The following is a 285,367-nucleotide window of genomic DNA, read 5'->3' as shown; positions in this document are numbered from 1 at the left end:
TCAGAGGCACGCCATCTCGTCCCCAGGAGCTAAATCTGTGGCCCCTCAAAGGCTGTTATGACGACCCCCCCCCCCCCCAGGTCTGCCTCCTCTTCCTCTCCGATCAGCTTTATTCTCTTATCACACGCACAATCAGACAGATAGTTGTGCTCTCGAACCCCCTCCTCCGGCGCAGTGATGGGGGCCACAGAACAGAAGCACCTCGCTAATGCAACCATCCCCCCAATCAGCCCCGTGGGGTTGTTCGCCGAAGCCATCCTCCAAAAGAAAAGACGAGGGAGACAAGAGGAAGAGTAGGAGAGAGAGGAAAGATGGGAGCTGGAGGTGTGTGTGTGTTTGTGTGTGTAGAGCAGAGAGAGAGGACAATCGACAATGGGGAGGGGGGTTTACAAGCATGTGTGTGTGTGTGTGTGTGTGTGTGTGTGCAGAGGAGACACAGTGGTACTTCCGCAGATGAAAGGAAGGAAAAGTGAATTTCTCTCCCATGTGTCATAAGTCTGTCCCTTTGAATGAGAGTTAAATCCATCAAGTCAAAGGGGAAGAGCTTTCTCTTCCTCTCTCAACAACCCCCCCCGCCCCACCCCACGCCGACGCCATCCTACCCCAGCCCATCCCACGCCACCCAGCCTCTTTCACCCCCCGCCACCCCACCACCCCCACCCCTCTTGCTTACATTCCCTCTCTCACTTTCCCATCCCTTCTTCATCTGATTGATTTGGTCCAGCGAGAGACAGCAGAAACAATCTGCCACCCGCAGATCATGTCATCACGGAAAGACGACAAGGACACGCGTGGAGCTGCACGACCTGCATGACATGACACTTAATGGTTATTTGAACATGCATGTGTGTGTGTGTGTGTGTGTGTGTGCAGGAGTGTCCCTTCATGAGCACGACAGCAGTCTTCCTGCTACGCCTATGAATAAAGATGATATTAATCCTTAAAACATGAAGGAGGGGATTACTGTGTTTACTACGGTGCATGTCTGTGGAAATGGAGTGCTCTCACCCAGTGATGGTGGCATGTGTGGACTTCCAAGAAGCTCTGTGAAATAGCAGAAGAGAGGAAAGAAGAAGAAAGTGTTTCTCTGTGTGTGCATGCTGGCAGAGTGTGGGTGTGAGCCCTGCCATATGTTCTTTAGGTAATTTATGGAAAATAAAGAGACATTTCGGGTATTACGTTTCTATTTTTAGCTCAGACAGTCTCGAATCGTTCGCTCGTGTCTCCGTGTGTTTAAATCTGCCCCAGCAACATGCCAATATTTCCTCTGTCTTATACTGATGAGGATTTTTTTTTTTTTTTTTGAGAAGAGTATATAGGAAAGAAAAGAGAAAGAAAAAAAATTAAGAAAAGCTGAAGCGACCAATCTCCCAAAATAGGTCGGGTTGAAAGCACGATGAATTTTCATACCGGCTTTTAAAAGGGGCTTTTTAGGGACTGAGGATTGTGGAGGAGAAGATGCTGCTGAGGACCTCTCACACACACACACACACACACACACACACACACACACATATACACAGCTGGGTTGAGGTTCATAGAAGGGCCATAAAGACTAATACTGCCCCCTGGTGTTTGCCTCTGGGACGACATGTTTTTTGTTTCTGTCCTCCATGCATAGACTCACCTCCAGAGCATTTGGAGAGGCAGAAACACGTGGGTTCAGTTTCCTCATATAGGCATTGTGATCACGGCCTCAGTGAGGGTGTGGGTGTCCGAAACGAGACACGAGAACGGATGAGCTGTCCGGTCACCCCCCCCCCCCCCCCCCCCCCCTCCTTTCAAACGCCCTCTTTCTGTAGCCCTTTTAAAGTCCGAGCCTACACAAACACAAGGGAGAGGGGGGAGAAATAAGTGAAGACGTAAGCTCCCTTATCCAGAAAATGAGTGCTGTGCTGCTGCACGTTCAGCCCAAGGTTGTGTAAGAATAGGGAGGCGTTCTCTGACTCATCATCCCCAAATAAAACCAGCACTTATTCAAATCCTGTTCAGAGGGGGATCAAATAAGCTACTACCGCTGACACAGCTCACCTCCAGTTGCTCTTCTTCTCAACACATGAGTCTGTTATATATCCTCTATGACAACATCAGTCCACGAGTCCATGAACCCATTTGATTCATTTTCTTATTCATTGTGTTTTGCAGCTCAATCGATTGTCTCATACTGAATAACTTTTTTTTTTTTTAAACTCTATTGAAACATGTCGGTCCATTTAGACTTTCGTGTGATTCACCAGTTGAGGAAAAATGTGGGAGAAAAAGAGCTAATGATTCAAAATTCTGCTTTATTTATTTGTGATGTGCAATCGATGTGTGTTGTTAATGATTTCAAGCTAATTTAACAGCAGCAACAATCAATATGCCTTCAGTTAGCAGAGCTTCTCTGTGTGAAACACTGAGGAAACTGTAACCTCACTCGATAAAAGAAGCCATGTTTTCTGTTTTCAACATGGTTCTTCACCGTTTGCACTTGTTCTCTTTCATCATCTTGTCGCCCCCTGTTCTTCTGGAACAGTTTAATGGCACCCAACTGGAGAATCACAGCCTCTGGCGCACTATTATTTGAGAGACTTTGCTTTTTTTTTTTGCATTGAAACCACAGACAAGCTGTTCCGGTTCTGGTTTCACGTCACACAACTTCAGTGTTCTGGTTCATGTTCACAGCTCTCGTTGCATAATCTCCTGCCACAGCTGCTGTTTTCAGCAAAAGAAAAAGAACCGTTACTGCAGGTTTTAAATAGGCCGGAAGCCGTCTGGTTTTCCTTTTCCATGTTTGAGCAGGTTTTTTCGGTTGACCGCAGGTAAACAGTCCATGTGGAGAGCTAAAGAGGCGGAACACAGCTTTGTAATGCAGATAGATGTAAAATAGAGATTAGCTAAAATAGTCGTCTGGTGTTTTGTGTTTCGTGTGGAGCATCATTCGTCCTGTGTGATGAAAGACTCATTCTTTGCCCAGACATCCACTGTCTGCACTGGAAACCTTCTTCAGGCTAATTACTCAGATGGGCCCCCGAGATTTCAGTTTTGATATTGTTTTGTGTGTCGACATGAAAAAATATTGGTGGTGTATAAACCTAATTATCTTCTTTGCTCAGACTTTGAGTCTTTTCTCAAATCTCATGTTTAAAAAATACTCGAATGGAGGAAGGCATCGCAAATTATCTCAAAAGCAGGAGGAATAAAAAAAAAAGTATGTGCATGATATCTGTGAGGTTGTCAGATATTTGATTTTGACTTTATTCATTTGTGATATCAGTGAACCAAAGCTTTGAAGACACAAATACTGCAGGAAGCTGATATAAATCCCAATGAGATAGAGAAAGGGATAAAAATGTGTTTTGAGGAAGTGAGGCAGACCAATTACGTTCAGTTTAACATGGTTTACTGTGGTTTGGCCCTGTTTCCTTCCCAAAAGTACCAGAGTATTACCTTCAGCAAATCCAAACACCAGTCTGGTCGATCACTGTTCGCCTGCTCGCCGCAGAGCAGCAGCGGAGAAAGAGCTCCAGCGTGGCTGCTGTGCTTTCATCTCAGCATCACCGGTTGGGTAGATGTTCCTCCTACTGCTCTGGCATGACAATTAGATCCACAAACCAAGGAGCACCATGCAGTGTGTGCCTGGTAGCAGGCTACTCTTTATACACGTGCACGGACATATCCAATAACACATGCAAGGAACTGGACAGAACGCCACAGGAGCACATGCTGTCATATCCAAACAGACAAATGCTCACACGCTGCTTGTGTTTATAAGTAACTTACCTGAGGTAATTAATGTATAAACAATACAACAGACAATTTCAATTCTTCAAAAACTCCAGATGATCATGTTCAATTCCAAAGGTTTAAGTGTTCGTTCTTTCCAAAGTCAGAGAAATGCGGTTGGTACAAATTAGCTTCTTTAAAAGTACAGTGCCTTTCTGAAACCACTTTTACATCCACAAGATCCAGATTTTAATTTGGACAAACACATAATTTTGTGTTAGGTCACTTCCTGCATTAGCTCTTAACATTGTTTAAATCTACGAATACATTTATTTTGTATTATTATTTCTTTTCATGCCCATTCTTCAGCCTCAATCCTCTTTCTTTCATATTTCTAGTCTAGTCTACTTCAACCGAGCTCGAATCATTTTGCAAACTTTCCAAACTGGTAAATGTCTGACCTACTTGCAGATTAAAAAGTCTGATAAACTATTATTACTGTTATGATTAACTTTTGAGATTGTGTTCTAAATTTAATATGTAGCTATAATAAAATCCTCACAATGTGGCGACGGTGTCGTTTCATCTGTGCCTCTGAAAACCAGACAAATGTGCAGGATTCATGACACAGAAACCGAAGCCTGCACTCTACCTGGTGCATTCACACATATCTATGATCTTTGTTCTCCGGTGAGATTTATCTGTTACCGCTATCCTGGCTTCAGTGTGTATTTACAATATATCCACAGACATATGAAGGCAGTGCTGAAGTCAGTATACGAATGCAGGAAGAAAAAAAAAAATCAACACTCAACCAAGTGTGCACACAATAACATGGTTTTCTTCCTCCGGCATCAAGTAGCCAATCCATCCTGTGATGGGGAATTGTTCTTTTTCTTATTAAAAGAACAGGTGGCCGTGAGATAGCAGTCTCATTTTTCCCTGCTGCTGCACTCCATGAGTCCAAACTAATGATCAAAACATTGAGCCGCTTCAAATCATCTCTCACCCCAGACTGATAGATATGGGAACTGATGGTGTGTGTGTGTGTGTGTGTGACAGGGTGTGTGTTTCTGAGCCTCTGGTGATATGAATTTATGATTGTGCATACAGGTCTCCCCCATCTAACGTCTGTATATTTGCATGTGCATATGCTTGTATAAGTGTGTGTATGTGTGTGTGGGCAAAGAGGGTGAATAGAATCCGTCGGGTGAGAATCAGATTGTTTAGCCAGTAGATATGACAATTGCTTGCTCTGCTACTTTCTTGAGGCGTTCTCTAAGCAGTTTCCTCTTCAACACGCAGAGAAACCTCTCGTCTTTTCTTTTTTTTTTTTTCTATCCAGTCGCGGCACATTTGTGCTGCGGCGTGCTTATCGCTTTCAAAGGGAAAACAGTATGAATCTCAAAGAGATGAGATGAAAGTGGTTTCATGATCTATAATACATGGGTGCCATTCAGAGGCACAGAACAAAAGGTTTGTGTGTTGGAGGGAACAGCAGCCTGCGAGAAATCCAGTCGTCCACCTTAACCGGTGACTTTTAGGGAGCGGATTGGGAGGCCGCTGGGCATTGTGCTTTTTAATTCTTCCTGGACAGCTTCACTCGGCGCCAAACGAAATGGTTAAAAACACAAACCAGTCGGTGGTGACAGGCCGACTGCAGGGAGGAAAACATCATTTCAGCAACGTGCGAAACGCGTGAGATGTTATTTGAACCTTTTTCAGCCATCCCTCAAAATCACAAAACCTGTGATAAGTGACGTTGCTCATCCACTCCAGAGAGTTGGCAGATGATTTCAGTGATTTGTGTTTGATAGCGCTGTGATGACACCCATGAAGGCGCCACCATGTCACACGTTGCTTCGTGAAATAACAGTGTTTTCCGTCGTGCTCACTTGACAATTTGCAGAACGGAAAAAAAACACAAACTTTCGAATCTCGCCCTCCACGCTGCCCTCCCTCAGGCCCTGACTGTGCTGCGTTCAGCGGCACTATTAGGACAGATGAGATTAGTCATCGCCCGTCCCATCTGTTGTGTTTACGACTCATTTGTTTACTCAGTGGTTCACATCAGAGCTTACAGCGGCCAGGGGGATTCCCTCAGTGCAGCACTGCGTCCAGGCTCTGAGGTCATCTTAGCTAAACCGTTCATTTCATTCCTCACTAAGTAGCGATGATGAACCACACAGATTCCCTTCATTTGTCCCTGTAATGAATGGAAACAAGCCATATGACAGAGCCTAAAGGGGAATTGCAGACAAAATGCATGTTTCGACAAAGCTGTTGCGTCACGTGTGGCATGTTCACAACATGTGACATGTTCAGCAGGACTAACAGGTTTTGATGAGTCAGCTTCTGTTTGCCGTGTGAAATATCCCGAAACACGGCTTGATGGGACAGGTGGTGATGTGAAGCACGGCTGCAGTGGTTTCACATTATGTAGATGAGCAGTGCAGACACAGCTGGAGACATTCACAGTCAAATAAAACTGCTGAAATGCAAAGTTGTCCACTGTGAGGATTTTAATATATGCCAGGGAGGTAATTTGCAAATTTTAATCTAATATATTTTTTATGATTTGTCCATCCATCAATGCATCTGTGGTTTTATACCAGCTTGTGCTAATTCTGGGTCAGAGGAAGCTTCTCATCTCAGCTTTTCAAGCTATTCATATATTTTGTCATAAGAGATAAACTTCCCTGAGCAAAACAAGTGGTGCCACCTGAAAGTAACCTGAACGATGCAGCCATATTTCAGGTTCTTCATGTGCAAGACATGCAGCTTGAGGCTACATGAACAAAGAATATCAGAGACACATAAATGCCCATGAATATATTTTCATTATTTCACTGAATGTTTTAGTCTCCTGCAGCAGACAAACATTCTTCGGCCTTAAAGCGAATCTACAGTTGAATGTAGTTAATGATTATATTATATTTCGTATAGACTAAAACCTTGACGTTTATTTATCTTGTATCAACCACAGACCTTTGGGCATCAAACCATTAAAACATATTGACTTAGTGCTGTAAGTGATCAGGGAGCCAAAATCAAATCCTGGGTTTTAGGACTCTTACGTGCAGCATCTTTGTCAAGTGTGGCCAATTAGTTTACTGAGGAAATTTCAGTGTCTTGCACAAAGTTCACAACCCGTTCCCCTTATTAGCCATCAGAGCCCAGTGAGCCTCAGATGTTGTAAAGTATTGACAGGTCTTTCATTTGCAATGATGCTAATATGAGTTAAACTGTGCTTGTCACGCTGACTGGCCGCGTAGAAAAGATGTTGCAACATCAGGAAACGCAGTCGACTGTCTATTGTTGTCCTTTCTGCATTTTCATCCTTTCTTACAATGTATTCCAGTTTTTTTTTATACATGAACCAAGTGATTTAAACCAACATATCTGCAGAATACTCCTTCTGATGATGGATACAGATAAAGTAGCTAACTGTTTTTTCCTGTTGGAGTTGAGGTGAATTTGCCAAAGGTCAATAAGTGAGTATAAGACTAACATTGCCATAGCTGTAGAATAGTGACGGACGTGGGGTAACATGGAAAACATGTGATTTATTATTATTTTCCCAGCTCTCCTGCAGTGAAATATAGTTTTAGCATCATTTCATATTTTGGTTATGATTCCCGTTGTTCAGTCAAAAGTACCCAGGCCAAGTTTTCAAGTTTTTATACACCGCAGGCCACTAATCACTCAATTTGCTATCAAAAGATTAAAAAAAATACACAACACTCCTGGCTGGCTCCAAGCCATCGCACTCCTTATTGTCAGTTTGTCTACTGGCACTCAAACGTTGGTAAGAGATTAAATGGCTGCTGGAATGCAGCAGCGAGCCAATCCGTTCAATGTGCTACAGTGAAAACCAATCTTTTCAAATTTGGAAATCTGAAAAACAATGCTCGGTATGTTTGCAAATCAGGGTCTGTCCCCAGGACATGTTGAAAAGCACTGGACCGCTGCGTGGTCCCGCTGAAATCGCAAAGCCAAGGGCACAGGCGAACAAACAATCCGCGACGTCAGACTACGTGGAGCCGACGACAAAGGAGCCCAGAGAAATCTGTTATGTATGCCGTCCTTCACATCTCGCGTAATAAAATGTCAACATTCATTCCATAAAGTAAATTTGCCTCGGCTGACTATTACATGCCTGTGTGCTTTAATGTCGGGAGAAGTGGTGATAAGTCCCAAAGAATATGCTGAGCCCATTCTGGCTTCGACTGACTTGAGGAACTTGTGTAGAATTTTTCTGCACCATAATGCGTCCTCTAAATCATATTTGCTGTTGCAGCTAACTCCGGCACCGTGTAAGAAGGGATTTGATGGCAAACGTATACTCAAAGGCACATCTTGCATCAAAAGTCGACTTCATTCTTAATTAAACTCGGCTCAGCTGTGGCTGCTTTGCCTCAGTAAAACTTAACAGCCACTAAAGTTTCTTCTGAGTAATGATTAATGCATCCAATTTCTGTGATCTGTACTGAGCGTAGCATCATGGGTAATTAAATGATGGTCTACAGAGCACTGACTGCTCTCATAAAATGACAAGGCCATAATTATCATGAAGCTCGGTTACCCTCTGACTCAAATACTAATTGTGTATCAATAATCAAGCGGAATATGTCACAGAATTAAAACCCAAAACAACCTAAGCAGTACAAATAGCTCCCAGCTACAAAACTGCAGTCAATAACATCCAGTCCTTCTTTTTCATTTATTTATACGTCAATTTCACAGGTCCATAAAGTGAGACATGTAAAACCAACAAATAGAAGCATCTGCTTTAAAGATATTTACATTATAAAAGATAAAACACGCACAGTGCCCATGCATCAAAATGCAATAACGCAGCCCCCTGACTTATTCCCCTCTTTACATATTATCCATGTCATTAAAAATAAAACAACCTGCCAGACTCGCAGGCATCTGTATTAAAAAGGAGCTTCGGCACGTCGTGTTCCCTCGCAACACCTCAGCGGCCAAGAATATAGCTTCCTCCAGCAAATACAATAACAAAAGCATCGCACGCTCAGAAGGAGAAGGAGAGGGATGTGCTGTGAAGAAGCATTTATACTTTCTCATTGATTCATAAAGAGGCATCATTTTCAAACAGGCAACACAAAAATCAGACGCAGCAAACAAACGTAGAACACAGAGAAGCCTCTTCAGAGCTGTGCGGCTGTCCGAGAGTGAAAAAACACATAATATAGGAGTGGGGATATTGATGTTTCCTTTACTGCCATTTAAATCAAGCCTGTTATTTTTATTGCTGTTGTCCCACTCCAAGATAAATAGGGTGATAAAAAGAGTCCTGTTGACATTTTAGAGAGTCCTTTTGGAGCAGTAAAGAACAGCTTGATGGAAACCAGAGTTCTTTAGACAACAGGAAGTGAAGAATGCTTGTGGACGCAGAGGCAGATGAGAAAAGAGAGAACATGGACAGTACATGTAAGTAGGGGGCAGGGGTGGGGGTGGGCAACACCAGCGAGGAAAAGATGAGGGGGGGTGGGTGGGAGGAGGAGTGACGTGCAGAAACAGTCCATCAACGAGGAAACTCCAGAATAGGTTTGATCGTGAGCTACACGTCCAGGGAGAGCTGCAGCGAGGGAGAGACAGAACCGACAGCCCCAGCAGCAGCTGTCAACCAGAGAAGATGAAAAAAAAAAATCCAACACGTTAACACTCTCCCTCCTCTCTGTCTCTTCTCCTGTGTTTTCAGTACGCCGGTCTGTAGAGAAGCTCCCCAGAGGAAAGTCTGCGCTTCAGCTCCTTCCACAGCAGCCCCCTCTCCTTCTGGACGCCCTTCATGAAGCCTCTGTTCTCCTGGGCTCTCCGAGACAGGTAGGGCATCACCTCACTCACCGGGCCATAGGGGACGTACTTATAGACGGGGAAGCCTGCTTGGCCTGGGAATGAAGCGGATGGGACGGAGGGCGAGAAAAGAAAAAATACAAGGGTGGATAAGAGGATAAAGAGAAATGTCTGCACAGATGAGACTTTTCTTGAAGATGTTATATTTGATTAACTGTAGGTTCATTTCAGAGAGATCTTTTTTTTGATGTTAACAGTTTATGGGAACAACTTCTAAGACATCACGACACAGACGTCAGACCAAACACTTGCCGCTTGTAAGGAACGATTTCACAGTGACGCTACAAGAGACTTGAAGTCTCACAGAAGCTCTTCTTCATTCTTTCATGCCGGTTGGAAAAAACAACTTTTCGTCGCACTACCACCATCTTCCAAACTGGAGCGTGATTAAGTTTCTCACAACAAAATGAATACAAAGGTCTTATACGTAGAAAACACAGACTTCAACTTGGTAACGAGAGATTCAAGAGCTTTTGGAGATGAGATACAATCTTGTGCTGTTGACAAAAACACTGATCTCTTGCTGCTCCACCCTGAATGTTCTGGACATCGTCCCCGTTGTTGTGCATGAATCAAACCCGCCGCGTTCTCCATTACGTGAAAGGAAAAGTGAACGTGTGAGTGTCGGTTGTGGCCTGGCTCTGTTTCTCCTTCCATTGCTTGGCCCCTCCCACCTCGTTGACAGAATGGCTACACCTGCTTTGGAGTCTATAAAAGCACACACACACACACCCAGCCCCCACGTTTCCTGACTGATCACTGACTTCTCATGTTGTAGTCGGCACATGTTAAATCGTCTTAGTTGAGTTCTTAGTTAATTTAAGCAGTAACTATGTGGATCTGTCTTCTTGTCATGTGTCTGAATGAGCTGGGCTCACATTATTGTATTGTATTATGTTGTTGTCACGTTTGTGTAAGTTTCTTTTTCGACGAGTTAGCCAGGTTGGTATGTTGTATGATTTTTAGAGGTAATTCCAGGCTAGTTTTTGTTTTACTGATTTTATTTGATTTTGGCACAACCGCCTCGTTCTCTGCTCCTCCACATTTTGAAAAACTTTGTGTTGAGATAAGTTTAAAAAATAAAGCCCTTTAATTTCCCTTCTTCTCTCACTGTCAAGTCTTGTGCTTGATGTGTTACTGTCTCCAGTCCCCCCGTCATCCCATGGGGGATGTAACAGACTAGATGAGGATAAACATGGAAACAAACAAATGTTTCTATTTGTCTGAAAATACCAAAGAGATCTTCATGAAGATTTTCAAACGTGATGTCTAATTGACTAATTCCACATATCACAGTTTCAGGAAAAACATATTTTTCTGCAGATTGTTTTGGACAAACTCCTGAGAGCTCATCGCAACTGGACGTCGCTTTGATTGGCTTCCCTCACCGAGTGTTTGCTTCCATCCCTCTAATCAGGCTGGTTTACTCGCTGCATTGGAATTAGAGGAGCTGCGGTTGTCAGGCTCACACACTGTGCTTTGTCAAGGTCTATACTCTTTACTCTTTACTCTGACTCTTTTTTTAGCTTATCCTCAATTACTAGCAAGAGAATCAAGAAAGTGAGAAAATAAAGTGAAAAAGACAAATGAAGGACGACTTTAAAATACTGTAGATGGAAGTGAAAAACAACGAATATACTTGTTTTGTATTATTTCAGTAACAAGAAAACTATAAAGAAACACGTGTCTGTTTGCATCGATGCTGGTCAAGGTGGTTTTAACGTGAGCCTCACATTGACAGATTGACCCACTGCTCCTGCCATGTGGGCCTCTGACTGACAAAGTGTTGAGAGCCCGGCAGCAGCGCTTCATTACGACAGCTCGTCAATACGAAGGTGTCTCAGTTCACATGTCACATTGTGGGCAGCGGACTGACTTCTACACGTGCACTCCTCTCCACTCAAACGGTTGAGGAGTCAAAGCTGCGGAGGTTTGACGCTGAATCTGTCAAACGTACAGAGATCAGTGCGTCTTGTCGTGTGTTAGTGTGGAGGTTTCTCACCCAATGGGAAGCTGATCTGATCACACATTCCCAGGAGCTGACCGAAGTACACCTTGTTCTCTGTGGGAACGAGACCCAGCTCATTCATTCTGCAGTGCAACAGAGAGAGAGAGAGAGAGAGAGAGAGAGATTGTGTGAGATACATATACTGTTTGGTTTATACGGATCCAAAGCTGCATGAAAAATAAAATCAATAGTGTTTTCGACAGCGTCCTTGGTAAGAATTGAAACTGTACCTTCGAATGGTGTGTTTCACTGTGTCTTCATTATGGGAAGCAACCATCACGTTGGCATTTCGGTTGATTGCAATCTCATCCAGCACATAATCCAGACACCTCACACAATCACAGACACACAAACAAGACACAAATATAAACCTTTCGTCTGTGAAGTGACTTATTCTCTACTACTGAGTGTAAAATCTAAATATGTCTCAGCTCATTGTGTGCATATTATGGCTTAGACTGTTTTCATGACTCATGAAGTACGATTTACCTTTTCACACAATTAAACAGCAAAAGTATCTTTCAACAGTGAATATATTTTTCATAAATTGGAACCAATCTTTTCTGGAAGGACCTGAGTTCGTTAATATTCATGCACTTCACCACCATCTGCACATTTCGAGTCGCACCTCATGCTGTGCTGTATCAGCCAAAAACCTCTGTGTCTGTCCTACGCTGGTGTTTACTAAAAATCTAATCGAACGCTCGGGGAGGTTGGCCGCTCCTCTTTTTGTGCGAAAACATGTTGATCTCCACAGGGTGGCGGCTTTGATCTCGCATTAATGTGGGAACGTCAGGAAATTGTTACGACACAGCACCCCCTACAGCTGGAGGGTTTCTGCAATTTGCACAAGGACAACTCGACGGGGGGGGGGGCCAGCCTGCTGACACAAGATGATAGACCCACAAACTCCAATTGAAGGACAACTTCCTTGAAATTAAATCCCTGTGCTGACCATTTCAGCAGATTTGTGCTTGTGAGGTCTGTCCACCACATGGGAAAATCAGAGAGGCACGGGTGGGAGGAAAATGTTTTCAGGCTCTGTAACACGAGGGTCAAACTTTTCTCAGGTGCAGATTTGGAAAGTCGTCAGCACTTAATAGACAGAGAACAAGTCCTGACTCTTACCTGTGGTACATTATATTGGTGGACTCATAGTCAGGGTTGATAGGGTCCTCGTAGCCAAACTCCTCGGCCCTCTCTCGCTCCTGGTACATGTAGGCACCACGCACAAGCTTGGCAGCAAAATACCAACCCTCGCGTCGTGACAGTTCTACGTCCACGCTGACGTTGTCATAGGCCTCCTGCAGATCAAACAAGACTCGGTAAAATGTGCAAAACTGACAACGTCACAGTATCGTAGTCGCACACTTATTAATGTGCTGTTCAACAGTTTCAGACATTTCACACGTGCACCTCCGCAAATAACGTCCACACAAGTTCAGGGATGAGGTGCCTCCAAATAGCTGCTCCACGTCTCTGTCACTCACTTAACAGACTAGATGCAGATTGAGTTGTTTCTCTCACTCACTGGCATCACAAGTGATTGTCTTCTGCAGAGAGGAGATTAGATTTGTCCAAAAACTCATTAGAGTTTTCCGCTTGGAGTTATTTTGAGAAAAAGTCTCTAAAAGGGTCAATCTAAATGTCCGGGGAACTCCCAAAACTCGGCCAACAATGGTGTAGCTTTAGTCAGTCCAGTAGTATTCTGCAGACCATGAAACACGATGCAGTTGCATTATTTTTACATCATGTCTCGGGCTACGTTATTCGACCTGACTTAGATTAAGGCACCTTGCATCACCGACCATGGAAAAATGAAGTGTCAGACAATGTCAAAGGGATTATGAAAAAAAAAGATTGGTGCGTCTCTTTCAGATTTCGTCAGTCAAATATGCAAAAATATTATTTGTGGTTGTGTTTCTACTTCACAACAGTTATTTTTCGGGTGATAATATATTCATTTTATATTGAATATGATCAAGTTGTAAAAAGTTTATATTAAGCACATGAATGAAACTGTTCTTTTACTTTAACAGCTTTTCATTTGTAAATCAGTAAATCAACCCAATTTCCCCCCCAGCATGATTCTGTTCTTGGCCTTGCAGCAGTTTAACCCTTCTTCTCTCAGCTGACTCGTGCTAATCTGATTATAAAGGACATGTCACAGCATCACAAGACTCACAGTTGTTGTGTCTGCGTGATTTGTGCGCGTGTTTAACATTGACAGATCGGAACATCTGCTGCCAGCTGCTGGGTTCTTACCTTCAGGTAGCACTGGTACGTGTTGAAGATGACAGGCTTGTCTCTGTTGTAGATCCTCTGCATTGCTAATGTCAGTTTGCTGATAGCTGGCTGGAGATACGTTTGCTCTGCATCCACCATCAGGCGAACACCATTCTCTAGGGCATGCTGGGACATGAAAGCTCTCAATAATTTGGTGTAAAATCACCTGACAGTGCTTAAATGTTGGAGGTTATGTTTTCATTGCAGGTCGTTTGATGTACAGAGCCCTTAAAGGCTCAGGTGATATTTTTTTTATCTGGCGAGCGCAGGAGAATAACTCGTTCTGACATGATAATTAGCATGTGCTCATGAATGACTTGTTTGCACATGACAAATATCTTGTGGGAACAATCACGTGTCCCTGTGCAGCTTACACAAGATGTGAATCGTGTCGAAACGAGTTCCTATCACCTGTCTTCAGGCTCTCAGTATGTTTGTCTGTCTGTTAGCAGGATTACTTAAAAACTACAGAACCAATTTTCATGAAAGTTTGTGGAAGGGTGGGACATGACCCAAATAACTGAAACTAGATTAATGGGTTTTATTGTCTTAATAAAAGTTTTTTTTTTCTAGTAGTTGTGGTCATATTAAAAATCTCTCTCTTATATATTTCAGGTTTTACACAATAGCTAACAACATATTTGTTCTGATTGAAATAAATCTACGTGATAGATTCTTGCTAATTAACAGGAAATGCATTCGTGATAACTTGTGTGTATCTTTATCTGTGTTCAGTACTTGTTTTTTTTACCTTTGCTAAAATGTCCATACGCTGCAACATCCTCTTCATCTGCTCCTCCTCCTCTGTGCTGAACTTCTCCAGCAGAGGCTCCAGCTCGTCTTGCTGAGCAAACAAACCGGGACGTTGTTCACAGTGAGATGCAAATGAAACAAATATTACACAGCATGACACCTATTAGTGCGTCTTCTTAAATCCACCCTTCAGCTTCTTGTATTAAAAAGTCAGCCGATAGCTTGAGGGTGACCTGTCCAGATTTTAATGACATGACAGTTAATTAAGGCTTTCGTTCACCCGGAGCTAATTAAACAATATCTTCTTAGCATCACTGCTCTCCATCACTCTGGTAGAAATCAGGTGCTGCTCAAACTCTACATCTGCAATAAACTGCAGTCTAATTAAATTTTACAAAGCATGTAGATTATTGTCTCCATGTGTTTGTGTCACGTTATATGATTCCTAACTGTATTTTTCAAGTTATTGCCACTTAATTTTAAGGATTTGATTTTAATGACCTGAACATTCGGGACAACGAGCAGGTCCGATGTCTTTGTTCTGTCGTCTATTAGGCTGTTCCAGTCCAGCACGTCAATGGTTCTGTCAGAGCGGAGCACAGAAAGATATTAAGTGAGGGTTTAAAACGTTGGCAGTATCTTATTAAAGAAAAATCCCTTTTTACTCTGAATCAACATGTGTCCTTGAATATGAACTTAAAAATACCTGTTTTGAAAATACTAGTTTTCTTACTTTTTCAAGGTCTTAGAAAACAAATGGAGATGTCAACTGAAATTCCATCTTCACTAAATTTGAATTCAGTTAAAAACATCCAGCGGTATTGATCATGTGCTGTAAAACTTACCGTGACTATGAATCAACATGATAATACATGTATTTTGTATTTTCATAAATGAATAATACTTATGTGATATGTATAATTTCAACCATATCCTCACATCTTATAGTATTTACCAGTATTTATATTTAAATGTGTATTATTTTACAGATGTTTGTTCCTGTGGATGTGTGTGATCTCGCTCACCCAGAGGTTTTGTCTTTCCCGTCAGTAAACCAGCCACAGAAATCACCTTTTGCACCAAGTTTGGTCAAAGATTCCTAAAAATATAAAGTACAGCACTTAACAAACTGTACAACTCATCCTGCGTTAAGAAGCGCAAAGACAGCTTATAACATCGCATGAAATAATTATTCATCACCAGCTAAAGAGGAAAACCAAACTGCACCTGTAGTTGGTTGAGCTCCAGCCTCTGATTTAAAGCTTCCACACCATCTTTCCCCTGCTGCGATGCCAGGAAGGCAAAAAATCTTTGCCATTTCATCAGGACCTCTGAGAGTTGGAGCTTTAAGATAAAAAAAAAAAACTGTCTTTATTTAAAGATAAATTGAAGTCTGGTCTATAACCAGAGCATCAGGTGCTACACACTGACCCTTTAACCGCCCCTCAATGCCTACCAGAAACTGAGGTCGTCCAAGAGCAGTCATTTTGATCGCAGAAAAACCGTCCATTGAATTCCCACCTGCAGTCATTCAGATAGAAATATGAACATGACGGTAAATACATGATGAAGTGCTGCGCTGCATGTAATAATGTGCAGTGGATTACAGAAGCAGACCACAGGTGCGATGGGGGAGGATGGCAATGTTTCCAAGTTAATGGTGGGAAGTATATGAGCCAGAGTTACAACTTAACACAATGTGCATAAACAGACGCACTGTAAAGCTGTGTGTGGTTTCACTCTCCATTTACATACCAGATGCTTTGATGCATTTGATGAAGGTTTCCATATGCCGATCACATTTGGCCTCGTAGCTGTCGGAATATGTGCGGGCTGCAGTCACTCCCCCGCGACGCCGCTCCTCCAACTGCTGGTGCGCTTTCAGTTTCTCCTCTCCGTGGTCCTCGCCTGAAGGTGAAAACAAATTTGCATGCCTATTTCTTCTAATTACATCATATACTGTGTCCGCGAATGAGAACAAAAACGAGGCAGCTTACCTATGCTCTCTTTCTCTGCAGCAGATGCACATGAGCTGAAATTAGAAGGAGGAAGACAACAGGATTAAATCGGCTGGTGTGCCCTGTATTTGTGCGATATTAGAAATGTAAGTTGCATCATTATTGCAGTCGGTGTGGGAGCTGGGATTCTTTCCGTGGACACGTTTGGCCTTGTGGCAGTGAACCTAAATACACAACATGAAAAACAAACTGATGGGTGTATGCTGAACTGCGGGACCCTACAGAGAGGGCGGCTGTAGCGTCACTCCGCACTTGACCTATTCGCCTCTCATCATAAGCCGCCGGGGAGCTCATGTATCTAAGCAGATGACTGAGCAGTGAGCGGCCGGGACATCACAGACGTCAGCCAGTTTCAAAGCAGGAAAAACTAAAGGGAGTTTGTTTTTTCACATTTAACATGTGGGCAGGCGCTTCTGCTGCAGAAGTGTGGATGAAACTGGGGTGTGTTTTTACACTGACGTGCATTGTACTGTCTTAAACACATTTCATACACGCTTGTCCTGCACTTTTGATGATTCAGTGTTTTAATTTAAAAATGTAGAATGGAAATTTGTCAAAAGTAGTAATTTGATTAGGCAATGGACAGAGAATCTATTTATGAAAGATTCGGATGAGCAGATAATTCAAATGCAGAATATGTAACTGCAGCCGCGAGGGGTGTCTCAATCAAAACAATAATGAAAGACCTAATTTGATGATGTTGTGAGGCAGTGTGGGCTCATGGGAGCTAGCTTACAGTGTGTTTTTCATTTGTCCTGAAGGTTATGGCAGAGACGGACAAAGCCAACGGTAAAGAAGACATGAAACAATTTAACGGCAACTCAAATGAAGCGTCCCATTAAGTCATTTATCAAGTAAAAAAGATTTTCTCTGCTTGATAAAGAAGGATGCTTTGGGCTGTGGGAATTCTTGATGGCCATTGTTCAACGTTTCCTGGCCCAGTTCAGACTAAAAGAATAAATTAAAGGTTAATTGTAAAAATATAAAAATGAAACAGAAACCAATCTCAGATGTTTAAGTAGCATTAAACAGCAGGAGCTGATAAACCTGTTAGTTCTGGTTCAAGCGTTTGTGTCCAGTGACAATTATGGATTTAATAAAAAATAATTTTCTGCAACACTGCCAAGAATTCAATTAACCCGAAAGCATGGCACAAAATATTGGTTATTGGCAGCTGGCAGCTACAACCAGTCTTCACACGCCTGCAATAATCAAATCCAAACTGTGTATAGTGTATATATATATATATAAGGCCTCTGAATCCGAGGGCTGGCATTGTGAGCAGGTTTATTCTCAACATCAAACCAGGACTTGCCAAAGTTCCTTACATCTTCATTCTGTTACCAGAAGCTGACTCGTGTTGTTGTTGCTGTCCTGACAGATCATTGTAGCGCCTGTCAAACCTTGCTGCTGCCTGAGATCAAGCTGTCTTAATGTCCTCCGTCCTCCAGGTTCAAAAGTGTATATTCGCCAAACGAAATCCTTTCTAGCCTGAGGTCTGATGCCTCTTTTGATGTTTCCGAGCAGGCATCCCGGAGACAACGTAAAGCTGAGAGGTGATATCTTGTTACTCGAAAGAAAAATCAAATACAAGAAAGGTCGGGAAAGTCACAGCAAAGGGCTTTTCCTGGAAGCTCACACTATGAAACAATAATAGAGGACGTTCTGTCTGGTGTAAAGCCACATTACAGTCAGTTGTCACTGTGCAGCAACAGACCTTAACACTGGATACTTCACTCAAGGCAACAACACGAGGTGACTTTAACTGAGCAACAGCGCCACCTGCAGCCACGTGTGGCGATTAAACTGTTGGCCACTGTGTCCGAGCGATGAGGTGTTTTTCAAGTTGAACCAGATCAACCAAAGTGTGTGTAGAATTCTTCACATTTCCAGTTTTCCAGCTGCAGTTCCACACTTAACAGGAGGTAAGTATCCACTTATCAAAGTTACACAGAGCAAGAGCAGACATTCAGGGTGAGGGGGGGGGTGAAGGAGGAAAGTTTGAAACGGATGTTTTACGGTGAAAAAGTTGCAGAGAGTTGCTTTAAATAACGCCTCGCAGCTTTTAGTCTCTACGTCTGGCCTTTATATAAACGGAGCCGTTGTGCAAGATACAAAAGGTCAAACTTTTCCGGCTGACTCTTACGTTCGCGCAAAGTAAATCTGACAAGTGCACTCGTCTTTTTCACATTAATGAAATGAACATCACAAAGATTCACTTGAGAACTTTTACTCCATTATTTGACTGTGGGGCATCTCTTAAATGGGCCAGAACGTCCAACTTTTATTTTGGACGATGTGATGTCCCAATTACTCAGAATGCATGAATGCCCACAGCCAGACTGAAGCTACATTACTGCTGCTGCTGCTGCCTACAGAGGCCGCTTGCTTTAGGTCTGTACTCTTATCCAATTTTACATCAGCTCACAGGACAGAGTCGCTCGGCCTTTTGCTCCCCATGTGACAGGATTCCTATCATGTGAGAAATTCTCTCCAGTCCAGTAAGGGGAGCCAGGGCCGGGTCAACAAATCATGACGGAACGACTGTTTACTTCCTGCTAACTCTATTTTTGGCACAGGATTATTAATACTCTTGATATTTGTAATTCGATATTAGTTTTGTTATCAGTAAAGAGAAGGTTTCACTTTCACTGACAGACTCCAAAGCATCTTTTAGTGTTTACTGAAATGTGCCAAGATAGCAAAACGTTCGTACTCCGCCTCCTCCTCGGTGATGTCCTCCTCGACGCTGTAGTCCAGGACAGAGCCGACGCCGAAGGCCTGATTCTTCTGGATGAGCGGCCTGATCGCCCTGTGGTCCTCGCCGGCCACAAACTGGCCATAAAACGTCAACTTCATGAACTGGTTGAAGGCTCTCTGTCCCAGAATCTTCTTACCCAGATCCATTATCTGAACAGAGAGGAGGACATTATAGACGAAGCTTATAACTACTTAATTACACATATCATTTATTAATGTAAATCATAATATCCCAGATAAAATGGTTTTAAAGACAAAGACTCGATCTGACAGACTATGGGGACAAGAGAAAAAGCTGCATGTTGTTTCACATGTGGAGGAATTCAAAGCATGTTCCTCACCCCAGGCTGTGAACCACATGTGCATGTAAGACTGTAAACAGCAGCAAAGAATCACAGACTGTAGCTGCAATGAAAAGCAGATTAATTCCAGATTTGATTAGTACTTTGTGCTGGATGTGTCTCCATTGTGTGATCGGTGAAGAAAGAATCCAGTGCAACTAGTCAGTAAATGTCTTGCACACTGAATCATCCCAACACGGGCTGAAAACAACCTCCAGTGGTAGCGTGTCTCGTCAGTCTGCACATATGTAACTCTGTAATTTGAGAGGTGGGTGTTGTGCACTGGAGCCCGAGGCTCCAACTGTTAGATGTGTAGGTTCAAAGTGTTTACAGTACGTGTGTTTGTGTAAGTTAGTTCACCTTGAACACAACTTCAACTATATCTCAGAAACAAGCTTATCTCTGTATAAACACTGAGTTATCACTGTAAGAACTATATAAGTGATTGTAATGGATTCTTTTACCTTCAGTTCTAGCACCTGCTTTAGTGTTGAGCTCTTTCTCTCTGTGAAAATGTCACTGACTTCCTTTAACCTTTTTATATCGAATGTTATGATCAAGTGAACAAGCCTCTGACAAACCGTCCTCATGGCTGCTGAGGTCAGGAGCAGCTCATTACCTCTGTATTCTTATCAACCAGGATGTCATAGGAGCAGAGTTTGAACACCACCAAACTTCTGAGCAGCTCTAATGAGTCTTTGCTCTTATAAGCCTCCCGGGTCAGGTCAAAGTCTACGGAGATCTCATTAGCAGCTCTGGTCCTGGAGCTGCAGGAGGCGGAGGTGGTGCCGTCTCTTCCTCCAGGACACTGCGGGGCCGAGTCGCGCCGAACGCGGCCGCGGCTGCTCGCCTCGTCCCGCCGCTGCTCCGTCTGCTGGGCGCTGGAGCGGCGGAGGCTGATCCGGCTGGAGAGCAGCCATCTGTCCGCCCCGGGTGTCCGCGACAGGAGGACCGGAGCTTTGACACAAAACATCGGCCCAAAGCAGGAGGAGGAGGAGGCGGAGGAGGAGGTAGATGTGAGGTGAAGTCACACAGAGAGAGTGATGGTGCAGGTCCACAACATGTCAACACACACTACAAACACACACACACTATACACACTATATACACACACACACTAAACACACTGAGGTAACACTGTGGTTGGTGGAGAGTCCGTGACATAACAGTACATCAGCCAATCACAGGCCAATGCCCTGAACAAGTACACGCCCACTCTCTTATGGCTCAGGTAGACTGAGCTGCAGCAGAGTTAACTCATTAATTAACTAACTCACTAACTAACCTATTAACTAACTCACTAACTAACTTATTAACTCACTAACTAACTTGTTAACTAACTAACTAACTCACTCCCTAACTAGCTCACTCACTCACTCACTCACTCACTCACTCACTCACTCACTCACTAACTAACCCACTTCATACTGGCTCAGGTAGACTGAGCACAGCAGACATAACTAACTAACTAACTAACTAACTAACTAACTAACCATTTCACTAACCAACCCACTTTCTTAATGACTCATAGCCTATATGTTTCCCTGACTGCTGTTTGGTACCAGGATGAATCCTCAGTGATTGTCAGACCTCATGCTGGTGCAGTGGGCCCTGGGTTCCTCCACAGGTCAGCTCCTGGATGATGAAGGCATTGATGTCATTAACTGGCCCTCACGTTCTCCTGGCCTAAACCCAGCAGAGCACCTATGGGATGTCATGTATCGGTGTATCTGAAGCTGCCAGGTTCCTCCACAGACTGTCCATGAGCTCCATGATGCACTGATCCAGATGTTGTCGGGAGCATACATACCTGCACGCGGGGGCAATACACACCACTGAGTCACATCGGTAGTTGCCGTGATGAAATCCACACAAGTTGGATGGGTTGATGATTTTGGTTCCTGTTAACTGTTGTCACGTCATTTTGTTCTCTACAAATTATATGTGTTCTTTATTCTTCTTTAAGAAAAACAAGAACTGGCTGATTGGCCTTTAAACTTAAACCAGTTCAGTATCGGGCCTCACACGGAGGCTGCATGAGTAACAAACCACTCTGAGTACTTTACCTTTCAGCAGAATTCTTAATGCAAATAATCTCATGCTTGAGTAACATCCGAGTTATCTGAGGACTCACAGTTCACCACTGGGACATTTTTAATCCTGCGCAGCATCGCACATTAACCACACAACTTGAGAAAAAAAAAAACACTTGAACAATCAGAAAATATTATTCATCTGTTATTTATTAACTTGTTAATAAAGGAACTGTCAAACACAGGTCGGAGCATTTGTCTTTATTGAATTTTGGCACCGCGTTTGTTGACGGATCACAAATGATGTAAAGTTGAATTCAATTACAAACACATCATAACATTTTGAATAACTTTACTTTGGGCCTGTCTCCTCTCATAGACCCCTGGAGATCCACAAAGCACAGCTGGACAGATGTGGAATGCAACAAAGCTGACTGACTCGTCATTAATCTAATAGAATCAATAAAAAACATGACATTTCTCCTGCACTCAATGGCAAAGGGACCTTGAGGAGGCTTTTGCAGGCGAGACTCCAGGAGGTGCCATCACTTTGTTCCTCTTAACAGATGGGGGAGCCATTGTTTCACATGCTGAAGCACTCCTGCCCCCTCCAACACCCACACTATAAAGCATACGCACTTTCTTTACTTCATCAATATAACCCACTTTAAATTCATGTACTTTTTAATAAATTAGTATCTTATAATCTACATCTTATAACTTTAATCTAAAGTTCTGAATGATTAAACCCAGACACTTAAAAACGTCAATATAAAAGTTAGAATTAGGATCATTCTGTTGATATAAAAACTTTTTTTCCCCCATCTCAACTGCTTTTATTAAGTGTTAAAGAGAATTCTTTAATTTGTATTCAAGGCCATTAAAGCGGACCCTGCTGCACACATGCGTATGTAAATTTGGTGGCGCACACATGGCGCACAAAGCCAAAGATAGAGTAACAAATCAGGAATTTCCCTCCTGCCACTCCTGAGAGCGCACCAGAGGACAAAAGTTACGCGTAAAACGCTTCTCATCGGGTGAGGAGAAAAGCGACAGGCAGCTAATTTACTGATTTTACTTTTTTTTGGTGAAGATTATCATCATCAATTTACACGTTTCCGGATGTTTCTTTCTTTCGGGACATTACATTGTGTGGACAAGTTTGATTTCTGTGCCATTATGCGCCTGGATCCACCAGCTCTGCGCGCTGGCTGCTTTTAGAAACTTCGGTGGAATACTTTGCGCGCTGCAGGATGAAGAATGAAGAGTTTCCACTTTTGCTTTTGTGACTTTTTTTCTTCTTCTCCAGACACTGAGCTACTGCTGCTGCTGCTGCTGCTGAGTTTCTCGATGGCGTAGGGGTCGCGGTCGAGACTTTTTGAAACATCTCGAGGAAGAAAAAAAAAGAAGCTTTTCGCGTTCCCAGCATCTGGATCATGTGCGTGGACGTGTTTGAAATTCAGTGAAAAGCTCCACCACCATCTCTAGTTTATTTGGAGGAGTAAAGACGGCGTCTAGAAGGATGCTGCTGCTTGTACAATGGAAGTGAAGAACTGTTTTGCTGCTGTTGTTGCGCTGGTTTGTCTCTTCTTTTGCTCCAGTTTCAGCCAAGAGCTCAACCCCAAAGGCAGGAATGTTTGCAAAGCACCGGGGTAAGCATCACTACACTGCAGGAGCGAATGTATTGTTTTATTTCCAGGTGTTGTAAATGTGTTTAAATGTGTTTCCTTCTGACATTTCAGCCTCATTGTCCCTTATCTCAGGATATTACTTCATTAAAAATATTCACTCAGAGTTGGAATCACATTTAAAATTCATATAATCATTTCATTCCTTCCACTTTTTCATTTAGTTGAAGAAAAAGTGTTCATACTGAAAACGTTGGCCACATGCACGAATAACGGTTCTCACCATAGAGTCAGTAACTTGTTGTGAAATCAATCTCTGACTTTATTACAGAACCACATGTTCTGTTCTTACTCTATAAGTTAGTTACACAGATTTGTGCTTTGACTTATTTGTTCCTCTATAGCATGTTCATTGTGTAGCATGCAGGAGGAGGAGTCCACTCAAGAAAGCAGCTATGCAGATGTGTGCATCTGGAACGAGGGAGTTTTATTGCTCTGTAGGGGGCGCTCTCCTCGAACTTCACAGTATTCGTGGCACCATTAGATGACACGCTGAGATTTCAGGGAAATTTTTAAAAATGTTTTGAGGAACATCTTTCTGCAGTTTCGACAACAAAAGAACCTAAATTGGACATATTTTCATATTCTTAGAAATTAAGGGCATCATAAAGAATGTGTTCTTTAGCAGATTGTATATGTTGTATTTTAATATGTTGTGAGTTTGTACGCCTGGTGTCTTAGCCAGGTCTCTGCTCTGGACTTCAAGGAAATTAAGGGAAAATGTATTTTGTTTAACAGCTGATATTTCAGCATCAGGATCAAATATGTGAAAATAGTTGAATACACTAGGAATCTACGTATCTGGACAGGCTCCCCTCAGAGTGCGAAGTTTCCAAAATGCATTTCTTGATGACCTCTAGGAATACAGCCTGGCCTCTGGTTACTGGCGTAAAAGAAGAAAACATCCAAGTCCACAATTACCGACTGCCAGATCCAAGTTTGTTGCACAGACAACAATAAATTCTGAAAGTGACCTTATTCTCCAATATGCTATCACAGATGTGTGATAAGAAATCATGCGCATATTGAAGTAGCGCTTGTTTCCTGTATCTTGGTTCCTTTTACAGACTTTGGGTCAGATGAGGGGTGACAACTAAAATAAAACAGATAATATTATTTCCTGTTCAGCCTGTTTAGTTGAAAATAGCTTATCTGAAAAGCCACACTCTACATTTTACAGTCACAATCAACTGCAAAGTCATCAGGGGCTGCTAAAGTTCTCTGCTTGGGTACAAATAGTCATTTACCAGGAAAAATACATCCTATTTTTGTGTTTCTTAAAGTTTTCAGTGTGGTATTTATAGTACTTTCCTCAGCTGCTCTACAAGTTTGACATTTGGCCCTCGTTCCAGTATTTAACATCCATGGCAGTGAACTCTCCAACCCCCGCTCATTTGTTTTTTTTTGCATTATGCCCATTATGTTTTATTTTCTCACTTGAATCAAATGAATAGAAGGAAGTAGTTCAGCATTTATCATCACTTCTCAGCTTTTCCAGTGGGTCTTCACATTGCAAAATCAGCTGCTGAATCCAGCTGGAACGGCAATAAAACTACTCGATGATTCCTTCAACACTGATTGTTTTCCAGTTCCTAAAAAAATGACGGTGACGAGAAAAAGCTGTTGTGTGATGTTTTGAATAGCGATGCAGAGAAATCTGTTTTTGAATCTATGAAATCCTTTGAAAACAAGGTACATTCAATGATAAATGGCAAACAGGGGCGCAGCTTTTAAAACAGCTCAACCAAGCAGTGAATGTAATCTTTGTCCTTGGCTGCTGCTGTCATGGATTGGCTGTGTGACAAAGGGTCAACAAGGGTCAAGTCCTTACATTTCACCTGGAGTTTGTCAAAAGCTGGAGCAGCAGAGCCGTTTAAGGTTAAATCCGGTGTCATGTTATACAGATAAAGTTGTAGAAGTCTAATTTATTCCCTCATATGAAGTGAAAGCATGCAGAGGTTAGGCCTGTGACCTCCACCACGAGCCTCTTTTAGAATAAAAAAAAAAAAGAAAGCAGCATCACTCCCCTGCTCATTGACCGAAAGCAACCAGCCGTCCTCAAACACTCCAGGGGAGGCTAACGTGTTGCAGGGCCCCGGCAGAGGTCACAGGCGTGGGAGGAAGGAAAGAAGCATCCTTCTTTTCGTGACAGGCCGAAAACGTGGCTGCAAAATACTTTCAATGAATATTCATGTGCCTCCTTGAATCTTCCCCAAAGGCTGCGGCTCCGCACCAGAGGAATGATGCAAGCGTGTGTTGAGCATATGCGTCATTAGCAAAACACACAGGTTTGCAGAATTAAGCCTGAGCCACATCAACAGAGATAAAGGAAACATGAGTTGGGTGTGGATGGAGCCACGTTCATGTGTTTGGTTTACTGTTTTTCTGTTTGGTGCTTTATCTTTCCCCTCTCATTTTGGATCTCTTCTCCCAGGTCGTCAGGAGTGGTGTGCTGCAGTGGATGGGCGCAGCTCGGGGATGAATGCCTGACACGTATGTGCCACACAGAGAGCAAACATTTATCATATAGCTCAATGCGTAGCTCAGTCGACTAACATGGCCTCTTCTTGTTCACCCCAGCTCTCTGTGAAGGCAACTTCACCTGCAAGGAAAACGAGGTGTGTGTCAGGCCTAATGAATGCCGCTGTCGTCATGGATACTTCGGAGCTAGCTGTGACACTAGTAAGGGATTTTTTTGCTTCACGTTTTTCATCTCAAGTCACCAGTACGAGTCATAAATCCTACCTTCTCCATGTTAGCAGATAGGACATATGGGATACTTAGTTATTAGATGGGCTGAAACATCATTATTGAAAGCTGAATCTGACTCGTGATTAGTAGAGTGTGAGTCGGCAAAACTCACTGCAGCTGCTCCATCCCTCCATCACTACTGGGTCGACTCTGGCTCAAATTGCTCCATGTTGCAGCAGTCGTATGCCGGATATTTTGGCTTCATTTCCTGGATAGTGGGAGGAAGTGGAGACATGTCGTTCAGCTTCATACACAATCTTATGCCTGTAACCTAGGCCAGCAGTTGACACTTGTGATTCATAATTATGATCCCTTTTTATCTCATGCCAGCAATCAAGCATACCTACAATCGTTAAAGTGTATCCTGATTACACCACTGTCTTTTCCACAGAGTGCCCTGCCCAGTTCTGGGGTCCTGACTGCAAAGGGAAATGTAACTGCTACCCCAATGGCCAGTGTGACGACCTGACAGGCGCATGTACCTGCAACCACAACCGTTGGGGACCAAACTGCGAGAATGCGTGCATGTGCCAAAAGGGCAAATGTGATCAAGAGACGGGCAAATGCACATGCCACCCTGGCGTCTGGGGTCCTCAGTGCAACAACAACTGCTACTGCAGCATCAACTCCATCTGTGACGCCATGACAGGCCGCTGCCAGTGCAGCCCTGGCTGGACGGGGAGGAACTGTGCGATCCAGTGTAACTGTAACAGTTCACCATGTGACCAGTTCACGGGACGCTGCCAGTGCCGAGAGAGGCTGTGGGGCCCGCGGTGTGAACGGTACTGCCAGTGCGTCCACGGCAAATGCAATCAGGCCGACGGCTCGTGTACCTGCACGCCAGGATACCGTGGGAAGTTCTGCAGGGAACCGTGTCCAGCTGGATTCTACGGTCAAAACTGCAGGAACAGGTGGGGGGGAAAAAAACTTGGCAGAGAGCAAATGTACCATTTCAAAAAACACAGGAAACATGCAGTTTTACAGATGCCTAATGTTCAGGTCCCTTGTCTGATGCCTGTTACGGTGCGGTTTTGTGGTCTTGATAGGAAATAAGATTTGATATATGTTGCTGCTGATAACCCCTCAAATATCTGGACACGCTACTTAATGGGGCCACTATAAAATGAGATTTGGGAGTTGGTATTCACATTATCCCATAATCACCAGCTAACATATAAAAGCAATTCAGGTTAAGTGCTTTACCTTCCATGGCCTCCACACTACACAGTTGCTTTGAACCAAAGAGAACACGGAGAGTTCAGTGTTGTTTATCTGTCTCGTTCACTAGCGCAACCATTTAAACCATGAAAATACACATGTCTTTCATCACAGTTTCATTACTGTCAGACGAGCTAGGGGAATTTCTTATCTTGCGTGAACAAGATAAATGAGAATTACTTTCGCTGTTTCCTTTGGCCGACCACAGGTGCGGTCACTGCAAGGGCCAGCAGCCCTGCAAGGTGACGGAGGGACGCTGCATCACCTGCGACAGAGGCTGGAACGGGACGCGGTGCGATCAGCTCTGCTCCAAGGGCTTCTTTGGTGACAACTGCCAGGAAGTGTGTCCGACCTGCAGAGATGGACACCACTGCGACCCCATTCATGGCAAATGCTCGCACTGTAACCCCGGCTGGATTGGGGACAGGTAAGAAAACACACAGCAGAACTTAGAAATGTCTGGAGCTTTATCATTTTTAATGTTAAAAAGATAATGGCGGTGCCTTTAACTAGTAGCCACTGTACCACCCATTTTCTCACTGTAATAATCTCCATGACTCATACTTGTAATTTTGAAAATGACTGTTTGTGACATTTCTTGTTATTTGTCATAGGTGCGAGGTGCGCTGCCCCAACGGCACATATGGCGAGAACTGCGAGAATAACTGCAGCCACTGTTTTAACGGCATCTGTCATGTTGTCACTGGAGAGTGCCTGTGTGACCCGGGGTTTTATGGCACCTAGTAAGTCATGAGACACCTCATATCCAAAAAAACTCATTTTTTTGCCCTTGGCAGCACACGGTGCTCTGTGAAAAGGATTGATGCCTTTCATAATACATTTGTCACACACGTTTACGTCCCGGGAATGGAGGGAGTGAGCCTGGGTCCTGAGGCATGTTTTTACAGTTACTGATAAAGTGCACTCTTGGAATAGAAAAGTTAAATTCCTGCAAACTTCCATCATAGAATAAAAAGAACAAAGAACCGGATCCTATCAATCACCTTTTTCTCTCTCTCTGTCTGTGTCGCATTTTACAAATCTGTCACTTGGACTGGACATCGAACAGATGTTGTTTTTTTTGTCTCTTCTGTATATTCAAGCTGCAATATGACCTGTCAACCTGGCCAGTATGGAGTGAACTGCAACCAAACCTGCTCTTGCCATGACAAGGACTGTGATCCTGTGTCTGGAGCCTGTTATCTACGTAAGGAACCCCTCATTTGTTTTGCTATGTGGTTATGATGTTTTTACGAACAGCAGAAACTAGTGTTTTTCTAAGTAAATCCCCTTTTTCGAGACAAAACAAATATTTCTTACAGCGTGAACACAAACAGAACAAACCCTTTTAAAAGTGTTTGTCCAAAAAGCCAGATGCCACTAGTGCCGCCTGTGTATTAAATGTCCAATAGTTGGCTCCAACAAACACGTCTATTCAGGTCAGTGTGTGTAGCAGGAGACTTTACGTAGCGGGGCCTTGATAGTGTTTCCAGACCGGTGTCCTTTTTATGGCTGTGTTTGTTGGCTCAGTTCCTGTGCAGCTAGAGAGAAAGGGGAAGAGGGAGGAAGAAGAAAGAGGGGGATGGTGTAAAGGAAGAGAAAAAGAGAAATTGGAAGGGAGACAGAGTAGAGGAACAAAGTGGACAGTTTAAAAAGAGATGATGAGTATGAGAGTATTATTGTGCAAAGGTAGCAGCAATTGTGTCCCATGGGCCTCATGGGCATTGATGGGAGGCGTCAGTTATATCTCAAGGCTTCATAATTTGTACCGCACCCCCCCACACAAACCAGCAATAACAACACGTCAAACCCTCACTGCCCAACAATGCATCTGAGTCTTATGTGACGGTGCAAAGATCCACAGTCAGCTGCTGCTTACCCGTTAACTGATGGTTCGGGTCTTCTGTCCTTGCGAGCGCCAAATGTTGTCTGCACGTGCAACGCAGCACTTATCTTTGGGGTGTATCTCACTGGAGGTAAAGGAGGGGAGCTAATAAATCATCTGAGCGATGGCGAGGGGTGTGCCGTAATGAGGGGGCGAGGGGAGGAAGTTGCTCGCAGGAAATCAGCAATGAGAGGGTAAGTGTTCTCGTGTCTTGGGTGAGATAAGATTAATAGTGAATTATCCGTATAGTGAATTTCAGCCTGTTGAAACCTCATTTCCTCAGAGATGCCTCATGTCAAAGTAGCCCCCGTGAATCAATTATTAACGCAACTCCGTGCTCCGTCTTTATTATCCAAGCAAACTATCGCATTAATAACAATTACATACATTGAGCCGAACCCTGTACTCATGTCATCGGAGTGGAGTTTTTGTGTAAATCATTATAATCTACTGCACGCCAAGGTTTTTTTAGTGATGACAGAGAAGGAGATTTGTTGAAACTGGCATGCAGAGCTTCCCTATGCCAGTGTGGCACACCCAGAATTCTCCACATCTCGTTTTTCAGAGCCCAACCAGCGGATGGGTGTGATTGCGGCTGGAACCCTGGTCTCCTTCTTGCTGATTGTCCTCCTCTCGCTGCTGTGCTGCTGCTGCCTGTGTCGACACAAAGACGACCACAAGTGAGTGACAGATATCCTCACCTCACGAGGCCACGCTGCCGGCTCAAGTTCCCAGTCAGATATTTGAATAATTTATAAAAACTAGACACTACCTTTTTCTTTTTCTCACAGCTATGAAGTTGGTAAATGAATAAATACATAAAAGTTGTATTTTAAGTCCTTTTTATATATTGACATTGCAGCGTTAGTAGCAATGTGAGCAGCCTGTGAGCCCTCAAAAGAGGCACAGGGCCAGTTCTAATATGGCTCTCTTGAATGATTCATTTGGATTTCCATGGCATCATCCCTTTTTCAGTCCTAACCAAGACAACTCTACCAACAGCAAAAAAGCCAAGCGGATCCTGTGTGGACGATTCAGCCGAATCAGCACTAAACTCCCCCGTATTCCACTGAGGCGACAGAAACTGCCCAAAGTAGTCGGTAAGCCCCTGAAGTCTTTTTTTCACGTCCTACCACAGTGCTGCCGGAAGCTGTTTTCACTCATGTAATCTTTCTCTGCTCTGGTGGGTGAACGACATGGTCTGCTGAAGTCATATCTCTGAGTTAGACTCATAAAGTTGCATGATGCTTAGCTCTGTTTCAACCTGATGCGTAATTAACACAGTTGCTCAGATCGTGACATAACGATGGAGAAGTCGGGGGATATTTAAAACCACTATTTCAGAGGCTCTTATTGCTTTTAAATGTCTTCAGGCAATGGCAGCAGAGACAATGACAGAGACCAACGGCAATCAGAGTGAGCGTTTTACTTTGGTGCTACCTTTGTCTGGCTCGTAGATGATGAATAGGGTTGAAAAGTGTATGGTGGCTGCCAGGCGAGTGTGGGGTTTCATTTGAAAGGAATGCACTGGTTTTAGAGCCCCTTATTATTCTTGGCACCCTCAAATGCCATGTGTTCATATTATTACAACCCTAAACTGGGGCTTTTTTCTTCCCATTTTCTTTGCTCGTTTCCATCATCTTTTTCTCGGGCTGAGGAGGAGGAGGCCGTGTTATTAAAAGAAGGCCAGTGGTTGTCAGAGGGGCCCGGGTGGTGGTGAGTGACGCGCTATCAAAGGCAGCTCTGTTTGGGTGGACGCTGCAGCTCTGCTGCGCCATGTGGACGACTCGTGGTGTGTGACAGATCTGTCTGTGACCCCAGTCATTTGTGTAGCAGACAGAGAAGATATGCTGATCTTTTCAACCCCATCACACACAGTTTAACTTATGGCTGTTTTTCTTCAGGGCTCATCTGTCGTCCTGATAGATGTAACATCTCTTAAAATGCTGTACAGTATTAATGATTATTCTTAGCATGCAGTCACTGGGTTAATGTATGGTCATGTGCAGCAGCTATTATATTATTCTGTACAATTAACATTATTCTCACTGTACACATAAACTAGCCATTTTATGCCAATATATATTTATCAAAGATATTTTCTGGGCTGTCCTTTTTTTTTTGGATAGGACAGACTTCAGTGTGAAAGGGTCATAGAGCAAGGAAGACACAGCTGCTGCAGAACTCCAGGTTCTCCGTACAGGCGCGTTTTGAATTCCCAAATCTGACGATTTACTGCTTTCTGTCTGATTTTGAAGACTTGGATTTTGCTGAGTTTCCTAAACTGGCTGCAGATTACAACATCACTGCATTTTCAAGTGAGCATGACGTGTAAGGAGTTAAAACATGGTGACCTGGTTTCCTTTTTCTTGTGTGAGCAGCACGTGCCTCCTCAGTTATCCAGTTGATTACTTAAGCTGGAGTCTGCCACCGTTATATCTTAGCTCTAAATACAACACTCAGACAGAGTTGCCTTTGTCACGATGACAGAGTGGGACATTAATGTATTTGACAAGAGCCGGACCATGTGAACACCATGTGCCAGAGGCATGACGTCATTAAGTCAAAGGCCCTTACAAGAAGAAAATCAATTTTATGTTTTTGCAGAAATAATTTTTTTCTGCTTTTAGTCAGGATTGACAGAGACGATGTACATGTACCAATCAAATTGAATAGCGGACATTAATTCCCAGTCACCTATTACAACTGATGCCTGTCTCTCTTCTCTCTCCTGGTTTGTCCTGTGTAAACTTCTGCACCTCTGCTTTCTGTCGGGCTGCCCACACAAGCGTGGTCTGCCAACGTTAAGAGAGTCTAAATCTGACTGGAGCTGCACAGTCCTGCACACACACACATTCCAGAGGGGGCCCAATGGGGCTGGAAACAGGAAGTGGACAAATTTACCCCAGCCCGTGTCAGAACTGTGATTTATCCACACCAGGGTCACTGGCAACAGATGCGGCAAGAGAAAATGAAAAAAAAAAAAAAGGGGGAAGCAAGAAGGACGTCAACTTTCAAACGTTTGTTGGCATAGCCTCAGAGTAAAAATACATGAACACACTGCCACCTATATTCCCCTTTTGGCCAAACCAAAAATGTTTGCTTGTAGGTTTACCGTTCGGTTGCCTCCACAACCAAAACATTCACGTCTGTTCAGCAGTCCTTGCATCCTCTTTGCTTCCCCATGGGTGAGCGCTGAGAGCAGCACCACCTGCTTTTTTCATCTTTATTTATCCAGCGAAAAGTTGGCCTGGTTTTGCAAAAATGTTTGCAGCAACACCCCATCCACTTTCATCAGTTCTGCCTCATAAAAAAAAGCTTTTTCACACTATAAAGTTGTTTGGATGAACCAAATTAAAAACTGGTCCTAGTTTTAAAAGGGTGAACTGATGCTATAGCTATGTATATGTGTCAGTGACTGTGAGGTGTATGTGTTTGAACTGTTTAGACTTGTTTAGACAATGCAGTCCAGTAACTCTGTCATGGGCTATTTCAGGATCAAACATGTTGATTCTTATTATTATTGGCGGATAGTGTTCACACTCAGTGTCCAGATTTACGCAGCTGGATCAGACATTTGAACTAGCAGCCTTCTTATTCCAGCCCAGCTTTCTAACGTCTACACTTCCAAAAGCCCTGGGTCTGCAAATGCGTCCCCCCACTGAGCAACTGTGGTGGTGGAGCTCTGCAGCTGGGACACCTCAATAAGGCCCTGTTGTGTGTTGGGCCTCCCAGTATAGGGGAGGGATCACAGAGGCATCCAGTCTGCAGAGCAATCTGCTCTGCTAGTCCCTCAGTCTGGAGGGAGTCGCTTTCAAGGGCAGCAGTTGTTCATCACCGCGTACAAGTAATGTTACAAAATGCCCATGAGTTAGCTTGTTGACTAACTTAACTGAAGTCTTAACATAGGTCAGATGCTCCACATTCCTCAGTCCCTAAGAGCAGCTTGCAGCAGCAGCCACAAAGGTAGAGACTAAGTGAAAGTTAGTGTCCATAGGCTTGTTGGAATGGGTTCTCCACTTGACCTGTGGTTATGCTGGTTGTTGCTTTTTTGTCTGAAACTTTAAAAGTTTACCTGCAGTAATTGACCCACAGTAAGTGAAGACCGGCTGCAGGGCTCAGTCCACAGAACCCTGAAGACTGTCCACCGCTTCCGCACAAAGAGCCATTCACCTGTTTATTCTGTGTTCTGTGACGCTCGACTCAGTACGCAGAACCTGAACCGGAGCATCAGCTGTTGTCGTTATCAACGTCTCTTACACTGATGAATCCAAGCCACAGATTCTACTGATGACTGGTCCACTGTTTATTCATATTGAACATATAGCATGCCTAAAATCCACATTTGACATTGCACTTCCTTAAGCCCTAAGTTTTGAAGCAGATAAGATGTTCAACATACAGACAGATATCTGGAATTATGAGATTGTTATTGATCTACTACAGTCACATAAAGCTGGTCGTTACTCACAGTTAATAGTAGCTATATGAAAAATGCATGTTGTGGCTATTTGTATACTACCAATGTAGAGAGAGCAGGAACAGGATATCTTTAAATTATCACATAGATGTGTGCCCTTGGATAGAAATACTCTCCACACATATGCAAAACCCTTGTTAATTTGATCGTCTTTTACACATCTGCGTATGCTTTTCATAGACATGTTGCACCTGTGTTGACATTATCCACCCGACAAGACATGAGATTCTCAAACGTAAACATGTAGTTCAGAGGTTTAGATTACTTGTAAGAAAATAGTTCTTAGGAACAACAGTTTTATCAGCAATAAAGATTAACCTAATTTCTTAGTTCTCAGCAAATCAGCAAGACAACAGATACTCTATCTGAGGTTGTAACAGCTGCAATCTGGAAAACTAGATAAAACTCATCAGGATCAACAACAAAGCAGGGTCCTTGAAACACACAAACACACACACACACCATTTATAACCCACTCATGATTTGACCATGACTAAATCTGTTTGCTGTCATATGGTGTGAGGCAGAAAAATGGCCGCAGGAATCGAGAGAGAAAACATCCCACAGATTTATGATGAAAAAATAAATCAGATGTGCTCAGTTTACGCTTAACGGTGAGAAGAGCCTCTAAACTGATCATGAGCTCATGTTGTATGTTTTTGAATGTTGTTAAGATCAAGACTTTATTGTGTTGTAGCACTGCAGAATGCATATCTAGCTGTGTGAAATCTCAGTGACATAGGCTTCATTTATACTCATATCACAGAGTATTATCAGTGGCTCTACAAGTCACCAGGTCTGCAAAACCCCTGCAGACCTTTTCTTAAAGTAGGCCGTCTTTTCAGTAACAGTCAAACAACAACAGCTGAGGAGCTTGAATTTGTTCCTGGCGGGGATACAGGTACAGTCAGGGGATTCCTCACATGGAGGGTTTATCTGAGGTCTAAACAAACGGACAGAGCCATGTGACATCGGGCATATAGGAGCGTCTGATGTGGTCGGTCAATTCGAGTTGACGCCCAATGCGATTTAGGCCAAAAGTGTGCGTGCCAGATGGGAAGATAAACTGCAAGTATCCGTCACAAACCGCAGCTGTCCCGAGACTGAAGGGTCAGCAGAATCCTGCTGTGTCTGAAGGGGAGGAAGGAAGAGAGCAAGAGGGAGACAGTGAGAGAGAAACATGACTTGACCTACATATCGTAGGAGGAGAGGATTCTGTGGAATATGATGAAAGAATCCAATTGCGGCCCATTTTGCTCAGTATTTAAATACTGGAGAAGACCACAATAAGAGATGAGATGAGCATGTCCTTATTAGCCTTATTATTATCTCACTCTCAGAAAAAACTAGAGTCCAGATTTCGTGGAAATCCATTCAGTTGTTTTTACGTCATCCGTCCAACAAAACAGACAGGAGTAAAAACAGGTAAATAATGATTTAGTAAACTACTATTTATACTGTAGCAGCTTTATGTGGCAATTTGTAAAAGGACAAACCTTCAGATCTCTTTGTCCCCTGTTAGCATTGATTCTGAGGTCTTGTGATCCAGACTGTTTTTCTTGGGTTAGTTGAGAATTTGGGTTTCATATAATGGTCAGGATGCTGTTTTAAAAAAGTCTGAATTACTTTAGCTTTTGGCTTCAAAATATAAAAATACTCAACAGCTTCTGTGAAGGCGTTTGCTTCTTTTGCTCTCAAAAAAACCCAATAATGTTGCTGTGTCTGTTAACTCACATGCAAAACCAATAAAAACCCAATTTTTCCGCAGACTCACTTAAACCAACATTTCTACAACTCTGCTGCAGTTGTGAGAGTGAGTGAGAACAGACTGTTGTTCTTGTAACTCGGTACAATACCCTCTGGCTGACCTTTTGGCTTCTGCGTTTGTTTTCTGTTCTCAGTAGCCCACCATGACCCAGAGAACACCTTCAACTGCAGCTTCATCGAGCCCCCCTCAGTGGCCGAGCAGCCCTCCCCCTCTTCCTGGTCATCCCAGGAGTCCTTCTCTTCCTTTGAGAGTGGAGATGAGGGGCCGGTTTACTGTGTGCCCCATGAAGGTGAGTCACTGTTAAATAAACAGTTTCATTATCTGGAATGATGCACATAAAAGGATAATTGGCCTTTTGCATGAAGGGGCATTCACACTGTGCCATGCTGTGACATCCCCATTGCTGTTAATGTCATTACCGAGATAGCATGACTCTTTATCTTGTGCCATCGAGGTCCAGGTTTTGCTTAGGGAACAAGGGGAGTATAAACAGGAAATGGAATAGTCAAGTCAGCATATGGCGCAAATCCAAACAGTGACAAACCTCTTGAAGTTTGACGGGAAACACCCATTCCATCAGTTTCTATTCTGGAGGTCAAGGTTTTTTCTGCGGGTATTTTCTAAAGTGTGTTTGATGGATGTATGTTTAGTGCTGTGATTGAATTCTCATTTTCCTCATTAATGGTTCAAGGGCTTTGAAAACAATTGATTGCGAGCAGAACGCAGAAGGCACAGACTCATTACTGTAAACATGTTGAAAGGGCTTTGAATTAGATTTGCAAAGATAGGAACTGGAACCATTCCAGCTCTCAAGTATGTGTATACAAATTAACAAATGAAGAGATATCAATCTTTAATAACATGTGTGAATGCTTCTCTGGTGGGAAGGAAATAATGACGCCTTGCATGAAAAATGATAAGGCACAAATTTTATCATTTTGTCAATATACAATAGTCATTGTCAAGTACGTAATTATAGTGTAACATTGAACATGAGGTAATGGCACCACACTGAGAGAACAATTGAGTCGTTTAACAGCAAGTACTCAGTAGCCAGCTCACATGAGCAAACATTAGTCACAGTAAACTAATGGCCATACTAGACCAAACCGCAGTGTATTGATTAAAGCCACGGTTTGTTGAATTGCTCATGAACTGGACCTCAGATTTATGTGTCACTTCTTCTAATGAGATATTTGTACATAATTTAATATATAATTTGTGATCTGCCTTGGATTCACAGAGTCGGTGAATGAAAGCAAAGAGAAGTGCAGCCCCAGCCCAGCAGCAGAAAGGCCCGAAGCTGTTCCTAATGAGGAGGATGCAGGGGAGTACACATCCCTGAAAGACACCAGCATCACCAAAGCAGAAGGCAGTGAGCAGCCCCTGATCAAGTCGTCTGACAGTGAGGGGTCCACCAGTGGTTCTGAGTCCACAACTGCGGCTCTCTATGCCCGCATAGCCCGCCTCTCCAAGTCCAAAGAGGATGATGGTAGTGGCAAGGATGGGGAAGGCGCTCCTACACCAGACACCAAGCGCAATGGAAAACCACCGCCTTCACCTGGCAAGCCTAAACCACGCCCTCCAGATCCATCGACTAAGCCCAAGATATCGTGGATACACGGTAATGCCACCGGGACTCCCCAGCCAGAGCAGCAGGGGCAAGGGGGGATGAAGGTCCTGGCAGTGCCAAAGGAGAAAAAGAGGAGCTCAAGTGATGGCTCAGCCAAGAGTGAGGAGCGGCAGAAAATGAAGGAGAGAAACCGTGAGCAGCAGAAGAAACAGGAGGGGAAGGAGGCAGACGCCAATGGTTCACCCAGTAAACACAAACCTCTGCGAGGTAAGAAGTCTGGGGACGAGCACAGCAGTCCCAGTCACATGGAGCACATTAATGGTGTTGTTCAGAATGCCCTGAAGAAGATTAGTAACTTCCATAGCTCTTCATCTGAGAAGAAGAGCTCTGACAGTCCAAAGGAGACCCCCAAGGAGCCACCCAAGAGCCCTAAGTTAATCCATCCACATATGAACTCTGAGGCTGCCACACTGCTGGCTGCTCAGCTCAAGGAGAAAACCCAAAGCATCAACAGGAATGAGGGGACAGGCCTGACGAAAACCAACGGTCTCTCCACACCCAAGGGAAACCGAGAGAAGCCCACACCCCCACAGAAAGCCAAGAGGAACCCCTCCAGTGGATTGTGCCAGCAGGGCTCCACCAAGCCCCTGTTGCCCACCTCAAGCAGCCTACAGAAGATGGTGGCGCCCGTCACTACCGACCTCGGGACCCCGGAAGCCAAGAGCCCGGAGAAGCAGGACTTGAACGGCTCAAGGTCAGGGGACCCAGCGCTGGATCCTACACCAAAGAAAACTCCAATAAAAAAGCCACCCAGGAAGAAAGGCAAGGAGGGTACTTTGGAAACACCTGAAAGTAAAACACCACAGCAAAAGACTGCCATCATGCCACCACAGGTAGTGAAATAAGTGTTTTTTGAAGACAAATGGCACAAAGTTTGTGATGGATTTTTTGAGAGAACTTAAATGGATTTGTCGGGAGGAGAACCACATCGTTTTTCAATCGAGGAATAAACATTTTCCTGTGTGAGTGTGCTGTGACTTCAGGACCAGTCAAGAGTGAGAAATGCTTTTAAATCAAGGGCATATTGGTGAGTTGTATTATAATGACCTCTATACACCTTTGTATTACATTTCAAGATTTTTTTTTTTTTGTGTAACAACTGTGTATCAATCTCACAAAGCAGCCTGTGGCTTGGCCGGAAACTGACATAATCCATAGGTCATTCATCTCTGCAGTATGTCCACCACTATATTTATATATGGATTGCTTTTGAGGTTGCATAATTGTAATATGTTATGGAGGTGTCAGAAAAAATAGCTATTTTTATGTACGTTCTCCACAGGTACTAAAGGTACTAAAAATAATGAGAAAATTTGGATCCTCTAAGGATTGCAAGCTATTGGTTGTTTTGATTTTGTCATTTGAATGGACCAACATGCACAGACACAGTTAGATATAAGTTAAAGGCCTCATGTTTATGTCAAGGCTATTCTTTGCAGATGACACTCTACATAGCTTTATCAACTTTGTCGTTAGCAGATTTCCTCGTTGCTATCTGTTTTGAACCCCAAAAACTAGTTACATTTTATGCTAAGTCTTCCACACTTGTGATTTGCCTTCAATTCCTGAGCTTCAATATTGCTTTCAAGGCTCTTCTCTTCAGAAATGTAGTATCTTGGGATTTATTCAAAGGAGTGGCTCTCTTTTGTTCAACTCTGTCACGAATGGTATTTTGAAGCCCAAACAAGCCTTTTGATCTTCCTGCAAAAAGGGGCTATTTGAAACCTCTTTCATACTTGTGCTAACACCAAATCACCAGAATGTGCTCTTACTGTAAGTTCAGTCAGCTAAACCACTAAACCAAAAATGAAACCCGAGCTGCCCTACATCCTTGCTTTATGTCATGCTTGTGATCACCCAGTGTTTAAATCTGCAGTTCCCCTTCACTGCATTTTAGAAAATATACACAATGGATCGTTTTGTTAAAGTCGGAAGTGTCCTCTACAGGTCAAGAGGCTACTGCCATCTCTATTTGCTCTTTCAGTTAAGTCCAGAAACTCGGTCAGTATCATCGTTGGAGCTATTCTTTTTTCACATGCATTTGTTTATGCCATCGGGGCACTGTGTATAAAAAATAAAACTTGATGCTTGTCCCTTAAGGATCATATTATTTTAAGCTAGAAGATCCATGCTGAAATTAACATGGTGCTTTCATTTGATTGTTCATAGGGTAAGAAAATAAGACCAAATGGTACTGTGCCTAGAGTGTTAAAATGTGCCTCAACTGTGGATCAGTCTAAGCGATGTCAGCCAAAATGTTACCAACTTTTATTTCAAGTGTTTATCCCAGAATAAGTCAAGCAAACAAAGTGGTTGGGTGGAACATTTAAACTGGACTAATTCAAGAGGACAATGCTTCTTTTTTCAGTTACTGGTGGATAGCTTTTTTTTAAAGTAGCACTTAAAACATGAGCTATGAGCAGTGGGTGAAAACAGTATGTGTTGGGCTGAGGAATATTTTACATTCACAACGTATTTGAGAAAATGTCTTGGTTTTATGTGTTTTGATCAAGGTACAACACATTTCTTTGGTTATTTTTTCAACGTTCTCTACTTGTATACATTGTGTACTTTTTATTATCCTTGTAAGCTGTGCTTATATGACTTTTTTTTTAGTTCTTCTGTTTTCCTTGGTGTCGATGAACTGGCTTTCATGCTTCATTTGCTTTTCATTGGTATGTCACTTATTTTTGGCTCTGAAGCAAACCTACAGTATGAGTACTTCCCTCCTGTAAAGTTTACATTGGCTTTGTAATTGTTCTCTGTTGATGTTATTGTTTGTTTAACACTTAACTGCATGACGCAGAGTGTAATTATATGGCATTAATATCTGCACAGGAAATCTGTAATCTTCTTGTCTTGTTTCTTGTTTCAGTCATTATTATTGCCTCACATAAGAAAACATACAGAAAGGATTGTACAATACTACTATGATACCACTGTTGAAACAATTGCATATAGTTAAAACCTTAACATTGTGTAATAATGAAGTAAGTGGTCATTTTTAATCTGACTGGCCCGTCCGTGCCTGTTATCATAGGCTTACAGTGCTTTTTTTGTAAAGATGGGCCTGAAAAGCTGCAAAATCGTTACCAACTGTAAGATATATTTTGTCTTTTGTGGAGTGTTTTAGCATCTTTGATTTCCATTTGTGTACGGTCATTAAATTCATGGTGTTTCCTCATTTACTTCTTTGGAATAAAAAAAGCAATACATGTAGCTCTAGTCAAAGCAGAAGTTAAAAATCACATCTCATTTTATTGATTCACAATGACAGCCACGATAAACTTAGACCCAGTTCCTACTCTGGGGGTCACAGCCTCTCGTTGGCTTCTTCTCCTGGTGTCTGATTCCAGCGTAGAACAACAATAAGGTGAAATGGGATATATGAAGTAATACACCACACAAATCGCCTGTTGTATTCTCTGAAGAGATTCATTCAAATGCTGATTGATATTTGACCCTTTCCTTTGACGACTGCGGGCTACTGGGCTGCTGCGTCCCGGGACGAAGCAGGAGTCCTGCAGAGTTGTTTGGTCACAGCGGCCCTTCAAAGAGCCCGAGGAAACCAGGGGACTGTTGATTTGGCTCCTTCAGGATAGAGGAGGGACAAGAGCTCCTTTCATTGGGGAAAAACATTGGAAACTCTGTGCTAAGGAGTTAATCACGCGCTGCATATGTGTCCTCTTTTGGCGGGGAGAAGAAGGATAGAGCCAGGGCTGGGCCACAAGGCAATGGAGGAGGATGAATGGGTTGATGTAAGGATGGTTGGATGGGTCATGTGATGGGTAATTGGAAACAGAAGACGGAGAGGCTTTGTTTTGGATTCTTCACTTTTCTACATGGTCTTCTACATGTGTATAATGAATGCATGTATGTTTTATGAAGTGTTGAGTCTGGCTTTGGATTCACTTTGGAACTCAGCACATTCTCATACCTACTTTGATGAAGCCTTTCATTAATGTTGACCACAAAAGTATTCCGATCAGAATTTTTTTATAGCTAACACAAAAGACAAAAGCCTTGTCTACACTACTGTGGATATTTTCTTGATTGGATACTTAACACTCTGTTTTACAAAATATCAAAATTAGCTACAAACTTGTGATTAGATCTTAGCAACGCTTACCAAGTGTGTAGCTGCCATTGTTGTTGTTATTGTTTCGAGACAATACTTGTCACACAAAGCAGCTGCTGGCATACATGAGCTGTGATGTCATTGTTTCACAGATACTCTGGTTATTTATACAGATTTTGAGAGAAAACATTTAAAGGTCCAGTGTGTAAGATTTAGGTGAAAGAGAACTATTGGCAGAAATTTAATGTAGAATAATCGTTTCATCTAAATTGTATGAATTGTAGTTTTCTTTACCCCAGAAAAGGCCCTTTATATTTAAATACTTCATATTTGTATGAGGGGACCCTCTGTACTGAGGCCGCCATGTTTTTTACATGAGTCTAGTCTGGACAAACTAAACACCTTTTGAGTTTTTCTGACAATTAAAGGCTTCCACAGTTTCTTTTTTCATATTTTGAAGGAGAGGATGAGGTGAAGGGTGTTCAACTGCAACATGCAACTTCGACACTAGATATCACAAAATTCTACACACTGTACCTTTAATTGTGGACAAGACGTCCAAATGCAGAGTAAAAACTTGCAGGGCGTCAGATTGTGCCTTGGATTGCAGCATTGTAATACTGTAACATGTGAGTGTGTTGATGTTGGCATTTACTTCAAGGATGTAGAACATCATCATCAGCAGCTAGACTTCTTAGTTGGACTTTAATAGTTCAAATCAATCTTCTTTTTAATTTCCATCCAATACCAGAGTCAAAACACGCCCCTCCAGTCATCGCACATCCAATGTGACAACGTCTTGAAGGCTGATTCATTGCCAGGATGCAAAGGAACGTTGACACAACTGCCTCCATCTGCGAGCTGAGGACGAGCAGATGGAGGAGATTCTCAGCTGAGCGCACCGACACATGCTCTCTGGCTTTTCATCCCTGACATGTTGTGGGAAAGTCACAGCTTGGAAACGAACATTGCGTGTCACCACCGCGCAGCAGTTCAGGATAAACTAAGGTGATTGATCATGTGTATCATCTCTGGTTAGGGATTCCTGTGCCTGCAGCTTATGAATGCATTTAAACACGCAAAGCCTGTGTATGATTATGGAACTTGGCCTTTTCATATCCCCTCTGCAGTTAGTGGAGAATAATATTTTGCTGGTTTTATTGACTTGGTATTGAAGGTGGACGTGTGAAACACAAAGGAGCGACTATACAGAATAACGCAAGGCATGGTCAAAAAGTCAGGGTGAGGAGTATGGGAAGGGGGTTCAATGACATCTCGGCTGCCAGTCTAAACATGACTTGGAGCTGGGGCGCCCTCGTGCCAAATCTATAGCAACAGCGAGGCTTTTAAAACTGAGGCCCTATGAGTCAGCCAAAAAGCCCTGGACTCTGAAAACCTATTCCAGTCCCCGCGTTTCCATGGCAACAGGAACAGATTGGAACCACATCTGGTAGCCATTTCAGTCCCTGCGAGGAGAGGAAGAAAGAAATTTATGAGTGAGGGGGGAAAAAAGACAAATATTTTCTGCAATGCAAAGCAGAAAGAAAGTGGAGTCATGTTACACTTAAAAGAGGTCGGGAATATTAATTCTGCCGCGGACTGACTCAAGAGCAGTTTTCCGATGCCCATGTAAGTTCAGGTTTGGGGATTAAGCAACTCCTTCTCAGCTGTAACGCAACTTCTCATGCTGACAAAGATATTCTGCAGAAATAAAGGCGAGATTCCTCGTCATCTCCGCAGATCTCTTGATTTGTTTTGACAGCCTGCTGTTGGTCTAAGTTCTGAGTCACTGTAACATAGAGTTCTGAGTTTTTCTTCTAGTTTTGTCTGACAAACATGTGCGTCTGCTACGTCCCTGATTTCTTAAAAATACTGTCATTTCCCCGGCCGATTCTTTGCATCAGACGCAGCCAGGGGAGATTTGAAAAGTGCTGTTTTCATCTGTTATCCCTGTCAAGAAAACACTGTCTAATTGCGCTCCTCCTTCCGCGTTCGATGTTCCTCCTCAGCCCCCGTGGAAATTCAGGAACTTATGAAATGACATTTACTGGAAATGGATGCTGGTGCTTTTCTGGAGCCAAAACCACGGAGAACTGAGGTCAGCACACAACCAGAAGAGGAGGGGAAATGCCAGCATCAGACGTGTGTTTATAGATTTCCAGTGACATCTACTCGCTGTGCGATTTAAGACTGTCATTATAACAGAAATGAAACTCCCTTGCAGTGGCAGTGACCTAAAATAGTTTGCTCTTGATGCACAAGTTCTACGAACGACAACACACAGAGCTGGAGTCCTGAAAAGACGCTGCAGACAAAAGAAGTGTTGAAGTTTCTGTTTGGGATCAATAAACTTCATTGTATGAGATTGAAAAGTACAATTTACTTTGGTTTGCCGTATTATTATTCTGGCAGCGTCGGGACATAAAGCTTCTGGAAGACACACACACACACAGTAGTTATTTGCACTCGCTCTGTAAATGTGGAAATAAATAAGCACAAATAGTGAGAAATGAAGCCACATTGCTCTCTCTATCCAGATGGAGAGTTTATTTTTCCTCCGTGTCTTTCAGGGTGTGCAAACCGTTGTCTGGGACTTCAAATTGCCCTGAAATTTTCCCCCTTTGTCAGCATAATTCTGCAGAACGAGCGTATTAGGGGGAGAAGATTTGGACGGCTAATAGGAAGCAGATCAGTCAGATGCTCTTTTTCTTCCCCTTTTCTCTCTCTTTCTTTTTCTGTCGTTCTTTTAAACCCTTTCTCCTTCTTTTGTGTTTTTCTCCACAGCCCATTTTCCTTCTTCTCCCTCGTTCTCTCCTTCCTCCCCCCTTTTATCCCTCACACACCCATCCATCCGCTATCTTGTGCAGTAAAATGGGTATACAGACTTCATAATGTGGCCTGAGGTTTCAGCTTTCACATAATTCCACAGGCTGACCCGACCAAAGATTTTTTTTTCTTTCCTTTCTGCTTCTCACTCACTCCAACCTGGTGCAGAGGGAAAGAGAGAGAGAGAGAGAGAGAGAGAGAGAGAGAGAGAGCTGCTGCATTGCTCCAGATATTGGGACGGAAAATGATCACAAGACTGAGTGTGTCGGTGCAGACCCAGGGAAAAATAAGCAGACAGGTTATGTTTCTGTGCACTGAACCCGCCGATCAGTCCTGTCTGTGAGCGACCAACTGAATCTTACAGCAGATTTTGTTTTCAGATATAAACTCTAACTTTACTTTTGTTTTTGCAGTTACAGAAACACATGTCGATGCAGAGTTACTCACCTTCTGCCTGCCGGAACGTTTCCCCATCAGCTGGCATCAGATCTGCCTCCATCACATCTCTCTGACTCAGAGCCCGGGTCAGGATTATTCGCACTCTTTCTTATCTGAGGTTTATTTATCCAGACACACTGATAACAGCTGAACGAAAAGGGCAGAAGAGTGGTTTTTACTCGTGCTCGGATGCCAGGACTTATTTAGTGTCCGTGGGTGCGGTGTAGCGGCGTGTGAAGGGAAGTGTTGGCCGTGTATTTACCGTCACTGTGGCTGGGTGCTGGTGTGTACATGACCCTCGCAGCCCTGCTCTACTTCGCAGGACAACACTGGAGTCATTATGGGGAGCCATGTGTTTCTGATTACCCAGACTCAGATTAGAGGGAGGGGAGCAGCGGTTGCTGTCTGCTTGCCCCCCGGCTCCTCTGATGTGGCCAGCAACTGGACAACCATCGGTCCAAATCCACCCCCGCCACTCTCGCCCCTCTTCTCACCTCCACGCCATGACGTCACCATCAGGCCTGTGTATCACCTCATCCTGCTCCTCATATAAACATGTAAACAGTGAAATCTTTGTCACTGAAATGAGTCGTACTGGACGTACATATCGCGTCGAGTGCGACAGCTGCATAGTTAAATTTGAGCTCTTGTTGCTGAGCTGTAAACACGGTTGTGTTTCTGGGGTGTGTGGTTTCTGTTGTTGACCTCAACGGGAAATGGCTCTTTTGATTTCTTCCTGCTCGAGGCAGGTCACAGGTCAGCTGCAGAGCACAAAGTGTGAGGACGCAGTGATCTGTGGGAAATTTTAGATTTAGTGATAAAAGTCTTGACGTGATGAGGCCTGTGTGATTCTCTGTGTGAGGTCACATGAGAGTCAGCTGACAGTCGACTGAGAGTTCATATTAAAGGGCCACAGCACGAAGTCAACAACTAATGCTCTATAGTTTATCGGTTAACGGTTAATGAGGAAATGCATAATGAAAGTCCCTAGAAGGATTTCTCATGAGGATAATACAGTAAAAATACAGGAACTACCTTATTCTTTGGTTTTTCTCTCACATATTGTGAAGCTTCTCTGTGTTTTGTGCTGTTTCAACACATTTTCCAAGTCGAGGAAATATATATTTGCACCTTGAACCTAAACCTCCATGAGGTTATGTCTACACACTGCACATTATACAGTGGAGCACCCTCATTAGCATTGTATTGTTAATGAATGAAGCGTGAAGCGTTCGGTGCTGCCTCTCTTTATGAGCAGACTGCAGCGCAGCAGGCAGACAGGCAGCAGGCTTCCCCCCAGGTTCCCTGAGGCTCCAGACAGATAAACACTCACACACACACACACACACACACACAGAAGATAACTGTTCAAACTAAAGCTTTACATTTTTTATTTGTCACCGCTGCTCTTTCTTTAATGCACAGGCAAATGTTCCGTAAACGTGACAGCTGACGTCGAAATTAGAGCCAAGTTTTCTCTCCCACAAATGACTGTGCACATCATAGGAGAGCACACACACACACACACACACACACACACACACACACACACACACACACACCCATGTCCTGCTGGCTGGTGGGCAGCATCCGGTGTTTAGCATCGCCAGGAAGTGTGTGTCTTTATAGTGAGCCCTCTGAAGGAGGCAGGATCACAGCGAGGTGTTTCAGCGTTTGATCTTTTGCCAAACGCAAGTGTTGCAATTTGCAAAAAATAAAATAAAGAGAGGCTCCTCACGGAAGAAAAGTTGCTTGGTACAAATTTTTTGTAAATGTTTTCATCATCTGCTTCTCTCTCCTGGTTATAAATATAAAGCGTTTTCCCCTTTGTCAGCAGAATAATAACAACATCCTCCTTTTTTGGCCGGCACCATGTGATGTAAGCTGAAACATGCTGATGGTGAACACATATGGTTTACATCCACACATACAGGCCGAGGCACAGCCGCCCCACCCCCACCGCTCATTATGATTTCTCCACATCTCATCAACTCTCCCTTTCTCCATCTCGGCTATTTAACTTTTTCTTTGTTCCGAGTCCAACGCAGATCGTGAGGAACTGGAGTGGAACTTTAAAAAGTTGAAGATGCAAGCAAGAAACTCCGGCAGGACGAGCGTAGGGGCCCTCTGGTTTTTTACGACAGCTGCCAAGGGGAGGAAACCCTGTTAAAGCAGGGGGACTGTTTTACAGCCGTTTGACACATAATCTCAAACAGTAGAGCGAAAGCGGTGTGAGCGACAGAGCGGCTGCGTCTGGAAGAGATAGAGACAGAGAGATGGTTTCTCTGCAGCATTCCAGGCAGGAGGGGTTTATTTTTGCTGGAAACATAATTGTCTGTGGCTCAGGATTTGGAAGCACACATTTTACCCGCCAAACTGCCAGGAAGTGTACGTGTGGGTGTCACCGCCCTCGTGTGGTGACCTGATGCGTCTGCCTTTTCACAAGATAGAGGGAGTTGGGTAAACTCGGACAGATGGAGAGACGTTTTCCTCTTCAAGTGTGTTAACGCAGTGCAAATGTGCTGCGTTCTCTCATAAGGTCTGATTTCATATCGGAGCACATGAGGGAATTCAAGTGTTCTTCTTGTGCAACAACAGCAATGTCAGAGAGAGAGAGAGAGAGAGAGAGAAGAAAGAAAGAGAGAAAGGCACTAGTTTGATTGTATCTGAACGAAGCCGATTTTTTAGATCTGTTCAGAATTCAATGATGAGAGACATCTCCATCCGTGTCTTCAACGTGTTTGACGTTTCTTTGTCATCCTGAGATATTTGTATTCTTTTCATTTTTTTTTCAATTTTGCTTTTGTCACTTGATAGTGACGCCATCAACTTGCCCACTCGCTCGCCCTGAATCCTCCGGGTGATGTTTTTACTAGAGGGCTGGCAGGAGAAGCACCCCCGGAGAAAGTCCGAAGCCTCAGACTTCAGGAACAATTTCTATTATAGTCAAAAATGGCATCCCTGGTATAAATAGAAAATGGAAAATATCTCTCTAACTGTGGGTCTTGATGTAAAATATCTATATAAAAGCAACACTTTCTGATTTATGCAGAGGTGTCAGCACCAGTATGGATGTTCTAAATATGGAACACAACAGACATGAAAGATTTTATTTCTGCCTTACAAAAGACCTGCCCTTATCTGTGTGGGTTTGTCCAGGTACTCCGGCTTCTTCCCACAGTTTAAATACATGCAGCTTGATCATGGATGGACGCTCCTTTACTTTCTTTGTGAGACTTACAGGTAAAGAACAAGTTTGTGTTTAGCTTAGTGCGAAAACTGTGAGCAGGCAGTCAGCAGGTCTCCTCCATTGCACACAAATTAGCAGATGTAATCAATATTTCTATTTGAGTTTGTGGAAATCAAAACACAAAGAGATAAACTGAGAGTCTATTGGTGTCGTTGTTCCTCATTTGTCAATGTGACATTTCCCTCAAATATTTGTGATATTAAATGTTGATTTCATTTAGTTGTTTTGGCTTCTTGTCAATGACAAATGGATGCGTTTGAAATTAATAAAGTAGAAATGTATGAGTTTTATACAGATTCTCTCCAATCAGAAACTCTCCTGAGATTCAGAATACTTTGTTTTTAGTTCACAATCAGGTTAAATATGTTTCTTAAGGAAAATAGACGGATCAGGTTCAGCGGAATTTCGTCTGTCAGCAGCTGCAACGGTCTGACTCACTCTCATTGGCCATCGACTACCTGTGAGAAGAAGTGATAAGAGTCCAGATGTTTGGTGATAACATCTGACGTGGAAGAAACCATTAACCGCAAAGATCGGGGCCTCTGTGTGGCTTTAGAAAACAAAAAAACCCAGCCTAAATAACAACAGAAAAAGAATCAAGCATATGTGAGACAGTTTTTCTTAAGAGCTGAGATTTAAAAAGTATTTTAACAAAGAAACAGGAAGAAACCCTGAGAGAAATCAAACCCAGGTGGACGCTGCTCCCCTGTGGGGACACGTCATGGTCCAGTCCAGCCTGAGAAAGTGTCCAAGTGTGTGACAGGGTTCGATATTGTTGGTAAAGACTTCGGCAAAAGCACTTAAAGAATCCAGTTGGTGGTAAAATGTGGGCCTTGTTGGTGCTCACGCTGACCCTCGGTGTTCGGGCGTCAGAGAGTGAACCAGAAGAGCTGGTTGTAGCCAGAGGTAAACTGCTGGTGAGTATACAGACCTCTAATAACGAACCACTCAGAGATGAAGTTTAAAGGTTAGTCCATAAAATGCTTTACCTTGAAAAGTTATGAATCAAATATTCATGTGAAAATATGAGGAATATTTGACATCGGGGCTGACAGGTTCTGTCATGTCAGTCTCCAGAGTTTTGATAGCTGGCAGCTTTGAGTGGAACAAAGCGTGCACAATGTAATTTGTCATGCTGCTTTAACAACCGTCTGCTGTCGTCCTTGCAGGCTCCCAGCCTGGTTGGATGAGGCATAAAGAAAATGCCCGAGCTCCATCACTTCCTCCTGGAGCGATGGGCTCTGTAGTATCCTTGTTGCTCTTTTCATTCTCCTGCGGCCTCTTGTTGAGACGTGACCTTTTCCCAAACACACACACACACACACACACACACACACAGCGGGTCCTCTCATGACCTCTCTCTCACAGACAAAACAATGGTTCCAGCAAATAGCCCGGTCCGGTGCCAGCCAGCTCTGGGAGCTTTCCAAAACTCTTGTTCCTGAAAATCATGTTGAGTCTAAAAATAGCAAAAGCCGATTGGATGTGCTTCACCCGTCACAGAACGCCGCCCGAACCTGTTGTTTCCCTTGATTCCTTCTTTTCCTGTGTAGCCACAACTTGGAATATGACTCATCGGAGGAGAAGAATCCCCGTCTGATATTCTACGACGAGAAGGACGAGGTTGTAAAGGTGAGATGTGAGTTCAGGGATCTTTTGCTTATCCGCCTTGTGGTGCAGTATTTTTTCTAAGGAGCAGCAGAATGTCGAGACGGATTCATGTGGGGAAGTTTTAAAGCTGCTGCATCTGATATCAGATCCTCTGTCAGATACCGAGTCGCAGAGACAGAGTGTGTTTGAAAGAATGAGACACACAGAAACAAATGGAAAGAAAGTAGAAGACTGAGAAGGTTCATAAATCAGTTTCTGACAGCTGAGCAATATTTTATACAGAGACATGATACTTGGCATAAATGTTGATATATATATATGTGAGCCCTTAAATTTCAAATTGTTAATGTTTCCCACAGACTTTTATTTTTATCCGTGTTGGAAAGCCCCTGATTCTGTGTTTAGGCCGACAAGGGACAATAAAACTCTCGAGTGAAACCAATGTTAATGAATTTCTTCAGCTTCTTCTAAACGCACAAAGAGCCCGCGCTGTGATTGAAAAGTGAACTGTTCTCCCACTTTGTTGTTTTCTTTCTTCTCGACTTTTACGTTCTAGTTTCCCTTTTAAAGACCAGGTGGTAGTTTTCTCTTTAGCGTCTGTTTCAAGGTCTCGTGTTTGTTGTGTTCGTTTATTGCTTCATTATGTGGGCGGTGGCCCTTTGAGACTGTAATTTGAATTCAAATGAAGAATCATTGCAGAGACTAAATTACTGAGCAGAAGGAAGTTTTAATAAAAATTGTGAAATTAATGGTTTAAAGACGAAACCTGAACAGAATCACGAGGAACCATTCGTCTGTAAAATACAGTCTCCTCTGCATCCTTCTACTTCACACAACATTACAGACTCTTCGGCCTCACGTCCATACGCATGTGTGTGTGTGTGTGTGTGCTCGTGCATGTGGGTGTGTGATCCCGTGTGTGTTTCCCCGACACGTCAGACTGTTCCCGTGAAGAAAATGAAGGCAGATGAGATCAGCAGCCTGTTGGACTCACTGGGTTTCTACAAGAGGGCCCAGAAAGGGGAAGAGGTGCCAGAGGAGTTCCAGCATTTCCCCCTGAGCGCCCCGAGGGACGAGCTTTGACGACATCTTGTGGACAAACCCTGCCGCTGCACCCAGGCCGCTTTAATGATGTGTGGGGCCCAAAGGCCAAAAACCGAGGAGCCAGGCTCCACACTGAGGACTTGCTGGCCGGGTGCTGGGTGCAGGGTGTTAGACATGGATGTGTCGTTCTGTTAGTGAGCGGAATTTAAACAATAAAAGAAAATGTTTGAATGTGTCAGTGAATTCATGGGTCTGTTTTCTTCATAAATAAATAAACATTGTAGACAGAATCAAACTTTGAGTTTTATTTGAAAGGGAGGGTGAAATTAAACTTTATTTAGTTCCATATTTTATTTCTGTAAATCTTGAATAACTCTTGGATTCTGTCATTAGACAAACAAATCATACTGAGCATGATAAATGGCCACTAAGTGACTAACAAACTGCCATGATGCTGTTTCAGCCTAATCCTCAGGCCGCCTCCCTCACTTTAATCTGATTAGCAGCAGTGTCTGCCAGCCTGCGTCTGTGTGTGTCCATTTGTGTCTCTGTGCAACTTAACACAACAGGGATTAGCAGTAGTCTCTGAAAACACGAACACAGTTTCCAGACCGTGAGATTTCCTGACTCCTTTGGCTCGGTTATGGTCACCAGCTCTACCCACAATGCCTGTGTTTTACTCACCTGTTCCCGAGAACCTGCAGATGGGTCTGGCCTACATGGGCAGCTCAGTGTTCACCAACAACAGGACGGGAGACAGCGACCTCACCAGGGAGCAGGAGGACGCATTGGGTTAGTCACGTGTTCCACAAAAATACAACTGAGATATAAATGTACTCTAAAAAAAAACAACTATTTAGAGTATACTATGATGAATTATTTGAAAATATGTGATTATGAGTTTCTGAAACAAATTCTGATCTCATATCTGAGGTAAATATTTTGTGATCTTTGTGGATACTACATGTAAACTTATCTTAACTTAACTCTATCTTCATCCAGTAGTGCACAGAACACTTTAAGTCTAATATTCACTGTTCTATATTCATCTGTCTGTGCAATATCAACAGTCGAAGCAAAATGTGCTTTATATTCTTATGGTCTCCCCAACACAGGAACTGGGCGTATCCCTGAAATCTAAATTGTGTACAATTGTTGTCCGTGCAGCTTTTTTTTATAAACGCTGTTGTTGCTTCATAGATCATGGATGTGATGTTTATTGTGTTTGTTGTGTTGCAGTGGTCAACGAGCTGGTCTCTCACCTCCCCCTGCAGATGCTGCTCTACTTCAATATGTTTTATTTTCCTTGCTGGTGGTTCTCGGCTGTGTTCATGCTGGAAGTGAAGGTCGGTTGAAAATCGTCAACTATAAGAGAATGAGGAGATGAAGATGTAAACTCATTCAATAGAAGTTAAATCCTCTTAAAGTCAATATTTGTCAAATTGGGAAACTTGTGACTTTGGCGCCATCTAGTGGTCGAAACAAACACTAGACGAGTTAATAATAAATGTATTACAACAAATATAATATTATCAACAACAAATATAATATTATCAACAACAAATATAATAATATTAACTTTGTTTGTATTACACTTTTCTTGACAATGTTACAAAATGCTTCACAAAAGAACAAAACAAAACAAATGCATCAGTCAGTCGTGCTCTGGGAACAACCATAAGACCATAAAAATAGAAAATGAAAAAGGAAAGGGAAAAAAGAACACAATGGAAATTTGCATACAGTGGATATTTGTATATATAAATGAATAAACAGAAAAAAATACCATCCTGTAAAAGCCCCATGAATATATACATAAAGGTTTGTCATGTAAAACTTTAAAACTCATTTGAGATTTGCTAAAGAATTATACTTTTAAAAGTGTTTTTTTTTAAAGTATGCTGTTTTTCATTAATTCAACATATTGACATGACAGCCGCGCTTCATTTGCAGTTCTATCATCTGCCGGGATATTACCAGGCTCTGCTCATAACCGGCATGATCCTCCTCACAGTCATCGAAGTGGTGCGACTTTATCTGGGCTACATCGGCAACCTTGAAGAAAAGGTAATTGAAACCGCCGACATCCTCCCTGACGCACAACACAGAGCTCTTCTGTGGAATCCTGGAGGACACAGTGGAGGAAGTGGCTGCTTGAATATTCCTCCTGTGTGTGCAAACAAACAGCTCCAGGCTACAACCACCTTATTCTGTTGAGTTTCTCTGTGTGTGTGTGGATACAACTAGAGAAACACTCGACTGCTTTATCTCTGCATCGCCTCCGTCCACCAACTCGAATTCTCTCCCTCCCTCCTCGCCTGTCATCAGGTGCCAGAGTTGGCCGCCTTCTGGCTCCTGTCTTTCATGTTCCAGCTGCCAGTGCTGCTGTTCTTCCTGACCGATGAAGGAATTATCATCCTGCCCCTGGAGAGAGCCGTCCACTCCCTGTACCTCCTCTTCCTCCTCGCCCAGATCCTGGCCTCCTTCCTGGCGCTCAGGACCATGACCCGAAAGCTCACCCTCCTCTTCCATCTGCGGCAGTTTGGCAAAGTGGAGAGCCTCCGCCACGCGGGGATGAGCCCCGTCCACGGGTTGACGTACCATCGAAGTGTGCTGCCTGTGTCACCAACTCGTGACATGTATGACTAAAGTATGAGTTCACCTGACTCAACACTTGTTTACCTACAGTTCCTGACACTGGAATTTGTGCTTAAGTGCAACTTCATTCCTAAATGTTTGAGTGTCTTTCACTGGAAATTCAAAAAAATGCCTTCTGAACACAGGACCCACCCCCTGTCCGGCCATGAAAGACGACTCCAGCAGCAGCAAACACCCTTTTGGGGCAGAAATCTAAAATTAAATATAAATGTCATGATGTAGAGACGTCCCAAACTGTTGCTTACTCTACAGTGTATGTGTAAGCGTCAGGCCTGCAAGGTCCTAGATGGTTTGAAACACTAGGGGGCGTTATGAGCCATCCCTGTATGCCATGGTTTTGTAAGTGTGACAATAAACATGAAATTAAAAACTGAATAAATGTGTTTCGTCATAAAACACATAATTTAGTTCACAGCTGAAGAAACACATTTAAGTTTTCAGTATCTCTTTAAGTGTCACACCATTAACTCCCATATAATGAAAGTAAACCTTGATGCATTGTGAACATTTAAATACAGAAATCATGTGTTGTGATTGCATTGCATTCTGGTCTTTTGAGGCCACGACTGGTGCAGATTGCATGTGTCAGAAATCTTCATCCTTGATTATCTGATGTGTGAGAAAAAGAAAACACTGATGCCGAAATCCAGACGTTCACTGTTGTTGTTTAAAAAAAAAAAGATGAAGTCATTTCAGCCCCACTCTAAATGTCAGACCCTGATACTGTGTCAGCTGAGCCATCATAAAGTGGCCTGACTCGAATAAAAGAAAGTGCATCATCAAAAAAACTAACTAGGCTCAGAAACACAGCAGTCCGTTGCCAGAAGCTGCTTTTGTCCCTCTTCTCTCCTCTTTAATGATGATGGATGACGCAGGCTGGAGTGTTGGTGGAACACAATTGTTTTTGCAAGAGTAGATTACATTTTTCTTTGCCCACGAGACAAGATTAGTTTTTCAGAGGTAGAAAGCAACCTGTTCTTTCATTTCTGGAAAGAGCAAATGAGAAACACCTTCCCCCCCCCCCAATTTATCTTTAAGTGGTTCCTACAGTTTATGATATTATCTTTAATAGCGAGAATCACATTTCTTAATGCTTATAAAGTCCAAGAGTTTCAACCTGTAACTGCAGCAGAACTGTGTTAAATATTTATGACCACACAGTGGCAGTCAGTGACCAGGAGACGGATGGGAAGTGTTGAAAGTGCTGCACAGTCCAAGGAGACAGATTATCATGCAGCACATGTCCTGTCCAGGAAACCCTCTGGCAGAGGAAGAAAGGTTATGCAGTTCCACACTAATGTTATTTGATCATCTGTAACTCCAGGTTATGTCTATATGGAAATCGATTGCATATCGTGTTGTCTGCACCTCCTTTCGTCCTCTTGATGCAGGCGGAAAATGAATTTCTCACTTGTTTTATGATGAGCCCAAAGCCGGTGTCTCGGATGCTTGACTGTTTAGAGTCACACAACAAGCTGCTAATGAGAGAGACACAGTTTCTGCGATAGGACGCGTTCATCCCGTTCCACTTTACATCCAGGAAACTCGGCTGCTGCAGTGGCTGCTGCAAAAACACATTTCAAGTGGAGTGTGTAATGTTTGTTTACGTTTTAAGTCGCTGCTCAGATTATACCCGAGAATAACAAGGGCCCATGTTGCAGCAAAGGAGAAACGTATGCATAGGAGTGTCTATTTATTGTTCGACAGGAAGGATTAAATGAGTTTATCTTGACTAAATAAGGAAAATGGCACCAAACACAGATAGTTAAATAAAAGCCGCTGCCCTTTCACTTCAGTTAAGGCTGCTCCACGTGTCCTGAATTCTTACTGACAGTGAATTAACCTTGGGGAGTGGAAGAACAACCTGCTGGTGATAAGCTTGGTTTTGGTTTGGTGCCTCTGGCTCAATGATAAAATGAAAGAGAAAACATAGCATGTGCAAACAACAGGAGAGAGAGAGCCGTTTACTCTGTTGTTTTTATTTTAGATCGTGAATCTGGTTTGTGAGCAGCAACATATTAATTACCAGTTAGATTTTTATTTTCCAAAGAGGAAATGTATTTCCACAGCTGGCAGAGACATGCTGGTGTCTGGGAAAACATGCAACTACACTACTCAGTCATAATATCTACACATGCACTGATATATTAACTATGTACACACATTTATATACAATATGCTCATACGTCCTTCACTAATCTCTCATTTATAAATAGTATTTAAGAATATATATTTTGAAGTTTAATGTCGGATCATTTCAAACCGTGTCACATTTGTCCCTCCTCCATTAATCACCTGATTCTGTTCACCTGTGTGTCCTGCTGCACCTCGTCACTCATTAGCTCCTCACAGGTTTTATATAGAGGCTGGACCTCACTCCTGCTTCTTGCTTGTTGTCTGTGTGCATGTGTGTGTGCATGTGTGTGTGCATGTGTGTGTGCATGTGTGTGTGCATGTGTGTGTGCATGTGTGTGTGCATGTGTGTGTGCATGTGTGTGTGCATGTGTGTGTGCATGTGTGTGTGTGTGGCCTCATTATTACTGATTTACCAGCAGATCTTAATACACTGGCTCAAACCAAGCTCCCATGTTAAAACTATAGACTGGCACTTTAGCAAGTCCCCTTATGAAACCACATTAGATCTGGATTTTTATTTGCATCTGCACTGAATGGCACACACTCATAGTCCCAGTCCTCTAAATGTGCTGGATTTATTTCAAGATGCATGAATTATTCTTTGAGAGATCACAAATAATAATGATGATGAAAAAACATCCCATCTAGCAACGTTAAAGAAAGTGGAAAAAAAAAAAAAGATCCACACCACAATGTGATGAGTCCAATTGTGTTTCCTTGGGTCACGCCACCCTCCAAGTTGTTTTTTTAAACAAACAAACGAGTCAAAAACTGAACCTTTAGTCAATAAAGAAGACACAAGTTCAATGTTGGATCTTTGTGCCAACTGTGCAGGAACTTCTTCCTCCTCAGTTAATCCCCTGGTTCTGTCCGGCTGCACCTCGTCACTCATTAGCTCCTCACAGGTTTTATACAGAGGGCAGATTTGAGTTTTATCATGACACCAGCTAAGACCGACCACTAGTTATAGAATACATGCAGAGAGAACAGCACTTGCTCATCAGTTTTGCCCTCAACAACATTTAAACATCATTTTAATCATTGCCACGTTAATACCCTAAAATCTAATCCTGGCACTTTTAAAGAAAAAAAATCAGATTTTTACAAATTCTATTCAGGAACAGGAAGAATACCCGTTCACTCGTCTTTTTAGTGCAAACAGAGGATAAAGCCGTCTCTTAAAGTTGGGACTGTGGAAAAAGTCACTTTCAACACGTTTGTCCTCTTCAGTAAAATCCAAAGAGAAAACAAACAGATGCGGAGAATGAACGTGGAAAAAAGCAGGCGGTTATTTTAAAGCTGCAGGCGTCAGGTAGAGCTGCGATCCTCTCAACCATGTTCTCATTTGTCTGATCGTAATTATACCAATGAATCACAATTAATTCTATTGTCACGTCTTGATTCGTTATAAACGGTTCACAGAGTCACATTCAAGACTCAAGTGCTCAAACTAATGTTCTTTATGCTGTTCTTTTATATCCACAGTCGCCGTGTCAAGTTCATGTTTTTCTAAATCCGTCCAATGTGTTCTCGTGTTCAGGCGTTGGTCTCACCACGATGCTCTGACCCCTGCAGCTCCTCTATCTGTTTTTAATAACTCTATTAGGATCTACAGAGGAAGGAGATTAATCAGAAAGGAGTAGAAATTCCCTCTGGAGACATCGTGGTCACATCTGAAGCGGCTCCTCGCACCCGTCACCTTTTGTCAAATTGGCTTCCTGTGTCTGAGGTGTAGCAAATAATAGCCTTGGACAATCTGGAGACGTAACGTTCTCTGGCTCCTGTAAACAGTTTGCTTTTTAACGTCCTTTCCATTCACAGTCTACGCTCCTGCAACTTCTCCAAGTTTTCAACAAGTCTTTTTTTTTTCACATTATCGTCTGCTGAGCTTCAGCGAGTCTGTCATCGCCTTAATTATAATTGGGCGCAGCTCGGAGGTGCTCGCAAGATGTGACTGACGAGGCTGAGCTACGAAGCGCTCGCAGGAGGCAATATCCGACACGTCAGAGAAACATCCTCGTTCCTTATTTCAGTAATCCCTCACGGTGGAGAGCTCCCCAGACCTGCCAAGACGCCTGGAAATGTTCCCATCCTCTTAATTCCAGGTGGTTATACAATTAACCCTCACAGCCTGAACCCTACTGTTCAGCTCCGGTCACAAAGTGTTATCACAAGTTGCTAATGGACAGTGTAATGATAAAATGAAATACTTATGTCAGTCAGATTGAAGAAATTGGTTCATATTAACGAAGTCTTTTTAGATCTTTTAGTAACCAACCATGCAGATGTTGTGTTTCTTGAGCCAGGGTTTTTAGATGACTACCATTGGAACTACTTTAGAGCTATTAGAAAAAACGAATTAATGCAAAGTCTGAATCTGTGAGCACAATTAAGGAACATCTTCCATTTCCCTCCGTTGTTTTTGGATGCAGGTAGAAATCTTAAAGACGTACAGTACGTGTGTCTGAGAGCAAATCCAGAAAAATCATCTCAGCTGCTTCTGCTCAGTCTGAAGTTTTGTGTGTACCACTGGAGCGAAGCAATGTTCTTGCAATTTTGGGCAAACCAGTCCTTCAACATGCTGAGTCTGTCCAGCTGGTAAAGAAACTCATTAAACTGATGAAATGTTCGCCACTGACCCAACCCTGCACCCCCTTCCAATTCTGTCCACAACCTGTTTCCATTAGCAACCGAAGGAAAAATACTTCTAAGAATACTCCCAGTTGCCCGAGTCCACAGGGAGCGTCAAGCTGCGAGTCCACCGTTCAATCTCCCGTCCTCATTTCCTCTGATAGAATAGGACCTGGCATTTGTAAAGAAAGGGCAATATCATAGTTGATGGGAACACGTGTACGACTCGTGATTTGATGCCATTCCTGCGACCTGAGTGTTTCTCTGCTCATATCAGAACGAATGGGGCCTTTTTTTTGAGGGGTACAGAATCCATATTGCCCAATTACTGCCTCTAAATGATATTGAGCCATGAAATTCAAATCTCATTCATAAGCTACTTATATTGTATCCCCCTTTTACAGCCAGCAGGAAATGTGACATCACACTGGCAGACAGGGATATTGAAACTCAGAGTGAAATTGGTAGTCGGATATTTTCAATTTGGGTCTGATTACCTGGGTGAGGCGCAATGGCACGGCAAGTCGTATCTCCCGGTGTTTTAAATGGCCGCTCGCTGTACAGTACAGATGAATATTTTATCAGCAGCAACAGTATTAAATCTGCAGCGCTTGATGACACAGGAGAATGTACAGCTTTTACAGCCACAGCCACAGAAAGGCTTTTATATCCAGTTTCTTGGGATCTTTATTTTACTATAATTTGAAAAGGTTTTGAGTTGAGTCATTTACATGTTACCCACATCAGCCTTTTTGTCTCAAATACAACTGCATTAAATTAGGTCCATATTTTGACTTTGGTTTCATTAAATGATGTATTTTTGCCAACCTTTAGAGAGAAAGAGAGATTTATTGTAAAAACTGAATTAAAGAATGAGCAGTTTACTATTTTGTTAGTCAGTAGTCAAACATTTTCAGGGTTGAACTTATCTAGATTTAATGTTTGTTTCTGTTTTTCTGTTTGAATCAGCACCAAATCACACACATATATCATAAATATAAGTCCCCTGAACATGCCTGATAGTTAAAGGTGCTCTACATTAGAAGTGAAATACTGCTTGTTGCAGAGGAAACTTCATGAAGCATCTCAAATACATCAACTGAAACCCAGACAAGCTTCCACTTGATGCTCAGGTCCAATGGCAGCAAATGAAGCAATCAAATCAAAAGCAAAATTTGCAACCAAACTCTCAATCCAAAGAAACCTGGGCTTTTGTCCCTTTTGGCTTCCTAATCCCAACATGATCCCAGAAAAGGGGTGATGTGTGCAATCCTCTCACATTACACAATATAATATTTAGTCTCTGGAATCAGAGCTGCTCTAAATGACTCACTGATCCTCCTCTTTGATTCAGGAGTTGACTGTTCAGCGCCAACGACATCTTTTGCAACGATGACAAGACCATTGATTGAATTTATAGACGAGCAGCTCTGACCCGGTGGTGAGTGTAGCTCGACGTATAACTGAACAGATGACAAACACTGAACTTGAGCAGGTGTGAATTACAGTTTAGCCCTTTATCTAATCAAGAGGTCTGTCACTGACGGAGCAGGTGGGGGTTAACCATCCTTCTCTCAAGGATACTTCAGCTCGACACCTCAAGCATCTGCAGTGACCTTGGCCGTTGCAGTGATGAGCTCTTGAACCTACTTTCTTTCATCACCTAAAAAATACAATTTAATCATTCCTGCTGCAGACAGGCATTCATGAAAAAAAGAGAAAAACCGGAGGCATGGGTTTTAGAGGCTTAGCGATGTGTGTTTCCATACGTTCAATATTTTATTTGCTGGTTGCTTATTCACAGCAAATTACATGATAAATATAAAATATAAATATAATATTTTAGATGCACTGTCCTGTAAAGCTCTTTGAGTGAAAAGCTCTAGATAAATACTGATCATTTATCATATGGTGGCTAATGTTAGCAAACTTGTGTCTTTATTGAGCCACTCATTATTTATTATAACTTTTATAAATGATGCTGTCACACTAATTCATTTTTTAGATTAATGCCAAACAAGTTTTGTAATTCAGGAAAACTAGACTAAGCGTCTTTCCTGTTCCTCAACAGCAGACATGTATGCTGCTTCCTGGTTTTGTGGACTTTCTTTCAACATGCGATTCAAGCCTTGTCTGTGCAAGCAGCTATGCCCTTTTGCACCAAAACCCTATGCAACTTCCCCTTGATTTGACGGTCGGATAATCACTCATTTCTTCTGGTGCTAAATGATATCTTGAGATTCTTGAGAAATGAAGGAGAAACTTCATTTCACTCTCCTGAATCCTGCATACTGAGCGGCTGTGGCTCAGCAAGCGTAACAGGATCACTTTTGTGGCTGAGAAACATCCCAGTGCCTCTCGTTGACATGAATATATGAAAAGATCAAGAGAGAAGATTCCAAGTGGGAAATTAGTTTTGGGGATGGTTACCAACAAATGTGTTGTGTAATTTTTATTTCTATTTTTACTATTCCTCAGCTCACTCAAACTGATTTTACAGATGTTAAGACCAAAGAAGGAAAGGAAGGTCAAAGATCAAAAATAATTTCTTTCTGAACTTGTCCAACATCACATTTTTATTGTGTATTCTGACAGAAGTAGGAAGTCTTTAGTTAAATCTCCTGCGGTTTGTGGCTTATGATTAAAGCTTTCTTTTGTTCTTATACGACATCTTGATGTGACTATGAAGGCTCATTGGGCTTTTCTATGAAGCAGCAGAGCAGCAGACCTCCGTGTCCACGCTGGTGTGAAGCAGTCGTGGGCCCGCCAACCGTTTGAGTCAGACGGGACTCTGATATCCGTTTGAGTTGTTTTCTGACTATAGCAATTAAGCCTTTGGTCTGTGAGATTCCAGGAGGATAAGAGCAGTTATGCTGATCGATTATAGGGATGTAAGCATGTGGTGTACAAACACGAGGAAATGCTGATTGGTTTTGAATAAATTATGCAAGAAAAAATATGACTCATTAACTGAAACCCTAAACGTACTCCCGTGAACTCCATTTTCTTCATGCTCTTGTGCATTTGCAGAATTGGAAGCCACAGAGCTTCTGAGAATTCTCCACAGGCGCTTGTGGGAAAACATGTTGTTTCTGTGATAGTTAGTTGAATGATCGAGCTTCCTCCGAGCTGACAAACAGTCGAGGGAAAACACGCTGGAGAGCGATGCCAGGCTTCTGACAGAGGAGAAGAAAAAAACCCTCATCACTTCATTCCAGCCCATTCTTAATGTGAAGCCCGGCACATCAAAACAATAAAACGCTGAAATAGATGATAGTCAAGATACAGAGATTAAAAATGATCCTCAGACGAGGGCACAACTTCTTTCTCCAGAGCCACATTTATCATCACATTTTTCATTAAATATTTAATCAGGCTGTATAGTTTCTAAAGTAATGTTTGTTTCTAATTTTCACTCAGTCCAAAATCAAGCCCTGTTTATCACACAAAAAAAACAGCAAATAAAGAAACTTTATGTATTGATATTCACTGGCTATTAATCTCTGTGAAGCCTCCAGTTGATGCACACTAACCATCTCATGCATATTCTTAATGCTCTGCTTAGTATTTTCTACCCACAGGCTACTGGGAGAGAACGGCCTCAATTCAATTAAAACTGCAAGTTCGGTGACTCCTGATCCAATCAAGCTCTTGGCTCCGGTCCGTGACCATGACGCGAATGATAATGCCACCGAGGACAGTCGCAGAGACGGACAGAAACATGGCAAATTGTGACCTGGCAGAACGAGACTGCGTTGGAAATTTAGAGCGCTGAAATAAATTAAAGGCACATGTCTACGAGTTGTTTCAGCGTGATGGTCAAATGTCCAGGGAGCAGAGCAATGATGTTTGAGAGGGAAAGGTTGGGGAGGAGGAAAAGCTTTGCCCAGCGCTGCTCCCTCACACTGATGGAGAAAAGAAACGCTACATTACCTGATGGCAGGAAGAAAAATGTCACTGGAAATGTTTGTATTTATTGTGGGAATAACGTCATAGAAAAAAACAACAGTTAGAGCACAGAGGCAGCGTGATCCATCAGTTTGTTATATTCTGGTTATTTGAGGTTTTTGTATGGGTTCATGTTAGGTCTAGTTTAGAAGTTTGCCATCACATTATCTGAAGTTGAGGTTTAAAAGTTTCATCGACATAGCATTGCACTCACGATGACTCATTTTAAATAAATATACATGCAGCAGAACAAGAGAATGTAGCAAATATGGACTAAATATCCCAAAACAACTATTTATGCACGCATGCAGCGCTCTGGTGAAACGGTAAATATACCCATAATGGCACTTGAGGGTCTCAAATGACCCACAGCAGAATGATGGTAACTCTAAACCAGACTGAGAGGCGTCAGTGGAAGTAAAACTGGAGAAGTAAGCTTTAAAGCCAAAGTTTATTTAGTTAGTTTAGTTCACCTTGACTACAGTGTTTATTCATGTACGAGGGTTAAAGACGCCTCACAGGCTGTCTTTTAACGTCTTTTTGAAAAGACGGGCCAATTAAACTATTTGCCCTCGCCACAAAATGGTTTTCTTTTTTACTTTGCACACAAAACCCAGAGCATATTTCAACCTTCACGTCATCTCCTTTTATTTTATGCTCACAACCTCAATGATTAGGGGACAATAGTCCTTCAGGTTAGAGATGGATGTGTGTGTGGTGTAGTTGTGGGAAACAGTGGTTTCAAGAGGTGGATAAAACACTTACGCATCTGCTGCACATTAAAGTTGGTCCTGAGTAAATGTATAAAGAATTCATGAACTGTTTGAATCTGTTTTACTTGGCTTGTAGTAGTCTAATGAAAGAAGCAAGTTCAGGAAATAGTCTTATTCTGTTTTTAACTGTGTAAGAAATGTTGTTTGTTGTTATTGTTTGAGAGATAGGAGCTTTCTATTAAATAATCAATATAAGTAAGGTTGTGCATTAACCACTACTGTCCATTTTAAATTGAAACATAATACAAAGACTTGTATCCCTATGACTCAGTCCGGTGTGTGTGGCCACCTCCTGCGGCACGGAGCCTCTGAGCCTCTTAATCTGCACTTGTCAGGGTCACGTCTCTGGATGTTGTAATCCAGGTTACCCACATTTGAGGTATTACTGCTCGTTAAATTGACCAACCATGACCTTTGACTTGCTGTGACCTTAAACATTCAATTAAGAGCTTTTGTAAAGGTGAAATGATTAAGTATCCATCCAACTGGATCTCATTAGCTATAAGAGCCTCTCGGCCTTTTGTGCGAATACAAAGTTACGGTGCCTCATGCACGATCAGTGTTGAGATCATTTGACATTCTATCAACACTTTTTATATATTTTGCCGTGTACAGGCTGTGATTGGCATTATCTGTTGGGGTGCTTCATTAACACTGAAATTTAGCTTTCGTCAAGATAGTTTCTTTAGTAGTTTCACCGATATTTCAGTTTCCGAGGGAGACAGGTTTGCAAACATTACAAGAGATCCTGCAGCTAAACGTTAGAACCAATAATATTTCACAACTGCATCAAGAGTCGATTAAAGATTTGGTCCAAAATGTGCCTAAATATGTCTGTGGCCCCACTTTCAATAAACTCAATTTATAAGTTTAACACTGAACATTTTGCCAGATGACAACATTTTTTATGAAAAACAACAATGGTGTGTGTCTAGAGCCATTCAATTATTTAAAATTTTCCCTGACGGTAACATTTTGTCTCAATAACATATCATTTGTAATCCCAAGACAAAGTCTCCAGTGTAGCTCTGTCACATTACAGCAGAATGACAGAAAACCCCTGAGCTCCGCCTCTTGTCAAAAAAGCACAAACATCAAATACCGCAAACAACCGAGGGAGAAAATAAAAACCTCAGACAGCTGCACTCAGTCCGTCAGCAGCGAGTGCTCCATCTGCTCCCATCAAGTCCAGCGCTGATGACATCAAATGGGTCCCCAGATCCTCTCTCGCACAAGCAAACTGGCCTTGACCCCGGGGTCGATTTGAATGGCACCTCCTCCTGGCAGGAAGTGTGACACTGTTTGATTTCCTGGAACTCTGTTGATTACTGTTCATCTCCTGAGCTGTGAACGTGCTGGACACGTCTCCAGGTGGGGGGGGGGGAGCGGCTGGACAGGGATGTTGGTCCAGCAATTGGTGATTACCAGCTGCGGTGGGGCTGGTATTGCATTCACCTTGTGAGTCTGGATGTGGGTGTCTTTTTCCCTCTTATCTCTGCACATCGAGTGCACTCTCCAAACCTGCCTGTTAGGAATGAGATGTTTTCGCTGCTGGTTCCAGCTTTTCTTTCTGAAACTGTTAAAGTGACCTGCAGAAATTGGGCTGCTGCTAGTAAAAAAATAAATAACAGCTGCTACACAAAAGGTTTTTTTATTCAAAGTTGGATAAAGCAAACCCCAAACTGGAGAGTTGGTTGTTGTTACAGTTGTTGAGATCAACAATGGCACGTTGATGAGTCCCTGCCACCCCGGATACAGAGCCCTGGTTGCCTGTCAATTCAAAGTCTATAAATACCAATCATGTGTCCAAATCGCACTAAATTTAACACTGCACTTCCCATAACAACACACGACAAGTGACAAGCTGACGTGATGAATAGTCCTCGATATATGTAAGCTGCAGGCTGGCAGATATCTGGAATTATCAGATGTGATAACGATGTGGTAAATGTATTTGTAGGAGGTCTTAAGTATAATCAAAGTATAGTGGATCTATCTTAAAGAGATCTACTTGTAGTACGCCCTTTTGTTTAATACTGATTACTGCAGATAATATGACTTCATTTAAACAATTCTAACTCTGGACGAAAGATGAGATTCAAAGAATAAAACATTAATAAGCTCAGATTCAGAGTTTCATCTATTTAGGCTAAACAGGCTCATCAGTAATAGATGAGGAAGGTTTTTTTTTTCTTTCTATTTTCTGCTGTGACCGTCGGATCTTTAAATCACTCTGTTGGAAATCTGGCCTGTTGTGACTGCTAATGTCCCCGTTGAAAACATTGTGATCTGATGCTTGCACATAAAATCTACAGTACAGCCACAGGAGAGATGGCTGCATGTCGTACAGATCACAGACAAGTCATCTGTATGCAGCCTGTGCAGTCCAACAAATGATGGTGATTGGCAAACACTCCAGACAGTCCCTTGACAATTAGTTTAGTCGGATAGTGCAAATGTGTTCAGCACCTTATTGAGAAATGATAATGATCTGATGTGCATCAGACGCCCAGGAGAGCGAGGAAGATTGAAAGAACCGACTGAGACGCGGACGTGCAAGCCTTTTAATTCGGAGCTGGAGCCTCACGTCCAACAATTACTTTGCAAACAGTTGTATGCACATTCACCTTGTGCACACAGATACACACTCTGCACCTGACTGGCAAACAATCAAGCAATTAGTAATTCAACAGTCAGTGTTTTCCTGCTTGGATTTTTTCTTCCCATGTGAACATTTCCATCCTAATTTGCTTTTTATGGATACAGAAAGCGTATTTTGCTCTCTGATAAAAATCCCTTACAAAAATGAATTTGATTACCACTAGTGTTTCGCCATATCGGCTTTGATCTAGCGCTTGTTTGAGTATAGCAGAAAGAAAACAGGTTAAATTGCCCGTTTTGTTTACGAAGCTCTAATGAGATTGACAAAACATCCTTCAAGAGGGTTTTATGTTTTTATCTTGGATTATTTTTGGAACATGTTCTCATGTCCTTTCTTTCCATCCTTTAGGCTCATGCCAACTAAGGGTTTTAAGTCCCATTGGGGACCTTGTCAAACCTTTGCTTGTTCTCTTGAAGCAGCATCAAGATATATTTTATTCTTAATGAAAAGCCTCTAAGCTTCACCAAGGAGGGAGATTGTCCCTGGATGTTCAAAGGCACCGTGGCGATCTGTAGAACGTCAGTGAAAAGCCGTTTACGGACTGATGCAATCGTTCTCTCTGTGAACCGTTGAGTAATAAAGTTGCAGTGAGTCACTGATCCCACTGTATCTATGATAAATCTGGCTTCTCTCCTGAAAATAAAACAAGACTCCACCACCATGTAGAATAGGACGGGGGTCTCCTCCTCTTATTCTCCAGTCATGATTTATGTTTTCATGTGCAACTTCATTTTCTCATCAGGTCACAGTAACAGTAAGTCATTGGTGTCTGCTAAGTGATTTTTTTTATCTTTACTGTATCTCCAAGGTTTTTACTCACACACACACACACACACACACACACACACATAAATGATTGTCATGGCAGTTATTTCATTTTGGTCACCAGTGTTGACCTTGAGGCGTTCAGCAGCTGATTAATGTCGAGACAAAAGTAATGAAATACTTTTCCCATTTCCTCTCCCTCTGGGAATAACACAAACGTTACTCATTCTGGCAAAAGCCTGTTGACTCCAGTCAAGTTGGAAAAATGTGGTGACACAAGAAACATTGCTCAACTCGCACAGTAGCAGCCGTAAAATGAGTTAATACACGAAAATACAATTCTCCCTTCGTACATCCATGTTCGAGAATGGAGCACGTAGATGGAGGTTCTCTCTTTAACATATTTTTATTTGAGACATCAGTAACATGCAACATGAATCATCACACTGTTTTATTTGAACAATTAGTAGATCTTATTTTTAAGATGCTGTAGAAAATAGAAAGGAAAACCGGGCGAACAAATGACTCTATGTATAAATGTGTGTAGTTTTTTTCATTGGTTTCACGGAGTAATATGATGGAAACACGCACCTGAGAAATATGCAGATTCATTTGTAGAGATCTTCATTAACCTAACATTGTGCAGTTGGGTCTTCATGAACAGAACATTGCGGCTGCGGCTCTGGAAGTTAAGCCTCCCCAACCAGTAGGTCAACGGTTCGATCCCCAGCCCCTTCAGTCCGCATGCTGAAATGTTGTTTGCTAAAATACTTAGCCCCTAAATGTTGTCAATATAGTCCAGATATTTGCAGTGCTGTATAAATGTCTGAATGTGATTCAAAATAAAAATGCAATCCTAAATAAGATGAAGTAAGCCGTGTCCTATATTTTTTTATCAAAGCGAAGTTTGCATCATTCAGAGTTTGTTGTTTGGCTCAAACTCCATTCTGGGACACAGAACCTCTATCTCCTGGCAAATAAGGACACTCCTAATCTCCTCTCACCACCTACTAGCATTTTTAGGAGCTCATACTGTGAGCAAGAGACAACGGTGCTGCAACATTTATTTCCAAAAAAGTTAAGTCAAAAATAAAACACATGTAATAATACAACCCGAGTGTTGTGTGTGTTGGATGTAGCAGTGCATCATTGGTCTTACTGCCCATTACAGGCTCGCATTCCTCAAGGGAATGGCACCACTGTAATGGAGGTTTTAGCTTCTGTGTGTTACAGCACATGTTTTAAGATAATTGCATCTGCTGCACATGTAAACCAGATTTCAAGTTATTGTTTGACTATATTAAATCTCCCAGTTTGCTTTAAATGACCAGAATTGTCTGACCATCACTGGTGGACATGAGATATAAGAGGTGATTTTGTTGTGATAAATGTGATAGATCATGGGGCTCAAAATACTCTGCTAAGCCAAAGGGCATCTCAAACTGGAATAAAGCAATCAATGGATTCAGCCAAGCTAGGAAAATCCATTCTGTTCCATGGATTTCAATCTGAAATGTCAAGATGTCAATCAATACTGTGAAACTGATCCCCAGCACTTCATAGAGTCGTCTTCAGCCCCGTGATTGGAGATTTGACAATCCAGAATTATTCAGACACACCACACGGTTGGCGTATGATTTTATTCATGTGAAATACCATTCCACACACATAGAAGAACATCTGGTGGAGTCAATGAACACGTATCACATGGTCAATAAACATTTTTGCAAGATCCAAAGACGAGTATCAAAGTACAGTTCAATGGAAATATAACATTCAGTAGACTATCAACAAATTCATACTGTTTTTTTCGCCTGTGAAAAGAAAATGAATATTGGTTTGTATATTTTGCTCTGGTGATTAACAATAAACCCATGATACATGTATGTTTATGTCTATACACAAGTGTCTCAAAGAATAAGGCAACGAATCAAATTATTAATCTTTTATTATGCAGGAAAATCTTCCCTCAGTAATGCTATGATGGAAAACGAATGAGACATAATCATTTGTCAGTCAGTAAATATTCTATACTGTTGCGCTCTCATCACAAAAATATACATCTATGGTAAAGTAATTGTATGCCTAACTGTATCTCAAAATGGATGAACAATCATGGCGGTGAGTTGTTGTTGTGCGCTGAGGCACATCTTAAAGTGCAAAATGGAAACAAAGGTATTAGTTAATAAATAGAGCTTTTTTCTATATTTTTACCAGAGTGTTTTCCAAACAGACTTGACAAATTGCCCGAGTGCATGAGATAATCATTATCCAGCCAGGCTCTGGGCGAAAGGGTATAGTCTAATTCAGGTTGTGGCTCTTGTGTGAGATCCAAGTTTGGGGAGCTGCCAATAGCGATCCTAAAAGGGGATATTTATGAGATGTGAATTATTCAGCTCTCTGTATTTCACCGTCTTATTTTTGAAGGCATTGTGAAGGGCTTTTTTCTTTTGCCTTTTCAAACACAATGCTGCCCTGTCAAAAATTCAAATTTGGCTTTGAGGCATTTCAGCCCTCCCTGGTTTCAGGTAAGATTGAATCCTTTCTAGAGCATCTACTAAAATAGTGAGCATAGGTAACTTTAAGATTTCAGATTTTTTAATAATTCAAATGTTTTTTTGTTTTTTTTTATCTCATTACCAAGCTTGCTCTTGTTCAGTGACCCAGTTGTGTTGTTTCCCCAAAGCTTTGGTTGAAGTCGCTTCAAATGCACAAAACACATCAATTGTGACAGACCTGACCCAGATGCATGCACAACAATCTAAACTACATCCAAACAAATCTTTAATGTGGTGCTTCACAGATATTAATGTTTTATTGCAACAGTTTACACGATTTGGCCCCTGTCTTACTTCAATGCAACGGACAACTTCTAACACACAGGTTTCCACTCATCTGTGATCTTCACTGTTTGAACATCAGAGCCAATGTCTGCCATATTGCCAAAAACTCTAATTCGAAAAAGTGCTATAAAATCTTTTTTGACCTCAGCAGTTTGTAGGTCCATCGGTGCTAATGTTTTTGAAGAATCCTGTGATGACTATTTTACATACAGTTATTGCTCTATAGCAACACTTCCAGACAAAAAACACAAAAGAACAAAATACATTCCTGCAGATTTACACCTCTAAACCCAGCTAGATCAGTTTGATGCATATTCTTTAAATGGTTGAGTGACGAACATCTTGAAGGAGTTTGCTCTTCGGTTGCTGTAAGAGATCATCATCAGGTGCCCCGTGTGAGGCACAATGTCCATGGATTAACGATCCGAGAAATAGTTTTCACGAGCATGTACTAAAGCAGCCCTTCTTTTTCATGCAGTTGTATAATTTACTGTTGTTGTGATTGCTGATACCCTGCACCACAAACAATTGCTCACAGTTGTCATTTAGTATTTAGAACAGCTCTGTTACACAGTCATAATGATTAATACATTGATAAGAACTTTTACAAATGTTTCAAGACGACTGTTTTTAAATCCATGCACTTCATGCATAGATGATGGTCACACTCCGAGGCCTACAAAGCCCCGCTGTGGAGATAGAGTTTAGTGTTTACTGCATGTCCAGCCACTTTCCAGCCAGTTACCTTCGCATTCAGACCCAAACACCTTCCTCCCAAGAGGCTTCAGCCTGAAGCCCTGCAGCATGTGGATGAATGAAACCATCCACACAATCATGGGCACCTTCCTGGAAATCTGCACCTGCCTGTTTCTTACCACGCTATTGTTATTCCCAAGAGGTGTTTTTTTATTATTTTAACAATATTGCACCACATGCACTGCCCCCACACATCGCTGTGCACACCAAGTCTCACCAAAATTCCTTTCCAGCGTCTGGAATACATTTTCTTTAATGTTACCCACAATATTTCACAGATTTCTTTCTATTCTTTTATAATTAACCGGATGGTACACTGAAAAATACAAAACTGGACAGTCACTACACTTCTCTCTATAGCTGCCACCATAGTGAATGCAACACTGCTCAAATGCACATAGCTAATGAATACTAAACGCTGTTATTACGAAGAGTGATATGTATTGTCAGCTGTCCAAGTTAACACACACCGCTGTCTCTTTATATGTGAGGTCCTGTTGTCCTTGGAATTCTGAGAGCTGTTAGCTTGTCTCTGTCACCAAGACGGATTCCTGCACATGAAGTGTCCTTGGTGCCTCCAGCAGTCATATGTTAGCCTGTTTTACACCTGTGTGATTGTCCGTAGAATGCTTTTATTTTTTATTTTTTATTCTCTCAGTCATTTATCTGCAAGGCAGCCTTTAGGTGGTGATCAAGGCTGAAAATTCCACAGCTCCTATTTCATGCCGCTCCGCAGCACCTGATTGGCTGCGATGAGCATGACGCTGATGATGAAAGCGATGGCAAAGGCGCATATCAGGCTCTTGCGCACACAAGTTTGCTTCACTTGCTGCGTCGGGCTGGAACCTGCACAGAGAAATGTAAAAAAAAAAATGTGATGGGACGGAAAGAAATAAGGAAAATAACACCTGAAGGTTCATTGAATCAGTAGTTATTTAACGCTTGAAAGACATCTGAAAGTAATTTCCAAATGAAGGAGCTCATCACAAAACCTTAGAATTACATGAACACAATTATAGGGGATGAACTCAGCCAAGAAATTTTTGCTTTCACACCTGTATGCTGCGTAACTGCATCTAGATTAAAATGCTGATTAGAGTTTGGAACCACACATAAAATGGACTGGCACCTGACATATTAAAGGATGCTCATGAAAACACCAGCCCCCCAAGAAAAGGTGCAGCGTACCTTCAGTATCATCTGAGGAAAGAGCCAAGGCAGCTGGACCGAAGCAAAATGCATTATTGATTTCTTACTGCTTTAAATTAATTTTGCTTTTTGATTTATCTATTTTTCCTCCAGAGGTAATTGCTGTTCTCAGAGTAAAAACTCTTCACAAAAGAGTTTCTTATTGAAAATCCCAGATTAGGTTTGTTAAGGCTCCAGCAGTCGTTTAATTTCCACTTGAAAAAATGACCATATGAACCAAGTAAAAAGCAAAGAACTCTCAATTGCACCCCTCGGGATATTTACCATTGAAGGAAAATTACAGCTCTTTTCTAACGAAGAGGTATAAATACTTTTTCATTGTTCCGACACTTTTCTGTCAATAAGACTCTGCTTCTGTTAGGGACTTCCTGCATTTCAATGACTTTCAAACGAGCCCCAGAGAATATGGTTCTCCATGTAGCATCTATGTGGGTGGATGGTGCTTTCACAATAGCATAGTCATTTATAATATCATATATGGAGGCTTTCTGCTTCGGTAATTTCACCAAGATCAGAGCCATGCAGATCATTTTGATCAATTGATTTGTTGGTAAAAAGTTGTGTAAATATTGCAATAATAACACAACTCATACGATAATTGGTCTCCTGCACAAAATGGATGTGAGCCGAAAGTGGCCCACTTGTAAAAAAAGCAAATGTGGCCCAAATATCCCAGAACATAGGTGGGCGTTAGTGGCAAACATGGCAAACAAGTGGCCCGTGTGGTAAATGGTGAATGTGGCCCAAAAAATCATGCACCATTTAGCAGCTTTGGTTGATGTGGTATCGCGATGGCAATACTGTAGATCTGGATTTCCGAAACAGGAGCAGAGTACCCAAGTACCATGATTCCACCTGCTATGTGGGCCGGATGACAGTGTGAGCCAAATGTAATCCAAAACAACTTTGCTGTGTGCCATAAATTGCCCCCGCTCTTTCAAACCACAACATAAACAGCAGAGGCCTGTTATTAAAGAAGGATCTTCCTTACTGTCTATATCCACCTGGCACTCCTCAGGGTTCTCTATGTGGTTCTCCTCGGTCATGATGATGTTCTCGATGTCTTTCATGGAGAGGTGATCACAGAAGGTGTCGTACAGAAGCCTCTTCAGCTCCTCTACCGTCAGCTTCTGCATGTCACACTGGAGATACGCACACACATACATGTAATTGAACATTAACATGGATGCAAGGCTGGTGGGCACAAGAACACAAGGTGTCGTTTAACTATTGGAAAACCGAGTTCAAACTGCAGCAAGGTGGAAAACTTTATTTAGATATTGCTAATTTTTTTTCTCACCCATTTTGTTGATTTTTAAAAGTGCAAGGAAAGTATCAAAGGTAAATGTATTAAGGCTACTGTCTGTCATACTATTATACCGAATGTAATTTGACCATAGTGTGAATACCTTTTAGTAGTAGTAGTAGTAGCAGTGCCTAAAATACACAGTATGCAGTAACAAAAAATGACATTTTTTGGAATAAATGTCCCTGGTTGTATTCCAACACTGGTATTATGTAAAATCTGAGTCAAATAAAATAAATCTGAATGACTAAGACCAAAAACTAAAAACATAATCCTGGATCAGTGCCTGCTTGTAAAGACTGTTACTGAGAGCCTGAGCTGCAGTTCAGCAGAGTGACCGGAGGCTTGCAGTGATCAATCCAGCAGCACATGCTTGATACTACAACTCGGTTATATAATGTTATGTGAAGCGATGCAGCTTCTTCAACAATCCCTCGGGTTTCTTGACTCTCCCAGCAGGAGGCTTGGGCTGCAAATGTTTTTTTATTATTCTCCTGCACTGACTGACGGCACCGAGAATGCCCATAAATCCACCCTCGCTTTAACAATCAATTTGGAGCCTGTTTTCTGACAGCGTCTCCAGCTCTGTTATCACATAACTGCAACAAAGGCGGCTTTGACATGAGCTCCGTCCCCTTCATTTCCATCCCAGCCCCTAAGCGAGTTGTTGATTATCTAATAAGGTGTCTGCAAATAAATCCATATCTGTTCTACATAAATACTGATGGTGGAGCCACACACAAAGACGTAGAGGTCCGAGTCTTGATGAAGGATACATTTCTTAAGGGAATCCGAACCTCTCCCTTTAAAGACCCAGTGAATGTAATAATTAAATCTGCTTTTCCTTTTAAGTCGCAGAGTCGACATGTCTCTGTCGGAGGTTTTGCTACAGCTTGCGACTCTGCTGTCTGTCTTCTTTCTAATTGGCAGGAAATGAGTGACTGAATAATGAGCACCTTCCAAAAGACGGAGTCAAAGTCGGTGCCGTTGAACTTATCCGGCAACCCAGCTGCCGTCAGCTTCGGGCCCAGGAGAGTGACAAACTCCTCAAAGTCCACCTGGCCGTCGCCTGTAGAAAACAGGAGCAGTTGGTGTTTATCGTAACTGGTTTTACTACTTACTACACTCTGGCTTTTTAGTTAAGTTTCTATACTTTGTGATTTAACATGATAACAATCAGTGAATGTGCCTCACCATCCATGTCCAGTCTCTGGATGATGACTTCAAGCTCCACCTCGTTTGGCATGTAGCCGAGGGAGCGCATGGCCATCCCCAGCTCCTGCTTTGAGATGAATCCGTTTCCATCACGGTCGAACACTTTGAAGGCCTCGCGGATCTCTGCAGAGGAGACACACACACACACAAACACACATAAGCTCAAGTCTTTCAGCAGAGCGGGATATGAGAGCAGGAAATGGTCCACGCACCAAAGACACATTTGCTATGCTGCATCAATGCTTGAGTCATAGTTATATGTGGGTTGGCAGCTTAGGAGAACAAAATCCACCAGTTCAATGAGAAAAAACGATGTAAAATAAATAAAAAGAGCTGAGATCAGGACGAATGTCAACGTTTTTATATACAATACTCGCTGGCTACACCTGAAATTTAAATTTCATTGTGATAGATAAAACTTAAAGTCTTTTACTGGACTGCAGAGTTGCACCTTGAGTCAAACCTGAAAACTTGACTTTGTTTGTCTTTTATTTTGATTTAAACAAAAATGCTCACAGGACTCTACGTCCAGCATTAGTTCAATAAGATAAGTCTAAACTGTTTTATTACTTCCTGAAAAATACTAATTCATTGTGCAGTGGTGGAAGACATATTGAGATACCGTAAAAACAATCCGTTACAAATTACGATCTGACAAAATCATTCACAAACTTTCCAGAGCGCCAACTGACAGCCTCGGCATGACAGTCGATTTAAACTCAGTAAAGCTGCACAAAGTTCCACACACCAATAAATATCAGTTCCCTGAATGAGCAAAGCAATCTTACAATATTAAAGTGAAAAATCTAATGGATTCTTCCCTGACCAATGCAACATCCTTCCACCAGAATAGAAATCAGTTCAGTTTTTACATAATCCTGCAAACTACCACCAGAAAGTGGCAAAAACATACATAGCAAATACAATTTACATAATAAATACACACATATCCTCCTTGGTGGAGGCAATAATTACCTTATACTGTACTGATGGGCAGTTTAACCTGTGGTGATGTATTGTTTTTATGAGCTAAAAAAACATGTGCATGACAATATTCTGCAAAGAAACTGCGGCTGTCAAATAAATACTGAAATAAAGAAGGGCAGAGCTCTCTGCTTCCTTATATTTCAACTTTTATGGGGATGAATCAAACCTATGAAGTCTTTTTCACTCGGCTGCCAACATCTGAACAGCTTTAATGCCAAAAATAACCTGCGGAGGATATGTTCCGGGTGCATACGACGGGAGAGTGTAGCTTTCTGGCTGTTTCCTAGATTCCATCAGCCCAATATTTTCGAAGACAAATGATTGACAGTGAAAGCTGAACCCATATGCACAAGTTTAATGAGTCAACTACAGACGAAAACTGACTCTACAGCAGAAAACATCTGTGACAACGTGGTCATTGTGTGGATTTGTTAAATATTTAGTGAACCTTAGAGTTCTGAGTGTTTATGTCAAGGCTCAGTGGCTCACATCAAACCAAAAATGTATTGATTGTTGCTCTGTCGGTAATTGTTGGTATTTGGTAATTAGTTTGTGAAACCATTGCTTTGATGCCGTCTAAGTTGCACGATTCAGAAAACTCGTTATACAACCTAATTCACAGAAAGTCTCAGGTCTGCCTGGTTGATTTTCTTTTCCTTTTCCTTTTACGACATGCAATATATTGTGTTGTTGTGTATGAATTTAAGGCACTTTATTTTTTGTGAAGTGTGTTGTGCTTTTTTTGGTTTTGACTGATCCTATAGCTGGGAAAAGCCCGACATCTTTCTTTTAAAAATCCTAAAACTTCTATTGGTTCTATTGCACTTTTTTTTTTCGGTTTAACGATCTACTCAAAGTCTATTAAATTCTGTCTGAGCCGGTATTGAATTTTTTTCATGAACCCAGGCTCCAAATCAAGATGATGATCTATTGCTGTGGCAACAAAGACACAAACAGCATCAACAACAGAAGACAAACTAGAGAGCCACCATTCTCACATAGACAAAACACCTGTTCTATATGAACCCAACGCTCATCATAAAACCCCATGAAAAAGATGTCACAGTCCTAAACCACACTATTAGAAGCACACTTTATTATGAAGGAAATGTTCTAGCAGGTAATTCCTCCACAATGCTGCATATCCCCCCTCATTCTCTGCTTGTTTACTCTTTGCAAGTGACCGAATCCCTTCATTTACATGCAGGGGCATCCACCAACCAGTCACCTACGATTCTGGACTCGTCACATCCTCGTGTCACACGCCTGATTAGCACACAAACGAGCAGAGCGGGAGAAGAATCTTAAGAAGAGGATAATGCATAGTGTAAATTCTCATAAAATCATGTCTGTAATCTCGTTAATGTTGCTTTTTAAAACCACATTTAGACATTTGCAGGAAGCTGATGAAGAGGAAAACATCAGAGAAGTGGAAAGATAAGATTATATGAGTTTTCAATGAATAATGAAAACTAACAAAACAAAATAAAATGTGGCAACTGATGCAAAACAATTCAAAACATGTCTCTCGACTGAAAATTAAAAAAAGACAACATTTCACACAAGAATTTTTAAATGTCTTCCCCTAATACCCTATTAGCTGTTGGTAATGTACTCAAGTGTAATACTGAACAAAGAGTTTTGTGAAGGGGAATTGCTGTCTATTTACAGACGTGTCGGAACAACGACGAACGTCCCGAGCCTCGGGCCAAAATCCTCAGCGTGACAATATGTGACAAATATTTGAGTTGGAAAACAAAACGTGGAAAATATGAACGATGGCAAGAAAGTGTGTGTGTGTTTGTACAGCCATCTTTGTGAGGACCAGTTTTAGCCTTTAACCTACGGAGTGAGGACATTTTGGTCATAGTGAGGACATTTAGGCCGGTCCTCACTTTGTGACCCCCCCCCCCCCCCCCCCCCTCTTTAATGGACTGTTTGAGGGTCAAGACTTGGTTTTAGGGTTAGAATTAGGTTTAGGTGAAGGGTCAGGCACTTAGTTTGGAGGGTTAGGGTAAGGGGCTGGGGAATGCATTATGCCAATGAGGGTCCTCACTAAGACAGCTGTACAAACGTGTGAGAGACAATCATGTATTACAGCGGATTACATCTGGCCGTGCAATTCCCCGAACCAGGCTGAGCGGCAATAGCAGCAGCTACTTTTCACGTGGCTTTTCCCTGCAAAGTGTCTGACTGCAGGTATGGTTGGAATCGCTGAGCGCCCAGAGCTACGTGCTGTTCTCTTTCCCTGATCTCATTGTTTATAGAATAACAATACCTCTGTCTCCACCTGAGGTCCCCTGCTCCATCTGTTTACTTTAGGATTGTGGGGGGGGGGGCTTTCCAGGAGATACTTGAACACGTTGCCACGTCGCAGGAGGCAAACACAACCCGAAATAAGGTGCCAAACAGTTACGGCGAATACTCCGTCTCCCCCTGAAAGCTTTTATTTGTTGATCAAAGGTCAAGGTGAACAAAACAACGTGCACCGTGTGTTTGATGTAGAAATAGAAATACGAGCACAATTTGTTGTGGAAGGATTTTATACTCTGTCATGAACCATTTATAGAATAAAAATGCCTCAGTCCTGAAATATAATAATTTGCTTATCAAGTGAGATATAAACCTGTAAAGCTGGGATCTATAAAGCCATTACAAATATATTATTGAAACTGCTTGGCTCTACTTGAAGTCAAGACGGAGCTATTCGAATTACTACGTAAAACAGACCATGTAAAAGAGGTTGACTCATCATCCCACAAGAATTAATTTCTCCTTCTGAGATAGATAAACTCTCAAAGAGATAGCACTCTGTCTTAATTACCCTCTGGAGAGATGACAATAATCCTCCTTCACTAGTCTGTGTGAGCTAATTAACACGTATGACCACAAAGTGAAACAAGAGGCATAACTGTGTCAAAACTAAAATCACTTTTTATGTGATTTAAATCAAATCATAGAAGAAAAACAATCAGTGACATGTGACTTCACACTCATGTTGTATTTAGCTTACAATGGTTTGACTTTACTCAATTCTTCTGGGATTTATCATCTCAGGGGCTGCAACTAAGAATTATTTTCAGTCTAGTTGTGAAACAAGAGAAAACAATAAGATATTGCAATCACAAGTTTCCCGCAGCCCAAGGTGACATCATCCGATCTATTGTTTAGTCTGAGCCGCACTTCACAACCTGAGGATAAACAGCGAAACAAGAATAAACTAAAATCCTGACATTTGAGAGGCTGAATCCCGAAAAATGTTTGGCATTTTTCATTGATTAAAGATTTCAATGATTAATTGAGTATCCCTGATTAGTTCAGCTCAGTCACTGTAACACTTCCTTGTAAATATTCTACTGATAAGACCAGTGACCAGGTTCATGAGTTTGGAATCAGTGAAAACAACATTATATATTGTTCTAAAATATATTCAAATAACAAATCACATCAAATGTTGGGTGTTCAAACCCACTTACATCAATTTTAACCTTTTTATTGACAAATAAAATATCTTTACTACCCAACATTTTAACCACCAGTTGTGGTGTTAGTTAGTGAGTTAGGAGAAGCCTATGCTCACCATTCTCATCGATGTGTCCAGTGGCATGCGGCAGAAATTACATTAAATTCCAAACCTCTTTTTTTTAACTTGCCATGTGCGGCATGTCTCGTGCTCCTGGAGGAAGATTGCTCATAGATTTGGCAATAATATGACATTCTGCTGGAAACCATGAAAACCCTTTGGTTTGTGAAATGCACAGGAAACAAGTTTCCTCCAAAACTGTAGTTTCCTCTTCTTCCTCTTTCTGGCTTTTTGGAGTATATGACACACTGACCATTCGTTCAAGCATAACCACAGCTTTAGGAGACGGGGTGAGAGTTAGGGGTGAGGATTCTTTCCATGCAGATTAATGACTAAGAGCAACAGGTGAGGCACAGGCGGCTGAATGTCACTCAGGGCTCCACATACTGTTTTTAAACCATCACTGAAGAGGAGGAGGAGAATGTTCCCTCTCTCATTTCCTCTCCTCAACGTTTTGCTCTGTGTAACTTTGGTGAGTGGGTTCGATCTCCTGTGTGAAGTGTGGAACTGACTGATAGTCAGAGTTTGTTGGTTTAGGAAACCGGGGCTCTTGGGTAACAGTTTCATGGTGTTGCTTTAAGGCAGACCACTCTCATATCGCCCTGTTAAAGTTTAATGAGGCTGTAGTCTTGTACTCCAAGATTAAAATATTTTGGTAGAAAAACTAATCTGAACATTTTACTGACACATTATCTGCAACTTGCCAATTAATGTGAATTAATTAAATTTTCTCATTAAGTTAAAAGAAAACCTAATCCAGTAGCAATTATTTTTCCTTCAAAACATATTTACTGTTGCATGTAAAAATGTATTAATTAAGTAATTTCTGAAAGACAGTGTCTTCCAGTTGATTTAAAGTACCGTCACCACACTGCTTCTTTAAACTCCATCTAACACCGCTTTCAATTCTGATTCCATTTTACTCTTTCACCTTATTAATATACATGTAATTTTTTTTTTTTTAGATTGAAAAGCTGTTGTTGTTGCTCGTTCTCAGGAACCACAGTTCCACCGGGGAGGTGTGAATATTTTGTGGTATAATACTGGAATGTGCTATTGGCTTTGATGTTAGCGAGGTGCTTGTTGGCCTTCAAAGATGCGACACCAATGCGCTCCCATGCGGTTTGCTCCGACAGAGGATGAAAAGCCCAAGTTAGGATTGCTAGCTGCAAGAGACAAACATCTAACGCTGAACTCCCACAAGAGTAAGGTGCGGTGTACTCTCGCTGCATCGCTCTCCGCCATGCGTACTCATATCAGTGAAGTGCACTGGCTTTAAGTCTGCGAAGGTAAAGGCAGAAATCACTTGGAAACGGAGCTGATTCATGCAGACAAACACTTGGATGTGTGACGGAGGTAAAACATCAGTGACGAGGAGCATGACATCCACCTTCTCTTTTTTATTAGTCTGCAGAAGACGTAGCCACAAAGTGAACACAGCTTTGATGATGTCTTAATCTTTGTGGGAAGTATTATGTGGATATCTGAGGCACGCTCTGAGCTTTACCCCTTTTTCGTGCTAAATTAGCATCAGGGAGAGGTTTTTGCTAATTACACACGGTGCACTTTGAGCAGAGTGGGCTAACACTGGGGCTTGAGCGGTGGGGAAGTGTCCATGAATGTAATCCATGGCCTGTTTTCACAGCCGGAGATCCTCCTCGCCTCAGTGAGACCTGCATCTGCCTGGGGCTGCTTTGGATCGGTAATTGCAGCACTCCCACTCTTTATGTAAGACCTTATCAGTGTGAGGAAGAACACAGCTTTGCCCTGTTTGTGTGTGTGTGTGTGTGTGTGTGTGTGTGTGTGTGTGTATGAACCTTGGTCAACTATTTTTAAACACCCTTAGCAAACTTAATCCATCTTTAGCTGGATGTGGGACTACTTGGCACCCCAGAAGATTTAAATATTACCATAACGGGTTTCTAACAAGCCTCTGGGGTACTATTCGGGGTATATGGCAGAGTCTAAGTAGTATGTGGCTTTAGGACAAATCCCATTCAAGTCTGGGATTGGATAGAAACTCTCTCCCTGCATTGTGAAATCTCAGGCGCTTTTCCCTCTCTGATGTAGAGGTGACAAAACCACAGGGAGGGACTGCAAAAGGTTGAGGTGCTTTATTCTCAAGACGAACAATAAACTGACCAACGTCATCAGTGTAATTGCAGCTGTTGTCTCACATACTTTTGTTTTTCTATTCCTGCGGAAAAGGAGGATTTATCGATCCCCTCAATATTTTTCCTTCCCTCTCATATTTTCAAGGCCTCGAGTTTTCATACCAAGCTGAGCTGGAGCCAAGATCCACAAAATGAACAAAGCCGCGAGAAGAACCTCAAACAAAGGTCAGGCGAAAAACGATCAGAAGCATCTGCCGTGCCTTACAGCTCCCCCCACACTCCGTCATCACTTCGCTACGCACTCACTTATGGATGCCATTTTTCTATGCCGGGATTTTGTTATCGTCTAATGTAGACTTTGCGGTATTTCTCATCAAAGGGAGGAAATATTACCCGGGAGAGAAAGCACTTCACCTTCCAGAGCTCATCTCAGTTCATTTCACAGGTAATAAAGTCTGCTGGATCCGCTCCTTCGTGGCAATCGATCAAAATGGAAATAAATGACTTAACTTCATCCGACCTGACAGCCATAATCACAGCACTTCATGATATTCCTCGCTAATCTGCACCACATGTTTTCCAACAAAACCCAATTTGGCAGGTTGGGCTGTCACAGACCAGATTACAGGAACTGATTAACTGGAAAAATATGCAACACTCTGTCTAATATTTAGACGACGAGTGGTCACTGTGTTTGAGATTGTTTTAAAATGTCAGCTTTTTGCAGCTTTATGTCAAAGTGAAGAAATAAACAGTTTGCTTTATTTTGAAGTTTGTGTTGAAGGAGTAAATTGTAGTTTTGAGTAATTTGGCTTTTGTATTCAGGCAGGGAGACAAAGATTAATACACACATGGTTGACATGTATAAAGTAATTACCTGGAAAGCCAGACTTAAAAACTGAAATGATCTGGATTGCCCCCTGGTGGCTACCTGCAGTGTAGGTCATCAATTGTGCCTCCTACATGTGAGTGAATGGGACATGGGCAAAACTGATAATTTATTTAGGTCGTTCTTAACACACCAATGTATTTCTAATCTAATCTTATGCTAATCTTCCCAGGAAGTGTGGTTTCAATTAGTTGTTTGATGCTATGAAAACAGGATGAAACATCACTTTTCGTCAGATGAAACCGACTCGCAATTTGTTGAGCCCGTACGATTAGACCGCGACACCATGTCTCCACACCACAATCCCCACTGTGCAAACTCTGGCTCCAAATGACGTCAAAGGAGCAATTTATAACACCTGGATATTTTGACTTGATTTTAGTACGGAAGGAGGAAGTGGAGATCCATTTCCCATCCGTACATACAGATATAAGTGTGTTTTAATGGTGTTTTCCTGTTTCCTGTCTGCAGACTGAATGCAAACTCCAAAAAAACCTCATTTTTAACACAGAAAAAATCCTTTCTGATGCATTTTCACTTCACTGATCCAACCTGTGGCTCACCAGCTGTGGTGCTGGGTCACTCCACCCTCTGAGAAATGGCTCTTTTTATGCCCACATCTTTATCACCATCTATGTCAAGTAGAGCTTCTTCATATGCTGCTCGTCTCATCCAGGCGGGTGATACAAGCCAAAGAGCCATTTTCAGATCCATTCCAGTCTGTGCCTGTCCGCCTGGCAGATTGTGCGAGGTGACTTTCCATCATTTACTTGACGGGAAGCGACGGCGAGACGTACAAAGTGAGATTTTTCATTCTTGGCCTGATTACATACAGAGGGGGACCAAAAGTCTGAGACCACTTTCCCATTAAGGAGAAGGATGCGAGCAGGATGCTTTTGTGGGTTTCCCCCGTGCCGACCATCTGTAACACCATAAACTGTGCAGGTCCAATATTGATGAAGTTAATCTTCCTGTGTTATTTTACTTTTTCACCCAGGTTTGTTTTGTGTCATTGTCTTTTTTTACAACCACCTAACATTTCTTCTCACGCTGTACCTCACCTTCCTGCGATGGAGTGTGTTATTGGGTAGATACTCACAAATCCAACATCACGGATGTCAAATTCTGACAACGAACTCTGAACATGTCACAGGCTTTTAACTTTGGAGCAATTTAACAATTATTGCAGTCAGCGCTGTTGATGCCACATGTCTGTCTTCTTTGTTAATCACCAACAAAAGCCGTCTGGGTTAGAAAATGATGTTTCCCACACTTGTAAAGATGTCAAAAGGATTTGAGAAAGCAGAATGTGATGTGTTGGCATGCAGTGGGAAAAAAAAACGCTTCTAGCTCAAATGTCTTTTTCAGAGAGAGAATACTTAGTTGTTTTATTTCTGTCAACATGCACGGGGGCTCTCATCTATGAAAGGCAACTCAAACAGTTTGTTCAGGGGATTTATTTGAGGGTAAATCAAGGTGTTTATTTCAGCAGGAAACCATAATTGGTCTAATTTCCTGAGAGAGAGCCTTCCTCATATCAGTCGAAGGCTGAAGTGAACAGGAGAGATAGATGTGTTTAGGTAAAAGTATCTAGATCATTTGCACGTGCCATAATCCTGAAAATGAGCCAGCATATCCGCTGCCATCATGATTGGTCATTTTGTTATGTGTTGTTGTCCAAATCTTCCTTTAGCAGCATACGTTTTAAAATGGTCTCAGTTGACCCCTTGGAAGTACGCCCACGAAACGCCCACGCAATCTGCACCAGCGATACGTTGTGTGCATAATTTCTGTCTTGCCAAGCAGATGCCGATGTCTTTAAATATCTTCATTTGTATTCATGTAAGTATTTCCAAAGGAGTGGAAGTCAACCCTCCACCTCAGGGCAAAGAAATGAGTCAATGTTTCTCTGCCGCAGCTACAGTGGGAGTCGTGCAGAAACATCAAGATCGGCTCACAGGCGATTTATGCCATCAGGAACACAGAGATGTCAGTGTGGTTTTTTCTTGTTTTTTTTTTTTTAAATGCGCTGCTGTCAGTCAAAGCAATCTGCAAAGTCCCAAAAACTGCTGAGGGAACAACTGACGAAAATGTTGAAAAATAAGTCCCAGTAGCGTGTTCAACTTTTACCACTGAAAGCAAACTGCTATGAAAGAAAACAACATGCAGCGTGCAAGTCTGACTTTCTTATGAAAAGGCGCATGTTTGTGTCTCAGGGAGATACATGAGAAACAACACAACCCAATTACTGGTGTCCACAAGCAAATAGCAACAACCTTCAGAGTTTCATGCTCTGCAATGAATATTTTACCAGTTTGAGTTCATTTTACCCAAAAAAGATTTCACATCCAACTCAAACTGTCCCTCTGCAACAAATCAAACTAAACTGTTATGAAGACGGAGCGACCTCAGTTAAGTGAAAGGTATTAGTTAATGTAGACTTGCTGTGATAAATGATCCGAGCACAGATACTCAGAGTTCCCTGTGGTGGACTGGGTTCAGAATCTGCAGAGTTTTTAAAAAATAGATTTATGATTGTGGAGCTGAATCACCACCTGGTACACGTCAAAAAGACAGTTTCTATCGGTTTGTGTAGTTCTTATCTCACTGATGTTGGTTCATTTTAAATAATGGTTTTGAGTAGGTTTTGTTTTGACTCATTATTTGAAATATCGTGATTGACAGCTGAGACTCACAGTTGGTCGAGTGTGTGCATCGGCAGAACCTCGACTGCACAGACTCTGGCGTCAGCAGTGCAAGATGGCAGCCCCCGTGTCCTTTATCCTTTTTGGCATCATTTTTGTAGAGTGACAGACAGTGGAGACGCGTCATCCGTCTTTATTTATAATTTAATCACCCCGTGGAAAACATAACGACGAGGACTGATCAGCTTTTGTTTCAACTGTCGCTCTGTATCAATGAAAGAAGCTTCTAGGCCTCGCTGACTTTGTTCCCTTTATTCCAATTCCACTTCCTGTTTGTTACATCTCAGCTTCCTGTCTCTTGAGGACGGGGGTGACAGTCCAATCTGTGTTTGATCCCGAGACAAGAAATTTGAGGGAGATTTCAACACAATATTGAAATTTTTTATGACTTCATTAAGTCTTCTACAGCTTTTGTAATAAATTGCAGCTGTAATGTTCAAGTTTTTACACATAAAATTCAGCTGTTTGACAACAGAGGAGTTGTTCTCTTTTTATAGCAGCTTGCTCCTGTTTGTCAAATGGATTAATTTACCTTAATGTCAGTATTTTCACACTTAGTTCTAAATGTGTTTTGGAGGTTTTTGGGACAAATCTCTGCAAGCAACAACACAGGAGGAAAAAAAACAGGACTAATTCTACAATTGAATTAATCCCCTAAAGAAACAAATTGACTAAAGGAGGCAATGAAAATGTGAAAGATTACATTTGTAAACATTTATTACCTCCATGATGAAGGTATTAGAGAAAAACCAGTGGATGGATTACCATGAAACTTGGTGGACGGATGTTGTATGAACCAGGGAACAAGCTGTTAAATAACGGTGCATATCCAGGAGGCTTTTCATTTGATTTTACATCCTGAGATTTTGACATTTTTGTAAAAAAAATGCACACAAATTGAGGGGATTGGTTTATTTGGATCCAAGTAAATACCTGGATCTACAGTGGATTTAAATGTGGGTTTCATTTGGGTGTTTTCTGCTGCTGAAGTCACAACTTGTCAGAAAGATGCAAACACTCTGCTCCAGTCTTGTGTTTTTGTTTGTGCCTACAGAAAACTGCTGGCGTCTGTTTACTTGAGCCTCACTCGGGGACCTGTTACAAATACTTTAAGCTCAGCCCTGGGACTATTTTGAAGCTGCTTACAAATAGGGCTGTTGTTGGGCAGTGTGGAAATGGGCTACCCACTTAATTCCACCTGGAGAGATATTGACACTGTGTGTGTGTGTGTGCGTGCGTGTGTGTGTCCATGTGTCCGTGTGTGCTTCAGTGGTGGAGGAGGTCTAAACTATATTGAGCTCCTGTAATATGACCAACTGTTCTTCCCTCCCTCTTGTGTGGGAGGGGAAATGGAGAATATGGACTCCAATTCAATTTGTGCTCACATCATTGTACATTAAGGTACTTGCTACCACCCCCCACCTACTACCATGCACACACACATGCACACACACATGCACACACACAGGCTTATCGAGCACCAGAAAAATAGGATTTTCTTCCAATTATAGCTTTGACAGCCTTCTCGTTCACAAAGTATTCTGCCATTGGTCAGTTCCCTGAGGTGTCCACGCCAGTAATTGAAAATCACGTCCTTGTGGCCATGTGGGCCAATAGGGCTCGAGCTTCCTGTCCTCATACATGCTCCCACACACACACACGTGCACTAATGTGCAATTTGGGGTTTGTGACAAAGGCCCGTCTCCCTGACAGCAGAGCTGATGCATGTGACACTCCAGACTTCCAGCCAGTTCTCATCCGTCTCTCAAGAGATGATGACAAGATCTGTCGCTTGAGCTGCAGCGCGTCTCTCATCAACGTTTATGAAAAGTCAGCCGTCCAAATCTGACTGATTGTTAAATGCATATTATAATATAAAGCTTATCAACCTTTGCCGCGTCTGTGGGACTAACAGTAACATGAATCCCTCTTTTTTTATATAAATAAACCCCCACATCCTTTGTGGTCATACAGAACCAACAAAATACATATTTCAAAATAAGAATAATCATCACAAAATCTTTGTTGTATATCTTTTAATCTTCTGCCTTTATTTAGAAGCCTAAATATGAAGTGGTATCTCTTTCTGTTGTTGTTGCACACAGAGCTTTATCATCAAATGAAGGTGGTCAATAAGATCTCAGAGAGGTTTGACCCCCAGACAGGTGGATTAGAGTTATAGGGTTATAAAACTGTAATGATAAATCTTTTCAGATCTATTGAATGAGTTCAGAGGATGTTGGAGTGTACAACCTATGGTCGACACCAGCTGAGGTCTCTGAGACACACAAAAAATAATAGCGAACAAGTTTAAAATTGAACTAATTCTGTATCAAGCTTATACAACAATGTTAAGTATATTGACCTGGTGCTTTAAAGGTTAAGTGTGTAGGATTTAGTGACATCTACTGGTAAGGTTGCATATTGTAGTCCCATTACCTTAAAACTCAAAGGCCATCTCTGGAGCAAGTGTTTGTTTTGTCCATTCTTGGCTACTGTAGAAACATGGTGATGCAACATGGCTGCCTTCATAGAGGAAGACTCGCTCTGGTTGTACATACGTAAGGTAACTCAATAATGCACTCATTCAGGCCATCGGGTCGTTACATTTTTTTGTCAACGATTCCCTTTAAACTAAATCTTACACATCTGACCCGGAAAGGATCTAGAAAGAAAACCAGAGCAGAAATCCAAAATAAAAGTCCAATAAAAAGGTAAAAATGTCAAATGCAACATGTTGCCTGGAAGGAGAATGTCGCAGCTGTTCACTTGTTGCACTGTTCATCCTCTCTGAGCTGCTAAAAATACACAGACGACAGCATGTTTGTTTCCAGATGCCACAATGTGAGTTGTGAATGTCAGAATCTTGCCTTCAAAGTATTTATTCAGTCACTTGTACTGCTTTTCAACAGACCAATCAGCCCCGCTGTGTCTTTGTAATTCCCATCTCATGCTTTCAGACAGGAAGAGGTTGTGAATTTCTTGCTTGACAAGGACGACGACAGCAACATTTGACCTCCTCTGCGACTCTGCCTTTCAAAGCTGCCTCTTTCACAACCTGCGAGACGTCCCTCACACGGGATCACTGCTCTGCAGCGGCTGGAAAAGCCTCTGTCGCCGCTGTTAGCTGTGCGTGACTGTGCTCTCCTGCTCTCTGCACAACACAACTTATCGCTTCTCCAGGCAGACTGACATTTATACGTTGAGCTGTAAAGCCCAAACGGCTCATGTTGAGAGCGACTGCAGCAAGAGAGAGCAAGTTGACTTGAGCAGTTAAAGTCAAAATGAAGTGTTGTCTGTTTATTGCACCCAAAGTGGACTGTGAAGTTAAGTGGGAGGCTGAAGATGAAACAGAGATTCCTCATGTCTCAACAACCCCACGGCTTCCTCTGGAGCTGATGAGCGACACCTCTGCTTCTTTCCGTGCAAAATAAAGATGGGCTGAAATATTTGCTGCAAAAACATATATTTCTGTCATGCAGTCTCTTTTTAAACTGCAAATCATGTTTGACAGGGGAAGAAAAATGACTGATGCAATGCCATGACAGGGGTATGGCATCATGCAAAGATCACTTTTGGCATTGTTGACATTTCTCTTTTATCGTCGGCTCAGTTCGTTGGGTGTCAAAGCGAAAGAAGAGCAGAGGAGTATAACATGCAGGAGGCATATTGACACTTCTGTGGCATCTATTCTTGTAATTTCTGGAAGCTTTTTTGAACTGTGTGTGTTTTCTTTTCTTTGAACATCTTTTCAAAGGCAAAACCAATTCATGTTCAGCCCAAACCTTTTTGCATATGACACAAAGAAGCGTGTGTGGCTGTGCAATCTCATCTCAACTCCAGGTTCAGTTCATTCATTTCAGATTTGTCCATGGGATTCTCTGCACCAGCACCCACTGACAGATCCCTCACAAGACGCAGCTTGTCTGTAATTTACACATGTTGGTCAGAGCCTCATCGGAAATGCGACACTTTTAAAGACACGTGCGTCCGCGCTAATCACTCCGACTCCGAAGCATTCAGATCTATCAGAACTGTGCAGATTAATAAGGACGGGAGAAAAATAAAAACTAATAATTGAGCAGGGATGCGTCACCACACTGACAACAGGACAACAATGCAAGAACCTAATGTCACCACACGCGGCGTGATACTTGGAGCAATGTCCCAGGGGCTGCTGGATGATAATGTGCATATGTCACAGGTTCACATCACAAAAAGGGCTGCAGGCAGGAATATTCTCAGTATACTGAAGAAGAAGAAGAAGAAAACAAGCTGCTCAGAATAGTTATAGTCATGTGTCATGGTTGTTGAGGAGGTGGGTGATGGGCTACTTCATTTAGCATCATCTGTGACTGCAGAGCTGTGGAGGTTCGATGTGTATGATGCACAGAGGAGATTTTCAAATGTATTACATCAAGATAATATTCAACATGCACATTGTTTGAATTAGTATATGCACCTGCTGTTTTCCACAGTTTCCCCAGGAAAAAAAATATGGAACATCAAACTCTGTGAAATCAGACTTCTATGATTCACCCAGGAGCTTCTACTTCTACACAGGTTTAATGTCTCATCATCTCAAGGAGCAACACTGAGAAGCTGCAGAGATGTTTTTTTCTTTTTTCTTTTTACCCAACCAGCTCCAGATCTGAGCGAAGACATGTGTGACCCTCTGACTCAGCTGCAAATCTATATTTCCAATCGATGAAACTCAATTAAACAAGTTATCTGATCTCTGAGTAGCACGGGTAACGAGGTGGTTGATTCTTTTTTTTTATTTTCTGTTTCTTAAAGTCAGATGAGGAAGAATTATGGGATGGAAATCAACAAATCAATTACAATCTCTGCGCTGTCCAAGGTGCTGAATGAGCTCCACCACAGCCACAGACACTAAATGAGACAAAACAACCAGATCCAGTGTTGATCTGTGGCTGTGATCACTCAGGTGAACACGAGCAGGTATCATCCTCATCATCATCCTCATCATCATTATCACCATCCTCATCATCATCATCATCATCATCATCATCTTACCTTCAACTTCGTCTTCGGGCAGGTTCACTGGCGCGCTGTAGAGGATGTCAGGGATGGTGCAGATCCCCCGGTACATCAACGTGGAGGTGACTGGATGCATCGGCATGACTGCGACCTTTGGCTGCCACCTGCGCCCTCGACATGCAGAGATGCCCACAGAGAGGATCCCAACTTCCCCCCACGATCACCGAGGGACCCGCAGCGCGTCAGTGGATGATGGGGGCGAGCGGTGGATTCCGCAGCGTGTCCTCCGAAAATCTCGCTTTAGGTCAATGAATGAAAAAACAAAAAAATGCAGGCGTTGTCTTACCTCATTGCAGTTTCATTATTTGCTTGGAAAAGAACAAATAATACTCAGTCACTGGAGAGAGAAACTACTTCAGAGCGAGACAATGCGCACCAGCTCCACATCTGAGGCAGAGCGAATGAGCGCAGGTTAGTTGAGTCTCAACTGTGAACCGATCGATCGATCCGTGGATGGATGAATTAGCAGGTGATCAATCAATCCACTGAGAGTTTGTGTTTTCAGTCGAGTCTTGCGTCCACTTGTTGGACACGCGCGCTCTCTCCTCCTGACGCACTCCGTCCTCAAGGTCCAGACACCTTCATGTAATCCACGGGGAGCGACGCGTGAACCAACCACAAATGTAAACGTGTCTCTCCGGTGCGTGCACAGGTGACAGGTGAGTGCGTGTCCGGATCCTCGGAGACTGTGGTCTCGAGATCCAGTGGTTCCATCCGTTCCCAGTGTTTTGTGAGAGGAGGCTGCGCCGTGCGCGCATCAGATATGTAGCCAGTCTCCTCTCTCCCCCCCACTGTCTCTCTCATACATATATCTACACACACCCCCCCCCCCCCCCCCCCCCCCGTGAGCATTATTGTAAGTGTGATTGATGATCATGTGTTCTGTATCTGAATGGTTGGTTTCCTCCCTCCCCACCGAAGTTATAAGAAAATATTAAAGCCTTTTGCCCAAATTATGATCGAGAAGTCTGATGGTCAGACACGTGCTCTTGCTGTAAAACTGCATCTGCTGCCGCTGCTGCACTGAGGGGACTGTATAGTGGGAGGCTTCAGGGAGTATTTTATAGATCGCAAAGGAGGAAAGATAAAGAAGAGAAGAAAATGTGTTGAGCTTTCTTTCTTATTATTTCCAGTTCAGCTGCAAGATTGGTGCAGAGCAACACATTGGAATTAACTGTTGTACTGTTCCCACTTTTCTAATCAGTTCCCTGATTGGTTCCCTCTTTTGGCAGGAGCCTGAACATCAGGTATTTTTCTCCATCTCCTCCACCTTTTAAATCAATTTACAACTTCAGCCATCATCTTCTTAGGTTTTCTTTGGTTTCTTCCATGGTTTCTAAAATGCTCTTGCAGCTATTCGACCACAAACTACAGACATGACCTTGCTCAATCTTGATGTATGACAGGTTTTGAGAGATGTTATTTGTTAATGCAAAGTGGTTATGGAAATGTTTGAAAGTCAATTTCGTGTCTCCACAGTCTCCCTTGGATTTTTTATGATTGTTTGAGTCTGACGGGATCTATTGAATATCAGATATCTAGAAAAGTGTGAGGTGACGATGTGGTGAAACGTATGGAGAAGGACAAAGTATGTTATCCTACATATTGACACTAAGTATGACTTCATATAATTATGACCTCAAACTATTATAAAACAACAGGAATGTGAATGGACTTATTTGGAAATGATGGAGGTTTGTGCAGCCTGAGGGTTATTGTCAATATCAGTCACAGATAAGGAGCAAACATCTACTATAATAACAGCAGTCATCTCTGAAATCCCAAACTAAAGTAATGTGTTATTCTTCATGCCAAACGAAAGGGATATTTCATCACTTAAAAATAGTGTTCATGAGCAAGTTTCTTAAAAGTCAAAGTAAAACAATAGGAAGTGTGTTTTCTTCTCCTGAACGTGTCCAGTTTAAAAAACACAACGAATGAGTCTATAAATTCATTTCAGGGAAAACAAACACACGTATAGGGTTGGTACTGTAAAAATCTAGCAGCGTGAAGGAATTGAGTTTTTCTGGAGACTGGTGACGTCTTCAGCAGAGGTGTTTATTGTCAATACTGGATGCTGTCATTACAAAAATTATAAACATACAAAGTCAAGGTGGCCACTACCATTAGTCTACACATGCAGCTCTACTGGATTCATATGTTTAGCTTGTCTTGTCAAACCATTAATTCATTTGTCTTCTCTACATGTTTTCAAGAAAATCCGATTGCCCTCATTGCTGAGATGTTATGTACGTTCATGCAGTTGTTATCTATCAGGCTTCCTAACGTAACCTTGGGTCCGATGAACAGAAGGGGACTCAGTGTTGCAGCATAAATATGTGATAATCGTTCTCTGTGTTCTTTCATTCTGGGTTAGAGAGGCGCCAAAAATAAAACATTGATACTAAAAAGTGATCTAAATCATGAAAAAGTCCTCTACTGGCATTTTCTTGTATACCTACGCCACAGCCTGGCCCTGATTATAAATAATGTGTTTTATATTCCTGCTATGAAAACTTTAAACTCCTCCAGTATTCCACCTCGACTTGCTCACTGAGACGCAGCATCGACTGAGTCCACACTTAGAAATGTCCACTGTGCTGGCTGGCATTTTCCAAAGCTCAACGGACCAAATCTTCGGTCTGACAGTGTCAGCAGTGTCCAGCGACCGTTGGCTGGACACAAAAGGGCACGGCTGACTTTGTATCCTGGGGTAAAGTGTGGCACCTTGTTTTTTATTTTTACAAAACCAGTCAAACCGAAAGCCCTCTCGACGGAAGGAAACTTTGAAGGTCAGACCTCTTTGGAAATCCAATAGGTTCAGTGTTTGGACTTCAGTGCATCACAGGGACCCCTTTGTCCCTGAAAATGTTAAATGATTGTCCCCCGCTAGGGTACATGCCTGAGGTCTGTCAGATTGTGGATATAGATACCTCAGTGTGTGTGTGAGAGGCGAAGCTGCTGGAACTAGACGATCCCTCCACCCCAGAGTCGAGTCTCTAAAAGCTGCTGTGACTGCAGATGATCTGATATTTAAATGAAATCTACCATTAAATTAAACATGTACACATCGGTCCCAATGTTTATTTATGGATGCTTCCTAGAATCGTATTTAAATTAGTAATAATGGCAGTAAACAGAGTGAAAAAAATCACATTTCATCATTTAATTCTCTCCCTTGAGTAAAAAGAGATAACATTTGAAGCTTTAATGACCTCGTTAGCACAGCAGGTGCGAGTCTGGATCCAACATTTATGCATCTGTGAGTTCCAGAAGTGAAAAACAAATATGACCAAAAATTCACTGCAACAGCAGAATATTCCAAGTGTTCAGACGCCAAATGATTGAACTGTGGATTCAAGAGTCCAATATTTCCCTCATTAAGGCCTGGATTAAGGCCGTGCATCGCCCGGCGGCAGTTTGGCGGAACAGTTTTGTCGGCTTCATCTGCTCACAAGCTCCTTTTTACCAAGTTGCCACCATGAGCAGAAAACTCATTATGTGTTTGAGTTCTTTCAGTCTCTGAATAACCACTAAAAAAGCAACTTGTGCATCATTTATTATTGGCAGAGAAGCTCAGAGCTGCTGCAGAATTAATCATCTGGATCATTATGTAAGAGATTTCAAATAAAAGTGGGGTTTTGTTGATAAACAGGAAGCTGTCATCCGATCTTTCGCCTTTCAACACGATGGATGTCGTTTGTATTTATTTGTCAGCAAGATCACGTGAAAAACTCCTGGACGGGAAACTTAGTGGAAGGATGCAGACCTGGTTATTTGTAACTTTAAGTTAGTTTGAATCAAATTAGGGGTAAATATGACGTACTCTTGATTTCTAATGACAACTTGTCTTGACAGATTTTAAACTTCTCCCCTCATCAGTGCAAACAATAGTCAGAAAAACATTTCACCCCGTTCATTCGTTTGTTCGTCCACATTCCCTCCTCCTCAGATAAAAACGTCTTGACGAGAGAGGAGCCCAATAAGTTTGCCCGAAAGCTGCCTGATTGAATTGTTGCAGATTAAAGGGAGAGGGAGTGAAAAACTGTAATTTCATGTCAGGCTACCTGCCAGAAGTTATTACTTCTGAAGATTTACCATATTTCGAAAAAATAAATAACAGCGCCCAGGCAGCGGAGGACAAAAAAGAGTCACATTTGTACAATATGTGGACATTTCCTCTTCTATAGGGAGCGTGTAAGACGAGGGCTCGCTGTGATTCTGCCCCCGTGGTCAGGTCTGTCTGCCCCAGTGAAACAAACAACCCTTTGCAATTCTGACTGTGGCTATTGGCCAGTGCAGAGAAAGAAAAAAAACAGAGAGCTGAAGTGAATAATGACTCGTACTCTGAGCCCATTGAGCTGCTCCAGGAGTATAAGCATGGAGCCAGAGAGAGCTGGAGACTGAGAGCTTCTGGTTGGAGGGAAACAAAGACAGATGTGGTCATTTCACAAAGCCCTGAACTGACTCACGGCATCAGAGCTCTGCATTACAACCAGTTAATGTTGTTAGGTGATGCATTTACAAAATGCCTGCACCACAACGGAGACGTTTTGGGAGTCGGAAATGCAAAAAGTCTGACTAAGCTCTACATCGGATCACCCCGGCATCCCTCAAGTCCCACTACACGACAGTTCTCAAGCTCTGGCAATTGGCATCATCCGTCTTTTCACATTAATCCTCTCTCCCCCGAACAAACACGACTGGTCTGGTGCTGCCATTCTTAAAAGTTTCTGGCTGCAGGAAGAGGAGTTCCAGTCTATGAAGGGAATTATAAACATGCCAGTGGGCGCCTGCGCTGAATCTGCCTCTGAATGAGGCTGCAGGATCAACATAAGCCGCACTGCAGCCGCAAACATGTATTCCCCAGGTGTTTTGGCTTGTGTTTATCTCCACGATACGCCCCCCCTCTCTTCCCTTCCTCCTCTCCTTGCTGGGCAGCCCCAAGCTGGACCCCATCAATGCTTTTTTCAGAGGAAGTCGGTGCCTGTTTGAAGTGCTGCTTTGCTATTTGGGGAGCTTCCGCCGGGAGGAGGTGTAGGAGGAAAAAAGATTGGATTTGGAAGCAAAACGAAAAGGAAAGTCTTTTATTGTGAAAGAAACAAAACAGCAACCTCTGGTGGAAAGTGGAAGCAAACTGGTTCCTCCCTGTTGTGACAAGCTCTTGATTTGAAAACACAAGAAAAGATCCAAAAACTCCTGCACGTCTTTGCAGGGGTTGAAACTTTGAGGGTATTTGAGGTAGAGAAGGAAACAGAGAGCGTGGAGCGATATGAGGTCGAACCAGGGAGATTTGATTTTATATAAAATATCTAATGTCATCTACTTTATCTAGTTATTCGTGTCAGGATCTTTTTTACAGCCTATGTATCACAGCTATTGTTATTCTTAAATTTGCATCAAAGATTAACGACCCCTTTATTAGGAGGGACAGAGGAGAAAGTTTACTTCAGTTCCCAACATTCAGCTCTAACTCAGACCATGCTGTTTGTGTGCAACACATCTGACTCTCACAGGTTCGAGTCCTGCTGGGGACTTAAAATATACTTATTTTCCGAGCTGTAAATAGAATCTTTCACTAAACATTAAACTGTGTCCACAACAGGAAGTTGTTTAAACGTTCCCGAGTTACAAGTTTAGTTCCTTTAGTTTAGTTTTTGATTTGGTGTACTAACCAACCATAGTACATATGTATACAGCTTTCTATTTGATCTAATCTTAACTACAACACTAAATTGAATTGTTAAATATATGAGTAAGGTTCCAAAATTGTGGGGGAAAAAAAGCCGTATCATGAAGCACGAGTGTGATTCACAGATTTGACACCAGCTCAAATGAAAAATACTCACTGAGAAAAATGGGTCTGACTTTGTTTTAAGCAACACGCCCACACAACCCTTTTAAAAACAATCAATGCGGCTGCAAGCTTCAGTGATTGTAAGATTACATGTCGATGCACGTTTGGTGAGTGGCAGGTTCCAGTGTTATCACGAGTCATGGCGTCCAGGGAAGATGGATTTGTCGGACAAAGGAGTACAGCGCGCCAGCAAACTGGAGTATATATGTATGTATGTATATATATATATATATATATATATATATATATATATATATAACCACTCATAATGCATCTTTGTCTTTATATGTTAGGGGAGAGGCTGTGCTGAGGCTCCAGTGCGTCATCGAGCCATGATTTCTGGTCCAGACAAAAATAAATACTGAACACAAAAATGAGTTTAACGCTCTAACCGCACAATTAATTGTAGAGGGGGTGAGTTGGAAACATCAGACGTGCAATAATCACTGTATAAAGTGTGATTCAAGTGGGCGTCCCTTTTATTTATAATCTGTGAAAATATCACTGTGCATTAATCACCCAGACGTCCACTCATGAAAACCAGGGAACCTTGAGCTGACGGCCTGTGCAGGGTAATCTCCAGCCGGTTTGTGAAACTTAATGTTTCATTAAGGGTTCATCAGTCAGATCTAAAATGATTTGGACGCCCGTTAGTCCCCGTAGAGCTGCAGCGGAGACCTTTCCTGTTGTAACACAAGAGACAGAATCTTTTCACATTCCCCCCTGAGCTTCTGCCCTGTGATGTCCAGCTGACTGTGTTACCCAGAGGCGTCAGAACAGCAACTTAAAAAAACTTGCTCAGTAAAAAAAATTCCCGGCAGAGTTCTTCGCCCTAAGCTCCTAGTTTGAGGGATATCTGATGAGCTCAAGCACACGGTGCTTCCTCCAGAATGTTAATGCCATCTCTCCCCGAAAACATCAAAGTTGTGGAAACTAGGGTACGAACGCTGTGTCATGTTTACCTCCAGAGCGAGCTGCCGAGTGTTTACACACCTTTTCTGCAGGAGCCGTTTTGACACCCACAAAAAATAAGACGCCTGAGACTCTTCTCCCTCTCATGACCCAGAAAATGAAAAAACAACACCGGAGGCAGCGAAGCGAGAAACCACGAGGGAGTTTAGTTTTTGATAAAAAAGTCAAGCAGACTCAGAGTTCAGTCGGAGTGAGGTGAAATCTGATTACATAACTGTGACACCGGTGAGAATGTTCTTTGTTGTCTATTTTGTGTTCCTGACGGCAGAAAGTCTCCCAGTGGACGTCGTCAGGAAGGAAAACGCAGGCATTTATTTAAGGCTTCTGGAGTTTGTCATGATAGAACAGTCACGCCTGGTTGTAGCTCCATTTTAAACAGTGACATCCAGGTCAACCTGTGGATGAAAAAGTTGAAGGATTTTCCTCCGACTTCTCAATAAATCTCTGCATTATTCCCCTGAAATCCTCTGGGACGCATCCTAGACCTGCAACTGATGCTTCCTCAAACTTTTCCAAAGTGTTGCAAGTATCATTCAAGTATTGAATCACCTCCTCGAGACTCTCCTCGAAATGGAAATGGGGCGAAAAATGCAAACGTCTCCCTGGTTGAAATCAATTATTCACAGTCCTCTCCAGGGATATGCAGTTTCCTAAGATGATTCAAACTGTGTGTGTGTGTGCGTGCGTGCATGTGTGTGCGTGTGTGTGTTAAGCATAATGTGAGTAACATTCGGGATGTGGAGAATATCTGGGTAAATGCTCCCTGCTGCCGCTGCCGTTTCCTCCTTGACTGAACCCCGCTGAGAGAATGGGCCTCTTAGACTGGTCTGCTGGAGCAGATAGGGGGAGATCTCAGTGACTCTCCACTGCAGAGAAGTTGTGAATGTTTTATTAAGAAAGGCTGCACTGCTCCTCTGCAGTGACTGGACATGGATCGAGTGTGTGTGTGTGTGTGTGTGTGTGTGTGTGTGTGTGCGTGTTCGCTCTCTCTCATTTGTTCTACACTTCCAAATTTCTTTTCAGTTACATGTTCATTTGTTCTCAACTTGAGTTTATGACTAAAGCCCACATGGGCCGAACACCCTGTGGGCAGAGGAGGAGGTTGTGGTCTGTGTGGTTAATACATGTGTTGTGTTCAGCTCGTGGAGTAATCATTGTGTCATTGGTTGACTTCTTATATTTTCACTGTAGGAATTTCCAATGCAAGTAATGTAGCTCCCTGAGAGACAAAAGAAGAAAATGCTGATTGCACCTGCTTTAGTTTGGTGTGGTGTAGTTTATCAGTTTCACCATAAGTCTGTATGCACCTTGAAAATACTTTAATGAGAATATTTCTAAAACGTTAATATGCAGTGTAAAAGGATCAACTGTCAGACCATCGTAATATTGTGCTCGGAAAACAAGGGAAAGGGAACTCCGACACTGTGACATTATGTAATATGACAGAAAATAAGCTTTAATCCTAAAAGGTCCCCTTCAACAATAAACCCCCCCCCCCGTTTCCCTCATTCTGAGCCTCGCTGTGTTTGCTTACAGTGTAAACCTGAGGTTGATCGCAGCAGTCAATGAGGTCTGACACTCACACTCCCTCACTCGTATTTGTTGGCTGTCAACAGCTCTTCTCCACTATCACCGCACCGCGATTCCCCCTGAATACCAAACGATGCTCCGGCTTCCTGTGTCGGTGTCTTAACGGTACATTACTAAATTGCTGTGTGACCCAGGAATAAATGTGAAGAAGAGCGGCGATGCCACGTGTTTCCTCTTTATCAGCCCTCCCCCCTCGTATGCTTCCCTCCCCGCACGAGTCTGCCCCATGAGGTGGAAGCACCAGACTGTGACGGAAGAAATGGAGGCAAAATGGAAAGTTGATATGTATCCATATGTATAATTCATATTATATTTACATGCAGTCCACTCCTTAGTTTTGTCCGTCTCGTTATGAAATGTTATGGAATCTTGTGCATTGACGTTATGACATCATTTAAAATGTTTTTCTTTTTCTGATTAAATGTCACTTAACTCTTATTTCTTTCTTTGTGATTTTGATCATTTGATTTTGTTCAAACAACCGACTAATTAAAATGTTTAAATGTCAGTTTAATCCTGCTTCTGTAAATAAATTTGGTTTAAACATCTGACTAATTAAATTGTTTAAAAGTCAATTGTTTCCAGCGTCTATAAATCCATTTTTGCACCTGCAGCTGAGAGAAAAGTAAATATTGGAATATGGCTAATTGAAAATGGATAAATTCTTTCTCTTTATGGTCTTAAGTTGTCTAATTCGCTTTAGACATACACTAATGACATATACAGAAATCTCTGGAGAGTCCTGCACTGCTGCCTGCACATATAAAGAGCTTATTCTTTAAAATGTAAATGAGAAAACACACCTCATTTAACATCTTTCAAACCCAGAAAGGCATGAATAATAATCCCTGCCTCCAACTGTCATGAGCTGACTCTTATTCCAGCGATTTTCTATTATTAACCTCAGGAATCAGCTTTGTCCAACAGAACTTACTGAGACGCGTGAAGGTGGAATCACTGTGCACTCGGAGGTCTGTGGGGTCGCGTCCTGTCAGAGCAAAACAGCTGGAGTCGGTCTGTGTTTCCCCGACACCCATGAAGAAGAACCTCAGTCGTGGGTGGATGGACCCCTGGGGGGGGGGGTGTAGATGCTGCAGCGAGGTGTGACAGACAGATGGGTGTGGTGCTCCTCATTCCTGCTGCATTTTCAGGGAGTTCTCGTGTGCAGAACCCCCCCGCTGCTGACTGATGGACTTGTAACAAAGCAGTAATTCTATGGAGCCGACTCAATGGGTTCTGTCCATCAACCTGGATCCCTGTTATTTCCCCCCACTCCAAACTTTCCATCAACAACAGCAGTATTTCTCCTGCAGGTAACAGCTCGTGGTCGATGCTCCCCCGCCGTCAAACACTCTATTTCCCCGTGACACCATGACGACGTGTTTGCAGCCAAGACTCATCGCAGATGGACACAGTGTTATTTCCTCTTCCAGTCAATCTGCGCTAGATATAGTGACATGTTGTAGAACTGCGACACTGTAAAAGAGCTCCCACAGTCATTTGTCACATCAATGTCAAGACATCAGAGACAATGATGTTTCCCTGTATCAGGGAGGCTGCTGACGAGTAAAGTACAAAGTTGTTTTTGTATTCTGTGAAAGGAAAGTTAATTTCTCCAGAGAAATATATGAAGGATCAAAATCCACTTTTACAAAAAAGAGGGTCAGTTAGAGCACAATCTCAATTTGACATTTTAAAAACTCCAGGTCAACTTTGCAGCTTTTTTTTTCTGAGATATGATCTGGAGCAGGAGGATAAGAAAAACATCCTGTTAGTGTTGGAGGCCAAAGCTGAAGATTTGGAGTTTTTGATGACGGCAGTAGGAGTTGCACGACTTCAGAGTTTTGAAATCAGAGTCATGTTGCTAAAAGCTGATGAAAACAACCAGAGGAGAATAGAAATGACACACTCAGCATCGACGCTGAACACAAGAAGTAAAAACATCAACAGGTTGGAACCCTTGTTTATATCTTCATTTGTTGTATTTCATATGTTTTATATATTCAGATTTGTCCTTTAATTCCTCTCTGGGTCATTTTCTGTCTGTTTATTATTACAACCTGCAGAACTCAATTGCAAAAACACCAGTGCAGTTGTTTTTATACTGTGAAGTTTAAACTAGAATGCCACTGAGCAGAGTCATCGCCCAACAACTTAAATCAAGATAAATGAACAATTTCCTGGAAAAGCTGTAAAATGTGAAATCAGAACGTTAAAGAATAAAAACTAAATATCATTAATTCATATCAATGATAAAATGCATTTTGTACTTTATGTTACACATTGTATGCACACACACATTTGAGTTCACACAAGCTTGTCTTTTTGAAGGTGGATTAAAAGACTGGGGGGGGGCTGAAGGGTCCTCATGGCCACAGAACCTTATCTGGAGCTGCTTTACAGCCGCTGCGATGAGCCGGACAGATAACGACAGAGCAGCGTCAGCAAGGTCAGCAAAAGACTGATGGACAGTCAGGTCCCCCAAAGACAATCTGCAGATCAGAGAACAAATCTACCTGAGACAGGGATAAAGTATTTCTACTTCTTTTTTTTTTACTGCACAGTGTTTGACACCTATTATAAACGCACCCTACATGAAGCAATGGTACAAGTGCAGCTATCCTCTTAGCAGCAGGATGGATTGTGAGAGGAGCAGACACAGGGGCCTGCTCTCGTCGATGCATTGGCTTCAGAAGAAAATCTGTTCACACACATTAACAGAGATGTCCGACAGATACACACACACTCCTACACACACACACAGCCTCTCTGTGCTGGCGGAGCTGCACGGCTCCAATAACCCAGCTTTGATTGTGACCATCGGACCAGAACTGTAACACGGTCCGCATACCAATATGTTGTGTTGGCTGGCGTGAATGGTGAGCGTTAAATAAAAACGACTCATAAATCATTTAGCTTTATCGGCAGCTGATTTAAAAAATAAAAAAAAGTCATTGTGACACAAAGGAAACTTTTCCCAGCATTTGACTTTCTGCAGCATCTGTGATTTATTGTTTGCTTTACTGACGGCGGTGACTCGAGGTGTCAGTCAGAGCTTCATGGGAGGAAGGAAAAAGTTCTGAGGCGGTCCCTCAGTGCGCTCGCTCTCCTGCCTCTGCTCGCCTGTGTAATGCTGTCAAATGGGAAGCGGACTGTCAGGGGGTAATTTATTTCTGCCTGTCGGGGAATATCAAACCGTGTGCCTCGCTCCAGGGTGAGGAGCCTTCATTCTATCTCCCCTCCTCCCCTCCGAACACACTATACTGTCTGAAATGGGATGCCCTCTTCATACCGTTGTAGAGATCAGGGATTCCATAGCTGCAGGATTCAGGAAGCTGATAACGCCTGGATATTAAAGACTATTAGAAGTATATATATATATATAGAGAGAGCTTTGCATCTACAGTAGCTTCCCATTAAAGCAGAGGGAGCACGAGGTGGGGAACTGCATCATGTGAAGTATAACTGCATTTCAATGAGAAAACATCAGTAGAACATTAGCAGAGAAAGACTTGGACACAAAACTGGCAATTATGCAATTGCATTCTTGTTATGTACCAATGTTGAGCACGTATTTATGTGCGTGTATTTAATGTTTTTGTTTGTGGTCACACATCTGTTTCAATCCTTGTCGGATACGACTGCGTTTTCTTATTTGTTTATTTGCTTTATCCTCCTTGTTTTATCTCTGTAATAACCTGTAATGTTGTTTATTCTTTATCTGCCGGAGCGCTGCTGTTATTCTGGCATCCTCCCTTTATTTAATCTGTTGTGTTGCAGTGTGAAGCACTTTGTCACATTTGTTTTGAAGAGTTGTGGCCTGTGGGTTGTGGGATAGAATAATATCTATCGTATACTCCAATGGTATTTAAAAAAAAAAAGAAATTGGCTTCCAAGAACTGAATCAGTTGAATTTGAAAAATCTCAGGCAAGAAACCGTTTTACATTTTATGGTTGGAAAAATCACTTTGTCAAATAGAAAATGGTTTTAATTCCAGTATCAATGTCTTTTTAGAAAACTGACAGCGAGCGTTTTCAAGGGGGTCTTACTAATCTTATCGTTCTCTTCTCTAAGCAGACAGAGTTGCTTCTCTTTAACTTAACAGTGGACTGAAAATCCATAATCATCATCACCTGAACCACTGCAAAACGACAGCTCCAGCCGTTGAATTAGAAACACCAGTGGGACATATTTGATCAAAATTGAATCTGGTCATGGAACTAAAAAGAAAAATGGCCCTTAAATAATCTGTCACGGTTTCCTCCTGGTCGGGTGTTCAATGTTTTGTCCAGGAAAAACCCCTTGGCCCCCGACCACGTAAACATAGTCAAGTCAATTCTCCCTCTGACAAGTCACTCGAGAACTATGGTTATGGAAAGACAGACTGAGCTGGTCATGCCTAAGTGATCTTGATTGATTTTGGATCCAGCCTTCAGTCAATGTTGCAGTTGCGGCGTCAGTGCCCCCGTGAGGCAGCGCTGTCAGTCACAGCCGGGGACAAGGCCTCGGCTAAGTTTGGTTCCGCAAATCAATGCGACATCGCTGACTGCTATCATGGGGTAAATGAAGCCTTTGTATGGAAGTGAATGAGAAGGAAGGAAAATCTTTGCGGTTTCTTCCTTTATAGAGTCGACAGTGACGAGGCTGACAGTTTCAGATGCTTGACGATATCAAGGGAGAGAAGGAGCTAACTCCAGAGACTAAGAGATTTGACAAAGCCCAAACGTGCATCACACAAATAAATGACAACGAATTCTGGCTTTTACATGAGCGTAAACATCAGCTGCAGTACGATGCTGGTGTAAACTCTGGTGAGATTCACGGTGATGAACAGAACAAACTGGGCAAAGAGTTTGAAAACTCTATATTTCTGAATGTCTTTGTTTTCATTGATCTAAACTTCATGCATGGATTGGCAGAATTAACGACACAGAAGTTCCCGGTGAACTTATTAAAAGCTGCAGATGAGTGCGGTCTGGTCTGAAGTATTTAAAGACCCGTAACGCACAGATGAGACCATTTTAGGAGGTTATATAAGGTTAACTCCATCATGACTGTGAATGTGTAACACATACTATCGCATTTGAAAGCAGATGAAAAGTTTTCCTCCCACATAAACCTGTGAGAACAGTGAGATGCATCATCCTCTCATGAGTTTATTCTCTACAACTTGAAAGTCAAGAAAGTCTCGTACAAACTGAGGAAAAACACACGGAGAGTTCTGAGAAACAAGTTCCGTCTAAAGAGGACATGAAACGAGACTCACAAGAAGCCGTTAAAGTACATTTTCCTAATGCTTTTTAGACTTGAGCATCGTTTTGCACCAGTTCACTCAGAAATATTGCAAGTTCAGCGGCAAACATGAACTTTTACGTCTCCTTACCGACGTTTTCTGAAGTGTTAAATCTTTTTTCAAGTTTTGATGTCACTTCTGTGATGAACACATCACCGCGAGTAGAATTGACAATCTGTCAATCTAGCTACAGTATAACACTCATTAAGGGATCTGTAGAAATTAATTGAACTCCGACTTGTGGACAAACTCTAAATTTGGAGACACAAGCTGGTTTAAGCCGAGGAAAGTTTCTAAAGCATGTGTAGCAGGGATACAGAAGAAGACTAGAGGGAGAAACAAAAGTCTAAACAGGAATGAGAGAACATTTCCTCAGATGTGTGAAGGTTATCAAATAAGATCTGACAGACGAGAGACAACTGTCCGACCAAACCATCTGTCAGTGAGACATAATCCTTTGAGAAACAAACGTCCCCCCTGTCACAAACTATCTCTGGAGAGTGATGCGCCTCATGTTCTCGTAAAAATCAAATCATCCCAGGTTTGAAAACGTTGCTGTCATCTGGAAATAACGTCTTTTCAATATGGTCTGAGCGGGTTGCAATGTTTTTACACGACAGACACAAACCGAAATCTTGGATGCGGCCGTTCATTACATTCACACCGATCTTTCTTCTCAGTGGAGAGTTCGCCAGCTGGATCAGGTCCACGTTCAGTCGGGAAAATGAGAAAGACGCCACTTCCAAACTCATTACGATTGGACAGCTGTTCCGGCGGGGACTCTCCAAAATCAACAATCACTTCCTGGGCAGCCGCTCACGGCCAACGCTGAGTCTCGTAACGGTGCCAAAGACGTCTCTGGTGCTGCCGCTCCACGTTTTAAACACGTCTCAATTTGGCTCGGTGCCGTAGAACCTGACTGCTGTAACTACACATATACAGCTGACACCTCTTACCACTGCTTTATGGCTTTGACAGTCGCAGGCAAGGGAAAAGTCTTTGCAGCAAATTTGAACTGATGAGATTCTCAGTATGTGGTCCTGGAAACTGGAGCAGTTAGAGTCTGATTCCCTGGGGCCACTTGTGTGGAAATTAATGCACTTGACCACCGTTCCACCAAATGGCACCTTTTGTATTCTACCGAGAGTTAGCAGCCTCATGTTTATTCCATCATGGTGCTTTGGCATGTCATGAATCAACTAGCTTTCCTTGACAAGTAAATCTCATTAGGGGTATATTTGTTTGTCTCTGAGTGTGTGTGTGTGTGTGTGTGTTGCTCATGTTGTGGGGACCTAAACCTGTTTATACACTCACATTGGGGGGACTTGTCTTCCTCATGGGGACAAAAAGGTAAGTCCCCATAAATCATTAATTTATATAAATGAAAACATAATGTATGATATATAAAATAAAGTGAATACATATCTTGAGTTAGGTTAAGTTTAAGGAGGTATGCATGTAGGAGTTATAGTACATGACTGTGTGTGTCTGTGTGAGTGAGAGTAATGAGAAAGCCAGAGGAGGAGGAGCAGGATGCTGAAGTTTCATCCCGGGCAGATGTTCAACATCTCAGCTGTCCAGTCCAACCACTGCACAGCCTTATGGGTAATGCCCAGGTGCTTGATCGGCCCTCTGTGGACACGCGTGTGGGAGAAAGTGTGCACAGATGTCGAGCTCCTGTCTGGGGCTGATTTACAGCTCGGCCGACGCAGAGGAAGAGGAGATGATGTTGGGGCAGACACCCTTATTAACTCCTGCACCGTTTGGATTAGGGATGCAGTGTCTGCGTGTTCGTGACTTCAGGTTTGCACTCTCATTTGTTTATGTTGCCGTAGCGTTGGGGTGGAGCATGTGTCACCATGTTTATCTTCACATGCAGAGGCTGCTGAATGGAACAATATCAACGAGTCACTAGAAGCCCATTAATTTCCATTAACGCTTCACGGTGAGAACTGTACAGAGAACATGTCAGGAATGTTTTGAGCTGAAACAAAAGGCATCGCTGTACATTTTTTGCAGCCAGAATCACGATTCACCTGCCAAACTGATTTAATTGTATTGACTGCAGGGGGGTGCACGACACTTCCCAGGTCTGCACAGGTTTAATCTGAGAGAGAAAACTGCAGAGGAGCCACTGGTTGTATCCACCACTGAGGTAGACAGTCAGCTCACAGGCAATTTTATTCATTCCTGTTCATTTTCAATTACTGCCTAATCAGTGCATGCTGGGCAGCGGTTTTAACTCATCAAAACAACGAGGTGTTGTGAAAGCTAAAACAAGAGAAATGAAAATACAAGATTTTGCTGCTGAACACAATCCAAGTGGACAAAAAAAAATAATAAAACAGCGTGAAGATGTAACATTTTTAATTATCTCCATCCTACATTCAGGAAGCAGCATACAGTGAAATTGGCAGCGGTCAAACCTAGAGTTGCAATTTGCTTTAAACTCTAAATTGAAAAAGCTTAGTGAATACAAAGTTCTCTTATTATGCAAACACTAATGAATTATACAGTGTTTATATCTGTTTGTTTTTTTCAAACGTGGCCTTACAGGAAGCCAAGGTTTCGTCTGAATGTGACGTACATATCATTTGCATCTTTTTAAATTCTCACAAAATCTGTCTTTATTTTGTCATCTCAACAGGTCCCTCTCTTCCCCTCCGCTGTGTCACTAATTATCACTTCCCCCCCTTTTCGATGTAAACATCATAATATGTCATTATGCAAATGTACAATTATGAATGCCTCTGCCCTGCGCTCGTGTCGGGGACTCACCGAGGAAATGCCAGCAAATTCATCAGCATGCAGGAGCAGCGTGTGACTTCAGAGGGAGAGAAGTTGTGCTCGCTGTACTACGATCTGTTCTGCTTTATTTACAGGAAGCTGGATCCCTCTCTGCTGCAGTTTTAATGAGGGCATGGAGGGGCAGTTTTGCACCGATTGACATAGAACATCTTTTTATAATTTATTTATAACATTTTGAATGTATGTATTGCTCAGTGCTCCACCGTATGATTTGTTAAGTTGTGTATCTAAATGAGAGCATCTATTACCTTTAACGTTAACAAAAGTGTCCTGTGATAAGTTAATACTTTTTACACATAAAACATTAACAACAGACTTCTTGGAAATGATATTGATGTTGACTTCAATCAGTCAAACCTGTTTGGTTTTAAGAGTAAGAGAAAAATCCGAATACCTGCAGAGCACGAGAATAAAATATTGTTTGTCTGACAAGTTGTCTTTTATGGTCAATTTAACATTGAGGAGACGAGCAAATGTCACAACAACTCTCTGAATTATGAATGTAGTCTCCCACACTTCACTCCCCATCTCCACCATGTTTGTTTATACTTGTTATTCAATGCTTTCTCTTCTATTTGGGTTATATACATCTGGGTTTTGAGTTTGCAATTGTACATGTGTAAGAGGTCAATGCAGGGGGCATCAACTCTTTGCACTTTGTTGCAGCCTGACTCTAAAATTGTTTAAGTGAGTTTATTATTAACACATTTTCTCTCTACGTTAAAAGCAATCATCAGCTAAATCAGCTCTTCTCGCCGACCTCCGTAAGTGCTCTGACCTTTTGTTCGATAATTAGTTAAGTTACCTTTGGCAGCGAATGTGGTTTGAGGCTCTTGAGCTTTTTTGCATTTGCAGCCATTCTTCTCTGTCCGGCTTGAATGAGCACCGTGGATCGACAGCCATTTTCTTTGCTCTCCAGAGGTCCAGGTCAGGGCTCTGGCTGAATCACTCAAGGACACTCAAGAGTTGTTCCTCTGCCACCTCTGTGTTTTCCTGGCGCTGTGTCTAAGGTCATTGCCGTGTTGCAAGATGAATCTTTGGCCCAGTCTGACGTCCCCTGGACCAGTTTGTCGTCAAAGAAATCTCTGTTCTTCGCTCCGTTCAACTTTCCTCAAACCCTGTTGATTAGAATCACCCCGTTAGAAAGACGCTTCCACCACCGTGCCTCTCTGTTGGGATGGTAGTGGGCAGGTGATGAGCTGGGAATTGAGGGCAGACAGTTCAACCTCGTTTCATCCTGTAGGGGCTTTAATGTGCGTTTCTTTCTGAGGAAACACCTCCGTCTGGCCGCTGTTCCATAAAAACTGAATCCTGCAACGAGGGTTGTTCTTCTGGAAGTTTCTCCCGCTTCCACACAGGACACAGGACATTCATTTATATATCCCTGCATGTTTGTGGGTTTTCTCCGGGTTCATCCATCAGCACAAACACATGGTTGTGGTCACGTTTCATTGGAGTGATACACTGGTGACACCACCTCTCGCCCAATGCCCCCAGGAAACCCTAAAATGATAAGCGGTATAGAAAACACTGCAATTTAAGAACCTGACTTATTATTTTTGTGTGACATACATACAGTCACTTCCCGTGTGGGCTGTGTTTACCTCTACTTGACATTGATTGATTTGTAGACGTATTTGTGACGATGGCAAAGGCTCCGTCCTCCACTCTGGTCCCAGTGCACCAAATGAATTTCCACATTGTTTAAAGATCAGATCCTCAGAGGTGAAGACTGTGAGCGACATCCACTGCTTTTTCTTCTTCAACTGTTTTTACTCGGTCAGAAAGTCTGAAGTGTTTTCACACGATTCGAGCTCAAACCACTTTGTTGGGCTGGACCTCATTTTTGCTCGGTTGTGAAAGAGCCCAGAGAAAAATGAAACGGACAATTCAAATGATTTTATTTTATTTTTGAGAAATAGTTGTCAGGATATTGTTATAGTATGCACCCAGATTTTTTGTATTATAAAGGAAGTATAAAGCCAAGTGTCAAATAAGAAATACGCCACATATGTAAAAAGGAAAATAAAAATCACAGATGAGTCTTGAACACCTCCCTTTTAATAACAGATATTTTTCCTGAATAAAATCGGCCACAAATAAGTAAACAACCGAAACTGCAAGACAGTGATTTTCCCAGAGACGACATGGGCAGCAGCTGTGATGAACATTTAGAACAGAGAGTATATATTTCCCCACCGTGCCACCCTTTGGCTCCTGCAAATATTGGAGAAGCGTCTGAGAAAGCAACTATTCGAATTGAATCTTAGATCGTGGACGCTTACAATTCCCACACTGAGTCACTCGCTAATGTACGTTTGTGTACGTGAACTTGGAGAAGTTATTTATTTTTCCGAAGGCCTGGCCTCAAACCAAACCTAATGGACAGTCTGTGGTAGTTAATAGAATAGTGACTGATAAAATGGCTCTCATCTACTTCCTGTTCATATGTCCTGTTCACATAAATTCACGGCTTGCGGAATGCAGTATCTGCTTCATCTGCTCCGAGGTACTTTCCTTCCCTTCCTCACTACTGTGTGTGTGTGTGTGTGTGTGTGTGTGTGTGTGTGTGTGTGTGTGTGTGTGTGTGTGTGTGTGTCCTTCATGTCTGGGGATTTGGATGGAAAATCCCCATATCTGACAGAAGAGTCCATTAAGATTCTGCACAACACGCCAGTTGAGGTTTCACTCGAGGGCGGAGGGGGTATTCTCGCACTTTAGTCTCTCTCTCTCTCTCTCTCTCTACTCTCCACCTCTTCATTCTCACTCACGCACACACACACACACACACACACACACACACACACACACACACACACACACACACACACTCCATCGCCAGTCATCTTTTCGTCTCTCTGCTACAGCTTCCCCACCCAGAGGCGAACAACGTTGCACCCCTGCCTTCTTTCTCTCCCTCTGCAACACTTTTGTTTCCAGACTCGAGCTGCGACGATACTGCGGCACAGTCCACTTCGAAAAAAAGTCTTCCCACCTGGAGAGACCCCAAAGATAAAAAAAAACAAAACAAAACACTGGCATGACAGCATTGAACAGTAAGAATAGAGGAGAGTAGACGCAGCTGGGATGGAATATAATACCGACCAGAGTAGATGAGGACGCGAGGATGTTTCTCTTTGTCCTTTTCTGTTTCATATTCAAGAAGGATGGTATCAGTGCATTTCAGAACCTTGTCGTTTTTTAGGGGTATGAACAAAATCCAGGGTCCAGTTCATACCTGACATTCAAGTTTATATGTGTGTGTGTGTGTGTGTGCATTAATGTAATGCCTTCATACTGAAGTCATTATAGTGCATGTGTGTGTACGAGTTTGTGAATGTGAATCTTCCAGCTCTGATCTGCAGCGACATTAAACTTTGGATGCATGAATTTTTAACGCTGTAACGATGCTCCTCGTGCTGCTCACCACCACGCAGGCTCAGTGACCACAGGATGGTGTGGGTCTATATGTGGAGGTGCAGAGCCTCCACCTCTCACAGCTCTACGTACATCAGTTCACACAAATGACTGTAAAAAAAAATAGACAACACTTACGATCACTGTGCAAAAATGAAGCCAAAGTATCCAGGATGTGGGCGCTGCCATCTTGCACTGATGACATCATTTGGAGCCAGAGTCTGTGCAGTTGTAATAGTGAAGTGGAGATTCGGTGTCGAGGTCCCGCCCATACACGACCAATTATCTCTGCTGTCAGTCATGATGTGTCACCTGATTTTTAAAGCATCGAACAACTAATTCAAACCAAACTTGAACACTTGAACATACATTAGTGATAAGAACTTCATCTTTGGGAAAAAAACCTAATTCTACTTTTTAGTTTGACCCATGTCCACTCTGTTAACATGAGGTGTTCTTACTTCCCATTTCCATTTGTTAATCTATATGCAAATAAACACAACCATCATTTCTGTTTTCAAAGAGCAAACACACTGTTGGGTTTTTTTCTGCTATGACGGACAGGTCTATTGTCATTGTGTGTGTGTGTGTGTGTGTGTGAGAGAGAGAGAGAGAGGGTCTGAGCGAATCAATGTGCTGCAGCTGTAAAATAAGATTTTGATCATAAGTTAAAAAAACACATAGAAAATCCATATGTGGGGGTCAATGTTGATATTGTGGTGATCTCCCACAAATAAATGTATGGGATGATGTATGTGGAACACTGATAACTGTAAATACATTCTCCTATAACTGCAGCAGAGCGGAGGGCAGCACTGTCTGTGTACTCTGTCATATTTACTTTTCTAGAAATGATAAATAATGTTTTGTGCAATGTTATATCGAGGTTTTAGATCTAATTGAAAATACTCAATTGAAATATTCAATCTTAACTTAGGATTGAATATTTAGATGTAACATTACATTATTACAGATAAAGTAAAAACACACATTATTTGTGAGGACCAGGTTTTCCACCTCGTGTCATCACTCTCAGTTTCAATGAGTCACAGTTTCTACCTCGTCTTTCATGACCTTTAAATGTGCTGCCGACACAACGTCAGCTGCCCGCGATGTTACCTGCCAGTGACTCATGATGGACACAGAGGTTATTATGTGTGTGTCAGAGTTCTCTGATCTGTGCAACACGGCCTTAAAATCGTAGCCTGTCCTCGACAGTAAAACTGTGACAGCTGTGACAAATCCAAACAGGACGCAGACGTCGGGCAGTTCAGGTAAAAAGGAGCAGGCCAACGAAAATATGAGATGGGGTCAATCAAGTTAGCAGAATGTTTTTATTTGTATTGACCACAAAGGAGGACAACTATAGTTCAACTTCTCCAGGTAACCTCACCTCATTATGCATTTTGAGGCCGGAGGAGGAGAAAACACACAGGGATGGATTGGATGATTAAAACATAAAACACATCAGTAACTATATAGATTTAAAGTCTCTCTGCGTGATTTTAAATCCAGATGAGACCCTTTAATTCAAACTTAACCACACACCGTACCTGCATGTTGCACTAGAGGGACTCGGATCTATAAATGGAGTCATAAAGCTGCAGCGTGAGGACGGTGCACAGACGGGTAACGGTCAGGTGAGTCTGGAATGAGGCAGCAGACAAGTCGCCGGTTCTGGGAAGGAATGACAGAGTGTGGAATGAGAGAAGATGTTACAGCAGGCAGGTATGGATAATGGATAATAGACAGAGGAACTGTCATGACACAGTGTGATGGAGCTGAAACAATGACACCGGCTGAGCTGAAGGGAAAAATTGCCTCCCTGCTTCCTGCTGCATTTTAGTGACATAAACCTGCGCTGCACCATTTAACAGCTTTTACCACTGATGATATGTAAAGAGACTCATGTCCAGACTGGAAAAGATTAGAAGAGATAACAGAGGAAATATCACAGATTAATTGAGTGAATAAATAACGTGCACGGGGTGAAACGCTTAATTGACAGTTTTATGGAGGCACACGTAGGTTTGTGTGCCGCCTTGGTCAAACAAGTAATATTTCACGAGGACCCCTGCAGGCGTGTGTCAGAGGAAGCAAGCGTTTTCGTTACTCTACGTACTTACTGAGCTGATTCCCAAACCACAACAGGTCCTTCAAACGAAAACTCGTCTCATTTGAGTTGTTCTCAATCATCGTGATTCTCTTCATCCTGCTGTAACACATCCTCCTCATGAATACATCTGAATCTCACAGAGAAATAACCATCACAGACGCAACATTCAATGGTAATTCATCCTGATCCTGAAACACGGTGCTATATTTCCAACAGTATTTCAGTAACTGTCATGCATCAGTAATCTGAGAGTGAAAGCAATAATTCCCACAAACCTAACGTGACCTTGATCCAGTTAATTTAAACGCATCACCTGATCATACGAGCGTATCTCCCTCTCCTTCCACGACGCTGCCTGAGGACTGAAAAAACAAAATCTAATCTCCTGGCTTCAGCTTTGTTTTTGTGTTGAGCTCCTCTCTACACACGCCTCATGCAAACTTGCACGAGAAGCAGAGTCACGATCGGAAGATATTAACGCCACCTCATTATTCTCAAAGGCACAGTCCTTTGATATGCATTTTTCAAGTGAGGCCTATTCCCTTGTTGCACGAAGTTTCCAGAAGAGAGATATTTATGACATTAGAGAAGCAGACAGAGCTCTGCAGGGGGCAGTCATTGCTACTGGTGGGTAATCCTTAAAATTATTTTGTCATATCATTGTTGAGCCCAGGAGTCTGATGTCAAAGGATTTCCACAAGGATATAAACGAGGTCTCGTAGTTTGGATAAATATTTACAGAGGTGTCATAGTGAGATTACTTTGGAAACAGAAGTGTAAGTTTAGAAAATGTAAATATGCTTTGCCTCTGTGGACACTTTACTCAATTAGTTCTCAAACCTTAACAACAAATTCATTGAATTTTCAATTCCTCCTGGAATAATTTGGGTTTCTGGATCCAAAAGCGTGGAACCGTTTGTTAGTGTCGTACAGACCAGGTACAAAAACAAGTTTACTTTAAATCTGATTGTTTTAGCACTTTTCTAATTACAATTGTGGTACCAACGTAATCACTGAACAGATTATGGTGAGAGGCAACGTTTTAGTTTAGTTTTATTAATTACGGTGCAGTGTCCCTTCTAAACATGGCTGTCTGGAACGGGCTGTTTGTTTGGCCTGTGGTGATGCTGGTTGCTGCTTTTCTTTCTGAAACTGTAACAGTGACCTGCAGTAACTGACTCGTTGCAAGTAAAGGCTTGTTCGGTTGTCGTTGCCATCGTCGTGAGAGGCCCCAGCCTCTGCACCGACACAGAACTGCTCTTCTGTTTAATCAGAGTTGATTCATACAGAATGTAACACATTTCCAAACTGAGTATAAAGTCTAACCTTAAGTATAAAGTCTAACCTTAAGTATAAAGTCTAACCCTGTAAGTAAACGGTTCTGTAGATGTTCTGAGATACAGGAAGCTGGATTCATGATGTAAACTAAAAACTTCAGTCACTACAAATCTAATATTTTACTGCAAGATCAGATATTTCAACGGAAAACAAATACACTGTCAGAGAGAGAGTTAAGTATCTTCTATCCCCAGCGGAGAAAATAATATTTATATCATGAATCAAATGATAATGCACAATGTAAAAAAGGGCCATTTATAATGAAGCACCCATAAAGTTGTTACCATCTCTGCAGTTACTCTCAGTGTGACTCACTTACTACCTGCCTTTCATCAATTTCACATTTACTGGTTGACGCAGTGAAGCGCTGTGGCTCCTGAGTTTGATATTTCCCTCTGTTAAAAACAACACGATAAAGCTTTCAGATAACCGTCCTCTCAAGGACACCGTGCGTACGCAGGGTGACCTTCAGCGTAAAACCAATCACAACAACAATTAATCATGCTCGTGCGCACAACGGAGAACAAATGACAAACGGCGATACGGGAGGGAGCCGCTCACCAGACGGCAGCACAAGTGATTTGCTTTAACTGGACACATACATCACAGTGAAAAACAAGAATGAGCTCTCCCACCCTCTCTCTCTCTCTCTCTCTCTGCCTCCTGTTAGCAGTCAATGAAAAGTTAAGACGCCCCGAGGCCACATCTGTCTCGCAGAGTGTCCGCACTTCATCGTCTTCAAACAGAATCATTAAGCGTTCAGTGCACATCTTCAGGTGCAGAGATGGTTTGTTTTTTAAAATGATCTGAGGGCTTTCGTCAGTCTGGACCCTCTTTACTAAAGGCCATTCACATTCTGCACAATATTACTCCAACAGGAAATATTTCCACGAGTGTATTAAAGGAGACATGTTAGTATTCAGGCTCACATTCAGGTTCATCATTTTAATTTGTGTTATTACTTTTCGCAGGTTTCAGAAAACGCATCACTTTCCTCAGAGTCCATTGCTGCAGCTCCTCTGCTCAGCCTCTGTCTGAAACAGAGACGATTCATGAGGAGTTTCAGAAGCAAAAGATACGAGAAGCTTTATTGCTGCGGAGAAATTCACTTACAGCAGCACAGTCAGGATCAGAGGGACAAGAGGACCTGTGAAAGTACTATAAAACACATATATATATATATATATATATATATATATATATATATATATATATATAATACTATGAACTGGAAACATATAGCTTAATAAAAAGAGAATATGTATATAATATACACATTTCACTGCAGATATAAATATTATTTGTAAATGTTTTGGGGTAAAGTGCAGTGACACAGGGTGAGGATGTTGTTTATACTGTTCTGTAAAATGTATTTGAATTATATTTTGCATTTCACAGCAACAAGTCAAGTCAGTGATAGTTTTGCATGAAATACTACAAACTAATTAATTAAAATTGATTCCTTAATGACCAACAGCTGGAGAGTGAAACAGACATGAACACGTCTTAATTCCCATCTGATTTAATTCCATGTTTTTGTCTTTTTCCGTGTGTGTGTGTGTGCGTGTGTGTGTGTGTGTATCCACCTCTTCTCCCAAAAAACTAGTCACGCAGTATTTCACGTGCAACAGTTTCTTGGTTGGGGGGGGGGGGGGGGGGGTGAAGTGTGGAAGGTCACAGAAGGACACGTCGAGCCTGGAGACGTCTCCGCAGAAGTCTTTGAAGTGAGGGATCTTTCCACGAGCACGTTTCAGTGGAGGCTGCCGGAAAAGAGGCGGGTTTTGTTTGAGTTATGTAGATCTCCCAGATGGTGATGACTGCGTTTGATCGATGACAGTGACGGAGGATTCTGGAAACGAAGTAATAAGGGTGGGGTGGGTGAACGTCTTTGTTGTCGCAGCGAGGAGAACGTGACACCGAGAGGTTACGTGTGTTTTTATTATTTTTGTTCTCAATCTGCCCCACGAGGTCATCTCGAGGTCATCTGCATAATCGTGAACGTTAACACGAGCAAGCAAACACGGCGTCAACGCGGAGGAACTTTGCTCCCTTCAAAAGAAATAAAGTAAAAACCCAACTTCACACAGTTTCTGTGAAAACACTGCTCAGTCAACCTTAAGAGCCTGGCAGCAGGAACTCCTTCTAACACACCTCCGGCTTTTTCGCCACACTCTCTCATTCATTTCACCTTGTTTATTTTTCCGCTAGTTCTGAGGGTAATGGAAACAGGCAGGAGAGCCAATCGTAGACGAACCCAATGAAATTACCACCAGCAGAACAAGGTGCGCATCAGCTCCTGAGCCGGCCCGGTCTCGGTATCGATGGCCCCAACAACAAACCGCCTCCCAATTAAACTCACTCATGTGTTAAAAAGACAATAAAATGTGAGCTAATGCCGTTTCTTTTTGGCAGACCCACACAGGCCGGAGGGAGGCAGATGGAAATTTCTCCCACAAGCACTTCTCTGCTTTCCTTGTCGAGTTTCACCGAAGGGGCTTGGTGAAATAATTGGCTTTTTGGCAGCTGTGGCAAAAACACTAGGCGAGACTGCGGGAAAGTAATTTCCAGAGGACAGGCGCCTTAAACAAAATTTGTAACGTCTATTAATGATGCAATTAATTTGCAAGGAATTTGTCTTTTTCTGTAAATGCAGTTTGTAATGAGCTTTTGCGTTTGCAATCATTTTTCTTCGTCTTTGTTTGTGAATTGCTTTATTTACACACACACACACACACACCCCTCCCCCCCTCCCTCCCACGCTCTGTGTTGTGTTTCTACAGGAAAACTGTCACGTTTTGTTGTTGGTGTTATTACGTCCTGAAAAAATGCCCACCAGATTTTCATCTAATGCTTTCGCAAAATTATATCAGCAGTTCTTCGGCGCCACATCAACGTGTCGTAATGACAAAAGATCGAAACAAACAAAACATGTTTGATTTTGCAATTATATCTTGATACTGCCGCAAATGCTGTGTATTTCTGAACATAACTTACTGCAATGAGCCGTCCTCCCTGATGTGTGCCTCCAAAACGCTGCGAGAAAATTAGTCAGATTAGTGTAATTTTGTTTATACAGCCATAAATCACAGCTGCATTGTAAAACATACGTCAAAACAAATACGGAACTGTTGCAACTATAATTGCAAGTGTAAGGATTCATTAAAAGTCCTGGAGCTGCGATACACACAAATATATCCTCATGCTGGTGGGATTTGATGTCTGCCAACTGGTCAGGGATTTCCAGATGTGAGTATCTTGCCCAAGGACACTTTGGCACACAGGAGGGGGGAAATCGAACCATTGACCTTCTGGTTACTGGACCACCTGCTCTACCTCCTGAACCAGGGATAAATCAATCTCATTATCACCATCGTGGTATAAAAAGATAAATAACAGTATTTTTATTTCCCAGTTATGTTGAAAGTTTATTTTTAATTATATCCAATAATCCATAAAATACGAAATACAAGAAATTTCACAAATTGTAGACTAACAGTTTATTTACTATTATTATTTTAACAATAGACAGGAATACATTTGCAGGTCTGAAGAAGATGTAAATTCACTCCATCTCATCATCCAGAGGTTCGGGGGTTACTCTCCCCTCTGCAGAGCAGGAAGAAGCTGGAAGGATTATGCAGTAATTTCCAAGTCATTCAGAAGCAGAGCACAAATTATGCAATTGAAAATCCTTCACAGAGCTTATTCCGATCCCCCCAGAATCAAGAAATAGACTCGAGTCCTGGCACGGTTGTGGACGAGCTGATTCATATGCTTTGGCGCTGCCCTGCAGTCAAGTCCTTTGGTCCGACGTCTTTCACTGGATTTCAGGATTAATGAAAATGAATCTGTCCTTGTGTTCTGTGGTCGGCATGTTCGGGGGAGAGGGCTGCGCAGCTGAGGTCGGAGAGAAAAAACTTATTTGGCTCCAAAAAAACAATGATTTTAATGCGATGAATGATTTGGGAGCCAAAATATTTCTCAATGGAATTCTGGTTTTGGTGTGAAACTAATGATATGATCAAGAATTTTATTTATTAACCACAGATTCTATCTCAACGGGCCTCACAGTCAAAGTGATGAAATCAAAAACACTCGGTTAAAAATAAAAACAGAAACACACAAGGCGTGAGATAGAATACTACGTGTTACCTCCATGTCTGAACAGATGGATGTTTTGCTGCAGAGTCCAATACCTCAAGCTTAGTGGGAGAATATTCCAAAGCTTAGGGGCGACTGACTGGAAAGCTTGATCTCCCCCCCCCCGAGTCTCAAAGTGCGTCCAAGGTAGAATTGTAAAGTTCTGGGAAAAGAGTTTGTCTCGAGGTGGATATACAGCAGAACGTGGCCTTGTGGGGCTCTGTGCATCGGGAGCAAACTTTTAAAAAGAAAGAGTATAGAGGAGAAAAAGATGGGACCACCAGTGGGATTGTATTCAGAGCAGTTTGTAAACTTAAGGATGATTTGTCAAGACATAAAAATGGGATTACAGACCACCGGTCGTGATGAGATGATGTGATAGTATCTTTAATTTAATGACACAGACTCAAGTCTCTCATTCCCCATCTCTCTCTCTTTTCCTCTCGTCCCCATTTTTCTCCGCTCACCCCAACCGGTCGAGACACTGAGTCTGCCCCTCCACAACGTTTCACGGAAATCAAACAAGCACTTTCCGAGTCTTCCATTAACAGACCGACAAACAGTTAAAACATCAGTTTGAACATATTTGTAAATAATACAATAATCAAACTGAGTCCAAACTGAGTTGAAATCCACCATGATCCGTGCTCGGGTACTGGACATGCTGCAGAAGAAAGTATTAGGACTCTAAGAAGCGTTGGAGCTGACAGAATCCCAGCAGACAGCTCCTTGCCCTGGGGTCTGTGTCGTCTGGGGGTGGCTGAGGTGTCCAGCAGGGTTGCTAGACACTCACAGACAAGCCAAGAGGTAAACAGAATCCTGGAGAGTCGCCCGTGGCGTCAACTACGCAGCCGGACTTGCGAGCACCTGCTTCAGTGCTCGGTGGGCGTGAAATTGAACAGAGCCGCGGTGACGCATGGTATCATCACGCATCACTTTTCAAAAAATGTTGTCCACAGTCGTGCAAATGTGAATGAGTTCCACTTTTGACAATGTGCCAGCGCCTTCTTGTTATTTGCACAAAATGCACAAGGAGAAGGTGGGAATCGACCCACCGTGTTGATTAGCCATGAATCTGAGACTGTGATTGCATTGTTGATCAATACAAATGACTGCACTCGCGTCACCAGGTGCTGAGGCCTTTCAGAGCTGATTTTCTGGCGTTTCAACACAAAACGGCGTCTCCTCCACCTGCTCGCACTCTGTCCTCAGACAGGAGGACAATTCAGCAGCAGGTGTCCGAGCACAATTCAGCTACACAGGAGGACGAGGCTCTTTCTTCAGCCAGAAATTAGAGAGAGTTGTCTTTTACCCGTATTTTGTGGTTATGACAAGTTATCAGTGGTTCAGTTGACGTTTTACGGTAAAGTTGAAGATCCAAGCTACATTAGAACCAGGATTCATTCACAGACTGCACATAGAAACGGACGTGGACTCTGGGTCAGACCCATATTCTCTCAAATGAAGAGGCACTGGTTTGGAAAAAGAAAAAGTCTATGACCCCACTTCTCACTTGATTAATAGCATCATTTAAGATTTTCCTAAGGAGCTTGTGCGCACTGAGAGATGTAAATTCAGTCAATCTTGATTTTCAGGCTCCATTTTGCATTTCAAATATCGGAGGCTTATCCAATTTCTTTGGTCTTTCATGTCTATCCAATATTAATAGCTGGAGGACCCCTGTATAAATGAACGACCTCCTTATTAATAAAACAACAGCGCTGCTCAAGCACTGAACTGAAATGACACTCACTCTCTTCGGCTTCCTTGAAATAATGTAAATACGAGGCCGCGGGGCTTGATGATTTTTAGAACATATAATTTTCTTGATTTCCTTCATATCGCCGTTATTAGCACTCTGGTTATTAAGAAAGAGCAGCTCGGGGGCCTTGTGGCATTTTACTGGACCCTGCATTGTAACGGTCGTGTCAGTGCTGCATTCTTAAACTTCAACCTGTCTCTAACTGGTGCTTTCATTGGCGATGCTGCGGTAAGAGGAACTTTTAAACTCAACATTTCAAGAGTTGGGGTTGATACCACATCCACTTGTGTTACGTGAACTGATCTTAATACATTCTCCAGACTTTGCCTTTCACGTAAGATGAATACAGGAGGAGATTGTCCAGGTGAGATGCGTTCACAACAGGAGGAGAGAGGTGAGAGGTGGCGTCTGGGTGGAGCAGCAGGAGTCAGGATGTAGCGTAAAAATTCAGATATGGAAATCACATTTTTGTTTTGAGGACATTCACACCGACGACGGTTTTTATCACCAGAAGCTCAGGAATCTGATCGTCATTCCTGGAGGACCTTACTGTCAGTGGCTTCTACATGTGCGGTTGAGTGAAATAAAAATATTGTCTCATCTGCATATAGTGTCAGAGTATGTTGTACATTCTCTGCAACAGATCATACATCAGTGTTCATGAATTCTCAGCAGCAAACGTGTAGCCCAGTCATTTCTGGATGAGGTTTTATATAGAAACTGAATAACAAGGCGTCCTTTGTACTAAGTCAGCGGTGGCAGCGAATAGACATCTATGCAAATCAACGACGCCCGTGAGATGCAAGGAGATGACAAGCCGGGAAATGTTACGCTCCCAGAATGCCAACAAATAGGTCACCAAACCACAACCTCTAACAAGGAGGCGAGGAAGTGGGGTGACGTGATTCATGGGGCAGACGGAGAGAGAAAACAAGGCCGAAAATATGGGACGGACTGACAACCTCTGCTGAGAAACAGCTAGGACCAGTTTCTAATTATGCCGCAGAGACAGATTCACAACAGTTCACAATATGGCGAGTTAACGATGTATGTTTTGTTGTGGCTAAGTGAGTCACATGACAGTTTATTCTTATTCTCTCATGTTCTGTTTTGGTGGCCGCTAACAATGAGCCAGAGAAAAGACAAGTCGAGCAGAAGAGAGAGAGAGAGAGAGAGGAGGGAAATCCAGGAGAGACGAACACGACAAGACTGAGGGAGAAGGGGAAAAAATGGACTCCTAGCACATGTGTGGATTTCACGAAGGGGAGAAAATACATTAAGCAGAAACCAATTGTGCCGTTTCACCGCCGGACTAAAAATAGGGAGGAGGCGGGAGCACTTCCAGAGCTGACAGTGTTTTGAGTGTTGTTCCTTTAGTTGTTAAGAAACAGAGAAAGAGGGACAGTGAGAGAACAGAAGCGTCTGCCAAGTGTGTGTTGGAATCCCTTACGCTCAACCAGGGATGTTGGGACGTCTGCCACCAGGATGTTCGAGGGATAGCAGCTCGGAGAGGAAGAGAAGCACATGAATGAACAATGCAACTGACATCACTCTGCAGCAAGACATCCGTCTGTGCTGCATTCTGTTCACATCTCTGTCTGTTAAAAAACATTATATTGCATCCAAATTCCCCAGAGTACAAATTATCCAAAGATGGCATACTTGGATTCAGTGCCACTTCCTTTTTATTATAATTATAATTATCATAGTTTTGATTTCACTGAGAAATAACACCCGGTATTACAATACTAGGCTGCCAATATTTTATATTTCTCTCTCGGTAAACAAATCCAGTACTACAATTTGGATTACAATGGTTGTAAATGGGTTTGGCTTTGGCTTTTTACGTCTCCAACTACATATTTATTTGAGAAGTGGACACCAGCCGTGAACGTACCATCACGTTTTACGGTTGATATAACAAATTTAGCGAACAGTTGAACATTTACACGTTTGACATCTATTCTCTCAGGCCACTTTCGGTCTCCACCCACTCCAGAGGGTGATTATTGGATCATTAGCTGCCACCGTGTTTCGCAGCTTGTTGCTAACCTTACCAATGTCGCCTGACTCTCATCCACCAGAGCTGCTGCAAACATCTACCTGCTGGTTTCGTTTACTTGAAAGTTTAGTGTAAACGCTCTGTTGAGCTGCAAGAGACTGGAGAACCAGGTGACACAAGAGTCGAGCATTATTCTCAGAGGTTTTCTCACTCGAGCCACTTTCACATTTTCTATTATTGTTAAAGGAGAAGATGATGTTGTTTGCTTTGAGGGATTCGATTATTGAGTGCATTTGGTAAATATATCAAAGTTATTTCGCATCACAGCCTTATTGACATTTGTGTTGTCAAAAACATTGTGCGGACAAGTCTTGACAGCACCGTCATCACAGAGTCAGAAACACATTGGACACCTAAGGGAGATAAAATATATAATTTCTTCACTCCTGTCTTCAAAGTCTCGGTCCACAAGTACAGTCTTGTCTCAAGAGATTTAATCAATACATGTTGCACCATCACCCCCCCCCCCCCGACACTTGTGTGTGAGCTGCTACTGCTGCTGCACGTGTACAAGTCATAAATAGAGCAGCCAATTACAGAACCACCGCTGGTCTGCGGCTCCACCACCTCCCCAACACTCGACCGCTCAATGATTGGCCCCTTTGATTTAACCTGGAGATGTTTGGATCATATACAGCTGAGCAGAAAATAAAAGGCTAAAGCGAAAGCATGTAGAGTTCAACCCGTCCGCAGGGTGCCAATAGAAGCAATGGGCATGATTACTGACCTCTTCTTCCTCTGTGCTGGAAACAATGTGCAAACAAGTCTCTGACGGAAATAAACTGTAAAGTAAGATGAGGTGCTTTAAGCATCGCAGCACACAGAGAGATTCACAGACATTCTGCAGGAAAACAAAAAAAATCCTTTATGCAAATATCTCCTCCCCGAGCATCTCTCATGGAAGATCTGCAAAACCTGCAGCAGACAGGTAGGTAGCCAAGGAAGTGGGTCAGTTAAACAGGTCGAGATGGATGAGCGAGGGAGACACGCATTCTTCTTATCTAATTAATACCTCCAAGACTTTTCCTGAGCTATTTTCCACCCTCTCTGCTAATATTTGGGTTTTAAACCAGACTGACATCCCCCAAACAAGCCACCAGTGTCCCGGCAGTCGGGCCATTAGTATGAGTGGGAGAAAAGGCTGATGTCCCATCTGTCACGCCACCTGATGAAGAGATTAGAATGGAGGCTAGTAAAGAGAAACTCATTTGGAAATAACATGAGAGAAATTGGGAGGTAAAGGTGCACTGAGCAGCCCCTCAGGGTCTGTGCATGCTAAATGAGGTTTTACAACCCAGGAGGAAAATTCAGTTTAACTCAGGACGCCGGCCTTAAATATTCACAAATACCGTTTGGCTCATTAATAATTCACAGCTGACTTCTCATCATGTCGGCGTTGACAGTCTATACAAAGCTTTCTTGGTCGACACACACACTTTCTTTATCCTCTGCTGCAGAGGACGGTGTGAAGGGGGGGGGGGGGGTTAGCTGAGGAGACCACCGACTCCCACAGAAGACGGAGAAGTAGACGCAGATGTAAGGAGACACAAGTGATGCGAAGGCAGAACCGATGTTGCTGATGATGATTCATCTATCACGATGTAGAGCTATAATGGAGTGAGACAATTAAAACAGAGCTCGTCGTTATCTCAAGGTCACGAGAAAATGTATTCATAGCCCCTCATCATGTGCTGTTGAGACCGAAACAGGCGGCAGCGCTTCTTTCAGTCTAACTAGCTGATAGGTTGTTTTTTTTTTTTTTTCAGCCTAAAATACCAAACTCATTTCCACCCTTGCAAACTGCAGGAAACATAATGAACCCAATCATGGTGATTCTCCACAGGTATTTCACTCAGAGACATCTGCATCCCGGAATGAAAGAGGATCCTAATTTGGCCGGAAGGGCCGGGGAGGATTTAGTGATTCTGTGCATGTGTGTGGGGGAAAGTGTGCGTCTGTCAAGAGTGTGGGTGCATGAATCTGAGAGAAATACACATAAGCCAGCAACCTGATGCAGCAACGGCATCAGCTTCCAAGTTTTGCAAATCCTATACGCCCCCCCCCCCTGCCACCACACAGAGGGTCTCCGGGGAGTGGAGAAATGTAATCACACTAAACACACGCGTTAGGTGAGGTGACGCACCATCAAATGAATAGCGTCATGAAGAGAAGCAGAAAGAAGCAATGTGAAGAGGATTGGTGCTGAATATTTAGTGAATAAAATACGTCCCCCCCCCACGGGAGCAGGCAGCCTGACGCACCTCACCCCCACACATGGAGGAGAGTGGGGGGGATTCACCCCTTTGATTAGGTGTTTCATAATGAAAGAGTCAATGGATTCTCCTGGCAGGACAAATCTGCTCAAGATACCGATAAATGTGCTCATTACTCACAGAGGAGCGCAGGTACAGTGCACACGTGTACATTCAGATGATGTTTCAAATTGCCGTCTGTTTGTTCACAAGCCAAAATCCTAATGTGCTTTCACGACGACTAAAAACCCACGTTTGGCGCCTTAATTCAGATTCTTGTGCAGGAAATTAAAAACCTCACTCCTTCATACATATTTCCATGAATGAACATCTGTACATGCAGTTAAGATTGTGCTTATTTGCTTTCTCGTGGTGAAGAGTTTCTTAGCGGCAGCTTGAGGGAGTTAATTGATGCACCGGAGCAGAAACCTGGAATATCAGGTGTTTTCAGATGCTCGAAGCGCACGAGCGTGATCTGGCTTCAGCTTCAGTCAGTCGAGCTGGAGAAGTGAGGTCATCTTCATGAGGCTGTTCACCATCAAGTATCGAGGAAGGTTCGGATCTGCAAAAAAAAAAAAATAGTCCAGGCTTTCAGTGTGTTGTCAGAGACGACTCACTGAAGAGGAGCGACTTCGCGGCATGTGGAGCAGATTGAACTACTCTACATTTTACAAAGACACTGAAGGTTGTTCAATGCTGCAGGACACTTTTCTGTTTGTCTTGGTTACACACACACTCACACACACACACACACACACACACACACACACACACACAGTAGGAATTATTTGGATTTTAGATAGTAGTCGTAGTTGATCAGGGACTGTGATTACAACAATACTGCTTGATATAAAAATGTCTGCTCACATATTCTACCATTTTCTTATGTATAAATACTTTAGACATTGACACACTTTTGCATTATGGTACAAATAGTTTCTCCTAATGAATAAAATAAAATGTGATTGATTGATTGACATTTTAGAAGCATTGGGATGGTTGTTAATACTTTGAAAAACCCTAAAACACAGATCGAACTGAACAGACAGGTCACTGAAGGCTGTACGACGCAGTTCATAGGTTATTATCATTATTATTATTTTATTTTTAAGTACGAGTGAAGGAGAAGCAACGTGGGCAAAGGTTCTGAAAGGCTGAACCAACAGAACACGAATAGCATGTGATTAAAAAGCTCTGGATGAATGTGACTTGTTTGAGAGGCTGACTGGAAAAGTGCTAAATAAATCCAGTTTTAATGGACAATATGATCCTCTGCTTTATTGACCCTGTCGTTCGTTGCAGAAAAGATAAGACTGACGATCTATTGACACCCTCGTTGGTCTGAACTCAGCCTCAGAGACATCAGGCTTTCAAGAGATTATTCTCAGGCGGACTAGAGACGAGTGAACTGTCTGAAAACATTCATTTGACCATTTCAAAAGCATCTCGTAGTTTTCTTATCCCTCATCTCTGTTCATTTACTTCACTCAACTAAAACTACACGAGTAGATTTTCTACAACATTTGGGTGAATAACAGTTAAAGCACCTCGTGGCCATGATCCAATTTTTTAAGGCCAGTGTGGCTCCTGACACAAAGACTGCTTATCACAAAGAAGTCACGGAGGATTCTGGACACTATCTACATACTGTATCTTGAAGAGGAATTTAAATCCATGCAGGTGAGCTCAGCGATAAGGTTCAGGAGACAAGTGCAGCTTTATCCGTCATATTAGGGAAAGTGAAACAGGAAAGAGAGGAGGAACAGGGTTGAACGGGGTGACACAAAGGGCAACCTTTGCCGAGAAAATTCCCAGAGGGACAAGCGGGCCGGTGTTGGAGAGAGTGCATCAGCAGGAGGAAGTAGACAGGCAGGTGAGGGTCGTCCCTCAGTCAGTGGATGAATCGTGAATGTGAAGTGAAAGAAACTGGACTGAAATCAGATTTGCGGCACAAGGAAAACAAGATTAAATGGAATTAGCAATGATTTTAGCACATTTCAGGTTACGTCCATTTAAAATCTCCTGCCGTCCGAATCACTCAAACAAAAGTCAGTCCACAGATAAGCGAAGTCTCTTCCTGTCCTTTATGTTGAGTTTGTCCGAGCACGATAAGCCAGGCAACATGAACCACCCAGCAGCAGAAATTGAGAGCAAATAGAGATTAATTTTTCATCTGGTGTGAATGAATTGTAACATTTATCCAAAGTGCTATTAAAGAAGACGACTCGCAGGATTTCTGGGCCCGGCACATTTTAAAGGACCGGTTTGGTTGAGAAGAGATTAGCTCACGGAGGTATATTTGAGGAAGTGGTTGATAAGCCCACAGGAAATGGTGAGCCCTTCCATAGCCGCGGCAGATAAAACACACAATGGACGGTTTAGTCCGTGGAGCTCACAATGTCATGGGAGGACACCGCAGATGTGGAGGAAAAGGCTTTGGTGCAACAAGGTGGGGGCGGAGATGGAGCAATGTGGGTGAAAGGTTTGCTGAGAAGTTGGTTGGGTAAATTACTAATTAGAACTGGTCATCCGAGGGCAGGAACATTAGCAGCGGTAACGATTTGCTGCATTTTAAGACTGATTGCGTCACAGCGGCGTGGAACCGTGAACTGGTACACACCTCATGTATATTTGAATATGTAAGAGGCAGGATACTGGTAACAGTGCACGAGTGTTTGCTCAGGGTGACGGTAAAGTAAACCTGAAGCCAAAGTATAAAAAGTTGCGTTGAAAGTTATATATTGCACACACCATCATCATATTCAGCAACTCAATCTAAGTAACGGAGCAACACAATGTAGTTTCTTTTTACCGTAGAATAATGGCTTCAAAATCATTTTGATGAAACTGAAAGTTTGTCTGTTTGCTGCAGGAACTCCTGGTATTTGCTCTAGGAAACTCTGCTGTACCCAGCATGCTTCAGGGCAAATGTCACATGGCAAAAAAAAAGGTGCTGGAGTCGGCTGCTTGCTATAAGTTAGTGTGTGTTAGTGGTGGATTGAGGCGTTGCTGAATTTGACGCAGTACAATTTAAATGTGGGTCCTGTTTGCAAACAGTTTGTGTGTGTGTGTGTGTGTGTGTGTGTGTGTGTGTGTGTGTGTGTGTGTGTGTGTGTACAATGAATACATATACCAGCAGAATGTAATTGAACTTCTATTTAAATTCATAATTGAAGAGAAAATTGACGGTTTAGATTCATTCGGGGGCTTTAATGAAGACATAGTGCCTTTATGTTCTGAGTCACTTGGGTGTAAAGGTTCCTCCTTGTGCAGTCAAATGTAAAATGGCATGAGGAGATTTTATTGGCGACTGTACTAAGCCAATAAAACTGTTACGACATCATTCTTTCTGAATCGTGTCTCTGAATAAAGGCTCAGCCCCGATAACGACACGAGGGTTTTTCCCGTTTATTGTGTGTTTGTGCGCTTGTTCTATATTCAAGCCCTCGGCAGGTGCTGCTCCCGCCCTGCGGTCAACGTAGAACCTTTTCCAATCTGCTGCGAGACGAGTGTGTTTCTGTGTGCACCAGCGTGTGCAGGCGTGACGTCAACTGCCGTCCCTTGAGAATGGATAAATGACAAAAGAGTCTTCCTATCTCGTCGCCTCTCCCCTCTCCTCGGTTTCGGAGGACAGCGTTGAGTGGGCGGCAGCAGGGGAAGGAGATGTGTGTCTGTCGGTTTGCCTGATGCCCCTGCAGACCTCCCGCCCCCCTCGAGGGAGAGCTGGCTCCCGAACATGTCTGTCTGTCACAACCCTGACAAAAACCATGGGTGGTCATTCTCCAGCTGCGCCCAGAGGTGACGGAGAAGCCCAACTCCCCCCTCTGCCCTGACCCCCCGCACCACTCTCCAAGTCAGTCTCAGGGACGTAGAGCCACGGGTAGAGACTCACATTAAAGGGTTAACGTGGTGACAAACAACACAAAAGGAGCACACGGGGGCATGTAACACACCCCTCGTGCCCACACACACACACACACACACACACACGTAAAGCACACAAGCAGAAACACAAAGACCTTGTCACTCAAGCAAACAGGGTATGTGATCTGACACAAGATGGAGGGTGCTTACATAACACTTGATTCATTTCAAAGGTGTAATTGGATGTCTGTTCGGGTCGGGTGGAAGAGGCTCTTGGCACCGGCAGAATCAAAGCTGACATTCATCAAAGTCTGCCAAAATAACTAACAGTGTTATTTCTGTACGGGGAAAAAACGTGCACACACACACACACAGACCTGATATTCATTTATTTTACAGGAACAACATACACTTCTGTCACAAGGTTTATGTAGAAATATGTAACTTCACCACAGGTTTCATTTTAAATACTGCTTTCTATTCTTAGTAGACAAAGAAAAAATAAAAATGTCTTCACATTACAATCCCCCCCCCCCCAAAAAAAATTGCTTTAAAAGGGAGAGAGTACATTAATTCAAGAAAGATACATGAATTTTAAAATAAATGCAAATTCAAAAGTGGTTTGTTTCACACATTAAAATGAGATCGATGTCAGACGTGACATAAGCTCACATCTACAAAAAACAATATCCCGGTTCCTTCATCCAGTTCAGATTCTAAGAAACACAAAGTACAAATGATCGTCTCTCCACTTTCGAGATGGGAGCGTAGTGCGCTCTGATAACTGCTGGAGGCAGCAACGGATATGTTACGTGACGTCTCTGTGTGTTCAAGATGTACACATTAGTCCTCAGGCCTCCTGTTTAACACTGTGCCTACATTTCACCACAGTCCATCCGCTCCTGCCGTTAACAATACATGGCTCTGAAAATGTTCGATGGCAAAGAAATGCGTTGTGTGTAAATGTGTTTTCTTTTTGAATGCTTCCACTGACACAACAGAGCTAAGGCAACGTGAGGTCATTAAGCAAAGACAGAATATTTTATATATTATATGGAGGAAATTGACATTTCGAATAAATTGGAATGCGACAAATGGTCTGTGTTTAGGAAGAAGGAAGTCAAGCGTACACGCTAAGTACATATCTTACACTTACACTTATTAAACTTAATCCCTTCGTGGCTCGTTTCTGTTTGAATTTTAAAACAGATGAATCAGAGAATGTAGGTCAGCCTGTTTGAACATGATACAATAACCACTGTGATCTCCACAGATACAGACTCGTTAGGCCCACAGAGTAACGAGAGCCGCCAAAGATCATATCACACGATTCTTTTCTTTTCCCTTTTTGCATTGTCTACCTTTTCCAACGCTAAAAAAAAATTAAAAAAAGGCCCACAGCCGAGGTCACTTCAAAGTTTAAAAAGGGGAATGTTCTGTCTTTCACACAATTACTGCAAACACACATTTTTAAAAATAGAAATCCCAGATTTAGCACAAGAATAAAATGCGTTGAGAGTTGGCGCAGATCAAGGCAGTGGTCATTTGTTTGAGTGTTTCGTAGTGGCTCACAGGAAGTACTAAGGCCTTGTAGTGTCGTCAGTCATTTACACTGACCAGGAATGTAGAAACGAGAGGTTCGTGGCTGTTTGTGCGTCCTTCACCTTCACCGGCATGTTTTTTTTAAAGCTCCTCGAAGAAGGCCACTCTGGTCTTGGTGCTCTGCAGTGTTAGCTGTGGAGGAGAGAACAACACAACAGGGTTTATTTCAGTCAGGCTCAAGATTACAACCTGAGAGAACCATTAAAACCAGTGTGGATGTTTAACAAGCCGACTGGGTGAAAGCTTGTCGTCATAACTTAGCTTTTAGAATTTCCTGGTTGTCAGCAGCCATTTGGATTCTGTAAGTTTGGTCGCAGGTTGCTTGTTTCCCCCGATTACAGACGTGTGCAGTGTCAAAAATACATAAACCTGGCAAATGCGGACAACCCATAACCAAATCCAAATATCACTGCAGTGAGTTTTTGTTCAAACCCGACCCGGCCTGTCGGATCCAGACGTGTCCCGAAAGGCTTAAGTCCGAGCATCCACATCCTGTTGGGAACCCTGGATGAAACTTTTTTCCTGCAGTGGTGAGGAGCTGGCTGCTCCTTGAGAATTCTTCCATTGTGAGTGTCTGTGCCTCTTGTGTTGTCGTCGTGCTACACAGCTAACAAAGTTTCATCCATGCCTGTAATATATTGAAAAAGCTTCCTATGGATTGGTATTCGTGTAAATTCAACGAGGCTCTAAAAACAGCACATCCTGCCACAACCCCTCATTTGAGTCGTTTCCCTTGAATAATCAAAACACTAAGTGATCACAAGGAGAAGATAATTGGAGAGTGTTTGTGCACTTTGCTGTGTTTACTGAAAACATACCCCCAAGGTTACTGTTTGTAATAAATCTCTGATGTTATGTGACGGCATGCAGTGTTGTTGATACATCTTACACCGATTCAAATTTACTTCGACTGAAAAGCAAAATCAGACTCGCTGTGGGCCCTGAAAGAAATCTGTGATTTACTCAGACTCTCTACTCTGACGGAGATCAATGAAAGAGACAGGAGGAGCAGGGCAGGTAGGAGATCAATGCCAGTCAGAGAAAGCACCGTTAACTGTTTTTCTCTCCAGGTTTAAATGAGCTGCTGATGGATTAATTCGGGCCACTGGCTGTGCTTTTACCTCCCTCGGCAAAGAGTGTCACTTCAATCAGGTGGGCAAACTTTTCCTCCTGTCCTCAACATGAGTAGGGTGAGGGGAATTAAAGCAGCAGCTGCCAGAGTAAATATTATATCATGGATGAAGGAGGACGGTTAGTGAAATCCAGGTTATTTCTGGGAAATGTGTATATCAGAGGACTTAAGCAAATCCAAACAGAAAACTGTGTGGGAGAGGGACGGATTTGCGTTTTTAATGTTTACCAATCACCTTCTATCGTCCCCGCTGACATAAAGTATAAAAGACGTGGTTTGTGTTCATCTATGACTGAGGCTGTATCCACAACCACTTTTTCATTTTGAAAACCTCTGGCTGTGTTTCAGTTTGAAAACTCCGGGTGCAGCGTTTTAATCTGGACGAGAAGAAACTGAGATGTGTGGGAATGATGACGTGGACGCAACTGCTTGATGATTGGGTGTTTTCAAGAGCTCGTTCTGGAAGTAACAACCAAATGCTAAACGTGTCCAACAGCACGTGCATGCCTTCCTGTTTACACCTGCACATGTAGGAGAGCGGTCACGTGATGGGATTTTTAGGCGTGTACGTTGGGATGGTTGATGGTTTGAATGGTACAACAGAGTCACCCCGGTTGTTGAACTCCTTCTCTGTCATATGTTTAAAAAAAGAAGCATTTTCTTCTCTGTGAGACTTTACACAGAACCAGAGCCGTTGTTGTGATTCAGTTGTTGCGAATGAGCTCTCCTGACGGGTCCCGGGGGCCAGCAGAGCAGAGCCTGTGGCCTGGTGGATGTGCAGAGGCGCTGGGCCGTGTTAAGAGGCTGTTCATTAATCATCCAGAGAGGAGAGAGGGGAATCTGGATAGGGACAGCCTCGCTCCTGGGGGGGGCACCAGCCGGTCCTGATGCTTCTGGCTCCGAGATCTGTGCTTCATTCCAAATTCCCTCTGACCCTTTTTTATTCCTCCCACCGTGTTCCCCCTTCCTCTCATCCTGCTCACCAGCTTCACAGTGCAATCTTTGCACTTCTCCGTGCCTCTGCCTCCCTTAAAGTCCTCACCCTTTGAACATTTTCGGTCAACCTCAGCCTTTCGAAAACTTCACATCTCTTTTGGCACGGTAGACTAAGTTTCCTCACTCTCGATTTCTCCTCCCCTCTCTCTGCAGTGCTGTGTGCCCCCCCCCGCCCAACCTCTTCTCACCCTTTCCCCTCACTAATAAGATGAATGCCAGCCGCCTCTGGTTCAATTAAACCAACACTTTTAACTTCGCTCCCCTTCCCCTCCTGCATGCTAGAAGTGCCCCCATCCATCCAAATGACTGATCACCAGGCAAAAATCAATTAGTGCTCCCTTAACAAGTATATTTTACACTAGGAGACATAACGGAGGAGGGGCGGGCTTTTTCTTACACAATGTGCTGAAAACAGCTCGAATTCTCAATGGATGATTTTTACAGAAACTGGAGAGAGCGTGGGTAGATGAAGGGAAACTTGTCTAATCTGCCAGTTCATCATAAGACAGTGGAAACAGAATCCACTTTTTATGACAGTTTTCATTTTGCCTTTGACCAATCGATTTTTAAAATATCCCTCAAGCCTCAAGCAAGTTTTACATTTTTATCAAATCCTTTCTCACTGTTGTGTGTTTTTTCAATCCCACACTTTTCTTTCTTTTATTGTTTTTCTGACTTTTAAAATCGATTTTGCTGAATTTCATCATTCAGCATTTTCAATTGTTTTGTCAATTCTTGGCTTATGAACTGTACCAACCAGTAGGAAAGGTGCTATACAAATAAAGTTTGATTGATTGATTGAGGAAGACAGAATTGAGATATGTTTAAAAGGCTAAAAAAGTTTGTTCTCAGTGAACATTCGTGCTTCTCTCAGTGACCTTGACCTTTGACCACCTAATCAGTTCATCTTTGAGTCCAAGTGAACAGTTGTGCCAAATATGAAGCTTTCTGAGATATCACGCTCTTCGTAATGGAACAGACAGATGGGCCTGAAAACATAATGTCTCCAGCCCCCTACTGTTGCCGGCACGGAGGCATAAAAACACTAATTTCCCTCTCAGTTGTTTTCTATTTCCTTTAATACACATAAGAGCGGTAATCACTCTGCACTTGTAGAGGTCACGGCAGAGAATGAATCATGGCTGCCCGCTTCCCCTCCTGCAGCAGGCGTCATCCAAGAGGAAACTCGTGGCTGAAAAATGAACCCGGGCCAAAGTGGAGACCGTTGTTATTGAGTGATGCTCTGAATCAATACCCAGCCTTAAGACAAGATGGTGGTTGAGACGTGAGTGTTGTACCAGAGAGGATTTAAACATTTGACAGTTTTCCTGAGTAGATGATGTAAGATCAGTATGAATTCACACTTCACCAGCTTCGTGTAACTGGAGCTGAGCTGACATCCTTTGGTGAGATAAAAAACTTGTGAAGTTAATGGAGATGAATTAAGTAGAGGTGTTGGTCTCCACCTCTTAAATTATTTCACACGTCGACATAAACAGATGATTAAAGCTAAAATAGTGTATAAATCACTTAGGATTTTATATATTTATATTTTGAGAAACTCATTTCTTCCCCAGGTTTTCAAATTTTCAAATACTGAATTGGAAAAAAACCCACAAATACATTTTCTCTGCTGCAGCAACAGTAGGAAGCAGCTGCACTGCGTCTCTGCGGCTTTCTTTTCAGTCAGACTCCCAGGAGGAGGAATTTAAATGCTATTGGCTGGTTTGTTTTTTCAACCTCAGCTCCTGAGCCAGTAATTTTCTTCAAATATCGGTACTTAAATTCAAGAGGAGTGAGGACGTGTCCCTGTGAATGAAACACCACATGGCTGCAGTCACTGCAGGTTTGCATCTAACCAGGAGAAGTTCAGGACCAGCTGGAAGTAGCATTTCCTGCTGACAGTTGTCTCTTGGGTTCCTCTTCATAACTTTACTTTCAGCGGACATGTCAGACCCCAGCATATTTTTTTTTAAAACTGCTGAAATGTAGAAATTTCAAGTTGGACAGGATGTTCCCAAAATCTCAAGTTTCAGGTTTGTGTTTGGGGAATGTCGTACCATCGTATGTAGAGAGATAGATAAAGATCATTATTAGCTGCATCAGACATTTTAGGATAATTTGGAAGTTACCTTTTTAAAGTTGCTCTGCTTGCTCGTGCCCTGCTCTGTGTTCTGGTTGTGAATGATGTCCAGAGGAGTCTCTCTCTCTTTCAGCTTCAGACTCTCAATCTCCGTCTTCAGCTCGTTCAGCTGCTCCTGCAGGTGCTTGCTCTTCTCCATGTACTCGACCCTTAACACAGACAGGTTGTAGGTAGGAAGGTTTCACTTCCTGCTCTTGTTGTTTTTGTCCCCATGGACACTTTGACTCAAAAGGATTTTTTATTATCTACATTTCACATGTTCCGTGTCAGAAACCAAATTGTGAGAAATGTGCCATTTTGAGGACCAGGTGCTAATTATAAAATGATGTGTAAATTACTCATTACATGGACTGATGGGTCTGTTTATGTCCTGGATATTGTAATTCTGGAGGACTGGAGAGATTATTCAAAATGACAGTCGGTTGTGAAAGACTAATAAAAGGGGAAAACATCAACACATCAAAAGGATTTTTCTGGTCAATTTCTTTTCATAGTTCATGAACCTCCAACTTTTTGATTAGTAGACAACCCGCTCCATCTCCTGAGTCACTGCTGCACCCATATACATCTGCCAATTCAATCACAGTCTTTCTTTAAGTTTGACGACCAGTTAGTTGACCCGTCGTCTCTCTGCTCACTTGCTAACCTAAGTACCTCATTAGATGACAATGAAGACCCAGGTAATTATTCAACTCCACAGCCAGGGTCATACTCGTTTAAACAGTTTCCTGTCTGCAATCACTGACACAGCGAGAGAGGGGAAATAAAATGCTTGAGAGCTTGCAGCGACATCAGTGACAGCTCATACTGAAGGTCAATGCTCACCTGAACTCCTGAATTAAAATGTACATATTTAAACGTGACTGTGTTTTCCAAAGTTGAATCTTTCTCAAACCTATTTTGAGGATATGTAAAGAGATGTTTCTGCTAAAGAATTAAAATGACACAACGAAACCACAGGAATCAGACAACACGTAACCACAGAGTGATGAATTCAAACTTGCTGATGCCAGAAAAACAGAATATCAGGCAGCATCAGCGAGGTACGAACGGTGACTCACTTCTCTTTTTCGATCTCCATGGAGAGGCGTTTCATGTCCGTATCTTTAAAGTCAAAGCTGAGGTTCTCTCTGCTGAAGCTCAGATCAGGAGGCATGCTGTCGGGCGGGAGTCCAGGAGACTAGAGGATGGACGGAGAGATTAGACGGGAGAAAGAGATGCAGACACACAGAAACACAAAAATAAAGAGTAAAATTGGAAAGAACAAAGACGAACTTAAAAATATTAAAAGGAAAAGTAAGGGTAAATAGTGGAGAGGTTGAAGACAGAAATAGAAATCGAGGAAAAAGGAAGAAAGAAAATAGTAGTATATATATATATATCAAGGGAAGTACAGATGTACACCAGTATATCTCTAGGATAGAGAGAACAGTCGGAGGAAGAGAAAAAAAGAATGACCATTTTGATGGTCACACACCGTGAATACAGAAATATATTCCCTTAGATCCAGGCCACATGTCTCAAATGGATTGGATAAAAAATGGACCTGATACACAATATAAATGTAAATCCATTTGTTGGCACGTGAATCTAAACTACACGGAGGATATATTCGACGTAAACGCGGTCTGGCAGAGCATGGAGGGCAATCAGAGGCTGACGGGAATGGGAAGAGAGAACATTGTGTGCTGGTGCGATCGCGAGTGTGTATGTGTTTGTGTGGTTTTCACCAATCTGCTGATAAGCGTACACTAGAGATCCAGTGGCAATCTGTCTTTTAATATGTATGCGCACTAGTGTGTGTGTTTTGGCTTTTCATTCATAAGCTTGCAATACAGTTCTCTGTCGATGTCCAGAATCTCAATGTACATCTGTGTGTGCACGTTTGTGAGCAGATGAACATGAAGTGTGTGGGTTTTCTGCATGTTGCATGCTCTTGCGTGGGCGGCCTTATGTGCAGCCTGTTCTTATGCAAGTATCTCTTGTTCAGTGCGGCTTTTTGTGGCTACAATTGCATGTGCCAGTGTGTGTATTTGTGTGACTGTGTGTGTGTGTGTGTGTGCTATTAGCAGTCAAGATAAAACTGTCAAACCTGTACAGCTAAGACATATTTTCATACAAGCAGCAGCAGCCGCTCGTATTACCCATGAGAAAGTGCACAATATTTATGAAACACGACCGCATGTACAGATACTCCCAACGGGAAATGTGTACATGTACTACATAATATGTGTAGAATGTGTAGTATCAGTCCAAAGATAATTATGAAGCAACTCTTTTAGTTATTTTCCATCAATTTAATCATTCCATGTTCTCAAAATTGACTATTCAAAATAGTGAACATCATATTTTTGGGTTTCACGACCTTTGAAGACGACGCCGAGATATTGTGATCTGCAATTTTCACTGTTTCCAGGTGTTCAACAAACCCAATTAATATAGAAATGAAGTAATAGATTAAATTGAAAATGAAAATAATTGTTGCCGCCCTCTCTCCTCATCCGATAAACTGGTAACTAAGCAAATTGTTGTAGCAGAGGAGCTGTAATCAACAGATATTGGGTTATTTCACTGGATAATTTTCATTGATTCAACTACTATGTGTATGTGTGTGTGGGTAATGGTTACCGTGTAGACAGCCTTGGTTGTAATCTCCAGCAACTTGTGCTTTGCCCTGCGCTCCGACTCCCTGGCTTCCTGCAGGTCCTGTTTCAGCTGCTCAGCCTCCTTGGCCCTGAGGGACAAACACACACAGACAGATGCAGTTAATACTTTAATTCACCTCCAGGTCCCTCAAAGAATTATCTAAATTAAATCCAAAACGATCGACACATCAGCACTCAATGAACCAGGAATGTCACTTTGTTAATACCCAAGTGATCAAATGTATCACCCCATCAGACAGTCACTCCTGACTCCATTACAGCGCCATCGAGCCTTCGCACATCGTTGTAAGATATTTTATGTGGCGATGATTACGTTTCTTTTGATTGTGTTCCTGAACACTCAGCAGTTCCTCTTCGATGTGGGGGAGCTCTGTGCCTCGAGGGTTTGAGTGGACGTAGTCATTTACATGTTGAGTGCCACAGGTTTAAATTTCTCTGCTGCCGAAAAGTGCTCATCCAGAAATTGCAGTTACTGGCAAGTGGTTAATGGTGCCCATTTGAAATGATTGCCTAATAAATTGTGGAGTAGGGGCTGTGAAGTGATATTCTATCTATACGTAGTCTTTTATTATGAAAATGACTTCAGCTCTTCTCTACAATGATTGGCATCTTTCAGCAGAGTGCTAATTCTGATTGACGATCACTCGTTAAGGCCTAATCTCCTTAACCAGCTGACCTCTACAGAGATTATCAAAAAGAGCATTTGATTTAAACAACTCAACAAAAATCACAAACTTTCCCTTTTAAAAAAACAAAGCAAAAAAGCACAGTGGAGCTTCAGGGTGCAGTGAGAGAGACTGTTTGATAGGGTCTCCTATCTTCAATCGATACTGCTGCTAAGAATTAACTAACACGAATTAACCTCTGTGCCTCACACCTAAGGGGGAGGGCGGCTGAACAAAAGATTTCTCCCCTCTTTGTGCTGCAGCGTGGCTGTAACCGCTTGATTACCTGCTTTTCAGCTGCAGCGCAAGAACAAAGCTTTCGAAATGAAATGATTTGAAGTAAGTTAGAAGTTCGTATTCTTTGATCAGTTTAAATGCAGCTGAGCTACGTGGCTCTGCACCCGGAGCACATCGACCGACTCCTGAGCTGCTGAGCTAACTGTTGTGCAGCTGCATGTTTGTGCACCTTGACATTGAACACAGCTCATAAAAATTAGCTCATGAGCTGAGGAAGTTATTTAGCAACTGTTTTGAGGCTCCTCTGAAAAATAACTTATTCTGTTTGAGGAAATTGTTTTTTCAAATTGTGTGTGTGTGTGTGTGTGTGTAATGGATCCAAAGAGAGAGCTAGCGATAACAAAGACAAAGGCACTTAGTGTCCAAAGCTAAACAGATGTATATTGACTGCAGCACACATGGCTCTACTCTCTACATTCAACCACCTGCTCCTCCTTCCTACGCTCCCCACCTCCTTTCCGACTCCTCAGCCATCTTGAGAGCCAGCATCTCTGCCTCCAGCATCTTCTGCTCCATGAGCCGGCGCTCCTCCTGACCGCGGATGGCACTGACTTTGATGCGCTGCATCTCTGTCACAGCCTCGGCAGCTTTCTGGGCCAGCAGCTTGGCCTCCTCCTCCGCGATCTGGGCCTTTTCAGCCAGCAGGTCGGCCGTCTGCTCGGAGCGCAGCTGGAGAGGAGCCGGGAGAGAGGGGGGGGGCACAAAAAGGTAAGACAAGCAACAAGAAAAGTTTAAAATAGGGCAAAGAAAGTGATAAATATAAAGATGGAATGACGACATGAAAAAGAGAGAGAATATACCAAAATCATGGCAGAAGCAAAGATGATTGATGGAGGGGGAAGAGACAGCAGTGAGAGACAATGAAGGGAAAGAATCTGACAAAATACTTTGTTGTATACGAGGCACAGTCAACAAAAGTGGTGGATTTGGGTTGTAGCTAACTAATCCAGTCCTACCAGGGCGTCGTTGGCCATGTGAGCCTCATCCTGCAGCTGCATCAGTCTCCTCTCCAACTCGTCCCTGGCTCGCTCTGCCTCCTCCCGCAGCTGCTTCTCCCTTTGCAGACGCTGCCTCTCCACCTTAGCAACATAGACAGGCGGAGTGTGGGCAAGTGAAAAGATGATTTACTGGGAAAGAACGTGGAGAATTTAAAACTTCTCCATCATCAGTACCTGTTTCCTGGCCCTCTCCTCTCTGGCCTGGGCCCTCATCTGCTGCACTTCAAGCGAGTCTACCCGTCGCCGGCGGATAAACAGGTCGTGGTTCCCTATACACAGCTGAAGGATCTGAACAAGAGAAACAAATAACAAGAATGACATAAGTTTCCATAAGTATTTGGCCACTGGTCACCTTCGAAACAGCTTTAGCAGTTTCAGCTGAACTCACCAATTTGTTGACTCTCAACCGTGAAGAGTTGAACTTGAAAACATTGGTCTTTTTGTCCAGAGGTTTGATGGTAAACTAAACAATGAGAAGACAAGAATCTTAGAGTTAAGGTCCAAATAAAAACAAGGTCAGTACAAACAGGCTCCGATCACACATATGTACAATGTAGACTCTCCTATTAACCTAATCTTCCCAGAACTAAAACGCTACCAAGCACTACTCCACCAATCTCCGTCGTGAATCTCCCACCTCCTTGTCGCTGTAGGAGATGTTGCGGATCTCATTCCAGGGGAAGGAGCACTTGGGCGTCAGCCTGTTGTCCGGCTCGTAGATGTGCAGGCCCAGGGCGTCCACTCCCAGAAGAAGATCTGTTCCCTTTTTATTCTAAATCACATCCGCAGAGCAAAGGGCACAAGTGAGCAGTTTTCCAGCCGACATTAATTTGTACGTGTGTTTGACAGAGGTGGCATTACCGTGACTCTACCTGCCCCGAACTATTTGTTGGAGCTGAGCTTGAACAATGCCAGTTGCGGTGTGTGTATATGTCGTCTGGGCTTGTTTACTCGAACAGTAGTGCTACAGTGAATTACTTAAGCTGAGGTTACCTTGGTGGTATTTTTAAATGTCTTGGCCTTTTAGAGAATTCCTCGATCAAGGCCAGCGTCACCTCAAGTGAATGTCTGTTTGTTAAGAGTTATTACTTTGTTTTTGTTATCACTGGAAAAATCCAGTGTCCAACAGCAACCGTTGATAAAAAAAAAACACATCGAGATTCAAAACGAAAGATCAATTTACAACAGGAGAGTCAGACTTCATTTCAAAACACCACGGGGAAACTGACTTTGTAACGATACAGCACAGCAGCATAGGCTCACCCTGATTAAAAAGTAATTGACGCCATACATGTCCAGGTCCTGAGCTATTTTTAAATACTCCATCTCGGCTTCATCCCTGGTTCAAAGACAGACAGAGAGAGAAAGAGATTGAGAGGGATCCAGGGGAATTGAGAGGGGAGGAGGGAGGAAGGGAGGAGAGGAGGTGCAGAAGAGGAGAGAAAAGGGAGATCAGACCTTGTTTCCTCTGCTTTTGTGTGTAGCATCTGTCATGTTGTGTGATCTCTGGAAACAGCCACACAGCTCTTGTGAGGGTGAAAACATGAGCACACTACTGACACGAAACACAAATATAATTCGCTAATAGGATTTAGAGGTTATGCTTGATGGAAAAGACGACTTCTTACGATGCCTCAGATTCTTTAAATACTGTGATAGAGAAAACAAATCCATAAAAACAAAATTTCCTTCCCCTCTCTCTCGCTCCCTCTCTGAGGCCTGGTTGGCAGATCTGTTGTATTTTCAGGGTCAACTCAGCAAAAAAAAAAAAAAAAGTAAAGAACATTAGCATACTTTGATGGCTGAGGAGAAACCAGGGCATCCCGGCGCCTTAACTTTTAATAAGTGTCTGTTTGATATGGGTGGTAGAAAAATTGATGATTTAAGCTTCATCAAAGATTAAACAGGCAGGAGAGTATTATGCCAAGTAAACAAATCTTAACTGGGTTGGACACTGAGTAGATGCTGAGGGTCAGGGGAAATTTAAAACGTGATGATAAAAAGCCAATAGAGCTGTGTCCTATAAAAAAAGAACACGCAGAAAAGCACAGAAGTGCCTTGAATGTCTTTCAAACACTTTGTGCTGTGATCATGTTTTTAAAAATCAAATTCCCACATAATATAGATCAAAATACAGATGTATGATGTCACCTGGAGCTGGATATTTAACCTGAATACTATAAGTGTGTCAAAACTCAGGTTATTCTAACAGTGTCAGCGTTAGGGCAGTGACCTCCCTCCTGTGGCCACGCTACACCACATGACTAACTATCGAAATGCTGAAGGTGTGAGGACCACCAACTGCGTTCCTTCTGCCGGGGTTGAAAAGGATTATTGATCAGCACCAGTGACTCAATTATTAACTTTTTTTGAGGCTTCTGGCTTTTCAACTTCAATTTCCAGCCCAAATCACTCCACCCACAGGGTTTTAAGACACTCCACATCCCTCACACTTTCACTCTCAACCCACTTTCACCTTTGTTCAGCACAATGATGGAACAGTGCAACAACAGAACCACAGATTTTCATTCACGAGTAATTTTTGCAGCCCTCTTCATGACGTTATGTTTGCCGCACATGAATCAAACAATGTCTCCTGTGAATATCAATACATTTAATTGATAGGATAATAAGCTGTGAACTAAAGGTTTTATGATGTTCATTAATTCACCTTCAAATAACTTTCCCACAGAAACAACTTTCATGTGAGTCCCTTTGCATCTCGCTGCCAAAACGGATTGTTGTTTTATATAAAACATTTCTTGCAGAACTTTTAAACACACGCTATGTGAACTCCAAACTCAAGATTGTGCTGATGACAGTGGAATTTCAGTGGTGCAGTTCAGTGCAGCAGTTCTTACCTTGTCCTGCCCCTGTGCTCCGCATAGCACGCTGTGATCCTCTCCTCCCACATTTCTGCAGTCATCTGGTACAAGTTAATCACCTGAAATGGAAAGAGACAGACATAAATATCCATGAATGCACAAGGAAAATACAGTAGATGCTGCAGTGCTGCATTCTGTATCCTACTGCAGGTGTAGGCCTGGGTGGTGAGACCAAGATGTAAACATCATTCATGAATAATAATAATAATAAGTAAAACCCAACTGTCACTCACTCTCTTTGGCAGAAGTTCCTCCTCAGCCAGGAAGCCAGGTTTGTGAACATTAGGGTCGTAGTCTCCGTACTGTGAAATAAAATGGAGCAAAAAGTGCCAAAGGGATTAATCACTCCAAACTAATGACCACCATCCACCTTCCCGCCTAAAACAGCCCAGACCACGTCTCTCCTGGGAGCCGTTTGTAAGATGCAACTACAGCAGCGGTGAGAAAAGCGTCTCTTAGCGAACGAATGGCCGCTGCTCTGCCACCAGGTCATTAACGTGCACCGCACACCAAGTGGCCCAGTTGCTGCGAGACAGTATAAATGACGCTATTAGAAATATCTCTGAGAGAACTGGAGACGGATCACTTATCATCTTAGGGCCGGGGCACAAATTATATCACACATGTTTGACGAGCGATATGAATGGATTAGGCATGACTGAGTGGCTGTGGGGAATTTCCTTTCAGCTCCTGCAAAACTGGAGGAGGAATATGAATTAAACATACTGCTTCAGTTAATGACTGTAGATTTATGGAAGTAGGTTAAGACGGACATTTACCTATACCTGTGCACTGCTACATGATTTTATCACAATCAGTTGTTTCTTTCCTTTGCATTGTGATTTGTTTAATTGGTATTTTATTGTTAAAATCAGAGGAGGTCATCGAAGATAGAGTCCGACTGATGGTGGCTGATAGAAACCAGCCCGCATGAGACTTTCACACACTTACGTATGTATTTGCCAATTTGTTTTTTAATTCTACTTCTATATATTTGGTTTTGTTTGTGTTATTTGTGAGTTTATGGTTAAAATGTAAAAATGTCACAGCACCCGAGGAGAATATGTAGAAATAAATACACTCTCTTTACTTTTGAGTCTGAAGCTAAAATCTGACATCCTCTCAGAGATGACCCTTCTGCTGGTGCTCAAGTGTTTTTGAAGTCAAATTTAATTGCTGTGTTATCTTCAATTGGACAATTACCTGGAGGAGCAGAAAATATTTCAAACATACAAGGGAAAGGACCAACACCAAACCCAAGTATTCTAATGCTACAAGGCACAAGGGTTTTATAGAAAATACATCATTAAGTCCATAAATGTTTTTCATTTTTCTTTTATGGAGGACTTTTTACACAGTGGCTCATTTGCACAGAATAAATTAGACGCTTGTGACCATTTTCGTGGCTCTAACATTTATATTGTGTTTATAGTGGTATTTTTATTATGGGCTTTTATTTGATTGCGCACACAAGTCTGAAAACAGTACTGGACAGACCAGAATTTAATAAGCCCGACTGTAACTGGTGCATTTGGCTAACGTAGTGGAGAGGCAAAGGGGCATTTAATTAGATTTTTTCTCTTCGGTTTCCATCCTCGGAGCTTTACCTCCCTCATTTCCTCACCTGTTTGTTTGTAACTGCTATATAATTGATCATATATATACCGTGGAGGTATAACTCAGGGAGACGGGGTGATATTTTTTTGACAGTGTCTTCAGAAGCTTTCTGCTTACAGACCATTCTTCCAATTATTTCAAACAAGCCCAAACTCACAGCAACAATCGATCCTCTGAGGAGAGCTACGTGTCAATATTTTCACTTAACATTATCACCGGCAGCACAACATTGACCACCGCCTAATGGATATATTCTGCTCGATAAATCCACCTTTCTATATCTAGTAAACGTATTTTCTCACACACTCCAGGGACTTTCAGGAAAATCAGTAGTGAGAAATACAGGTTTCTCATATCAAGGCATAAAACACACAGCAATGAAAGGCATTAGTAAATGGGACTTTTTCTTAGTAGTACTGGTCAGGCTTCTTCCACAGAAGTTCAGTTTAACACAACGACTCCCTCCAGTGTCATTTATGCCTGTTTGTTTAATCCTCCTCACTTGGTTGGACAAAGATCGAAAGTCCCCAGTGGAGGAGAAGCTGAGGGAGTTCACCTCACTCCCGACTCATTCTCTGCACCACAGTGACTCCCTCTGCATTTTCTCCAGAGCAGAGCAACCTTCTCTCCAAACTCCCCATCGAAGCCTCCTTGCAGCACGGCACCCGCTCAGAATACAAAGCAGGAGGTCGTGAAAAACCTCTGCAGAGGCTGAACAGTTAGGATAACACACACTTACACACACTTACACACACACACACACACATGGGGATTATGTACAATTAATAACAATGAGGAAATAAAGTCTTTATCTAAGCAGGAAAAGATTTGTACGTTTGAATATATTGTATTTTATGATTTTTCCTATACAAATATAACAGTAGACGTCATAAAGACTGTAACATATAACACATAAAGGAAACTTTACATAAAGTTCCGATGTTAAATAATGCTGCAGGAAATGTATTTTCTATTTTATTATTGTTTTATCCATTATTTTTTTGTGGTGGACCGACACCTTATGCATTTATCTGTGTCCAAGCTCCCTCTGTAAAGACAGAGTACATGTGTAAACACACATTTCTCCCTAATCTCTATTATCCTTCTCTTCACACGCTCTCTAGCTGTTATTGCTCCCTACTGCATCCATTGTGAATAATATGACAATCAACAATGTGGGCAACTGTCCGCACCTGAATCTGAACATCCTGTAGCTCTGATTCACAAAAAATCTCTTTTAGACATTAGAGTCAAATCGAGAATGCGCCTTTACTCTCTCCGCGCTGCTATCTTTAGGTCGGCATAATAATGATTAAAGATGAGTCAGGATACCAAAGTAGATCCCACTGTGGGATTCACTCCACATCACAGGCTGCAGTGTAGTTCTGCACAATAACAAGTCCTGATGAGACAAAGGAGAAAGGAACAGTCGGCCAAAAAGCTCTCAGCAGCTGCACTGCAAAACAAGAACCTGTCTTCCCTTTACAATTCCAATTTACTCACAGTGGCTCTAATCAAAGTAGACCGCTGATTAAATGGAAACAGATTGTGGCCACATATTGTTTTTTGCTGTTTTCAGATCGACAGCAGAGAGCACAAGTCTCAAGCTGATTCGCTGATTTCTCTTGATCCATATAGTCTCCTTTATCCCGGGCCTGTAAATTGGCACGGGAAAGGCGAGTCTCTGAGGGCGCCAGGCCAAATCTTTGAGGTAGCTCGCGCCCGGTCTCACTGGACCTTGTCTGCCTGTCAAAAAGCTGCACCTCACTCACTCTGAGTATCTTTTTCTTGAGGATTTCAGAGAGATGGGATCCTTCAACCAAAACGACTGAGATCGCTGAAGGTTTATTAAGAGGCTCCCTCTTCCTGTGGAGAGATTTATATACACACACCACATACTGTTCGATCCTCACCCAGTAAACCAATCAACGTTTTTAAACACTTTCTGTCATTCAGGATGAGGCAGCTTATAGTGCTCATGACGTACGCATAGCACAATGCTAAACAATGAAAACAACAAACACGACAAATGAGGATTAAAGGGAATCAAACAATAATGATTTAATAATACAATTGTAGCCCAAATGTCAAATGACTATCATAAACACACACTTGGTAAAAGCCAGTGTAAAAAGGTCAGTTTTGAGCCGGGCTGGATGATATGACATGAAATCTTTATCTGAATGAACTGTCACATGTAGCTTACCTGCATAGATCCCATTTTATAATTCTCTGCCTCCAGGCCCACAAATCTTAACCGTTACCTGTCTCAGCTGGTGTGGAATAGAGCATGTGTTGATATTCAGGGTTGAATTTGTGCTGGATTTTACCAGAGTAGGATTGTTTCAGACTGATACGGGCATCTCCACTGTAAAAGTCTGTAAATACATTTCGTATATGTATATTTAATGTTATCTGTACTGTCATACAGCCTGGGCTCAGCTGTCACATCAGATTCTTGCATTTATTGTCTCCTCTGTTTTAGAGATACCTGCAGCTATATGTTGTTTCTAAGCATTTCCCGCTGCTGTTCTGAGTTATAATTGTGGATTCTGATTATTAAAGTAATTTTAAATTAAATCAAACAATGCTTTGTTTGTCACGACTGTGTACTTTCAACCATTAGCACTTGGGTCATCATCTAATGTGCTCCAGGCACTGTGGATTATTCGTGACTTTCTCTCCCTGCACCACAGCACCACCACCATGTGTTATCCAGAGCATCCTGATTTTCAATTAAGTAGTTTAACATAACAGTCTGGTTAAATGCATGCGCATCTGCCGACTTTGCAAATATCATCTTTGTCAATTTCATGCTCTATTATAGAAATACCCAACCTCCTTCACTTTGCTTAATGTCTGAAGCTCAGAATAAATAGATGAAAGCAGAGATGCAATCCTGAGGCCACTAACCTGACACTCTCCTCCACTTGATGCTCTTCAGTAGCTACTGTATCCTAAAGTTAATTAAATGACATTGTGATATTTTATTCATAGAGTAAAGTTGTGATTTTATTCCTGCAGATCTGCTCAGTGGCTACTCTGATGGGTCACTGCTGCTGCTGCTTTGGGAGAGCTGTTCGTTCTGCGTTTTAAAACAGTAAGTTAAAAGGCTTCTTCCTAAGCACCCAGACTCCTGGTTTGTTTATCAAAGACATTTCATGCGAGGCCCCGTAGCGCTTTGGGAAACACAGAGAAATTTAAAAAATCAATACCAAGTGTAGCCGGTGAAGTAATGTCTTCTTCTGTTTTTTATCAGGACTCAGATTCTGTATTAATTCAACTGTACCTGATTTTAGGGTGGAGGTTACACTAGTCAAGCCCATAGGTGACAAAAACATGCAGTCTGCACTCTTATATAGCAATGTGACATGTTTCAGATAACGAACAACTGCAGCAAATGCTCCTCAATTTCCCAGAAATTAATAAATGTGGCCCAGTAGCTAATCATGATTTTTTTTTTTAACCTAGTCGTCTGCACCCGCATAAAGTGTAGTTAATGATTCAGTTGAAGATGGTTCCAGATGGGCCAATATATTCTCTGAGTCAGTTCACACTGATTTGATGACCCACTTTGTTAAATGTGATACTGAAAGACTTCTGTGTCTTCACAGCTTTTTTTTTTAGAGCTGTAGTGACTGAGTCACAACTTTAAGCATCTCAGACCAGTAATTTAAAAATATGTGTGGAGGAGAAGACGCCGACCATTTGTTCACATAAATTTCAAAGGATGCATAAAAAGTTAAATGAAACCCAGACAGATGGATGGAAGAATGGATGGAAGGATCTTGTTTGAGTAAAAACTGAAATTCGATTAAAGCACGAACCTTGGCGTGGACAGCGTAGGATGCCAGCAGAACGGAGGCCTCGGGCGGACAGTGAATCTCCTCCTCCAGGATCCTCCTCTTTACCTGAGAAGACGCCAAATATAATTAGCTTTGAGACACAAACTAATTTTGTTATGCGTGCAACCACCTGAAAACAAAGCCCTCGTCATTCCACCCAACACAGAAATCCATTCAGAATCAACCATGCAGCTAATGAATGTTCTCTGCCATTTGTTGAATTTTAGAAGCTTTTCACTGTAAAATGTTGAAGCAGCATGGAGGACATTTCCAGTAAGGTTAGAACTAATACCTACATTGTAAATCGGGACAGAAAGTTTTTCTCTGTGTGGTAGCTTGAGTATTACTCCTCCTTTCATATTGATTTTCACAGGAGGAACACGACTCTTGGGACAAGTGATCAAACTTGACTCAGGCTAAATGAAAACAGTCTTGATATCTCACAGAGGAGAGTGACAGCTCACGCTCAAACCACTTTCTGACGCAACTGTGCTTCTGACAGCCACAACTTCATTCCCTTAATTCCACTCTGTGAGCGTCACCTGCAGCCGAAACACAGTGTTCAGGAGCCACAGAACAAGTTGTATATGCGCTGAACACCAGGTAAATAAACATGCAGGTACCACAGCTCCACAACACTGCCACTAGCTCAGTTCAGAAGGGACTGGAAGGAGGACAAACCGTACCACATAAATATTGTAAGAGTTAACTATCATAGCCACATGGGGACCTATTAGAAACCAAGCCAGGAACTATGAACCTCAGCAAACAGTATTTCATATGATCATTAAGCTGCTCCAAGACTCTCGGCTCGCTGGTCAGCAGAGCATAATGACAGGAAGCCAGAGAAAAGCTCATAACGTAACGAGAACCGCCCATTCTTACAATTTCTGTTATTCCTAAGCCCTCAGGATTTCTGACTTTATGTTTGTGAATTCACAGTTTTATTCTCCGATTTATATCTTATGTTTACAAGTGATGCCTTAACTTTCAGGGATCACAGTAATAATATGTTTTCTTATTAAAGGTGGAAATCCCCTTTAATAAGCTCCTTCCAGATTAAAGTGCCACTTCTCGCTGGGCGTCACTTCCCGAGCTCCGTCACCTGTCAAACTAATTGAATCCCAAACTCGTGTTAACTACATACAGAGCACAGAGCTGGATTGTAAGCTTGCTCAATTAAAATTGTGCGGAGCTGAAAGCACAGTTTTTGTTAGAATCTTGCCTTCAAGCTTCCATGGGGCAAACATGCTTCTGCTGTAGTTATGTAAGTGAGCAATTTAATGCTTCAAGCCTTATCATTTGCAAAGCCAGTCATGCTGTCTTCTCGTGTTTTGAACTAACAAAGGTGTGGAGCCAGAGGTGACAGCCCCTTAATCGGGGGTGAGCGCTAAGAGGCTGAGCTGCAATCTGGTTTACAAATGACATGGTGTTGTTGCAAAGATTGCAGGTCGAGGTAACAGACTCGAGAGCGTCTGTCAGTGTGTGAGGTGTGTGTGTGTGTTTGCACGCATGTAACCGGGTCAGTGATAATTTCTGATAAGCACTAATCCTGCTATCGTGCCTGTGACGCTATCTGAATGAAGGCCTGCTCGCGACATCATGGGAATTAATGACAGCAAAGTTAGAAGGAGACAGGCGATGTGAGGCGCTACACATTTGTATTCTTCGCTCCCCCTTGTAGCTCTGAATCGCTTGAACTGTTGAGTAATTTGTCAGCTAGAGTCTTTTTTTAAACACGGTTTCCCTCTGAAATAAATAAATTGCTTCGACTGCCTCTAAACGGATTAATGACACAGATACACCAGTTCAAGTAGACATGTGCCGCTACCCAAAATCCAACACAGACGCTCTGCTGTCTGAAGCCACAGCACAATGGGCTGGGAGTGTGAAGGGAGTGTTGTGGAAGACGAGCATCCCATGGAGAATATGGCATTAACTGAGCCAATAACTAAGCTCCTTAAAGCCTAATTGGTAATTGATAAATGTGGCTCGTAGTATTGGATGACGGGAGCACAGTTACAAATCTCATCTCTTGCGAGCAGAATGTTGTTGCGGGCTCCACAGGAATCCCCCGGAGAGTATTAAGTGGAGAGAAAGGGCAGCGGTTATATGTCACGCATTGATTCCACATGGCTGCACACAATCAGACGGGCACAGAAAGTGAGAAAAGTGTAAGTCGGAAAGTGCGGACGCCTGCCCCCTGTTGGGACTGAATCAGAACAGTAAGGACGCCACAGATACAGAGAGCGTGAGCCAAATCCCCGGTGAGCAAGGGTGAAAAATGAGAAATTCACAGAGCTCGTGAGGGCTCGCAATTTTATAAACTTATTTTCTAAAGCATTTATTTTTGACTAATTAAGCCTTAAAAAGATCACACTCGCTTCAAAGTGTGTTTTCTCTTAAGGCGTCCAGCTCAGCTCCACTTCAGGAAGATTATTATCAAAGGAAAAGAGATTTTTTTAAGTGTCTGCCCACTAGCCAGACAGTAATCCAGCTTCCTCTGGGAGGCATGGTGGATTTCAGGTTTACCTGTGCGCCTGTGGCAATTTCAACTTAGGAAGCAACAGAGAATGAGGGATGGTGTCAGTCAATGTTCGGGTTAAGTCTAGAAAGAACCTTCTCATAAGGCCTCTGTGGATTGATAGACGCAAGTGCAACAGATAGGAAGACTACAAGTAATCACTTTTGATTTGATTAACCTACGAATGGAGAAAATAAAAGTTAAATATGACCAGAATGAGAAAACAGGAGGTGTGTACTGTGTATAGTTACTTGTAAGAAGAAGAGATGCTGTGTTATGTCTTGCACTAGCTCCTCCTCAGCATTTTCAGGGTAAAACTTTGCCAGGAAGTGGAGGGTAATCGGTTCCTCCTTTGGCACCTCCTGATCCAGAACCTGCGACAGTGAACCAAAAGAAGCGTTAAGGGAAAACCATTTCCTTTTCATGGCTGCTACACTTACTGAATAGCAACGATGTTTACATGGCTCAGGGCTGTTAACAAAACGGGGTACGATATTAGAATAAATTACCCTCTTTTCCATCTTCAGCCAAGCAACGGTGTCCTTGATGTTGTACTGGAGCCCAAAGAACCACGTCTCCCTCAGTCCCAGAGCTCGGCATACCATGTCGAAAAGGTCTTTTCCTTTCCACTTAGACTGAAATGAGTAAATGTTTTAGTCTCGGTAGAGTAACATACTTACATACGAAAAAAATATCTAAAATCAAAATTTCAACCCGTTGGAGCAAAAGTTTGACAGTAAATTTCACATCATGCACCGACTTTCCCTGATGTTTTTAAATATTCAAGAAGACTGAAAACCATTCATAAGATGCAACGTCTACTGGATCCAGACATCCCAGGATTTCTATCATAACCTCTGTCTCCGGTTCAAAGCTAGGAGCAAAACATGTTCTCTATGCGGCAGCCATATGAGGCCCACATATCCAATTTAGAGAGCTTTCATCTCCAGCCTCGGAGATAAATCAGGGTACAAGCTACTGTCAAGAGTATTCATGGTTGGCGTGGGAAAAAAAACTGGCGTTAGAAACTATGAGAAGTATCCACAATGCAGCAGGGTTTGCAGCTGGAGCCAATCGTAAAGTCCCACGCAAGGCTGAATGAATATGTTGTCTTTATGACCTTCACCTTTTTATAAATGCTATTTACAAAAACCCATAATTGATCAAATCATCACCCCGGCACAGAAAATAGAAACCCAAAACTAGCATCATGCTGCTCGTGTAATTACAAACTGCAAACTTTAGAAGGGTTCCTCCCTTTTTAAGTACAGAGATGGTGCCTGCAAGTAATTTTGATGGCTTTCAGCCCCGGTGTATAATCAACCAAGTCATATACTCATCCAGAGATACTGTGAGAAGGCAGAATATAATGTATACGGCCCAAACATGACATGATGCTCATGTTAACACTGTCGGGTTGGTGATGCACACTTTTCTGTGCAGCATTTCGGCAAAGTCCTACACTGCATTGGGCTTCACCACTGAATAATCCTCCTGATTCCATTGCTGCATAGGACAAAGATAAATTATAACACATATGCAGAAGCTGCAGAGCACAGCTCAAAGTTATTTGCTGCCATCTAGTGTTGAAAAGAGAAACTCGTATCTTCACGTGATACAAACTTTGTACTAAGGTTGGAAAATAAAACATTATCAGTAATAAGTGCAACATAATTCATCAATATTAATATAAATAAGGTCCAATATATATTGATGTTAAGCTTATGCATTGTTTTAGCACATTGAGGGAGAATAACACAATTGAACATTCCGAGATTTGTGAAATGTCTCATTCTCTGTTGATAAAAAAGAACCACAATTAGCTTCATTGGCACATTCAGGGAATTAGACTCTGATTTAGCATTTCTCTACAAACAGTCAACATTAAGTTAAGAGAAGTGTAAAAAATAAACAATATACTGCGATAAAAGTAGTGCGATAAAAAATAGTCTCAAAGAAATAATAATTTAAGTAGTTACCAGGTTATATGTACCTGTGCATGTGTATATTCGAGTGTTATTTACAGCATACTGAAAGAGTGTACACGTTAAAGACTATGCATTTTCAGATGGTGAACGAGTGTAAGCATATATCACTGAGAATGTGGGACTTATTCACTGTTTGGTAAAGTGTAGTTTAAAACCACAACCTCAACTCAGGAGCAAAAACCTGTCTTTAAATTTTAAGATAATAATAATAATGTGACATTTATCTTCACAATGAACTGATATTATTTATCTTAAAATACTTTTCTGCCCTATCGTCCAGCACTACTATGTATTTACCTTGTTACAGATTGTATTAAGATTTAAGATTCATACTAAAACTTAATTAATCATCTCAGGGCTGATCAATGTGTTGGATTTAACTGTGTATTCTTTTATTTTAGTATGTCTGTACTTTCTTTACAGTATGGCTGCTTGGATAAATCATCTATCTATCTATCTATCTGTCTGTCTGTCTGTCTGTCTATCTATCTATTTATCTATCTATCTGTCTGTCTGTCTGTCTGTCTATCTCACAGTTGCAAAAGAAGAACAACAGTGTGTGCTACTATATGTACTTTAAAGTTAAGTAAACATCTATCTATCTACATCATACACAGTTGCAATAGAACAACATGTGTGTACTTGGTGCTGTGTTCACACTACACGTGTGGTGTTTGCTTGAATATGAGAACAATCAAAGTTGTGTGACAGATACACACCTCGCAGCTGAACTCCATGTCTGACTCCATCGTGCAGATCCTGACGTGGAAGTTCCTGCTCTGTTTTCTCATCAGGGAGTTCAATCCCAGCTTGGAGGCTAAAGCACTCGCCATGATGAGCAGCTGAGCGCTTCTCCCTCAGCGACTGAACTCCCACGAGCTGCTCTTTAAAGGCGACGGAGAAGTCATCTGATGTGTTCTGCAGAAGAGGAACACCTCATATCCTGATCAACAACTTCTGTTACAAGTTCACCTGTGACACGTGTTACTGCTTTGTTAATGTCTTTTATTCGCTCTACGTACTTTTAAAGTTAGTTTTTGTTTACAAAAGTGCTAACGACTCCCAGGCTTGCTGCTAATGCTAACTCCGAGCTAAATGAAATCAAGTTAGCCAACTTATTTCCTGTCCGATGCTAGCTCTTGTGTTTCGCTGCAGCTGTTCGCATCTAAACCGCGAAATAACTCAGCGTTTCCACGAAGTGATAAATCCAGCAGGTCCCCCGTGGAGGGTTGAAACACTCTGGTTGTAGCATCGCATCGCCACAGGTCTGTAGAGAAGCTAACTGCTAACACTCATCTGTGAGCTAGCCCAAAGGCAATGCTGCGTTCAGGTGTCGCCCGGGATTGTGTAATAACAGTGTAACAGCAACTAGAAGAAAACAAAAAAAAAACCTAAGAAAAATAAAATTCTGTCTCAAGTTTAATGGCTTTTCATTGCCTTAATAACAAAGATTTACCTGCTTTTTCTCTACTTCATTTTGTTTGGACATTTGATGCGTAAATAAAGAAAAATAACAAAAAGATTCAGAAATTACGTTACTTAAAGGTGCAAGATTATTTTTATAGCTATCATTATTTGTTGGTTGATGCATTAATCACTTGACAGAAAATACTCAGCGACTATTTAAAAAATAAAATAATCGTTCGAGGCATTGTGAAAGGAAACTATGGTCACTGTTTTCTTTGCAAAAGTTGCTGCTTCTGGTTTGAATGGATCGAACACTTTTTTACTTTAATCACAAACTTCAAACATTAATGATTTGGACAGAAAACTAAAACAAAATTTTGAAGGCACTGTGATGATGTCATAATAAATAATAACAATAATACCAGGCATGTTTTCATTCAGACTTGTGGGTCCATATGAGTGTTGAGAATGAAATAAAAGAAATAATCTACGAAATGCAGCAGAAAAATATCGAATACAACAACTATCACACTTAAACACACATACTACAGTGGAACACTGTTCCCAAAAACAATTTTTATCATGATCATGTTTATTGAGTCAGTTAATTGAAACATAAAATTGTGCATTTTCGTTGTCAGATTTTGAGACATTGTCGAAAAACAACACTAATAATAATAATAATTGGTTTAGTCACTGATTAATTAACACAGTTAATTATTATTATTTAATATATTTGGTTTTTGTAGAACCACACATTAATTCTTAAAAATATTCTGTACAGGAAGTGACAGAGAAAAAAACCCTGCCTGTCCAGTAAATTTTTCTTTTACCTCTTTAAATGTCTGCAGTGTACTCTGCTTCATAAATTCACTGTGTTCTGTATTTTAATAAACAAACAAAACAATATCTATCCCAACAAATAAAACTCAGTTGTCGAAGTTTCAGAGGTGCCTGAAGGCAGCAACACTTCCGCCTTCCCTCGGACTGAATCGACCAATCACAGAACACCTCACGCCGCACAGCCCGCCCCCCTGGCCCTGCCCCCTGCGCCATAAGGGGGCGTGGCCAGGACAATGAGGTAATCGGGGTAAACAGAAAAGATGGCGACGTCTGTAGCCGGAGACGCGCAGCAGAGTCTCAATGGGATTATCTCCGAGCCCCGCGACAAGAAACTGACCGACCTGCCGAGCGAGCTGCTGGAACACATCCTCTGCTTCCCCGTCCTGCAGCACGGGGACGTCTGCAACGTGTCCTGCTGCTGCAAGCGGCTCCACGACGTCTGCCACGGGAGGGGAAAGGTCTGGGGACACCAGTACAAACTCAGGTGCTCGTGAATCGTGCTGTGTGCTCTCTCTGCCGCCCGTGTGTCTGTTTCACGTGGAAGCGAAATGTCTGGTTGCTCGTGTCGACGCTGTGTTCGAGCTCTCAGGAAGCGGTCAGCCGCTGGCGTCCTGCTCATGCACCAAATCCTACAACCAGGGCCGGTGTCGAGCTGCAGGCTGAACTGATTGAAGCGAGTCAAAGCTTCAGCAAATCTCAGGTCGAACCCAGAAAGATCCTTTTTCTGTGTGACCTTGAACGCAGGAGATTTACAGCTGCTGCCAGAAGCTGAGCCCTCCTCCTGCCTCACTTGGCTCCACGTTACTATCGTTTTTTTAGAGTCAATATTCAACACTTTAGTGCCACTTAACTCAGAATTGACAACAGATCACATAAACCTCGCACTCCCTATAAAACATAACATTCATCTGTGGTCGTCAAATACAGAATAAATAACAGGATACATATAAATATAGTAAAAACTTCTGCAAATAGGATGTACGCTACTTAAAATACACTAAAATACAAAATACTATGAAACTATTGCTTTTAGATGGTAAACTTCAGATGCAGAATTGAGGAACCATTTAGTGATTTGATGATTTTGTGCAACATCCCATATTACTTTCTCCTCTTCTCCTTTCTACTTACTGCCACGTGTGTGTTTACTTTTGTTATCTAATATCAGACACTGACTCCGCATTACTGGGTAGTCACTTTATATTTGTCTTTCATTTGCTATTCACTTTATACTTCTATTTTCACACATATTTCCAGGCTTAATATTATTCTGTTGTATTCTATCAGACAGCACAAGACTTAAAGTATTTGATGGACAAGTCTTGTTGTGTTTGAGGCGACAGGCTGCTGAAGTTCTTCTGTGAATGTCCCCAGAGTTACTGAAACACCAGTTTTACTGCCTTCAATCAACAGATGGCCGAGGCTGCAGAGGTTTTACCGTCAGAACGAGTGCTGCGACTGGCTCAAAGAGTACAAAACTCGCCATCGAGTGGGTATACAGATCAGAAGGACGGTGGAATCAATCTCGAAGAGGTTCTTTACAGAAGTTGTAAGTAATTTATGACCTAGAATGGCACTCAGAAGAGTGTATACCTCCGCCAAGGCCCCACACTCTCCTCCTGAAACCACATTTAAATTCACTAGATCCTGATTTTTTTTTCTCTCTCACACTCATAATTATCAGTCCCCTAAACATGGCCAATCTATCTAGAAAATAAAATCTGGCTCAGCATCAAAATTTAATGGGTTCTTCTGTGGGTCATACATCAGCCTCTCCACTAAATTTCATTGAAATCTGTTGAGAGGAATAGGACTCAGTAGAACGTATACCTCCGCCAAACAGCTCCCTTAAATCCAATCAAGCTGCTCCAAATTACAAACACTCAAAGATATCGGTCCTCTTAACATGTCTGATTTTTTTCATCAAGATCCATAAATGATTCTCTGGGAAATTGGTGACAAGTCAGGGTTAGAGTTGCCCCATCCATTACCAAGTTTCCAGAAAATCTGTTCAGATGTTTTCACACGATCGTGCTGACAAGCAAACAAACGTACAGGGGCAGAATCTTTGCCTCCTTGGTGGAGGTAATCAGGAATACATCATTATTATCTCGCTGTTCCACCAGACTCTGTTTCAGATGCACCATTCGATCAAAACATACATGATTGTTTTGTGTTTCTGTGGATTGGCTGACATTTTGTTGATGTGGCTGCGTGTTGGTGCAGATAAACCGTGAGCTTTTCCATTTTCCAAACTAACCCAGAGATCTGTAACTCAGCCTTGCGTTGGCCAGGTGCTCGGAGACAGCTTCGCAGAGATTGAGTCGCTCGGGATGCCAGAGCACTTCTGTGAAGACGAGCTCCTCTTCATACTCAACTCTGACAAGAGGTGAGAGCCACACTGTGCCCAACACACAACGCAACGTACACACAGACGCTGCATTTTGCCATCATTAATGGATTTGGGTGTTTATCTCTTGTTAATCCTCCCTGAGACTGACCTCTGCGATTATAAAAAGCTGTTGTGCTGCACACTTTTGTCCTTGGACCTTGAATGTGTGTTTCTGCTGTTCTCTGCCCTTCATCAGGAAAAGCTTGACTTTGAAGTACTATGCAAAGAAAATCCTTTACTTCCTGAGACAGCAGAACATCCTGAGGAGTCTGAAGACATTCCTGGAGCAGCCTGTGGAGCAGCAGTCGGCTCTGGAAGGTGAGGAATCATAAGCTGCTGTCAGAAATGAACTAAACTCCTCTTTAAATTAACCAGAGGGGCTGTCTGTGAGAACACAAATCTGTCAGCTGCTCCTGAGTTTTTCCTGACCGCCCCCTAGTAAGAAATCTGGATAATCTCTGAGTAAGCCCATGTGAGAATGTCGCAGGATATTGTGCAGGAAATTCACAGCGAGTGAGTTGATGTTGATTAGTATAAGAGCAGGATTCTGTCGTTTGATTCGTATCTTTGTCTCTGTGCATTAAGCAGCTTCACCTCATGCATCCTCTCTTTGCCTCTCCCGCCCCTCCAGGTGCCGTACTGGTGGATCAGTATTGTAACCCGCTGGCCGATGTCACACTGGAGAGCATATCAGCCCAGGTGGATGAGATCGCAGAAAAAGTTAAGAAGATGCTGAGAATCAAGAACCCGTCTCACCCCAGCCTGCGACTCGCTCAAGGTGGGCACTTCAAAGTAGGATTGAAAAGTCGTTTTACTCGGACTAAAGTTCTCGTCTTTCTTCCTCATTTTCTTTCCCTAATGCGTCGATACAAGTCACTAAAAACTTCCAAATTCACTGTGTACATGTAATCTGCACTAGATCCACATTTCCCTCTGAGCCAAAGTCTAAAGAAGTTTCATCTCGTCTGTGTTGTAGGTGACTGTTTAGTCGTAGAAGACTTTGATCTCCAGCGGCAGGTGGTTTCTGCCTTAAACGCCGTCCTGTATGAGCAACTTCAATACAAAGGCAACGAGTTTGACTACTACAATCCCCTCAACTCTTACATCCACCAGGTATGTGCATGTCTGTTTTAATTTTCTTTTTGAATATTTCACTGAACTGACTTCACCTTCTTGGGTTAAACTCAGGTGCTAGTACGCCACACAGGCATCCCCATAAGCCTCTCTGTTCTCTACATGACGCTCTCCCGGAAGTTGGGCGTTCAGGTGGAACCCGTGAACTTTCCAAATCACTTCCTGCTGCGCTGGTGCCAAAAACCAAGAGGGTACAGTTTGACTTTAATATCTCGTAGTTCTTTTATCATTTCAGCCGGTGATTGGACCTGTTGAGCTCCGGAAAACACATCTTCACATTTATTACACTTTAATCCCGCAGGAGCGAGGACATCTATGACTTTGTCTACATCGATGCCTTTGGTAAAGGCAAGCAGTTGACAGCCAAGGAGTGTGAGTACCTCATCGGCCACCAGGTGACGGCAGATTACTACAGTGCCATCAGCACCACAGAGGTGCTGCTCAGGATGGTGGGAAACCTGCTCAACATCGGCAAGAGAGGGTAAGAGAAACCGAACAGCTGACTTCTGAAACTCCTGCCCTGGAGACATGAGCGAGATGATGATGTTCAATTTTTCTGTCTTGAATAACATGGAAACACAAGAACAACTTATTCCTCAACTAAATCTATTTGATCTTTATCCTTTCATCTGTCAAGGCTAGAGAGCGATCGCTTTAAAACTGAATTTATAATTAGTATGCATTTAATTGGCTGCTATTAATAAATCAAAGCAAAGTCAAATAACGTCACCTGCACTGTGTTGTTTTCTTTCAGCGAGGGCAATGAGAAATCCTACCAGCTGCTGAGAGACTCTCTGGACCTCTACCTCACTATCAACCCAGACAACGTGCAGTACCTGCTGCTGCAGGCGCGTCTCTACTTCCACCTGGGCATCTGGCCAGAAAAGGTCACAACACACAACCTGAAATCTGATTTTCACTGTGACAGACTTATTATAGTGTATTATTGTGTCTTTCTGTCAATAAATCGAATTATCCTGCTCTTGTGAAGTAGTCGCACAGTAGGACACACAGATAATCACAGTCCATTAATGTTTGTCCTTCATCCCAGGTGCTCGACATCCTGCAGCACATCCAGGCGTTGGATCCCTCCCAGCACGGGGCCGTGGGTTACCTGGTGCAACACACGCTGGAGCACATCCAGCACAAGAAACACCCTGTGACCCCTGAGGTGAAGAGGCGCAGCGCTCCGGAGCACCTGGAGGTCCAGTATTCAGTCGGCCTGATCATGAAACACAAGAGGTGGGGTCAGATTAACATGTGGATCAGCGATGTTCCTCCTCTCTGTGGTCTTTTTTATATATTGGATCATTCACGCTTCTTTCCCACCTCCTCCACCAGGTCAGGTTATAACTGTGTGATTTACGGCTGGGACCCCAAATGCACCATGAGTCAGGAGTGGATCACGACCATGAGGGTCCACCAGCTGTCCAGCGGGGCCAACCAGCCTTTCTACAACGTCCTCGTACAGGATGGAACATGCCGCTACGCAGCGCAGGGTAAATGGATTATATGCATTCAGCTATCAGTGCAGGAAATCCTTATATAAAATATTTGGCATATTTAATTTATTTTCGCATGAATTGTAAAAAATATAACACACAAACATATCATACATCTATGGACAGAATTTTGTTTGTAGATATGACAAATTAAATTGTATTTTACGGCATAAAATTGTTTAAAAGATGCACATTAATGTTTATTTTCTAAATTCCGGCTCTTTTTATTTGGTTGTATTTAGGTTTATGTTTTAGTTAACAATAAAATGAAGAGGAAAATGTCAATCCTCAATTACATTTCTTCAAAAGGGTTTGATAAAGACCTTTTAGGAAAAATTGCAATTATTTTTTTAATATATATACATCAGTGGTATTGATATCAGCCCACAAAAATCTATAGTCTTTAGTGGTTATTTGATTTTTCAGCTTTTTGAACTTACAACTAACTTTAATGCTTTATAATATCACATTGATAATAATAATGAGTGAAGTTCGTGCTGTGTATGTTGAAACTCCTCAGTCGTGCTGCATCGTCCTCATCTGTGACTTCTAGTTTCGCCCCACTGAGCAGAGGATGTGCTGATACCATGCTGAGTATTCCCCTGGGCTCACCTGCTCACTCTGCTGATTCTGCTCTTACACAGCTTCCCTTGTTTGTTCCTGTTATCTTTGCTCTCGACACCACTTCAACATTCACCTGCAGGCTTTGTTCTCCACAGACCCTGAGGGGGGATTTGTATTGATCGATTCCCTGCTGCTCAGTCTTCCTCACAGGAAGTGGAAATAACCTCAGGATATGAAGCCAAAATTCATTTTTGATAAAAATGTGTCGAAATGTCAGTTTAACCTAGTTTTTGATGTGTTTAAGTCACAGTTTGTTCATTCATCAACAAATCTAGGTTACCTCAATTCAGTATATATGATCTCTCTGTTCTCCGTTTTCAGAAAACCTGGAGCCCCACTCAGCCCCCCTGGAGATCGGCCACCCGGAGGTGGGACGCTATTTCTCCGAGTTCGCCGACACCCACTACGTTGCCAACGAGGAGCTGCAGACACGGTACCCGGAGGACATGAGTGAAACCCTGGGCTCGGTGCAGGAGCTCTACCACAGACTGACGCCTGGCTCTGGGAACCAAGAGCAGGCTGCTGCTGCTGCTGCTGCTGCTGCCGCCTCAGACCAAAACAACCACCAAGCCATGTCCAAGTAGCAAAGCATCATGCTGACCCAGGCTGAGCAATCACTGATCCCCCGGGCTCAATTTACTGTCCATTTAGATGTTGCTCAATTGCACAGACTCAAGAAAAGAGCATACAGTATGTGATAGACATGGAAACGATTCATAAATGTGGTTCTGTATCACAAGACTGTTTACGATTGGAAAGATATTTTCAACGTCTCCAAATCTGGATAAGATCAAAAAAGTCTGGAAAGTCATTGTTAAATATTGTTAATATTTCTGCTTCAATACACATCTCAAAAAAAACCTCAGTATATTTGTTGTTAAAACAAAGCCTCGTTATCGAGTTCCATTTCCCACAAACCCCAAAAACTTCAATATCTTAAAATCCGGTCACAAGCTTGAGTTTGGATAAAGTATGAAAACTGACATCAGCCTACAGCTTGACGGATAAAAGGTTTGACGTTAACACCTAAGTGGACGTGTGAATTCAGGATGGGGTGTCCAGGTGCTGTAAATCTCTCTTTACCTAAAAACCAAGGAATGCACCTTCACCCAGAGAGCTCCTCCAGACCCCCCCCATCCTTCTCCTCCTCCTCCTCCCTGCACCCAGCACCAGTCAAACAAGCCCCCAGTGCAGAGCCTAAACCCACCAGTTACAGTGCCACAGAAAATATTTACCATGAAAATACTTTGTAAATTGACTTTTACTTTTTATTCCCTGTCTTCTAATCCAGTTCCATGCACTTACGAGAGTTTAACTTTCTCATTTCAAGAGTAAAGTTTTTCTTTTCTCCTGTATATTAACAAGTAATAGGCTTCGTGTCTCGGCTCAACTCTGCGGTGCGAGCCGCTCATGGAAAAACAAAAGAGGAACCAATATAGACTCTACTGACTTAGAATAAGAGCTTTGAGGAAATGAGAGAACAAATAAAGCATTTCAAGTTTTACTATCTCCTCTGGTTTGTTTCACTGAGCTGGAATAAATATTACTCTTTACTCAAATGCATAATAAACCAGGATGTTCTGCAGCAGTGAGTGGAATCCACTCAGGACATGTATCCAGAGGCTGTGTGGATTTAGGACCTGGAGGACGCCAGATGTTTTCCAGGAGCGGCAGACTTCAGTTCCACTGTCCCGCCGATAGCAGCGCGATAAAGCGGCAGCTGCAGAGGAAAGTTGAGCCAGTCGATCCGGATTTGTTGTGCGTCCTGACGCGCCGGCGGAGCAGCGAGGATGGGAGCTTCACAGACGCGCACTGAGGCCAACGAGTTCCAGGACCTGATGGACAAAACTGGATGTAAGTAGGTGAAAACCCACGAGTGACGCACCACGTATTAGTTTTTAAACTCGCTCACTGTGTGTGTTTCCACGCGTAAAAGTCTGGTGACAGACAAAACTGGGTTCGTCAAGGAAATGAACACGTTTAACGAGACATGGGGAAACCTGATCATGGCACCAGCACGTGATCCGAGTTTCTTTACGAGTTTAACATTTAGATAATGATCAGTAAACACACAAAGTGATTTCTTAAATAAAACGCACAATCAATCACGTGAGTTAAATAACTGTATGTTTTACTTTCTTTTTTAGTTTTTCACCTGCAGCTTCATTGATCAGTTAACAGACACTGAACTTATTTATGAATTAAGATTCATTGATTGGAAACGTTGAATGAGCCGAAGAACAACAAATACAAACAGGAGAGTGTGAAGATCTTTCTGCTGGATCTTGATTCAGTGGCACGAAGAGTGAAACTCAGAGATGAAGTTTGGATCCCAGACTGATCCCAACTTTATGAAACAGAACGTTTGAGACTTTGAACCTTTCTTTATTGCTTTAGTTTCCTCGAGGTGGAGCTTTGACCCTGTTTCTCTCTGGACTCAGTGTAGGAGATGAATATCAAGGAGATAAACATCTATGTCGATTCTACTTTCTCCGCTTTGATGATAACTAGAACAGTGCCCGTTCCAAACCTTGTTCTCGTGTTGATGCTCTGGATCTTCCTCAGAATTATTCCTATCAAAACACTCTGTAACTTTTTATTCTTTGTGTGCAGAGTTTTTTTTATAAACAGTCTGTGGTCCAGAGTGAAGTTAGAAAACTTTGCGTTCATCCTACCCGGTTTGTTTGTCGCACCAAACTCAGCACCTCACTTCCTCATCTATAATATAATACATCTATAAAACACATGCAAGCGTGAAGCCGATTAGATGAACGGTTTGCACGATATATGGAATCAGTTGCTAGATAATGATAATAATAATCATAATAAAATCTTATAAAAATTTAAATTTTCATGGATCAAATGTATCTTAGCTGCTTCAACATAAAACCAAACATTAGAAGCTTAAGAACACAACATGAGGAAATGAGTCTCATTGGAACTGACAGGCACACGCTTGTTGCTCCGACCACAGATTCGTCATTGTTTTTGTATTTGCTGAACTGGTTGTGCGCTTAATTGAGATCTCCCTGTATCTCTTGATCTTTGCACATGTAATAGTGGCACCACCCGCTCCTCCCTGCAGACTTGTTTCTGCATGAAGCTGCAATCTGTCTAAGTGCACGTTCTTCACCCAGCACTCAGCAGCTACACTTGCTACTGCAAACATCTATTTAATGGCTTCTGTAAAAAGTGTTTACAGAAACAATTGAAAATGGCCAACCTGTCGTGATATGTGATGGGTCCGAGCCAGATCGTGATGTTTAAGTGTTTCAGTGTGCGGCCGCTGGTCCGCTCAGTGAGTTAATGATTCAGGGAACCCCTTTGAAAAGGTATCTCAGTGCTGCACAGTGTGTTTGCTTTGTCATTAGAGTGATAGAGGAGCTGCACCTGAACGCAGCGGCCCGGGATCGAATCCAGCATGTTACCCCTCCTATATAAATATATGTACACACTGCAACAAGAAGATTAGATCCTTTGTCTATTTCTGTTCGATTGCATGTGATTGCTGTGGAGTAATGGCTGAGTCACTGTCACTCGTTCATGCTGTTTGTGTTTCTTGTCAGTTTCAGGGGAGCAGATCAAAAACCTCCAGAAACGCTTCCTGCAGCTGAGCGGGAACGAAGAGACAATAAGGTAAAACAAACCTGCCCCTGGTCAGCTGCTCGGGTGTCTGATGGAAACTATTTGGCCTCGGTCACAAAGGATGAAATACTACCTGCGTGGCCGTGGTGATGAATTGTGGGTATTTCTGGTATCTGGCAGTGACGCAAACAATCAACACACGGTGAAAACACGCAGGCTGCACCAATGTAAACATAGGCACACTGGACAAATACAATATGTGGATGTATCAGCCACACAGAGCGGACATGTACTGTACTCACACACACACACACACACACACACACACACACACACACTGGTGTAGTAATAAATCACTCCCTTCCCTTTAAAAAGAACCAGTGCACATGTTGCGTTCGCCAGGGATGTCTCTCCTGACAGTTTACCTTCAGACTGAGATCCTGTTACTTCCCATTAACAACATTCAGTATTATTTAAAAGTGCAGGAACACGCTGCCTCTGTTCTGCAGTGTCTGTTTTATGATAATGGATCTTCTCTTGTCGCACTGCAGTAGAGAAAACTTGGACAGCATACCGGACCTCGCCAACAATCCAATCAAAAAGGAAATAATCAACGCATTCTTCGATAAAAGGTGGGTAACGTCAATTTATAGCACACTCTTGTCCTAAGTTAATATTATTATCATTGTCTTGAATAAAATACTTTTAACTCAACACCCTATAAAACAGCTGTATGCAAACGTTAGGACTAATTCCATATTTAGGTTTTTGAGGTATAAGTATAAACAACAGTCCCTATATGAAACCAAATTTAAATTCACGAGATCCTGGTTTTTATTTGCATCTGCACCAAATTGCACTCAAAAAAAAAAAAAATAAGTGAAATAAATTCCTGGATCTGCACCAAAGATATTTGATTCTTACTTGGGTCACGTCCCACCCCTGCACAAAATCTCTTGGAAATTGGTTAGATTAGGCTAAATCTCTTCATAATCATACAAACTAAGAAACAAATGCAGCCAAATAAACTTTATTTGTGAAGCAATTCTCTCGATAAACTGGCAAAATGCTTCAAACAAGGATGAAAACAACATTAAGATAAAGAATAAAAGTCTGATATAAAAGACTTTTATTTATTTATCTCTAAGCCTCTATAGTAAATACTGAACACTTACACCAGCCGATGCAGGAATTTCTTCCTGGTTCTTAAATACAACCAGTAAAAGTTTGTGATTCCTGGACTGTGAACTTTATATATAATAGTTTGACATCTGAAGTAATAGTCTTGAGCCTGAGATTAGAATATTGACGCCACAGTTTGTAGCATTAACACTGGAGGAACATGAGCTGTTTCTTGGTTTGTCTTTTACCACTTCTCCTAATCTTTGTGATAAGATGGACGGAGGAGTGGTTCTATTCCTTTATAGACTTGATCTCCACCCGCTGATTATCTGCAGGGACTCAGCTTTACTGGGTTTGATGTTTACAACGGTTTAATCAAGATCTTGGATGTTTAGTGCTTTATTTCACTTTGTTTAGTTTATTAACGTCAAACACGGCTCAGTGGAAAATACCTTTAATGTGCCGGGGTGGCCGACAATGTTGGTTTCAGTCTCCTTCTCCAAGAACCGTGGAGACGTTGGTGAAAACAGAACGAGTAAATCATCCATTAACTAAAGGAAACAACACGAGGGTTTTGTTCCTCTGCACAGACACTTGTTTGACATTTTAAATCCAGCAGTTCCTCATGCTTTGGAAAGACAAAGTGAACAAGACAGACTGTTGAGTATACAAATTTTTATCTTTTCTTTTGGTTCAGTTTTTAGAAGAGTGGAAACCACAGAAACAAACGATAGAAACAACCGCACACGATCGTCTAGTTCTCATAGTAGAAATATAAAAGAAAGTGTTTATTTATTCATCTGAAACAGTGAAAAATAAAGATCATTGCATTACTCCCTGAAAAATCAACAAAATGATCATTTAAAATACCCTTTGTTAAATGTTTAATATTAATAAAAGGGAGAAAAAAAGTCCTCAAACTGCCCTTTCATCAGTGTTCGCCCCAAAATGTGATGAGTTCTGCCCCCGGCCCCATCCCTCCACCAAGCTGTGACTATCAGTTCAGTAGATTTTATGTAATTCTGGCAACAAATAAATCAACAAACAAGCTAGAAAGTCTTCTTCCTTTTCTTGTTCTTCCTTTATCCCGTTTAGCTTATTGGCGGGCGGCAACCAAGGTCAAGGTGCATTACCAACGTTCACTGTGTGTTTCAATATCCTACTTGTTCTTCTTCCCCATTCGGTGTCTCCTTCTGACTCCACATTTAAATTCACTAGATCCAGATTTTTGATTTGATTGATTCGTTGAAAATCGTCTCAAAGGATCTGCCCTAAAATGTCATGGGTTCATCCTTGAGTCACATCCGACCCCTCCACGTTGTTTGGGTAGTTTTTGACAACTAGACAAACAAACGCAGATGGAAACGTAACCTCTGAAGTGGAGGTTTCACATTTTTCCAAAATGTATGTTTTAAACTTTGATTTCTTCCTTCTGTGACCAGGAACCAGCATGAGAGCGAGGTGGGCTCCTTGGAGGAGATTGGCTTCGAGCAGTTCCTCATGGTCATGTCGCATTTCCGCCCTCCGACCCTGAAGACGACGGAGGAGGAGAAGGAAGCCATGAGAAAGGAGAAGCTTCGCTGTAAGTGACTTCCCTCTGTTTTTAATAACAGTGAGTGCAGCTGTCTCGGACCCTTCATGCGTGACTCAGTTTCTGAATACTGAGAAAAAAAAAGTGCAAACCAGCGATGTGGATCTCTTATTTCAGTCAGGGCCGACATGCCACGAAGAGTGTGGCCGTTCATAGCTGCATGTGTGGGCACAGGTTTCCTCGCTGCATGGGTATCTCACTGGAGAGGCTCGTAATACCTACGAGCCTCGGCCGGGCACGAGGCCAGAGCGAGTTGATTCTGTTCCAAGATATCTTTTATGACCTCAGACTATTTTTTTTTGTCACCTCTGCCAGGAGTCATCGTAGTGAAATCTGTTTCTCCTCAACTTCCTTTGTGTGATTTGACTTTTTTTTTCTTCATCATGCTTTTTTCCCCCTGGTATGAAACAAGGTGGTCACACTGTTGGTTCAGTTTCCTCTTGCATAAAAAAAACCCCCAAAATAAAAAGTTTTCGATTCAACCTTCACCGTCACGGCCACTAAAGCTGCTGTCAGACGTGCACTGAAGTCTGGAGAACCTGTGGACATTCTCCGGAGGCATGTGAGAACATTCTCACGAGCGACAGAAGCAAAAATGGAAAAAAGAAAAGAAAAAGAAAACAAATATCTCTGCATGAAAAAGCTGTGGCACACAACAAAAACATGTGGTCTCCGTTTTCTGCGTTTTTCATAATCAAACATTTTCATCATGCAAAGAAAGACGAAGCTCTCTCTGCTTTTCATGATGAGCTCATTTGACATTAAGATGAACATTTGATGGAGAAACGCAGAAAATGTCATCAGACGTCGCCTCAGGAAACAATATTTTCGTTATATAAGACATGAAGTATTGTCACAGGCCTGAATCTTGTAAATGTCAATTGAAGCTGCTTCTTTCATGTGATTGTTTACGTCGTTTATCTGTGCATCTTCAGAAACGTCCCCCCAATCACAGTTATCTCAGATCCTGTGATTTGACGATGGAAGTTTCCTTTCAGACCGTGAACTAAATCGTTTTTCCGTTTGTCTTCCCAGTTCTGTTCAACATGCATGACACAGACAACGACGGCACCATCACTCTGGAGGAGTACAGGAAGGTAAGACGACTTTAAAAACGCTTTGACTGAGGTTAACGAGTCCAGATACCCAGCGTGCTGGTGAAGCTGTGTGAGCATGGAGCTGTTCTCGAGCCGTGTCAGTGTGTGTGTGTGTGTGTGTGTGTGTGTGTGTGTGTGTGTGTGTGTGTGTGTGTGTGTGTGTGTGTGTGTGTGTGTGTGTGTGTGTGTGTGTGTGTGTGTGTGTGTGTGGACAAACGAACTCAACAATGAATGAAGAGATTTTCACCAAACTTAGTGAGAATATAAATTGGTAAAGTGTCTCCAGAGGATTCACGTTTTGCAGCTGATCAGTGAAAGTCAACACAAATATGGATAAAGTAAAGTAAAAGTAAGTAAACTTCCTTTATTGATCCCACAAGGGGAAATTCTTTTTACACTCATGTTTTTCATTTTATACATGCATTAACCCACAATCCCACACACACACACAGGGCTCAAGACATGCACATTATGGAGAGAGATGGTAGAGTGATGGGCAGCCCCAGGAAAAGCGCCCTATGAGCGATTGGGGGGTACGGTGCCTTGCTCAAGGGCACCTCAGCAGTGCCCAGGAGGTGAACTGACACCTCTCCAGCTACCAGTCCACCTTCCATGATTATGGTCCATGCTGGACTTGAACCGGCCACCCTCCGGTTCCCAAGCCAAATCCTTATGGACTGAGCTACTGCTGCCCCAAAAAAACCTAAATATTCAAGATATCCCTGCAAATAATAGAACAACACAAAACTTAAATTCATTATATGATAAGTGAGAAAATGATGTCAGGCATTGTTCAGTTTCTCTTCATCCTGGACTATAGACACAACCTTTGGTTTATAGATTAAGAAATCATTTTCTAATGCATCCTTGAACGTGCGGGTCAACGCACGGCAGCTTAAGAAACAAACGCAAATACACGCAACACAAACAGACACAGAAACGTGCTGCAGGGGAAGAGTTTCCCGGAGATGATCTGCGGCAGCTTGGTTTTGTTTGTGCTCTGTCTGTTTGTTTTGTTTCTGAGTGTTTTTTTAGAAAAACATTTTAAAGGAGTTTTGCGTTTGCAGGTTTTTTTTTTTAGCCGATTACATAGTTAAGGCTGAGGTGGAGCTGTTCTGGACAAAAATGTTTTTTCATAATTATAAGCCACGAGTTGTCCCGAAGCAGCAGATCAACAAATGTGTAACACAGCAAAGCGAGCCGTGTGTCCACGCCCTGTGAACAGGTGTTATTAGAGAAGTGAGGCAAATATTTGTGTGGGTGGATTCGTAAGGTGCCGTGTTGCTGTTCTGGTTATTCTAGTAGCCAGTTTGCAAATTAAATACAATTATAAGATGACTAAATTAAAATTACTGTATATTTAGACATGCATAAAGGTGAGCTGGCGTAGTGGCAGTTAAATTAAAATCTCATGTTCTCGTCCCACTTTTTGTGCAGACTCGAAATAACACAAGAAATACTGTCTTAAAAAAATCTCAGAAGTATTTCAAAGGAGAATCTCCCTTTTGGCATTTAAGTAAGTAAGTGAAGAAATATGTCAAAGTTTAGTTTAAACATTTGCTTTGTGTAATCGGCTTTATATTAAAAACACAAGAGAAACTTTGCAACAACATATTAAAACAATAATACAAATATGGAAGTGTATTGGATTCACTTGAAAAAAAAAAAGAAATCTGGTTTTTCTGAGTAATTTTATTTTCTGTTTTTCTGACAATTTATTTTTTTTCTTCTGTTTTTCGGACAAATCTTTTTTCTGAGTTCAGAGAGCATTTGAAACAATAGACACATTCATTCCTTTATCGAGAGCTCGATGTGATGGAAACAAACATGACCGGCTTGTGTAGTTTAATCAAGTTTTACCTTGATCTGGGTTTACGACACTGGGAGATCGTCCTGTCTTTAAGTCATATAGATGTGTTATCATGAGTTTGTCGACTCTACAGACACCTGAGGACTCATTCAGAAGGAGAGCTCATTCAGAACTGCTGAGAGGGGGCATGTATGGAGGAGTCACCATAGATCCATGGGAGTCACTTGCAGGTTGGAGGTTCTCGCGGAAGTTCGAAGTATCTCGATAATTCAGAAAAAAAATTATTCCGAAAAACAGACAAAAAAAAATTTGTCAGAAAAAGTGAAAAAAATTAATTACTCAGAAAAAACGTTTTTTTTTTGTTTTTTTATAAAAATGATGAAAAGAGAATAAATAAACCATAAAAATTACTTTTATTTTCACGACGATTTAATTAAATAGTTTTCTGAACCTCAGTGATAAAATATTATCTGGATTAAATTGTGAAAAGTGAACACGTCTTTTCAGTTTAACGAGATTTTAATTTTGTTCTTGCGTCTTGATGTCATTGAGCCTTTATAGATATATAAGCAAAAATGTTTACATAGAAAAAAGCTTGTTGATTTTCTTAATTCAAGTTTTATAAATTTGTTTTTCCTTTTTTTTATCATAAAGTTTATGGTTAAAGTGCAAAATATTGTGCGCAAAAATATATTGTTGATGTTTTAATCCGAGGTCGTCGAGGAGCTTCTGTCAAAGAGCGGAGACATCGGGCTGGAGGCTGCCAAGGCGATAGCAGATGCCGCCATGTTGGAGGTGGCGAGCACAAACGTGCCGCACATGGTACGTGAACTAAACCAGAACTGAACGTTTTAATTAATTCTCACTGTCAAATATCATCAATTTTCATCTTTTTTATCATTTCAGGCCCCGGACGAGTTTTACGAAGGAATTACATTTGAGCATTTCGAACAGGTTTGCACTTTTCCTCGTTTTTATCTTCCAGCTTGTGACACTAAACTTAATTTGTCACTTACTTATAAAAGCTTCTCCCTCGTCTCCCCTCAGATTCTAAAAGGCCTTGAGATGGAGTCCAGGATGCACATTCGATTTCTGGATGTAGACACCACAACAATGCGTTGTGGGAAATCAAAGTCTTGAAGGAGTCGCTCTCGAAAAGACAAATATTAATGTTGCTGCTGTTTTTAGCAGAATCTCCTTAAACGGAATGAAGCCGAATACTTTTTGATATATTTTTGGACGGTGAGAAAATAATCAGACTGTTTTTTTATGGTGATTATATGAAAGAATGTCTGGTCTCATGCTGATGCAGTTTGACAAGATGGAAATGTTTTAAAAATCAAAAGGACATTTTGCTTCCCCAGCTCACAATTAACCCCGACCCTCCGAACATTCTGCTCCTGTCACATATTTAAAAAAACTAAACATGATTTTCATTTCTTTTTCTCACGCTTCACTTCACTTCTATCAGATTTCACACTAACGCACTACCTCTCTGTGTTCTCCTGCTGTTCTATAAATGTGTGACTAGAATGTCAGTGAAGGATTCTTCTCAGCTGTGCCCAGCGGCCGCTCTGGTTTCCGTCTGTTTTGGCGAACATCCAAAACGTGAGATGCAGACAACAAATCATTCCTCTGCAGCTCCAGAGTAGTTTGACGTTGACTTTATCTGTTCCTCTGAATCGCTGTAACACTTATCGTGATCTCAGATGAATTACTACTGAATACGTTTAATAAATTTACGATAAAATAAATGCATGTGTGAGAGGTTTTTGTTAAAAAAAATGATTGAACCAAAATGAGGTAGAAATATAACTTTTTTTATTTATGTTGTACAGCGACATTGATTAAAAATCCAGGGAGCTAGACTTCATTTAAAAAATATTAAATTTTACAGTAATGATTTAAAAGGTTGTGATCGTGTGCAGCATCTGAACTCTGCAATGTAAAGCAAACATTTCCGATAATAAACATATTAGCAAATATTACAAAGCTTGATTTGACCATAGCGATCAAATGCGTGTCAGTGTGATGGATGGGAGCCGGACAGTCGGTCGTAAGGAACCGTCAGACCGATGTTGTAGTTGTAGCCGTAGGATTCTTTGTAGTCGGACCTGCAGATGGGCAGGATGTGATCCTGAGACAGCGCGTCCTCGGAGAAGTCGTAGTGGCAGATGACTCCCCGGTGTCTAAACCATAGAAGAAACGAAAAACATCAACACCTCATTTCACTTTTCAAAGTGGACGCTTCATGACTTTAAGGTTTTCATGATCTAATGTTTCAGGAAACATCACTTTCCTTAAACTGTCCACAGACGAGCTGCTAGGTGAATATTATGGGGTATTGTGATTTCACGTGACATCACAATGATGCTGAAGTATCAGATGAAAGACTGACGAGGTGTTTCGGGAGCTTCAGTGTTTTCTGTGGGGGAGGGGAGCTTCTTATAGCACAGACTCTGAGCTTTTTAACTTTGCAGAACTTTTACAATCAAGCAAACTAGAGGAAAGCTCACTAACCTCTAAAGCTCACTAATCGAAAAACATTTCTTCAATAGAAGAAACAACGTGTAAAGTTTTGCAAATGTGAAATAAACAAGAGATAACAGAGAGCTGCTGGTGGGTGGATTTAATTCCCTCGACCCGTTTCTGGTCTTTATGCTAAAATATGCAGTTTTCTCTCTGTTTTGTGAACCTGTGGTTCAGAGAAACACTTGATTCACTGACTGAATGTCTAAATCAAGGAGCTTTTATCATCCTGTGGGAGTTGCGAGGTGGATGTAGAGAAGAGATCAAGACTAAAAAAAGAATCAGAAGAAGAAGAAGTGTGGGAGTGAGATGAGCGACCTGCGGTGAGCTGTGAGGTCATCGTCGGTGATGCAGGCCCCTCGCGGCGACTTGTCGTCTGGGATGTTGGCTGTTACCAGGGTGCTGGCGTTGAAGCGCACATGTCTGACAGGATGCCTGCGAGGTGCAAAACAACAGCTTCAGTACACGACACATCCATCACATCACTGCTGTTTTAATAATAAACTTTATTTATATAGCACCTTTCAAACAACAAGAAACTATTTAAAAGCAAATATGATTTTTAAAGTGAAACATCGAAGAGTGAATAAAAAGTTCAAACAATAAATTCACATTTTCAATTTTTCATTCAGGATCATGTGGTTGTGGTAGGAAATAGTTTTCCAAATGTGACCGACATGCAAGCTGCGTTTCATAACATGAATCGCTGCGATGCCATAAAATAAACATCATCATTCACCTGAGACAATAAGAAAGAAACAGAGAAGCAGATACAGAATCAGATCTGTGAAATCTTTTCTGTTCTCTCACCTGTTGTGCATCTCCCACAGCTTCGCTCCCATCCTCAGCTCCCACACACACACCAATCCCTCGCCTCCGCCGCTCACGATCTTCCAGTCGTCCGCCTGCACCGACGTCACGCCCAAGTGGTGAGCGTACAGGGACGCCACGGAGGAGCCGGCTCGCAGGTCAAAGACCCTCACCCTGAAAGACAGCGCGGAACAACACGTGTGGTTCTTATTTTCACCGTATGATTTCTATAAGTCTGGTCACAAGATGTTTGTGTTCTAGGTGTTGTCAGGCGCAGCTTTGTGATGACACATGATGATTTTACACTAAGTGGTTTTCAGAGTGAAGACAACAAATGCATAATAATCAAAGTGAGGACAATAGTATCAGTCATCTCCAGTGGAGCGTGGTCATTTTGGATTTTACTTCCTGCCAACAGAGGCGGAGATCTCATACCGAGAGTGCACAAGAGGGAACAGTTTGTCAAAGAGTGCATTCATTTACAGACAAAAGGACACTATTCTTATTTTAGAAGGAAGCAAGCATGAGAACTTTTCAAGAATCCAGTTGAGGGACCAAAGACAAATAAAGGCTGAAGCAGATGTTTCACTGTAGACTTTAGTTCCTGCTCTATTTACTGACTGATCCGAAGAAACGCATCATTTCTCTGAGCTAAGTTTACAAAAAACACGAGAAACCTGTTCAAATATTCGTCTATCTTTCTTCTGAGTTGAATTACCGATGTTTCGTATTCTAGTAAATATTCTGATTGAGATATTTGTTTTTCATCTTGACATGAAACACTTGTGTTAGATGCTATTCTATAATTACTCTGATTACTTTCCTCCTTTCAGTTATTGAGTAATTAGTAATTGTGTTAGAGGGAGATTTCTCTTTTTGTTGGGTTTCATGAGCAACACGAGCCCAGGGGAGCTTGAGCTCCATCTGTTGTCACTGTGGCTTTATTGCAGCAGAGAGGATCCAGGACATGACTCTATCCAGGCTCAACCCTCTTCCAAGACCTCATTACCATAATCCAATTCACTCCGGGGACAGATTTCATTTCCGTCTCCAATTAAAAAAAAAAAAAAAACAAGAATCAGAGTTAAATGGCTAAATGGGACTTGTTGGTTTCTTGTGCTTAGTGGCTTTACGTGATGGAGGAGCACATTTCAACAATGAGGACCGGACATTTCTGGCAGACCGCAGGGAACCATAAATCTGGAGGCGACTCGGTCATCGGTGAGCTGTCAGTGGCCAGACTCCTCTTCATTAATCAGGAGATCTGTGTAATAATAGCAGAGTGGAAGATGCTCGTCTAACTCCTGAACTGTTTTCTACAGACGGACGAGAGGTTTACGATAATACACGGAGGATTGTGTTTGAGAATCGTTGTTTCGTCCCTCTACGTCGTAATAGACCGGCAGTCTGTCCAGGACGTACCCGCCTCTCGCGCAATGTCAGCTGGGATTGGCTCCAGCCCCCGACCCTCAAAGGATTGGAGGCATAAGATCGGACAGGATGGATCTTTGATGCAAAACTGTGGTGCAAAATTATTACACATGTTGAAACGCACAATGACACTAAACTGCTTCAGGTTTCATCAACTTCTATCCTGCAATCTACAATCTGGACAAGACCAAGGAATGAACCAAATAAACCGAATTCAATGACAGAATTTCAGCCCGACTGACAATACTGAAGATAGAAATCTATCTGACACATCAACATCTGGATGCTTACTTCTGCATTCACATTCTTGTGCCTGCAGCTTTCAGCCAGGACAAGGATGTCGTGGCATTTTGACCCTGAACCACATAGTTGTTTTGACGAATGTAGTGTTGGCCAATAAATCAGTCAAGCTCTAGAAAAAAAAAAAAAAAAAAACTCCAAACACTTGAATCGAAGACAGAAGTGGACAAATTAAACTGTTGACCCTTGAGGGCAGTAAAGGAAAAACAAAACAGTCTGGACCAACGTGCGGGACAGACCTTCCATAGTCGAGCCGCCAGCATCACATTGGAGACAAGTCGAAGATGTGAGGAAACTGGTCCCACGGCTGGACTCAAGAAGTGCAGTCCTGCATTATGATAAGTGAGCGATAGCCACAGGTATTATACACTTACTCATTTCCCCCTCTCTCCTATTTGAATCCAACCTCGCTCTTTGCCCTTATCTTTCCTGTCCGTGCAGCTCTGGCCTCGTTCCAGACGTTACCAGGATCCATCCTTCGCTCCCAGGAGCTCAACAACAAAAAAACAACAGAGGGACAAAACTCATTTGGACCAAAAGAAAGGATGTATTAGGCTTTGGCCTGAAGCCACAGTGTTGGAGGGCCAAGATCGCCCACTGTCCCTCAGTATCACCGATTTCCATTTGTCCTCGACTGTGCTCTGCATCAGCCGGGGCCAAAGTGGAAGAGCCAAGCTGGGGGGTGTGTGTGTGTGTGTGTGTGTGTGTGTGTGTGTGTGTCTCTGAACAAAGCTACACATCTCTCAGAAAGAAACCAACAACAACAAAAAAACCACAAAGCAGTTGGATAAAGACTCAACTGACGCTCTGGCCAAAAAACAACCATTTGAATTCTTCATTCAAATGCTGCCGTTCAATTATTTCTTCTAGAATATAAACAATGTCAAACATTTCCTTTTGGCATCATAGAGCATCTTTAACCAAGCGTGTTTGTGTCTGTGCACGGTTGCTCAGTAAAAAGAGAAGAAAAACAACAGAAACTAAACAAAATAATGTGGTCTGTCTTTCGCTTTACGCCAACTACTTAACAGCCAGATGGATTCGGTGTTGAATAGACACAGCGGGGGCGGCTTTGGTCGAGGACGTGCCAGGGATTTTTCCTTTCCTGCCAGCTCATGCACTGCCGCTCCCGCTAACAAGGGCAGAATAGATGAGAATGGGTCCTTTATGCGTTTTCTCCTCATCTGGAGAGGCAGGTTAGCGATGTGGCAAGTGTGTGCACACACGCGTGGATTTGTGTGTTGTCGGATGAAATCAAGATGGACAGATTTTCTTCTTCTAAAGCATTCCAGGTAACAAAGGCAACATTTCTATTGAAGAGCAGAAGCTGCACATCTGAGTATTTCAATACCTCTTCTCTTTCTTCTACACTGAGCTATTCAATGCTTTTTTATTTTCCAAGGCAACGCAGACTGAGACGTGTGAATAATGCACAAGAGCTTTTACTTCTCACACATTTTCCAAACACCTGTTTTCCGCTGCAAGTAGCCTCAGCTTCCCGCTTCAGGTGTGACTGTGAGAAAACTAATAACAGCTAAAGTTCCTGGCTCAGATTCAGCCATTTGGGATGTGTATTATCGTTATTGGGAGATTCAGCCCGTACGCACGATCGAAGTGTTTCGTCCATCTGTGTCTGAATGCGTCTTACCTCCTGTCCTTGTTTCCGCACACCAGCAGGTGAGGAGCGGAGTCCCTCAGGTTGATGCAGGTGAAGTCTCCCGGCGAGCCACCGACACACCCGGCGGGTTTGCCCGTCTCCAGGCTGTAGATGTGGATCTAAGACGAGAGAACACGCGTGAAAATCTGGCATTTATCCAGTCCAAGCCCAAACGCAAAAGTCAGTCCTCTAACTGTGCCTGATTTCTTCTTCAAGGTCCATGAATTATTCCCTGGGAAATGGGTGAATGTCAAAATAACTATTTTAAGGGAAGAGAAAGAAAAGAAATTGACCTATCGCCATCTTTTGGATTCACACCAACATTCTTTGGAGTCTTTCTTGGCCCATGTTTCATCCTTCCACCAAGTTTTGAGTAAAAAAAAAGTTTTTGCCAAATCCTGCTGACGAACAAACAAACCAAATTAACTGTCAGGTCATTGTCATGGATGATGGTCCGTTTCCAAATCCTACAACATTCATCCGACAAAAAAAAAAACACTCAAATTAAAGCTGAAAGTTAGAAGTGTGACTTTTTCCTTTTATCTCAAATCCTGTATGGCTCCAAAACAAACTCTGCTCAGAGCTGCATTTTATTTCAGATAATATCCCTTAAATCCTTTTTTCCATTTTAATTACAGCTGCCCACTGAAGCCAAAGGTTTATCATCTGCTAAATGCTGGATCACAATCAGAAGCACGGGCGCAGCAGTGGTTTAGAATATTATCTTGGATTAATGGACACACGCACACAAACTCCAGTTCACTGCCGGTGTATTAAAACTTGCAAAATTCCAAATTCCTACCTGCTAATTCTTTCCACCTGAACAATACGACACCACTCACGGAGATAGAGGTGACGATACTGGACACAAGCCAATGATAAATCATTAAACACTCTAATATAACTCCCTGCAGCGAAGCCTCGTCAGTTAATTAAATGCAGAGCAACACTTAAACATTTAAGCTGAAGTGAGGATGGGGGGTTCAACCTGAGGGCAAACTTCAGTTACAGTCAGAGGAGCACATCATCGCCTCTGGCTCGACGGCTGCAGCGAAACTTTTCTTCTCCGCAAGTTACAATGATGTCATCTGGAGCCGGCCTAATTGGTCAATTAGCGGCCGGTGTTTTCTCATCCAAATGAGACAGAACAAACAGGATGGCCGCCAGGCAAGAATCGTCTTTGAATAATTAAAGCCATAAAGAAATGGAACGGAGGGAGGGAGGGAGGGAGAAGGTGGGAGAGAAAGGGACAGACAGAAAGTGAGAGAGCGAGAGATAAAGAAATTTGAAGGAAGAGAAAAGACGAGGCATGATGTCAGCCTTGAGGAGGAGCCAGCAGTTTTTATGTGTCCCTTATTTGTTCCAAGCGCAGCTTTAATTGTGTACCACCCTGGGGCAAAGCCCAAATCACACCGGACTTTGAAATGACAGCTTGATAGGATTTGGACAACAGAGGAGACGTGGACGAGGAGGGGGGGAGGGGGGGGGTTCAGAATCGAGGTTCAGGCTGCTGTTGTCAATGAATCATTACTCCTTATTAAATATCAGCCCACTTTGCCGACTAAAATGAATTAACGTCACTGAGGGAATCAAAAGATTTGTTTTGTTGTAATATTGGCAGCAGCAGAATATTTTGATGAAGAATCATCATGAGCATCACGATGGAGGAGTCGTTACGTTAATGCATTCGCTGGAGGCCCAGCGAGGCTTTAAGACAAAGGAAACTCTAATGGTGGCTTGTGCTGGGATGTTAATGTAATTACTCTCTTTGCTATTTAAAGATTAAATGTTTGGCAATTACTGCAGCGCACCGAAGAAAAACCTTTCATGCTGCCGAAGCCTGAGCACATTTGGCCAAAGAGTAGAAATGGACTTGGCTTTTAATCAGGGTTTCTGCAGGTTTAAAAAAGTTCCATTTATGACCTTTTAGGATTATAATGAATTGAATGTGACGTGTGTCAAATACAACAGATATGAAGGAATAGTCCCTGAACGTATCCTCTAATATCGTTACACACTATATCTTAAAACAACTCTCAAAAGAAAATATTCTATGAAACTAATACTTAGTTATGTATCTAAATGAAGTTAAGACCTAGTACATCATATTTGAACACATTTCGGTCAACCCGATAATTCATCTTAAATAGACCAGGAGTGGAAAAAACCGTCTGCAGGGTTTCACTCCATCCACAGACTCCATCAGCTGATGGAAGCTCCCTGGAGCAGAGAGGAGGAACTCACTGGTGAAACTAACCCGCTGAGATGAACAGTTTGAGGTAAAAACCTGCAGACTGTTTGCTCTCCGTGGCACAAACACCCACATCTGAGCAAACATGGAGTCAGAGCAACACTTGGTTCAGAGACCATGTGGACAAACAGAGATTACCTCATTGGACCAAACACACAACAACAGGCAGGTTTGTGGCATCATGTCATTTAGTATTTGCACAGAAACCGAGTCCCAAACTTGCTTATTCACAGCAAACGACAGTTACTGCCTCAGGTTGTAGGTTCCCTCCACTCACATTAAAGACGCTCACTAGATGTTATAATTCGTTGTTATCGAGGTAACGGCCACAAGGCAGAACCCACAAATGCTAGATTACACACAATGGTTAATATTAAGCTTTGCTTCCAATCTGGTTTTGCAGATAAGAAGTCGTGCTGTCCGCTGCGACAAGTTCAGCGCAGTGATTGGTCGATCAGAATAAGATTATCAAATCTTTCTGTTTGCAGATTTTAGTCCAACAGGATGCAGAGATACTTCGAAAAACGCACCTTTTAACTACGCGTGACGTCATTGTCTGACTTCTTCATGTGAGCTTTAGATTGTCTCTCAACTATTTGCAGAGATATGTTGGAAAATGTGTTGAGCTTGACTGTGGCCTTAGACCGATCAGCTCCAAAATTCAATCAACTGGAGATTCCCGACCAAGAAATACACCCACCACGTTTGGTGCAAATCCACCCATGCACACACTCACACACATTTATGCTTTAAGAAGTCCTTAATGTCCAGACATACAGTTTCAGTATAGCACATATGCATATACTGTACATCCAACCATCCATCCATCCATCATCCAGCCCTCTGTGGTAGATCCACTACAGTGTACGGACAGTTTGACAGGGGAGATGCCAGCTTGTGTTGAATGGCCAGACACAAGCTGGGTGGATGCCTGGGTGCTGCCGGTCCACTGGCAAAGAACGAGGCGAGTAGTAATGAGGATCTGGAGACTGGCTTCAACCACACACACACACACACACACACACACACACACACACACACACACACACACACACACACACACACACACACACACACACACACACACACACACACACACACACACACACACACACACACACACACACACTCTGCTTTTATAAAACAAAGCTGCAGCAGAATCAGTGAGAACCAACGAGTCTGAGTCAAGTTAACAAAAACATGACAATGTGGTCGAGTTCATCCAAAGTTAAAATGCTGGAGAGGAAAATATATCACTTCATAGGAAAAAAAAAAAAAGGTGTGAGAGGATGATACCTTCGTACATTTTGACAGATTTTAATGAAGCATATGTTTTCTAATAAAAAAAAAAAACTCTGGCATCGCCGATCAATCTCATCTTTAGAGAAAGACATCGCTGTTAGAAGTGTGACAGGAGTGACAGACAGGTTAATTAAATTTGTAAAATATTTTAATTAGTAAGAGACGCATGCGAATCTCGTATAATTTATATGAGAGTCTGGGCTCACGTCACTATGGAAACAATAAAGTTTTAAAGACAAGAAACTGAATCTACAATGAAACGTTTATTATAAGACTTTCTATTTATAAGCTTTGGATGTTTTCATTCTGGAGATAAAAATCAAGTCAAGACAAAACTGAAAACGTTCAATGATTAATTGGTTTTCTGTGGCAAAAAGATATTTTTCGTTTTCTAAGACGACGAGAAAAAAAAGCCACAAACTTCTTAATACATTGGACAAGAAAACGTAGGAAAGCTCCAATGTGGGAATTCAGTAATTTAGAGAGTCCACATGTTGGACGGCTGGAAGAGCAACTGCTGCCAAAACTAAAAGTACGTCCAGAAAGTAAAATACAAACAACAATGTTTGGGATTATACTTGAATCCTTGGGATAAAATGTTAACTGAGGAATAACTAATGAGTATTTTTTAAATCTCTAAAATGTCCGAATTATCAGCATTCATCGATAATCAATAAGTGGTTTAAAATGAACATTTCTTTAATTAATATAACAGAAAAGGTCTCAAATAAGAGAAACTGGAATTAAAAATGTATAAAAGATAATTTATTTTGAAGAATGATTAAAACATTTTCAACTATTATTAAATTATTAAATCAACCATAAAATTAAATAATGGTTTGAGTAATACAAAATATAGATTTTCATACAGAGTCCAGTAAAAACAGTTCAAACAATACTGAAGTTATAACTTTACTTGACTGTAACCTTAATTAATTGACAGCTTTGTTTTGTGAGGCCATTATACCTCTCAGTGCTACTCTCCCCTCTGTCCACCATGTGGTGCTTTGGATCTGTGTTTGCTGCAGCAGAATTTATTTTTTCAATACGAGTGACGTCAGTGCAGCAGCTCAGCCAAAGACCTGTCAATCTAAAAACAGATCGCTGCTCACACACGCAGGCCACATGTGTGCAAAGCTACCACCGCTCCCGTCTCTGCACAAGCTGTGAACTGAGCAAAATATAATGTAAAGGGAAAATATCCCTGGAGCTGAATTCATCATTTCTCATCCATTAAATTTAAAAAAGAGAATTTGATGAAGAGTAGTAACTTCTACACATTTGCTTCACGATCCCAACAGAACCGTTTGTCTCATGGCTCCTTGTACTTTCTAAGTAAAGCCTCAAGAGTCAATTAGGTGCACAGGGTCCTTAGAAACACAACATTATTAGAAACAAACAGATGCAGCTCAGGGGACGAGACTTTATTAGGGACAATTAAGGACACTTGAAGGTTGTAGTAATTAGGAGCAGGGCCCAAGGTGAACCTGTTGCTATTTAAACTGGCATCACATTCATTTCTAATGGGAACCCAGGGGGTCTAAGGGGGCACAGAGTAAGTGTGACTGTTTACATTTACACAGATGAGATGTCTTTAAGAAACTGTCTTTGTTTTTGCTGCATCTTTAATTCCAATCAGATAAAACTTTTAATGTAAATTACTGAGAAGTTTGCTCTGTGTTTAGTTTTCTCTAAAAAACGCCTTGATACAGCTCCATCACTTCCATTAACACACAACCACTAGATCATTATTTCATAATACGAGAGTCGTTCACAATGAAGCAGATAATCATCAGTTTGTCAGTTTGTGAGCTGGAGGCAGCTTTTACTTCAATTAACACTGAAATGACGCCGCAAATCCAATTTTATAAAGAAATACACATTTGTTTTCTGCCTCCTGTAAAACTCAGCACATCTGTGTTTTCGTCTTATTCTTTTTAATGTATTTATAAAATCTAGATTTCTATCTATTAATATTGAATTACTTTTTTTAAGTGTTGAACTTGTTGAATTGAGACTATGTTTTATGAAAGAAATTACACAATTTAATATATTTAATATATTTATTGACGACATTATTTTAGCTTGGGTTGTACAGATTAAAGAATCATAACATAATTAAATGTTGTAGCACATTGTGCAACAAGAGACAACTTTTTATGTCATGGAACATTTTCCGAGATGGTGAAGATATGAGGCTACAGGTCAATATTTCATTGCATCGAACTCACCTTGTTGCCTCCGTCGTGCATTGCCCAGCCTGAGCGCTTCACCCCGAGAGCAACATGGGAGTCGGAGGCATCCAGGCATGTGACCGGATGTCCATAGACTGAGTGGAGCGTCCGCGGCTCGTCGGCTCGCGGGTCGAGCAGGTGCACAGAGTCTCCTGCTGCCAGAGCCGCCAGCGGGCTTTGCTGAACCCGGCCTGGCACCATGACCAGGCTGTCTACCTGCCGCACAGACACAATGGGCAAACAGTTTACATTTCTCATGCTGCGGTAACATGTACATCCAACAATTTAACTCAATATCACTCTTTGTATGCATATAACTATTATACATACAGATTTTTAGTTTCCAACCCTGATCAAATATTTGTTATTGTAAATGCTGTAGCTTCCACAATTTCCACGATCCCGAAGGTGACATATTTATATCCAAAAACATACTTAAATTACTGTTAATGAAATGTGTTTTTTTTCCAATCAGACAAGCTGAAAATACTAATTTTTAACTAAAAATAACTCTGATCAAATAAATCATTAGTCATTTTAACATAACCACAATATCCTTCCACAGCTATAACATGTGGAATCAGTCATGGTCGTCGAATGCTTCCTTCGTTATTTCTCACATAAACCGAGACATTTCCAGATGAAAGTCGTGAAGAAGAAAACGTGCGAATCAAAACCTATTAATTAAACTAATAACACATCAGCATCAGAGGAATTCATCTGTCTGACTCACAGTCTTAGGCAGCCGAGTCTGGCAGATCGTCCTCCAGTAGCCTCGATCGTCTGCGCAGTCGAGCCGAACATCAGGCCCGGCCGCGGAGCCCAGGACGGGGCTGTCGGTGCTCAGGGCCAGGGCCTGGATCCTCCCTGGGCTCTGGTAGTGGTGGATGGGCTCCCCGCCTGTCTCTGTGCTCCACAGGTCCACACAGCCTGAACCGAGGACAGTGAAATACACGAGTGCTTTAAGAGCTGCGACCAGAGATTACCCACTTTTTTAGTTTGATTATTTAAAAGATGAGGATTTTCTGAGTGTAATATAAATATGAGATTTGCACTTCAGGGCCATTGTTCACTTGTGATTGTGACGTCTTTCTGTCACCAGGGAGCATCTTTTATTCGCATATACACACACACACACACACACAAACACACACACACACACACACACACACACACACACACACACACACACACACACACACACACACACACACACACACACACACACACACACACACACACACACACACCATCTTCATAAGCAGCAGCAGCCACTGTGCTGTTGACTTGGACGTGAAGAACATGTGGTCTGGGCTCCGTGTTCACTGACAGGCTGTTGGGCTTCAGGTACGAGGCTTTAGAGTCCCAGTGCAGCGTGTCCCACAGCCTCACGTCACCTGACGTGTACCTGAGAAACACACAAGAAACACTGAGTCACACTAAACACACACAACTCAAAGATTTCAACAAAATATTTGAACAAAAAAAAGGCCGATGAGTGTCGTACCTGACGTCATCCTCTCACCACTGAATCATTTCCCCTCTCACACTTTCCTCATCTACTCACTCAGATGTTTTTCTGAAATCTTTCTTCCACGATCTTTGGAGGACCACAGGGGTGTTGTTGGGGCGGAACACATCGGAACATTTAACCCCACACTTTTGTGTTACAGAGATCTATTGACTGATTTACATTTGAGAAGGTTTAACTTTTATATTTTAACTGATTTTCCGAACTAGTGTCAATTACTATTTACTGTTAAATAAATTCAGCACGAGATGCCACAACTAGAGGCATCTAACTCACATACTGGCCGTGTTTGTCAAACTTCACAGACAACAATTAAAATCTGGAAGTTTAAATCAGTTTCTCGATCTGTCAACAGGCAGAAAATTAGTGGACAACTGTTTTGATTAGCTATTAAATGTTTAAATCGATTTTTAAGGCAATAAAAAGGCATTTTCTTGCTCCAGCTTCTGCTGATGTGAGGATTTGCTGCAGAACAAGATATTTGAGGTGGCCGTCTTACACTCTGGAAGACTGTGATAGACACGACGTGCCGCATTTCATGGCTTCCTCTACTTTCTGTAACATGAACTTCAAGTTTCTATTTGTTTGAGCAGAAAGGTCAGACTTCATTAAATGTTCCACAGAACGAGACCTTTCTGAGCCTGAAGGCAAAGCAACAGATTCCTTTCGAAGTCCAACCACCGGCCCAAAGTGTGAAGAGCAGAGGTCAACAGAGGCCGCCTCAGTTACACAACAGAACTTACTGTGCTATCCTTTTATTGATTATAAAACACTGCACGCAGTCAGACGTCGATCCAGCTACAGTTCTTCAACACACTACACTGTGACCTTCTGCTGTTCCCCGTACAGCTTCACTTCATCTCGTGTTAGTGATAAAAAAGGCGTCTTTATCTCGCATCCACAACTAACAACAGAGTCACCCCGTGGCCCCTCAACGGGTTCCTGTTCCGCCCCCCCCCCCCCCCACCCTCGCTTAACCAGAGTCAATGAGCTCTCGCTGTGGGAGACGACAAACTGCAGGCGTTACCACCTCCACAGATACCATCATGTCTGAGCAAGTATCCGCCTCGCAGCCAGAGTGTGTGACACAGTGACAGAGTATGTGGCAGAGGGTGTACGTGTGTGTGTCTGTGTGTGTGTGTGTGTGTGTGTGTGTGTGTGTGTGTGTGCCATTGGCATCTCAGAATCTGGCAGGAAGTAAACAATAGGGATACACACTTTCGCTTAATTAGTGCATCACCTCAATGCCAATTATCAGCAGGATGATGATGCTGAATCCAAGAAATGTGTCAAAACTTTCATGTGCAGGAAAAAAAAACGCGCACAAATAAAAACAAACTTTGAGAAACTTCTTATTCATTTATAATTAATCAATCAGTCAATGAATGATTGTCTCCTGTTGCTTTTGAAAAGCCAAATCTCATTCTACTGATTTCATAATAAGATTTTCTCAATACAATTGAATCATTCTTGATTAACTGCTATTGATTAACTTTAAACAGATTCAACTACATTCACTGAGATAAATGACCCTTTAAGAAAAAATAATGGGAAAAGTATTGATGTTGTGAATTTGTTAATAGCTACGACATAAAGAATTAAGTTAAAAGTTTGTTCACATTCATTTTGTGTAGACTCTTTCTGTACAGCGCGTCCTACATCTGCCAACATGAACAAGATACAAACAATCTCCAATGAGACACAGCAAAGACTGATGGGAATCTAATCACATGACTCCCTGGAGATGCTGCACGTCTCCAGATGGGCTCCTGAGGGCCGCACACAATCTATCACTGTCTCAGCTCCTTCAGCGCAGGTTTACTTTAGTTTAGCTGCTGTTCATACAGTCTTCCCTCAATTACTACATATTACTTTAAACTCTAAATTGTGAAGAATAAAACATGTTTTGCATATTTTACCCATTAAGAAAAATAAGATTTTTCCTCTTTTAATTTTTTTTTCCCCGAGCCATGATCTCTCTTTATAATATTAACTAGCTATTAGGCCACAGGCAGCTTTATAATACAGCAGAGGACTGAATCTTAAAAAGCAAACATCTTAATACTGTTTGGATGTGGTCCGGTTTGTCAGAAGTGACCTGTGTGTTTTTTAATTCCATAAAAACTCACCCGGCAAAGACAAAGCTGTCACAGGAGCTGACGTCACACAGCACCTTCCCCAGCTCGAACTGCAACTGGCTGATGGATCCCACTCGATTCTACGCAAGAAACATTACTCGGCTGAAAACTGCGTCGTTGCACAATACGATAAACAACCAGTATGGCGTAATGTAAACATCTGATGTGAGCTGAACTCTGCACTAATTGTCCAAGACAAACATCTGGACAGGTGTTGTGTTTGGGTAATGAAGTGGCAGATTCACTGGAGATGAAGACCTCGAGCTCACCTTCCAGTTGGAGCGCACGGTTCTGGCCGAGTTCCTGCAGTCTCGCAGCGTGCTCTTCCAGCAGGGGGAGTCGGACACGCTGGCGTCCTGTTGATAGCCCTCCCTCGTGCACATCTTGAACCACAGAACGTTGTCCTCTGCAAGGACTCTCCACGCCCTGCTCACCTGGGAGGAGATTTGGGCAGAGTGACAGGGGATTGAGTCAGCATACATTACATTCTTGCATCACTTAATTTGTTCGTGCTTAACGAGAACGGCCAGCTGGCAAATGGATTCAGTGCACCTCGCGCTGTGGATCGGCGGCATGAGATTTAATTTACTAATCTATATCAAATTAAGTTACATACGGTTTTTAAGCTGCCCTAAGCAATCCTGCATAATTGGGAAAGTGCAAAATTACTGAAATTTAAAGACTTTACTGGAACCTTGAAACAAGACATCAGAACTCATTGTGATGAGTTTACAGAATCAAAGGGAAAAACATTTAGTATGAAGACTTAGTGTAAAGCAGATTGTTGCTTCTGTTCAACTCTTTCAACTCGATCTCTTAAAGACACATTTTTATAGATATGCTATTTCAGCTCTTGGGGTCTGAACTCACCACTTTATTTTTATTTATTTACTTTAAATTTAAACTATTTTGACTATTTTAATCATTTATTTTGTTGTCATCTGTAATATTTGTATTCATATAATTGTGCTCTAATGTGTGATGATCAAATTGCTTTCAGTTGTTGCCTATTGTTTGCTTATTCATTTATTGTAAAGCAGCAAAGTATATGAGTAAAGTTTATTATCAATATTATTATGATTGACTGTTTTCTTTAGTTTCAAGCACACAGAAGTGTCTATGGGACATCAAAAGTAAAGGTACAGTTGTTCATAAAATATATATATATATATATATATAGTTTAAATATATAATTATCTTAAACAAGAAATGCTGCTTTCTTTCCCAAAGTATCATATTAGAGGAAAACTTCCAAAAATAATGGGATGAAGAATCCAGGCACTCAAAGTGGTTTAAATAAAGTAAAAGGCCAAAGGGATTCAAGCATTAAAATACACCAACGTGTATCGGCTTATGTCTTCATCAGGACGTCCTGACACAGAGACAAAAAGGATAATGCTTGAATCCCATTTAAATAAAAGCCTTGACCTGGATTTATTATTTTAGGACATATGTTTTCCTCTAGTTTTTTGACATTCATTCCCTTCCATGAGCACCAGGGAGGGACACCGGCAGCGCTCCTGCCACCTCTCTCTTTATTATTATCATTATTAATATTATTATAGCAGCTTACCTGTGCACACCGGCCCAGCTCAGTACAGTCCAGATACTGGAAGATCTTTGAAGCTAATTCATACGGCAACTCAATATCGAAGAAGGGAATGTCATCGACTTCATTCTGCGAAGGAGAGAAATCCAACAAACGTTACAAACTCATCTGATTCTGGTCAATCATCATCCTCATCCTCATTATCATCATCCTCATCATCCTCATCCTCATACCAGGTCCTGAATGAGTTGATCCACCAGCTCTCTCTTCACCTTCCTCTGAGGCTGTTGTTGTTGTTGTTGTTGTTGTGTCTCGGCTGAGCTGCAGACACTGGTCCTGCTGTGAAACTGTCTTTTCCTCCGTGTCCTCTCCTCCTGGATCCTGTCCAGCAGAGGACCGGTCCTTCCGTCCAGCAAACTCCGAGCAATGGACACATACTCCGGCTGCTCCCCTGACTCTGCCGCCGCTTCCCCTCTTCCTCCGGCCGTGCCCCCTCCACTCCCCTCGGTGCAGCCCCCTTCCTCTGGTCCACAAGCCTCGTTGAGGTTTTTTAAATCTTCAAAATATCTGTTTTTCGAGTCTCTCTGTCCTGACGGATCTGGAACACCACCAACAAGTCGCTGCTCCCCTTTGCTACTCGTTAGCTCTTGTTTCCAACGCTCCCTGAACGCAGCAAGTTCGTCCCCCGCCATGTTCCTCAATCATCGTCAACAAAACTCCACGTTAGTTTGATGTGAATCGTTAAAACGCGATTTATTAGCCAGAAATAAAAAGTAAAGAAAACCGAGGCTCGGCTCTGTCGCCCAAAAACACAAATGTCCTTCTCTATAAACAGTCCGTGGAGCGACAGAGCGCTGCCAATTAAAAGTTCCGCTCATTTATTTATTCCGCAGTTTTATTATAGGCTGGACACACAGTGGGTTTTATGGTGATTTCTGTGAAAATACATTCAGATATGTATTTGTTTCATGCAGATGTGTGCACGTGGAGTCATGTTGGACAATAATAAATAAATAAAGCAGACAAAGAGAGGAGACAATGTCCCCGCTCATAACAAAAGACTCAGATCAGATCCAACAGTTAACCATCACATGTCTCTTTTGGGAAAAGATGATGTAAACCCCACATCACGTGACACTGTAATGAATAATACAGGAGGGAGAGGGACAGAGAGAAAGGGAGAGAAAGGGGGGGATAGAAACACAGTTGAGGTTTGATGAGAGAGGAGAACGAGGCTTGTTCAGACTGATATTCTGAGAGAGAGACAGAGGAGACAGGATGTGCTGGCTGCCCACAGACCAGCCTCTGCTGCTGCCCGGGCACTGCACCCTCAGCGGCCGCACACCGACGCCCTGCTCGGTGGCGCAGCTGCTGGCGTCGCGCCTGCGGAGGATCGGGGACCAGCTGGAGAAGGGCAGGGCGGCCGGCGGCTGCGGGGACAGAGCCGGGGACAGAGCCGGGGACAGAACCGGGGCGGAGGTGGTTCATGTGTCCGGGCGCGGCCACCTGAGGAGCTTCCTGTGCACGGCCCTGCACCTGACCGTGCTCGTGCTGCTGGTCGCGAGGAGACACCTGTAGAGCGCGAGGCGGCGACAGCAGCAACAGGTGAGTTCAGGGTGTCAGGTCATGACACATATTCATATTAATAATAATAATAATAATAACCAGTCAGTTGGAATTAGGTTTAAATAATTGTGGCTGTGTGAAGTTAATGTATCACTAAAGTGTAGGTTATAAAGAAATTAGAGGCAAATTTGTCAGCTTTAACTTTAAACAGTTTTTTTCAGGGTTGTTGTGTAAGTTGTTTTCAAGGTTATTGGATAAACTGCATGAAATTTGTAGTTAAAAAAAAGCAAAAAAGTTATAAAATACTTAATGTCCATACGACACGCTAATAATGCAAACATTTGAAATTGTGTTATTTAACCTGTTTTGGAAAATTGATAATTGATTTTAATCCATCTATTGTTGCTTAAAAAGGTAGTCCCTCTAAAATCATGCAACATGCAGCACTTTGATGTTTGGCAACTTAAATAAAAAACTTCATGTTGTATTTAACTCCAAACAAAAGATGCAGCAGGTTGGGTTAATAATGCAGATAAATTGCAAACTAAGTTTTGAATAGATTGAATTCACATTTAATGGAATAGTACATGTTTACCTGTTCTGTCCTCACTTTGCTTTCATCACTTTATCTTAAATTACCTCATATGTGCATCTGTTTATAACCATAATAATGGGCAGGTTTCTGTTGGAAGTATATTTTGCATCGTTTTGCTCGAAAGGATGAAAAAAAGTATTTGATTGAATGAAGCTATTTATCCTGTTATAGAAACTAAAAGAGGAATAAGAAACTGATGTGTTTGTTCACACCATTATAAACTTTTTTAGATGATTTATGTCAATTCATTTATATTATATATTGTATCTTATATAGATGGTGCCTTTTGGACCATGCACAAGGAGCGGGCTCACATCATTTGCACTAAAAGCAAAGGGATGCAGGCGGATGCTGTCCAGGAAGATGTGTGCAGTGAATGAAACCCTGGCGGAGGAGGATGAATCGGGTGTTAAACGTTTCAGTGTCTGACACTGAGCATCGCGTGTCATGCACTTACTCAGGTCCAATGTGGAAGCACTAAGAGTCTCATAAGGAGCTGACACACTGAAGCCCTGCAGTCAGTCAGTGAGCTGCACGTCCTGCCCCCTGCGCCTCTCTCCCATTCTGTCATCCTGCAGGTTACAAAACAGTGATGTAATCCTCCCCTGGTAGAGTGGAGGGAAAAGCTTACTAATAGGACTGCTGCGAATGCTTTCTCCCACGGCGTCGATGCATTAACCACGAAAGGGTTTGAACTGATTCAAGTGTATCTAAAGCTAAAATTAGTGCAATGCTGACAATAAATGCACCGAAATAGACCCGAGCTTCATCGTGCACTGTACTTTTTACATAAGCTATACTGTAAGTGCAAATGTAAATAACATGAGACGATGAATGTTTTTATGGGTGTTTTCTACAGTGTTTACATGATGTTATATCCGTTGGGGGCAGTGTTAAGTGGCTTTGATAATAATTGATGATAAAGGACCTGTGCATTGGAAGCTATACTGTTGATGCTGTCTGTGATTTCTGGAAATAAGCTTTCTCTGATATAACATGTAATGTCTTTTATAATGTGTGTGTTATTTATACTTCTTAAATATTTCATATGGATTTTTAAGTAGTTACAAATAATAAAACTCTTTCTGAAATAAGTTCTGAGCTGGTGTCGTTACAGTTAGATAAGAAGTGTGCTTGATACAGCGAGCTAAAGTGCTTTAATTCAAAACAGGTTCACATTATTCTAAAGGAAATGACTCATGTTAAGAGTACCCACAGATGCAGACATGAACACTGATAAATGAAAATGTGAACATATTTGGAAATCACACACCATCTAATGTTCATTACACCTTATCTAAATAACCTCAAGGTTTTTTTTAGCTTCAATCTACAGACAGAACAAATGTTTGATGTTGTTTTCTACTTGCAATATTTTGTGGGACATTTCTCTTTGTTCAAATAAATATCTCTAACCTTTAAATTAAATAGCAAACAAAAAAAATTAAAAAAGAAGGTTTTACAGGCACGATACATACGTGACAAAATCAAAAAGAAAAACAAAAAAATCTGATTGCTGGGATTATTTACATTATCACCACACTCAATCCTGTGTAAAATAAATGTACAACAGAGGCTAAATCAGCATGTACACATAAATGGGACTATTGCCACAACCGCAAAATGGTCAACAGCTTTGTTAATGCATGTGGCACCTAACAGCAGCTTCTTATGAAGCTCAACTTGGCTCCAAGATTAAAAACGACCACATGCAGTGTGTGTTACTCCAATTGTGCTAAAACCTGATTTCAAGAATTACCAAAACAGAGAAACACGACACACCATCTTTAACTTGTGTTGCAGCACAGTTGCATCTTTGCGGGAGCAAATCGTCCTGCGGTCACGGCTCAGTATATCTGGAAGTGAGCCGAGGTGGTGCCGTCCTTCCAGCATCGCATGGTCTCAATGACGGTGGAGCGACACAGCGGACACGTTCTCTCCCGGTCGAACCACAAGCACAGGCACTCCTCACAGAACACGTGCTGCACAAGAACATAAGGGTTCTCTCTAAAAATCTGTCGTAAACGATCTGGCACAGAATATAGACTGTAACTGACTCAGCAGCTGATACTAGAGCTGATTCATTGTTTGGATGCTAAAAATTCCCAAAACGTATCAGTATCAGCGTTTTGTTTGCTGAGATGAAAGTTTCTCTATTACAGAATAAACGAAGAATTTCCCTCTAATTAGTATATTTTTGGTTGTAGTTTATTTATAGTTATTTAAAATAAAGTTTATGTTTGAATAACTAATAACTACACCTGAGGAATCATTGTTCATTACAAAAAATTAAAATCATCGCCAGATATACTGGTATGGGAAAGATTTTACTCCCTAACATTGGTCTCAGTCGGGCTGTAGCTTCTACTGACCTTTGACCTCCTTTTTAAGAAACACTTGAATCGATGGAATCAGAGGAACGAACAAAGGAAAATGTGACTCAACTGCAGCTTTAACAGTTTCTTTCCCTCTCATTTATACTACACCAGCTGAAAAAACTGCAGTGAAAGTACTTCAGCGTGTCTGTGCATCATGGTAAAAATAAAAAACCTCAGAGAACAGTAAGACACTAATTTTCAGCCTACGTTCTTTTAAGAATTCTATCTTCCAGTTTTACCGACTCTTTACCTGACAGAGAAGAGCGACGGGGTCCCTGAAATCAGCCTGACAAATGGCACAGACATCACCCGCCTCGCTGCACTGCTGACTGCCGGCCCTCACTCCATAACTCTGAAAATACAACAACTGACAGTTTAAGAATCAAACATTTATTAAAAACTTTCAATGCAAATTGCGTTTGTTTGTGTGTCCTGAAATGTGGAGAAAACTAAATGAATCTGACCTGGGAGCTGCAAAGCACAGCCAAGGCTTTACATATGGCTGATACACGTCCGCAGATGTCAAAGGACTGCAACACAAAGAAGACAAATCACTTTTTATTGTTATGAGAGCAACATTCCTATTTTAGCTGTTTGTGTTAAGCCTGTATTGATAGACAGAGTTAAGTGTGAAAGAGTGAGAGGGAGGTGGGGAAGACATGCAGCAGAGGGCCGGGTCAGAACCGAACCTGCGGACGCTCCTGGACGACTTAAGCCTCCGTACATCACCTGCTCAACCAGGGTAGCTAATAAACCACAGAATGGTTGCTAAGATATTTCAGTCACGAGCAAAATGTACTTAAACCACAGCAATCACAACATTCCCACACACAAACTCTGTTCACACGAACGAGCTGATCATCCACTGAATCACTGGTGCATTAAAAAAAAAAAAAAAAAAAACCGGACTGCAGTTGTCAACACACTTTACAGAAGCCTCACTGTGTTATTATAATTATTATGTTCATCGTTGCATCATTCAGAGATTCGTTCATCCAAGTTCCACTGAAACTGTTTCTGCTTCCCACACGATGTTGTGACCGACTCGAAACTGACTCATAGATCTAAACGAGGAACCTTAAAGTGGCTGACTTTGCTGTGACCCAGATTGTGGTTTTCCTTATTTTACTGCATTACTTTTGACACGCCACAACCTCCTGCGTGCAAAATCCAGGCCCAAGTGTTTTTTCCGCAGAGCTGATCAACCATTTTTACCATACATTTCAGAAAACGTGCCTATTCTTACTGGAAAAAAATGTAAGACGAAATAACAGATGACCAGATTTTGGCCATTCTGGAACATTTACTCCAACAGTTGTCAGAGAAATTCTCACTAATGGCTTCTTGCCATGTTTCTGGCGAGATAATTGTACCTATATTTTACTGTGATTACCTTGCAGAGGCTGTAGATGATGATGAGCGTGGCTCCCAGGAAGTAGCTGTTAGACGGGTCTTCCCCCATGATGTACTTGTACCACAGCTGGATGGGCACCAGTGCCCTGAACAGCTGGCTCAGGTCCTCGATCAGCAGGTAGAACTTACCCTGGATAAATACACACAATTAGAAACTAGAATGGCTGCTGAGGCCTCTTTAGAAGCTTTAATCAAACTTTGTGTCCATATGCAGATGGGAGTTAAGTGAATGTGCCGACTTAATATTGTACTATTTGTAAAAGCAGTGTCTTTGAAGGAGAAACTACAAAACAGGAAGGAACAAAAAAGGAAGTTTCAAGTTTCAAATAAATGTAAATATATAAACAACGTGTTCTTTCTTTGATCGACTCTAAGTGTCCGAGAAGCAGGAAGAGCGGAACAGCTTCGGGGTACTCCTCTATCTAGTCAAGAGCAGTGCAGTATTAAAAGCTTAAAACAGCACGCCTCCAGCCCAAACATGGCCGCTGTCCAGAGCTCCACAGTTTCACAGCGGTACAGGCAATTTCCCCACTCTGCAAGGGAAACTGGCAGCCGCTCTTTCCACCTGCTACCCAGCGCCCACATTAAACCCAGCCCTGCGGGGGCTCCCTGGCTGCCTTTAAAGGCCCTCCCCTCCCATCCATAATCACAGAGAAGAAATCAACTTCTCGCTAAGACCCGCGATGCCGCAAAGTGCGTTAAGTGATTCGGGACGCTGAAAAAAAAACCAAACAAAACAGAGGCGACCAAAATGAAGGCAAACTTGAATCCCCTTTGGCCTCATGGAATCCCAGCTTGTGTAATGACTTCCTGGATTGCAGCTGACAAAGATTGATGACTGTGGGTAAAGCGCCACGAGCAGCCAGGTTGGTAGGCGAGGAAGACCTCCGCTCGTGGCTAATTCATCTTCCTTATTGTCCCCTCAGCCTCGTATCCCACAGTGCCCATCACGCCCACGCAAAAACAGTCAAATCTAAAGCTTGGACCTAAGCCAGGGAGTTTGAGTAAGCTGCACTTCAGGCCGTGTTTGAGTGGTTTCCTATCTGATCGTTTAATCTCCTCCACCACAGCACAATAACACAACTTTACATTTTCATCTTTACTTTGGGGTTGGGTTGGGGACGTAATTCAGCTTAAAAATGTTGGCTGCAATTTCCATATATGATCAACACAGAAACAACTTGTTTATCCATCCTTTCTTTTTTCTGTTCTCGGGGTCTACAACCATTTTTACACACAGTCGATTTTTGAGGCCAATAGAACAAAATATAAACTGCAGATTAAAAGAAAGAATATCCAGCAATGACATGATTCAAAGACAAGAAGTAAATACGAGCCTATAAAAGGTCATGGAACGTCTGTGTGTGTGGCTGTTTGTGCAGACTCATACTGACTGCAGATGTATGATCATTAGTGTACCACTGGTTGGATGCACTAACGAAGAAGACTGATTGTGACTTCATGGAGTTCAGAATAGACTCTATAAACTAGTAGAGGGCAGTGTTGATGAAATCTGAGACTCCCTAAAACTCAACATGCGTCCTACAGAAGCTATCAAATACTGTGAGTGTGTGTGTGTGTGTGTGTGTGTGTGTGTGTGTGTGTGTAAGAGTGGAGGGTACAGGTAATGGTTGAACTCCAGGGAGGAATGACCTCACCCCTGCAACCCCCTTGAGGGCAAATGAGCTCAGTTGCCGGCTGCCGAGGTTCTGACAGGCCTGTAGGTCTGTTTATCAGTGGAAAATTTAATCCTAATACTTTGTAACCCGTCACTCGCCAAACACACAAACACACACCAGAGCTGTACCTGAATGGAAATCTAAATGAATCTGTACGTGTGTGTGTGTGTGTGTGTGTTTCTGTTGCCTCAGGCCAGAACAATGCAGCGCAGACATGCACAAGCTCACCTAAGGAGGACCATTTAAAACCTTATGAATACAAAACAGCTTCACACTGTGACCCTTCAGCACTTTCTTCACTCTGCGGAGCATTTCATCATAGCTGAGCCAATTTGTTTTTCATAAATTATGAACAAAGTTTCACAACTTTGACTGTGAACTTTTCTGTTACCGAGTTCATTTTTAACCTGAAAAACATCACTATATGAGTCATACCACATTGCATGTTAAAGGGGAAAATCCACAGATTTTTATCTTAGATAGATAGATAGATAGATAGATAGATAGATAGATAGATAGATAGATAGTCTACTTCATAAAAGTCATATTTTCTGTGGATGTGCTCAGGATCAGAGGGATAAATGAGGATTTCTTACCCTGGATTTGAACGCCAGAAGAATCTTGGGCAAAAAGAGAATGAAGCATTTCAGGCTGATGGTGAAATATTTCAGGACAAAGTCAGTGATGCCCACGGCCCAGATCAGGTCGAAGAAGTCAAAGCTGCTGAGGTTGGGCTTGGCAAATATAAGGCTGGAAGAGATTTTTTTTTAAAAAGATCTAAATGATCTGATATTGGAGAATCTGGTGTTTCCACTCAGGGTGGTTGAACAACAAACAGCAAAGCAAATGTTAAACACGAAATGAAAAACTAAAAACGATGGAATTAACACAAAATACTCACAGGACAAGACCAAACAAGAAGAGACAGACTCCCTAAAGGAAATGGAAGTAAAAACAAAATGACTTGCACAAAAGAGAATGAATGGAAAAACGTAATTATGTTGAATCAATCCAAATGATAAGATGGCAAGAAAAGAAAAAAACAAAGCAACAATAAAATCACACTTGTATTTCTGCTTGTACCTGTTGTGCAGCTCCTCGTGACTAAATGTGTAGTAGATGTAGAATATATTCCCTGCAAGGAACATCAAGATCCAAAGAGCAACAAAAACAGAACGTTCCTCCTGGTAAAACAAAACAGAAACATCTTACAATTTATTACTTTGAATTTAAAATTGGAATTTGATGCTATTTTTGCTTTACTGTCTGGTGCGTTACACGAGAGAGCAGTACAGCTACAAGGTTAGAAACTGACCAAATAAACTGGTCAGCTCATTATCAGCAAAAGTCTCGTGAACGTTGAAATATAGCAGTTACAATTTTTTTACCCGTAATGACACCTGGTGCCTGAATGTGGAGTTGGCATAAGCGAATGTACTGGCCATGCCCAAGCACACAGCAATACCTGCAGAGGAGAGAAGCAACATCATCACTAAACCAGGCCTGATGAAATGTGAGTGGTGCACAACTAGACACCTGTAGAAGCACTTGAACTCTGCTCTACGGGCTGGTTTACCGAGCTTATGCTGAAAGCAGACTTTAGCCAGCAGGATGAGGATGAAGGGGAAACCCCTCTGCAGCCAGGTGACCACTGCCTTCAGCTCAGACAGGGCTGGGGCCGGCGTGGACGGGTCTTCCTGGCCCTCCTCCCTGGAGCCATGCCTCTCCGAGCCGGCCGTCGTGGTGGCCTGCTGGAGCAGAGAGGATGTCCTGTGCTGCAGGGGCTGGTGGTGGAAGTGGTGATGGTGGTGGTGATGGTGGTGCGGCGGCGGACGAGGGAGAAAAGGTCCACCCTCAGAGCGGTGGGGGCCCCCTTCTTCTCTGGATGATGCAGTCATCTGGATAAAAACTTCAGGGGGAGAGCCCAGGACTAAGCCGGCTGCCTGGAACTGGGCGGAGGAGACGGAACCGGAGGGAACACCCACAAGGCCAGAGAACATTTGCTGGGGTGAGGCAGCTGAGTCGGGCTTCAGGCAGTCAAAGACACCACCCTCATCAAGGCTGCTCTCTGATCCTAGAGTTTGGCTTCGGCTCCTGAAAGGGGAGAAAAAAGAAATCATCATTAGTCTGGAAGATTTAGGGATTCGCTCCCATTCAGCCACAATGTTGTGTGAAAAAAGAAAATGGAGGCCTTCTCCAATGTCACTCATGACCTCACCACTCGCTCGTGGTAACTTGGTTCCCAATGCAAAGCTTAGAGATGTTATACAGCAGCGGGCGACATCTTCAGGGGGCATTTTTTTTCCATGTGTGATTTCAATATACAGTAAATGTAATTCAGTATTTCCACAGACTGTAACTCCACTTTACACAGTATAAATTAGTTTGTATTCCATTTATATTTCCCTACACTAAAGTATTGCATGTTGCTGATTACTCACTGATGTCTATTTGTCGACTTGCCACTGTAATATTGCACATTTCCGCTTGGTGGGACTAATAAAGGATTATCTGATCTTATCTCAATCTTATCTTAATTCTTGTATCATTCATCCTAAAATATGTCTGAAGCGGATGTTTAAGCCCAACCTGGTCGAGAAACACTTAGCCATCTGACTTGTAGACAATTTAATACAATCATGAACCACTGATTAATAGTTTGTTTTGAAAGGAACTCAATTACACAACCTTTATCCTTATCTTTTTATTGCAGCCTTGTAGTATTCACACTGTTATTGAATACAGTATTTCTATTTTTTATTTCTTACATGTCTTCCTTGTGCTGCTCCGTCAATTGTGAATTTCCTCAATGGATGATCAATACATGTCTTATCCTATATTTTCTTATCCTATCCTATATTATCTTGTCCTATATTTTCTTATCTTATCCTACAGTATATTATCTTATCCTGCAATATATTATCTTATTATCTTATCCTACAGTATATTATCTTGTCCTTTCCCATCTTATCCTATATGATCTTATCCTATCCTATACTATCTTATCCTGAACTATACTATCTTATCCTATCTTATATTATCTTATCCTTTCCTATCCTATCTTATCCTATATTATATTATCCTCTCCTATCGTATCTTATATTATCCTCTCCTACACTATCTTATCTAATCTTGTATTATCTTATCCTATAGTATCTTATCTTATCATATCTTATATTAGCCCTGGAAAAAACCCAATGAGGAAAGCCTCAGCCTGTGAATGTGTGAGAGCAGAGGCTTCATACACTACTCCTTCAGTCGTGAACCCGGTGGAGGTGAATGAGCAGCTGTCCTGTGTGAGGATCATAGACTGTATGGGTGAGGATCCAGCCGACCCACCTTTCAGAGGGCATGCCATCCGTGTTGCTGCTGTGTCTCCTCTGCATGGCACCCCGCTCATCCCCGCACGGTCCGGCCCTGCGAACACAGATCAGCCGTCACCCCTCACGAAGCCGCGCGTGTGTTTCTCACGTGAATCTCTTAATTTCACCTGAATCGTTGGAGCGAATCTTCCTCTTTCTCTCCTCATCGTCGGAACAAGCTCGACTCGTCTGCTCCGGAACACTTCCTGTATGACGTCACCGCGGTGCGCGTGTCTGACCAATCAGCGCCCTCCGTCCCGCCGAACCACTTCCGCGTTGGAAGTGTGTTTTGCTGGAGTTTCGCGTCCGGACGTCACAGCCGCCGAACACCACGACATTTATTTTTCCTTTCCTAACGAAAGCGCGTCACTGGGATCAGTCACAGTCTGTTTGTCTTGTTTTGTAAAATACATTTGATTAATTAGGGGGGGTGGGGGGGTAGAAAGCTAATGCTAACTGACAGCTAGCTAGCAGTTCCAACAAAGCAGGCGTTTGTGATGTTAGCTTAGCTGCTGAGACATGTTTACCACCGCGGAGTAACCCAACCTGCAGCATGGGTTAGCTAGCATGGATGCTATCTGGGTATAAAAACCTCTCGTTAGCTGTCGGATTGAAGCTAACCAGCCTCGGAGGTTGGATGTTCGGGACCGTCAGCATCTCCACAACCAAGCCATGCTATGATGATGGTGCTGCGGCGGCTACTGAGGAAGCGCTGGGTGCTGGGGGTCGTCTTCGGACTGTCTCTCATCTACTTCCTCACCAGCACACTCAAACAGGTAGAGAAGCCTCCCCCATCTCCCCACACCTCCCCACCTCCTGCACCAGCCGGTGATGGAGCTCAGTGCGGAGGAGATCCATCATGATCGCTGCACAACTTTCTCTGTCTTCTAAGATTTTGCAACAAGGGTGTGACAGTGAATATGCAATAACAGGAAGATGGTTGTGTATATATATATATTGCACATGTTGCAGGGAGGTTAACAGTGTGTCAGAGGTGAGGACTTGAATCAGATGTTTACCAGCATGCACCAAGGAAGGGTTTGATTTATGCTGAGTGACATCGATTGGTTATATCTCCCTTAATATAGGTCACAGGGAATTATTCTATCGCTCTTTTCTTGCTCTGATATCCCCAATATAAACTACACTGGCATCCAATAGAGTGCATACCTCCACCAAAGTCCAACAGTTCCCTGTATGTAACAATATTAAAACTCATGAGATCCATTTTTATTTGGATCTGCACAATTTCACACACAATCAGTCTCTTAAACATGCCTGGTTTTTTTCCATTGTTTAAGAAGGTGATACAAATTCCTGAATCTGCCTCCTGACCCTCAATACATCCTTCAACCAAACATTCACCAACCAACCAACCAACCAACAAACAAACGGACAGGGCTGAAACATAATGATAGAATGGGTTCTTCCTTCCAACCCATTTTAAGTTACCCTGCTAAGAAAATACAGACAAAAACAAATCCTCCATGGTGAAAGTAGAGAAAAGTTGAATTGTAGAAAAATCCTAAAATTGGTCCCATTTTGTTTTATAATGACCTAGAAGATTTGGTCTTTGGTTTTTGAGTTGTTGCTGAAATATCATTACTTATCTGAAGTGGAACCCCTACCTCCTCGCAACGCTGTTGAACAGCAGTGATCAGTGCACGATCAGGCACATGCAAAGTACCAATCTACTACTTTGTTGATGGGCTCTGAAGAGTGTCCTCAAAGAAATGTAACTTGTAGAATCATATTTTTAATTATATTTATTCCAAAACTACTCTCCTATTACAGTTTCAATGTTGAACCTTTAAGAAGCAGTGGCCGTTCTTATTTTCTGCTCCTTCAGAACCTTTTTGCCTTTTGTGTTTTGATGACATCTCATGACTTCCCTGTGTGAATTTTTGCAGGAGGAAAGAACCATACGGGACCGCACGCTCTTAGAGGTCCGAGATTCAGACCATCGCATCCCCTGGAAAGTCAGATTCAACCTGGGTAATAGCAGCAGACAGATTACTCAGTGCAGAAACTCAATCCAGGGCAAGACACTGCTCACAGACGAACTTGGTGAGTAACCCATCTGCCTGACATCGAAAGGTAACCAAGCTTTGATCAACGCTGATGCTTATCTGTGTTAATGTTTTGCAGGTTACGTCTGCGAGAGAAAGGAGTTGCTGGTTAACGGCTGCTGCAACGTCAATGCACCCAGCACCAGGCAGTACATTTGTAAAAGCTGCCTGACCAATGGCTGCTGTAGCATCTACGAGTATTGCGTGTCCTGTTGTCTTCAGCCTGATAAGGTATCTGATCCTGTCACATAAAGGATGTTTGGGGGTTTGGTTTGTTAATGCAATCAGATACAGATCAGACAGTTTGAGGGTTTATACAACCAACGATGAGCTGTTAATTCAGGGAGCTGAATAATCGTTTTTCAAAGAAAATTGAAAAAAAAAGATATTTTAAACTTGCCCTGTCTCTTATCTCCTACAGCAACCTCTGCTCGAGCATTTCCTGAATCGTGCAGCTGAAGGTTTCCAGAATCTCTTCACTGCTGTGGAGGATCATTTTGAGCTCTGCCTGGCCAAGTGTCGAACGTCTTCACAAGTATGCGATGAGACAAAAATATTTTAAAATGAGCCACTTTGACCTTCCTAACTTTTCAAAAACTATTTGACAATCATACACAAAAAGACCACCTAGTAAAAACTATATTAACTATAATCAACCATATGTCTCACTTATCTGTTAATAGACAGAGTCCCTTTGCTCGTATGTTATTCATTAACAGACTTTTCACAAGCTGCCATAGAAATAATTTTCTGAATGTTGTTCTCTTTAAAGGTTCACTGTGCAGAATTTAGTGAAATCTAGAGGTGAGGTGTCATGTTGCTGCTGAATTCTTCTCATTTCACCCTCTACTTTCCAACATGAAAGAGAACCCGTGGTGAAAACTCGACAGGTTTTAGTTTGTGCAGTTTGGACGACAGTTAAAAACATTGCGGCCTCAACAGAGAGGACCCCCCCCCCCCCCCCTCCGTCTAAATATAAAGTTTTTAAATATAAAGGTCTCATTCTATGGTAAAGAACAACAATTCATACAATTTAGATCAAACACCCCAGTGAAAACATCACTAGCATTATTTTATATTCAGTTTCTGCCAAAAATCCCTTTAACCTAATTCTTACACTCTGAACCTTTTAAGAGTATTATTTATTGTTGGTTTGCTTTTTCAAAAATCAACCAATATTCAAACATATGCTGTTTTAACTGAGAAATTCTCGAAAGCTCAACAACATTTCCATCTGCTTTGTAACAAATAAAAACTTGTAGTAATTAGTTTAACTTCTTTTTCTGTCATGCAGAGCGTTCAACATGAGAACACCTACCGAAACCCTCAAGCAAAGTACTGCTACGGAGAGAGTCCGCCAGAGCTTCTTCCCGTGTGAGCATCTCCTCCGGATTGAAGGACTCACTGGAAGAGCAGTGGGCCGATGAAGCCTCCGGGTTGGAGGAACCTAAGGCTGCTTGGAGCAGAGACTCTCTACACATGAACAGCTGTCTTGGATAATTTTGCATCATAGTGACAAAGGAAGGAAGACATCTGAGACCAGCTTCAAAAAAAAATGGACAAAGTCTATATGTGATTTGATTATTTACACTTCATAAGTGCATAGAATGCTTCATACATTCATCCGTGATGATCATCAGGTTGTTATAGCAGGCAGCTCATCCATCAGGACTAGCTTCAAACCAGTTCACGTCATCAAGTAGCTTCATTTTAAACGGGGAACATTAAACAGCTGTTTAAATGTTTTGTTGAGTATTTTCAAACGGCAGAGAATGTGTCATTAGGTCTGTATAGTGCATGCGTATGGAACGGCTATTTAATAAAAGTGACTGTGAAATAAAATCACTTAGGTTAATATTATGGTTTTTATGACATAAATTCAGTTGGACACTGGGGTCGTTTGTAGTTTATAGCATAGCATAATTAATTGAATCCAAAATTATCGGAAGAATGAAACCTTGATCAAATATCAGTCTTGAGAAAAATGTGACGGGTACTTTACCGTTATTCACAGTTTATGGTAAAGGCCCAACTAAAGTAATATTTTGTAAGGTTTGTCAATTCGATCAATTTAGTTGAAGAAAACGTTCGCAGAGTGAATTTGAACTCACCGATAATTTCAGTTTCCCCGACGATGAGCAACCTTTAAAATTCAGGTGCAGTCAAATTTTCAAGAAGCTGCGTTTCACAAAAATTGTGAAATGGAACAAATTAAATCGGTCACAATCGCCTGTAAGAAATTTCAAGGTGCATAAAATGATGTTTTCCAAAGTTGGGCGATAAAGAATCATTTGAGGCTCATACACAACAAAACATGAGAACTTCTAGCACAGCATTAATCGATCACTTCATTTGACGAGGAGCAGACTCACATTAATCTCTGTTACAGTGCTGCTGTTCTCCTGCATCGTTCTGACGAGACTCTGACAGACTTATCTGCCTTTTCTGTGCGCTGTCCATCTGTCCTCGTATTTCACTGTGCAACATAGCGCTTGGAGTCCAAACCTGCAGCTCTCCGAAGGAGATTCTTATCAGCTTCTCTCTCCACCTCAGGCAGTGTGGGCCGCTCACAGGGGAGAGATGGCCAGAGCTAAACAATTAATCATCGGCGATGGCTGAGAAAACAAACTGTCGTAATTAGGAAATGTATCAGAGCCCCTTCTCGTTTGGCAAGTTGATTAATTGCCGTCACACGGGAGCCGCGTCAATCGTTGCAAATTATCAAGTTTTAATTGAACAAAGCTTTTTCTGTTACAGGAGAGGTATTCAGGGAAATTCACTTAGTTGGCAAACATCTGAGGAAAAGATTGACACCATTGTTGTAAGCTACAGCTAGCAGCAGATTTGATTAGCTTTCCATATTGGAAATAATGAAACCACAAACCTCAACCTCTCTCAAACAACAGTCAATAAATAACCGTCATTGGGTGAGCTGCATGAACCACATTAAAGAGTTACCCATTGCATTTGCACTGAATACAAGTTAAAAATCTACCATGTCAACACTTAACATTTAAGACAAACTATAGAATAGAACTCAGTAGAAAGCGTACCTCCCCAACAGTCCCCTGGAATTCAATCACTCATAATATGTCCGATTGTATTTTTACAATCATTGTGTAGTTTTTGTGTAATCCTGCTGACGGACAGGGATGAAAACATTCCGTCCTTGATGGAGGTAATAATGGTTATTTGATCAGCTGCGTTATCTGCTTTGGGCTGCCTGTAGAGAATTACTGAATTCAAGTTATATATTTCCCAAATGCAAGTCAACACACTGCATTTTTGTCAAATACGTGTTTACAAATCATTTTAAAGTCTTTTAAAGTCGAAGAAAAGCATTAACTGTAACAACATGTGCAGCAAGAACTGAGTTCACAAATCTGTATTTCTGATACGCTGGGTATGTTTATTTGTCCCTTTGTCCTTTGACGTGGCCCGGGGGAGCAGACCCCTCCGAGGATGTGCTCCGAGATGCCGAAGAATAATTACATCAGTAGGCAGAGGAATTGTGCAAACAAGTTTTTATTAACTTACAAAAATATAAATGAAACAGGAGGAATGATTAAATAAGAAATAAATACAAGAGTGACTCAAATACTGGGCAGAAATACAAATAGATATAAATATAGATAAATAAAAACTGCATGCAAGAAGTCTTTATATGATTAAATAATAATAATGACATCAGCACTTTTTAGAAAATAATTTCATATTCAATATAAAAATAAAAAAACCTAATTTAAGCTACATCACATTCCAATAAAAATATTAATAATTCACATATTCAACAAATAAATATTCACTACATGGATTCAGGACTTTAACACCAACATAAGAGTTGGATTTTATGGTTGCTCAATTCTATAGTAGATCAAAATGAAGAGGGAAATTTTAGTTTTGAATTTGTGAATTCACAGCTTCAGTTTAGACAACTTTTTATCACAGATGTCAGAATAAACGTGGGCCTCTTGTTTTAGCCAGTCGCTCAGTCTGACAATAACATGCCATCCATATTTCTTTTTAGCAAAAGCATGATCAGTGGACACATTCGGCGGGGCTGGCGTTGATGGCAAAGGAATTTGAAGAGAGAGTTTAGTGAGAATAGCCTGTATTGTAGAATTATGGTGGGAGAGGCGATCCTTGACAAGTGTCAAGTATGATTTGAGAACAGGTTCTTTCCAAAGTTCTGAGTGATGCTGCTCAACGATTAAAATGTGCGAAAAGAGAAGCATGTTCTTGACGCAGACGTCCTGCAGCTTCTCAAAAGTGTTGGACCCGGACACTTCGAAGTCAGGAATATCATTGCTGGTGGGATTAGAGATGTTTCCGTGATATTTTATCTGTAAGAAAGAAAGAAAAGATCTGATATGATTTCATGGAGTTTGAGTGATGATTGTAAAATGCAAATAAGAGTAAAATGGAAGGAATTTTAGTGTCAGTGGTGATAGATATGCATTTATTTACATCAGTGATTAATTCATTTAAACTGATAAAGCAAATAATTTGAATAGATAATATAATATAATAATTTAAATTTAAAGGTAAGAAAATCTATTTTTCTTCTTAGTCTATTTGACAGAGCTCTTACAGATGTAAACAAGATTTGTATCAGGCACTTTGCAGCTGAAGGGGATGTTTTTTGTTGGAGCATATTTAAAACTATAAGATAAATTATGTGTACGATTTGTATTTGATATTTTTGAGAAATAGCTTTTCAGTGCATTTGAATTTTGCACTATATTGTTTTTGAGGCTGCTTCAACTCATTTCCTCCTCACTACTAGTTTTACTGGTGAAACGCTGGTTCGTAGTGAGAAGATGAAGTGTGCACGGTGAAGCTGGGCGTGAGTTGGTTATAATGTTTATTCTAAAATAAACATTATAACCAACTCGTCCTCGTTGAGGTGAAAGATACGAGGTGAAAGATATGAGGTGAAAGATACGAGGTGAAAGATACGAGGTGAAAGATACGAGGTGAAAGATATGAGGTGAAAGATATGAGGTGAAACTCCATCACAAAGTCAGATTAGGTGGTTTCATTGATAGTCGATAAAAAGAAAGCAGCGGAGGATGTTCAAACTAAAGTAGCTGTAATACCATTTTGTCAGATATCACATCAACAGCTGTGCAAGAAGATCAAAATGTCTCCAAAAGTCTGACTGCTGTCCAAAAAGACATAGAAAGAAATAGATAGAAGAGGAGAGTCATAATCAGAAGACACATGACACTTACGTATTGTTCCCGTAGCTCTTTTACTTCAGTTTTCAGCAACTTTAACTGAGACTTGGCCTGGGCTATGTCGCTGCAGTTGAGTTGAGCAGAAAACACAGGCCTCCCATGCAGCTCCAGGATCATGTGGACGAGAACTGAACAAAGACAAAGAGGATACCCGTGACTCAAATGTAACACAGAATATGATGTAAGCAATTTAACTTTAAATACTTCTTGATTTCTATGTGAAGAAAACTGCGACTAACATTTCTACTATGTGATTGATTTCTCTTTGATGATGCTGATCACTGCTCTCATGCTCTGTGTATGTGCCAGTGGATTAAGCTTAAAATCCCATTTTGATTCTAAAAGCAAAATACACAGATGTTGCAGAAAATGTGGTTATTTGAGATTTCAGATTTCCTGTCATCTTTGATTTTTTTTAAATAGTTTATTGCAGGAATTACGTCCCTCTGCAGCATTTAGCTTTAGAATTAAGAAACCAAATTATAGACACAAGTGGCTGCAGAAATGTGAATAAAGAACAAAACAAACCACAAAAAAAAAGGGGTATTGAGATTTATAGATTCTAAAAGCTTGCCTGCAACATACTTCATGTAGAAAATAAAATTTGAAAGTTATTCTCACAGGACATTGAAACTGATTAATATTAAAATGCGTTACTAGATACATTCACTAACAACATTACATATCAAAAAGATATTTACCAAAGAGTCTCAGAAGTCCCCAGAGTTTAAAATTCATGGCGACGATTGGAGCAGATTCACTTAACAAACCACATAGAAGTGACATACAAAATCTTTCACCGCATGAACATGCCTTTATATACGATATTGGAAGAGTATGGTCATCTACACCCACCCACAATTTCCATACTCTTTTCCGCGTGACTGTGACAGTCATGCTACATGTGTCAACCTCAGAGGTGACATCACAGCTCATGTCCTCCTCAGATCTGAGGACTCAGAATCAATCAACAAGCGTAAATATTGTTATAAACAATATAGTGTTATAAATATATAAACATTGTTCATTTCATGTGAAAAATGGGAAAGTTGACTTCTTTCATACTCTGGTCAAAGGAAAAGCTCAAATAAAACACTGGCAAATGCGATCATAGCACTTTCCGCTTGTTCAGTGACGATAAGTCAAAAGACAAAATCCTCCCACAAAGGTTCCAGCTTCGTTGTTGTCAGGATGTTTCATCTGACAACCGTCACGTGTTTGAGTCTCACACCATCCTCATCCTATAATCTACTTAGAAATTTAGAGTTCACGTCCGATTTAATTTTTAAATTAAGTTTGATTAAAGTTTTATAGAAGATAAAGTAGTAACACAGATAAATGCTCCATCTAACTTATTGACACCGGTCGATTATTTGTTCATAAACACTGAATGAAAAGTGAAGGTTTTTTTTCTTACCTCTTAGATGGAAGCTTTGTCCGTCGGTGTGCCGCAGGTCTCTGATCTGGGTCCTGTTTTCTTTTTCCATGTTTCATGCTTCCTCTTCAGATCAAATCAACTGTTTCAAAGTGAACATCATTTAAGATACCTCTAATTTAACAGAGTACCAACAAAGAGCTGCTTTTTTTTATCCACTTGTTCCTCTAAGCTTTTAAGCCTCATTATACCTCATTGTCCGCCACTCGTGAGATAATCACTATTTGACAACAAAGATATTTCCGATATTCTTTATTGAATGAAGCAGCACAAAAATTACAAATGTTTACAGAATACTTTTACTTCAAGATGTACAAAATGTAGTTGTACCAAAAGAAAACAGCTACGTGAAATCAGCAAAACTAAAAGTTTATTGTGCAAATAACAAAAGAAATAAGACATAGTGTTATTGACCTCTGGTACTTCTATAGTAAAGAAATGCTGACCTCTTGAAAAAAAAAAAAAAAAAAATACTGACCAAGTCTCCTGATCGTAGTCTTTTTGATATCGTACAACTACTTTCATTCATTTCAAACCAACGCGAGTGATCTGTATGAGAATGACTCAGCACTCACACAACTGCCTACGCTTTTTTGCAAACTTCGACTAAAAAGAAAGAAAGACAGGGTTGCTTAGACACATGGCGTTATGATTATACACATTACTGGAAGACTAAATTGTTTGTTTATAGCACTGGTGAGATGTATGCGAGGATATTCTGCAGTGATGCAACCACACAATCCATGAGATCTCCGATCCGGCATTAGAGAATGATCATACAAGTTTATTTATATGACTTTGTGCTTGTGAGTTTGACTGTGCGAGTAAGTGTGTGTGTGTGTGTGTTGAGGAGCCAATGTGCATGTCTGAGCGCGCGGGCCCCCGTCGACTCAGTGCATCCATCCTCGGAAAGGTAAGACAGGGGGCCGCACAGACAAACCCGACGTGAACGCCACGAAGAAGAGGAGCTTCTGGTGTTCGGAAGTTCGTAGGAGTTAATACTGCTGGAGATGCAGCGCTAGTCTAGGCACAGAGTTAACCTCCCGTTCCGGCCGCTCTGCCGCCGCACTACACCTGAAGTGGGAGGGTGGGGGAGGGGGGGGGGGACTTTAGAGATCAGCTGGTGGCTGGTTCCTTCCTCTGATGCTGCAGCATGTCCGTCACACTCACGATGTCCTCCTCAGGGACCTGGGACAAAAAGAATTGAAGTGGTAACAGCTTTGCGAGCAGAGCAAACTTCAAACACTGACGACTACGCTCACGTGGACGACATTACTCTGACTACTGACCCCTTTCAGAATTAGACATTATTTAGATGATCGCGTTTCCAGTTGTCGCTCATAGAATATTCCATTGGCATCATTACGTCTAACTTATTCCACCAGTTGCTCAACCTGAAAATGTTTATTGTGCCATTTTGGGTGTTGTCTCTCTAATTCTGCAAGTTTCACAAAGTGCTGTGAAGAGGTTATACTGAGTACATACTGTATCATGTGACCACGGTCAGAAATCTCTCCGTGTCTTCATTTGATTATTGCTTATTCACAGTTTGATCTTAATTGGGTTGAGATAATCAGAAAACGTGTTTTACGTGGCAGAGTCGTTTTCAGACGATTGGCTTAATTGGGTTAATGTCGGAATATTGCTGTCCATGTAAATGCAGTCACTGACTCAACCCTGATATTCTAATATTCTAATATTCACTCTCTCTTTTGCTCCTGCTTCATCCTCCTTTTTACTGAACCTCATTGTAAATGTACCGTTTGTTGTGAAGCCCTGTGAGTTTTTCGTGATCGAGACCAAATTGCTCTTTGAGTAAAGCCTCATATCACAAATCCTACATGTACACAATACCATTGTTTACGGATTTGTTCGAATTCTCCCACTTTCTCGTGAAATTCACTGGTGTGAGAAAATTCTCTCTGATTTTAAGGAGGATACAATGATTCAGACTCATTCAGAAAAACATGGGCCAGACAGCGTCCTCCCATCCTCCCATCTGTGCATGTTCATTCACATGTTCTGTTGACACCACTTTGTGCCGTTATGTGTCAGGAAATGTCCTCAACTCTATTATTATTGTGACCACTCCATCCGCAGCTTTCTGGATGACTTCCCTCTGCTTCGTTCTTCCTCTTTACAGACGTGTGTGGGATTTTTGCAACAAATTTAGGCATTACCCTAAAAAAGGAACAAAAGAGAATCCCAAAGTATAAACTTCATCTCAAGAAAAAACATTTAGTGGAGATTCTGCCTCGACCGGTTGGATTGAAAAGGAAAGAAACGGAAGGAAGAGGAGCAGACCACTCACAATATCTATGTTGTATAGATCTGTACTACTGCCACTGATTAGAATAATGATTGTAATGTCAGCAGTCTTTCTCTATGACTGTAAGTACCAGGCAGCTGTGATGCAGAGAGTTTCTCAGAACTTAGCGAGGTGGAAGTGACATCACATCACTATGGGTTTAATGTTTTTATAAATGGAATGTTGTATTATTAGTCTGCGGTTAAAAACCATTCTGGAATTAAAAGGATGAGATAATAATTACAGGGTAAATATAGAACTACAAGTGGAAGGACTTTTCACACTTTGTGGTTGAGTCAGGTCCGGTGAGACACAGGATGACATGAGACAGGTAGTGAGTTACACACTTGTTTCCAAAAAATCTCAACAATTGCCTAAAAAAGAGCACTTGCTCAGTATTACTGACGAAAGAGCAGAAGGTTGATCAAGATGTTTTGTGGAAACGCTGCAGCTGTAATGACACGAAGGACAGGGAGACGTATTTTTAACGGTTTGAGTCCAGTATCAAAATATTTAAGTTTCACTGATGATTTACATAGATTAACACAAAATGCCTTTACGACAATGATTAAGTGGAAAGTTTCTGATTCACTGTCACTTCTGTGATAAAGGGTTAAAGGGGAAAAAAAATACTACCCAGATAAACTCTTCTTGGTAATTTCCAAGATAATAACAGTGGTAAGAGTTTCTGAATGAGTCGTCAAACAGTGAATAATCAGGAGAACATGAAACCACTGTGGAGTTTCATCATAATGTATATAGTTAACCTTAAAATTCACCACTTTTTTTTTTTTTTTTTACATTCTTTTACCAAAGGTTAGAGATTAAAGATAGAAAGTGATAAATATTTATGAGGCCACATAATAAAATTCTCACCGTTATATCAATACAATATATTATAAATGTAATTTCCTCTTTAAATAATCAATCTGGCCAAACATGCAGAAGGAATATACAAATGTTATTTGAACAATAAATTCAAGAAGTAATTTATGACGTTCGAAATTCAAAGAATCTTTAGGCAAAGAGTCAAAATGAGGTAAGATGATAAAAATGGATGTTTTTTTTTTTTATTTTGTCGCAGCCTTTGTACAAACTGTTTGTTTGGCCTGTGGTGACGCTGGTTGCAGCTTTTTCTCTGAAACTTTACGAGTGACCCGAAATAAGGACACAGACTGATCAAGATCAAGAACACGGAATGAGTAGATGATATTTATCACGGTTAAGGTTACAGGATTTAAAAATACACTTTTTCCACTAAGGTAAATCAACTGCATCACTAAAAAAAAAAATCACCTTAAACCTTACAGGAATCCTGCTAATGGTGACGTACGCCCACTTGTCACCTGTCTCCATCACAGACAGAGCACGACCTTGAATGAAAATCTAAATATCTGAGCTGAGCGGAATACATGTTTGAGTCTGTTTCAATTTTTGACTCCTGTAAAAATAGCAGTAGTGACGTGAAGATGTCAGACTCACCAGAGCGTGGTCAAAGCTGAAAGTGCTGATGTAATAGGCCGAGATGTCGCTGTCAGCGAGAGGCTGAGATATCTGGGCGACTATACCGCACTCGTCTGGAAAACAGAGGAGAAATATCATCTGGAGATCTGTGACAACATCTGGATTCCCATGTTCCAGGAGCCTTTTGTGACACATCAGGACAGTAATCGGTCACGTCATGTGCTCGACTGGACAGTTCTAGTTCTAATGTGAATTAATCTCAATGTAAGTGGCATAAAAGAAAAACAAATAAGGTTTATACTTTTCCCGTTCGAATAGTTTTAAAACCTCTTAGATAAGTTTTCAATCTCAACTCTGAAAATGACTAATTATTCATTACTAAATAAATAAATCTCAACAACTATAACATATGTGCATCAACATTAAGGCTAAAAAACTATGAAAATAAATACACCGGCATCACAACTCTTTCTATATTCTAACATTTTTTAGTTTTTTTTCAGTAAACTGATGAATTTATATTCAACACAGCTTGTTAGTCACATGATTTATAAGATTTCCAAGATGTCATTACTGTGATTCCGCTCTGACGCCAGGAGAGGACAGTGGTGTGCGACTGACATCCTCTATAGTCTACGTAGAATAAAATACCTAACGCGTGTCGAGGAATTTGAAAACGAGGAGGCCTTACCGAAGCCGAGCGGTTGTCCTCCAATACGCACCATTCTCCACAGCTCCCCGGAGGAGCTGGTGAAGAGAAGGTCAGCGGGAAACCTAGAACACAAGAGATCCAGCTCTGACGTCCACGTATCACAACACACAACCATACACCAGGTATAGAGCGTTCTTACAGGGATCTCTGGATAAAACGCAGCAAACACAAACTTAATGTCTGACAAATATCTGGTCCCTTCGACTTGGAGCTTTAAAAATCGTACTTTGAATCGATTTGCTGCGGTCAGTGTGGAAATAACTGTTGATTTCTTTATCCACTGTTTTTAAATTTTAATAAAGCACAAGTCGGGGTTCCTCACTGTCTCTGAGCCTCGGTGTCCATCACCAGTGAGATGTAGCCGTCGATGAGTGAGAAGGAGAAGAACTTGATGCAGTCCAAGTCCTGGCTGGGGGACGAGTGCGTGTCCTCTTTAGGGCTGCAGAAGAGGACGCACATTCAGCAGCAATCATTTAATTAGATTAACTTGCTTTCAAAAAGTTTGTGCCTTCAATTAACACAATTGAAGGCAAACAGTAAGAAACAGTTAAAAAGCAATTCGAGCACAGATACAGAAAAAAGATACAGATGAGAAGAGAGAAAAATTTGGATAGTAAAACATTATGAGATGATGAAAATATAGACGGTAAGATCAGAAACAGGAAAAGAGCACATTGATAAAAAAATGTGTTTTTATGAGAGATGAGTAAAATAAAAGTTTTAAAGAGTTTTAAAGGGAACAGAAGGTTGAACTCTCAGAGAACAAATCACTAAGATGCATTTTGTTTCTACGTTACTGACATTAAGTAGTTCCATGAAACTTTTTACAGTGTTTGGGATAACATGTGTTAAATATATAGAATAAACAGCAATCATGAAACTGATGAAATAAATCAAATGTGAGGGAAATCTGTGACATCAAGTCAATGGGCTGATGTTGACTTTGCATCATGTGCTGCCACCTTGTGTTTTCCAGCTGTCGCACAGCGACGTGAGCTGCATCTCACCTGCTGGAGTAGAAGAGCGCATCGATGAGCGTGGTGGCGATGGACGGCAGCGTGTCCGGGTCCAGAGACATGACGCAGAAGTGGTTCTGGGGGATCAGCACCGGATGAACCGTGGGTTGGATCGCTGGGAGGACGGAGACGAGGACTGGTTTATACAAACAGCTTTTCACATGGAACAATAAAACGATGATCAATGTCCTGAAAATTAATTCATCTCATATTTTCTCGAATTAACTTTTGTGCAGGTGATTTTTCTAATTTCTGTCCAACATGCATGTGCTGTGTTAATTTTTATAAAATATGTTTATTTGAGTTTATGCACAGGTTCATAAACATATACAACAAATTGTTCACATGCTTTTTAGCTGCAGAAATGAAAAAAGAGCAGGACTGTGAAGTTATTCACGGTGTCCAGGAAGTGTCTCCTTGTCTTGTTCAGGACATTAGAGTTGTGAATCTTTTGCAATGATGTGGGACCGTTTGCTTCCAGTGGAACAACAAGAATAACTGTGAGTGGGTTTGGATCAATGACCGTGTTGCATGTTTCATCTTAAAGAGTTTGAAATATTATTAATTCAGGTATTTCTAGAAGCCTGGGACAGGACGGCAGCATGTGCATATCGTTACAGGCCTCAATAACACTGGGGTGCGTCTCATGTTCTGTATTCTCATTCATGTAAAAGAAGATTTACACAGATTTATATTTTGAATTTGGTAAAAAGCCACAAAAACACCTCAATAATTGAGTTATTCTCCTCGTAGACACTGAAAATTCTCTTCAGAGCCTCTAACTTATGATCGATGCACATGTTTCATAATTCAAGTTCGATTCTCCTCAGTTATGAAAACAACTTCCCTTGAAAACCTTTGTGATATAAAAGCAGCGAGGTCCCGTCCTGTCGTCGTTACAGAACCATAAAATGTTTGTTTAAAGTTAATCACGGCTTTGTTCAGCGCTGCAGGTGTCCGTGTACAACCGGCTCCTCCTGTTATAAAGACATATGATCGCTGCACAATGATCCACAGGTTGGTTAACTATCATGTTAAGTGTTAAAATGTAAAGGAAATGTTTGTTGGAACGTCACAGTGTGTTCAAAATAACCCTAAGTGCAAAAATAAAGTTTGTGCGTTTACAAGAAAAACCCCACAACACCTCTAAAATATGACATTTCCTGTCATGGTGCCATAAATAAGTGGTTTCAACTTCTCCGAGCCGTGTTGCAGTGGAGAGCTGGCGGCTGCTGGGACGTAAGCATTCTGATATTCATATGGTCTGGTTGCCCCATTAGACCTTTTCTCTCTATTCCATTCACACAGATTACAGAACAATGGAGGCTTCAAATAACCAATGAGGCACAAAACTGTGGCACCGCTGCCAAGTTGGAAAAATAATAACCATGAGGAAGCACCACTGTTCTCGGAGCTCACACAGGCCGGGCTCAACTGTGATGGCCCCTTTTTTTTTGAAGCCGAGTCATTGTTAGTGTCCGTAGCTTGATTACAGAGAATGAGCGACTGAATCCCGCTGCGTATTTCACAGGCTGAAAGAATTCGAGCTGCACAGCTGATCACACACTGTGGATTGTGCATTTAGAGCTTTTTAATGGGTTTTAATCCCTTGAGGCGAAGCTAGTTTATATGTAGAGCACATGACACGAGACAAAAAATAAATAAATTCAAATAAGCGTGATTGAAAAAAAATGTGAACAAATGAAATATTAAGAAATAAACAAAGTTATAGTGCAGTGGAATCAATTATTAAATATTTGATAGAATAAACAGCCGTGACAAACAGGTTTTCATTTGGAAGATTTGCAGCCGACCTGCGGTTTTCTCTGACCAAAACTGAACACTGCTTCTCCGGGCCAGAAATTGATTTTGGGGCCGAAAACGTTCAATGCGACGTGGCGGTGATGTATTTTTATTGTTCAGATTTTTTTTTAAGTGACTGTCAAAACTTATTTCTGATGCATAAATAAAACTGAGGTGGTGTGAAATGTGTGACATCTGAAAGAACGACACCTCCTCGTATGTTCTGCATCTGCTCATGTCTTCAAATCCGAGTTTCAGAAATGTTATTCTGACCTTTGTCAGAGCGACTTTCTAAAAACACGACTCCAACATGTCAAGAGGATTTACATAGAGTTTGTCAAGCAGCAGTTTTCCTGTGTGAGTCATGTTTAGGCTCGACTGCAACACTCCTCGAGTTTCTCCTTCAGTTCCAGAGAATGTGTCTGACTAGTTTCGATAGCACTTCCTGTATGATGAGGAGCCTCTTCACACTTTGTACAAACAACCTGATGGTGGTGCTAAAGGACTCTAAACTTCCTCCTCTGAGCTGAGCCAATACACACACACACACCAAGTTTTATCAGTAATCCTGCTCAATCAAACAAACAGTCAGGGGAGAAAACACAACTTCCTTGTTGGAGGTCTCAGCCGGATCTACCTTCTTTGCCGTTCTTCTGGAGTCCGCCGGAAACATCCTGGCAGTGCACCGGCACCGACTCTCCCCCCGACTCCCTGTAGATGTTGAACTCCTCCTCCAGAGTACTGACGACGACAGACAGGTCTTTCTCTCGCACCTGCACAATATAGATGAGAAGTTTTAATACTCATGGGGAAACCTTGAAATATGTACAAATACACCTTGATCCACCGGCCGCACAGGGTCAGTACACAGTATTAACGGGATACTTCAGCTCCACTGGCACATCGACCATTCATGTTCTTGCTGACACCAACACCTGTCTGTCCGTTATCTATTTTTGCCAACTTAACACTTTCACATTTAATACATCAACCAACTTTTCAGTGTCGTCAGCTCAGTGGACAACATGCGGACATGCGTGGCTTCTCTGGACGGGCAGAGCTCAGGAGCTTAGAAGGCCTCACACCTCAAAAGAGTTTCTATACATTTAGAGAGTTTAGAAAATTGACTCCATCTTAAAAAAACGAGCCTTACCAGCAAAAGCTAAAGAAGTGACAAAAGACAGACGTGGACGCAGCTCACCAGGATGAAGTCGGTCTGATAAGTGGACAGCATGAAGACGGAGACGTGCTGCTGGGCCAGAGGGGCGATGACCGACTTGGCGATCTTGGTCACGCCGACAGCCTGTGAGCTGCTGGAGGCGTTACCGTTGGAGACCACGTTGAGCGGCAGCCAGATAGAGCTTTCTACCTTGAGGTGCTCCGAGGGCTGAAGCTCTGGGCGGGAAGAAGGAAAGATGGGAAAGGCTGTGGGTTTACGCGGAACGCATGGCAAAGATTTATGCTAATGTGCAATGGTGCACATGAACATGAACAGACACAGAAACATAAACTAATAATGAGGAGTTTTAACTGGCAGGTCAGGGTAAGAATGATTAACAGCAGGAAGGGGGGAAGTCAGGATATCGATATGCTTCCTTCAATTTGGACAATTTCATTTTACAACTGTCTTTTTGAAATCCCCTATCTTTACATCAGTGCGCCACAGAAATACTTGTGCACTGTCTTAATTTAGCCGCAAAGATGTCGTCTAACCTTCAGATCATTTATAACATTCTCATTGTGTCACCAAAAAGAGAAACAATTTCAATACACAAACAACTTAACAACGGTGCAACTGCCACACCAACAAAAACAGATATTCCCACGAGGAGCAAACTCTGCAGGTGCAAAACTTCCTAACTTCCTGTTGACAGAGTTTGATGAGAACGTTTAAAACTGGATAAAACATTAATAAACCTCAACATGCATTGATGTCAGACACTGTCCTTCTCATGAATGTTGTAAATATTATATGTTATTTTGATGATGTGCTCTGCACCTTCACTTCTCTCTCTCTGAGGTTTACCCTTGTCGAGGGTTCTGCGCAGAGGATGTCGTACAGAGTGTTGAGTACTCTGAGGCAAATATATATATTAAATAAAAATGTTTACTTAATTAACGATTAATTAAAAACCTTTTAAATCCCCGTTACAGATGCTGCTAGCATCAGCTCTATGTTCGATGTGAGAGTATAAAGCCAAACAAACATCAGCTCTAAAAAGAATTTCAGTTTTTTCTGCATTAAAGATAAATAAAGTGAAGAGGAACAAGCAAAAACAGAACCACTGCAGATGATCTACAGACGGGGCGTCACTCAAACAACATTTCTAAAAGAACGACAATAATTTATTAGCTTCGAGAGTAAAACCCCTTCTAGCATCCGCACCTCATCACGAAGGCACAAATTTGTTGTCTGCTGCATGTTGTAGTGTAGACACTTCCTCTCCCCCCCACCCCCTGTTTCTTCCTTCACCACAGAGACCTCAAACAACCCTGCTATTTATACCGCCTACGATATACGAGTAAGGATTACGCTCCGGAGAGGCCACCAGCACCAGTATGACCTGTGCCTTCATGTGCTCCCAGTGAGGTGGTGAGGAAGGTTTAAAGCTCAGACGGGGACATTCCTCGGAGTCTCTGAGCCAGAAGAAACAGCAGGGTGTTTCCCCCTTCTGCCTGAGGTGAGAACGAAACGGAAGCTGCCAACTACCTGCACAACAGGTGTCGGTCCAGAGAGCAAACAGGGAATTGGGAGAATGAGATACTGCGGTTGTAATTTAGTTCCAAAGTGTGATTCTGCAACACGTCAATGTGTTTTGAGCTGTGAACTAAATTATGACGGTTCTTTGATGAAACACATTGATGCTGGTTTAAAATCACATTCAAATTTACATTAAAAAAATATAAATTCATGTATAATAACGCCTAGTGTTTTTGGACCTCACAGGGTGAACGCGTACCTAGAGTCAACTTGGGTTTGGGACGTCTGTGATGAAACTAAACTCATAAACCACCACACTGTCTAGAATTCAGAGACGTCCCCCATCCTCTCTGCCCCTCCATGTCCTCAGACACGTCTGCTCTCAGAGAAATTACATATGAAGTAGAGACTTCTCTCCTCTGTGTGGGTGCTGCGACTGGAGCTGTCGCCCTGGTAGACGACTTATATTTTAGCTTAGTTACGCCGCATTACACCTCGGAGCTCGCCTCTCAGAATGACATCACCCCTGAATAACCTGAGCTGATAGGAGAAGACAAGAACAAAGCTTACATTCTTATCAAAAACGGTTCATAATGCGCAGCATTACACGCATTGTCATTAACACCAAGGTGCTAACTAACAGTAAAAACTTTCACTACTGTGCATTTACAAAGGGGCCATCATGGAATTTGAAAGTCGAGGGTGGTGAGGTTCCTCTGACGTACCGAGACGATATTCCGATACTTTGTGTTCTGAAAGGTTATTTGAATTTCCAGAGAGAGACGCTTCAGTTACAACTTAGAGGTGAAGTAAAACTTCTGAACAGATCTGAGTAAACTTCTGAATGCTGACTCGACGAGGGGAACGTTCCTTGATCTTGAATATGCATCTTCTACCCTCCAGTGACGGATCAAAGTGTTTTGGTCAGGGTTTCATTACGATTCAGCTAACTAGAAACAATTCACGTTTTCAAAATGTTGTCTACCTCCTGCAGTGAACACTCTTTCTTTCCTCCCCTTCAAAGGCCCACTGTTCTGGCTGGCGTAATTTGTCACAGACGGCCCCTTGTGGCTTCGCTACACCAGCTTTCACCTCTTAAAATAGGCACTCGGTTACAAGGAGGGCGAGGAGAACAGAGGGAGAAGCAGAGCACCCGGCGGCGATACATGCCTTTACAACTACATCTGTTTAAAAGGACGAGTTATAATGGCTGGGAGAGGAGCGGATGGGACTTTAACTTGTACACAGAAAGTTATAATGTTCACAAGAGTGTTCACAGGCAGACGGGCACATTCTAGAGGTGGACCTTTCTGTTATCTACGGTGGCCCCGAGGGTCAAAACACAGTGACACTTTACAGAACACAACAGGAAGATGAACCCTTCTGATATCACTGAAGCAGGGTTTGTGAAATGCTCTCGTGTTTCAGGGTAGTTATGTTTTTGATTTGTTTACAGTTCTCCAGATTGTAAAAACAGTTTTTCAAATAAAGACAGGAACGAAGTGATTAATCAGCACTCTTTAGTTTGGTCTACGCTGTTAACTTGCAGAAGAACTAAACGTGTTTTACGCTTGTGTGTCTATAAACATTACACTAATGCACATGCATGTTTCACGAAAATGTTTTAGAGAAGCTTCAACTTTGATTCCCGATGAAAACACTTGACCTCTGATGAGTCAGAAGCAGCACAGTCGGCTCTCTTACTATCCACACATAGCAACAGTGAATCGTGCAGAACTCATTCACTGATCTGAGATCAATTTTAAGTTGTAAGCAAGGAAAATCTATTCTAATTTGTGAAACCATTTAAAAGTTCTTCGTGGCTTAAGCTCTACTTCAAAACACATTTTCCTCATGCAGCTTTTTTCTCCTTCATTTCGTGGTTGTCTACACCCATCCCACCACGCGAGGGGGGCGAGGAAGGAAGGAAGTAACATTGCAGCGGTGAAACAACAGAATATTGTGGCTCAATGCAAAACCACACACGAGTTCATGACCATGTTTTGATAATGTTGCATGTTTAAACAGAAGAAGGGTGTGTTGTTGGAACGCTGGAGGAGCTGCACGACAATGCACGACTCTAAAGTCCACACCTCGGTTTTTAATGCAGCCTTTCTAACGAGAAATGAAAGCCTCCTGACCAATCCTGAGATAACTCTGATGACATCACCTGGGTTTTAAATTGACCTCCTCCACGGACAGTTTACAAATATGAATTCAACAGTAATTTCCTAAAATGTGGCGTCCGTCATTGAATTTCTTTTATCATTTATGTTAGTGCAAAATATTACAGTACATGTGATGCTCGTAATCTAGCGATCCAACGTGATAGCATCGTGTATGGTTCAGTGTGGGGCTGGAGTGGGAGTGACTCTGTGGATGTGCATGCTCAAGGGTGCTTTACCTTTGAATCCTTCCTCGTCAAGGACGACTGTGTAGTTCTCTGGTGTCTCTGTCAGGCTGAAAAACTTGCATCTGAAACAGAGGGAGGAAGAACAGATGGAGAGAGGCACGTAGTCAGAAGTTGAGAAAAAAGGCAGAAGATAAGGAGGATGGGGAGAGGAAGGAGAGAGAGAGAGTGGAAGAATGGTGTCATTCATCGGCAACCAACAAAAAAAGAGGTTGGGATCTTCATAAGAACAGTTACTGGGAATCGGGTAAATGAGTTTCTCCGAAATGTGCACAGGGTTCGGGACTAGTTGTCACACAATTAACACCATGGGCCCAAGCTAGGTGTTATTCCAGCGTCGCTGCTTTGTCCACAACAAATGGTAACACACAAAACAGGAAGGGCAGAGCAACAACTGTGACTGTGAAATATATACAACTTTGTAATTCATGCGATTGTGTGTAAACACATCAAGTTCCTAACTTTCTGAAACATCTCTGCACCAGAACCACTGAGAGCTGCAGTTTGCAAAGCTTCAAGTCATCCACAATCTGATTCTACCTTTTTCTGAAAAAGAGCCTTTCGCATTAACTATTTGAAAATGTGCCGTTAGTCCAACTGGTACTGTTAAAAATAAATAAAGTGAATACAGGAAAGAAAATCACAGCTGGTATATAGTTGTTGTTTGGGATCTCCAAGCTGCTCTCTACTAAACACAACCTTTAAATCCCTTGATTACAATTTACTTTGCTTTTTATCTCCAGTTGGGTCTTTGTGTCTCCGTTGGGCTCGGGGCCAAAACCATTTGCTTTCAAAGGCTGTAGCTTGGTCCGGCTACAGTGCTCAGTTCTTTTGAATGTGGCCTTTGTGAAATGTTGAAAAAAAAAAAAAAAGAAGCAGGGGTGCAGGAGGGGGGAAGCATTAGGCCCATGAGATTCAGACTAAGGAATAAACTGGGCAGTGAGATACACATTTTCCTGGATTATATCTGATTGTGAGGCCAATATACTTTGATTCTTCTACTTCCAAAGAAATATGTTTGGTATAAAACAGAGACTGGAGTAGAGCTAAATACTGAGTCACCCAGGAGATGGACTGGCCCTTAAGCTTCTTGGACAGAGTGTCCGATTTATCAAGTTGCTAATGACAAACTAAAGCTACAGATTAAACCTTCCAGAAATCTGAAGGAACACGCTGCAGTTCAGCTCAGCATCCATTCATATGTCCATTATCTAAACATCTGAACTCTTTGAGGGTCACTGGATCCAATCAAAAAATGCCACACACAGCCATTGAGTTTGTGCTGCTTTTATTCTTTGTTTAAGATAAACGATGGGTCATTCGTTGTCAGCGTCTTCTCTTTGTTTTCTCTTGAATCCCTGAAAAGGAAGTGCTACATATTCCTGTTTTCTTAAAAAAACGTCTCTCTGGAGATACACCTTCCTCTTCCTCTGATTACCAGTCAGCTGAGGTTATTACAGCAGGAGCCTGAGCGAGACGGCAAAACTGCCGAGTCAGCAAAAAGTAAATCCCTTCCATGAGATGGGACAATCGCGCCACAGAGAGACAGAGAACACTGTAATACTAACTACCAGCTGTGTTGGCAAGCTCGGCCGGCCCATTGTGTTATAATACCCCCCTCATTTCCTGTGGACCCTTCACCTTCCCCAGCTTTGCAGTTTCCTGCAGGTGGTGCATGCCGAGCGCCTAAGCCCCAAGTGTGGGGTGTTTTTGGAGGAGTCGGCAAAGGTTCTTAAATTACACCTGCAAGGCAGCAAAAACTGGTTGTGTGCTGTCGAGCAACTGGGAAATCCATCTACGAGACAGCTTGTCTTTCTGTTTGTGCAGATTAACAGATGAAAATGCAGAAAACTGACAAGTATAATGGGAAATGAATTTGCCTCGCAATGTTTTCTTCTTTTTACAATAACTATTTAACCCTCGTCATCGGCCCGTGGACGATTGCTTTAACCCACGAGTACGACCCAAAGGCTTCTTATGAAATCAAGAGGAAGAGAAGACTTTGACACCTCTTGTTGGAGAAATGCGCAGGTAGTTTCCTCCCTTTAGGATAAGCGGTATAGATGATGGATGGATGACTTTGTCAAATACATGCGTATTGAAATTTGAAGGTCAAAGAACCCATCCCCAAAACAAAGCTTTCTGCCCTTACCCTCCAATCTCCCCTTGTCTCCACATCAACACATAAGGAGAAAACCAGACCAGTGAAGGACATGTACCAAACACAAAGGGTTTTGTTAAGCTCAGTATGTACCACATTATATTTAACGATAAATGTATAATGTCGTATATCAATTAGATTTGCTGATGAGCTGTCAGGTTCCACTTTTCTAAGGTCAGACAGTTGAAGGCAAGTCTGTAGGCCGAGGAAAACAATGATTAACTGACTAACTCCACATGTTTGTATAGCACTCAACAAAACAAGCTCCCTTCCACTGAAGCATGCAGGAACATGAGGAGGAGGAGACAGAGAAACAACCGAGAGGAGACGAGGAAGCAACAGGTAGCCAGGGGAAGATGAAAACCCAGCACACAAGAGTCTGGACTTTGATCTGGCTGCACAGAGCGACGGGCGGTAACGGAGGTGAGGGAGTGACGGCTGGAGAGCAACTGTTTGCAACTGATGCTCCAGCTGAGAAAACACGATAAGAGCGGAGCAAACTGAAGTTGAAGTGTGTGTGGAGCCTCGAGCTGTCAGCCGTCGTCAGCGGCCGACCAAGCTGCCTTCACAGCTTCCTACAAACGCACAGCGTTCTCATGGGCTCCACTTTTTTTTTTTAGAACAAAGGGAAAGTTTTTCTTCTGGAAATCGCTGCTTGTTATTCGAGGGGAGGGAGCAGGGGGGGGGGGGGGGGGGTGCAGCCTTGTGTACACGAGGGGACCGAGAGCCCCGAACCTTGAACGATCCCTGAAGCAGACAAGAGGAAAACTCCCGCTGCGTCTCTGGATCAGCTGAGGCATTGTTCCGAGCCATGCTCTCGTTAGCGAGCCGCCCAGAGAGAAGAAAGGACTGCGTGGAGCCTGCAGGGCTGAAGCCACACAACAGCTCCACCGATATATTGAGCTGATACACTGTGTTTGAATTATTACCACACCCACAGACTCCAAACAACAACAATGGACAATACACGACTACCAGTCCTTGCGCACATAAACTATAAATGTGTTCGTATGTTCAAACATTAAACTCTAATGTGATTCCTGGAACTTTCAGTGATGTTCTGCAGTTTCCACTCGTATTAAAATAAAAAAGACTAAAACATACTAAGTCTGGAGTGGCCCCAACAGTCAAATTCAATACTCATCGATATCAGTCTCCTAAATATGCCGGGTGTCATCGAGATCCATCAATTGCACCCTGAGATAAAGAAAACGAATGCTCACTTTTCTCAAATATCTTTACACTGACACGATTTGTCGTCTGAGGAACTACAAGCACGGCTGAGCTCCACAGATTAACACCGGAGCTGATCGTACACAGGCTGTGCCTCGTCAAATATAAGAAATGTTTAGTCGAGTTTTCAAATTTGTTTTACTGATCCAAGGAAAGTAACGTACACAGTGTACTGTGGAATCTGTGCTCATTTTCATAACATGTCATATCAGAGAATTATAAAATGAAGTTAAAATACTATGAAGTCATTGGGTGGCTGTGGCTCAGGAGGTAGACAGGGTCGTCCGCTGACCACAGTGGTGTGATTCCCAGCATCTCCAAATCCCAACTGGCCCCTGATGGCTGTGCTCCTTGTGCAATATAAATACATACGTCTATTTAACATTAAAAGCATAGATGATGTCTTTATACCTTGTAATAAGAAACAATGAGTTACGTGTGTTTATACTATAAAATACAGGAGAAAATTCATCTGAGTGGGAACATAAGTCAGTTAAAGTAGCTTAAGAACTATTGGAGGAAAATCAACACGTCTCCGAGAAGTGATTCTGTCTTTAACACTCTGCTCACGACCGCTTTCACATCACTTTGAGAGCGGAGCTGTTCTGTAATGAATGGCAGGGGCCTGAGAGAGGGAGGACGGCAACCGAGGCGACCGGGCTCGTGTTCTGTTGCTCTGTGGTTGTTCTGAGTTGCCATTCTGCATCAGCCATTCAATAGAAAAATCCTGCTTTAGTAAAAGAACAGGAAAAACCAGGCGAAATTCATCCACATAACCACAATGATGACATAACTCCAACGTGTGCACAACAACGCAGACGAGCCTGCTAATCCCAGCCTCTGCATGCTTTTGCTTTTTCCAGTTCACTGAGAGCTCACTTTGTTTTTTTCAAACAGACACTAAATGATTCAAAGAGCCTGTTTAAAATTAAAGTGTACACTCGTGCTTTTGAAATACAAAACTGACTGTGGACCAGTGCTGATGCAACTCAACGGCTAGTTACACAGTGACTACTTGTTTCCTTAGAATACGCTTTTATGAGGGAGTCACCGTGACACGCTGCGGACATGTGTCCAGGTATGAACTCATGTGGCAGAAATGTAGATTTAAATGTGGTGACAAGATACTGACAAGAAGAAGCGTTCTCCAGGGTCATGATCCCATCATGCATCATGTTTACCGAGAGAACTGATGATTAAAGGGCCGTGCTGCACAAACAGGATGCTCAGGATGAAGCAAACCCTCGAGGACGGTGTCATATCTGGCATCACAAGAGTGATGAGAGGAGGGAAATCTCCCGCTGACGTTCGCCTTCTTTTTAAACTCCGACATGAGAGCGATCGCTGTCCTGTGTCACAACAGGCAGCTTGAGGACAGATGTGGAGCTCATCTTCAAGCCGTGCACATGTGGGGCAACCAGAGAAAACAAACACTTGCATAACAATGGGAGGATATCCAGGGATTAGCTGAAAACTGGTGCCGATGACAAACATGAGATCTGGACGACACGCACTCCGGTTGTCGGGAGTTCAAGGAGGTCAAGGGTCAAGGCTGTGCTGCAGAAACAGGATCCCACCAAAATACAAGCAGCGATGATTCAGGGGGCCGCATTCCTTCGGAGGACCCGCTCTACACAGTCGACGCTAGCTGCATCCTTCATCGACCACGTAGACCGCGAGGGACGAGGCGAAATGAGACCGTCCGGCCCTTAAAGGTGACGCCTAGCAACAGAGCTACGGACGAAAAAGTTCTTTGGATGATTAAAGACTGTTGGTGTATTTTTAACATAACGTTAGCTGCTCAGCCGAGTACTTTAAGTAAATTCTTCAGATGCTTGTGCAGTTTTTTGAAAAACAGTCACTGAAGCACAATGAATCATTTGTCCACCATACATTGAGGACCCTTCGAATCCGGACAGACCAGTCGCGCCACTGTGACGCAATCGGTCTTGAAACGCAGCCTCCGAAGGACGCGGCCCCTGATGTGAGCCACGGCTACAGTGGAGGGGCCCTTCATGCTGCCTAAGGTGTTTGGTAGCACGCACCAACCAAAGGGCTTTTAATGTACGAGGTCTCGGTTTCCCTGCAAATAGGAAGAGGTCACATAACTCGTGCAATGTAATCACCACAGTTAGAACACACTCTTCAGCAGTTTCCCATCCCGGCCGATTTGCAGTTTTCCCAACATTGACATGTGTCATGAACTAACTTAAGCAGTGGAGTGATTTCCCAGAAGCCTCATGCATTGCAGTGCATCATTCATGGAGGCAGAGCCGGACATGCACAGGCAAATTTTTGAGGAAAAGCTCAGTCACCCAATGAATGAAGAGGCTCTGCAGGTTATCTCAAATATCCGGACTGGATTACACACACACACACACACACACACACACACACACACACACACACACACACACACACACACACACACACGCACACACAGTCTTCTCACCGTGTCCGGTTCCGGAGGAAGATCAGTTTAATCAGCGGGTGTGTGAAATTCACCAGCCCGTTCTTGGATATGCTGGTGACCCGGAGTCTGTGGTCCAAGATGTGCAGATCCATGTTGTCGGTGGGTGCAGTCTCCTCGGTGTGTGTGCGCGCGCGTGTGTGTGTCTGTGTCTGTGTGTGTGAGAAAACGCCTCCTATCTGTGTCGTATCATCCAGATGTTGAGCTCAGGCCAGATGCTGACGGATTAAACCTCCAGGAGCTCGAGTCAGAGACGAAAAACAGACTCAGGCTCCTCCAACTACTGTATATTCAAATGGGGGACACGCCCCCTCGTCTTAAAGCTGCAGGAGCCCGTCACGTGTTTCAAAATAAAAGCATATTATAATAATGTGTGTGTGAGACAGAGGGTTTAATTAAAGGGGCGTGTTGACAAAAATCTATTTATTTCTGTTTTTGTGAGAGAATTTTTTTTTAAAATTAGATCATTTTCTTTTTTTTTCCCCCCCAGAAATAAAATTCAGTTTTTTTCCTGGAAGAGGTAATTTTCTATCTGTTCTCAGAAGAAACACGAATCTGAACTGTTTTTCTCTGCACCACCAATTATTTCTTCTGTTTTCACAAGAAAAAACAAAACTGCAATTTTAATGAATTCATGACATTTTTTTCTTTTCTGATTTCATTCAGAAGTTTTTTCAGATTTTTGACAGGGTAAATTAGTTAATTGTATTTTTTCCACGAGAAAAACACTATTCTATTCTTTTTTTTCACAAGTTTCACTGAATTGATGATTTTCTGTGTCTGCTCTCTTTTCTCTCTATTTCTGAAAGATGCAGGCTTTTTGTTTCTCAAGCGAATGCAATATGCTTCCATGCATCTCCCTCCTGTTCACCTGCAAATTGATGTTTTTACATCAGTTCCAGAAACAGCTTCAAAATGAAGGTGTAGTTTTCAGGTGCCCACGTAACTTTGACCATTATGTCTGACTGAACAGGAAAAACAAACCGGTTGGAATAACAAATGTGTGTACACCGCCTTTCCTTCATCTTCCTTCCTCTTATTTTTCCTTAACAGCTGTGTCGTCTCTTCACTATTAATTGAAAACATTTTTAGTGCTTTGGTCATTCTCTTAACATGATTTAATGATTTAGTCAGAAGGACGTCGGACTCTAACTCTTGAAAATGTTTAAAAATGTTTGAAAAGTTGTAAGTATCACACTTATACACAAAAACTTCACTGACTACAACTCCCAAGATGCAGTTTCCCTTTTCAAACATTGAAGTGTGATTCATTTTACAGCACAGTTTTATGTATTTGACAACTTTTATTTTGAAGGGTGGTCATTTCAGACTACAAAGTAAACACGTGCCCCTCATTGGCTCCTCACACATCTTGGTTTATTGGAATCATTACAGTGATCAGATATTTGATTGATTGAGGTAGTCCACAAGCTTTATTTGATTAAATATTTGATTCACAGTGGTGAAGCTCAGTGTGATTCTTTGGCTACAGACATAAAAAAAAACTGCCATTATTTTGTCACAGTGAAAAACATATAAACTCTCTTCAGTCATGATTAAAACAAAAAGCAGCATCTCATAATGTAAATTACTCTAATCAGCCCAATGTAATTTGGTATTTTACCTACTCAGTTCGTCAACGTACTCGACCTAATCCTCTGGAAAATTACGTAGTTCAAGATTTTCAGAAATAAATTCACATCAGTGTTTGTTTACATCCATGGTAGTAACAGAGATCACCCAGCAGTTAAAAAGAAGCACAATCAGTAAGAACAAGATTCATTCCACGTTGCTCTGGCAGTCAGTGAATGAGCTGTGGTCGTTCGGTTGTTTGTCTCCGTCTCACTGTAATGGTGAACTCTTGGTGGGAATCATTATTCTAGACTCCATGCTTCTAATCAAAGGCACTGAGGACAGACAGAGACAGACATGTTAGAGCTGACGTTAAAAACAACACAGACATTCTGGACGTTTCTATTTTTTTTAAAGAAATAAATGACCTTATCCTGTTACGTGTGATTTGTTAAGTCCTCTCTCAAAGTTACCACCAAGGAGGTTATGTTTTCGTTGCCCTTCACTTGTCTGTCCTTGTATTAATTCATGTGTTTCCTGAACGTGTCTCCTGTGACCACATTTCTTTGCTCTGCATGCAAATAAACACTTGTGACGTTTCTGTTCACAAACACCACGATTTATATTCTATATATGTCAGAAATATTAAATAGTTTAAGGGAAGTTGTAGCACTTCTGAACTATATATTTAAAGATGATACACAAAAGTTATTCAATGAGAAACATGGAAGCTTTGACTCAGATTTGTATGTGGATGAAGTGCTTCTCTCCCACCTGTGTAATACACATTTGCATCCCATCCCTCCTTCAGCCACGCAGAGTTTCTCGTCTCCTCCCGGGATTGAAGGCTTTCATAAGCTGTCGACAAAAAAAAGTTATCAAACCACAGCACCCATCACGTGTTTATCAGTTTAATCTAATACATTTAATGGATCTCATTGAGTAAAGCCAAAGAAGCTGTAATTCTTAATAATGTTTCTCATTTACCATGAACCATGTACATTTACCATGTGTTATAGGCACAATCTTCATTTAAACGGTTACGTTTCTGAACATTATCTCCACACACTTCAGTTGTACATGACCTTGTGATATAAATAAATAAATATATATATATCACTTATTTTATCAACCTGTCTTGTGTCATTTCTTCCTTGGAAAACACTTTTTGAGAAAAGTATTTAGTTTCTTCTTAATATTATAAATAATACAACAAAATGTATTGTTCTCAAATGTTTAGGATGGTATTACTCGTATTGCACTTTTCACTTTTGCAATTTTCTACGGCTGCATTTCACTTAACAACAATGAGTGACCGTCTGTAAACCTGTTTAAAAAACCAATGTGTTCACAGTGGGTGTGTGTGTGCTCACCCCACAAGTGATGAACAACATACAGGTCACCGATCTGTGAGAAGAACCCGCCCACCGCCTCACTGTTCTCCTGTCGGTATTTAATGGCCCTGGCCCTGTAGCGATGATAATTACCTCAGATAATTAAGGCTTCATTGGGAAAAGAGTTAAAACAGTTGATATGATTCATAGTTAAAGTTTTAAATTAAGCTTGTTGGGTCTTACCAGTGGTTGCCCCATTCGATCATGGTTCCCGGCTGAAACATGTGATGAGTTAAAACATTAACATAGTCGAAGAAATCTTGTATAAATATTACAATGGAAAACATATAAAAATTGTTTTATGGTACTTCACACAATATCTAACCTCTTGGCATTAATATACACTGCAGTGTGTTAATAATGAAGTAGAGGAATTCAGCTGCGATATGAAACTCCACCACTAGATTTCACTAAATTCTACACAGTGAACCATATTAAACTGAAAAGGTACAATCTGCCGTGGTTGCGGGCGTCCATGTGGAGCGCTACCTCAGTAGGTTCCAGACATTCAAGCTGTTTTAAAAGCAACATCAATAATACAGGTTCATATAGTTCACACTCTCAGATGGTGTAGAGGCTTTTCTTTCAAATGGAAAATTGAGGGGGTGAAGTACATGTAGGTCATGTGGATACCTTGAGTTGATATGTGCGCATTTCATAGACGTTTGGTCCTTTTCTGGGCAGAGGTTCGTTCCAAAAGCTGAACTCCAGGAGAAGCTGGTTTCGCCTTGAAATCAACATTTTCGCTCTCTCTTTCCGAAATTCTAAATACTCCTGAAGAGAGACAATGAAATAAATATTTACTGTGCAGTACCTTTCTACAGTCGACCACAGTTATGTCAAGATAAAACTGAAATCAGTTCAACTTTGAATATGAGCTCTACTTCTTTTGTAGCAAACCTTGTTATTGTTCAACTTCTCCAGACATTCGGTCAAGGCTGGGTAACCTCCCTTGTATCTCCATAGATGCACTGCAGCAAAACAACAGCAGATGTCACTGTAGGACTGTGCGGGGACTGATGCCACCCACGCAGCCAAGAGAAGCAGGACCTCCGTCCCCCTGTGTGATCACTTTGTTACTGAACACACTTCAGAGAATATAACACGCTGTAAACTTTCACATGTAGCAGGAGAGGTGTTGGAAGAGAGTTATATGGTTGTGTGTTTTCTGACAAACTGCAGCCACTCAAAACACGTGTGTGAGGCCTTAAACCAAACTATACAGTAGGAAATAAGAAACTGACTGTGATCAATAAGAGGACGTGTTTCATAAACTCTCCGTCATGTTTCCTGTCACACTGCTGCTCACCAGCTTGATCCTGTTCTCCGTACCAGGTATTCCAGCTCCCGACCACCTCACATGGGTAGTCCTGGTCCTGATGGAGCCTGTTTTGCACCTCAGCCCTAGAGTCAGCATAAAATATAAAGAGATAAAAACTCTTCCCTTACACAAACAAACACAGATTCCCTGAATGTGGGTAATGATAAACTATCATTTCACCGTCATGACCAACAAGAGGGCACTACGATTATCCAACCCTCTATTACACCCAAAGACATTATTCCAATTTCATTTATTTTATGCTAAATTAATCTTATGATTCTGCAAGAATCCCATTACGATGGAATAAAGACTATCTTGTTAACTGGGGAAACCCTAAACTTGGGTCTTCAGTGAAATAGAATTAGCTGGTACTTGGTTCCAAAAATATATAGAAATATAACACCTGATTATAGAAATACTGGCTAAATATTAGATCCTTTCAATTGAATGATTTGATTAGTTTGATCGGTGGTGGTAATGGAGAGAATCTTTGAAAAGAAGTGAACACACTTACTCTAGACTGTTGTACGCTTCCAGGCACTCTGGCTTGATATTGTGAACTAAAAAAGAGAAAGAAAGAAAGACTAAGACTTTTTTTTTTTTTTAAATACAAGCAACTATCAAATTCTTCAACAAAGTAATTTCACACTCCAATTCAGCAAAGACTTCCATATACAAAAGAGATTCGCTTTCAATAGGTTATAGGCTACGGCTGATAGAGAGTTCAAATTGAAATCCCCACATGGTTTGACGAACGCCAAGAGAAACATCAAAGCTCAGGGAGAGTGATAGATTTCTTTAAGAGACATAGACACAGTTATCACCGAAGACTGAAAGAAAACCAGACAAACATGTTTTGATGTCGATTACATATTTTTGCAGATTTGATTCCTCAAGCTTCTTAAACTTGTTGCTGCCTATATGCGATGCATGTATCACAAATAAGCTATTACATATAATAGATGGTTGAGAACAATCCATTTCGTAACAACAGAGCTGCTCTCAGACACTGAACTCTGGCTATTCTGCTGAAATTATCCGAAGGGGATGTGTGTGAGAACGCTGAGGTCAAAGTCAGTTGCTCCTGACGTTCTCCGACAGAATGTCAGAGTTTATCCTGCCGAGCCCTTCATAAAAACTCTGGAGAAGTCCGAGTGAGCCCGTGTGAGAGCAGTGGGATATTGTCCGGAGAATTCCCACCAAGCTATTGTGCGCATTGATGATGTTTTTAAATAAATAAAAGAATACAGCTTTTGTTGAGAAACGCCAAACTGGTGAACAAGAACTTGTGATTTCTGCAGAGGAATTTATACATTATGTTCTGAATTCACTGGTGCAGACCTTATTCTTAAAAAGAAAAATAACCCTCACATGTAACTATGTTTAAAAGTCTTGTGCCTACATTGAATTTTGTACAGGTTGCTGGTCTCCCTCTTTGACAGCAGGTTGGAGTGGGCATCTTTCCTGGCATCGACTTTGTGCACAAATAAGGAACGAAACCAGCCTTTGTCGCCGTTCTCTGAAAACCTCCTACACAGGAACGAGAAGAAAGAAAGTTTCACAAAGGCTCAAAGCAGCAACGCAGAACAGCAGAGAAGTTGTCGACGGGAAAAAAGAAAAACTTAAAAAGGAACATGAAGACATGACATATGGACTAAAAGATAGTCATGCAAATATGATTTGATATTAAAAAAAAAACCTGCATACTGTATGAGTGAGTGGGCTGAGTGTGGTAGCTTGAGTCTTTGGCATACAATTTCTTTTCACTCACTCCGGAGGGAATAAAAAGGGGATATCATCCACTTTATCAGCTACTGCTGCAATCTAACAGGCTCCACTCAGTAAATGAACATGACTGTCGCTCTCTCAAAGTCACAGAGCAGAAAAATAAGATACAAATCAGTGAGTGCGTTCAGGCTGTACTCACAGAGCTCTGCCAGAAAAACAACCTGAAGAAGACGACAGTGGCATCAAAGCAAAAAAACTCAAAAAGTTGCACAGTTTTTAATTTTGTGGGTAGAAATTTTGTTTGTTTCCAGACTCAGCTGGAAATCAAATCCAAGGACATTTCGTTGACTTTTAAACTGATCACCACTGATCTAAATTAAAGAGAACCGTTGGAATGTGCCCACTTATGGATTAGGGAGCTGTATATTAACATATGTTCACCCTCTTGTAGGACTTTCAAGGCCGTCTGTTAATTCACAAATGCTTCCTAAGCTTTTATTTTATCATCCAGAAATACACAAACTTTCAAGGTCAGTGGGACGTCTTTTTCTTTTAATAACCTCATGGGCCAATGGCTTTAATTGGGAACTATAATTAGAAATGAATTTCCCATGGCACCCTCACCTAAAAACAACAACAACGTCAAAAAAAAAAAAAAACAACCTTAATGCAATCAGCCACAGAGGAAATACACACAATGCGGGGCACTGATAAGTCGACATGGTGAAGCTGTACTTTATGTTGGTTTAGTGTAGCTTTAGAGAACAAAGTTCAGAGGTCCTGTAAATGATTTGAGCTGGTTTGGAAAAATGCCTGTTTGGACAAACACACACATTTAAAGTCACTGTACACGTTTCGAATTTCTGAAACTTTTTCGGTTTTGTGAAAATACTAGAATGGTACAATTCACAACCAGTAAACCTTGACTGATCAGAATTTAACTGAATCATCACAACGACGCTCAAGATTCTGTCAAACACAGTTTGTGTGGTTTGGGGGAAATAAATAAAATGGACAATTCATAGTTTTTAAATCATACTTAGACCACAGAGCAGGTCTCAATCAAAGACATCCAGACTTGTCAAACTGGACTAATTTACTAATTTCATCAGAACAGGTTCTGATCACAAACCACTTTATCCAAAATTGTCAAATCTGGACTAAATTAATCAGTAAAGCTAAAAAATATGAGATTATTACATTTCTGTCGAATGAGCTAACTTCAGAATCGTGGCTAGAGAAGAAAGTGGTCAAAGTTTGGTTAGAAGTAAAGTTAGCTAGCAAACAGAACAGTCTGTTTCACTGTGTGTGTGTTTACCTGCAGCAGCTAACTGAAGCTAGCTCATTGATAATTAATGACGTGAATTGAATGTACCACTCACTCGAGGGAGCGTCTGTGTTGTGCATCACTTCCGGGTTCGAACAAAACCACGTTAGCCCACACTAGCTCACCTGCTCGCCTGCTTCGCTGAACACCTGAACAACATCTGTCCCCTGAGGCGCACCGAGGAGGAAGCTGCCGCCATGTTCCACGGTCCGGACACACTGTGACACGTCCACGCCCGCCCGGTGCTCTGGTTAATGTTTACCTCCGGTCACCGGCGGCCTGACGAGTTTAATCCGGTTCAATCGCGCTGACAAGCGGATTCGACCCGCGTCCACCCGCCGGAGGTTTAAAAACACACGTGACACAGTGACGCAGGACGTTCGATCGATCAGACCCGAATAGTCGAGCGTGTCTGATCCAAGATAATAATAACAATAACATTAATAATAATAATAATAATAAAAAATGTTGTTGTTGTTACTATTGTTGTTTTGATATTATTATTTCACATAAGATAATGTATTTATAATACTGCCTTCTTCTCAGACAGTTTTTTATTTTATTTAAATTGTATTTATTTAAACCTATTTTGTGTAGATATATTTATTTGTATTTATATTTATGATACAGCCTTCACATGATGTGGTGTGTATATATACTCTGAACTACCTGTATTTAACAAAGAGTTAAGTCACAAAGGTTGTAGATCCAGAAGTGAGTACTTAAATAACCCATTTCAAATAGTTAAACTAAATTACTGACTTTATTAATTCAAATAATACATTATTAATGTAATAATCTTTTTTATTTATAACTGTTTCATTGATTTTTTTGTAGATTATGTTACAGCCATTTTATGTGGTTTGAATTCATATCTCTTAAATAAATACCAAATGTAGACATATAGCTAAAATACCTGTATACAACATTTTACTGAGAGTTAAGTCGCAAAGGTAAAGAAGTATAATCAGAATGTAGTACTCAAACAGTAAAACTAAACTTCTGAATTTATTAACTGAATTATTACGATAATAATTTAGTTTGATTTTGCAGGAGGTCAGAGGTTTATTTGTTTTAAGCTATTTCTCTGCAAAGGGATCTCGACACAAAATTAAAAATAGTTGTCTGGCAAATTTCAATCTCTGTATTTAAAGACACTGCACCGGCCAAATCAAGTAAATTTGTGATATCACCAGGTGTTTTTGTGTTTTTATAAATAATATGAAATATAATGGTGTGTTTGTAGGAGGAATACATCACTGCTTATTTTATCTAACAGTGTTTTGACTCGTCTTTCTGCTGCAAACAGGTCTCTTATCTAATAGCGGCACTTTCTTTCAAAGCTGGTTCCTCTATTAGACGAGTCACGCAGTACTTAAATCCTTTTTGTGCAACCCACTTTCAGTTCTTTTCAAACACAATGCAGTGCTCTCTGATCCTCTCCATCATTCTACCCACTGACATTATATAACATCGAATCCGATCATACCTAAAAGGATTCAAACTCAATACCTGTATTATATGCCCGTGTTCAATGACTCTCACAACACCATATTTCAAGTAGCAGCAAAAAAGGTGTGTATGCATTGATTATTTTAGGAAATAAACAAACCTCTGAATCAACTTTGTTTTCATTTGATTGAGTATTTAAGAAGTTTAATTTATTCTAAATACATTTTAAAAAATGTACTATGACTTCCTTGCATTCACCCATCCTTCGGTTCACGTGTTGAGGAAAACGTTCACGGGGCTTTGACAAGACTTCTTCCATCTTCGCTGGCATGAGAAGTGCCGCAATTACCACTTCTCAAGCTTTTGCTTTTCCGAATGTGCCAATTCTGCCCCCGTGGTTTATTGTAAGTGCAGGGAGTATTTCTTTCACTTTTGCATGCAACTCTTCAAAATCCTGGTTCACCATGATGCTCTAGAAAGAAAAGAAAGTAAGTTTGTCTCCTGCAAAAGAGAGAAGATTTTTGTATAAAGGTGAATGATGGTGTATGTGACTTACGGCAAAGTCTAAAGCTTCCATGGCTGAATCTCTGTTTTCCAGCAGAGACTTGAGGATCCCATAGCACCCAGCATTCTGGATGGGGTTCCTACCCATCTGGCCAAAGATAAACATGAGAAATATGAGAAAATGGAGTAATGCCAAACACAGAGAAGGTCTTTACCATGTCTCTGGTTATAAATACAGGAAATAAAATATGTTGTTAACGTTACATTGGTTTGAAAAGTGGATCCCCATTCCTTCTACTAACTCCAAATAACATTGTATTTGACATAAACATTTTAAAGGAATAGTTCAGCTTTGAGAAGATCAGAACAACTCTCATATCTGTGTTAGACTGTAAATAAAGATAGAGGGTCATTAGGAACCAGAATTTAAGAAGAAGTTATCAAGGTCCTGCCCATACACACACTCGACCAATCAGGAGTCAGTCTCAGCCGTCAATCATCACGTTCACCAACTTTTTATAGCATCAAACAACTAAGTAAAACCAAACTTGCTAGAAAAATGACGACTGTATGTCTCATTTATTCGTGTACTTTGACTTTTTAGTATGGGCCATGTCCCATCTGCTAACGTGGAGGAGCTGTACTACAGCCAGCCACCAGAGGGCGATCCAGGTGATTTGGATAAATTTTTGATATGCTGTCGTGGTGTCCATCTTCATATACAGTCTAAGACCAATGCAATATTTATGGAGTTGGTGCCAGTGGGTTGATTAGCCCTACTTAGCTTAGCATAAAGCCTGAAAACATCTGGCCTGTCTCTGTGCACCCAAAAAAAAATCTACGAAAAAGCACCTGTGAAACTTCTTAACTAATTAACACGTTATTTCAGTTATATCTAAACAGTTGGAAAAGTTTGTGACAATTGATTAGACTTCAGATGCTCAGATTGTCCTGCTCGTAATATTTAGGCTGTAACTCAGCTTAGTGTCGTCTTCTCTCTCTCACTCTTTTTTTTTCAGTCGGTTAAGACGAGCCCCCGAGAAGCTCGGTTGCCGACATTAAAACAAAGTACAGTTATCCATTTATTCATCCCATTTCATCCACTCATGCCACCCTTTGCTTCCCAAGCTCGAAACAATCTCTTTTCAACAGCTTACATTCAGGGATTTGATTGTCTTGTTTACTTTGAGGCCGGCGGCGAGGCGGACGGCTCCTTCAGGGGGGATTCTGTTGTTACTGTGGCGACGAACAAATACAGGACAGAAAACAAAAGGGAAAAAAGGTGTGTTGGAGAGTGAGGGACACAATCATGATGTGCTATGTTTTTAAATTGTATTGTTCATCCACGAGGCTTTGAGAGAATCAGTGTTTTTAGATGTATTGACAACACCAGGAGTCATATCAAGAATATTTGTGGAGGAGGTTATGTTTTCACCCCCGTCCATTTGTTGGTTTGGTGTAAATGTTTGTATGTTTATCAGTAAAGCTGCTTTCAGACATCAACCGAGAGCCTCAGGACTGGACAGGAGTGAGTGGGGTGTTGATGATGTTTCTAACATGCGACAGATGCAAAAATAAAATAAAAAACAAAGAGAGGGCAAATGTCTCTGCATGAGGAGTCGAAGAAGACGACGACGAAGATGTCAAAGCTACTGGTGAAAAAGAAGCAGCAGAATAAATACATCACGTCCTGCTTCTGCCTGGTGCACCACCCCTCATCTCCACTCACCACTGCAGAGATTGAGCAGAGAATCTCCTGCTGTGTTGTTCATGTGTGAGAGGCAAACTCTGCAGCGAGTCTGGACCCACTTATTCAAACATTCTACTGAGGTCATGTCTGAAAACATCAAAACTACTGAATGGATTTACATTAAACTTGTTTGAAGAGTGAGACGTGGGCCAGGAAAGAGCCCGTTACATTTTGGGGTGAATCTGGTTAAATCCAGGAATCTTATATCACATAATGCGAGATGTGGTGTATTATGATTTCTTTACTGATTTCCACATCATAATGGGAACTATGAGTGTGTGCGATGTCATGTGGATCCAAATAAAATCCAGATCAGGCAGATTTAAATGTGGTTTCATAGAGGGTAGGATTTTTTCAGCGGCTGTACAGGAAGACATCGTGCAACCAACATGTAACTACCACAGAATTATAAGTGAGATAATGTGAATTCAGAAGGGAATCAATTGTATCTTCAAAAGTTTTATGTCCAAGGGGACTGAAGAAGGAACGTGCTGTTCTGAGTGCTGTTCTAGGCGGTAATATTTTTACTTTAATACCAAAAAAGATTATCACATACCAAGATTAAAAATCGGCTCATACCTCACATTCAACTCCTCCAAAACGTTGTTCTCCTTCAGAGCCTGCCCCAAAGCAACAGCTCCTTCTTTACCGAAGCCATTAAACGACAGATCCACCGCTCTAAGTGAAATGTTCCCCTTAGAAAAGAGAAGATGGGAGATGTTTGTCCTTTTCCAAAAGCAGTAACAAGAATAACTTGAACACATTCTCCAACAGGATTAACCGAAGACCACCTTCATTTAAAATGAGTGAGCAGTGTAAATCCTGAGGTAATGAGGCTCTCAGGAGCTGAATCAATCAAAGCTGTCAGTGCAGCTCAGTGATTAGTGTCCCTCTGACCATCCTGGTCATTAAGAAGTGGAAAAAAAGGAAAAAGAAGGAGGATGCTGCACTTTTCAGCCTTTTCTGCTGTGAGAGACTCGATGAATAAAAAACCAGAGGACTTTTTCACAAAGTAGGGCGAGCAAGTTAAAGCCAGGTTATTATATAACGTCCTCTATTAGTGACTCTCCGGCTGCAGTATACTGAATCATATCATTAACCCTAATAAACAAAACAGCATTTACAGAATGTGTCATGATCCTGTTTCTACAGGCTGCACAGTTTGTCCTAAAATTCACTGTCAGTTCACTTTTCCATTGAAAACACCCCATGATATATATAGACTACAGTTTACTGCCAGAAGTATGTGGACTATCTATCTTCTTTTATATACTTATATATATTTATAGGTATCATGGGAGCTAATAGTTCCAATTTTACATTAATCTTTACACTACACCGTGACATAAGTAGATTTTATGGAAGCTGTTTGGAGGAAGTTCTGTTCCTGTTTCAACGTGATGCTTGACCCTTCATCATCATCGTCTTCATCTTCAGCTCTATAATGCAACGATGAGATGAATCTGATAATAGCTTACAGAAACTTTTTGTTTCTAAACCATCTTCTGATCCAAGACAGAAACAAAAAGAGTCCCGCTCTGATCCCTCACTGAATCACCTGTAGATTTTCTCTTTGTCCTGCACAAATTCAAAAACCAATATAGTGTTCAGACACTGATTTCAAGGTGGATTACCCCGAGACCCTCGGCCAACATCACAGCTCCTCTCCCTCGAATGCCGTTCCAGGCCAGACTGACTGATCTCAACCCCATGTTTTCTGACAGAGCGTCTCCGAGGATTTGTCCTATAGGGAACAAATGAAGAAAGCTTACCGATAATATGAGACAAAATAAAAAGCATAATTTTAACAATTTATAAGAACTAGACTGTCTAATTTGCTCAAAATAGAAATTATTTAAAACTGTATATATATCATTGGTAATTAATAAGGAAGTTATGTTTTCACCCCGGGCTGTTTGTTGGTTTGTTGATTTGATTGGTAAACAAGATTATGCCGCAGCTACAGAAGAGATTTAGGGAATTATCCACACAATTATATATTTTTATCATTTTTAGCTAGATGGGGTGTTTCTGATATTTTCACCAATTTCCCAGGGAATAATTCCTGGATCTTTATGAAAATGAAATCTGCTGGCTGAGGTAGCTCCACTGCAAGTATTATCATATATTTTAGATATTTTAAATATTTCATTGGTAGGACAGCGTCATCTGAAGCACTTTTTAAGATCAATGACTCAAACACCCACGTGTGTCCTCTTTCGGAGCCATTTATCATATCTACAGTGAGATTGTGGGATTGTGTGTTTCATGGTAAGTGAGGACGGCAGAGTCAGAGATCCCAAAGAGAAAGATTCCTGTCATCATCTCGCCCACTTTATCACAGGGATAAGAAAGCGCACAGCCCTCTGTGGTGTGTAATCATAGAAAAAGACCCTCACACTCTGCTTGGCTGAAAAAGCAATAACATCATACCCTGAGTGTCAAAGTGTGTGAGAGCTACTTCCTCTCGCGGACCTCCTATATGCTCAAATCGCACGAGGATGTCCTTTGATATTTCAGCAGGGGAGAAATCGGAATTGAACATGTGGGGATGAATCACAGCCGCACACGCACGGCAATTAGACGTGGTGGAGGAGATTTATTTTCAATTACCCACATCAGATGCTCAGTGCATCCTGCCCGGCCGTTCTTCCACAAGGTGCCTGTCGCAAAGCTCATCCACATGATAATTGAAAGAGGTTTTAATGAAGGCGAAATGTTCTTGACCTTTGAATGCCACAGTCAGCCGCCTGCTGTCCTGCGACTGCTTACAGATAAGGCTGCGTAATTACAGCAAACTCTCACTGGTTTGATGAGAATGGTCCCCCCCCTCCCCCCCCACCTCACCTCATCATGGTGAAAGGAAAGTTTCTGAATTACATCAAAATATTTGTGTAGTGATGAGATGTAACAAAGCACATTTACCATAGTGTAAAGTACATTATTCATGTATCTGTACTTCAAGTATTTTTACTTTTACTCAAATATCTGTATTTTCTACTGCTCAGCATTTTGTTATATGTTCAGCAGCAGCATCACCGATGAACAACAAACACCTGAAATGGATAAAGAGACCGAGACTGAGCCGGTAATTAATGTGACAGTGCAAATGTTTCAGAAGCATCTTCTGCAGCATTATTTATTAATATGACATTACTTATCAGTATATACCTGCTTGTACTCAAGTAGAACAGTTGATGTGAAACTTTACTTCCGTCTTTTTATTTATTTTTGTCTCTTTATTATTGCACTTTCACTGAAGTAAAATGTTTTAGTTCTTCCTCCGCCACGGATTCAAAGAAGTTTGAGTTTGATGGAAATAATTGGGCGAGCTCTGCCCAAAGAAAACTGAACTCACTGACACCTCATTACTCAGACTTCTGCTATTGTCCTCTGCAATTAACCGCTTTTACTCACAATGTCTCCGTCCTGAAATTGTCTGGTGCTGCCGATAGGAAATATGTATCTACAGTGTAAATCTTTAATATGAACATAATAAAAAAATCCGACATGGGTACAGATTCAGTCTTGGAAAGGCCGAGGCTTCACAGAAAACATGAGACCTTTACTATGTGTAGCTAACTGCTGCCGTACCTGCCTGCTCCCTCAGAGCGTTGTAGCTCATGTCGAGGTGCTGCAGCTTGGTGTTGGTGACGAGAGCCGGGCCGAGGAATTCAGCAGAGCGGTCTGTGAAAAGGTTTCCTGACAGGTTGAGCCTCACCAGGGTGCCGTTCTCCTTTAGCATTGCAGCTATGGCTCTGGCCCCTTTATCCCCAAGATTGTTGTTGGATAGGTCCACCTCTGGGATTGACACAACAGATGCACAGGTCAAAGGTCGAGCATGGAAAAAGGCCAACAATAAGAAACACGAGTTAATAAAGTGGCTCGCTAGAATTGATTTTGAACCATATTCAACCCATAAATGTAGATTTTCTTCATAAATTTGTAATAAATTTGATTTTAAAACCAGCATTTATGTATTTCATTAAAGAACAGTCATTTAGTTTACAGCTCAATAAGAGTGCAGTATCTCTTTTAAACATTCAAACTATGTTTTATTGTAACATGAAGAAGTGTCCTGACTTCTTCTATTACAGTAGCTCAGAGTTTTAGAAACATCCAATAATATTCCCATCGTTCTCTTCAATTTAAAGTTCAGCTTCAACAAAAGGCTTTGAAAATGGTTGGACATAATTCACAGCCATCATCTCCCCTCGTTCTAGGAAACGTCCTCGGGGAGGAAGTAAGGACAACTTCATTTGAAATCTGAAGCAGTTCAAAAGGAGGATGCTTCGCTCATTAACAGCAAACCTTTGCAGGTCACACAGTTCCTGCCATTTCTAGGAAGCACGACTCTGCAGCAAAGTCAACATGTCCATCGTCCTTTGGTCCAGACTGAAATACCTCATCAGCTATTGAATGCATGGCTCTTAGAGAACGAATTCTAACGACCTTGACCTTTCATTCATGCCACCGGCTGGTTGGTATGTTTGGCTTTGCAGAATGATTCTTTTAACACCACCATTAAATTGATCGATTGGATGAACTGAAGGAACATTTCGACAAAGACACCAAATTTAGTTGCAATGAACATGATGAAATATCATTTTAAACCTTTTTGGAGTGGATCTGGATTAAAGGTCCAGTGTGTACGATTGAGGTGAAAGGGATCTATTGTCAGAAATCAAATATAAAATAATCCTGGTGATGTTTTCACGAGTGTGTTTCATCTTAATTGTTGTTTTCTTTACCCTAGAACGGACCCTTTATATTTAAATACTTTATATTTACAGTTTCCCAAACTGGACAAACTCAACACCTTTTCAGTTTTTATGACAACTGAATGTTTCCTCACTTCACCACTAGATGTCACTGAAATCTACACACTGAACCTTTAAGGGGAAGACCCAGGATTTTTCTTCACTTTATTCAACATGTGGAGTTTGGGCGTTTGGGCGAAACTTGATGTTGGGGAATGGGCCAAAAAAGACCTTGTTAACCTCTGGAGCAGATTCAATTACGGGGGTGGATCCAGGAGTTTTCTTTCATTTTCTTTAACGTGGCGAGAAAAGGCCGTCCTCAGAGATCTTGACAAAAAAAATCAGGCCGCCGCCCCCTGCTCTAGTTAAACAGGATGAGTAAACCCTCACACTGGATTGGACGAATTTGCCTGGGGGTGTGGTTCCCATTCTTTTAGTGTCTTGTTGTGTAACAGTCCTCATTTAAACAATAACTGTTTTGGATCCAACCAATAACTTACGTTGCCTCACTTACCCCTGACAAGCTGGAGACAGCACTACATTTCATGACGTATAAATCATTTCACATCTTTTTCTTTTATATTCTATGTGTAGGATTGTGTAACCTTGGCTGAGCTGCACAAAGTTCAATTCCAGTGCTAGTAATGTGTTATACTGTTTATTCACTGGATTGGAATAACCCTGAGAGTTGAACAGTGGTGCAGGACAAAGGATGTTAAAAATACAAGAGCCTGCATGACTCACAGGAGTCATCCTCCGACCCACTTATAGGTTCCTGAACTGCACATATGACTGACATTCAGCAAATAAAAAGAGGGACCCCAGATGTTAAGCCGCGAGCAGTGGCATATAATTGAGGTGAGAGTGGTGTACGTGTGGGAGTAGCGGGCGACACTTTTTCTTCGAGGAAGGTGAGACACAATGAGGGGAAAGGGAAGAGAAGATGTGTGCATGCTTTATTTCCCGGTAAAACCACCTGTAATGTAACAATTTTCCTTTAACATCTCGGCTATAGCAGCTCCGCCCAGTCCTTCCATCCAATTATCTCTCAGGTTCAGTCTCAGTATTGAAGTGTTGGTTACCAGGGGAACCGCCAGTGCTTTGGCGCCCTGCAAACACACAAGCAACCCCCTCGTCAAAGTGAAATTCTTCTGTTTGTTCGCAGCAGTGCACTTTTTCCTTTATCCGTGCCGCATTTAAAAGCTGTGCCGGTGCAGGTGGGCAGAGGGAGAGAAAGACAGAGTATTAAACCTGCGTGAGACAAATGAAGCAGAAGGCGGCTGTGTGGAGGTGTGGGTCAGAAAAGAAGCTCGCACATGAAAATTATAGTTTCCAGCTCGGCTAATGAGAAAGTTGAGTGGATGAACCCTTATGTGAACTTGATTTCGACAACAAAAAAGGGCAGGAACCAGCCTGTCTGAGGACAATGTGTTTAAATGCACGAGGAGAATCGTTCTAAAAGATCTGACAAACATTAATCTGCATTGAATAAATACACGTTTGCAGCAGCACCAGCTAAATTACTTCTGCTTTTTGTGATTGGCAGGTGAAGTCGTATCTAAAAGCCTATTTAATCCATCTGAGGGATATTGAGGCAGAACCTGGGAAGTGGCTTGTTGAGGACTGGATTTACTTTTACATCTTTAATTTACAACGTTATGGAAAAGTGTGTTGCCTATGAATCCAGGCAATGGCTTTACACACTTACAATGACTGCACCCTTCTCTCAGGCAGAGATGTTCAACTACAGAGCAATTTAACATTGATTACTCATTGATTAGTAATTGCAATTTTTTTGTTTTATTGATTTACTTGGGTGGAAGCTGTAGAGCGTCGAGCTGTTAAACGTGATGCACAATCAGTCTTAAATGCATCATTTATTGATTTTCTTTCTTATGGGTCTAAATTATAGGCCGTATATAAAGAACAACACTTCCTCCCTCTATCCAAAGATGAAATCAATATATTCTGTATACAAACGCTGCCATCTTGCCTATTAGTCAGCTGAGTGGTGCTCAGGACATCAAGATCCCAGTGATGTACACGTTTACCAATGAAGAGTCTGAGCTGTCAACATAAACACATTAACATACATCAATGTGATGAGAATTTAAATAACAGAAACCATTTACTTTTTAGTTTGGTCCGTGTCCCATCCTCTAACGTGGAGGAGGCAGAATTTATGACCTGTACTGCAGCCAGCCACCAGGTGGCAATCGAGACACCATGGCTTCACCTGTACTGAGTCAGTCATGTCATCCATCTTTAAAATCACCCGAGGATCTCACCCATTTTAAACATGTCTTTGTGTGACTGTTCATATCTGTGCATGTTCTAGATTATAAGAGAATTAGAACACACAGACACACCATCGTGTAAAACGCTCATCACAAACGAATCAATAAGCTTCATTACGTGGGTTCAAAGGTGAAAGGGATTAGCTGTCAGGAGGTGCAGGACTCTGTGCTCTGGTGAGATCTGTATCAAGGGTGAGACTTGTGCAAAATGATATGTAAAGTGCACTGCAGACATATGTACATGCATGATCTGTTTCCGAGGAAAGGGCTGGAAACTCCCTGAAGCGCAGCTGCGTTGCACTTAACAGAGTGCAGCCCGGACTTATTCATGATCAGTGTAGTCCCCTGCAGGAGAATGTGACTTTGAATTAATGAGTCACTCACTGAACAAAGGTCTGAGCTGATGTGAAATAGCGTTGGAGTCTAATCTCATCCAGCACATCTACATGTGTAGCTTTTGCTCAGACTCACATGGACCTTTTATTAGCATTGTGTTACAGTGTGTGAGCACATTTCCTCACGCGACTTCAAACATTTGTGGCTCTTTGACATGAAGTTCAGTTTGTTTCCCCTGATGAAACAGATCTGATGAGAGAAACAGGAAAAGCTTGTATGAGATCCGAAGCAGAGACATTCAGACAGCTGACGTATGCCCCTCCTCTGTGTTGTTATTATTTTCCTCTTCGACTCTACTGGAGAAACTGAAACACTCTTAATCATCTTAAAGGTTATCGACAATTTCAGATTTTTTTTGGCCACTTGGGGGCAGTGAACACAAAGTGAAAACCATCTCAAACAAAGATGGACGACGTCACAGCTAAATCCTCAAAGTGAAGCCAAATCATCTGGTTTGCCCCCTGGTGGCTGGCTACAGGATAGATCATTGACCCCACCTCCTCCAAGTTAGTGAATGGGACATGGACCAAAAAATAAAAAATAAAACTCAGAGTACACATCAAGTAAATTGTTTGCTAAGAGACTTTCTGTCATTTTAGGTTGTTTGTTTTAATTAGTAATTAATGTTCTGCGTGTACTTTTTTATTTGGCTTATTTTTTGTACAATAGAACAGAAAGAAGTTAAAGACACATTGTTTTAACATCTATGCTGCAGACACATCATTTATAAATAAATCATTCTCTTGCAGTCACGTTTCTATATATATAGTATTTTAGTCAGTATTTAAATAAAATGTAATTTCTCAGAAATAAAGAATTATTATAGCTTTGAAATCAAAAAATTCCCTGCACCCAGATTCCAAATGATTAAATTCAGAAAACAGAGTAATACTAGAAAATAAAGTTTGGATAAAAATACTATAAATAGATAATAGTCTGCTGCCCCTGCTCTTCCCAGAAATATTCAGCAAATACAATACAATACAACCCCCCCCCCCCCTTTCCCTTCTGATGATAGTTTCTAACTTCTGATGAAAATACCTGAGGCCCGAGGCCACGATGCATCATGTTCAGCTCACTATCTCTCACGTGTCGCAGGAAGTAAGAGGCAGGCACCACCTGCAACATTTCACATGCCTTCATGTAGCACGTCTTCCTCGAGGGGTCGTACGCCTTCTCCTTACCTGCAACACAAATGAAGATAATAGCTGCGGTGTCTGTCTGAATTGTTCGCCATCAATACCTCTTTGAAAAAGCAGAGATGTGGCCTTTCTGCTTTTTCCTGCGGGAGGAGGGGGACCTTCTGAGTGTGATATTGAAAAAGTCCCTCATGGCTGCTTTCGCCCTGCCAGGGGTGCTCATTCATACCAGATGGTTTTCACTGGTGGTGAAAAGGAAGCCCGACACAAAGACCGAGATGATTTCATTAAGATGCAGAACAGGGCTCCACATGTGTGGGCGGACGAGTGTAGGAGTTTCTATTTCGTTTTTTCTTTTCTTTTTCAGAAGTCATTTAGAGATGGAGAAGATGCAGAGAGGCAGCAGGGAGACGATCAGCAGATTGGGGTTGATTTTACCTTATCAATGCAAGTTCTGATCAAGATCAAATTTAAAAAAAATCACAACCAAGAGGAGTTTTTTTTAAGGCTAGTGCAGAACATCATTTCAAAAAAGTCAATACCAAGATGGAATTATTCATTTCAAACATGACTCACAACACAGAGCCATTATCCTCGTTATTTAAAAGGAACATCACACCCTTTATCACAAAATGTTATAACTCACCCACTCAATTTATCTTTTTTAATCTCAAAATCAACTTTCTCTTCACCTCCGAGCTCCAAATCTGTGTCGTAGTCCTCATCAGAGATCACACTCTCCTCTCCTCCCAGCTTCTCTTCCTCGTCCTTGTCTTCCTCTTCACCCTCTCGTTCACCTCTGTCTTGATCATTACCATCGAGGCTCGAGGGTCCGTCCTCTGGCCCACGCACGCCGACCTCTGTCCAGCTCGCTCTCAGCTGGATGGAGGAATGAGAAATATCATGAGTCAGCAGCGTCGGCAGGCTGAGTGAGGAGACTGGATGGATTTGCTAAGTTAAACTGATGCCTACACTCAATGTGAATGAACCTCTGTCCTTATAGTCTCTCTCCTCCCACCTCCCTTTAACCTTTTGAACCAGAGTCTTCTCCTCATCTCTTCTCCTAACTTGAGGCACATTCATTATTTCCAGACTGAACCATCAGTATTTATTAAATGTTGTCTCTGAACATTGTTGCACTCCTTCACCTGCCTAGTTGCTTTGCCAACTTGGCTGCTCGGTTGTCTTCCTACCTCCCCCAGCTGCAGCTTCTCACTTTCTGTTCCTGCGTCATCGTCTTCCAGCACAGAAGGCATCGCTGTCTCCTCGGCCAACTTTTTCTGAACCACAACTTTAACGCAACGCAACAGTGATATTAACACAAAGAAAGATAAATCTATTTTAAATCCTTTGTGTAAGAAATCACTTCCTCATTTTGGTCTGTTTTGGATCCAACCTGCTGGTGAGTCGTTCCTGCTGTGAGTGAAATCACTGCACTGCATTTGTCCAAGAGTACATGTTCATGCAACCTATCTTGCACAACAGGAGGGTCAAACTGTTTGGGCTAATTAGAAAGGCCACAGCCTCGCTGTCAGACGGCCAACCCACCAATCGGAATCCTTGAGCAGCTTGTTTTGTTGACAGGTTGCCGTGGCACTGAGAGACCATGACGACCAGCAGGCAGGAGGAACGAGGGGGAAGCGTGCGTCTTGTTTGCTCCAACTCTTGTTTATCAGGAAGAAGCAGCTCTTTATCAACATATAAATCTGACCTTCAAAATAGCCGAAAGGTCCCAGAATATTTATCTTATTTCTTTTACAAACAAGACAAAAAAAAAGGCAAAGGAAGCAACTGTGTTGACATATTCTGTAAATGTTTCTCTTTATTTCGTAAGTAAATGAAAAGTCCTTGCAGTTGATGCATTAAAATGGAATACCCTCGATCAATTACACAACAAAGGTCATTATAGCAGAGGCTGATTGGATCAGAGTTGTTCATAGCAGCAGCAGCGATATGCAAACACAGAGAAAGAAATCCCGTCCAGAAAGTTTTTTTTTTTTTAAGCATCCAAAGCCCTGTGGGAAAAGGCCAGACCTCACGATACAGTCTCACTGACTGACACAGTGCTGGTTAATAGACAGAGCTTTTTAAATATGAACAGGAGACAGAAGATCACCATGCATTTATTTAATGCTGCTGTTTTATCCCCATACCTAAATGATATGAGAGACACCATATAGAATAGGCTTTTTTTTTGTTCTTTTTAAATCAAGCAGAATCATAGTGCTCATTTACATAATCAAAATACATTCTTAGAAAAGATCGAAGTGGTACTCTTTATATTTTATACTTTGTCTTTGAATATATATATATATATATATATATAGAAGCTATATATATACGCTATATTATTGTATCAATTGTTTTCTTGTTGCACATTTTACATCACAGACATTTTCTCATTCCAATTGAAGGAAATCTGTTAAAAACAAATAAGACAGAGGAGACATTCATTCAGAGTGAACGACAGTGGGGACAATGGGAATCAAAAAAACAAACAAACATTTTCTCAGCAGCTGTTTGAGCTGTTTTGGAAATCACACTGAAATCCATGAATCATGATGACGGCTATCTTTGAACTGAATCAGAGACGAAGGGACGGAATAAATAAGACAGAGAAGATGACAAGAAAAGTCACAGGTTACTGTCGAGACGGTCGAAAAAATAATGTGGTCGCTGCACAGATATATTCAAATTACAGCCCTGACTCATTGCTAAGCAGCAAATGACCCGAGCGGCCGCCTCTCGTCTTTGAATGAAAAAAAAACTAAACCTCACAACAGGAGTGGACTGCTGAGATCAAAACGAAAAGCCATGTGGGCAGTTTCCTGATACCAAAACACCATCTGTAAGATTTCATTTTCAGACTCGCACAGCAACACACTCATGCTGGTTTCAAAATCTGACCAGTGTGACGAGTAAGCAGACCACAGAGCAGAATAACCATGTAAAAACACACACCTGAGCACATGCACGTTTCCACCCACTCGAATAGAGACACACACACACACAGCGATTGATATGACACACACACACAGACATACACACACGCATGCTGATGCTACTGAGCGGGTGTCAGGTCACAGTGAGAGAGAGGCATGAGACAAAAGAGAGTGAATGTGGTGCATGTAGGCAGAAGCAGAGAGTTAATGTAAGGCAAGAGGCAGAAGAGTCATGATGCCGACAAATGAAAGTTTTAAAATCCAGTGAGCACTGGACAAAGTTGACAGCTGCCACATGTGATCTGGGCAGCACGGTGTGCAGAAACACAACCTTTACTTTCCGGTAGGAAAAGAGGTTTGTTGCCCCGACAGTCTTTGTTTTTAAAGGAACAGTTTAGGAAATATTTGTCATTTTTGCTGAGAGGAAGGTGAGGATCAATACCACGACCATGTCCATGTGGTAAATGTGACGCTACAGCCTGCAGCTGGTTAGCTTAGCTTAGCATCAGAACAAAAGCTTCCTATAGCAGCACATCTAAAACATATGTATTCCATTATTTTTATTTTTTAGTTTAATCTGCACAGAACAACTAAATACGAAATTACAAGTTGCATTTTAGGGTTATTTTGTGCGGGAGCTGCTTCCAGTCAAACAAAGCCTGACACGTAAAACTACAACATGGAACTTTGGTTTTTGTGCAACTTTTGCTCTGAACGCCCGCTAACCCACTGCTGGCTGTATCTTAACATCTACCTTATGGGATATGAGCGAGGTAAGCTATCGATTTCCTCATCAAGCACTCAGCAAGACTTTTATAATGTCAGTATAATATGTTGAATAAGTATCTATAATTAAATAAAACCTGAGAGCCCTAAAGAAGTGTTTTGGAGTTGATTAATAACACATAGTGAAACATGGTAGCTTTGATTTCTTGCTGCTGTGGTTGTGCAGGAACCCACTGGGACACACGGGATTATGATGTTACGAGAGAAAGGACAGGCCACCAATAAGAGAGCTGCCGCGGAGGCTGATGCATTCTAACTGGACTGCGGAGAAGAGCTGGATAACATGTTTGTTGTTTGGCCAAAGAGCTGATGTTTTAATCATTAGTTTTTTTGTATGTCTGTTATTGTCCAACACAAAAACCTCTGCATGGATTACCAGGAAACTTGGTGGGAGGGAGTGGTATCGGTCAGGGGATAACCTATTCCATCTTGGGGCAGATCCAGATGATCTCAATGGAAACAATCTGAAATAATATCTATGAGTATGTGAAATTTGGTGCAGCTCGACGGTTGAGCCTTGGTGAAAGTGTGCCCCCTCCTTAAGTTTCGTTTGTTAGTTAGGATTATGCAAAAACTACGGAACCAATTTCCATGAAATGTTCCGGATGGGCAGAACACGACTCAAGGAAGAACACATTACATTTTAAAGCACGTCCCGGAAAAACATACCAAGGAACATATCAAGGAATTTATTTTCACTTTCTTAAGCATTGCGAGATGCGGGTTTAGCCTTTGGCGGAGGTATGTGCTCTCCGGATGTTCTATTCATCATTTGCAGTGACTCCGGGTCCTTCATGATTCTACATTTTTCTGAAACTACAGCCTCTGATGTAAAAGAATAAACAGCACAACAGCCCAAATAACTTCGATCAGTCCTGGTTCTTGATGAATCAGTGAAATCAACTTCATAAATTTCTGTTTCTGTAATCGAAGCCACACATTCCCCCTTGCAAATATAAAACCTCGATAAAATCATTTTCACTGTAACAATAACACAGAGTATATTATATTTGTTTAGTATATTCTTGTCTTGGTCATGCATTCACAATGAGGCAGGTCATTACACTAGGTTCACACATTATGAAATCAAAAATGATCAATTTATAATTTTTGGAAGAATCATCGACAAGCAAAACAGATTCTCAGAGAACAGAACATTTCCAACTTGCTACAGACAAAATCGCAGAGCCCAACAGAAACATTAAAGTGGTATATAAAAAAAGAAAGAAAGAAAGAAAGAAAAACTTTTTTTACAGTACAAAAATTGGCACAGTATTCTTCAACCAGTGTTGCTGCATCCTCCAGACTGGTTGTTGTCGGAAAGCCCCCCCGATTCATAGACTTACAAGCAGAAAACCCTGAGAAGTAAAAAGACAGAAGGAGACACAGACAGACAGACAGACAGAGAGCAACAGAGACATAGAAATAGAGATGTTACAGTCATTACTCATCCAGCATGCAGGGGCTTTGATGGCCAAATGTGAAATTCAAGTGACAATCCACACAGGAACCATCGCCTGTGATGCATTATGTTGGTACTTAATGAGCCATAGTGGCTATGTAGGGCCCTTGTTTTGCTCTCATGGCAAGAGTATATGAAGTGTTTAATCTTGAAAATGCACAAATAACGACGGAAACAAAAACAGAAATGGAACAGAGCCACTCGCTCTCGCTCTAATCCTGTTAGTTTAAAGGCCCCTCTCTGCGGGTTTCTATGGTTACCCACTCTGTTTTCATCTGAAACTAAGGGGTGACAACACGCCGGCGTCACCAACAACTACAGGTTGCGGATTGGAGTCGGACCAGAGCCGCTCTGGTAATCTCGCCAGTTGGGATGAATCTCAGCGGGGGCAGGGCCAAAAGATTTCACTGTTTGTGAAATATGAGATAACCAGCTGGTAAGTGTGAGCGGTGAAGAAGGATCTACGATGAAAAGCTGAATAATGGAATCCTGCACAGTTCAGTGGTGTTGCAGCCGAGACAAGAAGTGAATGATCCTGGTTTTATGTGTAAACAATAGACATGATCATGCTTCCCAACGTCCACTGAAGGACAGAAGATGTGTGAATGAAGGGAGGGAGAAATGAATGTTCTGTGTTTTCTGGTTTCATTCAGTACATGTGGTGCTATTTAAAAGAAAAAAGATGAGTCATGACTCTAAATCTGTTAATTTATCTAAATGACTGAGAAATTAGCAAAAGGCTCATGTAGCGACGAAGAAGAACAAATTAGTGTCAGAGAAGATATATGATATTTGTGTTTCTTCCTTCTAGTGTGTTTGTAGAAGTTGGTAAGACGCTGGAAGAACTTGACCCATCACAACAGACTGGGTCAATGAGAGCAGGGGGAGAGTCTTAAAGAGACAGGAGCTAAAACCAAGTTGCAGACAGAGGCTGAACAGAGGAGCTGCAGCAACGGACAGTTTGAGGAAAGTGTTTTTCTGAACGTTAGCAAATCTAAACCTTTTCAAGTTAAAACACAAATTTAAATGATGAACCTGAGCAGAATATGTCTCTTCTCATGTTTGACTCTCTAATGTGAGGAACATCTACTCTTTTCTGTGAGTTTCAGAGTCAAAGCTGCTTTCAGACGTGAAAGCAAGTGTGGAACTTTACATTAAACTGACTTAACCCTGCAAAGGCCGAAACAAACCGACATTAGCAAACACAACACAACCATCTCAACAATATGCTAACTGGTGAATTGGTGATTCCACAGCAGTTTTTCACTTCATTGAATATTTGTACATAAATCTTTTAATAGCATTAGTGCTCCATATGGTAAACACTGGAAATGAAAGAAATCAACTCACTCATCTGAGTCTTTTTTGCTCTCCTCAATGTAAGCGATGGACTCGGAACGAAGACGGTTGGTGACCTCATAGGTGCGCAGGGTGACACCAAAGATGTCCTCGTGGTAGCGATTCTCATCCTGGTAACAGAGAGATGAGGGAAGAAAAACATCTTTTAAATTAAAGGTTTTTTTATTATCTTGTGCCGCATCAGTAATTTAATCAGTAATCAATAACACAAAGTGACATTTTGGAACAGGATGTCATTTGTCCAGTGCTCCGCAGCAGCAACCAGGCACCTTCATAACTCCTCCCTCTGAATGAGGTCTTAGCTTCTTGGCTATTAGCGCACTCACCACAATACATCACAATAATCTGTGTCCAAATGCAGTCATGTGAGATGCAACAGGTGTATAATAACAACTCAAGACCTATTTCTAATATCTTTCACCTTTCATTCATGTTTTTCATCCTGGATTCAAACTAGCACCCCTCTCTTTCCTGATTTTCCGCTCTCTCTCTTACCCGAAGCTTGCTGATGAAGAAGCCGGCGTCCTCCAGACTCATGTTGCCCTGCTGCTTGATGATTTGCTGGATGGTCTTGAGAACATCTCCGGCCATCGTAACATCACCGCACACGTAGATGTGTCCTCCCTCCTCCCTCAGGCACTGGTACACCGTCTCTGACAGCTGCTCGCGCAGTACATCCTGTACGTATTTCTGACAGAGAGGCAGAGGAGGAGACACGAGTGTGAGTACAGTAGAAAAAGAAACAGGCAGGTAGGAAGCTAAGTACTAGGAAGTAGCCGCTCAAACCGCTGTGACCAGGGAATAATTACGTACTAGTACAAAAATGTATGCGTCTCTCACAACCAAAGAACTCATCACGAGATCAAAAGGAACATAGACATTAAGGTTATGGTACTTAAAAAAAACACAAACGATAAAAATGTTACCTGAATAATAGTTAGAAGTCGTGAAATGGAAGGAGTGTAGTCCAGAATATAACCACTGATTTATTTCAAACCCACACAGCTGTACAAAGAGAGTTGTGACAAGCTGACTCATCTGTGGTAATGGACAGTTTGGTGTCTGTACCTTTGGTTTGCCGGGTTCTCTGGAATAGGCCGCGTACAGCTCCTTGAAAACCTCTTTGTTCTTGGCCTGGACCGTCTCCTCCTTGTAGATGTGGTCCATCTCCGACTGCCGACAACCGAACACCAGGATCATGGGGCACGATTCAATCCCTGAAGGATGACAGGCAGAGTTAATTTAAGATGTAGAAATAATGGTCTACTCTGGCAGGGATTTGATCTTTTCTTATTCATCAGTGGTGTGAATAAGTGAAATCAGCCTGTTCTAGATAATAACATAATCGGCCGTCAAATTCTGTCTGCCGGTTCCTGTGTTTCTTTGAAAATCCACTGCAAATGTGAATTAGTGATAAAAAATCTCAAAGTAATGAGGTATCGAAGTCACTTTAAAAGAACCAACCATTGTGTTCAAGGTTGTACAGTCTTTGTTGCCAGAAGCTCCTGAACGGGGCGATACCTGTTCCTGGACCCACCAGGATACAAGGTGCCTGGTTGTCTTTGGGAAGTTGGAAAGATGGTGCACTGAAAAGAACAACAGAAGACAGCAAACACAAAAAATTTTGGTTTTGTTTGTTTTGGGAAACATCTTCATTTGCATTCCTGCGAAGAGTTAGAGGAGGACGTTAGCACCACCTTCATGTCTCTATGCCTAATTTGAATCTACTGTTAGCCTGGGTCTGTGCAAAGCTAACAATATCTGCTCATTGGCACCTCTAAAGCTCACTGACTGACTCTTATCTCCTTTTGTTTGGTGTAAAAACAAGTGCCGGACTTTTTCTTGATCTGGACCAGTTGCCTAGCAACCGGTGAAGGCTGGACTACAACATCCCAAAGCAAAAGTTGTGTCTCGATTCAGGGGCCGCGTCCTTTGGAGGCTGTATTTGAAGACTGATTGCATCACAGCGGGGCGGCTAGACCGTTCTCGTTGTGTTCGACTGGAGCTCTGTTGCTAGGCGACAGCAGGAAGGGCAGGACAAGTTATGCAAATCACCAACAAATGTTACCTGTGGAAAGAGCCTGGAAAGCTCCTCCCCCTCTTTCCAGTTTTCATGCTAAGCTAAGTTAGCCACTGACTAGTGGTAGCTCCATATTTTGCAAACATACACATGTTTAGTATCCAGCTTCTTGTCCAACTCTCGGCAAGACAGAGAATTAGATCATGTCCCTAAATGTCAAACATTCAACACTGATTCATGTAAGATAATTAAAAAAAAAACATGATACTTACCCTCGGACAAAACACGGCACCATCTCCCCCTTCTCTATCCTGTTGAGCCACGATGAACACACTCCATGGTGGATGGGTCCCTCTCCATCTAAAAGGGACAATTAACTAAATCAACACATCACCTTTTGTCCTCCCCTCTGCCTCCCACTCTCTTTAAGTGGACAAACTGACACAGGAAGCACGTGTGACCCAAACATGTTTTCCAAGGCTCTGGCAATTTTATAACCCGCTCTCTCTAAAGGGAAAATTACAGTAATTCAGCTTTTACAATCATAGGAACATGTTTGCCGAAGTATACATTACGTGTGTGAGATAAAATAATAGTGAGCAGAGGAGAGAGTGCGTGTTAATTGCAAAGGTGGCGACATAAGGACCTTGCAATATACTAAAGTAGTAAAATTGACACCTGAATAGTTAATGCAGTGTCACACAGATTAGTGTAGCTACACCGTTTCCTCTAAATTTGTGTTTATATCTCTAAATAGAATCTGTGTCTGAGATACTGAATCTTCCCGAGGTGTTTCTAAATCTAAACTCCTTGTAATTGCAGTCGTGGTCCAGCTGCTCGATAAAGCAGACTGGATTTCCAAGATAACTTCCAATCTATTTCCTTTGAGCCATCACTGGATGAGGCTGAGTCATTTGACTTTTTCCAGTCTTTGCAGCAACCTTGAAAAGATCCACAGAATCGGGTCTTTTATCCGTGACATAAACTCACCCACAGCAAAATATATAGATAAACAGAAGGTGCACTTTTTGCCATTAATAACCAGCTTAATACTGTTCTGTGGGAACTGCAGGGTGTGATTAAGTTTTTAATTTTCCTGAAATGTCAAGAACATCATCATATGAAATGCCAGAAGTAAAGGGACTAATGTCAGACCCTCAAAAGCCTAATAAGAGACAGAAAAGACCGAAACACCCGCAGCCTCGCCAGTTTTAAAAATCCTCCGAGGGAAGCGTGGCTACTGCTCAGCTTGATTAGAACAGTACTGTGGGTGAGGAAGAGCCTCGAATGAGCAGTAGGTCCGTACCTCTGGCGCGATAAGAGACCACAGCGACGGTGAGGTGGATCTCTCCTGGGTGCAGCTCTGGAGAGGAGCTGATGGAGTAGTAGCGAGGCTGCAGCAGCGGCAGCTGGGTGAGCAGCAGAGTGGACGGCATCTGGATAGAGGGGAACTCTTCCAGCACCTCTACCAGAGTCGGATTGTTGTACCACTTCCACTCCTCATACTCCTGCAAGCCCTGGGATGTTGGTGTGGGGGGGGGTGGGGGGAGAGAAAAGGAGAAGCAGATATTTATCGGTGAGTTGTTCTATTTTTCTTCTCCTAATAAAGAAAGCAAAGTAACTGCCGCAGCAAGGGGAGAGCACGGAGGAGGGTTTCCTCTTTTAGATCTGTAAACATTTCTGACTCAAGAGCAGGAGGCCGCCACAGGCAGAGCCATTCACTGTTCACTGTCCAACTGTTTTTAGTTTGTCATCACTGACATTTGGATGTGATGAATTTAGAGAACTGCCACCAGGCTTTGAAAAATCTTTGTTCTCAAGCTGCTAATTAGTGACGGTGCCCATTGAGACGCCCAGTGTGGACTCAGTGTGTCTGAAGGACTCAACAATTAGAACTACTTTGGGACTTGTTTTTTTAACCTATATAAATTCAAGAGTTCAGTCTGATATAATTAGATCTTTGAGATCTCTAACAGACACTGCAATAGTTTAAATCATTTCTGAAATATTGTTTTTGTGTTTTTGAACAGAGAACTCAATAATAAAACTGCCTGACTCTTTTCTCTGACGTTTGTCGTTACGCTCATATGAATCTAATGACATAAAAACAGGATGAGAAAAATCTGAGAAACTCTGTGTTAGTCCTGAAATGATCTAAGCACATGCAAAAATAAAAATGATCCGCGGTGCTGTACTATTTCCTTTTCTGAATTCAGAAGTCTTGCATCGTTTCCTCTCGGTTTGGTGACAATGATTCGATGTATGAGCATATGAGTCACAGCCTGGCCTCAGCCAGCCTTTCTCCACACAAAAATGGAGAGTGAATTGTGGGAGGCACTGCAAGGGGGGGATGGCTCTGGGTAAGAAAGATCAACGGCTTTAATTTGGCGCCAGCTCACTCCTACTGTATGTATTTCCATCAGCGCAAGGTGCATCCAACCAGCTCCCAGTTGCAGGAAAGCATCTTCCAGATTCTGATAGCAAACATGTTGAGTGTGTTGGGTCTTAAACACATGGTGACTTTTATAGAGTCTCATAATAAAAAGTAAAAAAAAATGTCTGCACATGTTTGGCTTTCAACCGGGAAAAAAAAGCGAGTGTATTTTTGGATTAAACCTCCGCACACACTGTACATCACAAATCCCTCATGTGTCTGGAACCAAACGACGAGCCCAGTGCAGCAGCTCAATACTCCTAAAGGTCAGTGATAACAATAAGGCTGAAAAAAAGTGAATCTACCTTGCTGAGGACCTCCAGTTTCTTCTTCTGTTTGTCGTTGGTTGCCAGAGCAGCGAACTGCTGCAGCAGCACAGGGCTCGGTGGGGTGGTGATGTCCAGGAAGTACTGGAAGGCGTGGTAGATGGTGCAGGGAGGGATGCGAGTCTCGTTGGTCCAGTTGCTGATTACACCTGCAGAATAAAGCTGCATTAATTCAAACTTTATATAAATCATATACACAAGATTCTCAGTCATCCAGGCAACGGTGCCCTGAGAAGTTTCACCTCTTATCCATATTTAGTTTTAATTGACTAGTGGGAGGTTTCAGGTATTTAACCTCCCATATTAAGAGGAAATACATTTATAAACCCAGTGTTTGCAACCTGCTCAGCACCGACTGCAGACAGAGGATTGTATCCTGACTGAAGCAAAACTTGCTGTTTGTCTGTTGAATGTGTAAATTATTTTACAACATGTTTTCCACAACAACGCCACATGAATTGTTATGTTCAAACTGCACCTGCTACATTAGCTCACAGCCCGTTTTGCCAAATTTACAACGTGCACGCTGTGTTTTGGATCACGAGAGTGTTTTCTCTCCTGTTCACACCAAACTAATCCAAACAAACTCTATACTCGTCATCCATGCATGAGCATGCGAGAGCTACTGCCTGTAAACAGTGAGTGAAAATCACTTTTGGGACCCAGGCCTGTGAATCACGAGGAGAGGCTGCGAGGGCCCAGTATGAGCCGTTTCATTTTGTGTTGAAAGACAGCAAGAAAAAAAAAAAAAGAACAGCCATGTTTAAGATTAATTTTATTTGAGGACACTGTGTTAGAGACACATCTTGCTTCACAGTCACGGTGAAAATCACACTTGTGTTGCATAGTGTCACCTCAACTGCCAACATGCGTCTTCACTGAACGATTTCTGGGCTAAGATACCTCAACATGGTGCGACTTCATGGTGCCTGTCGAGGCGAGAGGGACTGTTTCTTGTTCGTGTTTGGATTTTAACCTCCTGCTGCAATTTTGAACCGCAGCTCTCTCTGTAGCGTGACGTTTGCTAATGGCATCACTCACCTAGAGCCGTGTTCCTCTCATCCAGGAACTCCACTTTGATAATTTGATTGACAGGCGGAGCGTCCTCCAGTTTGTCGATGAGAGCGGTAACCAGGTCCTCATGGTTGCCAGGGAAGATGCCCAGATGGTCGCCGGGATGGTAGCTCAGGCTGTCGTGGTTGTTTGTGTGGAGCCGCACAAATATGGTGGAGCGACTGCAAAAGAGATCAGAGGTACAGGGAACTGCGTTTTCATGTCTGTTCCGTAAAGCAAAGTCAACAAAATGAAGCCACAGGATCATTTCAACATGATTTAGAATAATTTATATCGTGTTTCCTGTTTGCGTTAACACTCACTTGGATTTCTGACTTTGTAGGTTTTCAGATTCCAGCATCTTTGCTCCATAAACCTTCTTCTTGTGAATGCTGTGCAAAGCTGTTGGCAGACAGGAACAAAATGGCATCACATACATGACATTTACATTATGTCTGGTGGATGGATTATCTTGGCAGCAATATGGATTTGAGAGAAATAAGCCTTTTGTTTGAAGTGAGGAAATCTTACATCTTATACTTTTATTCATGGAAAAATGGGAGCGAAACAAAACCCTGGTTCGGCACAGGATAGACAACAGAGCCCCAGACCTCCAGGTGATGTAATGGAGGAGTCACTGGTTTTGATCAATAAGCCCAACATCCCTCTTCACATATATTACGGCCATTTTGTTCTGCAGCTCTAATTAGCTCTTATTGCCCCTTTAATATCAATGCATCATCAACAGTTCATTACTCGGTTCCCACAGGATCATCATTTACCATCTGTGAGCGCCGGGGCCTCGGCCGTGTACGTCATGCGGAACTTGCTCTTCTTCCAGCTGCGGTCGTTGCTGATCAAGGAGTCGTTGGCCTTTTCGATGTTCACGTCATCGCCGACGCAGAACACGTCACAGGCGGCCTGGACATGTAACGACAGAGAACACGGACAGAGAACACGTATATTAGTCCCTCACACCTGAAACAGCAGCTGCGTATCAGACAGGAAGTTAAATGTTTGGATTCATTTAGAAGCACAAGAGGAATTTCTGATTTTATTTATGTTGCTGTGGGTTTACAGAAAATAAACCAGTATGATGGAGAAAATGAACTAATCCTAGCCCACAGGGTCTTTGCCCAAGAAACCGACCTTAAAAACCTTCTTGGCCCAGGTTCTGAACGACTCCTCCTGACCACACAGCTCGTCTCCTTCTCCCATGCGTAGGATGCGTTCCCCCCCCAGCTCCTCAAACAGCGTGTCCACAGCGTGGGCAAAGGCGCAGAAGTGTGGGTAGGCCCTGGAGCCAAGGCCAAACACTGAGAACCTAAACACACACAAGAAGAAGACAGAGATAGACAGGCAGGTGGTGTTTAAAAAGAAAAACACACACGTTCGCAAACTGCCGCCGCTGAGCCCACTTTAGAAACTTGCCCTTTCCTTCGTTGTCAGAAAGTTGAAAACAGCTGACGATTTATGAATGCCTGGTTTTTATAGATGTAAACATGAAGGAGAGCGCTCTTTTGAGAACAGACGAGTCATCCTCCTGCTGCTGCTTCGCTGTGAAACAGTCGGCCCACATCACATTCAAGTCTGAGTCTCCTCTTCTTTAACAGATCAGCAAACTGTCCAGTGCAATAAGGTTTATCATCGCAGGCGCTCTGTCAGAGAGTCTGAGCGAGGATGAAGTTCACTGAATACAACGTAAATGTTGTCAAACACGTCGGCACGTTGTCAAAACTACACTTTTAATACCTTTCATATCACAGAGGAAATTAAGAATTATAGAAAGAATAAAATCTAAAAGCACTAATTAACTTTCCTTGCTTGTGTCTGCAGTGACTCTGTACATCTACAACTAGAGTAGCATTTTTTTTTATCTGCACCAAATCGCACACATTCATAAATATTAATCCCCGAAATATGTCTGAAATATGTCTTCCCTGAGTTCCTCCCTGACCCATAAAACATCATTTCACCACGAGTCTTTACTCAGTCCTTCTAGCTAACAGACAAACAGACACCTCGGCAGAGGTGAATACAAATTCAGTTTAAAACAGGTTCTAACTTGATTCCCATTTCTTGGGACTTGTCCTGTAATTTGTCCTCATTTCACCTGCAGGTCACAAGATGGTTGTTGCCTGTGAGCAACATTTTCTAGACAAGTGGAAACAAAAGTTCTCATGACTATTTGATTTGATGTGGTTTTGTTTACCTGACATTAGCCAGAGGCCCGGTGCTCTCAAAGTTGATTCTAGTCTCTGGCTCATCACTGGAGGACTTGCGTGTGTCAGAGTACGAGGAGACGCTGTTGAAACGGACCTTGTAGCTCCTGGAGAAAACACATGAGACCAGCGGTTGTGGAACGGAGAGAGAATAAACAACAAACAGACAAGAATATAAACACAGGCTGAGGGACTGAACTCACTTCCTGTCTTCTGTGTTGGACGTTGGGTGACGCATCTCCATTAAGGCAGCTCCAAATTTCTGAAGCAACAAAAGAACAAGTGTTGGAAATCCATGCATCTGTCCTGTGCTCAATCAATACACATGTTAACAACAACATAGACAAACACACCTCTCCATTTTCTGGTGGGTCACCGTTGCCGAATGTGCTGGTCACTACTAACACCAGCGTCTCGTGCTCAAGGTCGACCACATCATACTCATCCATCGACGTGACCTGCGGGAAGAAAAGAGCACGACGCCGAGTGAATCTCATCCTCCACTTCCACGGCGCAGTGTTTATCTCGCTCTCACCTCCGAGACTCATTCCACACGACAGACGACTGGAGCATGTAAATCAGGGCTGAACACACAGCCGATGGCAGAGGAGGAGGTCGTAATGACCACTCTGTCCTCGCCTCTAACAAGATGATAATGTGCTGCTGCCACACAATGAGCATCCATGATGCATACCACTCAACAAGATGGTGTTTGTCTGCCACGGGGCTGCACTCGCGCTTCACATGCACACACGACCGAAGGCGTGAAGGAGGAAAACAGGCTTTAGCCCCACGACAACAAAGATTCTCCCCCCCCGGGCACTCGCATCTGCCCTGAGATCCATCTACGCACACCCACTCTCGGTGACACACATCCACACACTTGCATGCATGAATCTCTTCTCTGTGGGGGAAAATAAGATATGACCTGGAGGAGAAGCACAACAGTGTATGATAGGAGAGCAGCATGTTTTGCTTTGCTGCGGGATCTTAAACTACTGCACCGCTCAACGCTTCGGTGGTTAAATCTCGCCTCAGACCCGCAGCTCTTTACCTCACGAGAGGAGATGTGAGAAAAGACACACTTTCTCCTTCCACCCTCTCATCGCATGTGCTCAGCTGGCATCTGCGTGGCTTCCTCAGCTGGACTGCAGGAGGTGGGGTAGTGGTGGTGGAGGTGTTGGTGGGGGGGTGTATAGGTAGGCTATAGGAATGAAGTCTTTGAATTCCCCCTTTTTTCAATTACATGTTCTTACAGTGGCAGCTCTCGGCCAACTTTCCGATATGAGGTGATGCAAAGCGGGAGCAAGCTTACCTTTGCGTCAAACGCGTGCTTGAAGATTTCACACAGAGTTTTGGCGTAATCTTGCGATTTGCCCGTCTCTGTTGCAAACAGGATGGTGGCTTTCACCCGCTTGGCCATGGCCTGGCCCATGAGCTTGGCCGAAAACTTCACAGCCCTGCAGACGTGGAAAGACAAGGAGGGAAACCGTAAAAGATACAGGGCGAGTAAATGCATCATTCAAGGACTAAACGGTTTTGACACATCCGGTAAAATGTTTGTTATCGCGCCACTGAAAGGAACAATGTGTGTTATTGTGGTTCTCTTCACCGTGCAGCCAACATAAGGGAAGCAGATGGGTGACAATTGTGATTACCTAGTTTGTCATCTCCTCCTGGCAATTATATAAATAGACAAACACACATGCAAACAGAGGCAAAACCCTGACAAAGCTCTGATTACTCTTCGAGGGGTTGATTGGATGAAGTTCGCCAGCTTCCCTCCCATGTGTTGAACTTTTGTCAGGGGAGTGATTATTTGTTTGGCCCTAAATTATCTCACACATCCTACAGCACATTATCTTTGACATTTACGACAGAAGATACCAAATCACCGAACAAATCAGAAGACCTGTGTGTGTGTTCACACTCACTTGGCGAGCTTCTTGAATCCAATGGCTCTTTTCTTTGTGGGTGTCCCATTGACACCTTTCCACACATGGGTATTCCACGGATCAGCCTGATAAAGAAAACAGGGTTCAGACGTTTTCTTTGCTTAGGTTTAAAATCCATTTCAATACACGGAGATATCGTCTGTGTCTCCCAGTGTTTACTTGGTAGAATGGAGCCTAAATTTGCTATTTGCACAATTTCTTTTAACGTGCCTCCTCTTCCTCTTTTCCGGTAATGATTTCCAACTTTAATTCCCCTTAATGACTTCCATTATTTAGCTGAGCAGCCAAGTAATTTGTAAACATAAGTGCATGTCTATATTTGTGGTGATGCCCTCTACCAAACACACAACACCTGGTGAATTGCATTATGGTCCAGTGGAGCTGATTCCAGCACAGACAGTTCTACCTCTGCAGCTCTGTGGTGAATTCATTCAGAGGGAAAAAGTACATAAGCTAATAATCCTACACCGTCAGTACTCAGGAATTTTAATTGTATAGCTCATGCTGGTTCCTGGTCTGTTCTCTGAGTGATATACTATATAAAGAAAGGCTCCATCTGTTCTCAAGCGTTCTATCATTTCAGCTTAATGACAGGTGAAACGCTCAGGGCCGTTCCAGAAGAATGCACAAACCAGGTTTTTTCCTGGGGCCCCGAGAAATGCAGATGACGTTAGTCCCCTGTAATCTACAACTCCAGATTCTCAGCTGAAGGTAAATGGGACAGAGCGAACGCCCTGACAAGGAAATCTATAGCTTCCTTTGAATCAAAGTTATCGCTTTACTGATATATATTTATGTGTGTGCACAGTATGCATTTCATTTATGATTTTGAATCGAGGGGGTATATGCTTCCATGACAGGCCCCCTACAGCCCCCTTCGCCCAAGGCCCCCAAAGTTTCTTGTAACTCTCCTGGTAGTAAATGCAGTCGCCCTCATAACAGTCGAATGATCGTCTCACCTGGTACTCGAAGGAGGGGGTGAGGCGGTAGTTGAGCATTTCTTGGTGGAAGACTGGTGTGATGCTTCCTGACATGGGAGGCACGATCCACACCCAGTCGCCGGGACAACCACCTCGCACCCGGTACTCGTTCTCCATGTGCTTCATGAAGGACTCGGTCGCTGAGTGATGGTCCACTATGGTCACTTTGCACGACTAAAATGAAAAGCAGCAGAAATGATTAGTTATCATGACAAAATATCTGTTTTGATGTAGTTTTTACTTTTACCCAGATGATATGAAGCTAAAGGTGAACGCACCTGGAAGCTGTAGAGAACAGCAATGTTGATCTCCACCAGCGCCTGGTCTTTCCACAGAGAGGAAGTCTTCCTGGTGTCTAAGGCCATTTTGTCAGCAACCTCCTGTTTGAGATGTAAAGAAAATTTAGTGCGACCAACGGACAACATGGGCATTCTGAGCTTTGTGACAACAAGGTTCTTTCAGTGTGTGTCATGTCCTTTTGTTTTAAAACTTTATTCATATAGTTTACAATTTTAACCTTAAATCAAGTGTGAGGTTTAAGTAAGTTCAACTTGTTCAGCAGACGCTGCAGCAGTAGCCTCCGTCCTGAAACTCAAAATAAGTAATTTCTAAATGTTCGTCAACATCTGGGACAAAATATCATTAAAGTAACAATGTCTTCAATCTTTTATCCTCAATTACTAAAATTAAGTGTTTCATATTTTCTTATTCTTCTGATGGAAGAATAATCCTCGTGTCTGAAGTGGACAAACTGGACAAACCTTTTCTTTATCTCGGGCGTTAGGGTGAGAAACTGTCTCTACAGGGATGTCTCTTAATATGAGACATTCAAAAAGCAGCAGATTGTCTCATGTGCCAAATGTTATCCCCTCAAAGATTCTGTTACAGATCAGCTCACAAAAAACAGAAGAGTAACTCACATATTTTGGAGCAACATCCTTCTGTGTAATTTTTGTCAACAGCGTTTGCAACAGAGCACACAGATGCTTTAGTTCTTGACAATCGCTGCTAATCAGCTTTCTCCTCATTGTGCACAATACGAATGTACCCTGATTGGGTCATTTGGTAACACAGCACATGCTCCGCTCAGCTCAAGGCTCAATCTCCGCCTCCGATTTTTCTTTTCCCTCTTTCTGACGGATCATGACTCTGGATTCTGGCACAGCACTCTACCTCCAGAATGTTGTAGCGTGAGCTGTCACAGAAATCCCTCACGCCAATCTCTGTGCCCATGTACCACCCACTGAAGGGGCAGCCAGTGAACTCCAGGCCGCCGATCTCCAGCAGCATGTTGGAGACTGCCGGGAGGCCGTACCACTTCAGGTCCAAGTCTTTGAACCACTCGTACCTGAGCAGAAAAATGGTCCATATTGAAATTGGTCTGGTTAATGTCCAACACTTGCAATATGCACAGCACAGGTACTCACCCCCGGGACATGAATCATAAGAAGTGCAGCCAAAACACACATTAACACAAAAAAAACCCCTCCCCACTCTTTACAGCGTTTCATTGCTGGACAGCAGGCGGCACCTCAGTCTGCCTCACGCCGCTCACTCCTCACATCCTCTAGGGGAACTGTTGACATTGCTTTCAGTGTATTATTTGCAGAGCTGGATCTAATCTCGTGTAATGATGAGATGCTCGTAGTGATCGCGGCCCGTGCCAAGCTGCTGCCAGAGCTTAGGGCCAGCTGATGCAGGGTATGGAGCAAAGAGATGCCAGTTTTTGGGGGGAGTATGGCAGAGAGATCAGTGTGTCAAGGGACTCTGAAATGCTCTCAATGCAGCGTGTAGTGACGCAGTGATATCTCTGTGTGCATCTGTGTCTGCATGTCTGAAAGCAAGTCTAGCCATAATACCCAATTCTTTATAGTGATTATGGGTATTAGACACAGCAGCTTAATGCTTCCACTCTCAAGGGCGTAACAGCTTTTAGAAAGAAGCTGCTTCTGAGAGAAGTTTTCTTAAACATAAAATCACTCGGATACAAAAGGAGGAAGCTTGAAAACACACTAACAAGTCCCATGCTTACCACTAAACTGGCATAGGAACAGATAAAGCATGGCTAGCTCGTATTAATCAGCACAGTTGGAAAGTGGGTATAACGCAATCAGATCTCTCGCTAAAAAGTATCCCATTGTTTAAGAAGGGTTGTTCAGAGATGTATGAGTGGGCGGATGTCTTTTTGTTCAGTCCCCTCTGTTCTTTGTTTCTGCAGAATTCTTTATATCTTAAGCTCAGGAGGGAAACCATAGCTCACTTTGGGTGTGTAATCGGCACCTCCAGGATGAGGTCTTCAGGGATCTCGAACAGCTCAGGGTCATTTCCATTGGCTTGCAGCAGGAGGGGAAGGACGTCGAAACGGCCCTTAGGAGCTTTCCACCCCAGCTGCATGCAGATCTAAAGACCGAGAGCAAACATCTGAGCTGAGTACAAACAGGGTGTGTCTTCTTCCTGTGTTACGTTTTGTTGCTCCTCTGGTGTACCTCGGTAAATTCAACGTTAGCAGGGTCTCCCACGATGTGTCCATCAGGCAGTTTATAGCCTGCATAACGAATCAGCTGACTGTTCCACACCCGAAAGTCGTGTTTGCAATCTGTCCTCGGAGGAAATATAGTGATGGCTGACCTGCAAGAAAAAATACAAAAAAGCATGAGATTTTTTAATTTATCTAGCTTCGTTACATTGCACCGTCATATCTCGAAAAAACGTTGAGATAAGTGTTAGATAAACTGTCCCGCAGTGTTATCCAAGGTTAACACCATGCTCATAAAGTATATATGGATTGTTAAGTAAGATAATCACCAGATGGCTGGAATTGTGCACGTAATCCATAACATAAGCTATTTAACTATGTAATGTCAAAGGCCTAAGCTTCGCTACCTTTGGCCGATTCTACATCTCGGTGGTGTTTTAATGCCATGACCGGGGAAAAGTGTTAATGCTGCTAAGCTGTAAGTCGCTGAGGGGTTAGTGCAGCTGGTGAATCTGGGCCAGTTGTGCCTGCAGCCAACATCTGTAGGAAACAGTTTCTCAGCTTGGCTCGCAGGCCGGTGTTAATGGAGAAGGCAGTTATCATCGTCTCCATGGTCGGACTTAACGTCCAACAAATGACAATGTCCATTTTAATTTGTTGTCTTAAAGGAAACTTTTAATGTAACTGTTGGTTATGACGTCCTTTTCCAAAAGGAAGTAGCAGATGACTTAGGTTACATCACATTATCATGTTAACAATCTTTAATGATAATTAATATGTTTAATTCATGATGTAATAACGGTAACATAAGTTATTTAACTATATTGGATATCATCATTATGAAATTGTAGGATCCATTTTAAACAACATGATTTAGAAAGTAATAAAACACATCATATATGAATATTAATTAATTTATTATTTAAGACAAATAATAGTTACTTTAGTTTATAACTCTAACTCTAATTATTACTTAATATGTGCAATCACATTCCCACATGTAAAAGCTTATATTGTTACTACGTTCAAATATTGCACCGTTTATAAAAGGAGATATATTAGAGAAATTAAATAAACCTGCAACCATAGGCTTTTTCACAACCTGGGTATTTATAAATTATCAATTAGAATGAGATACAACATTTAAACCATTTTTAAAGAGTATTAATATATTATCACACTTCTTAACATCCTTGCAAACGTTTACATTATCCTTCACCACTTGCATCACATCTCTGTAATACTGTATTTAGGTGATTTTACATAAGCAAAAAAAAATTCCCAAACTTTTGCAAGATATTGCAATTACACGACTTGCTGTGTCTGTGTTTATTTATGTCAGAGCGAGCCTCAGCCAGGATTTTTGTGCAGGCTCTTATCAACATCTGTATACGAGCTGTCCCTCCGAAGGCCAGAGCCAGCGTAGTAATGAGTCAGACGCTATCCATCATCCCAGAAGTAAATATGAGACGTCACATGTGATTAGGACTTGGCAGAACGTAAGCGAGAGCTGTGCAGGTCTGACAAATGACTGCTTGTTAGCAAGGTCTGCCGCCGCGGCGACAGGGCAGAGATTGGTGCCGAGACGCTGACAGATAGACGGGGAGCAGATAGTGTCAGATATAGCGTTAAGAGACAGGGCGCACACTGACAGATGGGACAGTGGGTCAAGTCAGGGTAGTCAGAGACGGAGAGGGGTGATGAGATACATGGAGGGACAGATGGGAAGAGCACTGAGCGGAGGACGAGGAGGAGGAAGAACAGAACGAGTTGAACAAAACGAAAGAAAAGACGATAAAAGGACACAATGCATCGTTGTTTTTTTACCTCAGGTTGCCTTTGTTTGTGGCATACTTGATGTGGTTACAGATGTAGTTGTACATTCCGTGAGCTGTTGTGCAGTCTCGAGCATCGAAGACCTGGAAAGCATATATCAGTTGTATGAACTGTATAAGAATCAGATATTGTTTTTCTTTTTCATTTCCTTTTCTTTTAAATGTTATTTCAACATGTTCTTATGTTACTTAAACTCTGTTCTCTTATTGTTTCTTTTTTTTAACAAACATATCTTTATTTGAATCTGTATTGTATGCAGAGGAATTTGAGCTGATTTATTTTATGAAAGGTGCCAAACAAATAAAGCTTATTTATAATAATAATTATAATAGTGGTAACCATATTAAACGTCCATTTGTAGCAGCATGGAAACAGCCCTAAACTATGAAGACAGTAATACTGTACCTGTAGTTTGGACCACTGAATCCTCCCGACACACCGGGCAGCGTTCCTCCACGCATGCTTGGCTCCATAGATCAGTTCAGTGTCTTTTAGCTGGTATGTTCCCGAAGCGTCAATTTCCTTGGTGACCTCCTCCAGCCTGTCCACATGGGCCTTAGAGCCATACCTGTGAACCAGGACAGGTGAGTGAGAGAAGAACATAAACCTACGTATAAGTGAGAAATGATGTCGGCACATTGAGGACAAATGTACAAAATAAAGAAAGACAACAAATAATGATAACAAAAATAAATAAATATCTAATTGATGTAGATCTGTGCACCTTTTTATGGCTGATAATAACAGTAGCTATTAACACAGAGTATGTACAGGTTAGGAACAGCTGCTGCAGGCCGTGCTTGCCTTTTGATGGAGGTGTAGTACTGATCGATGAAGTCCGTGGCCAGCGGAAGAAGCTCCTCCTTGGATCGGACCTCGTCTGGTTTGCGGGCGTGCTGGTTGGGTATCATCACGGAGCCGATGCACACGTTCTCAGTGCAGATTGGCATCTGAAAAGACAAATAAGACGACAGATGAGGGGGGATTTTTCGGGGATGAATTCCCGTTTGATGGTTTTTCTGCAGCGCCGAGATACGACCCAAGAGCCAGGTGACGTTGGCGCACGATTCCCTGGTAGCACGTCTGCAAATATCCACAAAATCTGCTTCCCAGCATAAGTAACACTAACTGAATCCTACCGTCTGATTAAATACGCACAAGAAAGAGTCGTTTTAATTCACAAAAAGGCAGAATATCACATTACCCTGTCTCTCTATTCATTTAAAGTTAATTGGCTCTGCTTGATTTTAAACAGACACAGGAAATTCTGGATTCACTCTTTATTAGATTGAAAGAGAAACAAAAGCTTTTTCCAAATCACATTTGTTTCTTGCTCATCTTTTAACTTCAGTAAACCGTAATCAGCTGGAACTTTCCCTTGGGGAGAAGGAGTGCTGACATGCCTGCTGTGAAAAAGGTCTATATTTTTGCTAAAAAGCCAAAACTAAAAACCAATTTAAACGCTGCTCCGGAGCCATTAAAGATGAATTTCTTAATGGATAAACATCGTTTTCCCAGGATACAACAGGCAAAAGTGAAATAAACTATGAAAGAAACTGTTCAGTTTTCAAGTTCCAACAACACATTGGCAGAAAAGTTCACCTGCACAGAAACATTTTCAAGTTTGTCAACTCTCTGAACTACAAATTACAATTTCTTTCATGATTTCGCTCACACATGGCTGGCCCGAATATTTAGTGAATGAGTAAGTGAGTGAGTCATGGATTGGTATCCTTCAGGAAGTGAAAGGAGCGAGGAGGGAGAAAAAAAACGAGAAAACGCAAAGAGAAAATTGCTCATAGCTGGGAGCAACCTTGTGTGGTCACTTTAATATGATTAGAGTTGAAGTCAGCTGTCACATTGGCTCGCTGTAAATGCCTTCACCAGCTCAGATTCGACGAGTGAGCGAGAGCCGGCGACAGCAACGATAGCGGAGGCGTGCAGTCCAAGAGGAAATTTGACAATGACCCCAACGCTGCTAAAATTGGCTCGTTACATTGAACCGCCCACTTGCGTTGTCCAAATACACGCCGTGAACCGGCAGTCCGTCCAAAATAAACTTCCCTTTGTGTGTCCTGGTCAACAATCCCAACCCCCGCAGAAAAAAAACAGCTGGTGAACATCATAATCAAAGCAAAGGAAAACGTGCACAAGATAACATGAAAGATAAAGACGTGATTGAAAGTGAAAATAAGAAGAGAAGAGCGACAGAGATGAGACAGAAAAAACAAGAGGTGACGGAGTAAAAAGGGGGGAAATGGATGAGAAGAGTGTTAAAAATAAAACAAAGGAATCACTCGTGCTCCAGCACTTCCGCTCATCACACTGCTCCGGGCATTCATGCCATCCAGCTGTCCTTTTCGAAAAGACGGATCAGCCTCCAATATAGCAGCGTCTGTGATATATAATAAATCTGAAGATGCTATTACAGGCCATTCATTGGGATGCACACAACAGCCTGTCCGATAAGTCACCAGAGTAATTAGGCTGCTGTTTGCCGTTCACGAATGGCTGCGGTGTTTTCGGGGGTGAATGCTTAAACAGTGGAGCTCACCTTGCTCGGTAGACTGGCTTACTAACTAGAGGAAGAAACTTTGGCTGCATAATAAACTGGGAGAGCGATGGATGGACGGAGGAGCTGATGGATGAATGAGGAGGATCACAGAAACGTTTTCTTTGCAAAGCGTTTGCTTCTGCGTGAGGAGTTTTGAAATCTAAATGCCCTCATGTTTAATGTTTAGTCAAAGTCTCTTGTCCAAAGAACAAACTCCACAGAGTCCACATATCGAGGCAGTCAAGGTGGATTGTGGGTCGGATTTTTCAGTCATCATTGGTTTCTTTCAACCACGGCCACGACAACCGTAACAACTGAGTTTACGAACCTAAACTAAGACAAATAGAACAGAAGCTACAGTTTTTCGTAGATTGATTCCGGGTCTACTCTTGTACATGATTTAAACATGGTGTTTACATGCAGTGACAAACATCTGTGTCACATGCAAAACAGTGAAAAATATGTCACGCATGGAGAAACACATGTTCCCACGCATTCCCCATCCAGATGGAGGGCATGAGCAGAATAACCCACCCAGGAAGTGTGTTCTTTTGACTGGTTTATAAAAAGGTTTAAACTAATCTTGTTGAAGATGCAATCACTGAATGCATCATCACTGAGCTAAGAATACGACAAAGATATCCACCACACAAGCCCCCATTTCAATTTCCAGGAGCATTTCTTTCTTCTCTTTTTTCAGTTTTCTTTACCTAGACTTCCCTCACACCCTTTTTTTTCACATTCTGGCTGAACACCAATGAGCTGTATCCCCAACAGTTCAGACACGAGCTCTCTGATGTATGAAGAGACAGTGAGAAACAGAAAAGACACGCTGTGCCATTATTCTTCAATCTACTTGACTTGTAAATGATGTGTTGGTGAGTCTGCAGGCTAAATGTTTGCTCAGTCAACTGTATCCGCTGCTCATCGGTGCCTTTAAGATACTGTTAGATGCACAGATATCTGTCCCCATCGTGGGCGGACCCCTTCTCTACGAAAGCTTTACATGTCACTGCAGAGACTTGTTCGAATGTGTCATCACGTTAGCTTGAGAATCATGTAAGACCAATAAAAGCAATCTAGCGTCACGTTAACTCCGTTTTATTTTTTCTTTCCTGATTCTAGTTTAATCACAAAATGCATTCTCTTTATATCGAGTGCAAATTAGGTGAATAAAATATTCAAAACACCTTTTAATTTAAAGCACAGACTCAAGATGTTGTGAAATCATTATTTTAAAATAAGATTTTGAGAAACGATTGACCATTCAAATAGATTTATTTCATTATACTAAATCTCCTTGTGTTTTTTAATGTTGGTTACAAAGTTGTGTTCATGAAAATCTCATTTTCATAGTGAAAATAATCGTAGAGTTTGTTTGGTAACGAGCTCAGGGTTCCATCATTACACAGTTTGTGCTTCAGGTGTTCATGTTTTTACCAGTGTCAGGGCACAAGGACACAAGAGAACTTCACAGCCTTCATTTAGATTCAACACGGGTCCAGGAACTCAGGCTATAACAGAATCGCTTAAATCAAGTCCTTGCCAGGACAACAGATGTACATGCTGCAGCAGACGGCTTTGTTCAGTCTTGAGTAACTTTTCGTTTGCTCTACCTTGCTGGAGCTGTGGTGGAGAACGTCGCTGTAGACGGTGCCGGTCTCCCAGTTCTTGATCTTTAAGAATCGGGGGCATTTGGAGGGACTGCCGTTCTGCAGGGTCTTAGTCGGTGAGGCGCTGCCCTGTTCCGGGGGCTGGAAAGAACACACAAACATACAGTATACGCATGAAACATTTCTTAATGCATTATATCTGCCTTGTGCATTCTGACCTCAAAGAGACATTTGGTGCAATCTGGGTAAGATGTTAATGACTCAGAGTCATACTGAGATAAGCTGAAAAGTGGTTCAGGCCTCCCATCATGGTTAGTGAATCTGAGTGCATCTGTTGGACATTGATTGGTTAAAGAATATCATGGATAATATCTGGAGGCATTCTAACCGGATTCTTAGACTCACGGTCACAAAATTCATTCTCTCCTGCTCGAACATTTCTGTTTATTTCCCGCACCAGGATAAACGCAATCAGCCTTTAACAGCAGGTGAATGACAAGCTAACTCCTGGCTCACTGGGTTTTTCCAATATTGTAGCGGTTCACTGATGAATGCAAGCAATTTAACCCCAAAAGGTGCGCGTGTTCCTATAGAAACGAGTGATTTCCAAAGAGCAATCATCTGAAACCTTGGAAGTAACGACAGAGGAGAGCAGCTTCTGAATAACAGAGACATAATCGTCATGCCTTCCAGGAGGATGAATACCAACATTGTCACACAGGTTGATTCTCATTGTCATTTCGTGGCCTCTCGGAACAGCAGAGAGAAATTAGGAGATTTGAATCGAATTTGACTTTGCACACGGTGAGAGTGTGTTCGTGCTCAAACTTCAATAATCTCAGATATGACACACTGTCACCGCCGAGGTTGGAGACAGGAGATAAAGATCATTGTACCGGAAAGTGACTCTCAGCTGAACAGACAAAGACAGTACGATGCAGAGGATTTTAAGGCCTGTCGGCGTCAAGAGAAGCGGAGCAGTTGTGTGTTCTTTGAATATTCAGCTTGTGGTTCACTGACCGGAAGCTATAGCTTTGGCATTTACGTTTAAGAAAGTAATTTCTATTAAGGCTACATGCAGGTTTCAAAGCAACTTATTTATATCAACAACCTGTAAATGTCAGTTTATGTCTTTTGTATTTAGCCTATGTGCTGTTTGTTTAAATGTCGTGTCATGATGGAGGAACATTTTTTTGCCCCTCTCGAATGTCAGCTAATAAACGACAACTTAAATTAGCCAAATTACATTGCAGGTAAAAAATTATGGGCACAAGAGTCAGTGAGATAAAGGACGGCAATTGTGTGTCAATTAACCAAAACGCTAAACGAGAGTTTAGCGTTACAGTTCGTGGACGGAGTTTCCCAGAAGATTAATTTGTCACGTTTGGTTGTAATTAACAGTGAGACCATGAGTGATGAATAACTAAGTCAACAAAGTAGCTCTTCCTAAGAGGCCTCCTCGAAAAAGGTAAGGTACTAGTTTAGATTTTCCAAAACCAAAAAAGAACAACGGCAGAAGTAAATGAGAAACATTTGCTAACTTATTAAATTCGTGGAGTAACATGTGATGTAAAAAGAAATCGAAAAAAATCCACAACACATCCTTGGTTGGTTGGCTCTGAATATTCCCTCAGTAACATATCACTAAAGAAATTGTATAAATCCCATCATGCGCCAATCACAAGGCCTCAGTGTCAATAAGGTGTAGATGTGACAGATGGGAGCAGCCACGGAGCTACACATTAAGATAATTGAAGCTAATCTGATAACAGATAATTATACTGTGGAGTGTAATCACCACAGTCTCTCTGGTAAATGCAGTTAAGCAGTCAAAGTTTCCCCATTTACCCATAAATTAAAACTCCTCATGAGAAAAAGGAGATGATGTGTGCAAGACAGGGGGTGGATGGGAGGAAAGAAACTCGCGACAGAGATGGAAATACACGTTAGCTGCTAAGTATTCATATATGCTTTAGTCGTGTTTTTTAAGAGAGGTTAATTTATGGTTTAACAATTGATTCAGTGATGATTAATGTCAAATAAGGAGGCCCAGAGGCATATTCTCTGCTTTTAATGGTTCATCAAAAGGTTTTCAGAAGTAACTCACTGGTGGTGTTTGACAGAACATTCTGCCACCTTTCTAACAGGCTTATTAAACATTAAATTATGCAGGAGCAGAAGCTCAAGCTGGAGGCACAAGGACAATCCTTCACCAGGGTGAGGAAACTAATTTGCAGGCCGTTGATGTGTCACTTTAAATCCTTTAACGCTAGAAAAATTAGTCTGAATTTTTTGAAACAATTTAACACGTGCTTTTGTATAAATTTAATTGAGTCTATCGAATTTACACTAAGCGATGATGCATCAACGTCATCGATGTCGAGCCAAATGCCGGCAGGGGAACTTCCTGCTGCATGAGTCAGTACATATACGTATACTGGACACATACATGCACTTATCTCAAACACACCTTCTCTGAGCACCTTCCACCAGGAAAAGACACAAGGCTTCTTACCATATCACACACACATGTCCGCTCCACCTATCCCTCCTCCCCCTTCTTTGCCAGCACACTCTCAAACACATATTTGCACAAGCACGCACATTAACACTCTCTTCTCTGCACATCTGAGGGGCTGGATCATTTCAAGAGGGGCCACATTTGACAACGAGAGATGGATCGGCAGCTGCATGCATTCATTAGACCTCCTGGAATCGTTTCGCCCCATCCGGTCCCATTGACGGGGACTGGAGCGACGTCACGAATGCGGACCATGTGCAGATTACGACACTCAGACCTGTGACCAGACCCTTCTGTGTAGAAGCCATAAGCTGGATTTAATGCCGCACCAGCTCGCCACCGGAAGGATTTAATGCCAAGGTGATGGGATCTTAAGCAAAGGCTTTATTACTTTGTGCAAAGAAGCAACATGGGTGTGCGTGCTCAGTTTCTGAATGCATGGAATGGGCCAATAGCGTGGATTAATGTGAGAGCCAGACAGGCAACAGCAGTCATGGATGCACATGCATTACACGGCTAGAGATTCACCGAGCAAACGCCTGCATCACAAAACACACAGAAAACGAAAGGGCAACAGATCTTTGAGTTACACATCGAGCACAATCTCTTTCTTTAACATGATATTTCCTCATTTGCATTTGTTTCAGTTTACCTTGTCAGTGTTGTTGAACACCACCGGCGTGTTTTCCAGCATCCTGTCGTTATCTGACGCCAGCTGGGGAGATGTGCCATTTCCCACGCCAAGGTCCCTAGAAGTCAGAAACAGATTTCTGTCAGGTGTGTGAGCCTGCACCTGGGGCGACTCTCGTCTTTCACGTCCCACTTTAATATCCCGGCCAAACCATGCGTACATGCACACTAATGCAAAGAGACAAAGATAGATCGTGAACAAGCCTCAGTTCTTCATCATTTGCAAACTAATAAATCCCTGCACAGCTTCACTCGTGGCTCTGTGTGCCCACATAGGTGTATTTTCTGTGCTGGACTCAGCAGGTGGGTGGACGGAGCTCAGCTGTCATCTCCTGTGTTAAATTATCAGCACCTGTTGCAGAGGCACAACTTTCTCCTATGTGGGTCAGCTCCAGCAATTTCTCACCACAGCTTTGCTCCACCTTTTTGAAAAGGAAGTTTGAACCTATGCACATTTAAATGAAGCTCATGTCAGTGTGGCTGCGGCTCAGGGGGGAGAGTGGATCACCTTCTAACCAGAAGGTTGGTTGTTTGAAGCCAGTCTTCCCCATTCTTTGGTCTCTAAGCCTAGAAAAGCACTCCTTGGAATTTTTTGGAGTTCACAACCGTTTGTCTTGTTTGTTGTGTATTTGCATATTTTGAAGATATTTTCTTGGGCGTTTTCTTTGATTTCCTTTCCGACACGCGGCACAAGCGTCCGAGGCCTCAAGCCGCCATATGTGGAGCTAAGACTATGGGAGTTGGAAGGTTTTTGTAATTTTATAATGCATCTGAGGAAAATATTGATATTCCAAAGGCATTCATGGATTCCCTGTGTCATTAAGTCTCTGTATTTCCTTGCCTGCTAGCTTGCAAAGTTGTTAGCCTCTGTGACCTCTAGGCAGCAACGTTAATATTACGGCAATGTTACCTGGCAGCCGTGTTCTCACAACTTCCCACGTCGTAACCGGGAGCTCACGAGTTCCATTTGTGAAACCCCAAATGAGAAAATACGTTATTGCAAAAGCCATATTGATAGTTTGTGATGCTTAGATTCTCCGATTGCAGGCCCACAGATTTCGATCTGACTTATTTTTCCGCTTAAGTCTCATTTATCAATCTAAAAAAAGGACATAGATAAAAAGCAGAGGTCTCACTCGGACCTGTAACTGTAGCATCTTGTGAGACTGAAGGGGGGGAGGGGGCATCCCTGCGCTGCCGATGTGGCAAATCACATGAGACACGCATTAACTCATCGGCGTGTGATTTCAAGTTTGCATTTATCCAATAGATACGCCCACGCACACACACATCGCCTTCTACTGCCTTTCACACTACCCCCCCCTTGCAAACACTCATGCACACATATTCGTGGTGAGCACGTGTCGATGCCAATCGTAAATCCTTACATCCCTCCTCCCTTTCACACTTCCTGTCACACTCCATCTCTTCATTACCACAGTTTGTAAAAGCATATTCGTCCCCACAAATCACAGGTGGAGTTCAAATGTGCAGAAGTTGTTTCGTTTGTCATCAGCCTCGGTTATAATCTATTCCAGTCAAATTGTCATCAAGAAATAATTTGGTGGGTTTTTTTGCACAAATGTATCCGTGGGGAAAAAATACAGACATCATCAGATATTCCCTTCACGCTGACAGAATAGAAAATAAAGTTAACTGACTTCTTCCTGCTGCATTTATTAGGATTATCCACCAGTTTAAAATCCCATTTCTCTGCAAGCAGGTGGGCGTATTAAGAAAAGTTATTTGAGCCAGACTTCACTGTTCCTACTTTTTTAATCTCAGCACATGCATCATTAGAAAGCAGTGAATCACTCAGAGTGTCCTTATGAAAGAGAGGAGGATGTGCCGGACTGGTCAAGAATGAGATATCGATTCAGAGAGAGTGGAGCCTCAATTTGATTTCAATCGGTCGTGGGAGCACAACGGCAGATAACCGAGACGCCAATATCAACAGTACACTGCGTTTAGACAGAGATGGAGCACTGGCTCAGACTGAGCGGCCTAATGAAGAACTTCTCCACAGCGAACATTTAAAACTGATTGAAATCAAGATTACTTTGAATCAAAACTCAAGGGGATGTGTTAAATATAAATAATAACACACCAACATCTTCAGAAACAAGTCGGACTGTTAAGAAGAAAATTTGTTCTTTGTTAAAATTGAATAACGGACAGTCTGGAGTCAAGTTTGCAGTTGGATCTAATATGTCACCATTAAATGGTCATGACGTCATGAGGGACCGGCGTGCAGACACTAATGACACGGCTCAGAGTACTTACTTGCACAATGAGTCATATTAGATGAATGAGAGGCTGAATGAGAGTCTGTAGCAAGAAGTGCAACACAGCTGGGTGCTGGAGTTTAGGGATGGTGGCAAAGTCGCAATCAGAGAACCAGGCAACAACCACCTTCTTGAAGAGTCCTTTGCTCTAATTGTTACCAGAAACAAGCATGGAGACACTCTGGCTAAGGGATCAATAAAGTAGTATCACATCACAAATTACCAGGCCACTTGAATCTCGGCGTCCCTTCTCCCTGCATTCCTCTGGCCCTCTCCATTGATCTCCTTTTTGCTGTTCTTGATGAGCCGCAACACCGGTTCGATCTCCTTCAGCAGCTCGTTGTTCTCCTCCAGCCCGTTGCACAAGAGAGCCCCGCGGCCCCCGTCCCTCATCAGCAGGGGGTCCTGGGCCTGTATGCCTCCCCTCTGCAGGAAGGACTGGGTGATGGACGGCGAGGACAGGTTCTCTATGGCCCTGAGCTGGGGCTCCTTGTTGACCTGCTGCTGCTGCCCGGGGCTGAACGGACTGAGAGGGGAGCAGTGCTCGTAGGACTTCGAGGCCGGGAAGGCCGGGCGCGTCACCCTCACTGTGCGCTGGCGGCCGTCTCCACACAGGGTGGTCTCCAGGTGGGTGGTGAAGCCCTCAGGCCCCCGGAGGATGAGCACGGCGTGGCTCTCGGGCGACACATTCTTCAGCGTCTCCAGGGCCCGCTCGTAGGAGATGTCCACCAGGGGCTTGTTGTTGACGGCCAGGACGATGTCGCCCACCTGCACCAGGCCGCACTCCTCCGCTGCGCCACCGCGGATGAGATCTGACACGATGACAGGTGGCTTGGACACCCTCTGCTTCACCAGGAAACCCAGACCGCCAACCTTCCTTTTGAAAAGACGCACTGAGATGATGTTGGGCTGCAGCTGGCACACCGTCGGCTCAGACTCCTGCATGTTGCCGGTGTGAGATCGTTGGCGTGCGCGTGCTTCTTTGTGAGTGTACGTGCGTTCTCAAGGATGTTTCTGAAAAGCAGCAGAGAGAGAAACAGGAAGGGAAACAGAAGTTCTATTAGTTTCAGGGGCAATTACTTTGTCTGCATGATTTCCAGTGTGTCCAAGACGGTTTGTAAGTCATTAAAGCAGAGTGTTTTCACAAGGTAATATCACACAGATCATTAAGTCCTGTTGAGCTACAGAAGCAAGAATAACCCCATGGACATAAAAAATCTATTATCCGACTAATCAGACAAACGTGTACCTGTGTGATTCTCAACATTTTCATTCCGGTGGCTTGAACTGTGTCAGTGCGTCTGTTTCAAAGGCAAATGTTGGCTTAGCTTCATGAAACGAGGAGACTAACGCAACTGACGGGTTCTTGTCTGATCTTCTAGTCAACCACAGTTCAGGGGTGAATGTCGCACTTTTAAATCAGCTGAATTTAATTAACATCAATGAGGTTATTATTTTCGGTTTTGTTGGTTTTGTCAGTTTCTTGGATCTTGATGATATGATTGTTTACAATTTGGTGCAGATGCAAAAACAGGTCTAGTGAATTTAAATGTGGACTGTTGGGCCTTGATAGATGCACAGTATGAGCTTGACTGACACTTATAGCTTAAAATTTCCAACATTATAAACTCAGGTTCAACTCATTTAACTTCTCATATCGGTCTGTGCAATTCAATGACTTGAATCCATTTCATTCTGCTCACAGTGTGTATATCCTGTGCAGATTGTATATACTATTCATATTGTATTTATATATCTTACTTATTATTACTTCTACTGATGCCTGCTTTCACTGTTTACCTCTTGTGGGTCTAATAATTATTCCAATCCTATCTTTTCTTTTCCGATATAATTTTTAGTTAAAATGTTAAGTAATGACAGTGACCCAGTAATACAGACTAATGCCATTGACACAATATGTTCTCTGTTCTGAATATGTTACCTTTTAAACAAAGTATTTTAACATGGCCAGATTGGTAAGAGAAGGACAAGGAAAATATTGGGTTTTGTTTTCCTCCATTTGCAGCCAATTCTGGTTGGAATGGAGATTCTGCTCGTGCAAATCTTCAGCTTCACATATGTTGCGTGTGTCATGGAGCTGACACTGTGTAATTTGAAATTCCTTTCGTCACTTCACAGCCTCTTCAACCTCTACCTGCAAATACATGTTTACATGCGCCTTTGCATGACTGAACTTTTGAGGAAAAACAAAACAAGGCCGATCCCTCCGCTCCTTAGGTCCTGTTATTTCACTCTGTGCACCATTGTCTCTGCACTTGAAATGAACTTCAGGAACAGAAAGACGCTCTCCTCCCACGTCTCTCAGATGCTGCACCGATGCCTTTTTACTACATTTGATGCAAAGCAACAATAAGTGTGTGAGTTGTTATCTAAAAATCTCTGCATCTGGCAGCGTGGGTGGTCTACGCACCATGTTAAAAAAGAAAAACAGTGAAGCAGCACCGTGCGCGTGCTCGCAGTCAGTATAGGACAAGCACACGCTTTATAACGGGGGAGAATTCACCACCAAGGTCAGCGCTCTGCCTTTACAGCAGCACTTTCACTCTTCCGTTTGTTTCTGCTCCTTTTCAACAGTTCAGTGGGGGTTTGTTAACACAGACAGAAAACAGAGAGAGGGTCCTTGAACACTTTTGAAACTGACTTATTCAAGAGAACAGTCTGAGTGAGACTACATGAGATGTAAAAGGTTTTTTTTTTTAATCTCGCAGGCATATGATAGTTTGCATAAGAGTGAGTCAGGTCAGTCGGACTGAACTGAGCTGCCCTGGAGCACAGGAATCACTTAAACACGCCTTTTAATCCTCACTCTCTGTAGCGGCACCATAGTTAAGACTATAACGGATGTGAATATTGATGAGAATATTTAACTTGGAGATTTGTATTCTTTTAGAATACTGCGTTTAAGGTTTGGGTCACATGAGTCGCTTTAATATTTTTATGAATTTCAACTACGATCCAGCAGCTACAGCAGACATAGATTAATCCTTATGACTCATTATGGATTTATACATTAACAAATGATCTGTTATTCAATAATGTCAGAGTTATTAACTTCAAAATATATCTTGTCTAAAGTGGCCCCCCATTTGTTAGGGGCTACCCGGGGGCCAGGTTGTATTATTCCAACTGGCAGGTCGTCATATCTCAAGAATAATCTGTGTAACCTGCACTTCATTTCAATTTAAATCCACAGTGTATAAACGGTTTGGAGGAGATTATGGGGGAGAAGCAGCATTTTTTTGGATTAAGTGACAGGTTGCTTTGGTCGTGCAGTACATGACCAGGAATCTTTACATATGTCTGGTTTCATAATCATCATCATCATCATGCAACAGCAACAAAACAAAGCCAGTTGGAGGTCAGGTTTAACATCACCACCGCCAGAAATCAATGAATAACTATGAATAACTTCCTTCTGCAAGTAGGAACGCAAAAACATCTTTTCTGGGATTTTGGTTTTGTCAAGACAAGTTCACACACAACAGATAAGCAGCTGCAGCATTACGCCTTGCTGCTGAGACACATGCAGTTACCCAATGATCAGAAAACAAGATATATTCAGATCAAAATGCAAAAAGAAAAAACACAGTGACACTGTTCAAATTTTATTTCTGACCAAGTCTACTCATAAAGAAGAGTTAAGATTTAACAAAACATGCAGGGATGATTAGAACGTGAAGCCCAGTTTGCTCCTCTCTCCTCTCTGGCATCAGTGCAGTCGGCATAAAACGCACAAGATGTTCCCATCGCTGATGAAATGAATGGATTTCTCCCAGAGCAACAAGTTCTGGAGACACTTTCTCTGGGAACAATTGCAATGAAAACAACATCATCAGCGAGGCCACAGGTTCACTTCAGGGATGCTCCATCCATCCTTCCATCCATCCTTCCTCTGTAGCAGCTCTTCTCCTCATCCACCAGCGGAATGCGCAGCTCGATTTCCCCGAAGAAACAAGAAGAAAACAACTAAGATGAAGAGGAACTCACCCCTGAGAAGCAGGTCGCTGTCTCCACGACCTGCTGCCGTGAACTTGGGATAAAACTCCTGCGCTCCCGCGTCTCCTTTCTCCTCGGCGGCTGCGGCTGCACAGCTCTCTCTCTCTCTCTCTCTTTCTCTCTCTCTCTCTCTCTCTCTCTATCTATCTCTCTCATCCACAGAGGGAGGAAAACCAAAAACGTCTCCAATCGCAGCGACGCGCTCTGCCTCTCTGGAGACGAGGCACGCTTGTGCCGTTGCGCGCACCGGGGAGCCTTATAAATACAGAGCAACGGGAGAGCCACTGTGACGAGCTGGGGGTGGGGGGTGGGGGGGGGGGGGGGGGGGGGCAGGGGAGGGAGAGCCGTGCGCGGGCATTCAGATGAACTGGAGGTGGGTTTAGTTATGTCGGTATATCGTCATCACTCAGCATGCAGGAGCCTAGCTCTGCGCGCATCATCCACACACACACACACGGAGCCAGCAGCGGGCCCTGGGGTGGAGGCGGAGGGGGTGAAGGTGTGTCACAGCCTCAGAACAGAGGTTTTCTCCTGGTCGTGATCTTTTCTTGAACTTGGAGGGGGGTGGAGGGGTCTGCAACTGAGACACAGATGCAGACACAGCGGAGGAGCAGAGGTTTTGATTCACAACGAGATTAAAGACCCTTTTACTTCTTTTTTTTAAAAAAAAACATCTTTACGCCTTTTGTATTGGTTTAACCTTCAGTTTGTCCAAGAACCTCACTGAGATTTAAATCATTTTTCTAAAGGATCATGCACCTGTTACTTTTTTTTTTTTTAGCAAATTCACCTTTTTACTGCAAATGCTTCTATCACATACCACTGCTGAGTATTTGAAGTATTTTTACACTCTCAATCCATTTTTGCACTATTCTACTTGCACTGAATCCACTACGTGACTTTGACTTTGACTGCAGACGTTGTACTATATACTTTTTGAGTACTTAATATGTTGCGTAGTTATATGTTCTGTCTTGCATACTTATACTGTGTTCTGTTTACTTATATGTCTATTCAGATTATAAAGTTGACTTTGATCAAGATCAAACACAGGTAAAATACATAGCAATTAAAACACTTAAGGACTCATTTGGTTCAATGATGAGGGGAACTTTAAATATAAAGGATAAAAGTAATAGAAAGTTAAAGAAGCAAGTAAGGATGAACTTCCTCTTAAAATAAAACCAGGACTAGTTTATTGCAAATAAAGAGACAAATATCTACAGCAGAGTGTTGAGAGTAGAGATGTCAGTAGTGTGTGTGTGTGTGTGTGTGTGTGTGTGTGTGTGTGTGTGTGTGTGTGTGTGTGACTGCCAGCTCCTGCAAGAGGACGTCAGCTGACCCAAAGCAGAAAGGGAGGAGCCTTAACGATAATTTTAGACTTTTAATTCAATTTGATTTTATCTCCAGGTACCTTAAGGCCGAGGCCACGCAACATTATAGAGAAAACATTAGTTCTCACAACGAGCAAACACTGGGTGACTGTGGAGAAAATAATATCCCTCTAAATGAGAAGCAACGTTCAGAACTATAGACTATAGATTATACCTCTGCTAACCGGTTCATGAAGCAAGACTTCATCATCCCACCTTATATGTATGTTATCAAGATCTAAAGAATGTAACAACACTTTCTGCAGAACAATATTTCATAATATTTCAACGTCTGGGCGTCGCTACCTGTCAGAAATGAGCCAGAGGTCACTGTGTGATCCCAATTATTATAAAGCTCAATGCAAATCGGACCATTCTCTGCTCAATTCATGTTTATTTGAAAAGAACCAAATCACAATATAAATTATGTCAAAGCGGTTTAGTGAAGAGACCTTAAGTAATTACAGGGAAACAAGTTTGGTGAGGAAGAGAAAAAACTTCTGGCAGAACCAGCTGGTGCTCAGGTTGTGTGTGTGTGTGTGTGTGTGTGTGTGTGTGTGTGTGTGTGTGCGTGCGTGTGTGCGTTTGTTCGGGGAAAGTTATTATGAAATCATTCTGTATCTCGGTGCCAGAAAAGACACTCCCTCTGTCCTGTAAAATCCACTATCACTCATATCTCCCTATATGACACTTGATAAAGTATTTTTCTTTTCGGACTCTGTGTTTCTCTGTTGTTTTTCTCATCTCACTTGTTGCACTCTAGACGAGGCGCAGACTCATGTTCAGCCGACTCAAAGAGAAACGCTGCTGAGTTAGAGGAGGTGACTGTCAGTAGCAGTTTATTATTGATGCAAGCTACTTATAAAACATTTAAAGATCCCTCGGTTATTTCTTCAACTTTTAAAATTAATTGTCTTCATAGTCAGTGTTATTTAAATTTGATTGTTTGTTTTTTTTTACTTACTTTGTTCCTGAGGTTGTCAGAGTTGAGGTGTGCAGGTGGACCCAAAAATGCAGGAGCAAAATAACGCTTTTAATAAAGGTACTAACAGAAAACAAAGTCCAAAAACAGAAACAACACCAGAAACTAGAAAAAAAAACCTCAATCAAGGCTAAATTGAAAAAACAAGAAGAAACTAGAAATGAGGAAGCGTGAACCGTGATGAACCAGCAGATCAACAAGGAATGAGGAAAGGGAAGCACAGAGACTTTTAGACACCGATGAGACACGATGATTGAAGACAGGTGAAACACATGAACAGGACAGAGACAGGCAGTTAAACCGGAGACTCAGGAGGGCCTGAAACTTCAAAATAAAACAGGAAACACAGAACTCCAGACACAGAAGACGACAGTGAGCTTGACCTCTGACCTTTGTCCGTTAAAATCTAATTATATCCTCTTTGAGTTTTGTACCAAATTTATTTTTTCTCAGAGCCTCGATCAGCTGACTCTCAGTGTGTCGACATGCAGACGTAACAGCTCCTGGATGTCGCTCTCATGAACATACACACAGACGAGTAACGTGGTTTATCTCAAAGAAGAAAAAAAGGATTTCGCTGAATCCACTTTATTAGGAACGTATCTTTGGAAACACACACACACACACACACACACACACATACACACACATTCTACGGTCGGACATGTCATTATGTCAATCACTTCCTGCTTGAGTGCTACCATCTGCCCTCTCATAAAGCCACACACCAGGAGGATCACTGTGCAAAGCCCCTGCTTAGCCCCGTGACGTCGCACGTTGCTGCGAGTTAAGACTCCCTGGTTAAAATCCCATCGGCTTCTTTTTATACTTCTTCCCTTTTTCTTATTTGATCATTTATTGCACAAGGGAGCAAACAAACACTGCGTGTATGTGCGTGTGTGTGTGTGTGTGGCTACAGATGTTCTGTTGGCACGACTACTGAGTATATTTTTACGCCTGCCGGAACACGCATGGGTTTTTTTTCCTTGTTATCCATAAATCACATCACAAATATGTCGATCCAAGGCTCTTCCATGTGATGCTCTCTATTTCCACGTTTAGCTAACAACCCATTCTTCCGCAGGTGGAGAAAAAGCGGCACATTCCTCCGCAGACCTGAGCGTACCTGCTCATTTAGAGGAGGCACAGGTATTTATGTCAGCAGGAGTGAAATCACAGTAAAGGACGAATAAACATCTCAACTTTCACAACACATCTCATCAATCATTTTTTCAAGACCAGTGCTTTGTCTTTTGTTCCTATAGCAACTATTAATTGAATATTTTTCCATCAGATTTCTCCGTGGACCTCGTCTGCTCGATGCGAGTGGTGTAAATCAAAAAATAATTGTTTCCCGCCGATATTTGCACAGTTTGATTGTATAAAATCACTTTGTAGTGTCGCTTAGAGAATCAGCGGAGCGGCTGAGGGGCTGATGGATGATAAAAGCAAACGGTGACACCCTTGTGTGAAGTGATTGCACGATGCTCGATTTAAATTTTGCTGATTACGTGTATTTGTGCGCGTTAATCAGCTAATAGGAGATGTTCTGATACCACGTTTACTTTTCCAACACCTGGACTTTGGTCATCAGCCGATACCGTGTTCCTGTTAGAGACCAGTGCATTTAAAAATAACTTATATAACAACAGGTGTATGCTACTAACTCTGTATGGAAGTTGTATCTTTGTTGTGTGGCCTGGCTCAGGTTAAACCCTAAAAAATAAATACTACAAAACTACTATATTGAACTTTTTCAGGGGTATTTGTCCTCCTTGACTTGTCCTCTTGGTTTATTTCCCATCTCCTCCAGTTACTTTGAATACTCTTCATTACTCTTCTCCTCCTCGTGCTTCTCCTTCTTCTCCTCTAGCTTTATTTTTCTACTCATTCCTCACAAAGTTAATGTCTCAGTTATTTGTTTTCATCTACTTTTCTATTATCTTTACGGTGTCTTTCTCTCTTTTCCGTCAGGCGCTACGAGAAGAACTACGGCAGAACTTTAGATGACGGCAGTTTAAAGACAGGAATAGAAGGAACGTGTCTGCCGCTCCAGTCAGTTTTGCATCTGTCATTTTGAGATATACTACCACTCCTCCGCTTGTAAATGTAATAGAAATCATGACTTTATTCAATTTTTTTCCAGACTTGCCAGGTTCATTGCTCGAGGCTGATGTACCTCACTCTCTCCATCCTTCACTTCTGTGTGTGTTATCAGTGATAGATTGCATTACAAACCAAAAGAGACTGAAAGGACAGATGGCCTCTTTGATGTACAGTATATCTGCTTTTTAACCAATCCCATCATTTGGCTTTGAGCTGCTTTCCCCCAAACACACGCTGCAGGGTCTGAACAGGAATAGCTCAAAGAGTTCAGGAACTAATGCATCATTTCCAGCGCACGTGCATCAGTCTGGCCGAAGCAGCGTCACTGAAATGAATTTGGGAACATTTGAGAGCGATTTCCGAGACACACGACAATTTTAGAGTCGGCCTGAGTTTCAGCTTCGTTTTGTTTTCAGCTCTGCTTGAATCTAGCAACTTTTTAAAATGTGGGTTTTTTGGAATAATGTTGTTTTAGTTGTTTTCTTTCTTTCTTTCTTTGGAGTGGTAGCACACACACTCACCTTAGTGACACTGGTCTATTAATTTTTATCAATTTCATTTTGGTTCATTTGGCATGTCTGTGTTTTACATTGATTTAAACCTTTGTGCTTTTGTTTGTTTTCCTCGGTGAACATGTAAAAAAAAGTGGGACATGTGTAGGTTGTGTTATTGTTGATCAAAACCAAACAGAACCATGAAATATTATATAAAGTATATAATATAAAAGTTGCTATAGATGAACAGGGGAAATATCCTGAATTCCTCAAAAGGTTGATGCATGAAACTGCAACTTTAAAAAATGTTTTAACTTTTCTCTTACAGCCCGTCTTTGTTCATACATTTAATCAGTGCATGGTGTTCCATGGGTAATTATTGGACACCAGCTGTGGTACATGCAAGCTGCTAATAGGAGCATTTTCAGTCAAATAAGTCTGTTCTTCAAGCACAGGCTGAACTATTCAGCTCCAAAAACTAATCCATCAAACCTGACACTCGTGTTCCCCGAGGCTCCACTTATAACAGGAGCGTTGTAAAAGCTCACTTTCCCTGTGCCTGACATGATGAGCACTAATGATAGTGAGGTTTTGAATATCAATACAGACTTACCTTAGGGTGTGCTCATGAAATTTAATTTGCATGATCTCATCATGAAGTTAAAAATCATGCGCATGAATTTAAGGTGTTGAAAATTTTATTATTGAGCATATTCCGACTAATTAACGGTTCATTCCCAGAAAAACTCTTCAAATATTTTGTTCAAAATGTATCTGCAGGTCGATCAGGTCCGACCAAGATTCACCTCCCAGAAGAGGGAAAGGGAAGAGGAATTGTTTTTTGACACTATCAGCTCTCACAGAGGATTTCAAATGTATTTTCTCTTCAGCGTGAGGGTTAGAAGCTTTTACTGCTTGTGCAGCTGTGCTTGAGAATTTAAAATGATGTGGGCAACGCAGGCGAACTGGTGATAAAAAAGCGAGGACGACTGAATAAATGCACGACCGAGTCGTCAGTTTCCCACCAGCTATGATGTGGAGAGTGTGTTGCTTTTGATGTGATCCGAAACACAACATCAGGGTTGATTCCCATGCCGCTCCTGGGTGAAAGTGAAAATCTGTGAAGACCAGCGAGGCCGGTGAGAAGCAAGATCGCATGCCGGGGGATTTCATGCAAAAATCTCTCACTTGAAAAGAAAACGCCCACTCTCTGTTGGCACTGAGGTCGTCTTTTAACGAACAAATTGAGCTCAGCTAAAAAAGGTCAAAGCTGCACAGCCAAAGACAGAGGACCGAAAAGAGCCAAGGGCAACGCTGCAAATGTAAATGTGCCGTTTGCACTCTGTCAAGGTCTCATGCAAAATCATCATGGAGCCAGATGAGCTCCACTCCTTGTTCCTGAGCCTCACAACAGACGGTTTGAGGACGATAACAGTCGCCCGGGTGGTGTCGGCCCCAAAACGCTCGTGGGTGGGATGAGTTTGAAGTGTGTTAGAAGTCTTTTATTCAAACCACATCATGCTTTACTCTACTCCTCCTTTCTGTAGATTTTATTATGTGAGTCCAACACAGGAGCAAAATGTCAAGACTCTCTCTGTGTTTTACAACCATTTCATTTCAAATTGAGATTCCTGCAGCATCGTGCTCCAGAAACTTCCCACTGTGCAATCATTAGACCAAGATGCCAAACACAGGCTAGAGTGAATTAGAAAGATGTTTCATTGTGATCTTAAGTGGAATTTATTGACTCTTCTTGGAGAACACTTCTTAGTTATTCCTCAACACTCGTATACTGTTAGACATTAACTCCCTCATTTATTAACTATACAGGTGTTATCCCCAAAATCAACTTTCACAGGTGTAAAAATAGTTTTTCTTAATTACTAAAATTAATGGGACAATAAAGTTTTCTGAAATAAAGAGGCCATGTTTGGTTAAAACACATTTATTTGTGAAACATTGACATTTTAAAACATTTTAAAACACATAACAATGAGGAACAATATATGCACATAAATTATACATTTTACATTTTCAAGAGGATCCTAAACCCAGAGAGGTCTGTTACTTTTATGTCACAGAGGGTTTTTAGATTTCACACCACGATGATTATTCTCAACAACAAAATGAAATTAAATAAATTAAACACAAAGCTCAATACACTTCATAAAACAGCTTAAACACGGCAAACAACAGACAAACCCTGTGGCCTGATCTGCAAAATAAGTCACATCACACCAGCATTAAAACGCAGGCACATGGTTTGTGTTCCCCATTTCATTTCATTAATGCTAAGAAAGAACACCTAAAGCAGCTTGATGGACATTAGATTAAGTTAACATTACTTAGCTTAGGACAATAATCAACAATTGGAAAGTTGTTGAATGAGGAACCTGCTGTCTGTCGACGTGGTGATATTAAAGACTCTCTTCTGGCCCCGGGTTATTTTTTGGAACGGTGAGGCAGCCACACTCGAGCCTCCCTCACCTCTGGCACCTTCACTCAGTTTATTCATGTATTTGGGTCAGCTAACACTGACAGCTATTATGAATTGACTGATATTGTCCTAAGCTAAGTAATGTTAATCTAATGCTAACCAAGCTGCTTTAAGTGTTCTTTCCTAGCATTAGCATTAATGAAATGAAATGGGGAACACGAACCATGTGCCTGCGCTCTAATGGTCGTTGTGCGGTTGATGTCCTCTCCTGACATTTCATATGGTAACTTATGTAACTTGTTATCGCATCACATTGACTCTTAATTTACAACTTGTAATTAAAGTTTGCAAGATAAATTGTGCAGAAAGCTCACTCATCTTTTCACAGACAAGGCTGGAATCTGCCAATAATCATATATATA

General features: G+C 42.1%; 15 protein-coding genes and 4 long non-coding RNA genes across 29 annotated transcripts; 7 read left to right on the top strand and 12 right to left on the bottom strand.

Moving 5' to 3' along the window:
* Nucleotides 1-9,242: 9,242 nt before the first annotated feature.
* On the bottom strand, nt 9,243-20,835 carry prodhb (proline dehydrogenase (oxidase) 1b). 2 transcript variants are annotated; one of them, XM_020098985.2, is made up of 14 exons: nt 20,371-20,835; nt 19,367-19,560; nt 16,630-16,664; nt 16,388-16,540; nt 16,089-16,153; nt 15,860-15,976; nt 15,658-15,731; nt 15,134-15,215; nt 14,631-14,723; nt 13,859-14,005; nt 12,722-12,897; nt 11,824-11,922; nt 11,588-11,676; nt 9,243-9,620 (listed from the first exon to the last, which is right to left on the bottom strand). In XM_020098985.2, exons 1-14 carry the CDS (start codon nt 20,722-20,724, stop codon nt 9,430-9,432), a joined length of 1,869 nt encoding a protein of 622 aa, XP_019954544.2. In that variant the 5' UTR covers nt 20,725-20,835; the 3' UTR covers nt 9,243-9,429. The 2 variants fall into 2 exon arrangements, with proteins under 2 accessions (XP_019954544.2, XP_069379470.1); XM_069523369.1 differs by lacking the exon at nt 20,371-20,835 and adding an exon at nt 20,216-20,364.
* A 1,888-nt stretch (nt 20,836-22,723) lies between these two features.
* scarf2 (scavenger receptor class F, member 2) lies at nt 22,724-40,452 on the top strand. Its single transcript, XM_020099369.2, has 11 exons — nt 22,724-23,436; nt 25,907-25,965; nt 26,053-26,154; nt 26,615-27,134; nt 27,650-27,868; nt 28,056-28,184; nt 28,545-28,648; nt 29,892-30,006; nt 30,329-30,426; nt 35,708-35,863; nt 36,818-40,452. Exons 1-11 carry the CDS (start codon nt 23,324-23,326, stop codon nt 38,050-38,052), a joined length of 2,850 nt encoding a protein of 949 aa, XP_019954928.1. The 5' UTR covers nt 22,724-23,323; the 3' UTR covers nt 38,053-40,452.
* LOC138407440 (uncharacterized) lies at nt 28,462-29,448 on the bottom strand. Its single transcript, XR_011240847.1, has 2 exons — nt 29,321-29,448; nt 28,462-28,982 (listed from the first exon to the last, which is right to left on the bottom strand). It is a non-coding gene; the product is annotated as an uncharacterized lncRNA (long non-coding RNA).
* A 1,519-nt stretch (nt 40,453-41,971) lies between the features above and the next one.
* On the bottom strand, nt 41,972-44,711 carry LOC138407439 (uncharacterized). The gene is made up of 2 exons (XR_011240846.1): nt 44,559-44,711; nt 41,972-42,751 (listed from the first exon to the last, which is right to left on the bottom strand). It is a non-coding gene; the product is annotated as an uncharacterized lncRNA (long non-coding RNA).
* Nucleotides 44,712-48,535: 3,824 nt separating this feature from the next.
* Nucleotides 48,536-50,689, top strand: selenoe (selenoprotein e). Its single transcript, XM_020099145.2, has 4 exons — nt 48,536-48,716; nt 48,969-49,045; nt 49,353-49,431; nt 50,350-50,689. The coding sequence occupies exons 1-4, from the start codon at nt 48,624-48,626 to the stop codon at nt 50,491-50,493; spliced, it is 393 nt and encodes a 130-aa protein (XP_019954704.2). The 5' UTR covers nt 48,536-48,623; the 3' UTR covers nt 50,494-50,689.
* Nucleotides 50,690-50,976: 287 nt separating this feature from the next.
* Nucleotides 50,977-53,491, top strand: LOC109637038 (transmembrane protein 17A). The gene is made up of 4 exons (XM_020099144.2): nt 50,977-51,246; nt 51,694-51,800; nt 52,408-52,521; nt 52,783-53,491. Exons 1-4 carry the CDS (start codon nt 51,120-51,122, stop codon nt 53,101-53,103), a joined length of 669 nt encoding a protein of 222 aa, XP_019954703.2. The 5' UTR covers nt 50,977-51,119; the 3' UTR covers nt 53,104-53,491.
* A 14,161-nt stretch (nt 53,492-67,652) lies between these two features.
* Nucleotides 67,653-89,491, bottom strand: LOC109636964 (calcium-binding protein 7). Its single transcript, XM_020099030.2, has 5 exons — nt 88,672-89,491; nt 73,336-73,479; nt 73,098-73,210; nt 71,827-71,977; nt 67,653-70,472 (listed from the first exon to the last, which is right to left on the bottom strand). Exons 1-5 carry the CDS (start codon nt 88,775-88,777, stop codon nt 70,342-70,344), a joined length of 645 nt encoding a protein of 214 aa, XP_019954589.1. The 5' UTR covers nt 88,778-89,491; the 3' UTR covers nt 67,653-70,341.
* A 37,050-nt stretch (nt 89,492-126,541) lies between these two features.
* nf2a (NF2, moesin-ezrin-radixin like (MERLIN) tumor suppressor a) lies at nt 126,542-150,888 on the bottom strand. Of its 2 annotated transcripts, XM_020099334.2 has the most exons (17): nt 150,548-150,849; nt 150,245-150,443; nt 148,047-148,172; nt 147,789-147,911; nt 144,996-145,079; nt 139,785-139,853; nt 139,528-139,610; nt 137,930-138,005; nt 137,304-137,438; nt 137,055-137,129; nt 136,841-136,954; nt 136,625-136,747; nt 136,120-136,337; nt 134,669-134,774; nt 133,102-133,220; nt 132,030-132,189; nt 126,542-127,901 (listed from the first exon to the last, which is right to left on the bottom strand). In XM_020099334.2, exons 2-17 carry the CDS (start codon nt 150,356-150,358, stop codon nt 127,851-127,853), a joined length of 1,776 nt encoding a protein of 591 aa, XP_019954893.1. In that variant the 5' UTR covers nt 150,359-150,443; nt 150,548-150,849; the 3' UTR covers nt 126,542-127,850. The 2 variants fall into 2 exon arrangements, with proteins under 2 accessions (XP_019954893.1, XP_019954892.1); XM_020099333.2 differs by having other exon boundaries at nt 150,245-150,888.
* A 1,109-nt stretch (nt 150,889-151,997) lies between these two features.
* fbxo21 (F-box protein 21) lies at nt 151,998-158,931 on the top strand. Of its 3 annotated transcripts, none has more exons than XM_020098996.2 (12): nt 151,998-152,259; nt 153,189-153,324; nt 154,070-154,164; nt 154,364-154,485; nt 154,799-154,945; nt 155,144-155,280; nt 155,356-155,492; nt 155,603-155,782; nt 156,056-156,188; nt 156,353-156,543; nt 156,643-156,800; nt 157,749-158,931. In XM_020098996.2, the coding sequence occupies exons 1-12, from the start codon at nt 152,036-152,038 to the stop codon at nt 158,009-158,011; spliced, it is 1,923 nt and encodes a 640-aa protein (XP_019954555.2). In that variant the 5' UTR covers nt 151,998-152,035; the 3' UTR covers nt 158,012-158,931. The 3 variants fall into 3 exon arrangements, with proteins under 3 accessions (XP_019954555.2, XP_019954554.2, XP_019954553.2); XM_020098995.2 differs by having other exon boundaries at nt 154,055-154,164; XM_020098994.2 differs by having other exon boundaries at nt 154,040-154,164.
* Nucleotides 158,932-159,021: 90 nt separating this feature from the next.
* tesca (tescalcin a) lies at nt 159,022-168,386 on the top strand. 2 transcript variants are annotated; one of them, XM_020099133.2, is made up of 8 exons: nt 159,022-159,281; nt 160,994-161,063; nt 161,564-161,644; nt 163,577-163,716; nt 164,761-164,822; nt 167,347-167,454; nt 167,539-167,586; nt 167,680-168,386. In XM_020099133.2, exons 1-8 carry the CDS (start codon nt 159,218-159,220, stop codon nt 167,770-167,772), a joined length of 666 nt encoding a protein of 221 aa, XP_019954692.1. In that variant the 5' UTR covers nt 159,022-159,217; the 3' UTR covers nt 167,773-168,386. The 2 variants fall into 2 exon arrangements, with proteins under 2 accessions (XP_019954692.1, XP_069379468.1); XM_069523367.1 differs by having other exon boundaries at nt 159,163-159,281; nt 160,994-161,168.
* Nucleotides 168,387-168,431: 45 nt separating this feature from the next.
* Nucleotides 168,432-185,217, bottom strand: fbxw8 (F-box and WD repeat domain containing 8). The gene is made up of 11 exons (XM_069523366.1): nt 184,598-185,217; nt 184,389-184,493; nt 183,085-183,249; nt 182,807-182,895; nt 180,397-180,554; nt 179,880-180,076; nt 179,144-179,362; nt 173,351-173,478; nt 169,972-170,145; nt 169,480-169,596; nt 168,432-168,821 (listed from the first exon to the last, which is right to left on the bottom strand). Exons 1-11 carry the CDS (start codon nt 185,054-185,056, stop codon nt 168,656-168,658), a joined length of 1,977 nt encoding a protein of 658 aa, XP_069379467.1. The 5' UTR covers nt 185,057-185,217; the 3' UTR covers nt 168,432-168,655.
* A 611-nt stretch (nt 185,218-185,828) lies between these two features.
* Nucleotides 185,829-187,619, top strand: LOC138407437 (uncharacterized). The gene is made up of 2 exons (XR_011240844.1): nt 185,829-185,969; nt 186,802-187,619. It is a non-coding gene; the product is annotated as an uncharacterized lncRNA (long non-coding RNA).
* Nucleotides 187,620-187,665: 46 nt separating this feature from the next.
* Nucleotides 187,666-195,623, bottom strand: rnft2 (ring finger protein, transmembrane 2). The gene is made up of 10 exons (XM_020099275.2): nt 195,486-195,623; nt 195,335-195,412; nt 193,572-194,089; nt 193,384-193,460; nt 193,079-193,179; nt 192,592-192,745; nt 190,297-190,446; nt 189,368-189,433; nt 189,154-189,255; nt 187,666-188,507 (listed from the first exon to the last, which is right to left on the bottom strand). The coding sequence occupies exons 2-10, from the start codon at nt 195,379-195,381 to the stop codon at nt 188,373-188,375; spliced, it is 1,350 nt and encodes a 449-aa protein (XP_019954834.1). The 5' UTR covers nt 195,382-195,412; nt 195,486-195,623; the 3' UTR covers nt 187,666-188,372.
* Nucleotides 195,605-199,268, top strand: spring1 (SREBF pathway regulator in golgi 1). Its single transcript, XM_020099276.2, has 5 exons — nt 195,605-196,133; nt 197,268-197,424; nt 197,506-197,657; nt 197,848-197,961; nt 198,721-199,268. The coding sequence occupies exons 1-5, from the start codon at nt 196,035-196,037 to the stop codon at nt 198,802-198,804; spliced, it is 606 nt and encodes a 201-aa protein (XP_019954835.1). The 5' UTR covers nt 195,605-196,034; the 3' UTR covers nt 198,805-199,268.
* A 1,665-nt stretch (nt 199,269-200,933) lies between these two features.
* LOC138407438 (uncharacterized) lies at nt 200,934-203,554 on the bottom strand. Its single transcript, XR_011240845.1, has 3 exons — nt 203,368-203,554; nt 202,661-202,794; nt 200,934-201,769 (listed from the first exon to the last, which is right to left on the bottom strand). It is a non-coding gene; the product is annotated as an uncharacterized lncRNA (long non-coding RNA).
* Nucleotides 203,555-204,338: 784 nt separating this feature from the next.
* castor1 (cytosolic arginine sensor for mTORC1 subunit 1) lies at nt 204,339-222,664 on the bottom strand. The gene is made up of 9 exons (XM_020099007.2): nt 222,362-222,664; nt 216,510-216,580; nt 212,606-212,799; nt 212,042-212,177; nt 209,593-209,716; nt 208,908-209,024; nt 208,565-208,647; nt 207,892-207,986; nt 204,339-205,289 (listed from the first exon to the last, which is right to left on the bottom strand). The coding sequence occupies exons 1-9, from the start codon at nt 222,472-222,474 to the stop codon at nt 205,218-205,220; spliced, it is 1,005 nt and encodes a 334-aa protein (XP_019954566.1). The 5' UTR covers nt 222,475-222,664; the 3' UTR covers nt 204,339-205,217.
* A 1,070-nt stretch (nt 222,665-223,734) lies between these two features.
* On the bottom strand, nt 223,735-230,072 carry nipsnap1 (nipsnap homolog 1 (C. elegans)). Its single transcript, XM_020098987.2, has 10 exons — nt 229,850-230,072; nt 228,072-228,199; nt 227,184-227,229; nt 226,655-226,749; nt 226,246-226,316; nt 225,979-226,119; nt 225,529-225,560; nt 225,325-225,419; nt 224,726-224,809; nt 223,735-224,286 (listed from the first exon to the last, which is right to left on the bottom strand). Exons 1-10 carry the CDS (start codon nt 229,921-229,923, stop codon nt 224,222-224,224), a joined length of 831 nt encoding a protein of 276 aa, XP_019954546.1. The 5' UTR covers nt 229,924-230,072; the 3' UTR covers nt 223,735-224,221.
* Nucleotides 230,073-230,336: 264 nt separating this feature from the next.
* Nucleotides 230,337-243,705, bottom strand: lrrc74b (leucine rich repeat containing 74B). Of its 6 annotated transcripts, none has more exons than XM_069523363.1 (10): nt 243,171-243,700; nt 242,715-242,901; nt 242,021-242,067; nt 239,167-239,299; nt 237,025-237,231; nt 235,065-235,174; nt 234,010-234,125; nt 232,838-232,916; nt 231,733-231,828; nt 230,339-231,648 (listed from the first exon to the last, which is right to left on the bottom strand). In XM_069523363.1, the coding sequence occupies exons 1-10, from the start codon at nt 243,276-243,278 to the stop codon at nt 231,532-231,534; spliced, it is 1,200 nt and encodes a 399-aa protein (XP_069379464.1). In that variant the 5' UTR covers nt 243,279-243,700; the 3' UTR covers nt 230,339-231,531. The 6 variants fall into 6 exon arrangements, with proteins under 6 accessions (XP_069379466.1, XP_069379464.1, XP_069379465.1 ...); XM_069523361.1 differs by having other exon boundaries at nt 230,343-231,648; nt 232,865-232,916; nt 241,925-242,067; nt 243,171-243,690; XM_020099153.2 differs by having other exon boundaries at nt 230,345-231,648; nt 241,925-242,067; nt 243,171-243,687.
* A 113-nt stretch (nt 243,706-243,818) lies between these two features.
* On the bottom strand, nt 243,819-277,793 carry nos1 (nitric oxide synthase 1 (neuronal)). The gene is made up of 29 exons (XM_020099320.2): nt 277,545-277,793; nt 273,760-274,550; nt 271,214-271,310; nt 268,044-268,181; nt 264,678-264,823; nt 264,279-264,441; nt 263,865-263,956; nt 262,048-262,189; nt 261,822-261,961; nt 260,735-260,909; nt 259,840-259,941; nt 259,541-259,735; nt 258,561-258,646; nt 257,942-258,086; nt 256,980-257,084; nt 256,830-256,888; nt 256,617-256,733; nt 255,554-255,728; nt 255,187-255,325; nt 254,728-254,806; nt 254,393-254,586; nt 253,331-253,500; nt 251,898-252,108; nt 250,864-250,951; nt 250,036-250,157; nt 249,640-249,788; nt 249,067-249,261; nt 248,563-248,681; nt 243,819-247,108 (listed from the first exon to the last, which is right to left on the bottom strand). The coding sequence occupies exons 2-29, from the start codon at nt 274,479-274,481 to the stop codon at nt 247,093-247,095; spliced, it is 4,281 nt and encodes a 1,426-aa protein (XP_019954879.2). The 5' UTR covers nt 274,482-274,550; nt 277,545-277,793; the 3' UTR covers nt 243,819-247,092.
* Between the last annotated feature and the right edge of the window lie 7,574 nt (nt 277,794-285,367).

The sequence above is a fragment of the Paralichthys olivaceus genome, chromosome 4 (assembly GCF_024713975.1).
Source record: "Paralichthys olivaceus isolate ysfri-2021 chromosome 4, ASM2471397v2, whole genome shotgun sequence".
In the NCBI taxonomy this organism is placed as follows: domain Eukaryota; kingdom Metazoa; phylum Chordata; class Actinopteri; order Pleuronectiformes; family Paralichthyidae; genus Paralichthys; species Paralichthys olivaceus.
Note: the sequence above shows the minus strand (reverse complement) of the source record. Positions and strands in the feature narration are given on the sequence as shown.

What these genes read in the sequence shown, in the direction of transcription:
- prodhb (XM_020098985.2), bottom strand. Translation starts at nt 20,724, where the DNA reads ATGTTTTGTGTCAAAGCTCCGGTCCTCCTGTCGCGGACACCCGGGGCG. An exon ending in CAAATGCATCAAAGCATCTG is followed by an intron (nt 16,154 to 16,387) that starts GTATGTAAATGG and finishes GAATGACTGCAG; the next exon opens with GTGGGAATTCAATGGACGGT. An exon ending in TCAGATCAGCTTCCCATTGG is followed by an intron (nt 9,621 to 11,587) that starts GTGAGAAACCTC and finishes CTTCATTCCCAG; the next exon opens with GCCAAGCAGGCTTCCCCGTC.
- scarf2 (XM_020099369.2), top strand. Translation starts at nt 23,324, where the DNA reads ATGGAAGTGAAGAACTGTTTTGCTGCTGTTGTTGCGCTGGTTTGTCTC. An exon ending in CCGGGGTTTTATGGCACCTA is followed by an intron (nt 28,185 to 28,544) that starts GTAAGTCATGAG and finishes TGTATATTCAAG; the next exon opens with CTGCAATATGACCTGTCAAC. An exon ending in CGACACAAAGACGACCACAA is followed by an intron (nt 30,007 to 30,328) that starts GTGAGTGACAGA and finishes CTCTACCAACAG; the next exon opens with CAAAAAAGCCAAGCGGATCC.
- LOC109637038 (XM_020099144.2), top strand. Translation starts at nt 51,120, where the DNA reads ATGCCTGTGTTTTACTCACCTGTTCCCGAGAACCTGCAGATGGGTCTG. An exon ending in GGAGCAGGAGGACGCATTGG is followed by an intron (nt 51,247 to 51,693) that starts GTTAGTCACGTG and finishes GTTGTGTTGCAG; the next exon opens with TGGTCAACGAGCTGGTCTCT. An exon ending in TGTTCATGCTGGAAGTGAAG is followed by an intron (nt 51,801 to 52,407) that starts GTCGGTTGAAAA and finishes CTTCATTTGCAG; the next exon opens with TTCTATCATCTGCCGGGATA.
- LOC109636964 (XM_020099030.2), bottom strand. Translation starts at nt 88,777, where the DNA reads ATGCCGATGCATCCAGTCACCTCCACGTTGATGTACCGGGGGATCTGC. An exon ending in GCCCGAAGACGAAGTTGAAG is followed by an intron (nt 73,480 to 88,671) that starts GTAAGATGATGA and finishes TCTCCTCTGCAG; the next exon opens with AGATCCGCGAGGCCTTCAAA. An exon ending in TTGACTCCGTCTTTTGGAAG is followed by an intron (nt 71,978 to 73,097) that starts GTGCTCATTATT and finishes GCGTATCTCCAG; the next exon opens with TGTGACATGCAGAAGCTGAC.
- nf2a (XM_020099333.2), bottom strand. Translation starts at nt 150,358, where the DNA reads ATGGCGAGTGCTTTAGCCTCCAAGCTGGGATTGAACTCCCTGATGAGA. An exon ending in AGGAGAGGGCCAGGAAACAG is followed by an intron (nt 136,748 to 136,840) that starts GTACTGATGATG and finishes TATGTTGCTAAG; the next exon opens with GTGGAGAGGCAGCGTCTGCA. An exon ending in AGCAGAGCAACTTTAAAAAG is followed by an intron (nt 127,902 to 132,029) that starts GTAACTTCCAAA and finishes TCTCCTCCACAG; the next exon opens with CTAACACTGCAGAGCACCAA.
- fbxo21 (XM_020098994.2), top strand. Translation starts at nt 152,036, where the DNA reads ATGGCGACGTCTGTAGCCGGAGACGCGCAGCAGAGTCTCAATGGGATT. An exon ending in GCAGCAGTCGGCTCTGGAAG is followed by an intron (nt 154,486 to 154,798) that starts GTGAGGAATCAT and finishes CCGCCCCTCCAG; the next exon opens with GTGCCGTACTGGTGGATCAG. An exon ending in CTGATCATGAAACACAAGAG is followed by an intron (nt 156,544 to 156,642) that starts GTGGGGTCAGAT and finishes CTCCTCCACCAG; the next exon opens with GTCAGGTTATAACTGTGTGA.
- tesca (XM_020099133.2), top strand. Translation starts at nt 159,218, where the DNA reads ATGGGAGCTTCACAGACGCGCACTGAGGCCAACGAGTTCCAGGACCTG. An exon ending in AACGCATTCTTCGATAAAAG is followed by an intron (nt 161,645 to 163,576) that starts GTGGGTAACGTC and finishes TTCTGTGACCAG; the next exon opens with GAACCAGCATGAGAGCGAGG. An exon ending in GAGAAAGGAGAAGCTTCGCT is followed by an intron (nt 163,717 to 164,760) that starts GTAAGTGACTTC and finishes TTGTCTTCCCAG; the next exon opens with TTCTGTTCAACATGCATGAC.
- fbxw8 (XM_069523366.1), bottom strand. Translation starts at nt 185,056, where the DNA reads ATGGCGGGGGACGAACTTGCTGCGTTCAGGGAGCGTTGGAAACAAGAG. An exon ending in AGACTCGGCTGCCTAAGACT is followed by an intron (nt 179,363 to 179,879) that starts GTGAGTCAGACA and finishes TCTGTGCGGCAG; the next exon opens with GTAGACAGCCTGGTCATGGT. An exon ending in TGCACGACGGAGGCAACAAG is followed by an intron (nt 173,479 to 179,143) that starts GTGAGTTCGATG and finishes CTCTCGTCTTAG; the next exon opens with ATCCACATCTACAGCCTGGA.
- rnft2 (XM_020099275.2), bottom strand. Translation starts at nt 195,381, where the DNA reads ATGCAGAGGAGACACAGCAGCAACACGGATGGCATGCCCTCTGAAAG. An exon ending in GGCACCAGGTGTCATTACGG is followed by an intron (nt 193,180 to 193,383) that starts GTAAAAAAATTG and finishes TTGTTTTACCAG; the next exon opens with GAGGAACGTTCTGTTTTTGT. An exon ending in CCGTCGCTCTTCTCTGTCAG is followed by an intron (nt 188,508 to 189,153) that starts GTAAAGAGTCGG and finishes GTTCTTGTGCAG; the next exon opens with CACGTGTTCTGTGAGGAGTG.
- spring1 (XM_020099276.2), top strand. Translation starts at nt 196,035, where the DNA reads ATGATGATGGTGCTGCGGCGGCTACTGAGGAAGCGCTGGGTGCTGGGG. An exon ending in ACTGCTCACAGACGAACTTG is followed by an intron (nt 197,425 to 197,505) that starts GTGAGTAACCCA and finishes AATGTTTTGCAG; the next exon opens with GTTACGTCTGCGAGAGAAAG. An exon ending in AGTGTCGAACGTCTTCACAA is followed by an intron (nt 197,962 to 198,720) that starts GTATGCGATGAG and finishes TCTGTCATGCAG; the next exon opens with AGCGTTCAACATGAGAACAC.
- castor1 (XM_020099007.2), bottom strand. Translation starts at nt 222,474, where the DNA reads ATGGATCTGCACATCTTGGACCACAGACTCCGGGTCACCAGCATATCC. An exon ending in CCAGAAGAACGGCAAAGAAG is followed by an intron (nt 209,717 to 212,041) that starts GTAGATCCGGCT and finishes CCGTCCTCCCAG; the next exon opens with CGATCCAACCCACGGTTCAT. An exon ending in GACACCGAGGCTCAGAGACA is followed by an intron (nt 208,648 to 208,907) that starts GTGAGGAACCCC and finishes CTTGTGTTCTAG; the next exon opens with GTTTCCCGCTGACCTTCTCT.
- nipsnap1 (XM_020098987.2), bottom strand. Translation starts at nt 229,923, where the DNA reads ATGGCGGCAGCTTCCTCCTCGGTGCGCCTCAGGGGACAGATGTTGTTC. An exon ending in GAAGCGTACAACAGTCTAGA is followed by an intron (nt 226,750 to 227,183) that starts GTAAGTGTGTTC and finishes TGCTGACTCTAG; the next exon opens with GGCTGAGGTGCAAAACAGGC. An exon ending in CGGAGAACAGGATCAAGCTG is followed by an intron (nt 226,317 to 226,654) that starts GTGAGCAGCAGT and finishes GTTTTGCTGCAG; the next exon opens with TGCATCTATGGAGATACAAG.
- lrrc74b (XM_020099153.2), bottom strand. Translation starts at nt 243,278, where the DNA reads ATGCCTTCTGTGCTGGAAGACGATGACGCAGGAACAGAAAGTGAGAAG. An exon ending in ATCGTGGCCTCGGGCCTCAG is followed by an intron (nt 239,300 to 241,924) that starts GTATTTTCATCA and finishes GTGTGTTTGCAG; the next exon opens with GGCGCCAAAGCACTGGCGGT. An exon ending in TGGAAGCTTTAGACTTTGCC is followed by an intron (nt 231,649 to 231,732) that starts GTAAGTCACATA and finishes TTTTCTTTCTAG; the next exon opens with AGCATCATGGTGAACCAGGA.
- nos1 (XM_020099320.2), bottom strand. Translation starts at nt 274,481, where the DNA reads ATGCAGGAGTCTGAGCCGACGGTGTGCCAGCTGCAGCCCAACATCATC. An exon ending in TCCACCACAGCTCCAGCAAG is followed by an intron (nt 264,824 to 268,043) that starts GTAGAGCAAACG and finishes TTGTCTTTTCAG; the next exon opens with ATGCCAATCTGCACTGAGAA. An exon ending in CTACAAAGTCAGAAATCCAA is followed by an intron (nt 254,587 to 254,727) that starts GTGAGTGTTAAC and finishes TCTCTTTTGCAG; the next exon opens with TCGCTCCACCATATTTGTGC.